The sequence below is a fragment of the Serinus canaria genome, chromosome 2 (assembly GCF_022539315.1).
Source record: "Serinus canaria isolate serCan28SL12 chromosome 2, serCan2020, whole genome shotgun sequence".
Classification (NCBI taxonomy): Eukaryota; Metazoa; Chordata; class Aves; order Passeriformes; family Fringillidae; genus Serinus; species Serinus canaria.
Window position 1 is genome coordinate 140,468,357 of NC_066315.1, and position 288,358 is coordinate 140,756,714.

At 40.7% G+C, this 288,358-nt stretch overlaps 4 protein-coding genes across 9 annotated transcripts; 3 read left to right on the forward strand and 1 right to left on the reverse strand.

Annotated features, from left to right (window-relative positions):
* Positions 1-31,142: 31,142 nt before the first annotated feature.
* On the forward strand, positions 31,143-47,462 carry SQLE (squalene epoxidase). Its single transcript, XM_009088111.4, has 11 exons — positions 31,143-31,818; positions 33,887-34,139; positions 34,429-34,609; positions 37,176-37,272; positions 40,416-40,529; positions 41,334-41,505; positions 42,298-42,393; positions 42,960-43,102; positions 44,230-44,326; positions 44,764-44,851; positions 45,622-47,462. Exons 1-11 carry the CDS (start codon positions 31,525-31,527, stop codon positions 45,812-45,814), a joined length of 1,728 nt encoding a protein of 575 aa, XP_009086359.1. The 5' UTR covers positions 31,143-31,524; the 3' UTR covers positions 45,815-47,462.
* A 14,497-nt stretch (positions 47,463-61,959) lies between these two features.
* On the reverse strand, positions 61,960-87,699 carry WASHC5 (WASH complex subunit 5). 2 transcript variants are annotated; one of them, XM_009088122.4, is made up of 29 exons: positions 87,588-87,699; positions 86,398-86,698; positions 84,162-84,307; positions 83,037-83,121; positions 82,669-82,769; positions 81,561-81,753; positions 80,843-80,995; positions 78,247-78,360; positions 76,979-77,150; positions 76,047-76,174; positions 75,607-75,736; positions 74,664-74,776; positions 73,858-74,024; positions 73,154-73,229; positions 72,350-72,460; positions 72,095-72,235; positions 70,611-70,691; positions 69,839-69,940; positions 69,066-69,245; positions 68,525-68,649; positions 67,984-68,146; positions 67,168-67,270; positions 66,983-67,062; positions 65,551-65,654; positions 64,964-65,093; positions 64,759-64,855; positions 64,205-64,358; positions 63,491-63,578; positions 61,960-62,435 (listed from the first exon to the last, which is right to left on the reverse strand). In XM_009088122.4, exons 2-29 carry the CDS (start codon positions 86,581-86,583, stop codon positions 62,379-62,381), a joined length of 3,480 nt encoding a protein of 1,159 aa, XP_009086370.1. In that variant the 5' UTR covers positions 86,584-86,698; positions 87,588-87,699; the 3' UTR covers positions 61,960-62,378. The 2 variants fall into 2 exon arrangements, with proteins under 2 accessions (XP_009086370.1, XP_018769404.1); XM_018913859.3 differs by having other exon boundaries at positions 87,519-87,644.
* NSMCE2 (NSE2 (MMS21) homolog, SMC5-SMC6 complex SUMO ligase) lies at positions 87,695-210,775 on the forward strand. Of its 5 annotated transcripts, XM_050970259.1 has the most exons (9): positions 87,734-87,845; positions 89,346-89,517; positions 90,888-90,917; positions 91,350-91,497; positions 111,026-111,132; positions 144,373-144,526; positions 206,688-206,773; positions 207,084-207,190; positions 210,357-210,775. In XM_050970259.1, the coding sequence occupies exons 4-9, from the start codon at positions 91,365-91,367 to the stop codon at positions 210,475-210,477; spliced, it is 708 nt and encodes a 235-aa protein (XP_050826216.1). In that variant the 5' UTR covers positions 87,734-87,845; positions 89,346-89,517; positions 90,888-90,917; positions 91,350-91,364; the 3' UTR covers positions 210,478-210,775. The 5 variants fall into 5 exon arrangements, with proteins under 5 accessions (XP_030092176.2, XP_050826213.1, XP_050826216.1 ...); XM_050970257.1 differs by lacking the exon at positions 90,888-90,917; XM_030236316.2 differs by lacking the exons at positions 89,346-89,517; positions 90,888-90,917 and having other exon boundaries at positions 87,695-87,845.
* Positions 210,776-219,998: 9,223 nt separating this feature from the next.
* On the forward strand, positions 219,999-225,464 carry TRIB1 (tribbles pseudokinase 1). The gene is made up of 3 exons (XM_009088142.4): positions 219,999-220,389; positions 220,784-221,076; positions 223,214-225,464. Exons 1-3 carry the CDS (start codon positions 220,084-220,086, stop codon positions 223,680-223,682), a joined length of 1,068 nt encoding a protein of 355 aa, XP_009086390.3. The 5' UTR covers positions 219,999-220,083; the 3' UTR covers positions 223,683-225,464.
* The last annotated feature ends 62,894 nt before the right edge of the window (positions 225,465-288,358 follow it).

Genomic DNA, 288,358 nt, shown 5'->3' on the forward strand with positions numbered 1-288,358 from the left:
TTCCTCAGCTCCTGATCTGGCAGGCCCAGTACCCAAGAAAAAAGCCTTGCTATGTCATGCTAGCAAGGAAAAATCTAAGGAGCTTGCAAGGTCTTCTGTGTTTAGAGGCCATGTCAAACAGCATTACTTTTTTTTGTCTCCAGCTGCTTACTAGAAAGACCGTCTGTAGCAAATTACCTTCTTTAATTCTGATATTTTGTATCTTTCTGTTCTTCATTGCCTCTAGGTCTCCTGGTCAAAAAATGTTATTTTTAGATTACTTCTTTTTTATGTAACTTTCATGGAAGAATTCAGCATGCTCCTTCCACATGAATATCTGCACTAAGAGCAGGCAGCTGGGGGATAATTTGAAGGGAACTTCTGTGGAGTCTTTGTGCTACAGCTTCCTGAAGGCTCTGACTTTCTGTCTTTTCCTTTGCTTCCACATCAGCATCTTGTCTCCTCACATGCAGCTTTAAAGTATATTTTTAGACAGTTGAACAATTCAAAGAGTTTGCCTGGAGCCAGCATTTAAACTTAGACCTGTATTTTCAGAAAAAAAATAGATTAAAAGTTAGAATGGCTATTTAGAAGTTTCGAAAAGGTCAATCTCCTGCTGACATTTTTACATACCTTATTTTTGTAGCTGCCTATATTTAAGATGAAAAAAACCTGTATGTTATAAAGAAACATATGTTTCAAGAGAAAGAAAAAGAGGTCACTGAATTCTGTCATAAAATGTAGGTTTTTATTTATTTACCTTTACTTCTCAGGTTAGATCAGTGGGCCTGCTCTAGTACAACCCAGACAACCATTTGATGAGATGCTAAAGTCTGTGTTCGAGGCCCTTGTACTGCATCTCACACATCATGCACACAAGGACTGGTTCAATTAATACCTTCTACATTTTCCAGTTCTTTTTTACCAAAACCAGTTTTGGTAGAAAAGAACTGGCAAATGTAGAAGCATGATGAAGCAAGGTAACCAGGATTGTATTGCTGTGTTGCATGTTGTCTGTTCTCTTGTAGCAGGCCAAAACCAGCACAAACCTCTTCTCAGGAGTGTCTGCAAGCTGAACAAAAGCACACTTATGGCCCACATCCTGATTTCATCCAACAGGACACAGGTTCGGCTTGCAAGTGGGGAACCACATCCTGAGGAGGTACATGGAGATGAAAACCAACTGATCTCAGCAGCTGTCAGGACTAGAATTGCTCATCTCACAGGTCCCAGACCACAGGATTCATTGGAACACATCAATCAAGCTGAACACACAGATCATCTGTCCTTTAAGAAAACTCTAGCACAGCCTCTCTTCCAGTTAAGGTATCTCATGGGAAATTGTCTCCAGCAAGAGTATGAAGATGCTGCAGAGAGTTGACTGATGGCAAACTCCAACAGATTTTGCCAGGAAAAGAAATCAATGATTTTAAGGATGTGATTCCTTCCTTGCCAGTAAAACCTGTCTTAGGTATCCAGCTGGCCTCCAGATGATCTGACGACACCAGCCTTGGCAGCTGAAGACTTGCTTGATCCCAGAGGTGAAGTCTGACTACAGGGAAGCTGTGCTGGCCCCAGGTGCTGTGGGACAGGAGTTAAACCCATGTGTGGCTCCCGGGTGTCAGCACAGCTCCTGATGGCTTAGCCATATCTGCTTACCTTTGGGATTGCTGCTATCACCTGTCTGCCTGCTTGAGCTCCTCCATTGCTGCTATTTCATTAGAATAAAACCAAATATTGCAGTTCTTTCTTTCTTCCAGCACCACTCCTAGTCTGACTCCTCCACCAGTCACCTCTTCACTCTATATTTGCTATTTCTGCTGGAACTGCATGTCCCTCTCATGCTTCCCATACAAATGACACTAGCAACTATGAAAACATCAGGATTTTCAAAGACTGACACAACTACAGGTTTGATAGATACTTCCCTTTCCCACACTTAGCAGCATAGCTTTTCCTGGCAATTACTTCTGACATATCCTAGGATGTTGAATTAGAAGAGACTGAGCAGAAGGAAGATCAGAACACCAGTGGTATGACTTGACTTTGGCAGTCAAGTAAAATAGTATTCAGGTTACTAGGACAGTGGATAGAAGGGTTCCAACAGAATGGGACTGCGTAAGGAAAAGCAGTTGTGATGGGGCTGTACTGGATGGACAATTTACTGCTTTTCAGTTCATCTGTGTTTTCTCTCTGTGGTAATTATATGTTGTTATCTAAAGCACATGTAAAGTATTTCAAATAAACTTAGTATTCTCATGACCCCAAAATGGAAATCCAAAACAACTGGATATCTTTGATATTTGCTTAACTGGGCTTCAGCTCTGCCTTAGTAAAACAAGGAATTATATTCATCTCCAGAAAGGTATGAAAATGAATTCAATATTGATGATAGTTCCAAGAACCACAGAGGAGGCTGTGAGGAAATTAACATTTGTGACATTTGTAGTATTGAACAGAAGATATTTCAATGTGGTCTGAAGCTGCACAGTGAAACTGTTGAAGCTGATCATTCAACAGAAGTCACCCCTCCTTAGCACTAAGCAAAGCAAGCATTGTGTGGAACACGTCACAGAGTGATGCAATGAAAACCTGTATCATAACACAGACAGGTAATAAACTAAGGAATGTGGCAAATGTTAATTTTAGCACTTATCATAAGAGTTACTGCATTTGTAACTCTTTTTTTTTTCCTAATACAGCTTCTTGGATGAAATATTGGTATTTGCTAGCAAAAAAGAAATTCAAACATGACAGCTGGATGTCATTTTTCCCCTCTAAGGAATGTCACGTTTGGAATGGCCCAGTGGGCAAAGGCGAATACATAATGGTTCTTCAGAAAGCAATTAGATTCTGACCGCAGGGAAATGTTTTCTGAATGGAGTGAGCTTTAATAGAATAGACCCAACAGTCTTTTTTGTTCCTCTATTTCTTATATAAGACTCTTTTTTCCCTTAGAGTTAAGATCTGGGTTAAGGATGAACACATAATTATACTCTTCACACAGTTTTTCACTGTGAACTCAAATATATCTTATCTTAATAGTTAAAACAGCTGCATTTTAAGATAGATGTAAATTTAAAAAAAATGTTTTGAGGTAAATTACTTAATACATTACTGTCACTACAAGCACAGTTATTCTAGCAAATTTCTTTTTCCTTTTCATTTACAAAGACAGCATATCATAGGATAGTCAGTATTTTGGACCGATACAACAACAGAAGTAATAACCCAAGCCAAACACAAGCCAAAATTAAATTAAATTTGGCCTTTGAGTGAATTCTAATGGTTTAGAAATCTCACCTCTTCTTGCACTGTTTCTTCCAGTTCGAAGAGAAGAGAAGCCAGACAGGCCTAACTCTTCTGTCAACAAACAGGCAAATCTTAAAACAAAAGCAAGAGTGTTCAGGTAGGTTATGTAAGCCAGCACTGCTACCAGACCTCACCAAAGGCTAATCAGCAATGGAAAGCAATAAGGCTGCTACAAATCAGTATTCAATAATATAAGAAAAGTTAAGTCTTTACAAGATTTAATCTTATACCTCTATAATGACAAACTGTAAATGCTTACGTTACCCAAATTACCAGCAGTAGACAAGATTATGCAGTAACACAGCACAGGCAGAACAAACACTGAAGGAGGGTGGAGGGAATGAAAAAATATTTTTTCTTTGTTTTTCTTAAAGGCACTGTTGTATGAAGAGCAGGCTGACAATTTGCCCCAACCTAAGACCAAGGCAGAAGAGAAATAGATTAGCTGAGTAGCTGCTGAGCAAAACATGCCCTTCTAAGCAGTGCAGCCTCATCAGAGTAGCAGCTATGGTTATTTTCTGCGTAAATTGTTATTACTCTTTTTTCACTCTTCCCAATAACACTCAGAGGCTCCTGTAAAACAGCACAATACTACAGCAGTTCAGAAAGAACACCTAAAGACTCATTTTTTCCATGGGGGGTTGACAGTTCTCAGTTGCAGCAGTTAGTACATCAGAGCAGCTTCTGCCAATTTGAATGCACCATACCAGCTGTTGCTGGCCCTCAGAAAGAATCAATTTCAAGTGTTTCTAATTAGCCAGTGAGATTAGGTGCTGCAGTGTTAGATCAGCTTCTTGCTGTATTAAAGCCAGTCTTCTATGTTTAATAGTGATCAACAGCTGAGGTGTGAGTGAAAATGCCTGAGGTTACATCATCTGCTTTTCTGACACCAGGTATAACACACAGGGGACAAATTGCTTCATGTCTCATTTAATTATTTTGATTTTTTTTTTAATGGTTGTGGTGAAGATTTTGTCATTCAATACATTTCTATGTCTGAGCAGATAGAATACTTGTAGTACAATTCACTGTTGATGTCTGTGATGATTTAAAAGAAAAATAAAACTTCTTTGATTTGGTAATGATATCTATAATATTCATTCTCCAGTGAACAGTATCCAGCTATTAAGTAGAAGAAGGGGCTTTTTTTATTATTACTGACATGCAAATAGAGCATGAATTTTAATCATGAAAGCTGTTCATAAAAAAGATAAAACACCTGCTTGGATAGACACCAAAGTTAAAACACATTCATGATATCACAAGTCATCAAGTGATAAGATCTTGCTCTAATGAAGTGTTTTTAGCTGGTAGGTTCAGGTTGTAAAGCATACTTAAAGGAAAATCAATACCACAGGAAAATATATTGGGAAGCTGGCAGACTGAATGAGGCACAAATTCTGCCAGCTAAGAGGACAGTGGGAAGAAAGTCTTTGTCTCTCTATTCCATGATCAGGCTCATTTCCTTGCAGACTGCTGTTGTGTTATTTTAAGATATGCATCATAAAGATGTGTGCAAAAAGACCAAGAGAAAAACAGTCTTTGTGAACCATTGTTGTAATTTAACCCCAGCTGGAAACTCAGCCCTCATTCACTCACTCCCCTGTGGTGGGATGGTGGGAACTGAAATGGTAAAAGTGAGAAAACTTGTGGGCTGAGATAGAGACAGTTTAATAGGCAAAGCAAAAGCTGTGTACACAAGCAAAGCGAAACAAGGAATTCATTCACCACTTCCTATGGGCAAGCAGGTGTTCAGCCACCCCCAGGAAAACAGGGCTCCATCACACATAACAGTGACTTTGGAAAACAAATGCCATCACTTGGAATGTCCTCCCTTCCTCCTTCTTCCCAACTTTATGAGTTGAGCATGACACCATATGGTGTGGGATGTCCCTTGGGTCAGCTGGGGTCAGCTGTCCTGGCTGTGTCCCCTCCCAGCTACTGGTGTACCCCCAACCTCCTTGCTGGTGGAATGAGGAGCAGAAAAAGCCTTCACTGTGTCAGCCCTGCTCAGGATAATGAAACATCCTGTATTACCCCACTGTTTCTAGCACAACTCTAAAACACAGCCCCATACAGCTACTATGAAGAAGATTAACTCTATCCCAGCCAAATCCACCCTAACTGTTCATTCAAATGATTACAATACTGTAATGGGAGTTTGTCCACTGAAACCCAACACCCTCTGTATCACCAGTTCAGACTCCCAGAACAAATGGGACAACAGTGTTTTATGACGTTCAAATAATATGTGGGAAAAAAAATACTTTAAATGTTTTTACAGTTACTTTTCAGCATATAATCCCTTAAAATAATGATCAGGATTATGTTCTGCTGTTTTTGAGAAGTATAAAATATCTCTTCCTCTCTACAAGTAATTTTTAAGAAATGTTGGAACAACTGTTGTTTTCATTTATTTTCTGTCTATGAAACTCTCTTCCTCCTTTGTCTCCAATGGATCCTTTAAACAGAAGCTGATAGTTTAGTGGATGAAAATGTAAAAAAGTCCACAGTCAGTCACCTGCCTTTTGTAAGCCACAATAAAATCAGTTGTGATGATGTGAGGGAACGGATCCGGAATTGGAAAGATTGAGTTTCTTGAATACTTCTACACACACAACATCTGTTTATTACAGATGTCGAAGTTTACTTGGTTTATGATCTTTCCTCTATATCTCTCTGAGCCCACTGTGAGGGATCTGCGAGGGGCCATGAATGATTGAGGTTAGGCTTTGGGGGTGTTTAGTTATTCACTTTAAAATATGCAAATCTCAAAAATCTCACTTAGCACTACATGATGTCTGTAGAGATATCAACTTTCCCTCATAAATTTTCCCAACAACCTACAATTCTGCTTTTAGGACTACTCAGAAGCACTAGTCAAGCTCCACAGTCAGGTCACCATCCACCCACATTGCCTGAAGGTCCTGATCCCATTGTTGTGCTCAGTGAACACCTATAACATCCTTTTCCTCCTATGACTACTGCTACTTTTGGAAACATGGCTAGGAGAAATCTCCCAGAGATCATACAGCTTGTCTTGCAGCTTAGGTGCTCCCATGGCAGGACAGCAAGGACTTGCTAACACACATGAAGAAGGGGTCAACCATTTCCTGTCTCCCCTGAAGTACGTTGTGTCCTTCCTTCCTTCCTTCCTTCCTTCCTTCCTTCCTTCCTTCCTTCCTTCCTTCCTTCCTTCCTTCCTTCCTTCCTTCCTTCCTTCCTTCCTTCCTTCCTTCCGCCACTTCCGCCACTTCCGCCACTTCCGCCACTTCCGCCACTTCCTTCCGCCACTTCCTTCCTTCCTTCCGCCACTTCCGCCACTTCCGCCACTTCCGCCACTTCCGCCACTTCCTTCCGCCACTTCCTTCCGCCACTTCCTTCCTTCCTTCACGCCACTTCCTTCCTTCCTTCCGCCACTTCCTTCCGCCACTTCCTTCCGCCACTTCCTTCCTTCCGCCACTTCCTTCCGCCACTTCCTTCCTTCCATTCCTTCCGCCACTTCCTTCCATTCCTTCCGCCACTTCCTTCCGCCAACTTCCTTCCGCCACTCCTTCCTTCCGCCACTCCTTCCGTCCTTCCTTCCGTCACTTCCTCCTGTCTCTTCCTTCTCTTCCTTCCTTCCTTGCCTTCCTTCCTTCCTTCCGTCCTTCCTTCCTTCCCTTCCTCCTTCCTTCCTTCCTCCTTCCTTCCTTCCTTCCTTCCTTCCGCCACTTCCTCCTTCCGCCACTTCCTTCCTTCCTTCCTTCCTTCCTTCCTTCCTTCCGCCACTTCCTTCCTTCCTTCCGCCACTTCCTTCCTTCCTTCCTTCCTTCCATTTTTTCATGTTTCCTGGGCACAATAACACAATAGGGATTATCAACAATGTTACAAAACCTGAGGTCATCCAAACTTCACAGAGCTGCTTATTAAATAGAGAAAATAGCAGAGAAGGCAATAGCATATCATCCAAAGGACATACCTACAGAGCAGATTTTTTTAAGTGTTTTATTTTTGATAAAACAATACTTTAAAAATCAGTCTGTAAGTACATGAAGCTCCCAAACCAGCATTCTCTCTTCGTCCCTTTTCCAACCTCTGTCTCAGTTCTTCTTGGATGTCCCAGGATATGAGTCAAGAATGACACTTGAAGGCAAGGGAAATCTGCAGCAACCAACAAGACTATTGTTCCATGGTATGTAAATGCATTACTTGAATACACAGTCATCCTTGGCATAAAACCTACCTGTTAATCCCAGCTCTTCTTTACTTAAATATTCTTTACTTTTACTTGTATTTTATTCTTAGATAAAATCTGAAAATTCCTGGATTCTTTTAGTATACTTATATGTCCAAATTCAAAGCCAGAGATTGTGAGTAGGTCCTTAGCAGATTATAAGGTGCCTTTCACCATTTTACACATGGTAAAATATTAAATTGATTTGTCGTAAGAATCTATTGAAACAAGAGTTTGTCTTGAAATCATGGATCATCAACTAGGGGACAAATCAGCCATCTAATGTACTCTGGGCTTTATCTTCTGTGACAACCCTGGAAAATATTTTATGGTGAATTTTAATGCCCTCCTTAGGTCAATTTTGAGCTGCAATTTGTCATGCATCATTAATTTAAAAGTCCAAACAAGACCTGATATTAATTATTGCTTCATAGTAGCCGAACATTTTATAAAGCTGCAGTAATATTCCTGTTCTTAATCTCTACCTACAAGCATCTGGCTGCTGAGCATTTGGTACTCAGTACTTATTTTGTTTCATGCACTGAATTTGTACCTACTAGGAAAAATACTACAATATAAAGCATGATATTATAGTATTCATTTTTAAACCTTCTGTGTGGTATTTGACATCCACAGAGATTTTCTCAGCTCTAGAAATCAAGTCACTGTTGTCTCAGACCAGCAACCACAGCTAATGTTTTCAAAGCTGTCAGAGGCTGCACTCTTTTTTATAGCCTCAGATGAAAGTGATCAGATTTTTAGAAACATAAAAACTCCAATAAAATCCCAGCTGAAATCAATGAAGTGTAATTATTAGTATTTCTAATCAGCAGTAGTCTTTATTGAATCTTATGTGTCTTTGTCTAGTCATATTCTTTTACCTCTTTAGCTCAGACACTCCCAATAAACTGCCTGTTATATTAGAAAAGTAATTCTTAAATTTGATATTAATGTTTCACAGCAGTGGCTGTGGCACAAAGGAGCACAGATACAGGTGATAATAATACATTAATTGCAACCAGTGTCTTAGAGAACAGATTTCTAATAGTTTTGAAATTACAGTGAGTGGATAAAAATTACAAAGTGTAACATGGGTCTAAAAACTCGTCTTTACATACCTAAAGAATTTGAGGATTTAATTCCAGAGCTAATAATTAGCTTTACAAAGGCTGATAAACAAAAGAAAGAAGGGGAGGACTATTGTCAAAGAATTTTCCCTTAGAGAATCGCCTTGAGGGCACGGTGGGAGAGGTGAAGATTCCTTCCCGTCAGGCAGCTATAAGGCAGAGGTTTCTTCCTTCAATCCAGTGACTCCCTCGCCTTTCCTGCCACCCTCCCCTCCCTTCCTGAAGGGGCACTGAAATGAAGGCTGCAAAAGCAGTGCTGGGCTCCCAGCCCTGAGACCGGGGTGGGTCAGGCCACTGCTGATGCTGCAAGGGAAGGGAAGGGGAGAAAAGGAGGAACAGGAAATCCTCCGATGTCAGGGAAGAGGTGACCTTCCTCGCCCTTCATCCGAAGGGCACTTCGAAGGAGCTACCTCCATCCTGCCCTGGAATGAGGGCTGTGATTTAGCCTGCCCCACCTTCTGGAGCCGCAGGGGTTTGTTTCCTTGGCAGCAGCAATGCAGCCGGGCCAGTCCGGCGGAGCCCAGCAGGCTCCCGCCGCTGGAGCAGCGCTGCGACTCGCCGAGATACGCTGGACTTTCATATCCAGAGCTGAAATAACAACCGCGGTTCATGCAGGGGGCAGAGCTTTGGACTCAGCTCTGCTTGAGAGACCTGGTTATTTATTAATTATATTTAAAGTTTTATAACAGCTTAAAAGGAATGCGAGCCAGAGGCAACACTTGCAGTGAAGCCTCCCTTGTGCACTGCTTGTGTAATTCTTTATTCTCTTGGTTTAGCGCTTGGTTTTGTGCAGCTACGATAGGCTCCAGACTGTTCCCTTCTCTGATGCCTCCACTGGCCCTGGTGATTTCTTCATCCTTTGACATGGGAATGTTCTGACAGGCAGACCCCCCTCCTAAAAACACTACTGTGTTTGGAAATCCCAAAACATGGAAGTCCAGCAGGAAGACCAATTCAAAATCTTTCCCAATCTCTTTCTAAGGAAAATCTGAAAGATTCTTGCTTTTTGACACCGTCTTGGTGAAATTAGAGAGAATATTTTGCAAGCCACTTTCCTTTTCCTTAGTCCCACTTGCCCTAATGAGATGAGTGTGTTTGATAGACTACAGGATCCCAATTTCTGATAAAGAGCCTGACAAAATTAGAGTATCAAGGAGTGGTGTCAGTGAATGTGTTCAGGTGAGTTTAGAATAGAGGTATACTGGCTTGTCGAGTTGGGAAACGCTTTGATAAACATTTATGATGTTTATGCCACTACCTTTTACATAGTGCAAAGCAACCATTTATTCAGTAGTAGGCACTTCTGAAGTACAAATTCTCTGATGTGAGTGGTTTGACTTCAAAACACTGGGAACAGGAGAAATTGATTTTGGCTGAGCCTATTTGGGGCATGAATAACTAAGGACCGGACTCTGCCCAAAAACTGCTTGTAAAGGTACCTGGTATTAATCACTGTGGTGAGCCTGCTCCACGTCTCCTCTGGCATCCCGGGACCTGCCCCATTCCAGGCAGCCGCTGCCATCTACAGCCACCTGCTGGCCCATCCCTGCATCCTGAATGCTCTGCACAAGCCCCTGCAAGGCATAAGGAGAAGATGGGGTGTCAGTATTTCATATCACCAATTTTATTTTTAAACAAATATCACCTAATATGATCATAGCTTCTCGTTCTGAAGAGACCAGTTGAGACCTTTTACTGCCTTTGTCTTCTCCTTTAATCATTTTACGTGAGCCAAGTTTCTTTCAGATGCTTAGCACATCTTAGCTAATGAAAACATTGCAGTTTTGCATGGCAGATGAGTATAATTATACCCATTTTGCAGTAGAGAGGACTGAGAATTAAGCCAGGTGAAGCTCCAAGGTCTCTCAGAAGCAACATTGGTAGGGGCTCTTGTCTGACCATTCCTGCCTGTGCAGTTTGATACTTGCTGGTGTTTCTTGTGATGCTGGCCCCAAGGAAGGACAGACTGGGAAATAAGATTTGCTGCACCTTGTTAAAAGATACATGAGGAGTCCTTGGAAATGTTTTCACCCTCTGTCCTTCCCTACTGCTGAGTTTAACTTTGCAGAGTGCAAGCAGGGAAGGCAGGCCTGAAAAACTCAATGCAAATTCAATGTATTGCAGATGAGCTGTGGGTTGTACTTTAATTTACCAAATTTGCATAGCCAGTATTAGCTATATCCTAATGTACTTAAAAATATGTTAATCAATTAAGAAGTGCTTAGAAAATGATATGCAAACTAAATAAAATAAGGCAGCAGAAGGTATGCTTAAGGAAGTGGTTCTGGAGAGGTTTCTTCAGCTCAGTGTCTGTGGAGATGCCGTCCCATTTCAGCAAGGCCTTATCAAGATAAGCTACTAAGTGACTGCTTTGATTTTAGCAATAAACAATATTATCTGTGTTTCTTGATTTCTTTTAAATTAACATGCAACTTTCTGTACTAGTTGCAGGTTTCATAAACAAACACAGCAAAGGTAGCAAATGTTAATTGACCCACTAACCACAATGTAATATGATAATCAACAGCTTTTGTTATTTCCACTCTTGTTTTGCTGACTGTGCTATTTCTTCCCTACTCCCCTGTTCAGTGCATTAATCTTTCAGTTACCCTGTTGATTTATTTTTTTTCCTAGGAAACATAATCTTCCTGGCCCATTATGCATCTGTTCTGACCTTTGGTGCATGACTAGAGACAGAACACTTGGTTCTACAGCTCTTGATGTTTACAACTGTTACAAAAAACAAAGCAGATGAACAAAGTGACTGAGGTGGCAATAAGGAAATAAATAGCTGTGATCTGAATCTTAGACCTGTTTCAGTCTGTTCCTGATGGCTCCTCTTTGTAGACATCCTCTGTGTACAATCACTGAAAGTCTACTTCCTAACCAAGGTTCAAGTCTTCACATCTCGGATGATCCTCACCCTCTCTGATGTATTTGTTGCCCTTGACACCACTATAAAATGTCTCTCCTCCCATACCTTGTAGCATTGGGCATAAGGACTTTTCTATGCTCCTTTTGTTTCAGTCTAGACCTTCCCTCAAGTGTCTTTCCCCAAAGCTTTTCCTCCTACCTCATGGTGTAGCCTTCTCAAGAGGTATTACTTCCCCCCCATCCTCAGTCCTCTGTCCTTGGGTGACCTCTCCTGCTGATGTGTATGTAATTATTACCTCTATCCAGCTACCTTTAAAATACTTATCTGCTGTTGATCTTCCACACATTGGTTTCGCATCTCACTGCCTCCCCAGTGCTACATCCTGACAGACAGCTTGCTACCAAGCTCCCTGAGATCCAGAAAAGGAACTCATTAAAAAACAAACCCAACAACACAGCTTTCCTTAGGTCTCTGGCCAGCAGCCAGTGTGTGTGTCAATTTAAATGTCTCTGATATTTAAATTTAGCTCCCTCTTGCTGCTGATACCATTTGGCAGAAGGTATGCTTACAAGATTATTCCCAGAGCTATGCACCAGACATCACTGTGCTACACTCAAAACTTCCCAAGAATTCACATTTTTGAATAACAAATATGTAGGAATGAGTAAATTATCAATATTATCCTAATTGGCTAACGGGATGATTTTCTTGTTTTCACTCTCTTCTTTTTGCTCTCTATGTTTGAATGCTGTACCAAATCTTCGAGCCAAGGAATGTCTTTAATTGTTCTTGATATACCTTAAGGTTTCTTGGAAAATTAATATGTGTTTTTACAAATTTGGTTTGTTTTGGGTTTTTTTAATAGAATTCCAAGGCCATAAAAAAGGAGTTTAGTAATGGTACAGTATGACTATGGAGCTGCAATGTTGATATGTGGTACCAGAGGCAAATGTATTATCTGACTGAGAATGTTGTACTTCAAGGTCCCAATTTTGACATAGTTGAGCAAGGTAGTGCAGATCAGACTAGAGCTTTTCACACATTGAATGTCTTGGTTTAACAAGAGAAAGGAAATAAGTTGCCTGGCAGAAAGACTCAGAAGGATCCTTCAACTATATTGCTTCATGGCTTTTCTCAGAAAAATTCAACACTTCAGAGTTGTGCAAAAATTACCTTTGCATATTTGTGAACTTATGAATTCTTCTTCACTGAGGTTCCTAGTTTCTCTTTTGAGAGGGACTGCTGAGTACTCTGTGTTTACTAGTATTCAAATTTGTAAATTTTTAAAGCATTACAGAATGAAGTTACAAAACTAGGATTCTAATGATTCTACGTAATTTTAGGTGGTTTTGAGCAAAATATAGGTGCTATTAGCTGTAATAAATCAGTAAGTACTTTTTTTTTTAAAGAGAAAATTCGTGAGTTACTTAGATGTTGCCATAACCTGACAATACTAACATCTATATCTCTACAGGATCCAGTTACTTTGAATTTAGACAGAAACCCCAGATTCAGGGGACAATTTTTTTCCCCCTCCTATTTAATCTGCAGATTTGATACAATGTGTATGCTGATATGTAAGTCTATACAGTCATGGCTGGAGGCATCTGCTTTTCATCCATAATAGCTCAGAATTGAAGCATTCACCTAGACCTAAAACACCTCCAGTTTTTATCTCAGAACATTGGAATTCACTAGGTGAGTGCTACAGTCACCCAGCTGTTCAGGGCAGAACTTTTAAACTGCATATTCCATAAAATGATTAAATACCAGGAAGAGCTGGGTAAAACACCCACTTCTTGAATGTTCTAACAACTATATTATACTACACTTATTTGCTTTCTTTGTCCTACTGGATATTCAGGGGTGTCATACAAAGCAGAACGTTCCAGAATATCCTGCAGCAGATGGATAAAGTGATAGCAAAGAGGAGGGAGCTCTGGACTAACACCTTCTCCAGAGTAATGGCACTTGAACTTTGGTTTCCCACATCCTGGGTGCCTTGCCTGGGCAGCCAGATAATTGCCTTGAGCATTTAGATAAATGGTCAAGTCCTGGCTATCCTTTGAAAGGGCTGTTGACCTTCATCCTACTTTTCTTCCTAAGAGGACAATTACAATTCAGTAACTGTAGAATCAGAATCCCAAATGCAAATAGTTAGAAAGCAGGAAGTACAGTAAAGCTCCCATGGATAAAATCTTGTAAACAGATAATCATCTTTCATGCATAACTGCAAAAACCTTCCCTTCTGTCTTTCTCCTTAGCCCTTTTGTGTTCATGCAACCCTTATCATTAAGCTGCAGAAAAGACCTGCTCCTTTTAGCTCCTTAGAACTATCCAGCTAGGACTTTAGGGGAGGATACTTAAACATGTAAGTTATACTGATTTTAGTGATAAATCTGTTGGATTTAAAAAATCATTGGTTCTCCCAGCATCAGCCTGGGTGTAGTATTTATCTGTGAAGGTGCCTATGGCCTGTTCTGTATTGCATCTTTTTCTTATACAGTTTTTGTTCACATTATAATAAAAAGCCTATTAAATTGAGTGGGAACTGTGTTGTTGCCTCTGTCACTCAGCTAGAGAGTTTTTCTCATGGTGCTTTAAAAGCTCTGCAAAAATACAAGCAGGAAAGTTTCAGTGTGAGAAAACTGTTTGACATTAATTATTAATACATATTAATATGCATAAGGAACCTAATTAGCTGCGAAAGTCATAGTGATCTTATTTGCTGATTAGCAGAGAAAACACTGACATATTTTTCCTAAGTTAACCTTGTTGACTAAAATTTGTGTCAATGAGCAAGTGCAAGGTTAAGAACAAGAGGATAATCATCCTGGTGAGATAGTAACTGCTGAAGGAAAACTGATGCTACAGTGATTTTTTTTTCAGCATTTAAGAAATCTAAAATGATAAATAATTCAATTTAGAAGGACCTCTGAAGGTAGGTTGGTCCAATTCCCCTAACATACCTGGGCCAAAATCAAAGTTATCCTCCCCAGTGCCTGGAGGGGACACTGCAGTGTTTACAAAACACCAAATGGGAAATGTTTGAGCAAAGGAGGTGGATGTAATTAGGTATAAAAGAGAAAGTTAAGGATGGTTCTTTGCAGTTTCATCCATGGAAAAATGTTTTTTGCAGTCATCAAGCTGTCCTGTTTGGCCAGGCAGTGTTAAAAGTAACCAAGACAAAATGCTGAAACCCTATTTAAAATGAGTGGTTTCATTCTGATCATAAGGGAAGATCTCCCAAGTGTTGCTAAAATAAACATCAGACTTTCATAAAACAAACAAACAAACAAACACAAAAAAAGAAAAACAAAACCCAAAACCAAACAAAAAACCAACCAAACAAAAAAAAAAAAAAAAAAGAAACAAAAAACCCCCCAGTGATTCAGGACAGCCATGAATGTACCAAATAGCAGCTAGGCCTTATCAGACAATTTGTTTATGATGCATCTTCTCTCCTCTGGCTTAGTGATGGACCACTGCAAAAGTGGCTCACAGGAGATACCTGCCTCAGGCTGCTGGGGGTATGCCACAAACACGTGGGAAGAGGAGCCAAGCTGTGGGGATGTGGTGCTGAGAGCTGCGTGGGCTGAGCAGCAGCACCACAGGCACAAACACCCCCGTGGAGGGAAGTGCAGCACTTCCTGCTTGCCTCCTAGCCCACACTTACACTCCTCTTCATCACATTTATTAAAGCAAGAATTACTTTATTCCCACTCCTAGGAAGGGTCATTACTGAGGGATTTTATCCAGGAAGCATTCAACCTTGTTACAGCTTTGCCCACTGCTGTTTATGTGATCCATGTTGAGGGTGAGAATCAAAGGCAAGTGAAGTTCTTGTGGGAGCTGACCTTGTTCAGCAGGGCTCTGCCATCTTGAGACAATTTTCATGTTGCCTCTTGACAGCAAGAAAAGGCTATCTCAGCTGCTATGATGGAAGAAAAGGTACTCAATACTTCCAGGAATTTTTAAAATTGGATTTTGACTTCTACAATTTCCACACTGAGAATGTTGCTATTTTTGCAGCTGAGACTGGGATAGCTTGACAGCTAGGGAAAAAAATAATGAAGTTTCTTGTGGAACAACTTGTGTTTTTACCTATAACCTGTACAGAAAGCCTCACAATTTAAAAAATCAGGAATCTTACTTAATCATGTGAAACTTTGTGGATGCCTGATTTCTTCTTACATTTTCTTCTTATTTTTCTCCCTAATGTTTGCTTTCTGTTTTGAGCCACAGCCTTACTGACTGTGCATGTTTCATTATTTGGGTCTGATGCAATGGTGGTGAAATTTTTAGGATCTGCTAGCTATTCTATCGTCTCATGAAATGCTGTACCACTTGCTTTAATTTTTTTTTCTGCTAGTCAGAAAAGCAAGTAAAAGTCCTATTAAAAGGTTGTCTTTTCAGTGGTAGCTTTTGGATTTTTGTAAGAGCCAGAGACTGAATTTTTTTGACCTTTCTGTAATGTTTACCAAAGTGTACAATGATTATTTTGGTAATGTGACCTCTCCAACTTAAGTTTTATCAAAAGACAGTAGGTACAAAGGAAAAATTCTGAATAATATTAATTTGTGACTATAAAATTCCTAAGCTAAGCTCAAATCGGGTTTTTGCTATGCTGTTTTGAATTTAAAGCATCAGAAATTCCCAACTATCTCCCTGAGAAGATCAGCACAATAGACCTCTCACTTCAGACCTGTTTTCAGATGCACAGGCATGTGCAAACCCAGAACTAAGGAAGATATACTCAGAAAGTTTAAGTGGTTGAAAAAAGACAGGCTGTGGTGTAGCCTGAAAGCTGTGACTATGACAGCAGAAAGGCAGAGGAAAGACTTATGGATGTGACCTTGAGGAGAAGCTGAAAGTTGGTCTTCCTGGGACCAGGCCCTGGAGCCAGGCATACCCTCTTTTACAGGCAATGAAACATCCCACCAGAGCTTGCTGCTTCTGCCTGCATAGAAATGGGATCTATGTACATTGTTTGCAAAAAAAAAAAAAAAAAAAAAAAAAAAAAAAGATTATACTAAGAGCATAACAAACTTGTGTCAACAATTTTTATTCCAGTAGAAAAAAAAAAATTCCTTGCAAGGCCTTGCAGTTTGATGATCTACTTGAGTGGGAAGGATAACACTAGTCAATAGTACTTCAAATACAAAACTCTTCAGTGAACCTTGAAAGGCTTTGAAGAGTTTACTTTTCATTAGCATTTTGCTCTGGGGTAGGTCACAAAGTAAACTAAACTATCACATTACATTTCTAGTTTTTCTCAAGTACAGAAGAACAATGTGTGTGATTCTGCTGCATAAAACAAGACTAAAAGGAGAATTGCTCAAACTGATCTTCAGTGCAGACAAATCTGGACACAGCAGACAAGTAAGGAAACTCAAAATGTTTGGAAAAGAAATAAATGCAAATCAGCAGAAAGTCTGAAACACACCAGAAGTCTCAAACATGTCTGGTACTGCTACAGCAAAGGCAGGATTTTACCTTATGGAAACTTCTACAGAGCTAGCTGGAAATGCAAAAGAAAATGTTAGGAAAAAAAAATGGAAGTCTTGACAAACAGGAATACTTGACATTTGTAAGATAATGAGAGATTTTTTTTGAGGAAAATATATATTTTTATGGCTTATTTTAGATTGAAAATTTCAAAAAAGTGAGAAGCTAACAAAATAAAACATCAATTTACTTCAGAAAAAAAGGAGTGATACCATGTTTTCATAGATGAAAATAAATCAGATTAAAACAGAATTTTCATGAAGCTGCAGATTCACCTTTAGGTCCTTGACACATATGCAGTGACAGATTAAATCTGGTTGGTTGAAATTGTTCTGACACTGGCTATCCACCAAACCCTTAAGGCACAGCTAATGCCAGAGCGCTTTAAGTCAAAAATCCAAAAATGGATGGATCCTAAATACAACTTGTCTTCTCAACAGTACTTATTCCATGGAAGAGTGAGGCACATATATGGGGTGGGCTGAATCTGCCCCAATTTTAATCTGCCATCACGTTGTGTTTAAGCATTAAGTACAGTTCTGCTGATGCCAGAGAAGAGGAAACTTTAGCCAAGAAATGTCATTGGACAAGACAAACTTGAGCAAAATGTTCAGTCTGATCTGTAAGAAAAAAAACATACTGAAAGCCAGAGAAACTGAAGTTCTGTGGGTGAGATCAGTTCTGTTAAAGGTATTTGTTGATCTTTAAACATTTTGCTCATTAACTGTATTTGGGAACAGGATATAGAGGAGACAAAAAATACCCTTATTCATGTAGCCAGTTCTTTTTCTTTATATCACAGTAGCATGCATATGCTCCAGACCACTTCAACCTTAGCTAATGATTTCTTTCACAGCAGAACTGCCCACTAACTCAAATGCTCCCTGCACGGTCTACTTGTCATAACAATCCTTGCATGGTTTTGAAAGTGAAATCAGGACTTCTCTGGGATCTTCTCTTTGGATCTGGCTCCAAATAACAAGAATGCCTTCTAGCATCCCACACAGAGAAAGTTAATGGACAGACCTCACTTGACAAAATTCTAATGAACATGTTTTGTCCTTGTTACTCTCAGTATTAAGTCTCAGCACTCGTTTCTCAGACCAGATCTTCCAGGAATATTTGAATTGCTACAGCCCATTAGATAATTACAGACCAAGATTCCTGAAATGCCAGAACATGGTCTGTCTTTCGGCTTATCTAGGTCTGGCAAGACCAAGGAACAACCAAGACTATAGGGAAAGTTCAGTCAGCAGTACAGTGGGTTGAAAAGTGAGGGCTTCTTGGGCAGCAGGGAGCATTCTGTGTCCAGTTCCCTGAGAAGCAGGGTATTTTTCCAGTCATCTCTCAGCCCCTCCTGATGCCTGTGTCTGGCTGACTGGTAAATGGTGAAGAATGTGGCTCATGTCACTGATAATCACTTTTAGCAGAAGCACTTCAGCTTTAGCTGAAGAAACTGTTATCCAACAACACATTGCTTGCTTTCAGTCTTGAACCATCCCACCCACCGGCCAATAGAAAAAGAGGTAGCGTGTATAACAAAACATTAAAAACAAAAAATAGAATGTATTCTCTGATCCAGCTGAGTCTGAAGATCTTCTTGACTTTGGCTCCTTGAGAAATAGGCCCATGAAGTTCAACAAAGCCAAGAGCAAAGTCCCTTACCTGGCTTGGGGCAATACCAAACATCAACATAGGCTGGCAGTGAAGGGATTGAGAGCAGCCCTATGGAGAAGCACTTGGGGATGCTGGTAGACAAAAAATTCTGAATGAATCGGCACCTTGCACTTGCAGCCCAGAAAGCCAACAGTATCCTGGTCTGTATCAAAGGAAGTGTGTCCTGCAGGTTGTGATAGAGAAGGGTTTTTTCTGCTGCCACTCTGGTGAGGTTCCACCTTCAGCTGCATCCAACTCTGGATGTACAAGAAAATACAAGAAGACGTGAAACTGTTGGAACAGGTCAGGAGGAGGGCGGCAAGGGTGGTCAGGGGGCTGGAGCAACTCTGCTGTGAAGAAAGGCTGAGAAAATTGACTCTGAGGAGATCTCATTGCAGCATTTCCATAATTAAAGGGGGCTCATATGAAAAACGGAGATAGGCTTTTTACTAGGAGTGTAGTGCCAGGACAAAAGGCAAGGGTTTTAAACTAAAAAAGGGTAAATTTAGATTAGACATAAGGAAAAAGTTATTTTACAGTGATGGTGAGATGCTGGAACAACAAGTTATCCAGAGAAGCTGTGGATGCTCCATCACTGGAAGTGTTTAAAGTCAGGTTGGATGGGCCTTTGATCAACCTGACTCAAGGTTGCAAGATGAGATGTTGGACTAGATGATCTTTCAAAGTTCTTTACAAACCATTTTATGATTTTATGATTCTCCACACCTGTCAGACTGTCGAAATAGAGAACAGATGCAAAGATTGCTGTAGATGATAAAACAGAAGAGGCTTCCTTTTCTAGGCTCCTCTTTGTCCCTCTGTGTTACAAATAACTGTTTTAAGGTCACTGAAAGGATCACTTTCAAAGGAGAAATATTGGTAAAACCATATTTAATATAAAAGCAAAAGCATGACAAAGTTTGCTGGCAAGTTTTCACTCTATTACCTACTGGGTGGTTAAAGCACACAGAGAAACAGCAAACAAAAATCCCAAATCAATCAATCAATCCAAACTGAAATAAACCCAAAACTAACTATGTACAGGCTGAGGGATGGGTGAGGGTTGTGAGAAAAGGATAGGGAAGGGTAAGGATAAAAAGGAATACGGAAGACCTTCCTGTCCCCTCAATAAACAGAGCCTGGACTTGACCAACAGCTAATGCCTAAGGGCCCAACAGTACTTCACCTTAAGAGCACCTAACCTTAACAGCATATAGCACTTAACCTTAACAACACTTAACAGCACTTAACAACACTTAATGGATAACTTAAGTTAAACAACTTGACAAAGGATTCATATAAAATTTATAAAAAATTCATTATAAAATTTACAATACCACAACAGTAACTTACTTACAGGCCTTGCTTGCTTACAAATCTGAAGTACTTAAGAATCTAGGAGAGCAACATTCCTAGTACATTTGCTCTAGCATATTCACACTTGCATGCACACAGACATAAAGGAGTCTGTACAATGTATATCTGTGAAAAATTCCCCTTGAATTCAGTGAATTACTCATGTCTGCATTTGCATCCTCTCAACAGGTGAAGGATTGAGCCTTAAGGTGTGGGGATATCAGCCACATCATTCACCTGTCCTCTGAGTTTAGCAAACTTCAGGTTTAGCAAACTTCAGAGTTTGCTGCTCTTGGAGGCCCCACTCAGAGGGATTTTGCTGTTTGCAGCTGCTGCAGTCCAGGAGAGCTCCAAGGGTCTCACTTTGGACTGCTCTATATAGGGTTTCAAGAGAGTTGGTTTTAGTCACAGTAATTTTCCATCCTAGCTGCAATTCACATAACTTTCTTTGAAAGTTTGATAACAAAAATATTGTTTCCCTTTGGTTGTTATTCAGGCAAGAAAAATAAATTTCCAATGCTGTTTGCTAAAAAAGCAGAAGCTCATTAGCACTAGTTCCTGGGAGCACTCAGTGTTTCTGACAAACTCAAGAGGAGCTGAGTCCAGGTGCTGCTCATCAAGATCAAGGCCTAAGGAACGTTTCTCAGATTACAGTGAGACTGTGGGTGAGGAAGTGGGATGCACAACCACACTGATGCATTTGCTTCAGAGTTGCCTTTAATTTTCTTTTTTTTTTTTTTTTTTTTTTTTTTGCATCTTGCATTCACTGTAATTTTGGGAATTCTCTTTACAAGCTCAGCTCAGGTATTTGCTCATGGAGGAAGCAGTCCCTCCCCTTTCTTAATCATTACACTAGTAGAGTCATATTCATCATAATTTCATTATGTTAGCTATCAAGAAGTAACAAATTAATTTTTCCCTTTGCAAGGCAAAGATGCATACTGCTTTAAGGTTTTCTGCTTTTAGCATTTTCAAATAGGCTGTTGTAATACTCACATGCTAGTCTGCTTTTACCACCAAATCTGACATCTACAGTTGACTCTGCTACAGTCAAGTACTTTGGTTTTCTATTTGGGATTTTTCCTAATACTTCATTTAATTAGCTTCCCTTGGCATTTCATAGATGCTCACATGTTATCTCAGGAGTGCAAGGGTAACTACTTCATTCATTAGCTCTACTTTCCTAGCACAATTTTCCAGCTGATAAACAGATGGTTTTGAAACCATGAGAGAATACAAATTCACAGAACTGAGTTCCAGGAGGGGACACAGTAATTTAAACTGTCACATGTAACACAAACCATCTTTTGTCAACCAGTTACCTCTGTATTTAACCCAATTACTTGTGTTGAACAAAAGTATAGCTTGTGGTTGACTAAAATATGGACATGACACCTGATTTACAGACAAAAAATCATGTCTCTGTCATCTCACCAGAGATCAGTTCCGGGCATTAATCACACTCAGTACTAAATATTTGGGCCTTACTCTTCATTTTAATGACTCTGGATCTGTTGGCAGCCACTGCTTTTGAGCAAGAAACCTATTGGTACACAGAATTTTTTTTCCAGAGGTGTTTCTTTGCTACAATCCAGCCACTTCTCCGTCATTTATTTGACAAATTCAACACAATCAATATTTTAAATATTGTAGTGAAATGCCTTTTCTCAAGTCTAAGAAATCAGGTATAGACCGCTTCTTTTTTTTTTTTTTTTTTTTTTTTCCAATTATTAAAGTTGATTTTTGTCCTTGGGAATACAAATTCCCACAGGCCATTCTGGCATCATCAGCAGCAATACCATATACCACAGTGAAGTAATTATACTCTTCCTACTTGCTGTGCTCATTTATACATCCAAAAATTATTGCTTTACTATCTCTTGCTACAGCACTTTCATGGATATTCACGTTTAGTGAATTTCGCAGGTGCTGCTTTCCATACCAGTCCCTCATTTTGTATTGACTAAAGTTCCAAGAGAGCTTTGAAGATCTGTGATGCTTAAAATATGTAAAGTGTAAGTTGAGCCTCAAGTACCTTTAAGTTTTTTTTAAAATGCTGCATCAACCAGTTAAAATAAAACTAAAAAAGCAGGAAAATCTGAAGGCACAGATTGAGAAGTCCAAATAAACCGAAATCAGTGATTAAGTTGAAAATTTCTACCGAAATTCTCCCATCTAGCTTTGGTCCATTTCTATTGCAAACTAGCGGGCAGGGCAGAAGCGCGGCTGAGACTGATTCACAGACAAAATAGAGTTGTGGTGTGTAATTTAGCAAAAGTCCACAAGAGGGGGGTACCAGCCACAAGCAAAGCCTGCTCTGAAAATGGTATCTGCCTGGGTAGGTCTGTACAGGGTTTTGCAGTAAGGTTTCACTTACATGGCAGCGCTTCTGGGGACCCTCTGGAGATGGGCACCCAGCTCCGGGGTGTTTTTTACTTAGACAGCCCCACCTCGGTTGTTTTTAGGATTCTCAAATAACTGAAATAGTTTCCATGCAAAATAGTTGATAATTACATGTATTGAAGTAAAGAGTTGAAAATATCCTATCAATTACTTCAACTTTTGAGATAATAGGAAAAAAAGTGTGGTTCTAGAAAGAAATACAGCAGCACCTAACAACAGAATTTGTTTCCATGCCTGTATAGGAAAGGTAAAAACCCCAGAGATCCCTTTTTTTCAGGGGGATCTGAGTCAAAACTGCAGATCTCACTTAGGCCAGCACTGCTCATGTATGACTGTACCATACAGAGCAGTACTTAAATCCCCATTTAACCCTTTTTCTTACATTTTGGCCCTAGATACTTTGTGTGGGTTTTTTTTTCAATCTTGAGAGCTTGAAACACAAAAGTCTAAAGCGCAAGTCTTAAAAAATTTTAGATGTTTTAGATGTTGATTTTCAATGCAGCTCCATTCTCTTTTTCTCAATGTTGAATGATACGTAGAGAAGTACTTCTGTAATCAGGACACTGTGATAGCTGTTTGCCTGAAGAATCAAAAGCTTAACCTGAGGATCCTGACATTTCTGAGCAATACAGCAGGAACTTCTCCAGCCTTGATGAAAGCTGAAGGCAACAAGCATTCTTGAAAATCAGTTTTAGCTAAGAAAACTTAGGTGAGTTTAGGTAAATGTGTGTAATTTCAGGTAAATCCAGTGTATATGTTTCTTGACATTTACATTTCCCCTGAAATGCATTTGTACTAATTATGCACTCCTTTCTCATTTTGAAAGGTAGATGATTGCTGGTTACTTCTGCTGTCATCCTGGAGATTTGAGCACCTGGCAGCTATTGTAATTTAGATCTATTACAAGAGGGTGCAATGGAAATGCAGTAATTGTCGCTGAAACTCCAGGTTTGGAGGAAAGGGACATGGGCTCTTTTCCCACTAGAGGTGGCTATTACACACAAGTACAGAGTCCAGTAGGAGGCCATTATTACTGTTAAAACAATTCCTACAAGGGTTTCATGTAGGAATATTCATGTACATTTTGACAGCGGGCTCTGGAGCATCTAAAGAGTGACCACACTCTACCATGGGTACAACTCTCTTGGAGACTATGCTTATCCCACCAGTCCTTGCTGTGTACCTGCCAACATCCATGTTTTTCCCTCACTCTTAGTGACTAAGTCAGGGAAGGGAGATTACCCAACCTAAGTGTGAGTCCTCTTGGCCTTCCACCAGGATGGGTGCTTGTGGCTGGTTGTAGTAGGCAGCAGCTCTACAAAACCCAACTTTAGTGGCTGTATGGTGGATGTCCATTGCCTGTCCTGCACATCATTTGTGAGGGACCCAGCTGCTCCCCAGGGAAAGAAGAAAGGAAACCAGGAATGACCATCAGTAAGCCTGATTCTGCTCATCAGCATTCTTGAAAACCATCCCAGTCTTATACACAAAAGGAAAAAACTGGGAGCCAGGGACCTGCCCTAAGCTGGATAAAGCACAATCCATGGGACATGAACTTGGCTCTGACAAAAACATGTAGAAGACTCTTGAGCTGGGGCAGAACTAGAGAAGGACATTCAGCAGTCACCATCTAGAGATGAGGGGTGGAAATGGGCAGCTGACTATAATTGCAGGAGTGAAGTGGGCTTGAGCCATGGTTCTGGCAAGCTGAGTAAAGAGACTGAGCTTCATCTGAGACACAGGTTATATCCCTCTGGTGGAGGAAGAGCATGTGAGAAGGCAGAGCAGCCTTTCATCCATGGGTTCCACTGCCTCTCATTCAAAGCCAAGTTTGATATAGGTGAGTGAATTTCAGTCACTTTTATTGAGAAAATTATTAAGGTGGGAAAAAATACATGAGAGCCTCACCATGTAAGACAAATAAGTAGCATAAGTGAAGCAGTTGAAATTCTAACACTTAGGAGCATAAATGTTAGAGGAGAATTCTGATATGAAAGACAAAAAAAATCAGGAGATCAGAAGAGAGCACCTCAGCAGTACTGAAGGCATCCCTGCTCGACAGAGCAATAGAAGTGAGCCTCTACCCATCTAACTCATGTTTTCTTCTGACAAGCAAAGAGCCTTAGGACATACCATGGCCAGTGAGCCCTGTAGTTCATTACTTCTAACTCTGTATTTTTTATGTATTTTCATAAAAAAAAAATCTTTGGGTTTGGCGGTTGGCTCTTCAATAGTGTTTATGCTGCCTTAAGAGCTTTTGCTTAGCAAATAAAAGTTACCTGAACAAAGTGGCTTCTTTGTTTCACCACCTCATCTGGGCAGGGTGAATCACTGTAGAGATCAGTATCTTCAAGGAGATGAAAGAAGGAATGTTAAGTTCCACTAAATTAGGTTTGGAGTTTAGAACTAAATCAGAAAGTCCATTTTGTTTAGGAGTACTTTTTCCAGTTTTTGAAGATTAAGAAGCAATTGCACCCCCTAATGAGAAATTAGAGTAGATGCAGAAGAGACTGAAAAGAAACAAGGAAGATGGAGGACAGAGAAAATATACAAAACTGAATGGAAGAACTTAACTGCGTCTTGAAATGATGTATTTTCAGAAGGCTTTATCACATGTTCCTACAGTCTAAAGAGACAATCTTCAGTTTACAAAGCAAGCAAGCAACAAACCAAACAAAAACCCTGCCAAATGGAATTTGCTAATTGTGTAGATCCTCTCTCCTTGTTTTGTAGATCAGATATCTTGCTGTGATGTGCTTCTCTAGAGTCTACAATTACAGGCTGTCCTTATTCTTACTGACATTTCCAACCTATAATATTCAGCCATAAATTCCACCTATCTTAGATACCAAATTATTTGGGCTTTTATTGGCAAGCAGTATTTTTTGTTATGAAGTCATGTGGAATTTAGTATGTGGCAATTAATCTTCTTGAGATTCATAGAATAAAATCATTGATATTGGAAAATATCTATAAGTTCATCAAATCCAACCATGAACACAGTACTGCCAAGTCCACCACTAAGCCATGTCTCTAGGCACCACATCTACTCTTCTTTTACACACTTCCACATTTGGTAACTCCACCACTTCCCTGGGCAGCCTGTTCCAGCCTGACAACCCTTTCCATGAAGAAATTTTTTCTAAGTAATCAATCCAAACCTCCCCTAGGACAACTTGAGACCATTTCCTTTCATTCATTAACTTGTTACTTGAGAGAAGAGACCAACCCCTACCTACTTAAAACCTCCTTTTATGGAGTTGCAGACAGCCATAAGGTCTCCCGGAGCCTCCTTTTTTTTCAGGCTAAACTCCCCCAGCTCCCTCATCAGACTTGTACTCCAGTAAGTTTGCTCAGCAGCAGGATAAAGTTACTCAAAGCAAAGTTGATGTCAATTAATGCCTGTAAAGTTTGTTTGGTGTTTTTTTTTTTTTTTGGTTTTTTTTTTTTGTGGTTTTTTTTTTTTTTTTTTTTTTTTTTTTTTTTTTTTTTTTTTTTTTTTTTTTTTTTTTTGTATTTTCTAAGCTCTCTCTCCTGTTCCCTTCTTTTCTGGCTTGTCTTTCCTATCTGCCCTCCAGAGCTCACCTGTTCTGAATTTCTAGAGAATGGATGGATTACTGTAAATGTGCAATTTGCAATTCCACCTCATAGGAATTCACAAATCCTACCAGCTCTTCTGCTCATAGAGCTTGTGCACCTCTTGCTTCAGCATTGCTGCATATTGAACTTGAAGATATGATTGTCTTCTGGGTGAAGTTGAGCTCCATCTATGTAGAAACAAACTACTTACCCAGCAAACAATGGAGTGAAGCAGCCTCTGGGGTCCATAAAGAGAATGTGTTTGGATTGCATGTAGCAATAAAGCAGTTCAGAGGCTGCATTTCTATTCAGTGCTGTGTAACTGCTCAAAAGGAAAACATTTTTTTTAAATGCCACTCAATGCTGAAATGATTCTCCACCCTAACTCTGCCTTCTGGTTCTTCAGCCCTTTTTTCTTTTCTTATGATCTGTAGCATATCTGCTATCTATTAACCCTAATCCTACATCACCATCTTCCCACGATAAGCCTGAAGATTATAGTGCCTTGTGAAAACATTTTGCTGTCTTCAGCAAGGAACAACTAGGAAATGTCTGTGAAACATATAATCAAAATCAGAGAAAACCACAAAACACTGTCACAAACTTGTGTGAGGATTGTAATTTTTAAAATAATGAGTTAGCCTCTCCTTTCCCTCCTTCCATCCTAGTCATCTAACTTGTGATTATGGATATCATTGGCTGAACACCCACTGACTCTTATAGAGTAAAGAAAAGAAGTATAAATATATTGACAGTATATTTAAAAGTCACCATGTGAAATCTGAGATAAAATCCTATAAAAATGGACAGCCTTACACAGAAAACAGAACCAATAAGGGGAAAAACACTTATAGGTGTAGCAGTTGGGGCTGCCACAGGATATGTAGCCACTGGCTACACCACAGCCTGTGTGTTGCCTGTGTCCCTCAAACCCAAACAACTTTGAGTTACTGCCTGGATTCCCCAGGAATTACAGCTTTGCCCCGAGATAGGTACCCTTTTAAATATTCTGTACTATCTAACTGCAAAGAACATAATAGCTAGTGACTTTAATTCCCTAATTATGCATTAATAACAGACAAATTATTTCACAATTTTCCTGCTGGAATAGGGAGAAAATATTGCTAAACATCTCTTGGTACACTTTAAAAATACAATATATCATCAGGATGAACTTTCCATGATGTGTTACATAATATTTTTAACTCCTTACTAGAATTCCAGTTCATGCTTTTCACATATATTCAATAATGGTTTTGCTGTTGTTCAGACACTAAGCTGTTTTTTTGACATTCATTAAAATAATTCTGAAAACATTTGCAGAGTTCATTGTGATCAGTATTGAAAATATCCAGCTGCACTGCCCTACTTCTTTTAAAAATTAATTTAACCACCCAGCTTCTCAATAAAATGCCCACATAAAGGACAGTGGGTTTTTTATTCCTTCACACACCCAGTGATATAAACATGATTACTCTTTATATAAGTGGCCTCTTGCTTCAGAGCTTGAAACATCTCTGATTCTGAGTAACTGCAGTTTTATATAATTATTCTTCTAGTTCTTCAGGATCCCTACCACGCCTTGTCCAAGCATTCACCAGGTTCTGCTGCTTCTCATGATGATGAGTGAAACACAAGAATAGATCTTCTTCTTCTTTTGTCTTTCAGTTTATACACCAGACTTGCTCAATCTATCTGTCTTGTCATGTAGAAGACCATTACTAATTAATTAATGACAAGGATGCATAGTGATACCAGGCTCTTTGTCACCTGTAGCACATCCATGGAGAGCAAGGGTCAGTCTCATGCTGCACATATTGTCACTGACACTGCGCTCCTGGGGCAGTTGTGACCAGGAACCAGGGACATGTGTTTTATGGCTCTGCAGCTTAGGATGGCTCAGAATGATGCCTGCTTCTGCACAAGAGGCAGGCTTCATCAAGTGATTTATTTTTTATACCCTGGAGTTCAGCCAACCATTTCAGGTTATTCCAACATCACACCACTGCCCTGCCAATTGTTGATTGTCCAAGTCTGAAAACAGCATTTTGCTGAGGGAAGGTTCATCTTGAGACGGGTTAAAAGAAAAGACTGCTCAACTCCAACCTCTTCTTGGGAGCCTTTATTTCCTGGTTGTAAAGTTGTCAAAATTTTAGAAATTCCTGCTTCAGCCTTTTGATATTTGCCACTGTGAGATTTAAATCATTAAAAGATATTTCACAGTAGTCATTTTAACAGGGTAATGCAAATGAAGCAAGAAGTTCCTCATTCTAGAAAAAAAATGTTCAGGAATGCACATAAACTGTAAAGTTGGAAAATAAGGTCATGGCATTTAACAACAAAAAAATCAGTAGATCTATCTAGCTATCCACCTTAGTTACAATAACATAAGCAAAAAAAGGTAGCTCTTACAGTGAACTTGCATTTCGAGAAATGCAAATATGCCAAGCTCTTCACCACAGCAAGGAGATTGAGAGTAAATGAAGAAGGAGCAGGGAGCCACCCATTTCCAAAATCTTGGCTGGAAATACGAAATATTCTGATAGCATCTGAGCCTCGAATAGATGCATCTGTCAGAATTCTGTAATTGCTTCAATTCCCAGCATTAACCACTCCAAACAGAAGAATCAAGAAAAATTACTCACAAATTACATAATCTTGAAAAAAACTTTGCATGAGTATTTCATATAGAGAAGGCAATTTCTTGGGGTGGAAGGAGAATGAGTTTTGTTGATCACCTAATAAGATTTAATTATAGCCTGCAGCCAGAGAAACACCCACACTTACTCATTCCCATACCTTCCATGGACTGCTGCCCTCTGCTCTGCCTCAGGCACAGTGGCTATAGGGTGATTGGACAAGACAAAAAGTTCATGTTCTGCAGTGGGTTACACATACCTGTTGTGGCCAAAATAACCTTACAGCTGCATCAAGCAGGATCCTCATAGGGTGAAGGGTTTCATGTAGTTGGCACTAAAGGGAAAGATGAAATTCTACTCTAGTCTTAAAATCATCATTCAAGTATCTTCATTCACAGAATTCTGCTTCCATCTGTTTCCTTGTCTACCATCCTTCTTTCTATTAGCCTCTTCAGCTTGTTCTGCTCCTTGGCACAGTTCTGACTATGCACTTGCATTAGTTTGGTATTAATTTTCAGTAATTGTTGGTTCATGCATATTAATTTACATTTCTTAGTCTTCAGAAGGTTTGTGCTGGTTCCAGTGACTTGAAGGCTATGGCTTTTCTTGTGTTTGGTCTCTAGCATGAAATATCCAGAAGGGTTAAACACAGGTTTAACTCGATCCATGGAGATTGGACCATAAGAAAAAGGCATTTTTAGCAGGCACAAGGAATATTTATAAACTGAACATAGGAAATCAAGTGCAGATGTATTTAAGTTCAGTCTCCAGTGGTTTAGAATTTGTTGACAGCTGTAATAACCCTCGTTCAAACTGGGGATAAGCAGTTCCTGCTGTGAACATGTTTTTACAGATAGATGTCTATGATTTTAGATGCTGCACCAGAATTCATTTCATTGTTGAGGGAATAACCATCATTGTTGGAAGAGACCCAGGTTTTTATCAAGTAGAAAAATCTGAATTTGATCTCTTTAGCTCACAAGATCTTTACTTTTAGCCTGAACTGACAGATCAGATGAATGAACCAAAGCCCCACCTCTTAATGGCTTCCAGTTTCACCAAGATTTATTCAAAAGCATCAAACTGGTTTAATCTCATTTTACTGAAAAGCTACCAGATGTTTCTTCCCTCTTCAAAATCTACTCCATTTTACCATTGGAAAGATCTCCTTTAGCTCCATATAGGTGTGTGATTGGTTTTGATTATTATTTCACCAGTCCCTGAAGTCCTGTGTTTCACAGATTCCTCACTTAAATATTGTTATGCTGTGATAGACAGACATGTTTGATATTGTTGCACTGCAACAAGGAGTTCAAGGCTAAAAGAGAAAACTCAAGTTAATCCTGGGCTGCATCAAAAGCAGAGTGGCCAGCAGGATGAAGAAGGGATTCTGCTCCTTTGCTCGGCTCTGCTCTGGTGAGAGCTCGCCTGAAGTGCTGTGGGGAGCCCCACACAACACACACACGGATCCATTCGAATGACCCCAGATGAGGGCCATAAGGTTGATCAGAGGAGATGCAGCACCTCTCTTATGAAGACAGGCCAGGAGTGATGGGGCTGTTCAGCTCGGAGAAGAATCTGTGGAGACCTGACAGCACCTCCCAGTCTGTAAGGGGCTACAACAGAGCCAAAGAGGGACCTTCCACAAGGGCGTGGAGTGACAGGACAAGGAGGTAGGGCTTCAAACTGAAGAGGAGTAGATTTAGATTAGATATTAGTAAGAAATTCTTTACTGTAACAGTAGTGAAGCAGCAGAACAAGCTGCCCAGAGAAGCTCTGGATGCCTAATTCCCGAAAGTGTCCAAGGTTGGGCTGGATGAGGCTATGAGCAACCTGGTCTAGTGGAAGTGTCGCTGTTCAACCTTCCAATTTCGCTTCCAACCCAAACCGTTCCATGACGCTCCGATTTCTCTGGTGGGTGTTGCTTTCTTTCGTGATCCCCGAGCACGGGACCCAGCAGTGCGCCCGCCCGCTAACCGCGGCCTACCAGCGCCCCTCAGCGGCCCCACCCCTCATCCGTCACCACGGCAACCCCGCCCCTCCCTTCGCGTCACATCGCCCGGCGGGAGCAAGCCCCGCCCTCACGGCACTCCGATTGGTCGCTGGCCATAGCGCCATCTCGGCATAGCGCCGCCGATTGGCCGGCGCCGCTGAGGCACGGGCGCGCGGTACCCGCGGGGCGGTGGCGGCCGTTCCTCATTAGCATGGCGGCGGGGCCGCCCCTCCAGCGGGCCGGCCTCGCCATTCGCGCCTGTTGCCCCTGGTTCCCTCCCACAACCTCATTCCTGCCGCGAGGCGCCGCCGGGCGCCGGGACCGGGTCCGGGTCAAGGAGGGAGGCAGCGGCACCGCATCTTCTCTCCGTGAGGCGGCTGCGGAGTGCCCTGGTGCGGGCAGGTAGAGCACAGCATCAGCCTCGCCCTCCTGGGCGTGCACCGTCCTCCCCCTGCCCCTCGCGGCGCCGCTGCCTCATCCCCGGGCGTGAGGGCTCGGCAGCTTCGCCGCCGCCAGCGGGGGAGAGTCCCGGCGTCGAGCGAGCCTGGGCACGGCGGAGGGGCGACCGGGGGGCGGTGAGACGAGCTCCAGCTCCTCCGGCGTCGCGTGTCCGGGAGGGGATTCTTGAGAAGACGTTTTATATATTGTTTTTTTTCCGGTTTCGAAACCTCTGTCCAGGTTCCTGTGGCAGTCTGGCGAGGTGGGGCTTGTTCCTCTTCTAGGGCTCCTTGTTTTTCCATTGAAATCTCCCCACCTTCCCGCGAAAAGGAAATCGCCGCTTTTCTATAGATACATTTTATCATCCCTTCCACGAAACCCTATTTTCGGCAGCATCCATCTCCGGCGAAGCTTTGGAGCAACAACCGAGATCGGTGACCCTCATGATGTGGACCTTTCTGGGTATCGCCTCCTTCATTTACGTGTATAAAAAGTGTGGAGACCTCATGACTTACGCTAATAAGGAGGTGCTGCTCTCCGTGCTGGTGTTTTTCTCGCTCGGCTTGGTGCTCTCGTACAGGTACCACTTCAGGGGGCCCAGGCAGCGGCAGCAGCAGAAGCAGAAGTCGCACCTGGGGGTGCTCTCTGATGTGCTTTCGGCTTTGCCGCTGGTTGGCTTCTTCTGGGCCAAACCCACGCCGGCGTCTCAACAAGTTGAACAGCCCAAATCCAGAAAGGTAAGTTGGATTCAGACGCGGCACGTGAGGTGGAAGGTCCTGCTGCTCTTCCTCTGGCTGCTGACCCTCTGCCCTGGTGAGGGAAAAGAGCTAAGAAGGGGGTGGACAGGGTTTGGCTTTAGGTGCTGGATGTTTGATTTGTCATACTTTGTGTCAGTTTTGGATGGCAAAAGAAAAAGTGAAACATTTAAGTGGTAGACATGGGGTTTTCTAGCATCAAAACAAATATGTTTTAAGAAAGATTTGGAGTAAAAGATTATCATAGTAGCAGAAAAATATCTTCAGTTGCCAGTCTGTTGTAGAAATGAAGGACTGGAGAATCTCTCCTGTGAGGAGAGGCTGAGTGACTGTCCAGCCGGGAGAGCAGAAGGCTGTGTGTAAATAACTGAAGGGAGGGTGAAAAGAAGGCTTTTTCCATCAATGCCTGGTGAGAGGATGAGAGGTGCTGAGCACAGTCTGAAGCAGAGCATATTTGCTCTGAGCATTAGGAGGCACTATTTACTGTCAGGGTGACTAAGCACTGCAACGTTCCCAGAGAGGTGGAAGAGTCTCCATCCTTGGAGGTATCTGAAACAGGGCCCAGGCCAGTCTGCTCTGACCCTGCTTGAACGGGGGCTTTGGACCCCATGATGTCCAGAAACCCTTTCCAACCTCTGCCATTCTGTAACTCTCTGATGAGCTTCCTAAAATTTACAGATGAAACTCATTTGTTTATACAACTGCAGATAGAGTTACTGGGAAATGATTGCTGACCTATTCTTGTACAATAGTTGTGGGACCTGCTCAGATAGTCAGTCTGTTCCCTTGTTCCTCAGCAAGGCTCATGCAGGGCTCAAGCGGAGAGCTGTGCCTGGAGCTTAGCTGGAGTCCTGCTATCCAAGACTATGAACTGGCCATAGATATCCAGTATATCTGTGGTCAGCACTATTTGGCTACTTTCCTGTCTACTTCTGGGCAATTTCACATGAGTGCTGACCCCTCACACAGAAATACATGAAACTGCTTTTGGCTGCAAGTCAAAGGTTTTTTATTTTTATTTTATTTTTTTCTTCAAGCCTGCCTTTACCAATTTCTTGTGTTACTTGAATTCAGATAGTGAGTTTAGCACTCTGCTGCTGTATTGTAGATATAAACATGACACCAGGCCACTAAAAATTCTGGCGTCAGTGTGTTTCACTGATGCAATTGTATTTTACCAATGTCAGCACTGCAGTGCTGAGGCATTTGTGAAAGACTGAATTAAACTCTCTTTTACCAGCTGGAGAAATGTTTTGCAGCTTTGCAGTGGAGTTGCCCTTAAAATTTTTTTTCACTTTGAAGTGTATGTGATTAGGTGCTGTTGGGGAGGTTCTGTAACAGAGCTGATTGAAGATACCAGTTTCTATATTAACTGGTGTCCAGTCCAATGTGTGTCAATTCTTAACATCTTTAAATGTAGACTAATGGTGATTTTGCTTATATTTTTAGATGTTACATGACTTTTAATTTCTTGAAAGCATTTCCCAGGCAGCTGCTTCAACATTTTTCATTCTGAATATTACCATAAGTTGCTCTTTGGTTAGTTAGGTAGGTTCAATTAAGAGTATCATTTAAAAGGAGTGTGTTTTCCAGAGAAATACATTTTCCAGTAAATCTAATATCTTTTTCATTAAAAAGTGCTAAGGCTGCCATGCTAGAGTGGCATGAAGGTATCAGTCTTACTTTATAGGACAAGAATATGGGGCAGCCTTTTCTTACTGCCTTTTATAGCAGCTTTCAGTCTCTGGCAGTTTTATTTGTGCTTTGTCTTGGATCAGCAGGGCAGATTTTAGCCAGGGTCTTGATTTGCAGCAGTGTTGGTTTTTCTTTTCCCTGCTTGTTGTGCTTTTGTATGACACATTCAATTTTGGACAAAACTAAACTGCAAGATGCCTTCCAACTACCGATGCACCCTCCGTACCCTGGCTAAAAGTAGAGCTGCTCCAAAGTCAGCCCTCTTGACGTGACAAGAGGGCTCATAACAAGAAGACCTCTTGTTATGGTAAATATCCATTGGCACGTGTAACTTTCTTGGCTTTGTTTTCTAAAGGGTAAAAGAGAAGTGAACTTCTCAGATGTGTATCTGACAGAGACCACTCCAAATACAACCTTGTCACCCCAATATGATCCAGAAATTATCATTGTGGGATCAGGTGTCCTTGGTTCTTCCTTGGCCACAGTGCTTTCAAGAGATGGAAGGAAGGTGACTGTGATAGAGAGGGATCTGAAAGAACCTGACAGGATAGTTGGAGAATTGCTGCAGCCTGGAGGATTCAATGCTCTTCGAGACTTGGGGCTTGAAGGTGGGTACATTTCAAAGTGTAAATAGATCTGTAACACAAGAGTTGCTACACTCAACAATGTATTTAGGAAAAGCATGCCTACAGGAAAAATTAAGAAAAACATTATCTGCACTTAACATTTGAATTAAAATCACTTGTTTATTTTCAGTTTGCTATTTTGAAAATACTCTTCTTTCAACATGTCTATTTTGTTTAAGAAAATTGGACCCTGTGTAAAGAAATGCCTTTAATAAATAATTAGGCTTGCTTTAAGACTTGTTTTAACTCATCTGTGGCTTTTATCTTGCAGATACAGTAGAAGGTATTGATTCACAAATAGTAAATGGTTACATCATTCATGATCTAGAGAGCAAATTGGAGGTTGAGATTCCTTATCCAACATCTGAAGACGGACGCGTGGCCAGTGGAAGATCTTTTCATCACGGCCAGTTTATCATGGGCCTCCGAAGGGCAGCTATGGCAGAGCCCAAGTGAGTCACTGTGAACAGTACAGTTGGGATTCAGAGATTCAGAGGCATCATTCCCATCATTTCCATGAGATTCCTTAACCATTTCCCAGCCCAGAGGGCTGTGATGAACAAGAGTGAGAGAACATAGCAGCTAGAGTTACTCATTCTGCTCTCTGTAGACAAGTTCATAAGTTACATATACATCATATATATATATCACGCTTTGGGACAACTTAGTCTTTAAAGGGAGTATGGGCTGTAAATATTAGGCATGATATTTGCCCATCTGTGTGAGAGAACAGTTCACGGTTGAAGGTTGATTCTCTTCTGCTGATTCTTGGGTTTGGCATTTTACCAGAAGTAGTGACCTCTTCTTGGTGAGCAGTGCACAGAAATTTTTTTGACAAGGCATGAGTGGCAAATCTGGCACTATTTGTCAGATCACAGAGTGGTTTGGGTTAGAAGGGATGACCTTTGAAGGTCAGGTAGTCCAACCCTCCTGCACTGGGCAGTAGCATGTAGCTTTTCCACTGATGTTATCAGTGATGATAGAAATCAAGCGTTTACATTTGTATGTTGTTTTGCTTTCTTTTTTGACAACAAGAAGTAAGCCAAAGTAACTATAAAGGAGCATTAAATGGAAGTAGCTCTTTCCAGTTAATAATTTGTATGTTTCCGAATCTTGAAGACAATTTCTTTTCATAATTAAAAGAAAAAATTGGTGTTTTCTCCTAACTGTTTCCTTTCTTCTATAAAGGAGATGAGAAGTAAACTTCTGTTGAAATAGAATAGATTCTAGGTGCTGCTTTCTGTGTGGTATTTTTTTTGTATTGTCTTTTTTCCCCCCTAAATAATTTTTCCCCCATGGAATATCATAATGCCATATGTCCCTTGTAAAGGACATATTTTTACCTAACATCTTTATTCTGAGCTGGAAAATTGCTTTCTCCTTTCGTATTTGTTATATCATATGAATTACTAAAAGTGGCACTAAAGATAGCAGCTCTGTAGTACAGTTAAAATTAATGGTGACAGTGTTCATTAGCTAGCTCTGAAAGCTAAAGCCTTCTTGAGGCTTTAAGTTCAATGAAATTTGGGCATCTGAGTGCTCAGCTTGTGGGAAAAACTCCAGTAGCTGTACACAGTCTTTGAAACAAAAACTTTCAAAAATCATGTTTGTGACTTGAATGAAATTCTTTCCCATTTTACACACGCTCCTGAATGTTTGTGTATGCTTGCTTGCCATTTAATTTGTGGCATAGAAAACTGCATGTTTATGTGCAGTGGAAGATCAAGAACTCTTAATAGTGCCAGGAGATTTTGGGTTTTATTACACTTTTGAATATATAGGGGATAATTATTACTGATTAGTATGTCCTCTTTATAAGCTCTAGGCAATATGAATGTATTTCAGAGAAGTAGTTATTTTTGCCGCAGAAAGAGCTAGGGCATCATTGGTTTATAATAATAAACTAATTATATAGAATTATAAACTCACTTATAGTGGATGAGAACAAAAAGTGAGCACTTAGTTTCTTTTATAGCTGTCATTTCAGTTACTTTAGAGCTGATAGGATCTGGAGGACTCTGAATCCCTCGCATGCTGCTGCAGTCTCTCGGTGATGAGGTTTCTGTGGAGTGCTTGGTCATAACTGTTCATATTTTGATACAGCCAATATGCCTGTTTCCTGTCAAATTAAGCCAATCATGAGCTGCTCTAAAATGTCTGTGCTGGATGCCAGGGAAAATAAAACATTAATTGAGATGCTTGTATTTCTTTCAAGAGCCTAAAAAAGCAAGCTGTTGTATTCTCACATGTACCTTTAGCTCAGTTCCTGAAGTTGTGGAATTCCATCTGGATATGGAATATTTACAAGAGATTCAAAGTGTCCAGTTTTGAGCCACTAAGTCTGAAGTGCTGTGATCAGGTCTAACAGCTCAGACCAACAAAGAATATAAGTTTAGAGAGATTTAATTCCTGAACTCAAAATAGGTTGGGAGATAGAAGCAGGGGATGCTCCACTCAAACATAAATGTTAGCAGAACTCTAAAAGCATAAATAGGTAAAAACCAGAACTCTCTCCCAAATTCCTGAGGTGACAAACTAGATATCTATGTCCTAAACAGGTTAGGTTAATTTGGACTGCTCTGAGAATTATGTGCCTTTTATCTACTGTTCATGTTAAGGGTTTAAGTGCTGCTGATCCTGCTCTTCAGTTCTCCTCAGATTTAGTTCTCACCTGCACTGTCAGCGATTCCTAGCTTTTAGCAGGGATGACTCAGGCAGCTCCCTGATTTCTGACCATTATTAGGTGTGAAACTCCTCTCAGCATCTCTCACAGGGCCATGGGGCACAGCTGGGGACTCTATTAAGTGGCAGGATGTTTGTGATAAACAGTACGGTCTTTAGAATATTCAGTTATCAAACCAAAGGTGAAATTTATGGCCAACACTTTTTGACATTTTGACATAAATCATGTTGGCAGAGACAACACTGTTGAAAATTTGGTTTTCTTTCTATGTCTAGTGCCTTGAAATGCTGGAATCATTAATCCTCTTCTGTTTTAACCCCTCTGTTTCATTTCAGTGCAAAGTTCATTGAAGGGACTGTGTTACAGTTACTTGAGGAAGATGACTGTGTTGTGGGTGTTCAGTACAAGGACAAAGAAACTGGAGACATTAAGGTAAGAGCTTTCTGTTACATTGTTAAACTGTTGAGAAAATTGAGGGTTGCTTTATATATATATATAATTTTTTAAAAGCTTGTATTTTAGAGCACTGGTACAGAAATAATGTAGTTATCAAGAAAGCCAAAGATTCAATAAAGGGAGATTATTTTCTTGTGCATACAGTCTGGGAATATGGGAATTCTTGTTATAATTTCTTATGAAGCTTCTGTTTCCGTTTCTCTGGAGAATTCAGTTCCTTATTTGTTTCATTTTTTTTTTATATGTCTAGAGTTTAAAATCTTTTGAGAGTTCCTGGTGAAAGAACAATATATTAAGATTTGTGCTTCAGCTGTGTGTAGTGGTCTACATTTCCACGTATACTTCCACCATCTAGTGAGGGACTGAGAATGAAAAAGTTACTTTTTGATAGTGAAAGCTCTGTCTTGTCATTTCTTGGATGACAGAAAGAGAATTTTGGCATATTTTTAATGCTAAACTGCTGGCTAAATGCTATGAAACTGTGTGGACTTAGGAGAGACCCATTTGGGTGGAACTCCTGTACTGGAGTTCTGGATATGCTGCGTATTCTCCAGAAAAAACAAATTTTTGATCTTCTTTATAGACTTTGAAGTTCCTTTGTTGCCTAAAATTACGTAGATGTACTCTGATGGGAAAGACGGGAATCTGCCTATGCTGTGCTCCCCTCCTTACTAAATGGAGAAAGTTCCTGAGTAGCTGGAAGATCCTGCTCTGATCTCTAAGATCAGAGGTCTCTGACATCTTTCCTTCTCTAAGTCATTTAGAAATGGGACTGGTGGCACAGAACCAAATAAATAGGAGAGAGCCTTTTAAAAGTACTTGCCAAAGCTTAGAGGAGCAAACTGGTTTTAGACTGTCCTTAGGCAAGTGCCATTTCAGGCACTTAACAGCTAAGTGCTGCAACAGAGCAGAGCAGTAACAACATCCTTGACCCCTCTTGAGGTAGCTGGAGGAAGAGTGAGTTCCAAGTCTGTTCCTTGGTCTGTCTTAGCTGCCATGTAGTATGAATGAAACTGTATTAGGAAATCACTCTAGGAGAGTAAGCCACTGAATCACGGGTATGGGAAAGACAGGGAGTTTGGAGACAAGGAGGATTTTTTTGCAGGGAGAAGGGTGTTTGTTGGGATTTATTTCCCAAATACAATTTGCTTTATCATCCAGGAACATAGAAGGGTGTTTTTGTTTTATTTTGTTTGAGGGGTAGAAAGAGAACGTGCATATTTTGGTTTGAGTTCTGTTTTTAAGCTTTACACACTTATGGATGTAATTGTTGTAATTTTAAGTGTGATTTATTTGAACACTGGGTGATCAGTGTTCTAGCCTGCATCTCCTGAAAGTCTGGATGTTGTTCTAAAGGCCTTAAGTTTCCTGTCTATATGCTGGGGATAAACAAATTCGTGTGTTGCACTGAATGCTGAAGTTCTGTGGCTGGAAAGAGCTGTTTCATTTGCTGGCTTAGATCTCCTTTGATTTTAGAAATTTAGTAAATAAGAAATTTCCATTAAACATTTCTGTGTTTCCCTACCTGTGAGTTTTTACAGCTAGGAAGCTCTTGGCTGAATAAAAACCCCAAACTCAAGCCTGTTTACATTCCTTAGCCTGCTTTTATGAAGAAAAGAGGCTGTGTTTTGTATGTGTTTTTCTGTTCTTTCCGTGCTACATTCTCCACCACATTACCTCTGAGATTTTTATTAAATGAGGCTCAAATTAGCCAGTATGCTAAAGGTCAACTTAGAAATTTTTTCAAAAGTAGGCAACTGAATAGACTCAAGGTTAATTGTGTTGACTGTGGAAGAATTGTAGCATGAGTGTTCTACTCATTAGACAGCAGGAAACTGATATGGACAGATGACTTTGGTCTAATTGCAGGAAAAATTAGAGCTTGCAGTCATCTGAGCTAGGAATCCGTAGGAAAGAAGTGAATCCATAGTAGAGGTAACTCTACTCAGGAAGTCACTTCTATAAGCACAGACACATAAAACATGTTTTACCTTACTCACATCTACTGGCATCTCATTTTGTCCAACTTCCCTTCACACAGCAAAAGATGTTAAGGTTTGTGTGACCAAGTGGAGTCAGACTTGAAGATCTTTGTGAGTCCCCCCAGCTCCAGAATATTCTCTGATTTTATTAATTCACTCCAATGCTGGTGGCAACTGCTCAGAGAGGAACTCACTCACAGAGTGACTTGCCCATACAATAGTAAAAGATTTCCTAGGAGTACTAATGAAACACAGTGTGCTTTTTTTGCCTTACTTATAAACTGAAAGCTTAAAAGGAGAAATACTTTTTACTGCTTATGCCAAGAAGGTGAAATCACTGAAAGTTAAGGACTAATGCTTATGGTAAATCTGTTGTCATTTGAAGTTCAGTCACTGAACACATTGACACTGAGAAAGCTGTAGATAGAGGGAAACACCTACCTTTAGATGCTTCCTAGTATAATAATGTTGTTATATGACAATAAAAGACATAAAACTACATTTTAGTAACTGGAATTATTTGCTTATGTTTGAGAAGAATGTATGTGTTAAACATTAAAAATTTGTACAGATCTTCAGCTGAACCTGATCAGTTTACTCAGATATGTATTTTGTCCCTATATATATATATATATATATATATATATATATATATATATATATATATATATATATATATATACACATATATACACTATTTTTCTCGTTCCTAAGTAAATTTGGAACTGCTCACAGCTCCCTGTGTGGTCTTTTAAAGAAGAGCCTATGTGCTTACAGCTTGTCAGTTTGTTACACTCTGGTTTTTGGTTTTTTATAGCTGCTTATATATAGTTCTTTAATTTGAAATTCTTTTTTGTTTTCTTTTTTCTTCTTCTTTCTTTTTTCTGAGCATTACAGCCTGAAGGGAGCAAATACTCCTCTTTGTTGTATTTTTCAATCCAAGTTTCTACACAGTTCCCCTAGCTGTGTTTTCTAAAAAAGCTATTTGTTAGATCAGCTTGTGTAGCAAATAGATAAGTATGAATACAAGGAAGGCAAACCCTGCAGTATTTCTTAATACCTTTGTTGGGAATTGCTTCTCATTGTTCTGTAGCAAAATTGGTGGTGTCTTATCTTTATTTTTAATTTCTGCTGCAGGAACTTCATGCCCCACTTACAGTTGTAGCTGATGGACTTTTCTCCAAATTCAGGAAAAACTTGATATCCAGCAAAGTTACTGTTTCCTCCCATTTTGTTGGTTGCATTTTGAAGGTAACTTTTAAGTATAATACTATATAAACCACTATGCTGTTGCTGAAGGTGAGGTACCTTGTAACCCCTATGAACATACTTGCCTTCAGGACTTACAAACTTCAAGAGAGAAGGTGGTGTCCTGGTTTTGGACTGGGAATCTGGGTTGGTAGCTGGGTGGTTGGTGAGTCCAGGTAGAAATCCTGTCTGGTTCTTTCACTCTGTGTCTCCTGCATTAACTGATGCATTAACTGCAAAAATAATTAAGGGAGAACGAACTGAAGCTAACAGAATTTTCACTAGATTGGGAACACTGACTGGTAGGAATTCCAGTACTTTTTGGGTCTCTAATCCCGTTAGCACTGCCCAAGTTTGTCTACTTTTGGAATCTCCTATAAGACCTCATTAGATAAGGCCCTGTGATTCTTTTTCAGTTGGTGTCTCCAAGTAGTTATATTTAGACAGTGAATTTCTTTCCCTCCCACCACTTTCTTATGAAAACAAAAGTATCTTACTGAAAACTACTACATTGATTATGTTACAAGTTTTTAATGGCATATATTAAATCTTGGTGAAGCATTCAATTGAAATGGATGTTAGTGATTGTAGTAAATATTAAAATGTATTGGCCAAAGAATTGTTGCTACACTGAAATTCAGAACTTTCTTTTGAAAACAGTTCTTCATTTAAGAGAATAATAACACAAGCTTAATATGATAGAGTATTGTATTTTAAAGTGTTTTAGAAAATTATTTTGTATGTCTGATGTTCAATACCCTTTCATTAATCAGTCTCAATCTTTCTCCCCCTTATTTTCTTTTTAAGGATGCATCACAGTTTAAAGCTAATTATGCTGAACTTGTTTTAGCTAAAACGAGTCCAGTGCTAATCTATAAGATTTCTTCAACTGAAACTCGGGTCCTTGTTGATATTCGAGGGGAAATGCCAAAAAATTTAAAAGAGTACATGATTGAGACTATTCATCCACAACTACCTGGTAAGTCTGGAAAGACTTCTCAAGAATTGTCACATTTAAATATGTCAAAAAAAAAAGAAAAAAGAGACACATTTCATTGAATTAATAGAACTGTGTGGCTTTTTCCATGTGCACAGTCACGGTTTCAGGAGCCATTTACCCTTCTTTGGTTCCACACAACACACAGAAGTTTGTTCAGCTCACATCTGTGAGGTCAGCAATTCAGGACTGTATAAAACTCCAGTGTCCCCAGCACAGGAAGGACACTGACTTGTTGCAATGAGTCCAGAAGAGGCCACCAAGTTGACCAGAGGGATGGAGGGCCCCTCCTATGAGGAGAGGTTCAGAGTGTGGTCTTTGTTCAGTCTGGAAAAGAGAAGGCTTTGGGGAAACCTAATTGTGGCCTTCCAGTGCATGAAGGGAATCTACAAGAAAGATGGGGCAGAGCTATTGACATGGGCACCAGGACAAGGGGGAATGAGTTCAGATAGAGAGTAGGTTTAGATTAGATATTAGGAACAAATTATTTATTGTGAGGGTGGTGAGGCACTAAAACAGGTTCCTTGGGGAGGTTTTGGTTGCCACATCCCTGGAGATGTTCAAGGACAGGTTTGATGGGGCTCTGAGCAGTCTGGTCTAGGGGAAGTGTCTCTGCCCGTGGCAGGGGAGTTGGTACTGCATGATCTTCAAGGTCCCATTCCAACCCACACCATTCTGTGACTCTATGATATCTCAAAGGGATTAAAATGAATTGTGTACAAATTATTTGTGTCTTTCTCTAACTACTGTAACTAAAATATTTGGTTGTTGCAGATCATTTAAAGGAACCATTCTTAATAGCAGTTCAGAATGATCGTTTAAGGACTATGCCAGCCAGCTTCTTGCCTCCCTCAGCTGTAAACAAGAAAGGTGGGTATTGTGAAATAAAAGGAAGAAAAAAGGCATTATAAGCATCCTCTGGGGCATAGGACTTTGTTGCCTTGGATGTATATTTGTTGTTCAATATAATTGTCTCATAAACCTTCTATAAAAAATAATATTTTGAAAATGTGTACCTTGGGCAAAATTTAACTGGAATGTTTATATTGACACCAGATGTTAAGTCAATGCCTGCTTTATCTGTAAGTTTAATTTACTCAGTTGCTCAAGCGTATACAAGTGTGGCCTTTCTAAGAAAAAATGGTAAAAAATTAAAGAAATTAATTTAAAAAATGTGTTCTTTGACATATGAACAGTCATACCTATAGGGAAAAAATACTGACCTTGATTATCTTAAAGCTGTTTTAAGCCTTTTAATTTAAAGACATACTTTGTGGGTTTTGGTTTTTATTTTCTAGTTGTTATACATGTTATTTTTTGGTGGGAATGAATTCTTAATAAGTTCGATGATTTTTATTTTTTTTTAATAGAGGATTTGAATTTTAAGATTCCCTAAGGGTTGTGCAGTATCCTATTGTTTTTTCTCTTCTACCTAGGTGTTCTTCTTTTGGGAGATGCATATAATATAAGACACCCTCTAACAGGTGGAGGAATGAGTGTTATTTTAAATGATGTTAAAATATGGAGAAGTTTGCTCCAGGATATCCCAGACCTTTATGAAGATGCTGATATTCTTAAGGTGATCCTTTATCTTGGACTTATTTTAGACAGCTTCTGCTGCGATTCAGTGACACACTTCTAAGTTTTATGCAACTCAGGGACAAGTAAGTTCTTGGTGAGGCCCAGCAGTTTTCAAAGCTTTGGCTAGGATAATCAGATATCAGGCATTCACCAGTGGAGCTGTGGTCTTTAACTGCTGTGCTGTGTGGCAAGAGGCAATTTCAAGACTTTGCACACTGACCTGCTGTGTTTTACTTAAGGAGGCTGGTGTGCCTCCTGGTGTGTCTAGTCAGGATGCTTTGTTGGGATAACCTGATATTCCTGTTTTAATAGGGCATTTTTAACCAGATTGTTTCTAAATGTGGTGGGTTTGAACCATTACACTTGTGTGAGTGGAACTTGGACAGTTATGAGCTTGTGTACCTGGTCTTTCAGGAGACATCTCAGCCTCCACTGGCCTCTTGCCTGCTGCATTAATCTGAGTAGTAAATTAGAAGAGATCCTTCTTTCCCAGGACCTGCTCCATCAGTGTTCATGCAAGGTTTATTTTTTCTGTGATACTTAGTCCCAAAATTCTGATGAGTAGATAATAAGATTTATTTATTTGTTTACTGTTTTTAACAGGGCTAGGCATTTTGTCCTGGCTACATTACAGGTAGTATAATTGTAGACTACAAGTAGATGATTGCAAAAGTGTATATGAAAATTGAGAAGCACTTAGAGGAGCCCTGAATGCCAGGACAGTTCAGGACTTACCTGAACTTGTCTTACCACATGCAGACACTTTTATAGCAGCTAATCACCTGAGACTTGGTCATTTCCTATTTATTACCAGTCAGTTGAGGGAACTAGCTGAGCATTATCCTTCAAGTTTCAGCTGTATCCCAGACACCCCCTGTAGGATGAGAAACATGTTCTGGAACTACCTTTTCCCCCACTATATTTAAGGTAAGGGGAGTCTGGATAGCTGGTTCAACAAGTTTTTGAAATTCTTTAATGACGTAGCTTGGAATCAATCTAGCATATCACTAAATCCCTTCTACGAATCCATGAGCATGACTCTTGCCGCTTCACCTCTTTGGGAATCTTTTGAATGTTCCTATGTATTTACTGACAGAAAGATTTCTTTTTCTTATTTTTTTTCAGGCTAAAAGAACATTTTACTGGTCAAGAAAAAAATCTCATTCTTTTGTAGTGAATGTTCTTGCCCAGGCACTTTATGAGCTCTTTGCTGCCACAGATGGTAAATATATCTTAAAGTTAACCTCTGATTAATTATACCTTGGTAAATAAATATGAAGGGGAAGGGGATGTCCGTGTCTGTGTGTATATGTATGTATCTACATTGTTGTATATTGAAAATATGTCGATCAAAGAATTTTAATGAGTTTTCTTGTGTTCTCTGCCTAGTTTCTTAGACAGAGTTTTATCAGTGTGAAGGCAAGTCTGGAGTTAGGACTCAATAACAAACCAAAGAAAAACTCCAAAGAAAACAGTAGTCAGTTAATACAAAAATATGTAGATATTCTGTAAGACTACACTTTGTATAAATAAAAGCAGCCTAATATCCAGAACAACAGCTAGCAAAGTCCTGGGTTTAATATCAGTACTGTGCATGCAGAAAAATGTTTCAGTATCTGTTGATTATATTTATTTTATTAATTTTAATTAATTTTGTAGATTCCTTGCATCAACTAAAGAAAGCCTGTTTCCATTACTTCAGACTTGGAGGAGAATGTGTCGCAGGTCCTGTTGGATTGCTCTCAGTGTAAGTTCACTGTGCTGGCAGTGGTTATTGTGAGCCCCTGAGAGATCTGCTTTGCTCCCCATCAGGCTGCTCAGCACAGGGAGGATAGCCCACCTGAGCCTAGGTTTTAAAATTATACTGAAGGTTGAAGCTTTATTGGAAATTGTGTCTTTAAGTGCTGGTTCTTTTTTATTTTTCTCCTTTTTTTCCTGCATTAAAAGCTGGTGGCCCCTAGTGTAGATGGCACAGGAATTTGAATAAGGTAGGGAGGTCCAGAGGAGCTGGTGGAGATGTTTCTTACTTGATAAACTGAGAGTAGTGTTGGGTGAGGCCTCCCATAAAAAGCTGTAAGGAACAGGGAAATCTCTAGCTAGGAAGGTGTTTGAGTGACCCCTCAGAAACTTTGAATGCACAGTAATTGCATTCTACTCTGAACATAGGAGAATGTGTGCTTTTATATTTCTCTCCTTTTGGACTGAGAGATAAAACTGAAAAACCTGTTTAACATATTCCTCTGGGGGAAGACAAAGAGTAAGAGGTAGACAAAGAGTACTAGAAATGATGAGAAAGCAGCGGTGTACATTGGCTGTGCTGTAGAAAGGAATGCAGAGTGTGGAGCAGCCCAAGAGAACCAAGTTTGTATTTTTCAGTTGAGTTGGCAGGACCAGATCTGCCTAAATCAGAAGGGGGTCTGTGATCTTGAGTGGAGATCTGTATTTGAAAAATGGAAATTTTTCAGTTCTTTCTGATGCTGTTTATTTACTGGTTGTATCTGTTTATTTTTAATGCAGGTTGTCTCCCAAACCAATGGTACTGATTGGCCACTTCTTTGCTGTGGCCTTGTATGCTGTTTATTTTTGCTTTAAGTCAGAGTCCTGGATCACCACACCTCGAGCAATTTTCAGTAGTGGAGCTATTCTTTACCGGAGCTGTTCTATAATATTTCCACTTATTTACTCTGAAATGAAGTATTTAGTCTATTAAAATCCAGGGTAAAATGACTGGAGGAAGAAAGCATGAAAATCACAATGCCTTCAAAATCTTTGGACATGTATTATTTAATATTGTATCATGTTCTCCTCAAAATGCAATTTCCTTGATAAGGTTTTAACTTAATTTTGGTTTTGTGGTTATATACATATACATTATATGTAAATATTCTTTTCTTTGCAATTTAAGTTCAAAAAGGATTTAGCTGCTACAAGGACCATAATTAAGTGTTGACGTGGTAGATAATTGCCAGTTTTGACAGAATTTCTTTCCTTGCTTTATGCATTGCTGAGTGCACCACTAATATTAATAAACTGAGAAGTGAAAATTGTAAACCATATGCTGCTATTATCCTTCATGCTTTTTTCTGTTCAGTAGTTCCATAGACTTTATTACTGTGAAATAGCGTAGCGTTCTCAATTTGGTTATTTCATTAGGATTTGCATCTGTTCTGTTTCAGTTGCAGCTAAGATACTGGTCTGTTGACGCTTAAAAGGACACTGTAAAGGATGTCAGATCTTGATGTGTCACTATACGTTTAATTTCAGTTACTGTTGCAAGTGCCATGTTGCTCTTGTGAATTCCTTCTTTACACCAGAATTCATTTTAACAAGTAATAACCAAATCTTTGATTTGTTGGCTACTGCAATGCACTCAGGTAGTGAAAGCACATGTTTTTGAAATTTTCTTTTTATTTCCTTTCAAAACCTTGAAAGTTTGGGGTTGTTCTCCTTGGTGTGTGTGCAACTGAACTTTAACACTGCCATGAATTGAAGCACAGCAACAAACTGTATCCACTGAAACAAATTAAGTCCAGGCTATTTCCAGTAGACAGTAATCTTTAATATTACTTATGAAAATTAATGAAAAGCACCATGAAAGTGTCCTTTTAATACTTGGAGTGTGGTGGGATTATTTTTCCTGTAGGAATTACTGCATGCTACTAAAGAGTTCATGTCTATTCCTATTGGTCACTATTCCTCTCAATGTTACCAGTGTGATTTCCTTTGCTCTTGTGCATCTGCATTTTCTCTACCTTTCTTATGATTTGTTTGGATATCACTGTATGGCTCTGCTCTTTTGGCTTGCCTAAACAATCACATGTGGGTGCAGCCAGCAGTCTGGAGAGTAGTAACAGGTTTTTATTCTTCTGTACTGGTGAAACTGTGACTCTACCTTGAAAATGACAGATTGCATAAGCTGTGTATAAACATCCATTTTATCTTGGACTGTGAAAAAAAATCTGTGGAGAGACTTTATTTAGTATTTCATTTGATGGATATTTCAAACGACCTTTTGTTTTCCAGAAGCAAAAGTATGTATATTTTTCTAACCATGATCACTTTTGATACCCTCTTGAAATGACACTCATCATGAATATGTCTATGTTGAAACTTTCGGGTAAAGTACTAATATTTTCAAATATATGGTAACTAAATTATGCCCCTTTAAGGGTACACAAAGTTTGCAAGATTTATACAAGTGTTTTCAAAATCTGTGACAATTTTGAAAATATTGATTAATTTTACATTTTTTATTTTTTTATATTATTTTCAGTCAGTCTCTTTAAAATCATGGATAAAAAGTCCTGAGCCAAATACACATCCTCAGCTTACGTAAATAAAAAGTTATTATATCTGTAGATTATTTTTGTTGTGTGTCTCTGGTTAAAGAGTTTTGTTAAATTCTAATTTATCTGCCTAAATTTACATATATATGTAAGGACTTTTTCCTTTCTTGTCCTGAATTCAGTGCCTGGTTAAGTGTCTTGATCAGGGTAGCAATCACTTATTGGAAGTTGCTGGGGGAGAGACGTGTGTGTGTGTGTGTGTGTGTGTGTAAGAAGGATCAACCTGAAAATACAACCATGAAATGGCTGTGTGCCTTGTCCTCAGGGCAAGAGGAAAGGCTTACTTTGAATTATCAGACAGGGTGGGATTGTTGGGACACAGAGCACACAGAGCAACACAGGATGGGGCTTCTGGCTGAGATTGCTGATGAGCTGGTCTTTAGTACATGGGCTGGGTGCCTACTCCAGCTGGTGGTGGCCCACCAGCTCTGCCCCAGAGAAGAGCTGCAGGGCAGAATTTGAAGCTGTGTTCTGTGGTCCCTGACTGCAGTTATTTTCTCACGGATGCAGAGGGATGTTGGGTGGTGGTGGTGGTGAAGTCATGAGAAAAGCAGTTCTTGAGTCAGATGAGACTAAGAAGAGTAAAGCTGGCAGTGAGTGAGTAATGTCCTTAGGTAAAACAGCCAAAAATGGAATCCAAGAGCACCTAGTGCTAAGCCACAGCATGCAGCAGATGCTCTAAGAGTCCTGATTTTCATTCTCTACACCTATATGGGACAAAGCAGCATGTAAGGAAGGTTTTGTCACAGGCACGATTCAGAATTTGAGAGGAGCAGAATGCAGGCATATTTGATGCAACTTGTGTGTTGTCTGTTTTCTAACTCTGAAGATGTTAGAAAAGAGACAAAGGATTTCTACACTGCAACATTTAAGGCAATGATGTACCGTTAGGTAGGTGTTGTGGGCACAAGGAGATAGGAGTTGTGGGGCATGGTTATCCCTCTCTTCCAGGACTGGTGCAACTGTAGCTGCTAGAAAGTGTAGAGGAAGGAAGAGAAGTAGCTACATACTGCTGGGTTTGTAGATGTTCACATGGTGCAGGACTATGAAAACTTGTAGTGCAAAGAGGAGACTGATAGTGTAATGGAATCATAGAGTCTTTAACTTTGGAATAGACTGCCAAAATCAAGTCCAAGCTTTGACTGAACACTACTATGTCAACTAAACCATAGCACTAAATTCCATGTCCAGTTGTTTTTTTGAACATGGGTGGTGAGTCCACTCTTGCCTGAGCAGCCCATTCTAGTGCATAACCACCCTTCCAGTGAAGAAACTCTTCCTGATGCACAACATGAACTGCACCTGGCACAGCCTGAAGCCATTTCCTCTTTTCTGTCACTGATTGCTTGGGAGAGGAGACAGGCCCTGACCTAGCTACAACCTCCTTTCAGGCAGTTGTAGAGAGTGATAAGGTCCCTCTTGAGCCTCCTTTTCTCCAGGCTAAACACCCCCTGCTCTCTCAGAACCTCCTCACAATATTTGTCCTGCAGCCCTTTCCCAGCTCTATTGCTGTCCCTGTGCCCACTCCAGCACCTCAGTGTCCTTCTTGTAGTGAGGGGCCTGAGACTGGACACAGGATTCGGGGATAGGTGGGGAAGGTGTGTGGAGCATGCTGCCTGCACTGGCTTTCCATGTGTAAACTGTGACCTTTGCTACTTCAAATGCTGCTCACATCTCCACCAACCATCTCTGTGTGTTGGTCTTTGCTGCAATACTGTTGGTGCTTATGGGTTGTTTTGTGTCAGTAGGGTATTAATTTACTGTTGGCTCATAGTCCTTGTACATACTGCTCTTTGAAACCAGCTTGTGTATTCTGGAAAAAGTGAAATCCATTCAATCCAGAATAAATATGGGCAGTTGATAAATTATTCATCCTGAAATTCTGGCTTTTTCAGCATGACACAGTACTACATGGAAAATAGTGTCAGCAGTTCCTAAACAGTTCCCTGTGAAGCTCCAAAGAGCTGCACCAGCTCCTGTGCTGTGCAGAGTGAACAGAGGCATGACTAAGCTTGCTGAGATGAAATTACTCAAGGTACTGACAATAAAAGCTTGCAGGGTATTTTTAATGGTAGCTGAAATCCACTGCTAATATAAGCAAAGTAATGTAAATAGTAAAAAGAATCCTGACCATAGAATAATTTGTTTTGAAAGGGATGTTTAAATCTCATCTACTCCAGTGCCACTGCAATGAGCAAGGACATTTTCAGCTAGATGAGGTTGCCCAGAGCTCTGTCAAGCCAGATTCTGAAAGTTTGCAGGGTTGGATGTCTACCCTCTATCTCTGTGGGCAACCTGTTTAAGTGTCTTAACATCCTCATTGTAAAAATGTCTTCCTATTGCTAGTATAAATCAGCCCTTTTTCAGTTTAAAACCATTGTCCCTTGTCCTATTACAACAGGTTCTGCTGAAGAGTTTGTTCCCATCCCTCTTCTAGAAGACAGTCAAGTACTGGAAGGCCTCAATAAGGTCTCCCTGGAGCCTTTTTTCCAGGCTGAATAACTTTCTTAGCCTGTTCTTATTGGAGACTGACTACACTCTCTAATCATGTTCCAGGCCAGGCCCTCCTCTGGCCCTGCTTTGACAGGTCTGTGTTGTCCTTCCAGAGCTGGATGCAGTTCTCCAGGGACAGTCTCTCAAGAGCAGAGCAGAGGGGGACAATCACCTCCATTGCCCTGCTGGCCCTGCTGCTTTTGATGCAACCCAGGATACAATTGGCTTTCTGGCTGTGAGTGCACACTGTTAGGTCATGGCCAGACTCCCATCTACCAGCACCCCCAAGTCCTTCTTGGCAGGGCTGCTCTCGAGCCATTTGTTGCCCAGCCTTTATAAGTACTGGGAGTTTCCTCAATACGTATGCAGGACCTTGCATTTGGCCTTGTTGAACCTCATGAAGTTTCCATGGGCCCAGTCCTCAAGTCTGTCAAGGTCCCTCTGGATGGGAACCTCTCCCTCAGGTGTGTCAACTGCACCACCCAGCTTGGTTTCATCTGCAAACTTGTAGAGGTTGCACTCAATTCCAGTGTCTGTGTCATTGATAAAGATATTGAACAGTATTGGTGCCAATACAGACCCCTGAGAGACTCCATTCATCACTATCTCTGCCTGGACATTGAGCCATTTACCACTACCCTCTGGATGTGACCATTTCACTAATTCCTTATTCACACAACTGTCCACCCACCAAATCCATATCTCTCCAATTTAAAAAGGATGTAGTGGGGGACCTTTTCAAAGGCCTTACAGAAGTCCAGAGAGCTGACATCTGTAGTCCTTCCTTTGTCCACTGATGAATGCACCCCACTACAGAAAGCCACGGCGTTGGTCAGTCAGGACTTGTCCTTGGTGAAGCTGTTCTGGCTGTCCTTAATCACCTTCCTGTTCTCCACGTGCTTTAGCACAGCTTCTAGGAGGATCTGCTCCATGGTATTCCCAGGCTGACAGGTCAGTAGTTCCCAGGGTCCTCTTTTTTACCCTTTTTAAAGACAGGTACATTTCCCCTTTTCCAGTTGTATGGATCTGACTGCCATGACTTTTTGAATATCATGGACAGTGGCAACTACATCAGCTAATTCCCTCTGGACTCTGGCAGGTATCTTGTTGGGTCCCATAGACTTCTGATTTTCAGGCTCCTCAAGTTCCTCACAAACCTGATCTTTTCTTATAGTGGGAATCACTTTGTTCCCTCAGTTTCCATCCTGCTGTCCATCCACTTGAGAGGCATGGAAGAGTGTTTTCCACTGAAGACTGAGGCAAAACTTATTTAGTACCTCATCCTTCTCCTCATCCCTTGTTACCAGCTTAATGGCCTTGCTTCTTTCTTTGACCCTCCTTTTCTGGTTAACAAACCTGTAAGTGTCCTTGTTATTCTTTGAGTCTTGCCGGGTTCAGTTCCAGCTGTGCCTTGGCCTTCCTCACCCTGTGCCTACACAACCAAACCTCATGCCAATACTATCCCCACGTTACCTGTCCTTGTTTCCACTGTCTGTTCATTTGCTTCTTGCCCTGTAGTTTGACCAGCGAGTCCCTACTCAGCCACACCAGTCTCTTGCCCTCCTTGTCTGATTTCTTGCTCCTGGGGATTAAGAGCTCTCACACTCTATGGAAAGATCCTTAAAAATCTGCCAGCTTTGTTCTGGTGCCTTGCTCCAGAGGGCAGTTTCCATGGGGTCCTATTGTCCTAAAATTCAGAGTCCAGATTTTACTCTTTGCCTGACCCATATTCCTCAGGAGTGTGAACTCCACCACTGCATGATCACTGCAGCCCAGGCTGCCTCCAATCTGGTGTCCCAGATTAGCTCAGTGCATTCATGGCCATCAGGTCCAGCATTGTATCCCCTCTGGCAGGTCTGGCTATTACCTGGCTGAAGAAGTTTCCCTTCTTCAGGAGAATTCCAGGATTCTCCTGCACTGCTTACAGCTTGCTGTCAGCTTTGTCACCTTCTTAGAGGGGCACCCCTTAATTCCTTTGAGGTATTTCACTGGTGTTTCCCTGGTTGCTTCTATTATCCCAGGTGTCCCTGGCTCATCTCTGTAAGATTTACAGTGTTCTCCAATGTGGACAACACTTCTAGAGCCACTTGTCTGAGGGCCCTCACTAGCACTCTGTCCCTTTAACCTTGGTGTGTCCTCCCACAGCTTGTCACAGGCAAGCCTGATATTATCCCTCTTCCCTGGCATGTCTAGTTTAAAGCTCTATCAATGAGCCCCCCTGGCTCCTGAGTGAAGAACCCCTTCTCCTTTTGAGAAAGGTGAATCTCACCTGATGGCAGCAAGCCTGGTGCCGTGTAGCCCATCCCATTGTCAAAGGAACCAAAATTCTGGCACCAGCCACAGAGCCATTAATTAGACTGGGTCCATCTGTTTCTTACTTCTTGTTTTTGCCAGCAACTGGAAGGATAAGGAAAAAAATTATGTGCTCCACATTCCCTCACCAGCCAAGCAAGGCGCTAAAGTGTCTTTGGATGACCTTGGATTGGGATGTTGTGGCTTCACTGCCACCCACATAGAAGACCAGTAATGGGTAATAGAGCTGTGTCAGGCTAGGAAGTTTCCTGGAGTTGTCCTGAACCTGGACCCCAGGGAGGCATCAGACTTTCCTAAGAGGAGCATTTATCCAGCATATTAGACCCTCTGTTCCCCTTAGAAAGGAATCACCTACAACTACAACCCAACTTTTCTTCCTCATAGAGGTGGCTGTGATGTTCTGTTTAGGCCTTTCTGACTCTGCCAATACCTCTGGTGTAGCTGGACCTTCACCCTCATCACAAGTTGACTGGCATTCCACCTCCAGAGCCTCGAACATACTGTACAGAGCCACCTGGGAGAGTGAGGTGGACAGGGAGGGATTTCATCTGCTGTCCAAGTAAGGACTTTTTATCCATTTACTCCTTTCTTTGGAGCTACTGTTTTCTGCCTGATGGGGGGAAGATACAGGAGACTCTTGATCATATTTTTTTTCTGGTGGTTGTCCTGTCTCAGGGAGGCAGGTTCTACTAGTCTGTCTCCTTCTCAGACTCCCTGATGCTCCTTGACCATCCTGCTTCCTCTCTTTAGCTGTGCCACCAGGCTGAGCAAATCATCCACCTGGTCACACAGGTGTTGTTTGTGCTGCTGTCCAATACCAGTGGTGATGGTGGAACCCAACTGAGAGTTTCCTGGAATCACCATGACTCCATGCTTCCACCCAGTTGGCAGCACCAGATAAGAAGATAAACAGGATGTTGGAAATTGTTAGGGAAGGGCTAAAGCAAGCACATGACAATTTTGCTTGAAATAGGCCTTCACACTGAGTGGTGTACGGCAGAGCAGGAGCTTCAGGCAGAGTCAAGAGAAGCTGCAGAGTGAAATGTTTGGTCTTTGCTGGTATTTTCAGAAGGTAGAGATAGTGAAGGGACGTGGAAGAAGGGACTTCTGGTATTGCATCCAGGTTTTAGAGCTTAAAACCTTCTTCAAGCACAGGTTACCAATCCAGCAATGACAAACTGCAGAACCATGGGTCAAATGCTGAAATACTTGTTAATGTTAAGGCAATAGGAACATGGGGAGTCAGCAGCTCTTGAGAGGCACCCAGTGGGGTGTGTTGAATACTCATCTAATTTTAGATGGTTCCACCTATGCTATTAGAGTAGCTAATTTGTTTTTTCATAGGAACATGCAAGTTTTCTTTGGCTCAACACCTTGTTTACCTCTGAGCCATTCTTACGCAACTACCACTTTTTCAGGTGATGAAGTTGGTGTCCTTCAGGTGCAGATTCACATGCTTCATTCAGGCATGGGCATCTTAATACTCTTCCCTGGTGTGGTTTCTGATAGCACTGATGTAGGGGCTGATACTTATATGGTCCTGAAAATTTGTCTTGCCTAGTAAAAGTATAGAGAATTGTACCTGCAAGCATTGACTTCTAACTGGTGTGGGTACACTAATGGCAGCACTGGTGGTGTGAGTTTGACCTCATGGGTGCTTCTGGGCTGTGAGGCTGGATTCTTTAAGGGCAGGACAGGCAGGGGAAGCTTGCAGAGGGGAGCTGCTGTGGCTTGTTAGCCTTAAGGCTTCACCTGCACTGGGAGACACCCAAAGAAAATGGTTGCCCCTGCCCCTCACTGATGGTGCTCAGCCTATGAGGGCCTTGGCACAGGCTCCTCCTGGGTATGACTTCAGGGAAAGGGGAATGGCCTGGAGGAGGGATCATTGCCAGCACTGGGTGAACCAGACTGCTGTATTTTGGGTGTGGACCATGCTGCACCACAGGATGGGTCCTGACATGTTTTATGCAGATGTGAATAAAGATCCTGGACCCAAAGGTAGATGTGGGGCTCCTGGGCACAGTGCTGAGCACTGGTTCATAAACTTTTTATGTATGGCATAAATGTACCTCTCACCTATATTTCAACATAAATTAAACCCTGCTATGAAGGTTTTAAGTTACAAAGCTTTACCACCTTCCTTGTGACTGGATCTACCTGCTGCCTCTGCATTTCCTATGCCAGAACAGTGCTTTGCTCTTGTGTCTGCTGGAGGAAACTCTTGCAGAGGAGGTCATTGGTAACAAGAAATTGGTTGCTATTTTGGGAATGTGGTGGGTGTGCACAGATTTCGGCTAATTTTTGCTTTGCTTTTTAAAATGTGGATTGAAATGTATTTTGGTGATGAGGATCCCATCTTGATGCATAACCTGTTGCAGAAACATAAATCCATCAAGATTTGAGATGACATAGGGTCACCTATAGGAAACCTTCTGTAGGTGAGAGCCCCTGCCTCCATCTGCTCTTGAGCCCTTAATAAGTGATTCTGTTAACCTCGAGCCTTACACTGCTTTTTCTAGGCAAGTTTTCTTTATTCAGCTTGGAATCAACAGGAAGCGAGAAAAACTTTTGCAACAGGCTTTCTTGGGATGCTGGCAGTCACTTGTGCTCTCTGGTGTCTTTTCTGATACTAGAAAACTTTCCTGACAAATGCTGCCTATATAGCTTTCTGCTCCAAGGTCTCCATCTCTACTGACATCACCAGGCAGGAATCAGATCCAGTACTCGAGTTTTTCTGTGCCAAAGGTGAGCTCTAAAGTGGCACCACTGTGGCTTGGGTTTGGCCATACAGTAACTGGGCAACCACAGGTATTTACGGGGGGTGGAAACTGGGTGTTCACTTACTACAGTTTCCTATTGTTGTGGTTTAACCCCAGCCAAGCCCCAGGCAGCTGCTCACTCGCTCCGCCACCAGTGACATCAGGGAGAGGATTGGAAGGGTAAAAGCCAGAAGAGTCATGGGCTGGGATAGAGACAGCTTAATAGGGAAAGCAAAAGCCACACACACAAGCAAAGCAAAGCAAAGAATTTATTTACTGTTTACCATGGGCAGGCAGGTGTTCAGCCATCTCCAAGAGAGCAGTGCCCCATCTCATGTAACAGTGACTTGGGAAAACAAACAATATCAGTCCAAACATCCCCTCCTTCTTCTTTCTTCCCCCCACCTTGTATCCTGAGCATGATGTCATATGTTCTGGAATATCCCTTTGGTCAGTTTGGGTCACCTGTCCTGGCTGTGTTTCCTCCCAGCTTCCCCTGTACACCCAGCTTCCTCACCAGCCTGGCTGTAGGAAAAGCAGAAAAGGCCTTGGCTCTGTGCAAAGCCCTGATCAGCAATAACAAAAACATCTCTATATTATCAACCTTGTGTTCAGCACAAATCCAAAACACTGGGAAAAAAATTACCCCTACTGCAGCCAAAACCGGCACAGCTTTGTACACAAAGGGCACTTGCTGGTTGCTGCAGGGCATACATGGAGCTGTTCTGTCTCTCTATAATGCATTTGGTGATTACCTTTTCTATCCCGTACAGGCCAGTTTCTCCTGCAAATGACATCTGCCAACAGACAGTGCACATAGATGTTATGTGCAAGCCCAGCTTGGGATAATTAAATCAGAGCTCTCTTTTTCATGTGTCACATCACATCAGCATCACCCAGCATCACTCTACACCACACAGTGCCTACACACAGCACCTGTCTGTAGCTTATGAAAATGAGACTCACCAGCTGAGAGCAAAATGAATCTGTTTATTGCAGAGTTAAGACAGTACTTGTACACTTTGTGTGGGAATTTTTGTTCAGTCCTTCGCACACAACCCGGCTGCAGGCCTGCAATAAATCCATCAGCCTGACAGCTGGTTAGTTTCCTCAGGCTTTGCAGGCTTTCCAAGAAACAGGATGCTTTTTCTGTTCTCACAGTGTGTAATCCAAGTTCTGTGCTTCCCAAGAATTTTCTGCAGTGTCAGACTTTGCTGTTTCCTTTCACCTGTCCGCTACTGTATTTGTCACATGCCATCTTTATAACCAGATAAATTAAAGCCTGGAACAGGGAGGTATTTCTCCTCAAGTTTCTGCATTAGCAGTCTATAGGAATGTGCTTTTTGTTGACAGACTGACAAAACTATTTTTTGTTTTTTAAAAAGGAAAGAAGCTTAAAAGTTTCTTTCTTTGATAAGCTAAAAAAATTACTTCATAGGCTTAAATGACTTTATTTCAAACTTAAGGATAGCTAATTGGATAGAAGCTAAAAAGTTTCACCTAGGCAATTAACTAGAAAAAGAAGAGAACAAAGAAACTAACTGCTTTTCTAAAGTGTTTTACCAGGAACAAGAATGTCTGGCACTTGGCTTGGTTTTTCTGTTTGTTATTTTGCCTTTTATTACAGTTTCCAACACTGTAACAGAAGCTATCCTGCTGATTCTTATGCCTCCAAAGGTAGCTGAGCTATCTTGGGTGTGCTTTAGGTCTCCAAAATCTTATTAGACCTGGCTCGAGGAGGCAACTATAACACCAGTCATCACTGCTCAATGCTGCTAAGAAGACTCTTTTGATTCCAATACTGTGGGGAGCTGCACAGCTTCAAAATATCCCTACAATCTGTTTTTTAAAAATGGCATACCTCTAGAAGGAAATAATCTTGATTATTTATCACCTCAGTATTTGGTGATTTGTTTATTTTTTAAATGCAAAATAGAAATGGACATGGCATTCAAAGGACAAGGTTTAAAAGACACAAGCATGCAGAAATTATCTGTTTTCATGGATTTCTACTTATTTTAGTTATGGACAGATGAGACATTAATAATGAGTATAATTAATTGATGTCTGCTAGAGTCACACCTATAAAATTATTCTAAATATTAATTTTTCTAGTTTCCTCTGAAGAGCCACAGGAGTTAAAATTAAACACCATAATTGAAATTGGCATTAATTGCATTTTAACTTCTGTGGCACACTGTGTATTGGTCTGTTTGGACCTTCTTGGAGTGAACGGGATTCCTGGCACTGGTGGTTTTTACCCAGATGAGGCAGGAGATGTGGTCATTTCTGGGATGGAAAGCCAGTTAACCCAGGCATTGTGGATACACCTCAAAGCAGATTAGCTCAGTCAGGGCTTCATAAATCATTACTAAGACTGTGGGTGTAATACAGAAGAAGAAATGCAGGGATATAATCCCTGCTGACGAATACTATGATGATCTGGAGCACAGGAAAGATTCCTGCTGCTGTTTATGGGCTACTTCAGATGCAGAAACTAATTACAATTATTTTTCCAGAGGTTTTTTTCCTGGTCTGTCTGTGAACCTTAGTTTTGCTTAATAATATCATTATTGATTTTTCTGCTTGCTGAGTTCCAGCAATGTAATGTACACTGCCAGTAAACGTGCACTGTCAGGAAATGCCCCTTGTAGCTGTTCTTGCCTAAAATTTGAAGCTTCATCATAAAGAATTGCATTAGTAATGTAAGTCTTAATGCATTAAGAGTTTTCTGTGTGTTTCAGTTTACCCATCTTTAGGAAACTGTACTTCTGTGGGGACAGGATATTTGCAGTCATTTGGAAAAAGTTTACAGCTTTCTAAAGGAAATGCTTTAAAAAGAATTGAAATAGAGAAAAAAGAGTGTGGCACCAATTCGTATTTTCCTACTGTTACTCTTTGCTTTCCTACCTGTTAAAGTAGAAATACATAGTTCTGTGTGGGTTAAACATTTAAGACTTCAGGTTGTTAATGCTGGGTGACACCTGACTTCCCACCTCACCCATTTCACCTTCTCCTTTTTCTTTTTTTTGGTGCTGTTTTACCATGGTGCTCCCTTTCTTCTGCTCTACAGCTTCATTTATTTATCTGGCTTCAAAGTTGAGTCATGAAGAGCAATCAGCATGGAATTAACTAAACTAAAAGGCTTTTATTAGTGATCAAATGATGAAAAAATGGTGATTAATTGATATCTGAATGAAAATCAAATGGTAATCAAAGAGTGATTGGGTATTTATGGGGTCTGGCTGAGAGGGAGTTCGTTTTGCCCACAGCAGCCCTCACAGGGCTGTGCTCTGCACTGGCAGCTGAAAGGTGTTGGTAGCACCCTGGAGTTTTGGCTCCAGCTGAGCAGGGCTGGCACAGCACCAGCACTGCCTCTCCAACATTCCCTGCCCACCAAGGGGCTGGAGCTGGGCCAGATCCTGGGAGGGACAAAGCTAGGACAGCTGACTCAGACTGACCAGAGGGCTACTCCATACTGCATGACATCAGCATCAGAACAGCTACAAAAATGAGGAGGAAGAGGGTGCATTTGTTTTTTACAATGTTTGCCTTCTGTAGCAACTGCTTTGTTGCTGAGGCCCTGCTTCCTGGGAAGCAGCTGATGGGAAGTAGAGAATAATTTTATTTTTTCTTTTATTTGCTTGCGCATGTGCAAACTTCTGCTTTTGCTTTGGTAAACTGACTTATCTCAAGTTGTAAGTCATTTTCCATCTTATTTTTTCTCCCTTTCCAGCTGAGGAAGGAAGTGATAGAGAAGCTGGATGGGCACCTGGCCTCCAGCCAAGGTCAACTCCACCATAGGGCAATAGCTGAATTTGTGACTTGAGGATGACTTAAATGATTCACACAGTGATGCACTGCTACGTGTTACCCTTGTAACAACAGCTGATAATGTCACTAGAATAGGGTACAACTCTGGGCCTAAGGAAAGCTGTCCCTTCCTGCAGGTGTTTAAGAAAAGACTGGATGCAGAATTCAGTGATATGGTCTATTTGACATGGATGTGTTCAAAGGTTGGACTCTGTAATCTTGGAGATCTTCTCCAACCCAAGAGATCCTGTGATTCTGTGCTTTAGGGGAAGATCACTGCTGTGCTGGGGAGCACTCCTTCAGGGGAGTGCAATGGGCTGTACAGATTTTTATGAAGGGATTGACTCACAGCCTGCCCCACCTCTGGTGTACGTGCAGGAGCCATTGCTGTGTCCACCCTCAGCTCAGCCAATACTCTGCACTCCTGGTAAGAGGTAGCCCAGGCTCCTCCATTCCTGGAAATGTGTAACCAGCACAACTCCAGATCTGTACAGCAGGGCTGATCTCAGGGCTCTTGTCAGAGTTGCCTGAACCACTGTGCTGTTCATCCACCTAGAGCACACCTGGAGGGAGATGTGGAGGCCAGGAGGGCACTGGCTGCCAGGGGAAGCTGCAGTGTCCTACAGCATCAAAGCTCTTGTGTGGATGGGCAGGGAGATGGTGCTGGGCAAGCCCCTGCCTGCTGGAGAGGGAAGGGCTGTACTCCTAGAACAGCTGCTGGTACAGAATGTAGGAGTTAAAATCTTTCCCCACCCTGAAAACCAGCTTATTGTGGCGTGGGTTCAGCTTTTGCAAAGGCTGATTTGGTAATAGATGAAACAACAACACTTGGTGGTGCTGAACCCCACAGATCAGAACTCAGCCCTTCAGCAGAGGAGGACCAGGTTGGGGAACATATTTAAACAATGTGGGTGTTTCAGGACTCCATGGGAGCTGCTGGGATGCATTCCTGGATGTGAGGAGAGCAGGCAGGTGTCAGAGAGAGGCTACTCTCAATGTCCTGTGAATGGTGGTGCTGATCCTGAGGCCTAAACATCACTCCTGTCTTCAGGGACAGCAAGGAGGAGGATGAGGAAAGCTGTAGGACAGCCAGCCTCACCACAAACCTCAGGAAAGCATGAGACAAACAGACCTGGAAACCATTCCCAAACATAGAAAGAACAAGAAGGTGCTTGGGAGTACTCAGCATGGATTTACAAAGGGAAACCCAAACTTAAAGCACTGGCCCAACAGTGGGGCCCAGGGGACTGTGCACCATGATGTCCAGCTAGAGGCCAGTTCCTAGTGGAGCACTCAGGGGGTGATACTGGGGCCAGTACTGTTCAATGTATTTGCTAATGACTGGGGCAATGAACCCCCAGCAGTTTGCAGGTGATACAAACCCACAAGGATCAGCTACAGGGCCGAGGGTTGTGCTGCCATTCAGGGGGACCTGGACAAGCTGGAGAAGTGGTACAACACAAGGTTCATGAAGTCCAGCAACTGCTGGAAAACAACTTGGCAGACAAGTTGTTCCTGGGGAAAAGTTGCTTCTCCCTGGATCTCCCTGGAATCCTAGGAAAAATCAGTTCACTCCTGCAGCAGTGACCACCAGCTGGGCTGCATTGGGTAGAGCTGCTGGCACATCTGCTAGCAGGTGAGGGAGATGACCCTTCTGTTGGCTCAGCCCTGGCAAGAGACATGTGGGTGCTGAGTTCAGAGCTGGACTCCCCAGTATGACAGACAAGGGCAGACTGAAGGACCATGGAGATGATTAGGAGCTTGGAGCCCTTGTCATATGAGGAGAGGCTGAGAGAGCTGGGACTGCTCAGCCTGCAGAAGAGGAGGTTAAAAGGGATCTTATTCATGTGGACAAATATTCAGTGGATGGAGGGAGAAAAGAAGAGTGACACTCAGTTACAGTCAGTGGTGCACAGTGACAGAAGCCAATGGGGAAGAACTGAGACATGTGAAATTCCATTTGAACATAAGAAAAAACTTCTTTCTCTGTTTAAGTGGTCAAACATTTGGGCAGTTTACTCAGAGACACTGTGGAGCCTCCATCCCAGGAACACTCAAAACTCAACTGGCTGTGGCCCTGAGCATCCTGTGCCAGCTGCCCTGCTCTAAGCAGGAGTGTGGGCTGCACAGCCCCCCAACACGGGACTTTCCCTTTAGCTGTGGCCTCTGCCTTCTCTTTTTCAGTCTGATAGTCACCAGGCTGTCCCTATGATAGGGTAACATCCCCTGCTGCCAATTCCACAGCAGCCCCATGCAAGATAATTAAGCCAGGTGTAAAATGTTCCCTACTGTGGAAGCTTGGAAGATAAGGGGGCTTGTGTATGTAGCAAACTCTAAAAGCTGAACCAATCAAGGATTATTGTAATAACAGCCAAGGATTGTGGCTGGAAAAGGGGCCATAGGAGGAAGGGAAGTGATGTCTGAGACAAATGTCCTTGTTCTGGCTCATGGAGATAAGCAAAAGACAGTCAAGAAAGTTATCTCTAGGGTGGGAAAAACTTAACTATAAAAAAGTACACCCACAAAGGCTGGGTGTGCACCCAAGGACACCCCATCAGCTGGATCGGTGCTGGAGCCAGGACTGGTGATCTCTTTTTTGTCTTTCTTCCTTTCTCTCTCTCTCTCCCCCCCTCCCTCTTTAATCCATCTCTCTTTCTCTACTTTCTCTATCCCTTTCATCCCACTCCTTTTCCAAGCCCCACTGCTGTGTGCTTAGGTAGGAGGTCAGGGACTAACATCTCAATTTCCAAGACAAATGTGAAATTTACTAATAAAACTTTGTGAGTTTTTGTGGACCCTCTTACTTCTGTCATTCCTTTTGACCACAAGCATCTGTGAATCTTGGGTGCTCCCTTCTCCCTTGAAGGCTGGGACATTGCATGTACCATGAGTGAAAATTATGTGACTAAGCATCTTGTTCCCAACATTAGAAATGTTACAGTTACATTAATATTTGTGCCTTTAATTAGCCAAACAGGACTTTTCAGCTGTAAATATTTAATTATTTTATGTTCTCAATAGAATTACACTAACTGTTTGTAGCACACAGGCAGACATCAAACCTCTTTACACTGTACATGCATTCTCACTCCTGGTTCTTTTAAAAAGAAAATTCTATTTGGAATCATCAGTCTTGGCAAACTATCCAACACCTTTATTTCCAATTTCACTATTCATTTTTGATACAAAAGTCAAACTTCCACAGATAGTTCTTCAGAAAAAAAAAACCTACATGATTTATACATAAACAATTACATGCAGCATTTATAATGTGAAGTACAAAATGTACACTGTTTAGAGGAGATACACGCTGTGTATCATGCCAAGATTTAAACAAGGGTTATATAGACTAGTGCTGATGGTTACATTTCACAGAGACAGCTGTAGGCACTGCCTTGAAGCAAAGAAAAGACACAGTTCTGAACATGAGGCAAGCTGTACTTGCCTCATCCTCAGGCCCCAACTCCTCATTTCAGGTTTGGAGAAAAGCCTTGGTTTAGAGAAAAGCCTCATTTCAGGTTTGGAAAAAAGCCTTGGTCCCTCTCCATATTCATAGAACAGTTCTGAATTCATCAAAAATGAAGCTTGGCACGTGGGCTTCAACAACCTGAGGGACACAGGAAGGCACAGTGGGGCGTTTGCATTATCCATCTGTTGTCCATTCATCCATTAACAAGCATATCTGACCCATGACTTGACCTGAGCCACCCTGGCACCAGGATGTGCTCCTGGATGTGCTCAAAGCAAGGAAGGAACAGCCCAGCCAGGGCTCTGAGGAGATGCCAGGAGCACAGGGACAGAGGAGGACTGGAGGAATGCTGCTGTCCTCTCTGCTGGGCTCCACACAGCATCACCTACAGCTGCTGGACTGACACAGGGACCTTCCACCACACAGAACTGTGGGCTGGGAAGAGCAGACTGGAAGAATCTCACTCTCTTCATCGTGAATATTAGCTGGGAAATGACTATTGAATGCTTATTCAAGAACCACAGAGGTACAGCCTATATACAGCAATCAGGACTATGACTTATTTTGAATACTACAGATAAATAATATATAATATTCAAATGTACTTAAGTTGCATTTAAACATGAAACAAAGTCAAAGTAAACATGAAACAAGAAGATTTTTAGCATTTCCCTTGCATGTGAGACAAGGAAGCTGCCTGGGAAATCAGGCTTTGGCAGGAAGTGAAGGAAAGACTGGATACAGTGTTTCACCAAAATTTGGACTTTCTAATTAGCTTTTTGCCCTGTGTTTAGAATACTGCTAAGTTTAGTATTACTTGGAAATATCTTGGAACTTCTATTTTATTTCTTTCCTTCCCAACACACCCCAGCATTATACAATGAAGATTAAATTTAGCAGACTTGTTCAAAATTAGCACAAAGGTAAAATCCTTTATTTATTAGTATTCATCTGTTTATTCCTGTAGTAATGGGACTGAACTCTACAAACCAGGGCTGCTTCTGCATCAGCTGAGCTGTTTTTTTCATGTTGGCTCATTTGTAGTGCAAATGAAAGGCGTGGGCAGTGCTCCCTGGCCAGATCCCTTCATTGGCTAAAATGGAGTGGGAGCACACATTCCCTGTGCCTTTTTTCAGGGAAAATGGTTGGGGTGTTTAGGGGCATATTCAGAGACATGGAATTCTCTTTCTTACCTTTCTTGGTAACTTGGTGTATCGAATGTAATCTTCCAGGAACATGAGGGCACCCACTACATCAGCAGGCATTTCTGGAATCTTCTGGCTAAAAATAAACCACCAGGGAGATCATACTCTCACTAATCAACCAGTTACTTGGATTAAATTACCTGAAAATGCCAGCCTTCAAATAACACCATGTCCACTAGGGGTCATGTGATTCCATTACAAATAGAAATAGTATTTTAATCTTCTATTTAGTAAAATATTGTTGTTCTTGTCCAATGCAATCATGGAATGGTTTGGGCTGGAAGGAACCTTAAGATCATGGAGTTGCAACAGCCCTGTCATGGGCAGGGACAATTTCCACTGGACCAGTTTTCTCAGGGCCCCATCCAACCTGGCTTTGAATACCTCCAGGCATGGAGCATCCACCATTTCTCTGTGACACCCATTCCAGCGCCTCCCTACCCTCAGGGGAAAGAATTTCCTCCTAACAATAATCTCCACATCCCCCCTCTTTAAGTTTAAATCATTCTTCCTTTTCCTGTCCCTGTCTGCCCATGTAAAAAGACCCTCCCCACCTTTTTTATAAGATTCTTTCAAGTACCAAAAGACTGCAAATGTCAACTCTCCTCTGCTAGAACAAAAATACTGAAAAAGCAGTGCTTTTTCACTGCTGAAGTCCTCTTCACAGAGGTGATACTTGGGTAAAAAGTAGAACATGGATACCTTGTGCACTGCTCCATCGTTGAACGAATAAACTGACCAATCAGAGCCAAAAATTGTTCTGTGTATCTTGAGTGAAACTGTTTCAACAGGGTAAGGAGCCCCAGAACCAAAGGAAGCCAGTCAATTTGATCAGCTGGCCGCTTGCACACCACTCCTGCACAGAAAAAACCCAAAACAATACATGTTTATAAACTAGAACATATTCTTATAGCTCAGGCTAATTAGGTAGTGTACTCTTCATGGCTTTTTTTGCTGTCTCCCCTTCTGCTTGCCCACACAAAAAAGTCCAAAACTAATGTAACAGCTGCATGTCTTCCATGGTGAATGGCTTAATGATATTAACTGAGGCACAGGATAGAATGAGAAAGCCAGGAGTCTGGATTCTGTTTCCTACCCTGCTGTATTTGGCTTAAGTAGCATAACAAAACTGTCTGAACTGAACTGATAAAGTCAGGAACTGTGTATTTTCTATGCAGGTAATTTTACTATCTTCTCCACAGATAATTTCACATAGGTTTTAATTAGATTTAGACAAACAGCAACTTACACATTACCTAAATTTCTGTTGTACTGAAGTTTGGGAAACTGGGAAATGAGGAATAGGAAGTTGACGGTGGGAAAATATGGCAGACGTTTTGTTGTTATGTAGATCTGAGGGGAAAAAAGAAAGAGTAGTACAGGTCTTCTATTTTTTTTCTCAGTTAAGAAAAAAATAGAAAAAAAAGCAAAGTGCACCAAACAACAGAATGTGTGCCTGACCTTATTTAATGGATTGTGAATGCCAGCAGCTTCCAGATAAGCTGTGATTTCATACAAAAGAGTGTTGTCTTCTTTAGGATAAGGTAATAATGGGTTCTGATAATGTGCTTCAATGTCAGCCAGTATTGCTCTAAAAGGAAAACAGATTATATTAAATAATTTTTAATATAATCGGAATAAACCTTACATGATGCCACATGTCATACTAATATAAAAATTTCAAAGATACAAAAACCTCTACATGGCCACAATCAAGAGTAAAACACCTTTTCTGGAGTGTCTTTTTACAAACATCCTATTTGATTCAAAATCAGCACCACACATATTCTGTTCCTTTTTCTCATCTAAATATGAGTTCAGAACCAGGCATAACCAAAAGCTATCAGAAACTGCATGTTCAAACTACTTACTTGCCAAGTATTTATTTTTAACTTTTTTGCTGGGTTAAAATTCAAATACTGATCAACAAAAACCTCACACAAATCAGATGCCACATTTTGCTGTAATTTAGATTTTAAGGATTGCTGAGCTGGTAACAATTACATCACAGTGATACAAGCAGCTCTTCAGCACATTTTGCTTCTTACTTATTGAGATTTTCCAAAGCAGCAGCCAAGTGCTTGGAGTCAAATCTGCAGGAATAATTTAATTCATTGGTAATCTGTCGTCTTAAAATCTGCATCTGACCAACCTGTTGACACAAGCACAAAAAGGGTGGTGTGTTACAGAATGCAATGAAGGAAGAGTGGAGCCAAAGCCTGACCCCAGCTGCACAGTGCACTCGGAGCAGAGATGTAGTCACAGTGCTTGAAGTTTACACACAGTTCCTGGTCACAGGTACAGGCCAAGGGAAAAGGGCACAAAAAAGGTACCAGGTATAAAACCCCAGTTACTTGCTTTTCATTGGTCAATGAAAATGCCTGTACTCTGCTTCCCACCTTTCTGTACATCTTAGGGTCAGCACAGCAGGAGAAGAAAACATCAGAGAGACACATTGCAGTCAACCTTCTCCTTCCCTGGCCTTTCCTCTTCACTCCAGTAACACCAACATCCACAGCACTCTGAGAAATGCTGGTCCCAATATATCATTACAGAGACAAGACAAAGAGCCAAGATAGTGGGACAGCTTGTTTAAATCTCCAGCACAGCACAATGACTTCTGTGGCAAGGCAGGTCTGGGAAATGCTACTGCTCCAAACTCTATCCTTGGGCATACCATGGTCACAAGGCACTGCAAGGAGGCTCCAGAACTCCTGACACTGAACACTAACTTAGTCTGCCCAGATCAGATCCTTAATGCCAGACTCTGCTTTTGGTGAATGATTTCTCATGAATCTCAGTGCTAAGCACTTTGGGGAGTGTGAGGTGCCCACACAAATGAAGCTCAGGAGCTCTTGCAAACCCAAGCCTGCTTCACTTGTGATGCTACATAATTCCAATTCAATATAATGTAACATATTAATATTATTTATATTAAAATATCACAGAATCACAGAACCATTAGGATTGGAAGAGACTCTTGAGATCATTGAGTCCAACTAATGACCAAACACCACCTTGTGAACTAATCCTGGCACTGAGTACCACATCCAGTCTGTCCTTAAATACCTGACAGTGACTCCACACTTCCCTGGGCAGCCTGTTTCAATGTTTAACAACCTTTTCTATGAAGAAATTCCTCTTGATATCCAACCTGAACCTCCCCTGGCACAGTTTGAGGCCATGTTCTCTGGTCCTGTCACTGTTACCTGGGAGAAGAGGCCAACCCTCACCTGGCTACAGTCTCCTTTCAGAGAGTTGTAGAGTGGTAAGGTCCCCTCTGAGCCTCCTTTTCTCCAGGCTAAATACTCCCAGCTCCCTCAGCTGCTCCTCACAGGACTTACCTCTAGACCCTTCACCAGCTCTGTTGTCCTTTTCTGGATGTGCTCCAGCCCCTCCATGTCCCTCCTGAATGGAGGAGCCAATATAACCAGAGCACCTTGAATGAATTCTGACTAACAGTAAGCCACATGAACCTACCTTCATTATGGAGTCTAAATAAGCTGTCCAGATCTTCTGTGTTTTTGCAATTGCTGCAGAATAAACCTTGTTTGAATTTGCTGAGAAAAGAAGAAGGGTGAGGCATTAAAAAAAGAACAAGAAAGAAGAGAAATAAATGCAAGTGTAGAAAGACAATTTCTTTTTTCCATCCAGTAAGCACTTACCAATGATTCCTTTGAGGGGGCTGACAGCACTCATAAGTGCTTTTAAGGTATCTTGTACTGACCTGTCACGCAATATATTTTTCTGAAACATGCTGAGGAAATTCTAAATAAAAGAAAGAAATAGGTAGGTAAAATTATCACACATGCACTCTATGATTAATCTTGATGGCACTGGAGCCATAATCAATTTTTAACAGCAGGGGAAGACTATTTCCATAAATGAAGAGTCAAGGAATTCTGTAGTTACAATTTTTGCTTTTTGGAGTTATGTTAAGCAATGTTAGGACATTAAGAAGATCCCCCTTGTCAGTATATATCCACTATGGACAAGTATAATTCAATTTTCAGGAAGAACTGTGTTTGTTGATACTTATTTCCCTTAAAATCTCTAACCAGGCTAGAACTAGATTCTTCTCAGGAAACAAAAAAACTTGGTTTCACATAACAAGTACAAGGGAAACAGTAATTTCACAGAATTGACACTTTATGTATCATGGTAGACCCAAACAATGTTTGTTGATATCTAGACAGAAAAATAGATGATGACCTGAAATCAACTTTTAAGTACAGACAGTGTACACCTTCAGAAAGCATCCTCACACAACCTGGAATTACACAGCACCATTTACTTAAGAGCACCAACTTCCATAATTTTATCTGTAACTGAAATTCTCACTTGTGCAGTTGAACAACCATTTTTCAAATGCTTTTGATTTAATTTTATCATTTCAGTAATTTACAGGTGTTTTTTTTTTTAAATTTCATTATTAAACAATAAAGCGTTGTGGCCTTGAGAAACTGAAGTTCAGAAATTACCTGCAGCTCCTTTACAATCATGAAACACAGCAGCCTGTCTAAGCCATTGAGACCAAAGGTACCCAGAGTATCTTGGATCTCTGAGAAGAGACGACTATTGGTGACTTCCTGATGAGTTTTGATATCATACCAGGTATTCATCTGGTCAATGTAACACGTGATTCTGAGGGAAAAAAATCAGAAAACAACTTCAGAAAAAGCTGCAGACAGTTCCTGTGATACTCTCAGTAATGAGTTACCTTTCTTAGACAGATGAGAAAGACTCTCCAAGTATCTCTGGTGATATTTAGCTATTCCTATCTCCACCAGTGTTCTGTCACCTGTTCCTGATTTCTCTCTCCTCCATTTGTTTAACACACTGTTTTCCTTCTTAGACTAAAATCACCAGTTTTCTAGACTAACCTTTAAAATGTACAGGACGGACTGAGTAAATCTGGTTTTAGATAAAGATATGACAGCTAAGGAAAAACTATTTCTTGTGTTTTGGTATGTGTATGGTGGAATTGGAGCTATCCAATGCATGGTGACACCAAGTACTTACTTTGGGTCTGTGATCCTCAGGATTTCTCTGCAAAGACGACCAATAAATGTTACAGATTCATCCACAGGTGAGAATTTTGGTATAGGAATATGAGTAGACTGGTATATACTTTGCCAGTCTTGAATCTGAAAAATAAATTTTACAGTAATTTGTAGGGCTCCCATTGCACCTTTTGAATTTGCTTAGAAATTTTCCTTTTATTCGATTTAAAAGGAGCACACTGTAACACAATACTGTAAATTACACACAGCAGAACATTATAAAAACAGAATAAAGCAAAGAGAAGAATGAATGTTATTAAAAAATTATACTGAAATATTCTATTTTGGGTACTTTCCTTTTATGTACAAATAATGCAGGAGAGATGCTGCAACATTTCAGAATAAGCTGGGGGCAGATGTTTCACACAGCAGTTGGCACATTCAGTTGAAGTCACAGTGGTATGAACAATGGGTACACATGCTCCATCAGTCACAGGCTCTAACAGCCAACTCTAAAGACATTTATTAACTCTTTTGTTGGTTCTGGGTTTGAGTAGCACCTTTGTTCTTAAGAAGTTATTGCACTCCTGTTCCACATTGTAGTTAATAATACGAGACACTTCCTCTTGCCAAATTTTTAAACCATATATGTTGACATAATCCTGGATATATTCAAATGATCGATGGAACCCATCCATTGTAGCTGCCATTTCCTTCAGTTTGGGCATGAGTTCACTTGGCTGGAGACAACAACAGAAAGATAAAACCAGAACGGTGAACAGGTAGAATTCAAAGAAAATATAAAAGGCTTCTAAATACCCTTAGAGAACAACCTCTAGAGCATTTCACTATGGTCCAGCCAGATCTGAAAAGCACTGAGAAATTTACTAAAGTTTGACAATTAATTCTTACTAAATATTTTTTCCTCCCACTTCGTATTTATTTTTGCCTTCAGTGGTGTTATTGACTGAGCTAGGAGATTCAACAATCTCGACAGGATCAAAACAAGGAGTCACTCCTTATTTTAGCATTGCCTGTCTATGTTTACTTGGCTTATGTGACCTGTCAATCATCACAGACAAAGGCAGCACTTTGAATTCAGAATTGACAGGACATGTTGGAATAGAATAAAAAGATGTTTTTTAATTCTATGTACACTTGGCAGTTTATAAACTCATTTGAACATCAAATAAAGAATTCCAAATAACCTTCAGTTGTCCAAAACTATTTTTACAAAAGGAAATCTGCACATAAAAGCATAAATTATTTTTTAGAAGGCAGTATAATAAAAGAGGCCCCTGCACACCCAAGCTACATAAAAAATTAAACCAACCTTGGCTCTAGGATTAAAGATGAGGCCCCTGTGAAGAGCCAGGGCCACGCGTTTCACCAGCTCCTTCCTTATTCCATCCTCTAGTAACTGTTTTGGGTCCACCTAAGTAGAATAAACACTTTTCCTTTAAAGTCAGAAAGGTATAAAAATTATAAAGGATTTATTTTGTACCAAGGAAGATATCAAATACTTTTGACAAACAGGAAAGCACTGTTAACAGATGCACTTAACCACCAGAGCTTGTTCACAGAAAAAAAATTTACATACTTCTACTAGAGAATAAATTATTTCTTTAAGTTGAAGGCAAAGGTTTGTAGTTCCCATATTCAAATTTTGTTCATGACCCACTGAGACTGTTGTACAATTCTAAGAAGCCAGTATGCATTAAGAAGTGTATGTTTCTTCAAGAATACTTGCTTCTAGTTCTCAAAGAGGTATCAATGTAGCCTTAATATAAAACTGCAGGACAGATTATACCAATGGAAGAAACAGATCTTCAGAAAAACTTTCCAGCAGGAAAAACCTCCAATGATCATCAAGTACACTGGATGAATCTATTAATAATGGGGACTGTGGGTTCCTAGGAACCTGAAAAAAATATAGTTCCTACAGGGCTGCCAATTTAGGCATCACTGTTTGAAAATTTGTATGCAAACTTATATTTTCTTGTCTTTTTATTTTTCCTTGAGGTCTCATATATTGTGCTGAAATCTGTGCTAAAGTACTAATTGCCACCAAACAACCTTTTCCTATTGAAATAATGGATCATTACCTTGATGATACCAACTAAAGTAGTTTTCATCATGAGGATACCTTCAGTGAAGATTGAAATTGCATGGGTTAGCTTGGCAACCTGTAAGAGAAAAAAATTCACTGAAGCGCTTCAATAGATGTAAATAATTACTCAAAAAAAAAATCCACGTTTCCCAGTGGTAGTTTCCTGTTTTAGATTTAAATAATTTGCACTGATATACTTTCAACTTTACCTCTTGTTCTAGACTTACTTATAAAATTATCTTTCTTTTAGTCAGATAAATAGAAGTGTACTAGGAGTAGGAAAGAACAGGTATCTCTCAGAGGCTTCAGAGGGATTACAGAAGGGAAGACTAGCCATATCTTGGGTGCACAAATATTATGGACAAAACTCTCAGCTGGTACCTTTGAGCAGGCTGGGAACACAGCTCACAGTAGTTATTCTATAATAAAGCCTGCTGCCACTGTGAGTCCACCTCAGTATTTCCACTGATACAATATGGTAGCACATTCACTTGAAGTTTTACAACTATTTACAGTTATTGTTATCCTTATGCTCAGAGTTCAGACAGTCTTCTGCCTTTCAGGTGTTTACAATAGAGAATAGAGAAGACACTTCACATCTACAGTTCAACAGAAATTGGAAGGGTTAACAGCTTTAGTATAATCTGTTTTCCTTTTACTGTCTCAAAATAAAACATTACTGAACATTGCCTTCTCCTTCACTCCCATCCACACACAAGCCAGACTCACTTTAAAAAGTCTCATGGGGGAGTTTAAACCTAATGTTTAGGACTGAACATCAGCTTAATCAGAGATCACAGCTTGTTTGCAGAAAACACCTAACAAGTGAGAACTTTGGCAAAATCTCCAGGGAAAAGATGGAATCTTAACTGATTATTAGATTCTCTGGGGGACTTACTGATCTGCTCAGGTTTTTGTGTTGCATCTTCCTCTACCGAAAAAAAACCCACGTAATTTTAATGTTTTCCCACTCTTCCAGACTGGTTACAATGCAGAAGAAAAACCAGAGACAAAATGAGCAACAGCAGCTTTATCTAGTCAAATCAACGTGCCTCCATCATCTCCTCATTTGAGAACAGCAAAAAGCTGAACCTTGCTGGCTTAATCAGTCTTTGACTTTCTCCTCTTGGAACAAGAATGCCAAATGTGGAGGGCTTAATTTCAGACTCAGGTTTTCAGGGTTCCATCCTCTCCAATAAATAAATATATATTTATGCTCATTTATAAATTTATTTAGATTTTTTTCCTCTCTTTCTCTTCAAGATTGAAAATTTAAACTACAAACAGAAGCTCAAAAGTTACTCATCTGTGCTTGTGAAAAGGTATGCTCACAGTAACACCCATCAGTTTTAACTTCAAGTCAACAAATCTAACTTCACTGTTAAACTGTAACTCTATGGAGCTGTACAGATTTCAACCTATGTTAAAGTTGGCCACCTAGAAGGTTTGCTTTTTCAGAATTCCCTGTTTGAACTGCACCTCATATCGTGGTCCCAGCTGAGCATAATCTCGTAGCTTGTCCTTATCAAGACGAGTAGGCACTTCAATAATATCGTGAGTCTGGAGCTTTATGATTTTGAGAAGAGATGTAAACATGCTTTCTGGAATTATCTGTAGAACCTTTGCAAAGGAGAGAAGAAACACCCACAGTCAGTATATTCTCATTAAGAAAATAATCCTCAATTAAGAAAAAATAATTAGAGAACAAAGCAATTATGCCTTATAAGCACCCACCTTTCTCACATAGGAAACCAGCTCTCCAGAGTAATACTGGGACACACTGAGGAGGTCGGGACTGTTCGCCTGATTGATACGGAGGAGTGGCAAATCAAGAGCAGAAGCAAGCTAGAAATAAAGTTAAAATGTTAACTTCACATTTGTTTTACTGAGGAAAATTATATGCTTGAATTTTCTTGCTCAGGCTCTTATCCTACAACCCAAAGTACTAGATTCTTCCTAAGGAGCAGTGTTATACCAGGCTTTCCAAGGAAAAAAAAATTGAAAAATTGTTAGAAGTCAAACAGTTCATAAGGCTACCCTCCCTAAGATGGTTAAAATCTTAACAGCTGCATGGGACATTTCAGTTGTAATTTTATATCCTCACTCACACTAATCCCCATTCTTATTTCTACAGATGATATTTTCATCTGAAGCCAGAGCTTCCTCAACAGACAGAGGAACAGAGAACATAACTTTTTAAATTCCTTCAGCCTGCTCTGATCCATATGCAGAAGATCCCATCTGTGCACCAATGCCTCCAGAAAATAGTAAATGCTTCCAGAAAATGAGTAGAGTCTGGACAAGAGACATATTTGCTTAACAGCAGGAATGCAATTGTTACATTATAAAAACATGCTTAACTCGGTTTTATTTTCCTTAAAACTGACCTTGAGTTAATTTAATAGTGTTTAAAAAAACTAGACATAGAAGATGCTGATAAAAGGAAGTCTTAACTGATTTCAGAGCTTAAGGCCTTTAAAACAAACTGCTTCAATTGACCTGCAGTGTTCAAGTATATTCAGTCTTGTTCATACTTACCTTTAGGAAAGTGGCTCTGAGTTTAGTTACCATAGATGGACTGACTCTTATGCTGTCTTGCATAATAGATGTAAAGCTGGGGTAGGAAACAAACAAAACAATCAGCTTCTTCCCCTGGAACTGTTATTTTCAACTGTTTAATTGTATGTCAACAGCACAGTGTAATGTGTAAATGGCACAGGAGATCACCAGCTAACTTCAATAAAGGAGGATTTGGGTCTGAAGAGATACTGGTTAGAAAATCCCTGTAGGAAAAAGGGGAAGTGGGACAAAAGATGAAGCAACAGGGAGTGTTATCAGCCACGGCAATGAAGCAGCAGCTCAGCAAAATCCCACCGTGGAAACAGAGTTCTTGAGTATTAGTCTTTCCTCATTTGTTTTTGGTTGAAAAATGAACTCCAGTATTTTGGAGAACACTTAATAAAACAAAAGGATGGAGACAGGAGGTTAACAAAGCTGTTATATTTAGAACAGGATGGACAGGAAAAAGTTACAGTATAATTTAACCTGCAGTTAACAACCTGAGAAGGATGGATGTTAATTTCTATTCAAGCTGATTATAACTCAATATACTCAACAACTAACAGAAAAATGCTTCAAGACTGTTTTTAAATTGGAATGTTGATAGTCTTAATAATATTTATGCATGTGATTTCCCACAAGTTTTACAAATGGTTACTGACTGGAAGAAAAAGGTAACATACCTGTCAATTAATTGCCAAGCATAAGAAAGATCACCAACTATCTGCATGGTGATCAAGACCTCTTCTTTAATGTTGATAGTTCGAATCATCTGATGGAGAAACTTGCGGGTGTCAGCCAGAAACTGGCAAACTTGCAGGTTACTTTCCAGCTGGTGAAACTCTTGGACCTGTATTTAAAAAACAAACAAATAAAACTCATAAAAGGACTCTTTTTTTGTTGTTTTCTATTCAACTTTAAGGACAGCAACACAAACAGAATCAGTAAGCTGACACTTCTGGATGCTAGCAGCAGTAAGACACTTAAATCCTGGCCTGTTATATAGAGTGTATGACCAATAAATTTCACAAAGTAATTAAATGAGGTGTACTGTGAAACATCATTCTGAGTACTCTTTTATATCCTGGAAATAGAAGAAGCACACACAGAAAAAATACAGATTTTCTTTTTAATTTTGCCTTTCAAATCACCCTTTCTAGTTTCAAATTAATTTATTTTCAGCACTTTTAAAAAATGAGTAATATTGCCAAAAAATGTTAAATACTGAATTAATGTCTTTGAAAAAACCTACAAACCCTCAGCTACAGGTAGCATGACCTTTCATACTACATTCCTTATTTTACAATACCAAGGTTTATACAAAACACCTACTTACTACAGATATGTAACAGCGAAGATCTAATAGATTTCAACAGTTGTTTAAATGCAGATCTCTTTTGCATCTCTGCTATCAGAAGTCACTACATGTGTAAAAATGCTGCTGTTACAGAAGGACAAGGTCATTTATCTCAAAATGTCTTTGCCATACCTCTTCCAAAGCCTGTATTAGCTGCACAGTTTTTCTGCCTGCTGCAGTGGAATCATCATAGTTCAGAGACATTATTTGCTTGGAGATTTCTCTGAACCAAGCCTGGAGATTTTCTATGAAAGGATTAAGAAAAAATTCAAGAAATCTCTGCATGTATGATAGACAACAAAATACAGGGAACCTGCTAGTCAAAAGAAACAAACAAGCTATACACACAGAAGATTATTTTTACAAGTTCTTATTTCACTGGTACATTTATAGTATTTCAACATGTACACTTATAAAGTGGCAAATGCTCAGGTAAATTGCATGTGCAACATTAAAAACACCTATCAACATAAATGGGCATTAAAAAAATCTTATTTTCACCAGTTCAAGAGAAAATGATAGGTGTTTCAAAAAACAGTGCAAGGATTGGAAAGAAGCACAGATTCGACTTTTAAAGTCCTTAGAGAACTTGGAGAATACCACTCAGTGAAGAGAACAAGTAAAAGAAGGTTTTCTTCTTTTGAAAAATACTGATACAATTGAAATGCAGGTTGCAGCCAGGGAAAGAATTAGGGAAGAGGTTAAACCATCCCTAAATTTAATGGGCAGAGTTTTCTCACTCCTTTGTATATAGAACATGGTAATGTGAGCTCCATTATATATACAGAAGTTAACTGAAATTTTATAGTTTAAACTGGTATATCTAAATAAAGGAATGAAAAATAGTTTTACAAATAGGGCCATCTAAATATTAGGTACCTAAATATTGCTTACATATGGAATATGTGCTGAAAACTTAAACAATACAAGAGATAGAGACCTCTTTGGCAGCTGAGGGACATGAAAATTGTTCCTATATTATCACTATTAGAATAATGTGTTTTATTTTGGTATCACTTTGGAAATATAAATTGAAATAACTTTTTTCCCCCACAGTTTAATTTTTAATAATTACCATTTTTCTCCACTCTAGTAAGAGGTTTAACTCCTGAGAAGACATCAGCAAGCTCAGTCATCCTTTCAGACCCCTCTTTTTTATAGTTCTCCCATTTCGCTTGTTTTTCTGACAGCATCTGCTTGAACATCTACTGAAACACAAAGCATTTGGTTTACAAAACTGGCAAGGAGGCATATCACAACAGATGAAATAAAATACTGAAAACAGATGGAACTGACTAAGTGATTACTACATATCTTCAGGATCTTGCCAGAATATTAAAAAAACAAAATTAAAAATATTAAGCAATGCAATCTGATGGACATACAGTGACAGAAGCTTAGTGAATTTTATAGAACAGTACAATGCAGACTTTTTGATTTTTAGTCACTTTTGAAAATACCCAGTAAATTTTTCAGGTTAGAGATCTTAGAAGACTCTGGTTAGCAGCACATTACCTCTTTTAAAATGAACTCAAATTGAGCTGTATCCAGAAGAAGCTGGAAAAGGATCCTGGAATTGTACCTTGAGTCTGTTAAAATTTGATCCTTTATCTGGCGGAGACGTTTGTTATTTGGATCACAAGCTGAAAATGGAAACATAACATTTCTCCACTGTTACACAGAATTTGGCCACACTTTTCAATCTTTGTAAATACATTCTTTTTTAACAGCTTGAAGGCAAAAAAAATTTGCTCTGGTTTGTAAATCCCCACTTATTTTCCATTTACATAGACTAACTCTTCCTTTGAATAGAATATAATTAAAGTTTCCCTGGTGCTTCAGCCTTCTTAAAACTTCTGCAGGCTTCTGAAACTAGATGTGAATATAGTCCCTCTGACCAAGAAGCCCTGAGATCAGTGTTTCTAAAACCATTACAAAAATTATATGGAGGTGTTAACAGAAACCCTCTTGCATATCAAGAAGCCTCAAAGACAGCACAAGCATTCAAATAATGGAATGTCTAAATAGGTCAGCTTACACACCCAAACTCTCATGAGAGACATTACTCAACAGTTTCAGCTGAATTTCAGTTCAACAGAATAAAACCCTTATTTCAAACTGTTAATTACTAACATTTTAAGAAGTTGGCCACTGCTTTCTTTTTGGAGCTAGGTAACACTTTCAGAATTATGTATTTCTGCAGAATATTATTCAACAAGATCATGACTTCTACTAATTTTTGTACCCGTGCTCAGCTCACAAGAACTGAGGAAACACATGTGCTGTTTCAGACAAGGCTTCAGGAGACTATTTGCAAAACAACAGCTCAACAATCTCCCACAAACAGCAGGGGAAACTGCTGACTTCCAGAGCAGCAGAACTGAACTTCCCCCAGGGCCCAAATGAAGCCCCAGTGGAGCAGGACTGAGAGCTCAGCAGTGTCTTACTGGTGTCTGCAGTGTGCAGCATCAGCCAGCGGATTGCCACGTTGCAGTCTCGCAGACAATTCAGCAGCCTGGGAATGTTGTCCAGCACCAGCTCTTCCCTCAGACAGCCCTCCTTGAGGAACTGCTGCACCTGTGTGTGCACTCGCTCCGTGACTGCAGCGTATCTGCTGGCCTTGAAACACACAAAGCCTGCATCAATAAAATCCTTGCCTCAAATGGAATACACCATGTTCCTGAGATCTTAAAGGGCACACAGTTAAAAAAAAAGTGCTATAAAAATTTTTATCATTACTAGTAGGCAATATTATACACAACAAGTGCATGACAAAGGATGCAAGATAAAAGCAAGGCAATACTTGTCTAAGATTTTTATAGCTCTCAAAGTAGAGTGAGAAAGATGAGAAGTAGATGTTGCACAGGTATTTCTCACAGGTGGTAAGGGTGAAAACCCTTAGGAATAAAACTCTGGAATGACCCAAAGAAACCCAGAAGCTACAAGGAGACACGTAGAGTCAAGAGAAGACTTTGATAAGCAGTTTTCCTATGTTAGAAAACAGCCTGCACACATAGCACACATGTTCCCACAGAAAGTAGTTCCAGATTCCAGGCTACACAGGAAGCATAATGTTTCAAAAATATAGACTTTTTATATATCCACTTACTCTCATCCCATATACTCTCTGGGAATTATTCCTAAAAAATGGTACTAATATTTTATTGCCTAATGGGAAAGAACAACAACAAAAATCTATCACAGAATGGAGATACTTATTTGTTGCTGTTGAGACGGTCATAACAAACTGAAGAACACACTGTATTTAAGAAAGCTTCTTTATAGGTATTTTACAGCATGCTGTCTTTTCATACTCTTTCACAAAGTTTATACTTATTCATTGGTCAGAATAAAGCAACACAATATTCACTGGAGCAAGGCAGCCTGCCCCATGTTTATCTCTCTCTCTCTCTCCTTCGTTTCCAGGCTGATTGCCTTGGTAAAGCTCTTTTCAGGAGCAAAGGCAACTCTTATCAGCTCCTCTCTTTCACTAAGCCCTTCTGACTCACAGACCAGCTGTGAGCCCCTTCCACACTTATTATTAATTGAGTTCTAGCTAAAGATGAAGGAAAAATTTCTACTCATATTCCCTAAGTTTGCCATATAATATAGTACATACACTGTAGGCAGGAAGAAAGGACCCATGCAGCACTGAGGTCATACACTTCAGATGCCCACACATCTTGCTAAAAATACTTAATGCTGGCTTATGTACCTGTTCTTTGACATTTGAAAGATCCAGCGTGTAGTTGAGGGCAGTTTTAGCAGCTTTGTAGGGTTCCCATGCTTCTGCCAGATTGACAGTGATTCCCATGTAAATGCTAATGACCTAAAATTGGAAGCAGAAAACAAGAAGTTGTATTTATGTTATTACTAAGAAAAAGACAAAGTTTGCATTTTGAAATATGACAGAAGGGTATATGCTGTGGGTATAAAAAAGAGATAATTGAACTTTTTTGGTAGCAGTACTTTTTGGTGTACCACCTTTGGAAAGCAAGAAGATGACTTTGAAACAAAAGGCACACAATTAATTAGAAGCTTAGTTCTGAAAACAAGATAACAGTTCTTTCAGTCACTATATATGATACTCAATTTTTTTCTCCATGAATTCATGACTTATTTTTCATTTCCATGATGCTCTAAAGAAGACTGATAAAAGCAACTGGGGAAAAAAACTATGATAGGGAGGGCAAAATGAGATGAACTAATCTTACTGTGAGGATGCCCAAAGGACCAAATTAAACTGTAATGCATCATTCACAGCAACACAACAGAAAGAAATTATGATTAAATAGTATGATTTTTGAGAAGCAAAGAGAAACTGATTTCAGACTCCTTGCACAAGTTTAAGCATGAATAAAAATGCAGAACTGTGAGTAAGTAACAAGTATTTGTAAGATAATTGATTGAAAATGGAAGACTTGGTTTACTGACAGATGAAGGATGTACAGAGCTGTGGGATTATGAGCTTTGTCAAACTGATGCTCCAATATTCCTCCATACAGGCATGATCACACTGGGGGGACACTGTCAGCCTTTGAACTCTTCTGGCAGTGTCAAGTCAAGGCAAATGGGACCCAGGTCTGCTGATATGAGGATCTCTCTCATATTGTTGAAGTGAAGCTCATTATTTCCTGTTCCTCAAAAGGCTACACTTAACTGCTAAGAATAATTTGGATTCAGCTTAGGAGTCAAGTATTTTGTATGATGCAGCTCACTTATCCATACCTGACCACAAGAAGATAGGTGTTGTCTAAAAATATAAATTTGTACTATGAACTCAACTTAATAAAAATGCTGGCATAATCAAAAATTTGCAGTGTCAAGTTGTCATTTCTAAAAATAAGCTTGTAGTTCTCCAGAAACAGAGGAATTCTAATGTTTACTGAAATAGCCAGCTATTGCTGGCTAGTTTCTTCCCTACCTGCTTCACTGCTCCACTTATGGTACAGAAGAACTTGAAACCAACAGAGAAACACAGTTAATGTACAGTTTCTTTGTTAAGTCTGATCCCCTTTGATATAGACAAGCTAGGGACTCCATTCTTATATGCCAGCCTATTTCAACAGCAGTTTTTGCAGAGTAGGGATTCTGGATGGAAATCCTAAATCTCAGGACTGAAACACAGTAATTCCATTTTAATTACTGCACCTGCAAAGGTCTATAGAACACATAGTGACTGCTTTAGCTTCTATGTTTTTTGGACAACAGCACAGAGCTAATACTTGAACAAGTTTTCAAAGAACATCAGTGTGGGATGATTTGCTGGGGACTAAGACCGTCCTCTACAGCATTCTTGACATGCTGGTAGAATTCAGCAGCAGAAACCACATGAAGGTCAGAAATGGCAAATCAAGTCCTGTACTTGGGACAAACCCAAACCCTTGCAACAACACAACTGGCTGCCTGTGTCACAATTCTGCAGAAAAGGACCTAAGTGTCCTGCTGGACAAACCAAACATGAATCAGACACACAGCCTTATGACAAGAAGGAATAATCAGACTCTGGGCTATGCCAGACTGCAGCCAGCAGGTTGGGGGAAGTGAATCTTTCCTTCTAGTCAGCTCTCATGGGGTCTCACTGAGAGAAATGGGTCCTAATTTGGGCTCCTCAGTATGAGACAGACATGCACAAACTGGAATGAAGTGAACAGGAGGCCTCCAACACACCTGTGGGGACCCAGTATGTAAGAACAGGGCTTGCTTAAGGTGGAGGAAAGATGTCAAAGGAATCTGACTGTGATCTTCCACTACCTAAAGGGAAGTTATGACTAAGACACAGCCAGACCCACCTCAGAGTTGCACAGTGAAAAGACAAGAAGCAACAAGCTATAACAAAGGAAATTCCAGTGGTAGAGAAGGAAAAAATTCTTCGCCATGAGAGTGATGAGACACAGCCACAGGTGTCCATAGAGGCTGCAGAGTCTTCACTGTAGACATTTCCAAAGCTAACTGGGCAAAGCCTGAGCAGCTTGATTTAGCTTTGAAGTCAACCCTGCCTTGAAGAGAAGGTTGGACTAGAAGATGCCTAAAATGCCTTCCATCACACATTTTCCTGGGACTTAATTTATCTTGATGGTATTAGAATGTAGTTGACCGAAGCATTTAAGACAATAAATTACACTTTCAACGGAAAGCCTTCCATGCTTATCCAGAGTGTTTGACTTGGACTGCTTCACTCTGAAAAAAGTAAAATTTCTACAGAGAATTTGTTCTAGCTTTAGGTTATTACTACATTTCTGTAACACATACTGTAATTGTTCTTATAAGATGAAATCCAGGAACAATTTCAAAACAGAATTAATCTTTACCCAATTATCTGGAAAGTATTTATCCACGATCTCTCTCATTTTTGCTTGTTGAGTGTGAAGAATAGAAGGATCAAAATACAGTATCACATAGAGCATAGCAGCCTGAGTAGCCAGGGCAGTGCTGCGGTGCTCTGGTAATGGATATGCTGAAACCTGGAAAAAATAACAAAACAAAGCTGAACATAATACAGTGCATCATAAACCACCTGCAAATATTATGGGACACATTAAAGAGTGCAGTGTATAGATACTACAGGGCAAGAAGTTTATTTAGGTAAGCTGGACGTGCTTAGTCATACAGCATATTTACCAGATGTATTTCAGAGTGTAAAAGTTGACTGCGTAGATGTGCGCTACTTTTAACAGGCTACAGTAAGATTTTACTATGCTGTTAATCTGTCAAGTAAGACATGTCCAATTATAAGGCATTACACAAAAATGGTGCTTTTTATTGCAAGGCTGGCCAAGTACTGCAGCAGATTGCCCAGAGAGGTTCTGTGGTTTGTACCTCTGGAGATACTCAAAATCCAACTGGATATAGCCCAGTGCAACCTGCTCCAACTGACCGTGCTTGAGCCAAGTCAGAATAGGTGACCTCAAGGGACCCTATAACCTCTGTCATTTTTTTTTTTTTTCTGTACTTCATGGCTGAGTAATTGACCTAAGAATCAATTTGATGCTCCCCTTTAAAGCCCTCTTCTGTCTCAGGGTGGCTTACCTGGTTGTAAATGTCATCTGACCGTAAGCGGCCGATAACCATGCTAATGAACGTTTCACTTATAGGAACCCTGCTGAAGTAACTCTCGGGGTAGTTTGGAGGTCTTTTAGCTCCAGGCTGGCTCGAGTATCCAGTGCTTCGAAGCAATTTACAAATATCATCTAAATTGGAGTCGGCAGAGGATCGGGCTGCACTGTTTTACAAAAAAAGAGGAACAAAAATATGAGCTATATGTTCTAGTAATTTCCTTTTCTCCCACCCCTTGTGACCACACCCTTCTCACAAGAAAATTAACAAATACTTAAGTCTAAAGGAGGTTTTTATTGTTTATTCCATTAATATCATGTTACAGGACACTGATGAATGTCCGTACTGAAATTCCAGAAAAGCAGAAAAGCACAAACAGAAAATTCAACTCAGGAACAGAAAGAAGGAGCTTTATATTCAGAGAAGAATTTGTTCCTTTTTTCCCCCCTTTAAAAAGAAAAATTCATTTTCTTTCTCTCCATTTTTGAATTCCCCTTGTCAATTCACTTCTGCATTCCAGAGTTAAAGAATCTCTCATTATATACTGGGAGGCATAAACATAGTCAAAGCATCGTTTTATGTGTGGAAGGATTTGCACTGATACCCTTTAAGACCCCAGCTGTTACACCTTGATGCTGAGAACCTACCCGGTAAAACTTGTTACTGATTTACCTAATAAAGTGCTACAGGAAGTCTGACCTGCAATACATTTGTAACTTAGATATAGTCAGGACTTTTCAGAAAGTTTCCTTGCACATTTGGGAACCTGTGACACTTTCACAGCTGGCACTTGCAGCCCAAAAGCTTTATCTGAAAGTTTATTTGTGGACTTCAAATGTCTGTTGTAAGAGAAGGAAAAATCTGTTGCTCATTTTGCAGCTGAACTTGCAATCACAGTTAAAAGCTAAAGCAAGGAGTTCTACTAATATTCAGAGAGCTCTGCTGAATTATCTGTATAAAGTCAGTTGATGAGAAAGGTGTCAATATTTCCATTTAGCTTAAATCAATGACCTAGGTTACAGAACATACTGCAGGTTACACATCTCAGCCTTGAGTGCTTCTGTACACCTATATACACAACCTGTATCGGTAGTAGGAAACCAACATTCTTTCTCTGACTTCTCCTTCAATCTTCTGGTCAATGACCAGCAGCATGACTCCATATAAATACAGGGCTTCACACTGTTTGGAAAGAGACAGAATGAAGAAAGAAAATCACAGAAACATGATTTTGCAGCAACACTTAAAGAAAACACGTATTGGCAAACTAAACCAATGTCAGCTACATAGTCAACACAACATGAAAAGTGGCAGGCTGAAGATTTTTGCTCTTTGTCCTCCTTGAAGTGAGTCACAGCACTTCCATGTAGTTGGTAAAATTAAATTTTTGTCTAGCTTGGCACTTACTGAGCGAGTTAATTTTCTATTACAAAACTAGTCAATACTCACGAGAAGCTGTTTTCCATCTTCGTTAAGGAGGACGGTTTCTAATGTTTGCTGAATGTAAATTCCTTCATTGAGGTCATCTAAGTATCTAAGAATCATGACAAAAACTTTGGTCATTGACTATTTTGCTCTCAAATTAGAACTCAATCAGTGACATTTTCTCTGAAAGCCAACAGATGCATCAGAACAATTCCCTAGAACAAGCAGCATGGTATTTTTCTGACAAAGAAGAGAGGCTCTCTGAAAAAGAGAGACTGGAACCCCTAGCTAATGCCAACCAGTTGGCAAAAGTTTCCTTCCATACCCTGATGGTGTATGTGAAAGACACTGGAGAGTACCTGGCAGCTTCCAGCTCATCCTCTGAATTTTGTCATGGGTGGATACAGCCTGGGAAGGCTGCTATGCATTAATGTAGTAAAACTGTCATATTTTCAAGTTACTAAGTATACCTCCTGGAAATACCACAAATTGATCTCAATTGCAATTTGGAAGGTAGAGATAGAAATAGCATGTGTTCACCTGAATGAACAGAAGATTTATTCCTATTAAAGGATTTTCCAGTAACACTACTTAATAAGTAATATCAAACATTTGATGCTTTCATATAACATCAATAATAAAACCAACTCTCATGTTTAAGATTCTCAGTAACTTTTTCTTAGAGCATTTTATGAAGTTTTAATTTTGTTTTTTACATGTCAGAGTAGCAAACTTGAGAATATGGCAACTTCACTGAAAAATTAAGTTCAAAAAAATAATGCCAATGAAAGTTAAAAAAAACCCAAACTATCTGATATTCTGTTTTGCAAGACCAAAAAAACTATTAGCTTCATAATATGGATTCTCCTTTTATTTAAAAAAATCTCCAGGACAACCTCTAAGATAAGTAAGAACTAACTCAAATTTACAACTGAGGAATTGAGGTAGAGAGGTTAAATGTTTTCAAGTTGTATATTAACCTGGTAGGCAACTGTTGGAGTAAAAGTCAGTGCTCACTCCAGCAACCCAGGTTTGCTGGAATATGCTTCAAAAAGGAGTATATTGGGTCTCCAAGGAAAAAGCTTCTGATCAATCAGACAAAACAGTAATCTGGTCTTTGAAAATCCATATGCATTTAAGATGCCATACCTGTTTAAATCTACAATGTATTTATGTACACTCTGAAAAGCTAAATAAAATCTTGTCAAAATTTCAATGTTGTTTTCACGAAATTCTTCATCTAAATCCAGTAACTCAGGCTTGGCTTCCAGTTTGCCTTCACATGTCTCAGGCCCCTGAAAAACAGAAACTCACCTTTAGAGACAATGCTTAACTTTGATCTCCACTTGACTTCTCTACAGTAGGACACAGACCATGTAGAACCACCCCTGTGTGCAAACCAGAGTTACCATTTCTTACCAAAACAAGGATCTGTAGTTTTCTAACCTACTTTATGGTTAAATATTGATTCCATAAAGATGAGTTTTACACATCATTACAATCTGCAATGACTTTAAATATGATTTATCCAGTGTAACCAATTGAAAAGAATAGCCAATGCTTTCAGTAAAGCCCCAATACACCTGAAAGCACTGGGTGCTTTCTGTAGTGCTATCTCCCTGATGGAATTTTTTCCTTTCCATATTTCTTCTGGTTGATTTCTCTGATAGAAACTATAACGTTGAGGGGTCACAAAGCTTAGTACCTTCTCATACATTCAAACTGCTTGAAAATATTAGACATGTTTTTTCCACAGACTCTACATCTAGCTCAGCCCTCATCTCCTGAATTAATGCAGAAACTTTGCCATTAACAATCATAGGGGGAAAAGGAGTTGGGATGAAGAACCTGACTTCCTTAAAGCAATAGTACAACTTTCCTAACCCTTTACCACTGTCATATTTCTCTTAAGCAGCATGATAAAAACTACAGCATCTCATTGTGAGATGCTCCACCCAGGGGGAGGAGCCAAGCATCCCTACCTGGATATAATCTGGTATTTTGGGACACCAGGGCAGCCTTTCCATTGGATTCCCAGAGGAGCAGCTGTCTCTTCTACTGGATCTTCAGAAGAAGACCACACCCTTGTGCAGGATCCCTGCTCCAACAGAACCACATCTGCCACTCCAGGAGGTCTGCAGCCACCATTCCAACTGGACTGCTACCAACACCCTGACCCACAGGGTGTCAGGTTGTATTCTGACTCTGTCAGTGTTGTTTTGTTTTACTGCATTATCTATTTTATTTTTATTTTCTTCCCTCATAAAGAACTGGTATTCCTGCTCCCATATCTTTGCCTGAGAGCTCCCCTTAATTTCAAACTTATAGCAAATCAGAGGGAGGGAGTTTACATTTTCCAATTTAGGATAGGTTCCTGCCTTCCTTAGCACACACCTGTCTTTTCAAACCAAGACATGTATACAGGAGGGTGCATTTACAGTAAAAATATCTATAAATTCTCTAATTTCTGCTTTATCAGTATGACTTCTATGGATTTATTTGGTTTTAACATTGAAGAACAGCACACTTATGCTTTCTTAACATTCAAAAATACTGAGACTTTAAGGATTACTGTATTTCTTACCAATTACAGCTATCTGCTTTTAAATGTTCAAGTAATTTATGTTAAAAAAAAAAAGACTTCTATCAAGCACTTAGATCTAAAGGTAACTATGAAATTATTTGTGCTCTGGATTTTCAGTATCTAAGCTTCACAGTGCCTGAATTTTACAACTTTTACTACAATGAAATTGAATTAAAATTTTGAAGTGCCTCCCTTGCTTTATTATTACTATTTCTTGTACTGTCCAGTCCAAATATAGTCAGATTAGATGGTCTCTGTTGTTCCTTCTTAATCATGCCGGAAAATGACAAAGGGAACTTAGTACTGTAAGCTTAATTCTGAAAGAAAAATAAGGGCTTTCCATGGACACTTCTCCTTGACTTAATTATTTATTTATTCAGCACATGTGACAAGCCCAGAGGAAGAACAATCACAGCACTGTCAGACAGGAAAGCAGAAAGCAGCTTTCATGGCTGCAAAGAATAAGCTACAGATTAACAGAAGAAAGATGGGCATACTGCCCATGGCACTGCTCTGAAGGAAAACAACCAACCATGCAGGCTCAGAACCTGCTGGAGGATAATTTAGTGCTCCTGCAGAAATTACTACTACTACAACTACTACTACCTCCCCAGAATCCTATACTCACAATTTATATAATTGGTATCTATCAAAATTCACATGCCAGATTGACTCATCAAACATTTTGGAAGATATAGTAGTAATAAACACAATAGTCAGGAATGGCTATTTCACAACCCAAAACACCCTCATGTGGGACAGCAATGCTTTAAGGAGAAGTTGAACAATAAAAGGATTTACCTTGAAATAACTGAAATCAAATATGATATCTCCATACTTCTGCTGATCAGCCTTGTCCTTTAGCCTGAAAACACCAGGAATAAATTCGGAAAGTCTCAGAAGTTCTGCAATGATGGCATTTCCACAGGAAACAATCCGAAGAATTGCCTGACCACAGAGATTGTTTTCAGCCAGAAAATCCACCATGGTGGAGCTGGATGTGACAGAGCAGTAGAAGTCCTGCAGTCTGATTCTGATCCTTACTCTTTAGGTTACTGGAAGCAGAAAGCCTGATGAAGAAACTAGCTGCGCCATTAATAACCTGTAAAAACAAACCCACACACATCCAGAGTGGTTTATATTAATGTTTTTGATCGTTTAATTTGTGGATATTTAAGCATACTCTCCAATCTTTCAAATTATGAAATCTAAATTATCCACAGCTTTGTAAAATGAAAGAAATGCACAGAATTAATTTTCAGCATGTACACTGAGTTCGAGAAAGTGACCTGTGTGAGCCCGCAGAGGAAATGTGATCTTTTGGAGACCAGTTGAAGAACATTACTGAAGAATGAAACAATCACAAATAGTGAAGCAATTAAGATCAGGCGAGGAGACTGGGACCAAGGAAAGCAAAACCACTTCACAAAATGTGTTTTTAAGAGCCCCTTTAAAAATACAACCAAAGTGATCATAATGGGTTTTAGCAATAAGGAAAACTTTCATAGCAAATGGAAATGACACAGCTCTGTTCCTTCATTTATTGCGGAAGGACGAGCTTCCATGCTGTGCTTGCTCTTCCTGCTCAGTTTCACTCGTTCCCACGTTTCCTGCGGGACAGGGCGTGCAGCACCAAAAATACGCGTCTATGCTTCAGAAACACTGACGTGAAGTTATGACCAGGCTTGACTTCAGCAAACACTTTCGTACCACTGCGATAAGTTTAAGATGACAGTGAGCTGTCACAAGACAGTTCTGACCCAGAACGAGCGCCCGGAGCCCTCCCATGTCCCCAGTGCCGCGGCAAGCTCTGCTCCACAGGGCGCACAGCGGGCCCCAGACCGGCAGCGGCCGGACGGGCTCCGAACCCGATCCCGTCCGGTCCGGTCCGGTCCCGTCCGCTCCGCCGCCGCCGAACTCACAGTTTGCTCCCGGGCGGCCCCGCTCCCTCAGCGGTTTCCACCGGCGCCCGCCCCGCCCGGTCCGCTCACCTCGCCCCGGCAGCGCCTGCAGGTAGGGACGGCGGCGGCTGTGGGCACAGGAGGATGCAGGGAGGGTGGGAAGGATGAGAGGGAGGCGGCGGCGCTCCCTACTACGTAGCCGAGCCCTCCCATCACATGACGGCGCCGTCTGATGAGGCGGTTCCGCCTGCCCCGGTGCCCGGCGCTGCCGCCCGCCTGCCTCTACCGCCGGGAGGGCGGCGTGGGGCCGCCCCCGGGACAGCTGCGCTCTCGAGCTGCGGGGACGAGGTGAGCAGCGGCCGCTGGCGAGGGTGGCTGTCCCCGCCAGTCCCGTCCCCTCCGCGGCGAGGGCAGCGCTCCCCGCCGGGGCGCGGGAGCGGCGGCGGGACGGGTGTGAGGCCATGACTCCGTGCGGGACTGCCCGGCCTGCCCTGGAGCGGGGAGGCGGCGGGAGGCCCTGGGAGCGCGAGGCGTCCTGCTCGGCGGGCGCTGCTCCCCACGCCCCTACAGGGAAGGGTCGTCTCCCTGTGGCTGCTCATCACCGAGTGTGCCTGGGGCTGGACCCTGGTCCTGGTCCTCAGAGAGCACTTGGCACCTGTAGAGCTGCTGTTACAGAAGCAAATAATACTTTTTTCTTACCTCTGCTTCATAGTTTGCGATATTGAAGCATAGAAAGTTTAGGTACTTTCCTCATATATTTAAAATAGCGAAGAGAATAGAAACTGTAGGTCTTTTTGGTTCTTATCCTGTCTGGACCATTTAATCACTTGCTGAAATTAAAAAAAAAAATGTCATCAGTAGTCTCCTGTTCAGCATGGAGTTTGCTGGTTTGTTTTCCAGAAGTGAGGGGGCTGGGGGTTGCACATGATAAGTGCTCTGAGGCACCATTGAAGACCTTCCTGGCAGAAAAGAGAGTGGTGGAAACACTGCAGTGAAACCAGTTCCCGACAGGAGTGTGCCCCTCCCTTGGAAGCTAGAATGGACAGCTCCAAGCTGAAGTTGAAGAATTCACTTAGAAAGTTCAAGAGTGAAATCTTTGCCTTGTGATGTATAGGAGACCTGAGGAACAGCTGACTGGCTCAGCTGGGAAGTGATGGGAGAACAGGACCTGTAAGCCCTGAAATGGCAGAGCATAGGAGATAAAAGGAAAGCAGCACATGTGCCACACTCCACTGCCAGGGGCTTAGAAGCTGCTGAGACAATGCTGGATCCTGGGGTGGTAGCCATCTACCTTTCTCTCCCCATTTTCTTTTTCTTTCTTTCTCTGGTTTTCTTAGATATTCTTCTTCTCCTGAAAATGTGTTGTAAGTCAGACTGAAAACTTCCAGTGTGTTCTTGTGTCTGGAGAAGTTAAAGTTTGCTGAGCTAAAGTTTGGGAAGTGCTTTGTTTTTGTCTGGATGTTTTAAAATTTGCCAAGTACCTTATTCTACTTGAATGTTCCAAAGTTTGCAAATAAAAGTTGTTATTAAGTCTCCTGGTAATTTGGTTGTTTTTCCCATGCACTGCCCAGGGTATATCCCACTGCCTTCCTCTGAACCCCTCAAGCAGGCTGGGGCATTACAGGATTGTAACCAGTTTCTAAGAAAAATAATATTTTATTAAAAAACAAAAAAAGGAAAATTTATCCAAAAGAAAATTTCCAAAAGACAAATCGAGGTGAACCTACCACTGCAATGATATGATTTAATGTCATAACCAGTAACTTCTGCTCCTGTGTAGTTTGCTTGTGAGAATGAAGGAGCCTTTTTAGCTTTTCACTGTTGTTTTTTGGTTTTTTTTTTTTCCAGATTCCTGCTTTCACAGTGTGCATCTGTGAAATTTCCAAAAGAACAGCAGGCTTTCTCAGTGAGATCTACCAATTTCAAGAGGAGAATTAGGCTCTCTTTGTTAACTTTGATACACAAAACGGGCTCAGAAGGATAAAGCTGCTAACGTGATTTTCTGTGACTATTCACTAGTGTACGTTTGGATCACAGAGGTTCTATACAAACAGTCTTGCTAAGATGGCAAACAAGTACCTTAAGAAAAAGTTAAATAATATACTATCTGAAGGAATTTGTTATTAAATATTCAAGAGCATCCTTTTTCTTTACTTTCAGGGAGTTCTATAAGGAGCTTTTCCCTTGTCTTCTGTTGTCAGTTTGACAGCCTCTGAAGATCTTTAATGATAGCAGTCACAGTCTTCTGTCAGGGAGAACATGAGCTGACATAACAAGAGCTGTAGTTGAAGCCTGCTGCAACTGTGGAAAGATGCACCTTTAGAAGGGGATAGAGGGGAAAGACAAATTAGCATGTAATTAAGAAGTTCAATTTGTGGTGAGGTTGAGCTGTTGTTAAAATGTTGCTGGAAGCACATGACTTAAAGATGGTGTACTAAAAGATGGTATTGACTGGCCCAGCACATTTTATAAATGGAAAAAAAAGGACAATAAAAGGAAATAAACATTAGGAGAGAGCAGGTATTCAGGTCTCATAGTCTGCATGGTACTTGTGAGGAATGTGGCAATGTTCATGTTAGGGGGAGCACAAGGTGTAGTTCTGGAGTCTCAGGGAAAGCAGTAGAGAGAGATACAGCCTTAAGTATACAAAGCTTGGGAAAAGCACTGTACTTTCTGTACATGTTTTCCAGATTGCTGTTGAATTATAGCCTGTTAAAGGCTGTTATTGATGGAACAAGTTTTCCCCTTCTGGTATACCCCAGATTTGTTTGTGGATTCTGCTCTCTATCTCCCCCAACGGCATCTCAATATAGTCCTTAAACATGCTAATTATTCTTTACATTGACTAATGCAGTATTTCTGTCTAAGAGTTCTGCTTTGCTGTGTCTGTTTTTCTTTTTTTTTTTTTTTTTTTTATGTATCTAAAGCTGAAGCAGAATTTTTCTGATCTGCAACTTGAAGTATAAAATTTAGCACTTCAGGTTCACGTTTCTCACAGTAGCTACATGTCTGAGGGGGTTATGGCCAAGCATGAAGAAGGAAGAGTAGAAATTGGGGATTTTTGAGAATAAACCAATGGATGGGAGCGGTGTGGATAGGCACAGCATAAGCGAAAACACTTGAAGTTTCTAATGACAGAGCAGCTAATCCCCACAAGGGTGTAGGCTGTGGGTGTGTATTGCAGAGCCAGAGGGTGGTAAAGAAGATAAACAATAGTACCTGGGTGATTTCATTTTGTGCTAATGGAAGATGGCTACCAAAAGTTTGTAACATCTTTGGCAGAAGTAGGCAGCATTTTAAAGGTGGGCTTTTATTTAAAAATGATGCTAGATGATTTACTCTCAAGTACATTCTTAGTAGAGTGACCCTTTGTTAGATTATTTTTTCCAGGGGCCAGCAGCTGGTGAAACTTAATTGAAGGTGAGAAACCATATTTCTTCCTAGGCTAACTGATTATATGCCTAGATAACCCAGACAAGTTTTTGGGCATGCAAAACTTCTTTGGATTTTCTTTTGGATCTGAAATAGAGCAGTAGTTTCCAAGCAGATGTAATTGTGGAGTTTGAGCTTCATTGTGGTTTAGTGGTAGAAATGAGCAGAGGAAAATGCCAGTTGCTTTTAGTGGTGTAGTTTTGCTTAATACTGAGTAGGAGGTGAATTGAAAACCTGTGATGAATTGCACTTTCACTGAAATTACTGACATCTTGGGAGCTGTTTTCATCCCTGCTCCCTAATGCTTCAGTGATTCTGTTGACACTGCTTTATGTTTAGCTATCTATTAGAATTTATGTTTTCTCTCCCAAATTCTATGTGTGCAAACTGCTTTTAATTTGTTCTCCCTGTTGTTTCTAGAGTAACAATTTCAAGATGTCAGGTGGTCCAAGAGTCTCGTTCAATGCAATTGATTCTGCTCTTTCTTCTTTGAAAAACTGCCAGTCTTACATCAACTCTGGAATGGATGTGGCTACTCAGGTTGCCCTTGACCTTGTGGAAAGTTTCAGTAAGTATATTCTCTCTTGTATTGCATCCTGAATCATCTGGGGCAGATGATGAGTATTTTGACTTAGTTACTATTAATATCAATCTTTATTATTGCTCTCTCTTCTGGCTTGGCCAGGGTGTTTTCATTACAATCATTTCACTTAAATTAAAAATTTCATTTAAATCATAAATTCAGTGAAAACATAAATACCTGGCAAACATTGTCCTTGCTTTTGTGATAGCCAAGACTAATTGTGTTACAGTGATTGTTACCCTACAGCTTTGTAGAAACTTTAACATTGCTGAATGAGATGGAGAAGACCCCTCAAGTGGCTGAATAAAATGAGTTTTCATTATCATACTGCTTTTTTGTGTGTGTTTTATTTGGCATTCAGGGCAAAATATATTGAAATAATGCTAAAGATCTTGAATACAAAGCTTGAGACACCTGTTAGGGGATGCGGGTTTTTAAATGCTGTCTGTCCTGAAAATCAGGCTGTTTTTAGAGTGCTTCGATTTGGACATTTCCAAAGTGGGGAAAAAAAAATCTTTAAATCTCTATTTACTGCCAACAGTCTTGTCATTGCTATTTCACAATAAAAGGAGCACTGCAAAGCTACTTTTCAAGGACAAACATTAGCTGACCCATTTCCCTGTCTTAGATCTGTGTTAATGTTTTCACCAGGGAAAAATAAAAACTTTAAAGCTCCAAACCTCTGATAGTTTTAATAAAGAATGGAGAACAAGAATCTCCTGAAAGAAAAGCTGTGCTGTTCATTATAAATCTTGCACTCAACTAAGCCAAGGATTACGTACAATCAAGATTAATGTTTTTCTCATTGTCTAGTGTGATGGTTCTCTCTCCTTTCACCTTTTTATCCATACTGCTGTCAGAGACAATTGACATGCCATTTCTAGCAGGAAGAGGAAATGAAAAGCTTGTCTGAACAGTCACCTGGGGATTCCCTTTGACCTAAAACTCGTGTAACCAGTTCCATTTCCCCTCTGCTTTAGCAGTCACCATCTCTCCTACTTTGTCATAAGCAATGCACAGAAATACATTGAATGTATTGAAGTCTTTCATCTCCAAGACCTCAGAAATTAATTATTTATACAAAAATTAAAAGTTTTTCGTTAATTTCACTTTTCAGTAGAAGCCCCTGTTGGATTCCTATTGGGAAGGATGTAAGGCAACTTAAGCTCAACTGTGCAGGTCTGCAGCTGCAAGTCTGTGCCTTGTACTCCTAGAAAATGTCTCTTCCTCATTTACCTGCTTCTGACACATTAATTTTTAATTAAAAGCTTGAAATTATTTTGTTCACTTACTCAATAACCAAAAGGTCATTTTTAGCATACTATCCTGAGGGGAGGAGATTACTCTTATTACTTAAATCACTGCTCACTTTGAATGGTTTTAACAAGGACATCTCTAATTGTTTCTGAGGGTTGTTGACATATGAAGAAGTGTGGAGCATACAGATGTGGCAGTTAGCCTTGTTTTATGAAATTATTGCCAGCCTTTTGATAGACAGTTGGATGAGTTGATATGGAATATCCACTGTTCTTTGCAGTGACTTTCTAAACCCATTGCAGCAGCCTGAACCAGTCAGACCTGAACATTCTAAGTTTGTTCATCCCTGAGAGAGGGGCCCTATCTATGCAAGTTTCTGTGCCATTGACCTAAAACTTCTACTTGGAGTGGTGTAAACTCCAGTATGAAAATGGACTCTGTAGCTGTGCTTGAATATCAGATGATTTGGTTAATTTGTTTTCTTTGTTCCTTTTTTTTCCTAGCTTATTTTTCCTTGGAAATTCAAATGCAGGGTTCCTGCAGTATTGTTCCATAACACGAATCTTGACATTGTTAAAATTCTTGGGCATGAAATAACTATGATGTAATTGTTTTGGGATCCAGAAATCAGCCTGCTGACACCTGTGCTTCTAAAATGTTTATGGTCTCTTAGTTTCCGTGGTGTTAGAGATCATTGTGCTTCATAAAAATAATCCAAATCTAGGGTACTTGTCCTGAGAGCAGGCTGTGGCAAATAGGCTGGAATGACACTTTGTGACTTGCTTGAGTAAGAGGTGTGAGTATGAAGGGTCCTCTGACTGAGGAAATAAGCAGGATAAACTTTGCCTTGCTGCCCTCTTCTTGTCCAGGCAAGATAAGCCATGTCAAGACATTTTCTTGCACGTCCTGCCTTCTGTCACATACAAATGGTGATTTGGTCAAGTCTCTTCCTCACAGTGGCCTCGTAATGGTCAAAGCTGTGGTCTGTGCTGCTGGGAGAGTTCATGAGAAATCAGACCTTGGTTTTCACTCTTAGGTCCATTTATCTGTGAAGGTGCTTGTGAGAAGAAAGTAGCAAACAGTTTTATATACACTGTAGGAATACGGGTTTTTTTCTTAGGGGAGAACCTAAATGTAGATTTTCTTTTTCTGTTTTCTTGTTGGAGAATGTAAGTGTAGAATATCAGTCCATCCTGGGGATAAATGGCTTTTCACTGACACTTGCTATGCAGAAATGTTTTCTTGTTATGAGGAGGTAGAAAATGAAGAGAGGCCAATGATGCATGAAGTTCATCCTTCTGTGTTAGACTCTGCTAGATGCTTCCTGTGAAGCTGCAAGAATTCCCTCGTGATACCGTGCTGTTCACAGAGGAAGTTTTATTCTAATTTCTCTGCCAGAAGCTGTTTGTTCACTGATCTGCTTTGCTCTACACCAGTATCTGTAGTGTTGATTGGTGATGTGCACAAACTCAGCGTAGGCACCAAAATTACATCTTTCTTGGGGAAGTTCTTTTCCTGTTGTCCAAAGAAAGCTTTTATTTTGTGGTATGGGAAATAAAATGTTCCATATTCCTTGCTCAAAAATACTAATTTTCCTTTTCTTCAAATCCCTTGCTTAAGATTAATCATTTTAGGGAAGATGTGCTTTTAATCTTTATGCTTCTATTGTGCTGTGCTTCTTGTATTGTTTTACAGATATTTAACCTTTCAACTAACAATGAGAAAGATGTGGTTTTTGAAGTAGGTAGATACATGGTGTAACACTTGGAGTATTTCTTCTTCAAGTAATTTTGTTCTTTGAAACAAGAAAGACTGGTTGAGTTCTTGTGAAATGCTTTTCTGAAAACAAAAAAGTTACATTTTTTGCACTATGCTCTGCAGTCAATATAAAAATTTTGAGAAGAGAGAGTTGGATTAATTTTTTTTCCTACCTCTCTTGCAGTGTTTATATCCAGCACTGATGAGCCCATTGCTGGAAGGCACTGGTTGGCTTTGGAAGCTGTTCTTCAAAGCAGTTTAAAAAAGGAGAACTTGGAAATGTGCCTTGTTTCAAAATCTGGAAAAATATGACTTTTAATGAAAGATTTTTGTTCTTTTATATTTATCCAAACCCACTCTCACTGTAGTCTGTAATCTTACAAAGTGGGAAGCAACAAATATGTAGTGTTGTTACTATTTCCTAGCTGTAGTTTTGACTGCAAGAAGAGCACAGTGCAGTGAGGGGAAAGCAGCTAAATTAAGCTGTAATAAGCTATATTAAGCAGCTATATTATTGTCTTAAGCAGCATGCTTTTGTTCTGATAGCTCTTCTTCAGTTTGGGTGCTCATTAAGCTGGGTGCATCCAAGTATTTTTGTTCCTCAGCTTCAGCAGTTCGAGAAACCCTTTAGGTGGCAGCAGAGGCTTTGCTTTTTGCTTCACCCGCTGTGGCACTCTGGAACTCACTCCTAGAATGGATCTAGTGGAGTTGCTGCATACTCTTGCATTTAGGGACAAAATAATATAAATAGAGGATTCAGATGAATAGAAAGAGAATTTGTATTATCAGATCAATACAGATCATTGCATTTTATACATTTATTCTTGCATGAAGCTGCTATGTTGTGGTTGATCTAGAGAGTATCAATCAGAGTGAAATCCAGGCTTGATTTAAAGTTTAGCTGAATAACTGGACAGAATAACTGACCTTAGAGTGTGTTCTCATGGAAATGTACAGAGAGTGTGCACCTGAGCAGAAGGGCAGAGCTGGACAGTCCTGGATTTTGTCAGAACTCTTATGAGTGCTCAGATAAAAACTGCACAGTTTTATTTCACAGCTTTTGAAAGGTAGGTGGTGTTTACATAGTGTCTGATGTCAAATACATGCATATGTATGTATGAATATGTATTCCATTTTCTTATGTATTTTTCTAAGGCAGTGGGTAGTTTTCTCCCCCAAAGGTCATTGTGAGTCAGAGAGATTTGCAGTCACCTGGTGGGTTACCTCATGTACCCATAGTTACTATAAATTTCTCTGTCCTAGACCTTGTAAAATCTCAGTAGTCTTCAAAATAGATCATAAGTGGGATTTAAATGCTGTACAGACCTATTTGGAGACCCTTTGTGCACTAGTGATGTTAACCTTGAGAGAATGAGTGAGCTTATGGCTGTGAGTTATAGGCTTGAAATTGCTGGGTGAGGTTCTTTGGCCTCTGCTGTGCATGAGATCAGAGCAGAATGATGCTGATGGTCTGCTGCAGCTTAGAAATACTATGAAGTACTGCAGAGGTCCTGTGTGGGCTCTTTAGCTCAAAGATAAATCAACCTTTTTGAACAAAAGCCAAAGAGGAATATTTTATCTGAGTAATTTACTGTATGAAAATATTCTCTGTAGTATATAAATCTGTCATTTTCTTATCATCATATTTCTGCTACAGAAATGTGGCAATAAGAAAATACTACTAACTCCTGCTTAAATGTAGAGGCATACAGTATATATAGAAAGTAGTGTGGGCTTTGAAGAACCCACTCTGAAGGCTTTCATTTTTATCAATTTAAGTAGATGGGAATTTAGCTTTCAGTGATCTAATTCTGTGCATAAAAAATTAGGGAAGGAGGAGGAACCCACAAAAGTAGAAAAAAACCTGGGGTTGGCAGCATTCAGAAAGATTAGGAATATAAAACAAGAAAAGAAATTGTATTTCTTTTCTTGATTTTTTCCACGAGGAAAAGGTTTATCTGGGTAAAAAGTGAGCATTGTGCTGACATGTTCTTGGTGTTCGGTCAAAACATGAAAGGAGCCCTTAGGTAGATGTGGTGATTCTGAAACTTCATCCAGAGCCCTATGAATAGACACAGGACACTTTTCAAAATTTTATTTTTCCTTTCTTTTCCTTTCTTTTCCTGCTTGTCTCTTCAAGAATTCAAGACCTTGTTACTAGTTAACTAGTTTTTACCTTGTTTTTTTTTTTGATACTCAGATAACTTTTTTTTGTAAGTGAACACAGACCTAATTACTAGAGGTTTTTAATACTTTCAGTTAAAAAAAACAAAAAACCTCTGACTCAAATCCAGGCTTTATGACATGCTTTATGAAATTTATACCAATGTTATATAGCACTGATGCTCCAGTGAAGAACGAATATTGTAATATGTACTGATTAAATTCCAGGAATTTAAAGGGGAATGTTTGCTTTTTCAGTTAGAATTGCAAGTAAGACTTTCGTGTTCCTTACTGACACTGAAACCTATGAAAAATGCCATCCTTTGGATGATAGGCAGGGGTTGGTGATCTGAATTGGAGATTTAAAATATTTTTAATTATAATTTTAATAGATTATTTTATTTCCCTTCTCATTTTATTTACCCATTTTCTCTGAAGAGGAACAAGGAACATATAATAGCATTATATGAATGAGATAAAATAACTGAGGTGCTCTTGAGTCTAATTTTTCTGAGTCCTCAAGGCTGGGACTAACTGTGCTTTCAAACTGGCATCACACTGTGGCCTTGAGCAAGTCACTGGAGTTCACATAATATGAATTTGCCTTCTATAAAAAATGGTGTCAGGAATGTTTTGTGAGGATGTAGGAATATCTCAAACTCCTGTGTAGATATGCACTTCTGGTTTTGGTTATGTCATCTGTGCCTGGGGAAATTATGTTACAAGAGTCTAAAAATAATGTGAATTGTCTGTAATGGTGGTAGGTGATTGGAAAAAGCAGGAGATAGGTAGCCAGGAAAAATATGTGTACAGGAGAAATAAAAGGCAGCAGAAGACAACAGACCAGCAAAGATATCATTTGTGCCTTTCAGTGAATTGACAAATAGGAAGTGTCACAACTGTAGGTGTGATCCCACAATTACAGGTGATATGAAATAGTTTAGACTACTAAAATACACACAGGGCACTAAGTGAAGATTTGCATTTAGATGAAGTTTATAAGTAAGATACAGCCGTGTCTACAGGAGGGTAGTCTGGTGTTTATTGGTGGGATAATACTGTGTGAAGAGAGAAAATTTTACACTGATTCAAAAAAATGTGCTACTAGAACTGCTCACAGAAAGAAAATTTACAGTGAAACCCACAGTCCAGGAAGAGGGTCGACTGAAGAATCCATCCTATCCCTGAATAAACTGTTCAACCTTGTGTTTTCTTTTGTGTTGCAGTTTTCAGGCACTGGATCTTGCATTTATATCTGATAATCAAAGAGCCCAATACGTTCAGAAATCTTCAAGATATTAGTGGTAGATCATGAAAAAGTCACCTTTAGCATCTTCAGCTTCACAAGTTGAGCTGCTCTTGTCAGTTTTGGTGTAAGACCCACTTTCCAGGCATGAGTAATTTGTGTTGTTCTTTCTTTGAAATACTGAGAGACCTTACTGAAGGACAGTGCAATTAACAGGATTTAGTTTTATGCTTGTTTGCTTAGAGTCTTTGCCTGAATTACACACTATGTGCTGTTAAAGATAGAGATGCATCTGCCAAATTGTCAGCATACAGTCAGCCTCTTCTTAAAAAAACCTAAAAACCAGAACAATTCCTGTACCCCTCTTAGGGATTGAACAAGGGTCTGACATTTCTGATGAGCATAATACAGCACATCCTTGTGTGTAGGGCACTTAGTAACCAAGTCACTGCTGTCACTCAGGCTGCCCAGCCACCCTCAGGCTGTGTTTATATTTGGTAAGTTCCCAAACTGCAGTTACCTTTAATGACTGGGGAACTTATGCTCTTTTTCTCATTGTTTCAGTTTGGGATTTTTTTCCTTGCTAATGGACCTTTATGCCAAATAAAAGAAAACCAACAGCTATGGGTCTGTTGGAGCTGCTATTACATAAAAGGATGGGAGAAAGTGAGAGGTGACCCCCAAACATGGTGATCACTGGGAAGATAACACTTGGACATAGAGAAAGAATCAAAAAACTGGCTAGCAAGTGCTCAGGAGAAAAAAAGGGGGAATGAGGGAGCTGGATGAGAAGGAATAGAAGGGAAGAGGAATAAGTGGTAAAGAAATGTGTAATGAAGGACAAAGAAAAGTAAGAAATAAGAAAGCCACATCAACAGGATAAAGCAGGACAGCAGCTGATCAGTCTCTAAATGACAAAACTTAATTGAATGCCTTCCTAATAGTGTTTCCATGTAAGCAACTTCTGTAGTTGCTAACACCACAAAGGTGTTAGCTTTTACAAAGGGGAAGAGTAGTCTGGCATATAAATGGAAGGAGGACTAGTCCATGTGGATGAAAATGAGAAGATAGATGTGGTCATTCTGATTAGTCCCATGCTAAAACTGTTCAGCATATGTATGTGTGAACCTATTGCCTTTTTGACATTATCAGCAGATCCTATAGAATGCTTCTGGAACATGCATCTGCAGTAGCACTCAACAGAAGGTGACAATCTCAAACTGCTCCCTAAAGTACATATAATGAACTTTCCTATTAAAAAAGACTTAACAAAAGAGGCAGCTGGCTTAGGGAGAAGGTGGCAGATTAAGAGAGCACAATTCAAAGAAGTGTTCACACATTAAGGAAGTAATTTTAACAGGCTTTCCCCAGACTGTAAGTGGGAATGGAATTATACATTGCATGTAAATGTCAAGTGACAATAATATCTTCTGAGTTAAATCAACCTTGCAACCTCTTTCCTATTTTTCATCAGATGAATAAAGTTTAACTTGTGATTTCCTTACTAATCATCTTAGTAAGCAGTGGGTGCGTAGACATTTACTGCATGGGTAGATTAATGTGACATTTTCACAAGACTTAATTTTTTGAAGTTTATTACTTGTGGGTGTGGATCTAATTCACAGCTGTTTTTGAGAGAATTAGGTGTGCCATAACTCATTCAAATTCTATATTTTCTTGGTATTTTTATATTTTATCCATGCTTTGTTAGAGGTGTGTAGTCTGGTCTGATGTCTCAAGGTAATCAAGGCTTCTCTGCTGAATATAGTTTTGTGTACAGACTTGGTCCAATCACTTTTATAGATAAACAGATTTTAAATGGAATAAAATTCAAAAACATATCAGTGTAAAGGAGAGAAAATTCTCTCAAATGGTGCATGTTAGCCACACAAATCTCAACCATAGTTCTGTGGTTCTGAATTTAATTTATTTTAATAACACAATGACTAATAGCTATGTCATAGTTTACCAGTTCTGGTTAAGTTGAAACAGAGGCAACCTTTTACTTCTTATCTGGTTACAGAACATTTCCACATTCAGTTTCAATTTATATTCCTGTTTTTTTTCAAAACTACCCTTTGAGAAGCCATGAGGCCTCTCAAAGCTCCTTCTTTCCTACTATGGACAAAGATAACAGCATTATATAAAAAACATGCTGAGAGACCATCATCTCTGGTGTACTGTAAGCCATCAAACAATTCCTGTTTCCTCTCAAAATCATAAATATTTGTGTGTGTATGAGAGACCTAGGCAATACAGACTTGCATTGCTTTTTTTATTTTTTTTGCACAGTGATATGCATTTTCCACATGATAAGAAAGTAGCAGCTCCTTGTAATATGTCAACTTTTTATATGAATTTTGTGGGAAGTGAAATTTCAGCAATGGAAAGATTTAGCTCTGTCACTTACCAGCATTCAAGCAGCAGAATGAATGCCACATACCAGCAATTCATGCCAAAAAGAGGAGGTCTGCCAATTCACAGAAGGGGTTTTATGCAAAGGAAGCCTGCTAGAGGCAGAAAGAAATGCTGGTTTTCATTACACTTAAAGTTTGTGTGCAGTCTTTGCCTTTGCCTTGTCTGTGTAAGAAGATTATGTGGGTTGGGTTTTTTTTTGTGTTGGGGTTTTGGGGTTTTTTCAGTCATTTTGAGGAATTATGGGCTCTGAAAGCAGTAGCTTTAGTACTGTGGCATGGTTAGCACTTCAAGTGCTGCATCAGTATCTGATTCATAGTGAATTGGATGTTTGCTTGGGGAACATCACCTGACCTTTGCTTACACAAGACACTGCTTTTCTAGATTCCTTTAGTTTAACCTTGATTGTTTTCTGTCACTTCTCTTCAGCAGAAACTGGAAAATAACCAAAGCACGTGGAAGTATCTGCATTTGCAAAAATTAACTTTGGAGATGATACTCATATCAAATTCAACTAACCTTCACATGCCTGAGAATCTTACAGATCAGTGTTTCTGATTTAAAAACACCAACCTTTCTTTTGTCAACTGTATATAATGAATCTGAATTGTCTTTTTTAAATTCATTTATGTGTATGGACCAGTGTCAGCTCTGTTTTAAGAGACTTCACTGCTTTGTTCACAGTGGTGCAAAATGTGGAGTTGCTGCCAGCCAGATTTGTCTCAAAAGCTGCCTATAAAATGGGATTGTTTTCCCACCCTGAGTTTGCTGCTCAGCTGCAGTACAGCCAATGCCCCAGCTGGTTAGCAAAAGAGCAGCCATGCTCTGTCTGGGGCTACCAATAACCTTCTCTAAATTCTGAAGTCAGGAATGCCAAGGGTTGTAGAAGCAGAAATATTAAAATTTAGATTGGCAGGCTGTGTGGGTTCAGAGAAAAAAAAATGTTTTTAAGCATCTAATCAAAATACTGGGCATTGAAAAACCAGACATATTTTGGCATTTTTCCTCCCCCATCTGTTTCATTTTGGGTTGGTAATGTTAACATTTAAGTGCTTGATGAGTGTTCGTTTGTGTCTGCATGAAGCTGTTGCAGTTGGTTGTGGAAGCTTAGCTTGGATTCTGTGGGGTTTTTTATGTGTGTGAATGTAGCTATGACCACTGAACTGTGCTGAAGTAAGACAGTGATGGATTGTCTTGGAGTGAGGAGATTATCTTGGTCTTACCTTCCTGTTTGATGTATATTCTATTGCTTTCCCTTCTACTAGTGCTCGTGCACACTGCAGCCTGCTCCTGGGGCTTTTTGTGCCCTGCAGAGAGCAGGTCCCTGAGCTTTGGTGGGCACTTCAGTGGTCACTTGGCTCAGCTGAGCACTTTGTGCACAGCAGCAGGACTGACCCATGTGCAGTGAGGGTCTGAGGTGAGACCTGTGCATGATACAGCCCTTTGCCACTTTGGGAGGTGACTGCCATGCTGTGTCCCAGGTCACAGCTGTGTCCAGCCAGCACACTGCTGATGGACTGTGTGCCTCCTGTTTCCTGAAGTGCCACAAGTCTTGTCCCTGCAATTGGATTTCAGCTCAGATGTAGCTGCACCAGACTCAGAAACTGTGGTTGCTTAAGCCCAGAACCAATACAGCTACATTTAATGAAACATTACAGTGATTAAATAAGCTCTGATGAGGGCTTGTTAGCTCTGAGCTAGGCTGCCTCCACTTTGGGACAGAGAAGTAATGTTTCTGAGAATTTTGAAGATCTTTGGTGAACAGGGCTTGTTTTCCTATCTTACTGATTTTTTTTTCTGAAAAGTCTTTCCAACCCATTTCCCCTAAATGGAGGAAATTCTAAGTAATTACTGCATTTACTTTAATGAAGGTACTTCTTGAATGAGCTTCTCCAAGATGAGAAATATAATTGGTTCATTAACAGAAGCAATGTTTTTCTTGAGAAAAACCTAATGGTATTATTTACTCCTGGCTCATAACAATCATGCCTTTTATTAGAGACAGACTTGCACTTCACACTAAAATATTTGTTTTTCACCTGTCAGTGCAATTTAAAATATGAGAAGAATTGGGTTTTGGCAAGAGAAAGCATTAATACAGTTGATTTGTAAATAAAAACTGTGTGGATTATCTCTGTAGAATTCATAACGTGCCAGTAGAGATCTTGAGTAATACAGAAGAAATTGTGCTTAAAAAACATCTCACAAGTTAGAAATTAGGACTTGAACTTGTTGGAATAGTAAAAAAAATATTTTGCTGATATTAATTTCCAGGGGAAATCATACATAAAGCAGCCTGTGAGTCTTTTTATAGAACGGTAAAGACCCATTAAAAGTCTTGAAATGAAATTCCTCATTTTATATACTGGTTTTACAAAATATTCTGAGAGATCAAATAATAGCAATTACGAGGCCTTAACAAATATTTTTCCATTCCTTTTAAGGGAAAATATTTCAAGAAAAATTTTCCCAAATTCCAGTGTTACCTTATCAAGTTCTGAGAGGACAAATTGGGTAGAAGAAGGACATCACTAAACCTCTTACTTTTAAATATTCCCAGCCCTCACATTTCTCATTCTGAAGAAGGCAAGGTCAGCAGCAGCTTGGGGCACTGAACCAGGCTCTATTGTGTGATGCAGACATGTCCATGCTTCCAGAGGCAAGAAACATTGTGTTAGTCATAGGAAAATTTTTTCCATTAAAATTAGTTGTAAATGTTGTTTTCAGCCTTAGTTTCATCATATGTTAAAATCCACTGGGAAGAGAGTGATATGTGAGTGTGTGTGTATTTATAAGTATGTATTTTATATATATTGTAAATATATATATATATATATATTTAGGAAAACATGGGGGAGGTTTTTTATTTACTTTATGAGAGATTGGTCAGATTTCTTTGAGAAGATAATGTATGCCTTTTCCTCACATTGAAAATACACAGGTGTTGTTGCTTTACCTTTTTCTTGGCAAAGAAATTGATTTATGAAGTTTTCCCTCCCATCTCCACCATACTACAATTTGCTACTCCCTTAATTGTACTGGTACAACTATTTGAATATCCTCACTTCAGATTCCATTACTGGAATGGCATGGTTTTGGGTTTGGAGGACAGATTGCTATTTTTAGCTTGAATTGTTTCTTTAATCCAATTTATAGTGTGATCCTATGAAAGACTGTATTATCCTGGCTGATGGGCAGCAGAGGAGGAATGTAAGAGCAACATCAGGGATGAGTGAGTGCCTGGGGAAATGACCTGTGAAACTCACTTTGTTGCCAAATAAAATGTATATGAACCTCAGCCTTGGTGTTTCCTTGCTGCTTGTCTGTCAACATAACTTGTGTTTCTGTTCTTCTTGGGCTTGTGTTGTGCTAGTGTTGAGGAATGCTGATTTAGTCATTTGCTGAAGAGAGAACTGTAATTCTGGATGGATATCACAGTAATGCCAGTTGAATTATGATAGTGCAGAGCTTGAGTTGCTTCTCAAAACTATTGCATCTTGTAAATGCTTTATCCTCCTTTCAGTGCTTCTGCTTACTAGTTAAATTGTCTTTGTTAACTTTAAATTGGTCTTTGCAAAATGAAGTAGGCATTTATTGGTAAAATAAAGATTATCCTCACCATGACCTTGGAATTTAGTAAGGAGAAAAGAGATGCTGGTCATGGGCTGGTGTCTTGTCAGAAGGATGGGAAATAGTCTGGGAATGGTACAGGCCTTAGTGTTTAGTCAAGCAAAATGCCATTTTTGTTTGGGAAAATTGTGTGCATACTACCTCTCTTCATGTCTTGGTGCTGCATGTGGCATCAAGTATGGAGCTTACAATAGCAAAAAATATGTAGACATCTATAAAACTATTTTTCTAGTTTGTAGCAAATGTTTACTTCTATGAGAGTTTAGTTTGTGTCTTTGTATTGCTTGTGTGTCTCAGCCTAAATTAAGCCATCTCCATTTGTGTTGAATAATATTTTACTTTGAATTTTATACAGCAAAACAAGTCAGCACATGTTGGATTGTTTCGCTACATCAAATTCTGTGTGAGAACCTGTTTATTTCATTAGCTCAGCATAGTGTCATTTGGTGTTCAGTGATAATGCCATTCTTTACACTGCAGTCTGTATTGGTACCATGGTTGATATACCTGGTTAGATAGATCATTGCTACTGCTCTCATGTCTAAACTGGGATCTTTATAGCTTTTTAGTCTTCCCCTGGTAGTCTGGAGAAAAAAAAGTGCTATAAGGAAGTTGCTTTCAAAAGCACTGTTGGCCTTTTCCGCTGGCGATAGAGCTTAAGGGACTTTCAGGTTGAGGAAAAAAATTGTGATTATAAAAGTTCATTTGAAAAGTGGTTAGTAATGTCAAGTACCTCAGTTTCTCTGTGCCCACTCTGAAATGATTGCTTTCAGAATGTGTGCAACACCCACTCACTGGAAATACTGCCCCCTGAGATGTTTCAAACTGGGCCCTCAGCAACTGAGATGTTTCAAGCTGGGCGTTGAGACCATGCATGGTCTGTTTCTATTGAAATTGTGGATCTCTACAATGTAATGTACTTGGGTTTCTTTTCCGTGGGATTGGTAGGAGTCTCCTGGGTCACTGACTCTGTTCCTATTTCAAACAGTCATAGCCTACAGGGAAATGGTTTGTAATACAAGACAAGGGTTTTTTCATCAGGCATAGTTTGTAATCTAACAGACATACTCTTGGCTCAACTGACTTTAAAAAAAAAGAAACCTAGGCAAATAGAAACAGATAATTGAAGATTTTTTCATTATTACTTGGTGGATAAAGGAAATGTTTAAATCCAGACTAAAAAGCATACCCCTTTGTTTTCTAAAATACAACCCAGAAGACTTTACTCAGGAACAGGAAGATGCTTGACCTAAATTCAAGTATTGCAGTTTAATTTGCAGTTTCTTAACAGAAGCCCAATAGAAAATAAGATGTAACTAAAAATCACTCACAAGTGATGCCTGTGCTCATTGGTGCTACCTGTGTTCTTGTTCTCTGTGCTTGTCTTTCCTTTACAAGTACTGCTAGTCCTGCTTCACACTCTCCACTCAATTTTGCTCCTCCTACTTAGATTTTTTTCTTTGGTAGAATACTGGAAACTCACATTCCAATTCCTTCTTTCCCTGAGAGGACTTGAACTTGATCTCACTTAAACCATCTTCCAGAAACATTGCTTAGAGATGAGGTTGTCAAATATTGAAGAATGTCATGGAAACCCAGAATGGCTGGGTCTGGAAGGGACCTCTGGAGGTCATCTTGCCCAATCCTCTGCTCAAGCCCGCCCATCCAACTAGTATAGGTTTCTCTTTCTGTCACTCCTGTAATTTCATTTTGTGAGTCTGGTATGTAGGTGGAAGTATTGGTTTCTAAAATCATGCATGCTCAGTCTCTAATTCTGTGTGTGTGAGAACTTTCTATGCAAAAAGAGTGGCTTTGTTAGGGGACACTGAGGGACATACAGCTTCAAATACTTTAGAGCTTAGTTAAGGCATTTCCTAAGAAGTTGGAGATCTCATTATGACTAGCTTCAGCAGTAAGTAGCTTCTGTCTGCTACATGGAGGGAAATTTTGCAATTACTGCCCCACATTCCCCTTTACTCCACCAATTGCCATTCCCTGTATTGTTGTTGCTCCTCTTATCAGCAGTAATTTTTCTTCTCTTATGAATTGCAATGTTTAGTGCCCTATCCAGACAGCTCCATGGAGATTTCTTGAGTATTCTACTTTCCACCATTTCTCTATGTTAAGAAACCTGCATTTGGGAGATGAATTTGATTTTCTCCATTTTTTTGCTGTTCCTTTGTATGGCTTCTCATTTCCTTTAGTTTAGAATTTTCTTTATTTCTGTTTAGAATTTTCTGTAGGTTGCTCTTTCTGCAGCCTAGTAAGTAAAGTATGTTGCAGGTCAGGGAAATGAGATTTTGAAAGAAATCTTTCATGAAAGTTTTCTGAGGAGCTGTCCATGTATCTGCAGGAGAAAAAGTGACCATGTGCCCTCAGTGCTGCAAAAGCAATCAGTCTCCTGCTTAAGTTCCTCTTACTCTGTATAGTCTGGAGTGCTGTGGCAAGGTTCAGTCCTGTGTAGATGGAGGGAGGAGATGAGACAGTGCTCTCCCACATAGGTTTGTGTCTTCTCACTGCTGAGCATCACTAGTGTCTTCTCCAAGTGTGTTGTCAATCTGTCCTTAAAGAGTGTGGGTTGGTTAAGAGTTTTTTCAAGATCTACTGTCCAACTTGTATTATCAACAGTTTTGAGTAGACCCAGTAGAACTGGGGGTGCAGAGGGTAGTCTTAACACTTTTGGATCTGTAAATGAAGACTTACTCAAAGTGAAAGCAAAAATACTTCGTTTTATCTTGAATTTGGACTGTATTTTTTCCTCCAAAAGACAGAACTAAATCAGGGAGTCAGAGAGCTAGTGTTCCTCTGCTGTCAGCAGTAACTTGAAACCTGCTGGCAAAGTGTGTATTTTATCTGCTGCTGGGGCATATGAAGACAACTGCCTACTACCACTGTTGCTAATGGCTCAAGTGATGGGTTTTAAAAGTCTGAAATCTGCTGTCAAAATTTCCAGGCAATGGTATACCATTCCTCTTCTGCTTTGAATCATGGGAAAATCACCATGTAGCCTTGAATTTCAAAACAAACTAATACGTTGTGCCAGAGGTAGAACTCACATGTCCTGCTTTCTTTAAATTGAAATTTTGACTTTTGTTAGCAAATAACATAAAGATATGAAAGTATGTATGTATTCATCTTAATCCACATTGTGCTTAAGCATTCATTTTAAGTACATTAGTATTTGTAAGTTTGGAGCCTTCCTGTAATTTCATGGTATTCCAGGCTATTTTGTGTTTAAGATAGTCTGCAGTGGAAGCAAATGCTTATTTAGATTGGTGTCTAATGGCTGCAGCACAGCTGTAATACCCTAAATAACAAATACTGATGTGGTAACTTTTGCACGGAAAGAGGTAGTTGTGAAAAATCTTCAGAAATTCTGCTAACTTGTGGATATATACAGGAAACTAAAGTAAATATGAACTCAGATGTTAGGAAATGCAAGTTTTGGATAAATTTTAGATGAGTGTTACTATAGGATGTATTAAGTCAGTGCTGACTGGACTCTGGTTGCAACTTCTGTTTTAACACTGTGAGTTCATGATACATAACTTAGTTCTGACTGATTATGGTTTAAATCAGCATTAAGGCACCTAAGCATGATTGGTCTCTTCAGTAGTGAGAAATTGAAAACTTGCTAGTCACTTTATGCAATTTTGTTCTTTAATATTTAGGGAGACTTTTCAGAATAATATCCCTGTTTCCATTATAATAAGAGATCATAAAGTTGTACGAGCTGGAATTCATAACTGCATATTCAGCCAGCTAATTTTAACATGATGCACATGGGCCTTTGAAAATGAAATTATGGCCTTGAACTCAGCTTTCTGTAAGTAAAAAATGTAATATTGCAAAATGTATAATCTCTGAGTGGTGGGGGAAATGACTTGTGAAGAAATGCTTACTAAACTCAACATATTTAGCCTAGATAACAAGGAGACTACAATATGCACTTCAATGGTATTTTGTTGCAGTAGCAAAAAGCATATGCAGACAGTTTGGAATGCATTCCTTAGATATGAATTAGAAATAAGATTAGGATAACTTTAGATTAGATAATAGAAAGGCACTCATCCAGCACTTGCAAAGTGTTTGATTTTGGTGTTAAGCTAGGTTGTTGGTCTGCAGAGTGCAAGGTTTGAGTACTTTGGAGAGTTGTCTGGCTTTGTAGCTGGAGTCTGGCTGGAGGGTATTCAGCAGTCAGTGTGCTCATAGTCTGCTGGAAGAGAGTCAGTGCCTTGAATCTCTTCACCATGGATCTCTGCTGTCACCCTCACATATGAAACAAAAGCAGCAGCAGGGCTTGCAGAATGAATAACAGACAATGCCTTTTGAATATTTCAAAAGCCTGATGTAATCATTACATTTTTATTATTTTTGATACTATAGTGCTGCTAAACCAGTGGTTGGTGGGGTTTGTGAGAATGAGTTGTGGGATGGTGTTGAGGAGCGAAAAGTCTTTTCTAATTTCTTGTTCCTTACTAAGATCAGATCTGATGGTGTGTTCTGATTAACCTATGGTGGAGTCTATTATAAAGAAACCTTGAAGGTGCTGGGATCCCTGCCTTGGTGAGCTGTAAAACTTTACACCCCCATACAGTCACTCACAGTTCCTTATCACGTGCACCCAAGCTCTGCCCTTCATCTCCTCCCTACTAGGGTGGGGCAGAAATGCTCTTGGTTCTTCAGGGGAAGGGGAAGCAGAGGAACCTTGCACAGCAGGTTATTCTGTGTGTAATGTAGAACAATGAGAGTTTTTAAAAGGCAAATAGAATAGCTTGTAATGTAAGTTTTCTTTTAAATCTTGTTTAAGACATAGGTAAGTGGCTGGATACAACATAGGAGATTTACTCTTAGCTCTCAGCACCCTATGGATTGAAGTTCAGACAGAAAATGGACTGTAGTATTTGTCAATGAGCAGCAATAGGGTATGGACAACAACTGACCTGTACACAGTCCTTCAGATCTATCTATATGTCCTACACAGTCCTTCAGATCTATCTGTATGTCCATAGTGCCACCAAGGGCAGGATATGATTGTGTGTTAGTGACGTTCAGCAGTTTCCTAGGATGTGTGTAATGTGTGAAGGAACAGCATCAGGGAAACATCAGGGAACAGTATTGAGACTTAAGCAGCCTGGTGGATGGGTGCAATGGTCAGTACAGAAAAGATGTGGAGCAGGATGTATTTGGAGATAATGTCCCTCTTGCCGAGATGTGTTCCGCCTCTTTGAGCTTTATTTTAATACATCTCTCAAGTTGCATGCAACATTATTACTCTTCACCTGAAGTTATTTTTATACTATTAGGAAAGACAGCATTTGAACAGCTCTCTTGGCATTTAACAATGCACTTCTTTTCCCCTAAAAAAAAAATTAAAATATTTAGGCCACTGTAGTTTCTTTGAATATGATTCATTTTGGCCATGGGAGGAGAATGACAGTTATTTGCTACACAAACCTTCCTGTGATTCATGGAGTGTCCTTTGTGTCAGCCTTGAAGGAGGCACTTCATATGCTTCCTAGCAGGAAGGAAAAATAGTGTGATCATAGTTACCAGATAGGACATGGAAACCAGGTGGGAGGGAAGGGAAAGGGGAGAGGAAAATGCTGATTATTCAGAAGAAAGATGCAGGAATGCCAAGATTCTGTCTGCAGTATCCATTCATCTGCTTAATGAAAAATGGATACATACCAAGCCTATATATAATTAAGGGAAATGTCACGACTGTAATTGTCATGTTCATAAAATAGCATAGCTTATTATGTAACTTCTTTTGTGTAAATATATCTTAGCATTTTTCCTTTGTCTCCTTGATCCATCACTGTTTCAATATGGTGTGATGTTTCTGTCTCTGAGCAATGTGTTTCAGATTTTGCTCCCAAACTGATGGCCATATACTATTGTGTCAGCTTTCTGCAGAGATCAGTTTTTATGTTCTACCATAATAATATAGTTAGCAACTTAAGCAATTTGCCAGCTTGCCAGATCAGAAGACAATTTTCCTTTCTTTACAAAAAAAAAGTAATTTGAAAAGCTATACTACGATTTCCTTCCTAAGAGCAGCACTTAGGTGCTTTTAAAGAATGCTCCATGAGCTGATGACCCCTAATGCTTCATGGCAGCCTTTGGGGCTCTTTCATAGAGTCTAGCTGCTTCCAGCTGTGTTCTCTATAACTGGAAACTGCAGGATAGGAATGGGAGTAGCAGAAGTGGAAACAGGTTTCCCAACTTCCTGATTTCCTGCATGGATTCAGGGCTTGTGGCTGGCTGTCCTCCTGCAGTTGGCAGCATTTGGTGTGGTACATGCAGCTGGGTCAGGAATATACAGCTGTGGCTGTTCAGCCTTGTAGCATCTACACAGGGCCCTTATCTAAGCAGATGCACAGCAGTGTGAGAATGGGAAAGCAGAGGTGTAGAGATGAAAGGAGTGGAATTAGGAGGCGTGCAGAAGAGAATAAAAAAGTAGATATGAATTACTAATCACATGACCTGTGTTAATTGATTTTCCCTGGCAATTAGAATTTTACTGCTTGAATCACAAATGCTATCCATTCTTCCTTTATTTCCTGTGTTATAAAATGCTAGCTTTGTTTTGATTTTCCTGTAGCTGTGTTTATTGGGGATAAGAGGTCTAATTATAGCTGTGAACTGTACTGTACTGCAAGGGCAGTTAAGTTTCTTCTGACTGTTTCTGAGGCAATGTGATGAGTCATGAAATACAACTTTTGCAGAAAATATCCTGATTGCCTAATGACTAGGTGTTGGTAGATGAAATTACACACACTCTCTCTTGTTCACATGAAACCAGGGAAGTGTCTTTCTGAGTAAGCTGTTTTTTCAAGTTACCCAAGAAATGTCAAAGATTACAGCTGCAAAATGAGAAAAAAAGGGTATGTTTGAGTAGCTTGAAAACACCTGCTGAGACTTACAAATGCATTAGATATTCATGGCGTGAATACTTGTAAATAGAACATTTGTGAAGAAAAAATGCTGCCTGAAAATAATACAATTGGTCACTTATGTTCCACGTATTTTATTTTGCAGATGATGAAGAAGATGTTAACAATATGGAAAAAGTCATGTTAGAATATGCTAAAATGGACAGAGAACTTAATCATTATATAAAAGCATTTGAAGAAACCATAAATCAGGTAAATTATCTCTTTTCATTTAGTTATTAAAACATACCCTTATTTAAATATTATCTTTCAAAAGACACGAATGTTACATTTAAACCATACACAATTGGAAAGACAGCTCTTTGGCAGGTATAAAATACTGAAGTTGCCAGTACAACTCTTAACTTTTCTTCCCAGCTTCCTACAGGGTGGCAGAGTTTTCAACTTCCCCCCACCAAACCACAGCGTTAGGAATACGTGTAGTACTTTGGGAGGGATTGAGGGCACTGTAGTTAAGACACCCCACTCTCAGGTGATGCCACCTCTGTGCATTGTGGAAGATGGGAGTGCGGCAGTTGATCTGAGGAACAAACTGAGCCACTGGCTGTGGCTGCAGAGAACCGAGGTTTTAAATCTGGCTGCCTTTAAACCGAGGTTTTAAATCTTCCCACTGCCTTCCTGCCACCTGACCTGGCTGCTGCGTGTAGAGGGTGAGCTGGCAGATTGCTCTCTGCACCACGGCCTCGCTCTGCCCCTGGACAGAGGACGGACAAAGGACAGACCAACTCCGGGCGCGGTGGCGGCGCTACCAGAGGCCGCCAGGGGGCGCCACGCCCGCGCGCTGCCCGTCCCGGGTTCGGCGCGTTCTCGTCCCGGGTTCGGCGCGTTCTCGGCCCGTGCTCGGCGCGTTCTCGTCCCGGGCTCTGCGCGTTCCCGTCCCGGGCTCGGCGCGTTCTCGTCCCGGGCTCTGCGCGTTCCCGTCCCGGGCTCGGCGCGTTCTCGGCCCGGGCTCGGCGCGTTCTCGTCCCGGGCTCGGCGCGTTCCCGGCTCGGCGGGGGCGCGCGGCGGCTCCGCCGCAGAGCCGGGCCGGGGCAGGTCCAGGTCCCGGGCGGCCGAACCTCAGTTTCAGGGCACGTCGGTGCCGCGAGAGCTCGGCTCCCTGCAGTGTGTGTCTGCACAGAGACTTCTCGGTGCCGGTTTTCTGTGAGTTTCTCTAGAGCAGGCAAAAGCACATGCCTGATTCCCTTCAAGGTGGTGGGAAGTCTATGTTTCAAAAAGTTAAGGTAGTGGAGCTTTTCAATTAAACCCGCCTTGCTATTATCTTGCTATTGCTTTTGGTTCTTTTAAAAGCAGTAAAAGCAATGCATTTCCCACTAGTTCTGTTGAGATGTCTACATGGTTTTTCTCTTTTAGAAAAGTTTAACTGATCAGAAGCTTAACTGAAAAATCTTCATTCAGATAATTAAACATACATGTTTAAAAGGAGTTCAAAACTATGTCTACATCAGCAAGTGTTAGACAGCAGTAGATACCAGCCACTGTTCCCCATGTAGTATTTAAATATACATTTCATTTCAGATGTCATCATAATTGCAGACCTCCTAATTTATATTGGAAGGTTCAGAACTTTTTCCTTGTATTTGGACAATTTATGATTTTTAAAGCTTTCCTAGTGAATTGTAATGCAGTCCTCATTGTTAAAGACTAATGATATATATCCAGACTTGAGCAAAACACAGTTGGTTTATATTTTGATTATAAGCCAATTGGTAATTTATGTGTTTTTGTTATAATAGGAATTTCAAGTAATTTTAAACAATGTCTTTTAAACTTCTTTCATTATTTCCATTTATCAACATTTTTTTCAAGCGTGGGACTATAAAGAGCAAATCTGTGCCTTCACCAACAAAACACTCAAGTCCTGTTTATTTCAGATGCATCACTCATGATATTTTAAGTGGAGCACAGGTGCAACTGCTTCACTGAAGTGAAGGTATTTTTATTGGTTTCAGCAGAGCAGAGATACATTTGTGAATTTTAGGATTGAATTCAGCAGTATCTGTTGTGTGCATATCTGTGCTGGTGTGCAAAAAAAATACACCTGGAAGCATTAGTTTTCCTTCCCCCCTCTTTTTTTGCTCTAGTGCAACTTCTTTGTGTCATTAAAACAAGCTCATTTCCTGTTATTTTAGTCCTAAGGTGCTAAGAATGCGGCTCCAAGATATTTACCATGTTTTAGAGTCTACATGGATTATAAATTTAGTAATAGCTAATCTGTTAGCCTCTAGCCACACTTCTCCTGTCTCTGCTTCCTACTTCACTCTAGGGAATTGTTTGTCCTTTCCCCTTCCAGAACAAACCTCTGTGAGTATGAGAAAGAAATGTATGTAACTTCTGCTGTAGAACAATCTGTTCTCTGAAAAATAACAGCTCAGGCTTAATTTTGGAGGCTAGCTGCATGCCATGCCTCTGGAGCTGCACTGCCCATCTCCAGTTACCTGTCAGAGACAGCTTAAAATCTGCTTCTGGGAAACAGATACTTTTGCTGTATTTAGGACTGCACCTGGAATTAGCTGTAGAATAGCTTGGGTTTAAAATAGCCTCCACTGACTTGCTCCCTGTGCCATCTGAATTCCTTACCTGAGGGCTTTCTCTGGGAAGTTGCAGCAGGTCATTAATTTTCACAAGCAGATTGTTCTTCATAGACAGGATTAGTCTCCAACTGTAAAATACATTTTATCTGATTATTTTATAAGCTTGTACATTGATGATTTTTCTGCTCTGTAGTTTCCTCATACAGCAGTGAATCTGAAAGCATATTATAGTCTGTCTTTCTTCTTCTAACCAGCTGCTTCTAGTGAAATATCCAACTGGAATGTAGCAAGATAAAAGACAGCAGCAGTTAAAATTCCTGATATTTTATTTTATTATGTGTATCTTTAAATGGCATTGACAAAAAGGTGATATTGTACAACCAAAGGATTGTAATGTAAATAACTTGAAACTAGCATGAGATATAGTCACATGTTTTCTCAAAGCCAGTTTTTTTGTTGATTTAGTCTGCAGTAGGTGGAATGCAGAAGGTGAGACATACCAGCATCCTCTTCTGGTTGAATCAGCAGCCTGTTGAGCAAGAAGTGAGCAGTTGAATCACAGTGTTTCCAACAGTAGGCTGTGGGAAATCCTTTGTCTGTGGAAACTCCCTGTGCCACTGGATTTTCTTGTACCTGTGTAATGACTGGACTTCTGTTGCTGCTTCTTCTTTCATTTTAAATGGGTATTTTTAGAAGAAATTAGACAATATTTACCATACAAAGTCCAGACAGCACTCTTATTTTTAGTGTAACAATGAAAGACTGATGGAGCTGAAGTATCTCTTGCAGAAATTTTTTATACTCCTGAAATGGACTCAAATGATTGGAACCCAGGCTCAAGTGTGCCCTACTCTGACAGAGTGCTCAAGTGGCCAGAATGTCAGCATATTGTTTTGTCCTAAATACAGATTCTTTCACCCAGTGTGCAGGAAGACAATCCACACACAGAGTCAAGGTAGTTGATTTTGTTTCATGTCTGTGCACAGAACAGGTTCTAGGTGGTGAATCCATAAAGCTAACACATCTTCAATATACCAGGTGCTCATTTTTATACACTGTGAACAATAAAAAAATGGCATTTCCCTTATGTAACAACCTAACTAGTCATTGGCTTTACATTCTCTTGTCTGCCTGTAAAGACCCAGTGCACATTTGTTTTACTGTGCATGCTCTCTGAGGAAGTGGCTTTTGTGAGCAGGGCATGGTGGTACCCTCCAGACAGGTGTTATATTCAATTTACTTAATGAGCATAATGTTCAAGCAAAGTTGTACTTGGCATTGTAATTTGATTTATTGTGTCCTCCTGTTCTTGCTTCTTGGGTCATGGCTCTTGGTTCCTGCAGGTTTAGTTTTCCTGTACTGTCTCATGGTACTTAATTTCAACAGTTGTGCCTGCTCCCTCACTTCTACTCTGCTCTCTGGCTTAGCAGGGATGGTGGTGGTGGTGGACTGACCACTCTCTCAGCTTTTCAAGCATTTGGTTTCTTTGGATAAAAGCTGGGGTAAATTTTCTGAAGTCCCCAGACTTCTCTAAGACTTCTTCTCTAAGTCCCCAGATTTCTCTCTGCTAAACTTGAGCACTGTGACAGAATCAAATCCAAACCTTAGCAAGGTGGAAGAAACACAGAGGAGACATATTTAAGAAAAAAAATCCAAGAGAAGGAAGCACTGAGAATCAGGAGAGGCAGATGAAAAGGTAAAGGACATGGGCTTGGCAAGTCTTGAGATCATGTACACACATGGGGAAGAGACTTGTTGAAAGAGTGCTAGGAAGAAAGTGGTGTTGAGCTGAAGAAAAGATGGAAATACTAGATGTTGCATTGATGCTTGGGTTTTATCCCTACTTCTACTAGAGCTTTCCCACATTCTTCTTGGTGAATCATATCTATCACTGTCAGTGGCTGCTGACATCTTTGTTTTCTGATTATTCTGCATGGAGACTGATTTGAGCAATTATAATTGTAATTTAATTCACAGCTAATTATAGTTTGAACCCAGGAAGTGAAATTAAAATGTTCTTTGTTGGGTTTTATCTTCAAAACTACTACATACAACTGATGTAAGTGTATATCTTGAGAGGATTTGAAGTATGGATGCATTGGTCATTTATGACTGGGTGACTTCACACCTTGTCAAGTGTTCATTCTTCCTTTTCAAAGGTGAGGGGTGCACCATGTTCCTTTTACAAGAGTGATTTTGTCTCCACAGGATACACAGGAACTACTCTTAAAATTGTTTTGTATTTTGGATAATGGTTTTTCCTTTAGACTAGCAGAGTCCTTGGAGTGTGAATAAGAGGGGATGTTTGTCCAATGGGTCAGTAATTTAGAGCAGATTGCTTAGTATTGGGGTCTGATATCTTAGTGGCAAACTGGGTAGGTTGTAATCCTGCAGAGGGATAATTCCCTTCAGTGATGTAGGTTGTATTCTAAGTGTGCAGCTTGTGAGTGATCTACAAGCCTCTGCAGAAAAGTAAAGAATCCTGTTTTAAAACTACAGTACAGTTAAATTTATGGCCTCTGATTTGCAACCTGTGTAACAGAATTCTGGTTTCCTCACTTAAAACTCATAGTATAACGCTGTAGTGACTTGGATGGTCTTCCTTGGTCTCATAAAAATGGAAGGGACTTAACACCTCTGTTAACCAGCCTCTGCCAGCATAACTTTGTAGGCCAGGAGTCCTATTGGAGAAGGTTTTGCCAGTATGTCCAGGTTGTCTCTTTTGAAAAAGTGAGCTAAAGCAACAAAACACTTCTACAGTGGTAGCTCCATTTGCAGTGGTCTTGGAAGGAACAGTAAGAACGAGCAGAGAATGTGGTTCCAGCCAGCTCCCATCTTCCTTGGCACAGCTACGGCAGCAGAACTAACGTGATGACTGAATTCAGTGTATGTAGCAAGTTCCAGCAGGGTCATCAGTGACTGCTGCTGCCTGTTGGAGACAGGGCTGTGTTTAAAAATCAGATTGCCACTTAGTTTTCTGTAGGGATAAGTACAAGGAAGACTGTGAATCCCAAGGGATTAATGTGTTTTAGCTGATTCGGGACTATCTGACAGTGACTGGCACTGTGATACTCATTACAGTGCTATCAGTGAAACCATTCTTGACACAGAACTTTCTAGTTTCATGGAACAAACAACCTTGTTTGGTGCTGACACTTTCTTAATAAGCACTTTGCTCTTCTTTTTCCCTCTTGCTACACTGTCATGACAACATATTTTAGGGCAAAATCCACTGATGATATCCGTATCTGCAACTGTGACCTTCACTGTACAGCTGAGCTCAGAGCATTTCCTCTGACATCAGTGTTTCTTGATTCTGAAATATTGTCTGTTAGCCATGACAATTTTGGGACCTTCTTTTTTATCAAAAAGGTCCTCTGCTGCACAGAAATTGCTTAGGAAGGTCTTTGTGAAGTACCAGAAAAATGGGTTGAGTGGAATGGATAGATCTTTTCTTGGCAAGGAGAATAAAAGAACTCTTGTAGTCTTTTGCTGCATTTATTCTGACTCTCTAATTGTAAAAGCAAGCGATTCTATCTTGAAATTTACTCAGAGAGTGCTGAAGTGCACCATCAGCAGCAACAAGTCAAAACCCTGGTAAAAGATGTTGTACCAATGCCAATGTCTGAAGATTTTTGGAGAACTTGCTTCATCTTTAGAGGTTTTTTTTAACAATGGATCTCCTCTTGGCCATTATTTTCGTACCTTGAATTCTAATTGGAATTCCTCTTTAGTTCTTGTTTACTTGCCGTCTAGTAATGAAGCCACTTGAGACTGATCATTCATCTTAGAGACTAAGCAAAATGTGGGCATTGGATTAAATCCTTATAATGACTTTGGCAGGATAGTAGAGGAAAATAATATGAGACTCTGTAATTAGCCTCTGTATCTATCTATCTATCTATCTATCTATCTATCTATCTATCTATCTATCTATCTATCTATCTATCTATCTATCTATCTATCTATAATGCCACAGGACTTACTGAAACTTTTACAGGCAAGCTTATTTCTAGTGTTAGCTAGCTATGGAGTTTTTAATATTTTAAAGTTTCTTCTGTACAATTTCTTTGATACAATTTCTAATCAATACTGTATTTCTTGTTCTGTCCTGCTGCCATCTCCAAACAGTAATTCAAATAATACAGCACTGTTGTAGGCATGTTCTCTGCTTCCTGCAGAAACTGGGACAAAGATGCATTTCAACACTTTTCTAATATTTACTTTATAATATTTGCTTTACTTTTTTCTGTGTCTCTGTATGTGTTGGGCTAAGCATTTGATTGAAGCCGCTTTTTACTTTCCGAGAATTAGTGATCTATGTGTGTAGTTCTCTACAGTAATATGTTAGAGTCAACATTTGGTGAGCTGCAATTAAAATATTTTTTTTAGTGAGTAGCATATAAAGAAGTAGGAATAGTGTTTAATTTTATGTGGGTTATATAGCACATCCTCAGTAGTGTGTCTTAGTGTGTCCCAGCAAGCATAAAAATGTGTCCTGCTTTTTGGAGAATGAACCCTGGAAACTCTTACATATGGACATAGGTTTGTTTGACTTCACTGTGGTTGCTTAAATTGGCCAAGCTAAACATTTTCCTCAATATTTGCAGTGTCAACATTGTAGTTGCTGAAATGGCCCTTGGCTTGTGTGGGTAGGAGTGGGGCAGCAGGGGCCACAGCTGGACAGCAGTGAAGATTTTGGCGAAAAGAAATGTTCTGGACTGAGGACCATCACATGGGACTGGGACCTCTGTAGATATGATGGCAGCAGGGGCAGTATGTGTAGGGGTAGAACAAATGTGCCAGAGAAAGAAGTCCTGAGAACCACATGGTAATTTGAAAAGTGTGTCTGCTATGTTGGGCAGCAATGCTGCCCAGTAGGTAACAAACTAGCCTGCGATTAAGGAGGACTGGATGCTATTTTCAGGTCTACTAGCAGCTTGTGTGGCTGACCTTGACAAATTGTTTCGCTGTGTACTTTGGGCTGTGGTCCTGTGTTTATTAACACTGCATTTGTGCAGTTCCAAATCACCTGGTAGCACATGCTCATCAATTAAGCCAGATCACATGGTACTGTTTATGCTGGCTGTATTCTGGCTGCAGGACAGACACTACCTGATGGAGCTTAACTGTGCAAAATTAGAATTGGCAGTGTGGGTTACACTCAGTTGGTGTGTCAAGCAGCTGTGGTGGTTTTGATCTCATACGAGGCATCCTGAAACTGAATTTGCCGTCTCGCTCAACCACGACCTCAGTCATGCGGACAGCATCTCATATCACTGTCTGTAAGAAGAGTCTGTAAGAGATTTATATCTTTTTCTACCTGAAGAATTCAAATCTATTTGAATTCAGTTTTTAATGATGTTATTTTAACATTGAAGATTGCAACTGGCAATCTGAATTTTTTTTCTGAAATTCCAGAAGGTCACACATAGAGCAGCTATAAGTCTCTGTGATTTGAATCCTCACTTTTCTAGGCAGTGTCTGCATTTCAGAGTCAGTGTGAGTTAACTCTGTCTGGTTTAGCCTAGCCTAGAGAAAGAAGATAAAATTTTGAAATGTAATGAAACTAGTAGGCGTTGAGTAAAATAACCAGATTAAAAAGCTATCTTAATCTCAAATAATGAATTTTTTTTTTTTGTAGATGAAATTTATTACTGGAAACACTGGTGTTGTAGTTTCAGTTGCTCAGTAGTGAAAATAGTATTTCAAATGAATCGTCTCATCTAGAAAGCTCCTGCTGACAGTCAAGGACTTAAATCCTTGGAGCCAGGGGGTGAAGGTTGAGTGTTAAATCCTGGATGATTCTCAGCAGCAGGAGTTTTGCTTTAAATTAGTTTCTCCTGTTAATTGAACACACCCAAATTGATCAATGTCAGTGGGGAGGCAGTTTCTGGAATGCCATCCATAAAATATCTCCCTCCAAAGGTTGAGTATTGTTTTAATTACTGTAATTGTTTCCAGAAGTTATATGTATATGTTGGATACTTTAAAATTCCTTCTCCAAAATTTTAAATGTTAAGTCACTAGTTTAAAAACATTTACTTTTTCTCCTAGTATTTTTTAAACTGATCTTATCAATAAAAATACTCAGTTACCCAGATTTTCCCTCAGCAAAATTCTTAGCAGATTTATAATGAATCACAGATATGTTGCTTACAGCATTAACTAGATCACACTTTTTTTTGGTGGCTGCTACTTCCATGAATTTGTTTTCGTTAAAGAATTTCAGCTAAGAAGGAGTTGGTGGTAGGAGCTGCAACTCTCATTTCTAGCTTCCTTATGAATTATATTATTTGTTGAGCTCTTCATTACTGGGTGTAAACAGGAGTGTGCATACAACTTATTGCATGTCATTTGGAATAGAGCAAAGTCATACAACTTTGTAGTATGGTTTCATAGTGAATGTTTTCACTTTTACAGAACTGTGTATTTAGGGCTTTTGTTAAAACGCAGAGCATTTCTTTGCTTTATTTTTTGATGCTGGGACTTAAGAGTAGCTTTTTGACATTTATTTCATTAAATTTAATAATGGGTTTCTCACAGTTTTTAACACATGTGCTCAACCTGTGCTGCAAATGTCAAATTGTTTCTTTCTCATATTCCACATTGCTCCTGTTGAGGGAAGCTAGTGCTGTGATTTCAAGGCAGCAGCATGACTTCTTTGTGCTTGTGATGTGCTGCAGTATGTAACTATGCCCATTCCAATGCCTACTGAAATTTTAAAAAATAAAAAAATCTGCCTAGTAGTATGTATGCATTTTATTATCTTTCAAAAAAATTTGTAGAAGAGGATTCAAAAAATACCTGAATCCTGCCAGAAATCAATACCAGATATCACAGTATCTCCCAAATGTGGCCCCATTGTTGATAACCTACTGTGAGTTACAAACAGTGTGCTTGATAATAAGTGCTGGCAAGTTGAGCTAATTTGTGGGCTCTCATCTTTTTTATCTGAGGTACGTGCATTGCTTGAGCAAGCTGATTTCACCAGCTGAAGTATTTCTTTTGTCCTTAGACTTGTGTATTAACACTGACAATAAATGAAAAATATTATAAAAGACTTAAGAAAATAAGTGTGTACATCAGATGAACTCCGTACTTCCTCATAAAGTGTAAAGTTCCCATGTTTACATGTATTCACGCATACCACACCTGATAAATTCTACAAAACCAGAGAAATTAAAAGCTCAGTGATGTTGCTACTCTTAACTCTTCTGGCACTCTTCAGATGTTAGTGCCTCACTGCATTGCCACTGCTTCTTTGTGAAGAATTCACAGTGTTTGTTCAACTGGATACTCATCCACTGTTCAAAGCTGTTTTTTTTCAGCTTTGAAAAGCTGATGCTTTTTTTTCTTCTGTTGTGTGGGGAGAAGATTGGATAGCGAGGGCTTGGATGCAGTGGTGAGTTTACAAGAGTTGCTGGGAAGATGGCAACTCTGGTAAGGGAAAACATGCAGGGTGTGGTTTTGTGGGGTGTGATAATTGTTGTAATACAAAGAGTGGGCTGTAAATGAAATGTTTCTCCATGGATATTTTTATGCTTAGTTGGAGGTGATCAAGGGATGCAGGTAAAGGCTGGGCCGCGCTAGAGGCAGTTTGGTCCAGTTCAGTAAAACTATCTCTTGAAAGACGGAGTTTCTGGAGAAGCAATTAGCAACCCCACTGTATGCCCTTAGACCTCCCAAAACAACCCCACCTTTCCCCACTGCTCTCTTCTAAATTCCACTAACAATGAGCCATAGCCCTCATCACCACCTCCTCTCAATGGAATGCTGGTGTTCAGATTGGTGGGCAGCTTCTCTGCCTTTTCTCTTGCTTCCCCTCTTTAATCCTGCTTAAGCTTTGGAATCTCTTTCTTTCTTTTGGTGTAACCCACAATTGGCTGTTGTTGGTTGGTCACCTGCCCTTGGAGAAGACTCAGCACTGTTGCCTTTTCTCCCACTGACAGCAGTGCTTTGTATCTCTTGGCAGATATAACCTGACTGAGCACATGGAAATATCACTGAACAGTATTTTAGGAGAATCTGGCCCATCACTTGTGTCTGCACAGAGCTGGCCCATCAATTTGTGTGTCTCTACCAACCCTCTATGGACTAATTCGACCTGAGCTTAGTGAGCCATCCTCCTCAATCAGTCAGTTAGGTTGGCAGACGCCTGGCCACCTTCGTCAGTCAGGCTTATAAACAAATATCAGACAAATCCTATCAACCAGGTTTATGTGCACAGCATAGGTCACTGTAGTTATAATGGTTGCCACAGTTCAGCATGAGTTTACACTTGGCCATTTCCAAGCCCCACAAAACTCAGACCCAAACTCCTTCTGTTAGTCCCTTCTTATACTAGTTCTTTTCAGCAGTTATTTACCTGGTAAATTTTTAATAGTGAGAGATTGTTTTATGGTAAGGGGAAAATCCAGCTAAAGCAAAAAGCACCTATACAGGATTACAGGTGTGGCTTATGCTCAAGGAGAAACTGTCAGTTAATTCAGGTAAGAGGTGACTATAATAGCATGTGTAATCAGGGATGGAACAGAAGTGTTTGTTCACCATGTGTCACATAAAGAGCCATTTAATGAAATTATCCAGCAGCAGGTTTTAAATCAACAAAAGGAAGTAACTTTTTACACAGTGAATAATTACATTGTGGAATTAGTTGCCACAGGATGTTATGGAGACCAAATCATTAATGAGTTCCAAAAGCTACTGGACAAATTAATAGAAGAAAAAATCCTTGACAGCTGTTAGATGCAAAGATTCAAATACAGCCACTGTCTTGGTAAATCCCTAAACTGCAAGTTATTAGTTGTAGGGAAAGTATATGGTGAGAAACAGGGAAAGATCTTTCTATTTGGTGGTCATTAGATTCCTACTCCAGCTTTTTTCTTCTGCCATTGTTAAAGGGAAGAGAATATGCTGGATGGGTCTTTGATGTGAAGTACCATAGCTAAAAGAAGCAGAAAATAAACTGCATAGAAAACCCAGTCTCCACAAGCACTAATGCACCCTTGAATTGATGTTAAATGGCTACGGATCTTTAGATAAATTACATTTATTCTGTATTTCAAACCTATTTTGAAATATTAGTCTGTCTAAAAATGACCTTCCACCTCCATAATTTTACTATTTGGAACGCTTTCAGGATATCTAATAATTTATCTCTCTGTTCTTACTGATATATTTGATGATTTAAAAAATAAGTAAATGAACAACTCCTGCTCTGGGCATTGTTACATAATTGAAAAATTCTTAATCTGAAAGCTCATTTCAAATATAATGTAAAACCACATAAACCATTTAATAATTAGGTACTAGCAGATAAAATCCAACTTGAAGTTTGTAGAGCTACACCCACTTGGACCAAAAAAGGGAGCAATCTTTGGCTAGATCCTTGATTGCAGCCAGTTTTCTCCCTTAATGCCCAAAAAAACCCCTTAATAACTTGTTCTAAATAACAAATCTTCTTGTAGTACTGATGGGAGGAGGTGAACTACAGCCCTGGGTGAGTACCTGCTAGGACCCCTTCTTGTAAACTTGATGAAATTTCAGCTGAAGTAGCAGCTCTGGTCTCAACCACACCAAATGGAATAAAATGTTTTCCTGGATGGTTAAATAAAATACAATCTAGGTTTTTAAACTATTTTGATAGATCATAATCTGAAAATTTTAAGATCAGTGCTTGAGATTCCTGGATTGGTGAATATAAAAATGCCTTTTATATCCCCATCAGCAGAGTCATAAAATAGATATGTGATCCAACTGGGATATATGAATTTGGTCAACTAAGTTGTTATTGTGGGCTGCTTAGTACTGGAGATACTGGATAAGAGACAACAAAGCGCATGTTGCTTCTTAAAAAAGAAAACATTAAGCTCATAGCATTGTCAGAAAAAACCCCACAATTTTTTGTGTGTTTTCATTACTTGAGGAAAGCTTGGCTCCACCATTTTTGTAACTCTTCTTCATATAGTTTTTGCCTCCCTTAGCCTCATGTTTATGGGTATAAAATACCCCAGTTTCTTCAGCTTCTGTCAGTCATGAGCCCATGGCCCCTTCCCAGATTTGGGTTTCTCCAAATGCCTCTTGAACTGGGAAGTCTGATATGGAATGCAGTATTTCAGCTGTTGCCTAAGCAGTGCTTCATAGAGGGGAAGAATAATTTCTGTTGTCCTGCTGGCCATGCTGCTCCAAATGTAGCCGAATCCAATTTGTTAATTAGCAGTGAAAACGTTTCCTGAAATTTCACTTGGCATCTACCCTAGCAGAGCTGCTACAGAGCCCGTCAGTCCTTAACATCTACTGATGCCTGAGGTTATCCTGCTTCTAGAAAAGCTGTAGAACCCTTCTTCTTGAGCTTGGCATTACCATTTCTGATTTTCCTCAAGGTCCTTCTTGATTAAAGCTCTACTGCTTGATATGTCAAATGCTGCCGGGTTATTTATGCCTAGAAGATTGCTGAGAGTGCATTTGGTTTCATCATCCAGGCTTTTGGTGAGGATATTGAACATATTCAGCTCTTCTGTTCAGCACTACAATGCACTTCTTGGTACAGGCTACCATTTGGATGGCAAACTGGTCTTTGCTGTGAGCATTACCTTCTGAGCTGGCTGGCCCGGTAATTTTCAGTATACCCAAAAGACCATTTGATTACATCCACCACTCTCCTCACATCTGCATTTTAGGTCAGTTCATCACAGGGAGCAATCATAAGTTTCATCAAGCATTACTGCCCTTTGTAAGTCCGTGCTGATTGTGGCTGATTACCTTTTTGTTCTCTGCATGTTTGGAGATAGATTCCAGAAGGATGTGGTATGTAATCCTTCCAGGGGCTGTGGGTAGGCTAAGTGGCCTGTAGTTGCCTTTCTTATGTCTTTGCTAAAGCTAGGCACAGTGCTAGCCTTTCTCCAGTTTTCAGAGGTCTGCCTCAATGATCATGTTTCTTTAGAGAGGAGAGGCAGGTCTAGTGACACATCAGCTGACTCTTTCAGCACTTTCAGATTAATTGTGTCTGTCCACATAGATACATCAGCTGTTCTAACTCATTCCTAACTTGTCCCTAAAATGTTTCTTCTCAAACCATCTTTGTACATCTGGAAATCTAGGAGTAATCTTTGCCTGTGAAGATGGAGGCAAAAATGTATTCAGTACCTCAGCCTTTTTCATCTGCATAACCACTGGGTTATCTCCTCCATTCAGCAACATCCTCACATTGCCTCTGAATTTACACAACTCTGTCTTGCTACTATTTAGATCCATCACTTGTTTTTGTTTTGAATGTGCTTTCATTTTCTCAGTGTTGTTCCCAAGTGCCAAAGTAGTGGTTTTGTACTCTTTTTTGTTTGCTGTATGCTGCCCTTTTGCATTACTGTTTATTAAGAAACTCCTTGCTTAGTCAGCAAGTCTTCTACTGAAATGCCAATCTTCTTGTAAAATAGGATTATTATTACTTCCTCAGTTGGCAGTAAGTTTTCTACAAAAATGTATCAGCTAAGATATGGCACTTTTTGCTTCAATGTCCCAGGAGCCATGTCCTGTATAATCCAAAGGCTATTTGCATAAAATCCTTAGTCCTATTTCTTCTCCTTATCTTCCCAGTCTTCTGGATCCTGAATCAGCTTGTGGTCACTGCTCCCAAGCTACTATCTGTGACCACGTTTGCCACTTTTCTTCCATGTTTGTGTACAGAGGTCACATAGGATATTACCTTTGTTTGTCCTCTCGAGCATTTGCATTAAAACGTTATCACCCATCCGGTCTAGAAATACCCTGGATTGTTTGCACAATGCCATGTGGCTCTAATGAGGACCAAGTCTGGTAATTGGGTTGCTTTTGGTCGTTGTTTGTATACACCATTATCCAGTTCATTGTTCCCTTGAACATGGCTCATGTTTCTTTTGTCTTTGCTTTTGACCAGGAGTTTCCTGTCAGATAAGTCTCTGGTTTCACACTGGACCTCAGCATAGACAAGGAGATGCTTTGTAAGAAAGTGCAACTGCCATTCTTCTCCATGTTTTCCATGAGTAGCCTCCATGACACTCTTCAGTCATGGATTCTATCCTGTTTAATCTTTATGATCCCGATGACATCAGAGCACTCTGACTGCGCACAGACTTCGAGTTCTTCTTCTTTGTAGGCACAGCTCTGTGTGTTAGTACCCAGACACCCGAGGTTAGCCTGTGCATGCCCTCCCTCAAAGCAGAAATGTGTGTAACTTTCCCAAGTGCCCTTTTCTTACACAGACTTTATCCTTCCTTTCTTTACCTCTGGGCTGCCCCATTGTTCAATGAATTTATTTTAAAGTCATCCTCACTAGAACTGTAGTCTTGTCACAGAACTCTTTTTGTCAGGTGGCTTTAATATCTTAACAGTCCATTTGCATTGAATGGGACACAGTAGTCAAAGAAATCAAAGCCTTGCTGCTGACAGCAGCTGTGCAGTCATCAGTCTACTGGTTATATCTGCTGGCCAAGCCTCTCCATGGACTACAAGGGTTGAGGAGAGCACCACTGGGATTTCTGCCATCTTGTATTTGCTCTGAGCTCTTTCTTCCATTTGAGCTGCTCAAGGTTTCCCTTGGCTGTGTTACTTCTCTCCCACAGGGGATGGCAGCAAGAGGTAGAATTTGGAGGCTGGGTGAGTGTTGGCAATTTGTCTGCAGCATCAGTGATCCAGGTTGTAGGCAAGCAGCAGACTCACATGGATAGTAGGGATGGATTCTTTGGCTTCACACGAGAAGCATCGTAAGCCACTAACACCGGTGCTTTCTTTAGTAGTGATACTAGTCCAGAGACTTGAGCTGCCCCCTCAGAATTTTATCCCCAAACACTCCATCTGTTTCTGAAACTGTTAGCTAGGCACAGCTGGAAAAGGAAGCAGAGCTGTATTCCTGTTACCTGAAGTCGTGGGATTCCAGCTTCCAAACAATGCAAGTTTTTATCTGCTTCTTGGTCCTTCAGTCATACCTTTCTGCCTGGAACCATAGACTAGACTCATAGAATCATTAAGGTTGGAAAATACTAAGAGCTTGCAGTCCAGTCATAAACCTCTCACTGCTTACTCCACCCCTAGCTCATATGTACCACATCTACACGTGTTCTAAATACCTCCAGAACAATGACTCAACCAAGGGGGCAGCCTGTTCCCTGCTGCTTGATAATGTTTTTGGTGAAGAATTTTTTCCTAATATCCAATCTAAGCCTTCCCTGGAGCAACTTCAGGCTGTCTTCTCCTATCACTTGTTACTTGGGAGAAGAGACCAACCTCCATCTGGCTACAACCTTGTTTCAGGGAGCTGTAGAGAGCAATAAGGTCCCCCCGAGCCTCCTTTTCTCCAGGCAAAACACCCCCAGCCCACCAGCAGCTTTGTTGCCCTTCTTTGGACATGCACCACCACTCCAGTGTCAACATTCATTTGCAAACTGACTGAGGGTACCCCTTGATCCCCTCACCCAGATCAAAGATAAAGATATTTATTGTGACTGGCCTCAACACCAAGCCCTGGAGAGCACCACTTGTGAACAGCTGCCAGCTGGATTTAACTCCATTCACCACAAACCCATGTTATCTGGGCCTGATCCCTTGGTTGTCCTATATGTGCCATGTGTTGGCACTCAAGGTGCTCTGCTCTGTAACCTTCCCTGGCACTGAAGTTAGGCTGACAAGCCTGTAGCTCCCCAGATCCTCCTTGCCATCTTTCTTGTAGATGGGTGTTATATTGATTACCTTCCAGTCAACTGAGACCTCCCCACTGAGCCAGGACTGCAGGTAAATGATGGAGATTGGCAAGCCAGTCAGCTCTTCCAGCAGCTCCCCCAGTACTCTTGGGTGGATCCCATCTGACCCTATGGACCTGTGTGTGTCCAAGTGCTGTAGCAGGTCACTGACCAATTGCCCATGGATTATGGGGCGTTCATTGTGCTCGTTGTCCCTCTCTTCCAGCTCAGGGGCCTGGGTCCCCTGAGAAAAAAACAGTCTGATTATTGAAGACTGCAGCAAAGATGTTATTAAATATCTCTGCCTTTTCTTTATTGTTTGTCACCATGTCATGTGATCCCCCTGCCCAGGATAGCCTCCAGCTGTGACACCACTCACAAGTCCCTCTTTCTTCACAACAGCAGGTCCAGCAGGCACCTTCCCTTGTTGGCTCCCTCACAGTTTTGTTGGGAAGTTCTCTTCCACACACTTGAGAACCTCCTGGACTGTTCCTTCTCTTCTTTGTAGTATTTCTAGCAGACATCTGTAATTCTTACTCCAGTGGAGCTTAAGTTAATACCTTGGAGAAATTTTTTTAAAGATCCTACTGCTCTCCTGAGCAGCACCCTTGAAGTGAAGCCCACTGCCTCCTCTTGGCTGCTCCTGACTGAGCAGAACAGTGATTTGACCTAAGCATGGCTCCATGGCTGCCTAGTTTGGGAGGAGCACTGGACAGCAGAGCAGTCCAAGCTCTGGATGGAAGAATGTACCCTCAGCACTTCCAAGGAGTTGTCAAAGTTCCAGGAAGACTGCCGCGGTGACTGCTGGTGACGTGTGCTGTGTTCACCACTGTTTGGGAGCAGCTTCTCTTGGTGGCATCCCTGGGATTTCTTTTACACTCCCTGCAATCCATCTGGCATATTAAGAGCATTGCTTCTGGTTTTGTGCCCTGATGGCAGGGTTCCTCGTTGGTAGTGTTCCCTAAGGAACACCATCTCCTCTAGATGAATAGGAAGCTGATGGAGGTTAGCTGCTGTCCCTGGTGAGACTCCCTCCTGGCAGGGAGCTCCCTGCTGCTGGTTAGTGAGTTCCTGCCCAGTTTGTTTGCCTTGGGATCACATCACACATTGCTTCTCTTACTCTGCTGTTCAAAACACGGGTTGGAAGGTGGATGTGAGTTAGCTGTGCTGGTTCAGGTCAAGAACTAGAACTAGTTTCAGGGTAGGCAAATTAGGGCAGTTTATCTAGGATTTAGTTTTATGTGCTTTTCACAACAACCATTCAGTAAAGTAAATATGTATTGTTATTTTGTTCTGTAAAGTATTTTTAGTAAATCCTCAGTGCCTCTTTTATTGAATGACTAATACATTTTGGTACATCTGAATTACATCTATACTGAGTCATTTAATTTTGTAATGGCATATTTAAATGCTTAAGTCTCTACAAAAATTAAATATTGTAAAAGACTAACATTTTGTTCTAGGAGTTTGTGCCTGTATCACCACAAATCTCTGCTAAGGGGAAGAATTCCTGTGTCCTGGGCCTGATAACTAGCAGGATGCTGTCTTGCAGAAACATTTTGGGAAAGCATGCAGCAGCCAGTATGTTTTTATGTTTTTGCACAGCCAAAATGTGGTGGGTTTTTTTTTTTAATCAGTTCTTCATCTGCTTGCAGTGTTATGTTGCATTTAACATTTCACAATAGGTGTTGCAGTCATAGTTTTTCCTAACTCAGTGTTCACCCAACATTTCTAAAATTTTCCCTCATCTCAGACTATATTTACTTCACATTTTGAAACTCAGGCTTTGTTTATGGGGGTGGTTTTGCCAGTAACAGAATTAAAATAGTTATATCAGTGTTCTCTGCAGTCTTGCTTTTCTCGTAAGTGTTTGTGTTCTTTGGTTTTGGTTTTTTTTTGGTAGGATTCTCCTTTGTTTTGTTGGTTTTTTTAAAATTCTCATAGAGGGAGAATTGCAGATTGCAGATATCCCAGTATAAAACTTGCAGATCCTTTTATTTCAGCATGTAAGCTGAAATAAAAGGATCTGCAAGTTTTCTACTGGGATAACTGTAAAATAAATGTACACATGCATTGCTTGTGTAGACCAGTTGAACAGCCTTCCTTGAATTACTTTGTCATGTGCACTACTTCTTGAAGTACTTTTTCCCTAGTCTGATGTCTTTCTCTAATCAGCTTACAATGCCCTTATATTCCTTGAACAAAATGCCTGTTTTACCAGGCTCTCCTTATTTTGAAACACCTTGCAAGCTTTCACTTGTGCATCGTTATGCTGGATTTGTAATCTGTGTTTCTCCCGATGTGTGGTTGATACCATGTCTTTGCTTTTGTGCCAGCTCCATCATTTACTCTGTGAGCTCTTTAGGGCATGAGAGCAGCAAGCACATGAGGTGATGAGAGCTGCTCATCACCTCATGTGCTTGCTGCAGCATGTACCATATTTTTAGACTCCAAGGAGTGATCATCAATCATTGTGAAATATCAATATCCTTTTATTCAGCTATCTATGAATACTGCTTGAGGCTTCTCATTGCCTTCTTCAAGCAAGGAATCAAAGTTAAGAACCACAGAAAAAGTTGGTTTTGTACTTGCACAGTGGGGTTGTATGGTGAGAAAGGGTTTGAGAAGGAACACCTGCCACCACCAAACAAAAAAAACACCTAGTTTTCACAACTGAGAAAGAGAGCTGGGACTGTACAGGAGAAGAATGGGAGATATTTGTAGTGGTGATTCTGAAATGAAAATAACTTTCTGCTCTGTAAATATTTATATGTAAAATACAGAGAGCAGGATTTTCAAAAGTGCTTACATGATGTAAGAAACAAAATGAGAAACTGAATCCACAGCTGAATGGTTAGGCAATAACCTGGGATGTGGGAGAGTCAGGTTCAAATGCTCGCTGCAATTATCTTTTAATTAGTTATACAAAGTGGAACAACTTCAAACAGGAGAGATCGAGATGTCTTACCCCTGAATACCCAATAGCCTATGGGCTAGGACAACTAATATGGGATGAGCAGAGATTTGAAAACGGGTCAGTCACCTTACTGATGACTGTTTTAACCACTGAGATATTAAATCTGATAATATGTGGATTTCTCTCATCATTGTTTATGAGGAAGGATTTGTCTGGCTTAAGCAAGTGACTAAAGGAAAGGGTTTGTGGAGGAGGCACCCATTGCCATTAGAGGAGTAGAACTCCCTGTCTCTTAGACAGTCTGCTTCGATAGCTGGCTTTTGTGATTCCAGTGTTTTGACACTGACTTTCTCCATCTATTTTATAAAAGGTCTGAATGTCTAATTTAGGGAGGGGATTTCTTTGGATAGCCAGATCTCTAAGGCTTCAGACTACAGTTTGCACCTTTGCTACAACATAGTCTTTCTGTGCATTAAGTTAGCTGTCTGCGACAAAGTAGGGAGTTACAATAGTGCAACAGACCAAACAGAAGGATGCAAAGGAGTTTAAGTGAGGCTGACATATTAAATAGCAGACAAAAAGACATTACATATTGTTAAAATGTATTTACTGCTAAAGGAGGAAACCATGCTAATATACTAATTACATCATCTTGGGACTGATAATTATCTCTGCAGGATTTCATGAGTCCGCATCCACTTGATTTGTCCTAATTCAGAGCCTTGTCATCTTCATCTTCAATCTCTCGCCCAGATGGAGCATGGAAATCGACACAAGCGTTCCGAATATGCAAATAGAGATCTGCAGTTCCACTTCAAAGTGGCAGCTTCTGAAGTGGGAGTTTTAATTATTCCATTTTGAGTTAGTGACTCTGCAAAAGAGTGTTTTTTTTCTTTCTGCCAGTGAGTTGGGTGTTCTTTTTTTTTCCCCCAGATTTGTTACCCAGGCTTGCAGTAGGCACGTCTTACTCTGTCGTGCAAACAATGACATGGTTGACCAATTAATGATGCATTTGTTTACTGATTGCAATCCATAACTTCCTTGGGGAGTTGTTTGTCCTGTTTTTCTTGGGTGCCTTTCCATGTAGTATTTTATATAACAAGATGAGATTCCTCATTGCTCATCACAGGAATTATGTCATGAACTTAATGAACAAGGTCATGTATAAAATGCCCTGTATTTTTCAGAGGTAAGCTGTATCTCCTGTCAAAACTAAAATCCCTTGAACTAGAGGATGGGCTGCTGAGGTTAGAGAAGAGAAATTAATGAAGCAATAAATGTTATAATCACTCTATATGGCATGGCAGAAGACAAAAACTACGGGAAACGGGATTGTCCCCCTGCACTGGTGAGGCCACACCTCAAGTCCTGTGTCCAATTCTAGGTCCTGCATTTCAGGAAGGACATTGAGGTGCTGGAGTGAGTCCAGAGAAGGACAGGGGAGCTGGTGAAGGGTCTAGAGAGTAAGTCATATGAGGAATGGCTGAAGGAGCTGGGAGTGTTTAGCCTGGAGAAAAGGAGGCTCAGAGGGGACCTTACCACTCTCTACAACTCTCTGAAAGGAGGCTGTAGCCAGGTGGTGGTTGGCCTCTTCTCATAGGCAACCAGACATGGTTGCCCATGTCCAAGAGGACATGGTCTGTGCCATGGGAGGTTCAGGTTGAATATTAGGAAGAATTTCTTCACTGGAAGGGTGATTAAGCCTTGAAACACGCTGCACAGGGAGGTTTCACCATCCCTGGAAGTGTTCAAGAAACAACTGGATGTGGCACTTAGTGCCATGATCTAGTTTGACATGGTGATTGTCAGGAGCTGGACTTGATCTTGGAGGTCTTTTTCAACCTTAATGATTCTATGATGGGAATTGATATAGTTATACTACAGGCACTGAACAAAATATAAAGTGATTGGCTGAGATATAGCTGAAATTTCATCTGATTGCAAATAACTACTGGAGAGAATCAGATTAAGTATTTTACTGTGACATGTACTCACTCATAAGGAAGATTCCTGTTGAAGTGTGAGATGCAATTACAAGGTTAACTACTTACACTGAGTTATACTGTTCCACTTTGGATGGTGTATTTTCACTTTATAATGAGGTGAGCTTAAAGACGTCACTGACAGTGAGGAAACTGTGCAGCAGAAGCACTCAGAGCAAAATAATCCTAGGTACCAGTGGGTGCACTTGGGAGGGAAAGCACTGCAAGACCCCGTGAGGAGGTCAGTGTAAACTGCTGCTCTTGCAAGACTGGTGACCCCTGTGTGCAGGGGAGGAAACCTGCATCTGTGCCTGCTCCCTAAATCCTTTGCCAGTGACTCAGCAGGTGTTCAGTGAGAATGTAATATATAAAAGGAAGAATGAAGGCATCCCGTAATTAGGGCTAGTAATAAGGCAGGAATCAGTTTAGCATGTGATAGACAGTGAGTCAGAGAAATGAAGGAAAAGCAAGTTTGATAGGGTTATAGGATGGAAAGTGCAGTACTAAAAACTGTGATGAATGATGATGAGATGAGTGTCAAAAGAATCTAAAAAGGGAAAGCAAAGTTATATGAGAAAGAGGAAGAATGAGTTCAAAACCTAAATATAAGAAGGCTGTAAATTCAGGAAGATGTAGGGAGAAGTTCAAATGGCAGGAGAGGTGTTACCAAGAGATTTGGCTAGCATAGGGCTTGTGCTAGCAGCCTGAAAGAACTTGAGGGACAAATGTGATAGCCTTGCAGAAACTGAGAAATAAGAAAAAAAAAAAATCTATCTATTGAATTTAAAAATAACAGAAAGAAAATACCTGCAGGCACAGAGAGATAAGTTTAGCAAAAAATTACTTTTTAATGCTTTTAAATCTTATGGTAAATGGCAGTTTCTAATCACGGACAGCATAAAATTTCTGTGAGTATCAGACGGAATAAGGAGAGTGTTTTTGATAGACAAAAAAGTACTGATTCTTTTCTTCAGTATTATGTCCACACTTGTGTGGCTTCCAGTGTCAGAAAGTTCTTGGAGAGACAAATAAGATTTCTACTCTTAACACCTTCTCATGTCAGCCAGATCAATCTTTAAGGCTAAGCTTTTTAATTTTTTTTGGTTTTACAAAGAGCACTTTAACAGTGTACTGAAGAGTACTCCACTGAGGAATTGTTCTGCTTCGTGCTCCTGTTTTTTCTATTGCCCTGCAGACTCTCAGACAGAATTGTTTCCTTCAGCCTTAGAACTGCAAATGAGTGCTCTCTTTTTTTCCTGCTTCTTCTCACCCTGCTGTCACATTTTGAAGACATGAGTAAATTGCTACTGCAATCACACAGTCTCATTTACAGAAATTCTTATTTTAAATATGAACTATTTAGAAATTAAAGTTGGATTTTAATTACTTCCAACAACAAAATCAAGGGCTTGTGTGCAATGGGGGAACCTGTACATGCTAGAGAGCTGGAATATGATTTAATTTCTAGTCATAACTTTAAACCTGGATTGATAATTTGCATTTAGCCTTTTAAAAAGGCATTGCGTATGACTTGCAAGAGAATTGCAAAAAAAATATCCCTGAATTTTTGAAAACTCTTCTTCTGTGCTTCCTATTCTAGAGTCAGCTATCAGATTTCATCCAGTCCACTTTACAGTTAAATATTGCTATTGCTACTGTTGTGCTCAATTGCAGTTCTTTACACTGCTCGCAGTTTTTCAAGTTCCCTTTATTGTGGAGAGTATGAAGCAAGGTGGCTTTGAACTGAGATGCAGATACCAATGTAATGACCTATAACAAAAAAAGTGTTCAGGTTTTGTCAAAGTTCTGAGGACCCAGTTTTGGAGGCTCAGTACAAAAGGGATGTGCTGGAATCAGGAAGTTGGGCTGAGTCATGCAGGACACACAGCTGGCACAGAAACAATCAGTTGTGAAAGCATTTTTTGGCGTCATAATAAAGGAAAATGATCTAAACCAAGGATTTTGAAGAGGATTTAAAGACAGATTCCTAAATGTATGTTAGGAGCTTTCCTACAGTAGGGGGACCAGGATAGAGAGAGTGTAAATGCATTTGTTTTGAAAATCAAACAGGTAGAGTGACAGAGACTGGCATCATCAGTTATCTGATGGCACGAATCAGCCTCTTGATACTGTGATAGATAACAGCAAAGGTGTGGATAGACTCTAAGGATTTTGGAAGGTCAGTGGGAAGGATGTGTAGGGTGGTTATGTAAACAAGATTAATCCAAGCTGTCACACAGCACACCTTCTCTTTGCAAAAACTGGTAAATACAGAGGAGCAGCAACATTATCTAGCATACTAGGAGCAAAGGCTAAGTTGAAATGCTCATTTTTCTGATCCAGTTCTTTTTCTGAAGCTAAATTACAAAGATGGACCTATAAGCAAAGAGGAGGAAAAGAATTGCAGTTGAAAACATCCTTCTCTGCCTGCCTGCAGGCAACCTGTAAAAAACTAGGGAATGGGGATATCTTGTTACACCTATGTAACAGAAAGGTTATGTTGCCATTTCAGAGTGTGCAGTGCAAGAAAACAATCACGTGAGCATGTACCAGGAGGGCACATAGTGTTTGGCAAGACAAGGGAAGAGGTGCAAGCTGTCACCCAGAACTGGTAAATCAAGAAGTATAAGACTAGAAGTAAGGCCTGGGATTTAGTGGCTAATAACTCCATTGAGGGCTGTCCCAATAGGAAGCTGGATAAGTAAACATCACTAATATGGATGGAAGAATGTGGTATGTAGAAAGGCTCAAAGGAGAGACTTGTCTCCCCAGCATTTGCAGTGAAGTGCAAAATAAAAGGCAATTCTGCCACCACCCACAGACTGGGACAAGTGAGGTATTTGTACTCACTGAGTATAAGTAAGGTTGGTATTCCCAGTTTATAAGGAAATTGGGAGGCTCAGTATAGTTGCACTCGTTGGGTTTTTTGCTTGTTTTGCTTAATGCAGCCCTGTGCTATCACTGAATTCACTGCTCTGTGTTCAAGGTGGAGCTCACTCTGATGGAATTATTGCCATCTTGATCTGTATATTAATAAAGATATATTAATTTGATGGGTCTAGGCTTCAAGTTTCGACCAGGATTGTGTTTTTCAACTAATGTCAATTTGAATGAAGCATGAGTCTCTACTTCAGATATCTTATTACTGTTTCTTGAAAGTATAAAGGTTACATTTACTCCTGATGAAAAGTGGCAACATGACTCTCTGTTTTGGAGAGTATGAAGAAGAAATACTGTCAGGGCTGAAGAACTTTCTGAGGACAAGAATTTCACCAGATGAATGGAAAAAAACTCCAGGAGGAGTAAACATTGAAAAAGCTTGCCTGACTTTCACTGGAGGTATACCCAGAGAATATGGAAAACATCCCTCTGGAAAAATAACAGATTTCAATAATGGTTGCTGTATGAAGGTCTTTGAAGGATAAGTCACACTTTGTATTTATACAGGAATAAGCTAGATATCTGGCATAAAACAGTGTTTTGTAGGAGCTTTTGTAGATAACACTGAGCTGTACTTGTTTTAGGATTTAGCCCTTTATTTCCATACTGTAGAAAGATTTTAGTGATCTTAGTCAAACAAGTAGAGCCATACAAGAGTAAACAGGTTGTTAATCCGAAATCTCCTTAGGGCCTTCTTCTGCTCCCACTGAAATCAATGTCTAAATTCCCATCAGTTTGAGTGGGATATTAAAGAAAGAAAAATAGCTCTAATATCCATGTTAATGTATTTGCTAAATATGAGAATTAATCAGCAGCTTGGTAAACTGGTTCAGCAGCCTGATGCATTTGCTGAATCAACCTTGCCAAAACAGATGCACCATCTGCCTCGCAGTTTCTAAAACACTGTTAAAACAAAGAAACATTTTTATAAGAATAAAATTTTAAGTTGATTTTGCTGTTGCATGCCTTCATCTGTGCTCAGGCAAAACTACTTAGCACAAAATGCTATGTATCTCTAGTGCACCAAAATTAATTTTCATATGAACTCCATTTATGACAGAAGTTCTAGGTATGAGGAGAAGATAGCCTTGCTCCTTCACCATGTCTTGAACCATAATCCTGTGTATGAATTGCAAAAGGATTGCAAAACAAGTATCCCTGAATTTTTAAAAACTCTTCTTATGTGCTTCCTGTTCTAGAGTCAGCTACCAGATTTCATCCAGTCCACTTTACAGTTAGGTATTGCTATTGCTACTGTTGTGCTTAATTGCAGTTTTTTACACTGCTCACAGTTTTTCAAGTTCCCTTTATTGTGGAGAGTATGAAGCAAGGTGGCTTTGAACTAAGATGCAGATACTAATGCCAACTGTGTGGCATTTCCAAAGCAAAGTTTTTGCTTTGTCATATTCATACTTCCTATGTAGAATAAAACATACAGAAAACAAGATGGAGACAGACTTCTGTTTTGTTAAAGTCATTAAGAATATTTAGTGCAACCCTTACAGCAAATGACAGGCTTTCAGAAACACTGAAAAGCTTAAGGTGCTAAATATACTTGAGCTTTCTTCGTTTTGGTACCTTGGGAAAACCACACCTTTAATACAGTTACTGCTGGTTTTGTGAGCCATTTTTATGTTATTGGTAACAAGTAGTTTTAATACTCGTATTTCAATAAAATCTCCTTTCTTTGCTTATTTTTACCCCTTTGCACTTTGAAAAGCATAGCACAAAGGGTCTTGGGGGGAAGCAAAAGGGTGTTCACCATCTTCTCTCTGCCATAGTCAGTAACTGGGGTAAATACAAACGGGTGGGTTTTTTTCTGTTAAAATCTATGTGGAGTAGGGCATTTTGCTTGAGGTGAAACTACTAACATACAGGAATCCCAAGAGATGCTGTTCAGACTGTAAACTTTGCACGCACACAGGCAGTTTTGTTTCTTCACCTGGTGCTTATTTGCATTAATCCCACCCTATATAGATGGTTCCTTTCTAAACAGGAGACAGCAACCAGGGTGGCCAAAGTCCATTAATAGCCTTACTGAAATGACTGTCAAGTGCCAGGAGTTAAGAGAGTGTGGTTGGATACACCCCAGTACACCTGGAAGCAGTGTGTGCCTCTCACTGCTTACTTTTTTTTAAGGGTTGTATGTGTGCAGCTGTGTTTAAAGTAGGGGAAGGAAACTGTGGAAGGTACAGACAATTTTATTTTGGGGACACCCTAGCTACAACCACTTCGTTGATGTGCTGTTTTGGAACCACGGCAACCCTGCCTCACCTTTGTACTGTTACTTTAGCAGTATTTGGGATACTTGAATCCTGCTGACAGTGATTTTCTGTTGTGCTGGCCTGGTTTATTAAGGCAGTATGTGTCATAAGTGTGGGTCAGCCCTTACAAATCTGCCTCTCTTGGTATTTCACAATAGTCTGCAAAGGTGTTGCTCAACTGGAGTCCCAGCCCTGCAGCCATGATGTACAGAGGTGTTGAATCTCCTGAATCAGATGTGGGCCCTTAGGCAATCCTGGCTGCAGCTGAGCTGTGTTCATACTGCAGCTCCTGCTGCTGAATGATGATATACTATTTGACTGTCCTTGCTGATGTTTCCAAGTGCAGTGTTTTATTTGTGCATCAACAAATGAGCTGATATTTGCTAAGGGTTTGTATCTAGCCATTCAAGAATAATAAATGACTGTTTAGGTTGAGCTGAAATTTTGCAGCCTGATTCAGTTACAGTGGTGACTCACTTAGAGTTGGTTCTCACATGATTCACAAAGTGTATGGGTGACTCAACCCACAAATTTACTTAGCTCCCCTGTTATTTTCCCTCTCAGTGAAAAAAAAATTGGTTATAATAAATAATCACAGCAAACTTTGACTTACCCTGAGGTAAAATAAATATGTGTGTTGAAAGGCTGCATATTTGTAATAATAAATTATTTAGTGGGGTAAGGATGAAATAATAGGATGTAGGAATTGTTAAACCAGAAAGAAAGGTGACATGCATTTCTGTTTGCTTTTGTTGCACAGCAGAGATAAATAAGGGAAGAATAGTTACTTTCTCAATGGTATGAGATGCTCAGAGAGGCTGTTTTGACATTCCTACTGTTGTTTTCACCCACTTCTTGGCATTTGTTCTCTGCAATAAGCAGATTTAGATATGTCCATGTCTGGTTCAGACATTTTGAAGTTATGTCAGTTCAGAAAATGTGAGGCTCCCATGTTCTGAACTGGCTCTTTGTAGGATGTGGTAGGCTGGCACACTGTTCCTGAAGGACTTGAAGTTGGCTGTCTGAAAAATCGATTGAGTTCCTTCACAAAATCAAATTCACAAAGATAAGAAATTAGGTCCCAGCAGGAACTACAAGAAGTTTTTCTTCAAAAGATGCAGCTGCTGTCAGTGTTTGATAACCAAATGCACAGGCACATGGCTGTAGTGTAAATATAGTATAAATTAATCTGAGTTTGGAGTTAGGTGGAAATATCACCATATCCTTTTTTGTGCTGTCCCAAAAGAATATAAATATCTAAATAACTACATACCTCTGAGCTTTATACCACTGAGTGACTCATCACCCTCCCTTTCATAAATGAAACAACAAAGAATCTGGAAAATAAAGAAATTCTGCCCTGTCAGCTGACTTTTAAAAGCTCATTAGCCAGCAGGAATGTTTCTATACCTCACAAAACTCAAATGTCAATGATATCCATAAATTAAACTTCAAAAGTCCATATTTTGCAGGAATTAAATTACAGGGAACAAATAATGCATGGTTTGAAAGACTCTGGTGAGAATTCTGAATTCTGTGAAAAGACAGTTCTTTTGTAGATTGTGTCACAGATTTCAGGAAACTGCAGCTTAGTTCAGGTATGGCAAGAAATTTCTGAGAAATAAAATGGATGGCACTGGCAAGCTTCCAAATACCAGGGACATAAAAGATAGCCCTGAGAAAGAGTACCTTGGAACAGTGACAGGATAAAAATATGCACCTAAAGGACTTCTGCGCTAGAGAGAGAAGAACAAAAAGGCTAAAAAATAACCATGGTGTGTCACATGCTGAACCACTGCAATGCAAAGACCAGTGGAGCATTTCTGTGACAGGCAGAATGCTGTTCTTTTATCACAAGGATTGCCAAGCAGCCACAAGCTGTTTCAGACCTCTTTATAGAGAGTGAACCAAATGCACATGTTAATTTGAACTTTCCCTCAGCTAAAGGAGAAGGTAGAAGGATGGCTTTGTGCTCAAAGCACAGAACTGGGATTTATTTATGCTGGGTTCTGCCGCAGTCTCCTTGTGCAACCTTAGGCCAAGTTATTAATCTCCTAATGCCACAGCCTCTCCATTTGTAAAATACATGGTTCATGTCACAATGGGTGTTTGAGGCTAAATTCTTTAATGTTTGTGAAGTGTTTTGGGACTGGGCAGGACAATTATTAAATGCTGCAGTGCAGCATGCAGGGTTATGCTAATTAGTGCCTTTTTAGACACTGATCCCTTGCTGTATGGAGACCAATACCACAAACTGGTCCAATTTTAGTCTATGCTACCTTTGACCTTACTCATTCTGAGATTGGTCTGGAACAGAATAATTTATTTTTGACTTGGTGGTTATGGTAATTGATGAAATAAAAATTCCCCAGACTGTCCCTTGGAATACCCTGCATTTACTCTTCCCTTAGGCTCTGCAAGCTGGCCTTTCAAAAAGCCTGATTTTTGGAGGCATAGTTTTAACAGTTCAGGCATAGAATAGACACAGTCCATGGAAGAATCCATGAGAGGACGGTGTATCCTTACAGACAGGTAGTGGCAGAAGACATGTCATGAAGTGGCTCATTCCATAAGCACTGCCAGTCAAACACAGAAACCCTTTTGCACATATGGCTCTGACCAAGTGGTGTGGTGTGAGCCCGTGAGTAAATGGATCTTTTGATAGTTTAACTACAGCTATGTTTTCCTAAACAATTATGTGTTAAGCGTTTGCAAATGTGTTTTCTTATCAGGACTGCTGGTAGATCATGTATGTATCTGTATGTTATATATACCATGTCTGTTTTCCTTTTGCTGACCCCCATGTAAAAACCCGTGTGGTTCTTTGCTAGTACAGCACAGCAGATGCTTTTGCTTTTTCTGTTGCTGTAAACAAGATGTTGTGACTGATACTTCTTTTCACCATATGTCCTGAACACTCCCAGTTCATCGTTACATGTAATTTCCAGGATGCTTTGTAGGGTGTGTATGCCTCCACCCCATTTCAAAACCAATGTAGCTCTCAATGGATTGACTAATGGCTGCAAGGTGTTACTTAGCATGCTGGTTTTGGCTGACAGTGCTGCTAAACCAACAGTCGTTTGCTTAACATGTCTTTCACGGTTCTCATGTGAAGTAACTTATTCTGAGGAATTGAACATGTCAGTAACTTCAGGTCTGCTGGTAAGCATTTATCTGACATGCTACTGAGACCAAGAAGGAGCATGACCCCAGCTTGGTGCCCTGAACACTGATAATTTTGCCTTGTCCCTTTAGCCATACCCTATGTTTGTATTGCCCTCAGACATTTTGTTATGCTGATCTCATCATTCCTATATCCATCAAGAATCTTTAGAGTAGGAGTGGGTGGGTGGCAAGAGCTAAAGAAAACTGTAATGAACCTGTAAAGGTGTTGTGCTGATGTAGTGGGTAAGATGTTGTAATTCTGTCCCACAGTGAGGATCCAACACTGATAGGACATTTTCTTTCTTTTGTTTTCATTTATGTTGTTGTGTATACCATTCTCAACCCTCTTCTAACCCTCTCTTAGGCATAGGATATGCAGCACCAAAAAGAAATTGCTTGTGCAGGGCAAAATGTATTTGCTTGTTATTATAGTGGGTGGACATGCCTTATTATTCACCTGCGATGTGTTGACCTTCCAGAAGGTCTACCTGGCATTTCAGTAATAGCATGTGTGTGGTACAGTACTGAGTGTGGTCAGGAATGGTGTCTCTACTAATCATTTTAATGAAAGCAATCATGTGGAAGTGAACAGAAACTGAATTTAAATTGTAAACATGAAAGAAGTTAAACCATAAGAAAGTGCATTCTTTGAGCATCTCTCACATCTGACTCTAGGTTTCCGTATGAAGTGGTTGTCTGAGCCTTTGTCATATGTGCTGCATTGCTGGGCTGTCCTCACAATCTAGTAATGTGTTGCTATTGGGAATTTAGCTGGTGTGAATGACTTTTTTTTCCACTCGATAGCTGGTGGAATTGTTCATGTTGCCCTTAGCAAATAGCAGGCTACTCTTACTTTAATAGACCTATGGCAGCAAGCTGTGTGATTAGTTAGGTGCTGAGGGAGAGTTTAATGTAAGCATTCTCTTGAGGTTAGTGAGATGTCTTCATGCAAATCTTTGTAGCTCCACAGTGGCACAGACAAAGTTTATTTGTGTGGATATCATAAGAGTATCCTGAGCTAGAAGAGAGACACAAAGGCCATTGAGTCCAGCTCCTGGCCCTGCCCAGCACACCCCCAAGAATCCCACCATGTGTCTGAGAGCATTGTTCAAATGCTTCTTGAACTCTGTCAGGCTTGGTGCTGTGACCACTTCCCTGGGAGGTTGTTCTGGTGCCTGGCCAGCCTCTGGGTGAAGAACCTTTTCCTAGTACCCAGCCTAAATCCCCCTGACCCAGCTTTATGCTGCTCCTTGGGGTCCTGTTGCTGCCCCCAAAAAGCAGAGGTCGGTAGTTGCCCCTCCCTTCCCCTCGTGAGGAGGCTGCAGACTGCAGTGAGGTTCTCCCCTTAGTCTCCTCTTCTCTGGGCTGACCTCAGCCATTTCTCATACAGCTCCTCCTCTAAGCTGTTTACCATCTTTGTGGCCCCACTTTGGGTGCTCACTGACAGATTTATATCTTGCTTGCATTGTGGTGCCCAAAACTGCACACAGCACTTGAGGTGAGGTAGCACCAGCACAGAGTGATGTAATGCACCTTCTCAAACATGTTCTTTTTGGTAACATAATGCTGTGAGTTACAGTTCCTACCTTTTTTTTTCTGCTCATATGTGTAAAGTCTTTTAATTCTGGAAGTTGGAGTTGAGAACCGCTGTTTGAACTAACACTGACTGTGCCCTTCTTTTCACCTCTCAGTCTGAGGGTATGATTGAAGATGTTATGTTGATGCATATCTGCACTCAAATCTTCCATGAGTCAAGAAAAAGATAAAGAGATCCTGATGTAACTCTATCAATGTGTAATGTGGTCCCTGTGGAGAGGAAAAGATTATTGACATTGTCTTTACTGCTGATGGATGCCTGTGATGAATGTCCACATAATTTATTTTACTCTTGGTGTCAGTCTCAGCAACTTAGAAGCATTTCAGGGTTATTTTTAGTATACACAGCTGGATCTTCCATATGGCTACAGTGCTCTCATTTGTCATGAGGACAGATCTTAGTGGTGGGTTGTTATTTGGACTATTCTTGTGTGTGTCTACATGTTACTTTTATGTTAAAGAGAGAATGTCAGTAAAATCAGTGTGATGTTGCAGAAAGGAATATGTTTGCACTACATGAGTCCTGATCAAAGCATTCTTTTATAATGTCTTGCATTTTAAATGAATTTTGATTTAGTAAGTGCCTTTTTGTTCTTGCATACACTTGATAGCCAAGTTTCTTCTCCAGCTGAGTACTGAGCAATGCTGGTTGGGGTTGTGATAGGTCTTCTTTTGCAGCAGTGTGCTGTGATGCTGGCACAGGCAAACCATTTGAGTGTGAATGATTGTCCTCACTGCACTGGGTATGGGATGCTCTGTTTTCCTTTGCTCCTTTGGTCAGGTTTCATGGGATAAGGACTCTACATTCCTGCCTGGCCCCTGCAACAGTCTAAGCATCTTTGATGCCATGCTATTGGTCTTTCATAGTCACTGTGCTCCTTTGGTACCAAAGTGTTACTGAGACTTTCCTATTTACAGCTGGGTGTTGTGGTAGGTGATCTTTTATCTCCAGGTGCCTTTGAAAACTTCATGCTATCACCTGGCAGTGCATGTTTTTTTCTTATTTTTCTTCTTGCCACAACTTGCATCTGCTGAAAGTAAATGTGCCAAACCGGCTTTGCTCTTGGAAAAAGTAATAGTTCTATGGATTGCTTTGCTTAAGTGATAGTAAAGTTGGGTTTTTTTTTTCATTTTATGTGTCTGCTAAGTCCATTTTTATGTGAACATTTATTTATTTGGCTCCTGTAACAAAATATATTCTGTGGGATGTCCAAGGTCTCTGTAAACTTTTAAACCTGTAAATGATTTGATGAAGTGGACTGTTTTTTTTTTTTTTCACAGTAGGCTCCTTTTTTTCCTTTCACAATGAATAGTGTCATGGTCTGGTGAAGGGCAGAATTTAGTATGTGTGGTAGGGAAAGAGTGGCTCAGCAGAAATGGTGCTTACCTCCTTTTTTTTTTTCAGATTGTCATATTTGACATGATTTTGGGATAGAAATAGCTTTTTTCTGGTTCAGAAAATGCTTAGCATTAAGGATTTGACAAATGTCCACCTTCTTTCTCTACTTGGTGCTGTTGCTGATCCTCATTGCACAGCACAGTCCCTGAGCTAGCTCTTATGAAGAACTGTCAAAGTTACACTTCACTAGAATTTAATGTTGCCTTAAGAAACAGAGAACTCCAATTATTGATTCTAGGGGGTTCCCAAAGGGCTTTTTGCATTCTTAGAATATCTTAATATTGTCTATGTGATGACTTCCCTTTTCATTCCAGATGTATTTGCTGTAAGTAAGTGCTTTTCAAGGAACTGTGTTTTTGCCTGCTTGTGTGGCTTAATGCTTCTTGTTCACACAGCACAAATAAATTGAGGTGTTTCCTTTTACATTAGCTCTACTGTTCTTGCTAGTGTTATCACACTAATCTTGCATGTAGATTATAGGCTTCTGTAAACCTGATTCTGAAGTGATGAGACTGGAGGTTTTTGCAAAACTCTTAAAAGTTATTTTGGATTTTCTGTTATCTTCTTGCTTTCTGGACAGTGTTGTAGACTTTGGTTTCACACTCATCAAGTGTTACGCTGATTCCTGTTAACATGTTTACCTCCACCACTCACAGAGGTAAATTTGACTGCAAGGTTCAGTTTTTCCTTTTGCTACTGTGAGAAATACCCTGAAAATGAGTTAAATGACATTGAGAAGCTTATATCTACATTTCATACTTACTTTTACTGAAATGAGTTACTTGGAGGTTATGGCTTCAGAGCAGGAAGCCTAACTGTAGTCAAAAGAAACTGAGATTATGCTAATGAAGTTTTGCTTGATGTCTTCTGCTTTGTATTAAAATGTATCATAATGAATACATTCTATTTCTTCTTCCCTACAGGTAAAACAAGAAAAACCGGAAATTTTACCAGATTTAGAAAACTTGGTGCAAGAAAAATTCCTTGAAATGGAGAGCATGAACAGTGACTCAGATTTACAAAGGAATGAAAAATATATGTATTTTAAGGATCAGCTTAAGGAGATGAAAAAACAATGTAAGTCTGATTTTTTAAAAATGATTCTTTGAATGCTATGCAGTAAAATCTGACTAACTGCCCTGAAATGCAGAACTGCCATTTATGGCTCAAACTGATGTGAGTATTCTTAAAAACTTAAAAACTTACTTAAATTGATATCTTTGTAGAAAAAAACCAGTATCAGTTACCTTGATAGTTTTATTTAGACTCCTACAACTCCTGCTGTGTTTGAACACAAATATCATGAAAACCACATTTTTTCGGTGAGGTGGGCTTTTTCATTTGAAGACCTTTTGCATTTATTTTCTTAACTGATAGGATCTCCTAAAAGGATTAGGTAAGCTGTTTTCATTTGTCACTTAAACAAATTGCTCCTGTTTCACAACATAGGATGTGTTGCAACACTGAGAAGACCTTTGCTTTAATGGTAGAACTGTATTGTTGGAAAATGCTTATTGTACGTGTTCTCAGGTTTACAGCTTCTGTGCACGCACTGTCCAACACTTCAGGTTACTAAAATCCATTTTTTCCAAATTCAAGTAATTTTTCAAGTGTTAAAATTTTAAATTATTTGTGCTTAAATTACCAGAAAAGTTGAAGAGTAAACAGTTTGGTTATTTATGCAACGCAACAAAATTGTCTACTTTTATTGCCCCGCACATATAGCAGTCATTAAAATATGACTCTGATTACTGGTTCTGGGAAAGTTCATGGGCTCTGACACTATTTGTGTTGCTCTTCCCTAATCATGATTATGTTCTGAAATCATATTATTCTCCTTGCTGTCCCTTGACCCCTTGACCGCTGTACCTATTCCCTCCCATCTTACATGTTGATTTCAACATAAACTGGTATCTCAGGAACTTCAGGAGTCATAGATTAATGATTTATACCACTGGAAAATGATATTCTGGGTGCTCTCCTGTAGCTCTCCTTGAATTCTGGGTTTTTTTGAAGCCCTATCCAAAACCCAAAGAAACCAGTGGAAAGAATTTTCCCTCTGGACTTTGGATTGCTTCCCTATAGAGATTTATAGGACATACTTGACAAGTTGAATTTCAGATCTGGTACCTCAAGACTTCCTAGGATTAGAGCTTGAAGGCTTAATATATTTGTTTCCCATCTTTATGCATTTTAGCACTGATCTCTGAATTTAATAAAGCTCTTGGCACTACTCTAAGAATGAACATACCAAGTTGCAGACCACAAAACAGTGTAATTTTCACTCTCTACATAACCATAAAATTACTACTGCCCCACCATTATGTTGTAATTTCTAATTTCCAGGTGTTTGTAACTGAGAAGATAAAAATCTTGATAACTGACTTTGAATTTACTTTCTACCTTGTAATTGCCTGAGGAAGGGGTGTATGCTCTAGTGATACATTCAGTTCAAACTGTGGGATTAAGTTCTAACTGGCCGACCTGTTGAAAAAGAACAAAAATAAACACAATAGAAAATATTCTTAAAAAAATATGAGGACATCATTCTGCTGCTGCTGCCTGGAATCCAGATTTGTCTTATTAAATGCTTCACTTGCAATACCAGCTGAACTGAAGATTAATAAAATCTGTAAAAGATATAACTAGTTTCCATAAGCTGGTGATTTACCTTAAAACATCCTATATATACATGTGGTTTTGGTGGGGTTGTTTTGTAAGAAGAAATAAGGGTCATCCTGTTAAATTTTCAGCATTCATGCTTAAGCCAAGTTATCTATGTATTCTTTACCTTCTCCTGTATGAGTTGTGATTTCAAAAGCATGAGTCCTGCAATTCTGGCCTCATCTTAACAGCACATTATAATGTGTCTGCAGATTTTGGGACACACTTGAGAACTGCTGGATGTGAGTTACTTGTATCAAAAACTTCATCAACAACTGCTGGTTAATATTTTGTTTGTCAGGTGCAACTTAGTTCACATTTCCTGGCTTTTTTCAGGAACACGTACACTGAGGTGTATGTGTTCTTGAAAAACCGAGGTACAGTTTTTAGCATTTTTCTGGAATTTGGTTTTATTGCTCTGTTAGATAAAACATAAAAACTCCTGCCAGGTTTTCTCAGAGGGGCTTTCCTATTTTGTTTTGGTTTTTATTTTTGTTTGTTTGGTTGGTTTTTTTGTTCCAATTTTTTCTATCTCAGAGGAGCAGACAGGGTAGATACTAAAATGATTTGCTTTCTAGGATGAGTTACCATTAACGATTATGTATCTTTTATGCAAAGTTTGACATCTGTATTCTAGAGCAGCTGAACAAGGAAATACTACATTCTCACACTGTCTTGCTACTTAGAAATGAACTGAGATTTGAAGGAGAAAAACTCTCTCAACACAGTTTTTAGGTATGGTGCAAAGTGTGAAGCAGTTAAATACAACCTTATATTAACAGAAAATTAAGCTAATATATTTTCTCTTTTGATATTTGCTGCCACCATGATGAGAGGAAGGTGCATGGTTGTTCCCTGTCGCCTGACAAGTGACAGGCAGTGCCATAGGTAGCTTTAATACTCAGTGAGGAGAATGGTGCTTTGTCACCTTCAGCTTGTCTTCCCTTGGCAGTTCTGTGGGAAGGAGACCTTCTTAGCTTTGAACTTCAGCAGCAGCCAAGGTGCAGAAATGAAATTGGGCAAGTACATCTCTGTGGCAGTAAGGATGAGATCATGCCTCAGAGCAGTTTCTGTTCTGCTCATCGTTCAGACAGTTTTCAGACATTTTCTCTCAATCTGTGAGCCTTTATTATGCAGCTACTTTAGCTGGAGTTTATGAAGTGGTGAAAAATCTTCACCTCTGATATGTGTCAAAACACTGTCAGACAGGTTTTCTGTGAACAGCAAGTGATTTTTCTGAAGTCTGTTTTCAGAACTATCTTAGTTTCCTAAATTCCCACTTATTTTTATTGGAAAACAGTTTCATTTTTCTACTCAAACCTTCTTAGACTGTAAGCAGTAGGAAAGAGTGTTGGTTGATTTTTCCTTTTTTTAACCATTTCTTGTACCCCCAAGTGACTACATTATGTTTTCCAAATAACTGAGTACTTGGAGGAGTAGTCACTAAATTTGGTAATGCAAGAAAGTTATGACTGCATGTGTGGTAGGGAAATTTTTTTGTGTTCTTAATACTGCATGACTGATGTTGTCCTTAGACATGAGGGGCCTAGATCTGCAAAGTGCTTAGTGATCTCCTTTTGGTTAAGTAAAATGCTTAAGCAAGTTGCATAAATTAAATTTTATGAGTAGATCCTTTGAAATGAGTGAGATTGCTGGCAAGTTTCACTTCCTTATTGGAGCATGACCACAGTACAGAGCCGTGCAGGAGTGAGCCCATAGGAACTAAACCATGCAGAAATTGTAACTTTGCATTTTGTGTCTTCTGTAAGTTTAAAATCCCATCTTCTGTTTGAAGTTGTATTACAGAGTCTTTTTATTTCATGCCAGAATATATACATACACATATATTTATACACATACATATACACATATCAAAGGCACCTATCTTCTGGCAGAAAATATGAGAAATTTTCTCTTCACAGAATGAAACTAAGAGCTGTCTTTATTCTCCATGTATCAGTTAAAATGTATGATACTCTGTATGGAGAGCTAATCAGAAAGTATGATCTCTACTCCTGTGACCCTAGGTGCCACTTGTGTATTTGCTGAAGGTTATTTAGTGTCACGTTTGGTGCACAAAGGATGACAGATTTCATAGCCCTTTTGTAGCAGCTGATAAGGTGCACTTTGGAATCCTTGATAACTGCAGGTTCTGCAAACACTCAACAGATTGCTGCTTCATAGTGATTTTGTGGAAATTGATAAGATTTGAGTGAATGACAATATTGCTGGTTATGCTAAACAGTTTAAAGACTGGATTTGGCAAATGTAGGAAAGTTTGGGGTTTTTTCCTTTCTTTTCTTTTTTTTTCTTTTCTTTCTTTTTTTTTTTTTTTTAATGGGGGACAAGTAATTTTGAGACTCAGTAGTAGTTTAGGCAAGTTTTTGTCACAGGAAACCAGTCACTGTAATGTAGTTTGGAAAGTAGCTACACTGCAGTTGTAAGGATCTTTCTTGCATTCTCCATTGAAGAAAAAAAAAAGTCTCTGAGTCTTTAAAAAGAAAATTATGTATCATTTTGCCAGTATGGATTTATAGTGATTATTAGTAAGCAAATATTTTGAAAGAAGAAGATTTTAAATTTAATGTTCAAGTAGATGCCATATGTCCTGTTGATATATGTATTTTAAGTTATGCATATGCTGAGAAATAATGGTGTGAAAAAATGGTTTTTTAGATACAGTTTGGGATAGAAAAAATGTCACTATGAAAGAAATTATCTTTAAATTTTTAAAACAGTCTATCACAGATTCCAGCAAAGACTAAGGTCTTTGATTTGCTTTTAGTAGGATAAGAAAACAAGCTGCAGCAAGATACTGTGTATTATATTGCTTGATGAATTTAGTCCAATTAATCCTCACAACATCACATTGAGGTAGGCAAGTTAATTTTACTCCTTACCACACTGCAGTGGTGAAATTTGAGGGAATAGTTGAAGTTACTTGTATGGACTCACATAATTGATTTGCAGATCTGGGTTTCTCTTCAGTTGTAGTTTACTTCTTAGTTGGCCTATTTTTGTCCCTATACTTAGCTCTGATGGCAGAGAATCAGCTGAAAAGTGATGTTAGTGTATTTTTCCTTATATTTTCAATGTGAAAAAATATTTTAAAATCCCCCTTACATACTAATTATGAAAAAACAACTTCAGCACAAGAGCTGAAAATTCCAGCTGAAAGTGGGATTGGTGTTATGACAGTTCAGTGATGTGTGTGGGATATGCACTTTTCATTTACGTAAAATCCCTTACAGACAGCCCCTTGACTAGTAAAGAAATGAAAGAGGATCCAGCACTTGAGAAGGTCATGTGAAGTTTAGGAGTCTTTGGTTTAGGTCTTTGCTTTGTTACTTTGTTGTCTTAGATGTAGTCATTTAGTTTCAGAAGAGATCGCTGGGAGTTAGGTCCCTAAAAACTGTGTGGGTCTGGACCTTACAGCCAAGTCTGGAATTCAGTACTGGCCGTATTGTGTTTGGGGACTGTGCAAGAAGAGACCTGGGCTGGCTCATTTCCTGCTGCTCTGGGCTGGCAGCCTGTGGAGCAAAGCAGCCATGTCCAATTGTGTGCAAAACATTAAACTGCCCCGCTTCTCTAGTGGCACTCAAGCAGCATTATTACGTTTTTGTGATTTTTTGAGGTCAAAGAACTATAGATAATAACCTAAGTGTGTTTTAGTCTGCCAGAGTAATGTTTTCATGGCATGATGCTGAGGGGGAAATCTGCAAATCTGCAGCCCCAGAGGAGTAAAATGAGTATGTCAAGAGGCATTTGTGTGAGTGAGAGCTGACTTGTGGGTAGGGCATGAGGACTATGCTGAGAAGAGAAACTTGGCATGGCTTTTCCTTTTGGGACTGTGCTGTCTGGGTATTTCCTGGAAAGAACTAGTTGATTTGCTCAGGAGTGAGTTAGCCCACTTGTAGTTTTGAAGGATTAAGAGATGAGGGCCTGATAATGGAACGAGTCAAAGCTATTCTGTTTCACAGTTTTTGGAAAGATTAGCTAGAGAAATAAACTAGATAAATGGGATGCTCACATAATATGGCAATGGGACCTGTAATGGTCCCCAAGAACAATATCCAGAGTGCAAAATTACCATTACAGCTACTATCCTTGCTAGTTTGTGAAGACCAGAATGAATGAAACCATCAGAAGTTTCCTTCTGCAATCTGGATGACTTTTCCAGGGTAAAATTCAGTGGGTTTTTTTTTTTTTTTCTGAAAATGCAGAAGCTTGCATTAACAAGAACTGTGTTAGTGGATTAATGAAGAACATCAATTGCCAATAGACCTGTTGAAGGTTTCTTTGATAAAATGATTAATGATTGCCTTTCTAATGCAATTGATTGAAATAAGAAGTTTCTTGCTTTGGCATTTAGAGCTCTGACATGTAATTCTGAGTTAAAATGGAAGAGGAATCAACTCACCCCCTCCAACAACTCAACAACTCTTCTCCATTATGAGTAACCTGGAGTATAGGAGACCTGAGTTTCAGTCTTGGTGATTTAAAATCAGAACTTGACTGACTCTGGGCCTACTAAGTGATTGACCTGTAACTCTGGAATCATTCTCCCTCTCTCTTTGTCCACAGTGTATTTAACTATATATCAAAATGGCAACAACTGCAGAAGGAAATACTGAGAGACAGAGGCTTTTTAATCCTACAGTACATCACTCAGTTTAGGGAGGTCATATCTAAATCAGAAAGAGCATCTGATGTAGGTCCCTCCTGTTATAAATATCTGCCCTTCTAATCAGCAGATGCTTGAGGATAAGAGCTTATCTCTTTCTATGTCTGTCATCTAATCTATACATATATCTTTTAAAGAACTACATTTTATTCCATTGCAAAAGTCTTTTCAGGATGTAATTCTTGGTTTTATATCAGCCTGACTTGCAGGTCAGCACAGAGTCTATAAAATTAGGAATGAAAAAGAGTGTTACATGGAAATAATTTTTTATTATTATTATACACTTAGGGATAATACTTAGGTTAATTTATTGTTACTGCTATGGGATAATGCTCTCTTAACTGAGCACATTGATGGCTACCAGCGTGGCATTTTTACTGTTTATATGAATATATAGGTCAGGAAGGGAGCTTCTAGATGCTGCTTCTATTCCCTTGATGTTGCATTTAATCACAATATCTAATAAAATGCCATCTTGAAATATATTATTTTTTTCTTTTTTGTTTCTCTTGGAAGGATGATGAAAACCCTTAGAACTTTGCTCAGATGGTGAGAAATTTTCAAGCAAAATAAGTCTGTGACCAAGTTTTTGCTCATTGTTCCTATTCCAGCCTGGTTTATAGAGATACTCTCCCTCAATGGAGTTTAGTTCAATTCAGGCAGTTCCTGTCTTTCTTGACTCTATGGTAATCCAGTTATGCAACATGGAAACTTATAAAATCTCATGTCTTGTGACCATACTTGAACTCATCAGAAATATTTTATAAATTTCAGATGAGTGAGAAGCATGGGGATAGGTACTAAACCTTGACTGTATCTAAAATTCAGAAATGTTAAATAGAAATATTATACTCTATGGGAAGTTTGCCTTCTGGTATAAAGCACCTGTGATTTCAGTTAGAGTTTTCATTCACTTCTTTCCTGGTGTATTAATGCATACTATTTGCAAATCTGAGCAGTGAAAATACAAGGACTGCTTCTGTCAGCTAAGTACAATTTTACCTGCCATTATATCTGTTGCTCACTCTTCAGAAAGGTTTAAAAGTCAGATGATACAGGTATTCTAGTCCTTTGCCATGAGCTTACAGTTTAAAGTGTGATCACAAGAAAACAGGTGAAGAAGAGTACAAGGAGAAAAAAATCAAGGAAAGAGGAAAGGGAAAATATCTCAGTGTTAAAATTTTTTAATGAGATGCTCTTATTTTGAAGTTAGTATATTGAGGAGGAAGGAGAAAAATAAAGCTTAGTGGAGCTTTAAAATTAGAGAACTTTGTTTTATTTACTAATTTTTTGTTCTGTTACTTGAATATTTGTCTGGAAGGACAGTAGGTTTTTTCACTCTGTGTGTTAATTTCAGTCATTTGTATGGTGGGATTTTGTGCTAGCAGTATGCACGAGGATCAGTGGAAATTCTAATTCAAATAGAACTCTACTACTCCAAGTAATGCATTTGTATGCATTTAAGTGCTGGGACAAAACACATTTGAGGAGAAACAGGCAAGTAGTTCTGAGATAATGCTGACTAAATAATAATCCATCAGTGCATATCACACTGCATGGTAACTTCAGAATACTCCAGTTCAGAGAAAGTAAAACTCTTGGAGTTTTTATGGGTACTGAAACTATTTGCCTTGTGGCTCTTTGGTGTGTGCTTCAGAAGTGTGGCAGGTTGAGGTAGACCTTGCTTTGGTAAGTGCAAGTGTAGGTCTGAAATCAGTGGAATTTTGCTTTTCCCTGATCTATAGCTGCAACATATAATAATATACAAAACAGTAATATACAGCAAAATTAATAAACATATCAGATGTTCATGTGCATTGGCTGCTTCCCGTAATTTTTGATATTCATATTATTTTCACACTCCCCCAAATCTGATGTTGAGCTGAAATGGAGGAATAAAGGTCGAGAAGCACTAAAGGACTGCAACTCCCACCTTTTCGGTCTGTGGACCTCAGACTGGATGCTGGAGCCTCGAGTTACGTGTCTTGGCTCCTAGGAGGAGAGCTAGGCACACCTGCTTGAGCAGCTTTGTTCAGTGACAAATCTGTTTGTCAGCACAGAGTGCTTTACATCTGTATGTCAATCACAGTATTGCATAAGTTGACTAAAAATGTGCCAACTTTAAAGGAACACAAAGGTAATGATCTCTTTTACTGTGACTCTGAGCACCTGTGCTTGTATTTTGTAGCTGGAGAGGGAATGGACCATGGCTCTAATCTGTAGATTTAGAATTTCAGGCTCTCAAACGATTACTGATGTTATGGGGAGCTGAAGTGCTAATTCTATGTACTGTTTTCAGGGGTAACCTAAGAGATGTTGCTTTCAATCTCCATTAGCACAAAGTCAAAGAAATCAAGCACCTTTGTTGGCATTAACACTTAAACAGGCTCGGAGCATTCAGATATTTTGTCACAACTGAGGAGTGGTTTAAGTAAGTTGTCACCTTTCAGCAGTTATTAGCTCTGATTTCAGACACAGCATCTGACTTTACAAGTGTGGATAGGTTTATCATGTCGTATCATCTCAAACGTGGATGTAGATTTGTGTTACCAGACTTGCAGTGAATGATTTTAGGATTAAAGACAAGTTGCTTAACAGGTATTCCAACAGGCACTAAAAATACCTGTTGAGGGAGAGAAGCAGTTAATGGAGTGAGGCTGAGAGTGCTTATGGTTTATACCATAGCCTTGTGACTACAGCAGTTTCCCAGGAAGTGATGCCAATAAATTCACAAATAAGCACCTAAAAAAGGCCCTTATGTTTGACTCCTCTCTGGATCCTCCCCTGACTGCATTACTGGAGACTGGACGATACCAGGAAAACATTGCTGTTGGCTTTCCCTGCCTCATGCCCTCTGTAGCAATTTCCATTACTCATCATCAGAGGCTGCTGGATGGGATGGAGGTTACATCTGACATCACTAATTGCTCATAGGCTTTTCAGCAACCCCTTGGCTGCAGGCAGGTGTGCAGAGGGCACTCTGCAGCTCTTCAGTTGTAGCAAAATGCCATGATGTGCAGTTGAAAGTGGAAGGGGGCTGGGGAGGACTGGAAGAGAGTGTATGACTGTGTACTCCCAATAGTTAACTTGCAGCAAGAAATGGAAAGAAATCTGGGTTCTGTACATCTCCATCATCACCTTATCTTCTTCCACCTGAATTGAGCTGTCCCTCCTTTCAAGAGCCAGGGGTTGCAGGACAAACAATGTGTTTGTAGATCTTTGGGCTGGGGCAGCTCTGGACAAGTACAGAACTCAGATCTTCAGATCCCTGGAGAACCTGGGAGAGACTTAATGGAGACAGAGACCTTTAGGGTTAAGAGGCCATGGAACAGATTTTTTCATCATTTTGGACTTCAGTAGTTTGCTTCATTTCTTTGGATCTGGCCCACCCTCTCTCGCTTCCTATTTGAAAGTTGAAGGGTCAGTCTGAGACTTAGTGAAATCAAAAGAGGCTTTTGCAGGAAGGCTGTTCATCAGGATCTAGCTGAGCTCCCAGTATAAACTAAGTGGCTAGTTTATAGTCAGATAAGAAAACATGCAGAAAACCAGTCCTTGCTTATTGCAGGATGGAAGACTTCATGCAGAAAAGCTAAAGAGTTTCCTTCGAGGGAAAAAAATGTAAAAGCTTTCTGATTGCTTTATCAGCTTCTACAATAAAAATAGTAATTACTGCTATTTAAGACTAATGAATAAATCACTGTATTAAAATGGGAACAAAAAAGTTTAACTAGCAATGATATGTAGTCATTGGCAGCTCTGTTATTAGTGTGGGCAAAGTAAGCTATTCACCTAACCTTTGCTGCAGCACCTAATCCATTGCTTTGGGTTTTTTGTGGGTCTTTTGTTTTCCTCTACAGTGCAGATTGAATTCTTCTTTTCTGATCCCCAGAAGAATTTTGTTTTGATGTCTATATCTGTTTTGTCATATGTCTACATTAATTGGGCTCATATTCCAGAATTCCACAAATACCTACTCACCTAAGAAGACTTGGCTGTGTAGATTGTTGCACTGAAATCATGCCTGCATATGGGTTTTGTCATATCACAGCTATGTCATGAAAAGATATTTTCCAGCTCTGTCATACTCTGTCATCACCACTTCTCTTATTTTACCCAACTGCTCCCCAGCCTCAATCAACATCCTTCCTCCTTTTTCTGTGGCTGCTTTCCCTTTTCAGGTGATGCCACAGCCTCCTTCCTCCCTTCAAGTCCTCCTCTTTGGCTTTGGCTTTGCCAGCTCCTTCTTAGAAGTGTCACAGAACATTTTACCCATGATGCATGTACTTAGATTCACTAGTGAAGCCTTCCTGCCAGTTTTGTTGTGTCCTGAAAAAAATACTTCATTATCATGCTTGCAGCTCAGCAGTGTATGCAGCACAAGCTGTAATTTAGAGGAAAGTAGTGGCTATTGACCACTAACATAACAGTGGTGTGCTAGCTATGGCTTTACATTTTTGTTGGAGTTGGAAAAACTAGTAGCTGTGTGAGTCATGAAAGCCAGTGTAGCAAAATTCAGTTGTAAATGAAGGAGGAACATTTCCATAATCTTAATTTGGCTTAATTCCTGTGTCTAATGGCTGTGTATATACCATAAACATTGTGAAGGAGCAACCATGGAAACACTTGTTTTCTTGCATTGCTAAATTTACTCAGGGTTGAATATTAACACAGTGCCTGGCATTACTTTAAAAGCAAAAATAGCTAAAGCGTGACTCACTATGAGTCATTTACTGCTAGTCCTGCTATACTGCCTAGAGCTTGACATTGAACAAGTTGGCAGCCTGCATTGCTGCATTTTTTTCTAGGAACTTTGAACACATTTCATTCTTGTGAATTCTCTTGTGCAACAATATTGAACACAGCAATGTGTTTATTTTTCTTCCAAAGTCGAATTAGTCAGAAAATGGTGAAAAAAAGAGTATTTTTCTTGGAGATTCTGGAAGAGATGGATTCTGAGAATTATTTTTTAGCTGCAATAATGAAATCATTGCAAGGATGTTAAAAGTGAATTACATTTTATTCAGATTATGTAAGATATCTTTTATATATATTAAAATAGCTTTATTGTTGTTATTGATTTGCATTGTCGGCAAAGGTATATGTAGAATCCAAACGCCAAGCCTGTAGGCTGAGAATCTTTTCTCTTGAATTGGCAAGGATTTTGTGGTGGGAGGGCAGACAGCTCTGAAGGGGCAGACAAAATGAGGCAACTGCGTTCCTATTGGCCTCTGTATGTAAAAGGCACACCCTAAATATGGTGCTGGGTATCTGACAGTGAGTAGCCTGTTGGCTGACTGTGGGAATGCCTAAAAAGATCAGCTGATTTCAGTCAGATGGGAAGGGGTAATGAGAGAAGGCTGAAACCAAAAGCAACTTGCTGAAGTAACCATGTGATGAGATCCTGAATTGGCAGACCCAAATATCACTTTCTTTCTGCTAAAATTTTGGTTCCACCTAAATGTTCTTTCTAACTAAAAGCCACTTCTTAGAACAATAGATATGGAAATTCTTTAATATTTTCCTCTTTTTTTCTACTTAATAATATTGCTATGATAATTGAAGAAAAATCTTTGCTACCAGCATGCAACCTTCTGCATGCGATCAGAGGAGGTACCAAAAATTAAACTAAAATATTAATAGTGTAAATTCAAAACACCTAAGACTGTAAAATCCCACACCCCTTGGTATGGAGAAGAAGCTTCCCATGTATCACTTCCTTTAACTACAGATTATGGAAATAGAGACTGTAAATTGCATTCATCTTTACATTTAATAATATGTGCTGTGCAGGATCTTTGTAAGCTAAAGCATTTTCTCTGTCTAATCTCTTGGAACATCAACTTCAAAAATTTCTCTTGAAGTGGTTTCCCTATTAAAAAATCTCATTATGATGACTCAAGAGAGAAATAAGAATGATTAATTAAGCTTAACAGTGACATCCTAAGCATTGTCCTGATATGCACTCTTCTGTCTCATTTCAACATGAATTTGTGATCACTGCACTGAAGACTTCTCTTTAAAATTTAAAATTGTTCAGTAAATTTAACTAAATAAGTTTAAAGTATTTTTTCTTTGTTGTCCTGACTAACAATCATACTGAAAATGATACCATGTTATTGTTCCTAAACCTAGAATAAAAAAATGATTGTGTTACATCAAACAGTATAAAGTGGGAAAGGACTTTGGTTTATTTCTGTGTTAACTCTTTGACAGTGACCCCCAAATCCCTGTTATTAAAATGGTTTCAGTAATTACTCATGGTATATGCTCTTTAGCAATCTCTTCCTAGCTGCTGAATAGGCTGTGCCTCAGCCCCACCTCCAGGCATGTTAGGCAGAATATAGACATGAGAATTTATGATAGGAGTAAGACTGTGCCTTTTAAAAGACAGGTCTGTGTAGGAGGCTTTTCTGCTCAGAGGATCATCAGAAAGATTGGAGCTGCCTAAGGCATGATATCTCTTGGGCATCTCTGTACACGTCGTGTAAGTAATGTCTCTATTAAGCTATAGCAAATTATTCCCCTCCCAATGCAGTGTTTCCATGTACATGTTCACACACTGACAGAGTAAGGCAGTGGAGCCTCTAGGACAGATCAAAAGACCATGTGCTGAGTTTTAGATTGACACATGGAAGTATAGTCTAGAACTTAATGAGAACTTTATTACAAAGTATGAACTTTTTTCCCCCACAAATACATACAAAATACTCTGTTGAAGTGAAACCAACATCCTGTTACGTGTGCATCTTAAAATGACAGGTGAAAACTCTCAGTTCTCCAATCACTTGCTGTTCCAGTTATGAATCCAAGATGATTTTCTTTATTATTTTCACATGATAGAGCAAACAGAACACATTATAGACAGCTGTAAATCGTGCAGAGTGCTGAGAGAATTCATACCCATTTAACCACTGCAGGCTGTGAGGATGAAGATCTTCCTGCATTCTTTCCCCAAGTCTTGAAATGTGCTTGATGTGCAGTATTGGCACCATGGTGTCTGTGAGTTGTCAACAGAAAAGTGACAGGAATTTTGGACTAACAAATTAGGTTCTGTGGATATATCCAGGTCCTGCATTGCTTTCAACAGCAGAGTAGAGGCTTTTTCCCCCCACCCTTCAAATTGATTTTATCAGGTACATCTAACCTGAGGAACTCTTTCATATGTAATGAATGGATAGGATGCTGAGGGTGTAAGTCCTTATTCCCATGGAGTTGTGAATAATATAGTTATTACTAAACAAATTTGCCATTAAATAACTTGCACAGCATGAGCTACAGATGGCCAGAAAAACTGTTCTTTGTCTGTTGCACAATTTTTATGTGACTGCCCTATTAGAACCAACCTTTCTGACTAAGGTTGTCCTGTGAGCCTTTAATCTTAAAAATAGCCCTTTTTTGCTGCAGTTTGTCTGAGGTTGATTCACAAGCACAGTCATACTAGGTCCAGTGGCATCACTGAACTGTTAATCACTGTCAACTTTTGTAAAGAGTCTGAATGTTAAAATGCTCATTTCTAAACAGCTGCCAAGTGCTTTCCTTTTTCAAAAGCCATTAGTCTAGCAGATTTCACTACCTCTGTTTTTTGTTCCTTGCACGCTTAAAACCTAGGGCAAGCAGTTTATACTTCTTGTAGCAGGTGTATGTATCTGTGATGTGTTAGTGGACAAATTTGCCCTGAGATTAACTTCAGATCAAGTGACAGATGTTTGCAAATGAAGAGATCTTCCAAGTCATGAGAGTCCTTAGTCTGGGGGCAGTCAAGTCACCAAAGGTGATGGGAGTGAAGACAAAGGTTTTTCACTAAACAAGTTAAAAACTCCTCCTTTAAGACATAACTAGCTTGTGTATTTCAGATGGATTGTGCTATTTGAGGAAATTAAGATGCTGAAGGTTAACTTGCTGCATCAACACTGCATATTGCAAAGCTAATTTCCTAAATCCACATTTAGGAATCCAAGTCTGGAGCCATATTTTTAGTTTATATATAAACTTGGAGTATCTCTTTAGCTCCCTCGTTGAGAAGGATTAACATCTTTATTATGTTGTCCTCTGTAGGATGGGGAAGGTCTGCATCTCAGGATGAGTGTCTACAGACATGTGCAGACATATTGAGTTCCTCTGCCTGCTTTGTCTCCACATCTAGCCAGGCCAGTGCCATGCAAATGTGGCCATGCAAATTCTGAATCAGCACTGGTCTCCATCAGTTCAACCAAGGGAATGGGCAGAGGAGCTCTGTTCACACCCACCTGTGTAGATGTGCCCTAAGATTCACCAGAATTCCAGAGAACTGAGATTGTAATTAGAACAATGTGCTCATACTTCTTCTTATATAGATGTCTCAACATGTGGGTTAATTTGCTTTTGCTGCTTGTTCCTCCTGAGCAGAGGTGAAGCCTCTGCTTGAGACATCAGCATGATTAATATCCCACTGAATATCCAGCTCAGCATCATTATTGTATTTTTTTAGGTGGGTAAAATTAGGTAGCAAGAACAGAGAAGCTTTTAATATGCTGTGAGCCTGTTGATATACCTCCTCTTTAAAGAGAAACACAGAAAAAGAGAAAACATTCTGTATGTAGGATGGATGCAACTTATTCTAAAATTTCTTGAATAGAGGTGTTTAGTGAAAAAGATAATGTTTGGAGTTTGGGTATTGTTTTGACCTTAGTAAAATACTACAGAATGTGAATCAGTTGATGGTTATCTGTGATGAGCAGGTAAACAAAAGATGTATTTCCCAATGGGGTTTTCATATGATGGTGACAAACTCCATTGCACAACAATGGTCACATTCCAGAGCTGCAACCAGGTTCTGGAGGGCTTAATTTCACAACTGCTTACTGAGTCCTATTGCATTACAGTGACCTTTCAATAAAAAGGGTGATTGCTAGCTTGTTTTTTTGTTGTTTTTTCTTTTTAAACCTAAAAATTCAATGACTATATAGTGCATACCCTATTTTTACATATCAAATTTTCCTTGACATTTTTAAACTATGTCCTGTAGAAAAACATTGGAAGCTTTTGTGTTTTCTACCTTTTTATTAATCTCCAATGTGCAGATCTGCTTAAGGTTTGCATTTATGTTGGCAATACAGGTAATTGTAAAAAATTAATTCTGATACTGAGTGACTGACATTAAAAGTATATTTTCCTGTAGCAACTTATATACTTTTTTTACTTATACTTTCCTGTAGCATCATCTGACATAGCAACACAACAAAATTATTTGTTGTTTATAAGTTGATAAGGGATTCTTTTTTTTTCCAAGGTGAACTCATGAAACCTCATTTCTAAAAATTGTACAGTTGCAAGGATAGCCACAAAACAAAAATAAAATCATGTTAACATGATATGATATGAGAAGGATATAAACATCTAAACAGTATTTAGTTCTTGGCTGTTAGAATTTTTTTTATGCTTATGACATTCCCTAAATAGTGATTCTGCTACAAGCACACTTGTACCTCATATTGTGAAACAGTCATGTAATCTTCAAAATAACTTCAGTAAAAATTACTCTGAAGCTGATAAATGAAGGCAGTATTCTACAGTCTGAAGAGAGCAGGCTGACAAGGCCATACCTGCAATGAAAAACATGTTACCATTGATCCTGGGAAGGCAAGGAAGAGAGAAGCCCAACAGGCACTGGCCATAACCAGTAAAGAGCAGCTGGTTGGATGGCTACTTCCAACAGCTGGGTCTTTGATAGTCTGTGTCTATTTACATCACATTTAGACTGAGCAAGCATCAATTTAATAGGCTACAGATTCTCAGGTTTGACTAAATGGCTGTTCAAGATAACAAAGGAGCTATGAAGCCCATTCTCAGCTACAGACTTACCCATTATCCACCTTGTCTGTATTGGGTGTGCCAGGTGCACTCTGGGAGGATGCTCTCAATGAGGAAAGCTTGATTCTGCTATCCTGACCCCAACCTGTCAATCATGTGGTCTGATCTGAATAATTGCAAGGAATACTTGAGCATCTAACAACCACAACTCACCAGCAGATCACATAACCTCAGCCATTTGTAATCATGATTTGGATGCTTTGAGCCTGAGCCACAGCTGTGCTGGCAGCTGGCAGTGTGATACCAGATGTGACACCTAAAATATTTTGTTTTGACTAGCTGTTCACTTTACAGTGTAGACAGAGCCTAGGATTACCCCTAAATTCAGTGAGAATAAAATGAATATACCTTCAAATTGGTCTGTATTGTTAATATCAGTCGATGTCTTCAGGAGAGTCCATGCCTCTGCTGAGATCCTAGCAGAGAGAAAAGGTCACTTCCATAGCGAGAATCTCGCCCCCCGCCCCCCTGTTTCCACACCAAAAGGAAGCTTTCCGTGGTGCCAGAGAGTCTGAAAGCAGCCTAAGCAATTAGCAAGAAGAGCTTGAAAATTCCATTGCAAGAAGCAGGACTGCTCAGGAGTGGAGACACTTGGGATTTTTCAGCCTGATTAGCTGCAGTGACAGTGAGGTGATGTGTGCTAATTACAGCTCCTTAACCTCCTTAGATGCAGTTGCATAAAAGCCCAGAACAGCTCCATGATGAAACGTAAGGCACTGCAGCATTCCCTGGCTCCTCTGCCTTGGTAGTCTCAGACCATCTGCACAAACCATTGACCTGCCTGGATGAGGCACAGACAGGTGTGTCTGTGAGCCAACCTGCCAGTGGTTGTGGTGCAGAAATGGGAAAGTTTCTCATTAGGATGTGTGGCTGAGTAATAGAACTTCTGATATTATCTCTGTGGGTCAGTCAGGCTTTGAGAGTGGATCATGAAAGCTGTGGTCAGTGTTCAGGCAGTGCCTTGTAGTGCAGGTCTGACCCAAGTATGAGGAATAGAAAAAAGATTTTTGTATAAAATGCCATTTCAGTTTTACCAGATATATCTTCTGTTCTGGTGTGGTTTTTGTGCTGCCTTCATTATAACAAGAAATAACAGCATTTTAACAGGCAACATAATGAATTCTGATCATTCAGTGCTCCTTGGAGAGGGGAGATCAGCATGATATTTAAATTAACTCTTTGTAAATATGAAAGTCTCATTATAGATAATGACTGTCACATTTTTCCAGGAATTATAATGAAAGGATGTTTTCAACTATTTTTCAGTAAGTTTTTTTCCAGGTGGTTCATGGAACAGATTGTTTAAGGTTTAAAATAGAAAAGCAGTCATTAGACAAAAAATTGTTTTAAGATACTGTCTTTAAAATAAACAACCAAAGTCTTGAACAAAAGAGCTAACTTGAAATAATGTTTTCTGTCCTGCTCTTTTTCTGGACATCTCTCTTTAAATTGATGATACTGTTGTAATCCGAAAGCATAACTTCCCTTATTAAATGAATTAATAAACAATAATTAAATAATAAGGGATGTCTCATATATGGAACACTAGAATTTAATCTGGAAACCCTTGTATATTGCATGGACTAAAGCTTAGAAGACAGTACAGGAAATATGTGCCACAACAAGCATTTCACAGCATCATAAGGTATGCCAAGATTTTATGCTGGTCAACACTGAAGTAAATGTCATCCTTACTCTACAGTGATCCTCCAAAAGTTCCACATGTGTTTGGCTTAATATTTGGTTTCACCATTATTTCAGGTAAAAATTAATATTTAAGTTAAATCTGGTGACTTAAACATAGCAAAGAAATGTTAACACTTTTTTTTTTTTGAGAAATTGCATCTTCCATCTGATTAGTCATTGTGTGTGCGCATTCTTTTGCAACCACTGACGATGTCATTTCCCCAGATCCTGTTGTAACTCTTGACATTGACAGTCTTTTTTACTTCTCAGTTACCTTTTCTTCAAAAGTAGAACTGGAAGCTATTTGATTGCTCTTCCTCCAGAATCTAGCAAAGTACAGTATTCTGCTGAGATTTCAGAGTAAATGTAGAAATGGCTTTCTTTTCTTGGATGAGATACATGAATTTTACATTCAGAAATAAGTATTTTAGGCACACATCAAAAGGAAACACCAAAGTATTTGAAAAGCTGTTAGAAGTGTTAGGAGTTACATGCATTAAGTTTGAGTGTACTATCAAGTAATTCAAAGTCTGTCCAGAAACACTGAAGAATGCAAAATACACGAGCTAAGCATGTACCCACATCTACTGTAGGACTTGGCCCAGCACCATTATTTTTTACACTTGCATTTTTGGTCTTTTATAGTTATCATTAATACCAGTCTAAGGAGGAATTTTCCCTCTTTTCTGAAGTTTTTCAAATACCATGTGTATGTTATGTGCTGTGTATACATCCACTTCTGTAGCTGTGTCTGCCACTTACTCCTGCTGAGTGTTGTGCCAATCCCCCAAACCTGGGGATTCGCTTCCTTCCAGTGTCCGTACCTCACTTCCCTGCTTTACAGCCCTGTGGTCTTTCCTCTTCTGGTCAATGGCTGATAAATGTGTTCTGAAGTTTTGCTCTCACAGTGGTAGTGCCTTCTACCTAGATCCTAGCTTGACATCTTTGTAGAAGATCCTTTCCTTGAGAAACAGTTTGGAACCCTCTCTACACATTCAGTCTTGTTTGACCTTGCTGAGGACCTGGATATCCAGTGCCCCTGTGTCCCCAGGTCCTGGGAGGGTCATGCCTCAGCCTGGAATTACACTGAGAAATCCCTGATGACAAGTCCTGTAACTGTACTCCTAACTCCTGCCTGCTGTTGAAGTAGGGACAACAGGAATTGTGCTCCAGGTGATTTCTGCTAATTTTGCTGGTAATGCAGCAAGAGCAAGGCTCTTCTGTATGAAGACTACAGTAAAAGCTGTTTGATGTGCAGTCTAGTTTGTGTAATAGTAAATGAATCTAACTGGTTTGATAGTGTATTGTGACTGTATGTGTTTAGGAAAAAATACCCCATAATTTTTAGGATCAAAATACGTGCTTAAAAAGTTAGGAAAGTAAAACACACAAAAAAAGCCTTTGCTGCTTTTTTATTCCTATTGTATTCTTTGTTTACTTTGCAAACTAATTTTCAAGGAAATAGATTTTGTATTAATTTTCTTGCTCACCACTACTTGTGATTTTTTTAACTTGTTTTGATTAATCTGTATTCTGATGAGTATTAGCATGACAAGGCTGCCCAGCACAAGGCACATAGTGTACTAGCACTAGTTCCTTTTGTTCCTCAAGGCCTTAGATATGCTTAGTTTCCCTTAATTTTAATTTCCTTAATTTTCATTATTTTCTACTGCTGTCTTGATTTTTCTGCTGTCAGTTTTACTCAGCTATTTTTCATCCTTCATCAGTATTTTTGTTTTGGAATGCTACAAATGCAGGCACACAACTGTGTCAGCTATGAATTTCCCCCAGATTTTGTCTTAAGTACAGCAAATCTGCAGCTGTCAGTACCTATTGTAAAGCTGTGGTTATCTGCAGGGTAATGGTTTCAGTCATATTTTGCAGCCACTCAGGGTATCCACCCATAATGTGAACAAGTAGTGTGACTTTCTTTTTAAGAGTTGGCTTATCCATACAGAATTTTGCAATACTGAGGCCGCAAGTTCAGTGAGCTGTTTTTCCTGTCCTAGCAGAAACTGAAAATTACTTACATTTCCAGAAAGAATGGAGCATGTAATTGTGGAAAACACTGCATTTACAGAAAATTTACAGAACATGGAAAGTACTATTTTTGCATTTTATATTCAGTAGGTGTGTTGCAATGCTTTAACTGTTTCTGCTAAACTTGAATTCCATGACTATTTACTGTGTAGTCCCTGCTCACATCATAGAGTGATTTATTTATCAGAATGAATTGAAAACAAAATCCCAAGTTCTTCACTTCAGAATTGAAAGTGAAGAACTAATCTAGATGCATTAAATAATTTTTGACTCTACATATTTAGAAGGTTTGAAGGTGAATTGTATATGGTGATTTTATTTCAGCAGTTTAAAATGGCAATTGCTACAGCAGGTGAAAGCAGCCCTTGATGAAAGCAGGTCATGTATTCTGATTTCCTGTCCCAAGAGAGACAGACATACTGTTTTAGAAGAAAGGATAGAAACTCAAGCAGGGATCGTTATTTCTAAGGAAGAAAAATACTATTGACTTCCTCATTTAGAGAGGTTCATGTATACCCTAAAAAAATAAGTTATTAGTTCTTCTAAATCACTCCCTTGGTGTTCATACTTATAATAAAGACATCTTCGTTTCTCTGCAGATGATCTCAGTGTGTTCTGAGAAGTAAAAAGCAACTGTTCAATGCCAAGAAATTGAGGTTTTACCTTTTTAAGTGGAACTGAAAATAGCAGTTCCCAGCTCACTGTAAATGAGAAGTAAAACCAGTCAGCTTAAACCACCATGAAGGTGACTTGTAACAAATGTTCTTACTGTATGAGCAAAACCTTAAAAAACCAAGCAGAATATACCTTTGTGGTGATTTAGCCCTTTCTGTCTGTGACCTGTTACCTCACTAGGTCCTTGACACTTGGGCATCTCCTGGACATCTTTATTTAATTTGTCTTATGACACCTTACTAGGCACAAGGGAAGTTTCAAGACAGAGGAGAAGGTCTCCTCTGTGTCTCTTCAAAACTGCTCTGCTGCACTGCATAGAAAGAACTCTAATCTAATTATGGGTGGGCAGATGGCACATTGGGATTGTTCTTCCTCACTGGCTGCAAATCCTGTGCATCCTATTATTTGTTACCCTGTCCTTGCCTCCATCCCCAGACCAACCCACTTGTTTATCTCCTCTGCCTGGTTTGTCCTGCCCTTTAGGTTGATTGCTTTGGAGCAAAGATTGTCATTTTACATAACACAGGGGTTTTTGACCAGGCTGGCATTCAGGTGATACTGCAATATAGATTTTATATTATGGTAGTACTTCTGCAGAGGTGGAACAAGTGTGATATACAAAAAGAGTCTAATTCTTTTCCAAGGTGCACCACATGCTAATATTTTGTATGTTTAACTATGAGCTTATATACATCTAAATAGAGCTACATTGGCAGACTTCCTGTGACAAGAGCCAGCATTCTATGAATGTAGTTTAATCAATGAACTGTATGTAAACCACTGAAATTTATTCAGTCTAAACAAATCCAGAGTCTTTCATGACAAACGTTTAATCCTTCAGGATTGCATAACTGGAGGATTTAGTGATTAGTTAGCTTTGAAAATAGGTCAGGGAAAACATCTACATTTGGTTGAAAGCTAATCAGGCAAGGAAATAAGTAAAATAGTGAAAAAGCTTTAGAAGAAGTCTTTTGAAAAGTAAATTTTCTGGAATGGTACAAGGAATGTTTTCTATTTATCGAAGAGATGCAGGGTCTTGTCCCCCTTTTCATTTACACTCATAAAATTCAAGGGAAGCTCCATTAAACAAGTAATGCAAGTGTTTGCAGAGTTAGGAGTTGTATATTTTGTTTCTCTGTGTTTAATGCTTTGGAATGACTCCACAAAATTTTATGGAAACTTCAAAATTACCATAAAGAGATATGATTTGTAAGTATGAACACTATTAAAAGTTGCAGTCAAAGTAGGGTTGGAATCCTAGAAGTGTGGTTATGAAGGAAAAGTTTAGGAATCACTCCAGAGAGGCTGTTGACCTAAATCGAATAATCTCCTCAGCCACTGAAGTCTGAATTCCTTCTTTCAGCTACTATTCAACTTTCCTTCCTGACTACACCTCTTTTGCCCATTGAATGGGCTTTCTGCATCCTAGGGCTGTCTGGCAGCATGGTATAGCTTGTATTGGCAGAGCTTATCCAGTCCTGTCACCTGGTTCATAAGGATTTTTTTCTGTCAGGTTACTGGAGAAACAAGCTTCAGTATCCCCTACAGGCTGGTGCTCAGTGTTTAATCAGGGTCTGTGTGATGCATGGAGAAAGAGATGCTGTCTCTGAGATGCACTGTGTAAGTCTCTGTAACTTTGTGCACTTAAGTGTTCTAAGAAGCAAAAAAAATCAAAATATTTGAAGAACTGCATCACAGCTCACAGCACAAAATGTGTTCCCATGCCCAGGGAGTGCAGACTGGATTTTTTGACCTTGTGAAGTTTCTGTGTAATACACTGAATACTTTGCAGTTTAATACCAGCAAAGCTAAAATCCATCGCAGCACGAGATCTGCACAGTCTTGTAGTCAAATGAACAAGTTGAACAATATTAAAAGAAAACCCAAAAAGTTTTATTGGCTACAGGAAGTGTCTCCATCTCCAGCATACCTTGGACTAAAACAACGAATGTTCTCAATCACTAGATAGAATTAATGTAAAATTAGTTGGTCCTGTAATTCCTATCAATACAATTCTTGCAATACAATTCTTCCTTTCTCTTAACAAAACACATTTGCCATGAGTAAGATCTGTGAAGATTTATTTAGGCTACTAGCAGCATGTATTGTAGGTTATTTGTTCAAGGCTTTTTAGCTTTCTAAAATTGCATTGTTACAAGATGATATGAATATAATTAACCCAGTTGTCTCTTTTAAAACAGTTATCCTTACAACAGGTAGTGTTTTATTTTCTGACAAATAGTTTTAGTAAATGACAGTGCAGGCAGTGAGGTCCAGATGGTGGTTTTGTTACAGAAACACTGAAAAGCATGCTGAAGGTTAGTTTAAGTTGAGCATTCAAACTTAGGTAAATTAATAATGAAGCTTCTTACCGGGCTGGAAAAATTAGAAAGGAGGAAAAAATCCAGGAATGCATGAGTCATTAACATGTGATCCAAAATTCAGCATTTAGAGTCCCTTTTAGACTACTACAAGTATTCTTTGCTGTAGTACTGTAGAATTGATTTCCTCTTTGTTCTTTGCTGTTTTCAAATCTTATTTTATAAGTGATTATTTTCTATGCTGGGTCTTCTCACTAACCTGATTCCTATGTTAACCATCTGATTACATGCTTTTTATGCATCTTGTTTCTTGTCTTAATACAATACATTAGATTCTGATGCAGCTGGGAAGGAGGAAGATAAACAGCACAGAGTTTTGAGTCCCAGTTCTAGGCTCAGATCTGAGCTGCACAGGTGCCTTGAGGCTTTTGGAGGGCAATAGATCAGCAAAAATCAGTGAAATGTGAAGATGGCCTGTGCCAGTCATCCCCTCTGTGAGCTGTGCTGCTTCCTCAGGGAGCAGTGGTGGTGTTTTGACCCGCAAAGTTTAAAGAACATTGTGGAATCTGCAGAGATCTAAACTTGATAGAAACCAGTGCAACTTTTTGTAGGGTTTATTATAGAAATGAAGTTTCTTTGGATTGTAAATTCCACCTCGCTTTTGTGCTTGTGCTTGACAGATATGGTGAAAACAGCCAAAAATACTATTTTTGTTTGCTGAACTGATTAAAATAGAAGATTTCTTATGTATTGAAAATTGTGAAAATACTTGCTGGGGAAAAATGGACAAACTGTTGCTCTGAAATGCAACACAATCTCTGAATATTGACTTGAAGTGTGATGTTCTTGTTTATGTAAACATTATGAAACTACCAGAAATTGCACTTTCAGCTTCAGGAATCCTAAAACTGCTCTAACACAACATCTCCTTGTGAGACCTGCTTCCTGCCTCTCTGGGCTGCCATACTCCCAGTCTTGGAACACCTACAGTTTGTTGTTGGGACAGTCAGAGAAAGTGTAAAGGCAGCAGAGCCTCTCCCATGTAACACGGCTTTGAATCTTGTGGACCTTGCAGCAGCCAGATTTCCTGCCTCTGGAGCTGACAATTTGGAGCACCTTGTACAATGAGATTGTTCTATGTTTGAGAAGTTCCTTTCCCCTCCAGGAACTCGTCACAAAACCAGAAACATGCTAGTGACATGAAACAAAGGTGTATGAATACGCAAGGTGTTTTTATTAAACATATGAAATCAGTCAACATTATGTTTTTCATTTTAGAATTTGTGGCTAGCTTTAGGTGATAATCAATTACTCATGAATTTAAGACAGAAACCTATTTAAAACCACATCTGGTTTGTGGAACTATCTGCAGCATCCTGTGTAAGATAGCAGGAGTTACATGAAATTTCAGGGTATCAGAGAAGCAGAGAAATGCCATTTAATACAAATGTCTATTCATTTTCTAATATTGGGGATTTCATTTCAATGTCTGTGCTCAAATGTTGAATTTGGAAAATTCCAAATAGAAAGCCATTCTGTGGTATCCCTACTTGTCTTTATTATCTGGGGTTTGCCAGTCAAAATTAGTATTTTCTCAAAACCTTTTAAACTGGGATTAATTTCAGGCATTAGATTTAGTCATGAATCCACTGGTGTAACTGTGGACATAAAAATATGGAAAACAGAATATTTATTAGTTCAGGACACTTTTTGCAGAAGCCAGTTGTGTAATCTATAGCATAATACAGACTGAGCTCCTTACAGGAGCATTCAGTCAGAGCAGAGGAGTTTGTTTCATAATGTAATATATGCTTTTGATGTTGGCTTTCATGTTCACTTGTTTGTGACCAAATTTTGGTTTTAGCTTTCAGTTACTGTAGAGTTCACTGCATCACCTAATGCAAACTAACATAAAAGTATAATACACTAATGGGGGGAAAACAGAGAACAACCCAGCCTTCTTGATACTTTACAGTCTAAAGACAAACAAATCAACACAAATGTGTTTGATACAAAAAAGAAAATGTCTATGCTAAAAATCAGCAACATGAACTGCAGTCCAGAAGCCAAGCTATAGCTGTAATTGTTTCCCTGTTAACTTGAGCAAATACCTGTCTTTTGTTATCCTCTGACAAACATGGGAACACAAGTACAATGACAGATCACTCATACCTAAATGCTGTTCAAAACATAATAGTCATTTTACAGTCAACTTTTTATATTTGTTGCGTCACAAAGATTTATTGAAGAGATAAAAGTGATTATGGAAAACACTGTCCAGTAACTATGGCAACAGTTATTTGTTCTCACAATAATTAGCTTAGCATTTGGTTGCACAATAGTTTCACAATACCTCCTTGGTTAGTTCATTAAATAAAATTAGCTTTTGTTTGAACTTTCATCATTTGTTATTTTAAGATTAGTCTAAGTTCAAAAGAATTGAAAAATACATTTTCAAGCTGCTATTGTACAGGAATAATTTATGCTACAAGTGAATTTGTTAACGTCATTATGTAGTAGCACTGAATATGTTAGTTCTGGATGTGTTTTATTGGTTAAATTGAAAATTACTTAATATATATATACAGGTGTGCACACAGTGTCAATGTGGAAGATTCATGAGTGCCTGAATGAACATCAGTATAAGCACACACATCATGTGGAGTTAAAAGGCAGTTATTGGAGTTAAAAGGCAATTAAGAAAGCTGCAATCTTAAAAAGTGTCTGAATTCAATTATTGTTTTATCCATTCCTACTTCTCCCTCACATAAGCAATCAGATAGCCTTTAAGTTACAATCACAGTTTACTTTTTCCTCTCAATTCTTTCATATTGTCTTCGTTCTTGGCTATATGGTCAGTCCCTTTTACTTACTGCTCTTACAGGTATTGCTTAGTCTGTGAGTTCTTAAATACCAAGATTTTATTTTGCTAAGATATAAACATAGAGAACAAAAGTCCCACTTGTTGTTTACTACAGACTAATTAAACTCTGTTCCTAATGCAGAGTTAGTATTTCTGTTGTGCTTTTGTATGATCCTCATTATTACAGTATCTGCAAGCATTAATGAATTTGTTTTTACATTATCCATATGAGAGGATTATTATTATTCTTACTTGACAGATGGGAAACTGAAATTCAGAGAGATTAACTTAAATGTTTTGGGTAGCTTTTGAGAAACCTAGGATATCCTATCAGAGTTGTTGCGTGGCACACAGTTCTCACTGACTTCAAGGTTTATGCAAAGCAGACTGCAGTCTTGCGTCAGGTTACATAGGTCATCTCAAATCACTCCTTTTCTAAATTTGGAATAAGGAAACTCCCTTCCTAACTTCCCTTTTCCTTTCCTTACCAGTCTTCTATTCATTCCATCCCCCTCAGGCTGCTTTTCCCAATCTTCCCCTTTCCTCCTCAAGGCTTCCATCTTATCCCGCTTTGATCAGAAAGTTTCTTTCTTCATGTAGTCCACTTAGCTTAGGTAGGGGAGTGATGATATTCCTTTTTTTTCTCTCTGGACTCATGCTGAGTCTAGATTACATCTCAATATTGCTAAGCCCAGAAGCAAGTGTGTTGGCTTTTCAGAAAGTTAATGTTGAGCAAAATGGACAGACCTTATAGGGAAGACAAAAATTTATTCCCTACACTTGGGCTCAACTTCAGGTCCCTGGTTCAGCACAAATGAGTAATGGCACTGTCCAAAGAACAAGTTGTCAGAATTATGAGGTAAAATTGCATCATTTTCCTTGGCTCTGTGATTTTGGTGTCTGGATGTACTTTTTTGACTGAAATTCAATCAGTCCAAGTTAATAACATTTAGGAAAACTGTAAGCCCTATTTTACTGTATTACTGAAAATGTTATTTCTGATGAAACTGCTGAATGTGAGCTGTTTGTGCGTATGTTTGAGAACAAAGTCCCATCAATTATATTTTTTGATACTAGCCTTGTCAGATGGCTTTATGTGGGAACATGAAAGCAATTGATATATTTTCTTTAGTAATTGATATTTTTTATTGAAGTGCTACTCTTTTGTTGCATTCTATACAGTAGAGTGTTTTAGGTTTTTTCTTACAGGCACAACAGAAAAGAGGCAATAAAACCTGAGTATCTGCAGGCAAAGTTTGGGGCTGGTACAGCATCCAGTTGTGATGATCAGTGATGATCCTCTTGTAGCACTTTGGAAAGATTAGAACTCAGAGTTTATCCATATTTTAACAGTAGAGAATGTTACAGTTAGTCCATTTCCAGAGAACAGTGATCTCCTTTCAGTTCTTGAAGCAGAAAAAGGCACAGGTAGTGACTTTTTTTTTTGACAAGCAGAAGTCTACGCCCACCCTATAAGACAGCCTGACAAACTAGTAAATCCAGTAGACAGTGTGGACTAAATAATGAAGAGAGTATTAAGGGAAATCCAGGATACTTGGCATCTTTTAAACAGCCTCTCTTTTTTTGGGAGGGGTGGTCCATAGATCTTCATCCTGCTGATAGAGGTGTGATTTATCTTTTGCTAATGTAGTAGATAACAATTTCAAATGCAGGCTTCGCACACTATAGCTGTTGGCCCTTCAAGAACAAGTCTAAGCCTCACAAGGATAAGTTTGCTTAAACCCTGCAGTGTCAGAGATCACAGACTGAAAACCACTGGCATACAGCCTGTTGATGAATGGAGTCTTATCTTGGAATTCCTTGAAGAAAGAAATGTTAGTTTAAAATATTTTTTTAAGTGGCATGGATGCACAAACCACCACAGTAGTGAATAGCACTTCTGGACTGGTGTTATGAATGGTACTAAACTACAAATGTAACTTTCAGAATTGAAAAATTCATAAGTGTTTTACACAGTCTGATCATATATATCTACATAAAAAGCCTTTATATTTAATTGTCCACATTAGTATTTTGAGATTTTTAAAGGAACACTACATTGTGTACTTCCTAATTGCCTACATTTTGACTGTGAAGTTCCCAGGTGTGCAGACACCTATTGTTCAAAATACTTGCCTTTGCAATAGGTCTCTATTTGCTGTAGCAAAATACACTCAAAGCTTGCTCTTGAAAAAATGCTTTTGTTCATGATAGTTTTGTATTCATAATGATATATATTCATAGGAATAAAGAGTATTCAGCTCCTTCGGGGAGTGTTTGGGTTTGAATCTTAAATGCTTCAGTTCTGGCAAACAAGTGGTTTCAGGGTAGAGATAATGCTGGAATGGGTTGAGAAGGAGTGGATTGGAAGGGTAAAGGGAATGTGGTCAAAGCTGCAGGTGTGGGAGCCCTTGCTTATCATAAATTAGAAGTCTGATTTGCTGCAACTACATCTGTATGGAAGCTCTAAATTTCTAGGAGAGGCTGATTTCAAAAGATAAGCAATCATGGATGTACCTCTGCATCAAAGAATTTTGCGTTTGGTCCATGCTATTTTATCCTCTTAACAATCTCAGAAGAAAATATCTGGGCAAAGGCATATTGTAGTTGGAACATTTCAATCTGTGTTCTGTTCTGAGTATGGAAGTAACTTGTGAAAACTATTAAACAACAGCAACTAATTTTGATTTATAAACTCACATAATGTCAGATTTTGAAAAATATGTATGCCCAGTCTGGTTCTTTTTTTGGGTTTTTTTTTCCCAACTGCATTTCAATTTTTTACCCTTTTGGATTGGCTTCTTTTGAGTTGTATTAATGAGTGTCAGTGTATATTAAAAGTGTGGTCAGCAGAATAGGAGGAACAATAAGGGCATAATGTATTCATGGTTTTGATTATTTGTTCTCAAAAAGCACTTTTAAAGTTATGAATTTGGGCACGTGGAGATTTTTATTTCCTCTTCTTGAGTTTTAAGGAAGTTTGTAATTTTGTTGTTTTCTCTTTCAAAGAAGAAATATATATAGTCCAAAGTTCACCAAAATGTGGCGTTCCAGTAATTATTGTTTCTGTAGACCCAACCAAGTATTTGATTTAACAAAAGCTTCTTCTCTAGGAGATGTTTTTATCCCTTAATGACTGTAGAAATTGTAAATGTTGGCTATAGCTCAGGATGTGTCCTGAACATGTGATCCTGAATGTTCTTCCAGGTACTAGGCAGGTGGTGTAGCTGGAAGAGACTGGAGATTTTGAGATATGAACACCTTTTTGAAAATTAAACCCAAACCCCCAAAAACTGCTTTCCTGTAATTTAAGCTAAATCACAATTTTTTTAAAAATCATGAAAACAAACCCAGAATAATCAGTTACATTATTTAAAATGAGATTTTGCTTTCTGTTCCTTAGCCTCTAATTCATAGCAGAGCTGTAAAATCAAATCTGTTCTTCTGAACTTTGAAAAGAAGAAAAAGTCTTAAATGTGGTCCCTAATGTATGTGGTTCTTATAGATTAAACAGTGTCAGGTCTCTGCTCCAAGCAGCTTACAGTACAAATGCTTTATGGAATGTGATGTGCAGGAGAAAATGCACATTGTTTGTTAATTATGGAATTTTCACTTTAGTGCATTTATGTAGGATTAGCTGTGGATTCCTTATCCACACAATACAGTGTGCATTTTCAGTCTCTTCTTACAGCACTGTGAATAAGCCTCTTATTTGAAGCAAAAGTGCTTAACTGAATTGTATATAAGCTGAATCTTTCTTCTATTGTGTTTCCTTTGATTAGGAATTCCTCTGGGAGAACATGAGCAAAACTTTCAGGTAAAACACCATACACAGCTGGGTGCTACCTGAATACAGATAAACCTGGAAAGTAACAAATAATAAACTCACTTATTCTCTTACAGCTACACAAAGTGATCCAGAAATATTTAATCTTATTAGACATGCTTGTGCGAAATGTTACCTCTCTGTAATCAAACTTGCTCTACAGTGTAGACTGTGGATGGCAAGATAAGAGAGTGTTCAACATCAAAATCTCTGTTCTCTACGCTTTGGCTTGTGAGTCTCATAATTGTTAACACAACGAAACTGGAGCATAAGCAAATTCCTGATGTAAACAGCAAAACTGAATGTCCACCTATTGTGTAATCAAGGAAATATTTTTATTGCCCTATAAAAGAGGAGTTTGATAGGTAAAACAAGGCACTTAATGTGCACAGCTTGATGTGCCACTGACCTAGGTTGTTGGTAGCCTTACGTCAGTCCCTGTCCTGTTCTGTTAAGTCTCCTCTTTCCTCTGTGTTTGGTGCCTTGTGAAAGGGAGTGTGGACTTATAGAGCTAAAGTGAACTGAGATATGTGCAGAGTTCTGGAAGGGCATTATGAACACCAAAACACAGTTCATCAGTGCTGTTGCTTACTCTTGATTTCATCATCATTTTTTTCCTAAGCCTGCTGTTTTTCTGTGGCTGTGTTACATATTTATTCCAGCTATTGCCAGCTGAAAATGGCTTCACATTATGCCAAGTGCATCTGTGAAATAATCTCCTGACAGCTGCCTTGTCTGTTCCTAGAATCATGTTTCTTGAGCAGAAGGTGGTAGAACGCTCAAAACAATCCAAAGCAGCTTCTCACTTACTAGCAGCTGCAGAAACATGAAGGAAACACAAAGAGCTCAGACTGAAAAAAGGCCATCAAGATAGGGGAAGTAGAAAGTTTATTATTCGGTTATTAAAAATGTAAATAAATGTAGCAACATAGAAGCTGCTGCAATGTTTAACTACCAAGAGGAAAAACTAAACAGAAATGCTGGGATCCTGCTACAGAGTTGATGAATGTTCCAAGTATTACCCAAGAGGAAAAATGTTTTAAAGCCTGGCAGTTAATTTCCTGCAGATGAATTACAGGCACTGTTAAATGGCGAGTATTGCTTTTGACTTCAGCAATACTAAGATTTCTTCCATTTGGAAAAAAAGAGTAAAGAATAGTTTGAATTTGCCTGTCAAGGACATTTGGAAAGGCTGTAGGCCAAGTTTGGCTTTGCTGTGTATTTTATACTAGGTGCTTTGTCGGCTTTAATTTCTTCGCTCTCAGATCTAGGTTGCCTCATCATCGCATTTCTGCTTAATGGCAAAAAGAACGTTTGATTGTGGTTTATTGCTTTGGTGACTGAGGGACATTGCTGATAGGTTGGAGGCTATTCTTCTTGCTCTTCATGCACTTCTGAGAAAGGCTTAGCAGGTGCTGGCAGACAACTCTATGTCATCATCAACTGTTTTGAAACGTAGCAGTCCTTAAGGCCATATTCTGTCTCACAGGTAGTTTATTATGATGCTTTGTAGAGCCATCACTTCAGAATTTAGAAAGCAGGCTCATCAGTATGCTGGTGAAATACAGACGTGTCTCTCTTTACACAGAAGAACCTGTAAGTTCAGCATCTCCCATGGAGTAATACTTGGGTGATATTGCCAACTGGCTGTGTTAAAGCCGCCTTATTTTCAACCCTGGAAAAACTAAAGTGCTGCTGCTGAGTGAAGGTCATTGATAGAGGGAAGCTTACTCTTTGTCTCCCTGTTTATTTAATAACTATGTGTTCACAGGTAACAAAGCCAAACTAAAAATCCCAGAAGTTCTTAGGACCTTGCCCTGTTGACAGAAAATCTTCTGTTGGATTGCCAGGTTGTATATTTTCTCACTACCCAATTTGTACTCTGTGGTTTATTTTGCTGCTAATAGAATAGCAGCATATACCTCGTGCATCAGAGCTCTGATGGACAGATGGATGTTCCTGTTGCCTGTAATCTGTTGATTGACCAACACAGCTGCTCTCCAGTTTCTGTGCATCTTCATGGATGTGACTTGGGTTTGGATTCCTTATACTAACTCTGACCAGAGGAACAGTTTAACTGTAGGGTTGCACCATCTCTTAATAATGAAGTGGATTCTGGCAGCCAGTTTCCTTGGAGTTCTTCATCCTGGTATCCATTTCCCTCACAGCAGGGTATCTAATAGATGAAACCTTCATTAGCTCCATCTGTAGGCACATGTTCTTGTGGTACCTGACCTCCAGCAGTCTGTTGCCATGTCTCCTTAAATCATTGTCTCTCATTACAATTTTAGTGTACTGAGACAGTTAGCTTGAAAAGATGCAGTTGACAATTTCATAATGAAACAAGAGGCTTAAGTCTTGAAAAGCCTTAAAATAAGGGGGTTTGGTGCTGTCAACAAGCTTGCTGTATTAATGTTTCTTGAAAATGTTTGGGTGCTCTTTAATTTGCAGTCTTGCAGCCTTAAATCTCCATCTGTTCAGCAGATTGTTGAACACCATACATGGTGATTTGTTCCATTTTCTGTTACTGAACTTTTTAACAAGCACATTATTTTTTTGAGCAAAACATGAAAGTTCCAAACTCTGGGAACTTCAGGGAGCTTCTCAAAAACTTTTGCTGTCATCAAACCAAAGACCTGTTTTACACTGTTTATTAGAATAGATTGTAAATAAATTGAGCAAATGACAACTGCTCTCACCAATGTGAGAGTTCATAAAGAGAAAACTTTTTTCATACCTAATGAGGTAACTTGATGCTGAAAAAATGTCTCTTAGCTTCGCATCTCTTTGACATGCTAGGATTCAACTGCACTGTAGATTCTTAGTGAGGCAATGTGAAATAGCTGCTAAAAAGAAATAAAATGTGACTCAATTCTGCCTTGAGCTTCAGATCGTGTAGTGAAGTGTTGATCCAACTGAATTTGATTAGTATTTTCCAAATAATTGCATGTGTATGACTTTATTTTTCTCTTAAAGTTTTTATCAGTAATTATTTCCTATAAATAGCCATGACAAGCAAGCTGTTGGAACACAGTATGTTTTTGATTACATGCCTGCTGGAAAGGAGAGTTTAAATAGGAGCAGCAGGAAGCAGCAGTAAATCAAATGCATAAAACTTAATGACAGCAATATTTTGGCAGAAAATCTTTGACTCTGTTTCAAATGTAGAAATGTTTCTTCTTTCTATTAATTTTTTTAAAGGAAGGGTAGGTTCCTATACCCTTGCTGGTAGTCTTTTTTCCATCCTAATAGAGTCACTAAGGTTTTTGTTCTTCTGGAACCTTCCTAGTGCAGCAGTGTGTGTCAGAGAAACTGTGACTGCTGAGATACTGGGACTGTTTATTTTAAAGACAAGTACAGCTTTGGGATTGAAGTGTATTTCTCTAGGTCTCTTTTCCTCCTCTCTGTTTGAGTTACCACACACAGGCAGTAAGGTCTAGGATTTCTATACTGTGGATATTAACTGGAACATGTGACCTGTTTCAGAAGGAATGCTGTTTTATAGTAATGCCTGTTTTGTGGATGGATACTGGAGACCCAGAAAAAGAAGACTTACTTTCAAAAAAAAAAAAGCAACCAAAACTGGTTGGGGGCCTTAACTGTCAGGAGTTTCATGGGGAGTTGGGCATATCACTCTCTTTGTGGATATAAATTGTAGTGATTTGTACGGTAGCTTCCAGAAGGTGTGTCTGAACAGAGTCAGAATCCACTTCTCCTCTGTCACAGGCTAATACCTTTTCTTTCAAATCATCATTTTTTTAACCATAGTGTTTCTTTATTTCCTGTTACACAGTCTTTTTACACACCTTAAAGCAGAACATAAACCTGTGGAGTACTTGCTGCACAGTAACTTTGGCCTGAAGGAGCCCCAGTAAAATGCCTGCTGACCAGGAGTAAAGTTGTGCAAGTGAAACTTTGCCCTAATGAACAGAGACAATTTTCAGAATTAGGGTGCCAGAGCCCATAAAGCTTTCTGAAAGCCTTAGAAGTATTTCTGTTCAGGTGGTAAACAGGTTAACATTGTTGAACTTTTTAAGCATGAGAAAAATTTCAATAGAGTACTATTGAAATATGGAATTAGTCTGGTCTCCTGACCCACGGCACAAAATCTGAAATTGTTGTGGTTAATGAAGTCTTTATCAGATTTGGAAAAATTAAGCTCCTTTCTATGCCACACTAGAAGCATTTTATTTCAAAAAGCAATTAAACGTGTACCAGGAGAGGATAAATTAAGCAGAAATAAGTAACACATTTTGTCATGAAAGAGAGCCAATTTAAGGTGACTTGGAGGTCCATTCTGAAAAAAAAAGATGTAACACAATAACTTACTGAGTAAATGAAAAAAAAATAAAGATATACTTGGTCTAGAGTAGAAAAACTGTGAGCTGTAGTAAGCATACCATAGATCAGTTCAAGCTGGCACAGATAAGTTTAGGGGTAATGCCTACAGAAAAGAGAACTTCAAGTCTGCAGAGGTGTGATTAAACTCAAAGCCTCCTGTCTGCCTACAAGACATCTGGGAGGTGTCAGCTGGGTCCCGCAGCCTGGCACAAGCACAAGGAGTGTAATAAGGGGCTTCTTCTTGGCAGCCAGCAGTCTCTTCTTCCAAAGGATGTGGTACAGAAAATCAAGGCATTGCAGAAGGAGAAATTAAGTTCTTTTCTGCCAGAAATTTTCCTACTTAAGTCAGTATAAAATACACTTCAAAACAGAGTCATCTCATGAGGTCAAGTAGATGCTACAGTCAGATGATTTTGTTGTTCTGCACTTGTGTTCTTCAGAATAACTCTGTGGAGGAGAGCTCTGACCCTCCCAAGAACTGATCCCAGCAATACACTAAGGTCCTTGGATAAAGCTATCTCCATTGCAGGCTCATTCCACCAAGCTCTTTAGAAGCAGAAATAATTTCAGCCTAAACCTCTCTGGCAAGATGTTTTGTTATTAACAAAGGGACAAGAAAGGCCCAAAATAATGAGTGCTTTCTTTTCTGGATCTCCCAAATCAGGCTCATCGCGGTACAGCAAGAGGAAAAGGATCTTATTAAAAATGAATAGAGAAAGCTGAGAGATCATATACAAATTATGAATCCTCATCATGAATGCTGTATTCCTCTGGAGAGATTTTATCTTCAAAGAGAAGGCAGTTAGAGTTCAGAGACAGGCAGGAAAACCATTAAAAATACAAAAATACATTCCCATATGAAGAAATCTAGACAGAAGAAAGGCTTGTAGAGTGATAAATCATTCCAAGAAAACAAATTAGAGAGCACAGTCTTCTTGTTTTGGATAGAGATATGCTCTACAGTATTCAAGTAGACTGAGTTTAAACCTGTAGAGTGACACACTCTCTTTTTCCTAAATGCAGAAACTTAGGGTAATACAATATTGAATCCAAAAACTGAAGTTTGTCTTTTGAATGTCTCCTCAAATAAACCCAAAAAAACTTTATAAGTAGCTTCCGGAAATGGTTACATTAGGAAACAAAAGATATTCTGAAAACCCGGAAACTAAACCTTTTTAAAAATTCAAAGACCAACTAGGAGGAAGTCATGTGAGAAAGATTGATTTAAGAGTGAAATGGTTTTAGTCCTAGGTCTGTGATGCTAAATAGCCTGGCATTCAGACTGAAGGGGTTCATCATAAGCACCTGAAAAGGAGAATCTTACAAATATTTCTAATAAGTACTCAAAAAGTAACATCTGAATCATTCCAGGCTGCTTTTGAAAAGATATCTACGTTTTTAAAAGTTGATCTCATTCAGAAAGAATTATTGCAGGACAGCAATGCAAGGGAATCCCTCAGGAATGTAGTGAACATCAGAACTATTTTGATAAAAGAGAGCATTCTGCTGTAGTGATCCGAGAAAAAGTAGCTGCATTTCCAGTGCCTAAAGAAGGCCAGTGGCTCCAGCAGAGAGTGTGCGTGCGCTCTCACATGCAGGGCTCAGTTTAGTCACAGGGTAATGATCAGCCCAGGCTCAACGATGACTTTTGCATTGCTCACAGAAAAAGGAGGTGGAAAGTGTGCAGCTGGAGCACGGTTGCAAAAGTGTTCAATGTCCTCTCAGTACACAGAGTAACAGGTTCAGATGACATGCTGAGTCACGAGTTTTACAGGAAATCAGCAAGGAAATAAATGAACCTTTAACTGACATTTGTAGATGTTTGCAGCAATAAGAGAACAGGAGGGTTATGGAGAGAAAAACAATGCTGTACTTTTTAAAAGTTGGATGCAACATACATTAAATTAAGGGAAAATAATTCAATATCTTGACTTCTTCTCAGAAATTGATGAGTGCTGCATGTATTTGTGCCACAGCAGTGCTGTGACCAATGTCAGTAGCACTGAGTTCTGCACTGTTCATGTGCCTATTTGTATTTCCAATTGTAGAAACTAAGGCCCCCTACCTGTATTTTTCCATCAGCATAGTTAGACAAATTAGTACTGTTTGGAGGGATTTCTTGAGTGATTGCTTTGTTGTTCTTACTGCATACATTTTCGAGTTCCTCCCCACCCACCAATCTGTTCCCATTGCTGTGCTATTCATATTTATGTATGCATTCACAGTTTTCACAGGAAAAAATTCTATCCATCTTAATTAAGATGCTTATCCCATCAGACTGGGTGCTGCACAAATGTTTTGTAAGAAATAATCCCCACTCAGAATAAACTAACTCTAGATACAGAACAGTGAGAAATTCAGTTGTCTTCCTAATATCTGTAAAGCACAAACCCAAATGTTACACTTGATAATGCCCAGATCTTCTAAGTCCCAACTTATTCCTTTGCAAGTAGATTGATGCTTGTTTCAAGACACTTCTTGGGAGTAATATTGACAGCCTCTACTAATTTATGTTTGGGTTGGTTTTATTTTCTTTTGTTTTTTTCATTAATATTACTTCACAGCGGTTCAAGGAGGAGAGTGTGGTATAAAGGGGCTTTTTTTTGGTTTTGTAAGTAATTTTTATTACACACTTGGAGTCTTATTTTGAAGTCATATTCTTAAAAGAAGGTGGAAAATAGTGGATGGGAGGTCCAAATCTAAATTAAATAAGCAAAGGTATACTGTAAGAAATTGTAAGGCAGAACACTAAGAATCACAGAAATAATTTCTCAATTGAAGTCAGCTTTTTAGATTGGAGAGTTTGTATTAAAATAGAGAAGCAAAGCATAATCATGTGCTATTTACTCATTTTTAGCAGAAGTTTCTTTAAACATGCTTTATTTCATAAGTACTTGAAGTGAGGTTTCACATCCTTTCTGAGTCTTTTGTAATACCAGCTCTCTTTGATATGCTTAAATATCCAGCAGTCCCTTTTTCTAGCAGCAATTTTGTCATTTTATGATTCAGAAAGTATTAGCACTACAGAATATATCTTCATGCAAAAAGATCATCTTCTGTGAGGGTGTAGTGGGTGGCAACAGTGCAGACTCCTGCTCCTCTATTCCCTCTTGCACCTTAGTCCATCACTGTTGCCTCTGAGTCCACACACAGCTGGGCTTTTTTGGATGAAAGCCAGCAATAAGCCCCAGTGCTTGGTTATTTTCTTTCACTGCTGCTGTTTGTATTTTTGTCTTTAGATTGTACATACAACTACATTAAATATGTTGAGAATATTTTTGAGTTTCTTTAGAAGCTGGAAGCAGGAAAAAAATGGTAGTAAAATTAGTTCCTTATCAGCAGGTTCACTGAGAACACAAAGTGAAGGATGAATGAGCATTCAGGAGTCCATTGCTTTTAGTGTTCCTCTTTACCTCATGTTGAATTTCCTCACTCTAATCTGGTATTTGTCAGCATGTGTACAGAAGATAACTTCTTTGGTAGTCATGTAATACCAAAGCCAGTAGTCACTGTCATGGGTCCTTGTGCCCAGACTGGTGACTGTGCTGGTGGCTCTATGGGCACCAAACGTACAAGATAACTGGCTTTTACTTAATTACTACTGCATATATAACTTGTTTTTAATCACTAGGTCTTCATGTGTTTTACCAACAAAGGCATTTCAAATGATGAAATTCAGACACTGGAAGGGAAAATTATTCTCTGAAGGTCACCCCACCAGTCAGTGCAGCATCTGGAAGAGCCTGGAGGAAATGGGTCTTTGTGTAATTCTGGTTTTGGTGTCTCTAGTGAATGAGACACTGAACCACACACTGAGTGAGTCACAATGATAGAAAGAAATGTTAGACCAATCTATTTATTGCTCTGCAGCCTTCTTGTGCTGACAATAACAGGCTATGTTGTATTTTTTTTAGAGTATGAAACTGTATAATTAAAGGACTGTTTCATAATGCATGTGACAGGTTATCTTCAGGAGAGGGTGATGTTATTCATGTACTCCACTGTAGTCATTCAGAATATGCAAGTAAATGAATTCAAGATTTGTAAAACCAATATAAAAATGTAATTTAGTTTCAAGTACAAAAGTCAAATGCACTTGGTTTTTAAAAGCAAAACCATAAACTATATATATTAGAAACTCACTAGCTTTCCTTCTTTTCATAACTTCCTGGAGAATTTATGGATAAGCACTAATCTCCCAAATTTAGATTCTGCAAAAAAAAGTGCAGAAATAAGTGAGTTTCTTTTTATAGTGTTAATGTAGTCTAATGTAATTGTGGTTTATTTTTTTTAAATGTCCATGTAGGAAATAGACAAAAAATACAACATAATTACACAAGAACAACACAAATATATTTTTCTGAAAAGATAAATATGTAAAATAAGAGGAATAAGCTAAAAGAAGTCAGAAAATAAGCCTAGAAGTTAAATTATTTCCTTAATAAAAAAAGAAAAACTAAGCTTCCATAGAAGCTTTTAATATGAAAAAAGCCAAAGCAAAACAAAATCTGAGAGGGTAGTTGGGAAAAAGCTGATGCATGAAGCTATGTCTAAGGCATCAAGAATGCTAAAACTATTAAATAGCTCTTAAGCCATCCTCCTTGGACATGATAGCCTTGTCAAAGTTAGATAGCTCTTCCCATTCATCTGCTCAAAATGATTGTGAAATATTTGGATGGTAATGGGATTGCAGGACTGGAGGACTCTTATGTAGTGAATACAGTGTAGCTGTTATTAAAATTTATTTGATATTTTACGTCACTGAATTTTAGATGAGTAGTCATTTAAATCTTAGGAAGAAGTAGTTAATTGAGTTTGTATACAGTTCTCTTTGTAGCAACTGGATAGATTTCTCTTGCTGCCCGAAAGTTTTATGATGTGTGTAAAAACATAAGAAAGAAATTATGTACTTTATAAAGTTATCCTGTTAAAAATATTTTTGATATGACATGTTCTACTCTCTTCTTTAGGCTTCAAGACTTACAAAAATTTAACACAAAAAAACCCCAGTATAATGAATCATAATTCAGGAAAATACAGAAAATAGTTTATGTTGGTTAGTTGGTAGATAATGTCTTTCTAAGTGAACACACTGGGGCACTTAAGACTGGCAACAAATTTTGATGAATACCTTTTTAATTGCATGTTTTTAATACAAAGGAAATCATACAAGTGGTGTCAAGGAGTATTCTAGCAAGATGTTTCAGAAGAGTATTGCATAATTCAAGCACTTCAAGGTGGAAGTATTTAATCCCACTTGCTGTTATGAAATATTTTGTTATTCAAGGCAAAACTGTAGATATGAATAAGTATGAATGGAATTATATTTAGATACAGATAATCAACATAGAAGATTTTTAGTTTATTAATACCTTGAAGAAGGATATTTATTTACTTAGACATGAGGTCAAAAGGGTACATTCTAGGTTCTTGAGAAACCAAATATATTTACATAGTCCAACATTTTTAATGTTCATGGCTCTTTTATTTTGCTTTCAGTAAAATGATTAGCCATTTATGTTATAGGAAAGCGTTATTTTCTACTTGGGTATATTTTTTTGTTAAAAAGTATGTAAGCTGCTCATAGAACTATATTTGTCACAGTTTTAATCTAATTTCTGGGTTTCTCATGAGAGAAAAAAGTGATCGATTCTGTAATGCTTTGCTTAGTGTTTTGTATTTTATACTTACAAGTGCTACTTCTCTTTTTCAATGCCCATTTCTTCTCATACAAATGGTAGGAATAATAAACTTACCTGTCTGTATAAAGTGGCTGAAAAGAGTTTATTACCTGCTGACACCAGCTACATGCTCAGGATGCAACCTGATGAAGTCTTGCCTTTGCAGTTCATATGGTCATCAAAAATCAAAATAAAAACACATCCTTATGTCATAACGTTATACCTTGTAATTGGTACATCTTGTGCAATTCCTTTAGAGGGGATTTCCTTTCATTCCTGTAAACTGAAGGTTTTGTAAGCAGTGTTTAGACACATTCTTTTGTAAAACCGATCTTATCAGGATTATGCAGAGCTTCCCATTTTTCTACAGGGGTTAAGGAGTGCTCACCACAAATGGTATGAGTATTTCAACTGAAAAATGAGATATTTTCAAAATGAGGGGAATTTTTTGGTCTTAATGTTTTAATTTTTTTAAAATTGAACAAAAGCTATTGTACTTTCATGAAGACTGTATACTAAATGGCATATGTGGACTTAGACAACTCTCTCTTAGGGATGTAAGGAATCCCATGTTGGTTTATTATCCATTATTGCAATGGCTAATAAACAGGCTTGAGTATTTTGTAAGTTTTACTGGTGTTAGAAAATGATTCATTGAAATGTCACAGAAATAGCCTTATAAAACTTAAGAAATATGTCTCATTGTTATGCCTTACTCCTCCCTTCTTTTCCACCTACCAACCTTCTGCCAGCCCACTACCCCACTTCATCTGTATTGTCGAGCCAGAACAAGACAAAACTTGTGTACAAGACTTGAAAGAGGAAAATTTTAGAACTTAAACTTAAGAAACAGAAGAACTGGTATTGCTTTTAATTTGGTGGTTGTTGTGTTGTTTTGTTGAGTTTTGTGGGGTTTTTATTGATTTTGATCTCAGATATATTAAGATTAGAATTGGTTAAGAAAAAAATAATCCATCTTTTCGCTCTGACTCAGAATGAAAACTAGCAAACTTGTCTTATTTTCATGCAGGAGGGGGGCGTGAGGGTGGTATGTGTGTGTGTGAAAAGAAATGCCAGAAATGTTTGAATAGTTGTATTCCATTCCAAGCAATAAAGCAGAATGGTGCAGGTGGGTCTTCACCTCTTGAGAAGATACCCGCAAACCCACTGGAGGAATGGGGTCAAGAACTGTCAAAGAAATTTCTTTTCAATATATTACTACAAGCAATTTAATCCAGAAAAGATTGAAAGGATGAATTTGTATAGAGCCTTCATGTTATCAGCTGATGTGAAACATTTGGGTGTAAGATGTTCCCTGCAATTAAGACTAAGAAATAACAGGAAAACAAGAGTTTATGGTTGTTTTCTGACTAGCCATTAATGAGAGATTTTCCCAGTGCTGAGGTTTTGGAGTTTCAAGTTTCATTTCAGACTTAGGGAAAACATAATGTATTTGTAGAAACTTCTCTTGCAGCCTTGGGTATTTCATCCTGCTACCCTTTCCAGATTTTCCTGGCGTTCTCCTATGCTTGTGCCTGTCACTCCCACCTATTCTGCAACCCAACTGCTACAGTATTTTTTATCTTACCATCCTAATTCTTGCCCAATTCATCTGCCATGTGCCACTTGACTTGTTACCCAAATCTGCTTCTTTTCCCCTTTCTTCTCCTATGCCTGGTTCTCTATTTTCATTCACTCACTCTGTTTTCATTCACTCAATTCTAAGCTACAGGTTTCAGCATTTTTAATCTCTCCACATAAAGCACTTTCCCCCTCTCCTTCACTGTTTTAGTGGCCTTTTTCTGTACCTTTTGCAACTCCACTTCGTCTTTGAGTTGCAAGAACCAGAAATGCACATAGCACCCTAACTAGGGGACACCAGTGATTGATGTCCAGGCAGGAAGGTCCCAGTGCCATGTCCCTAATGCCACTGCCTGAGATGCACATCAGCTTCTTGGCTTCCTAGTCCTGTGCATTGAGCTGCCTCAGGACTGGCAGCTCCAGGATCTCTTTTCTAATTTGTAACTATGAGGTCTGAGTTCAGCACTGTGCAGATGGTTTAGATTATTTTTCACTAGATTAATCACTGTACATTTGTCTGTATTGAAGCTCTTCTGCCACCTCTTTGACCACTTAGTTTTGTGAAGTTTTAATGTAGTTCCTCATTATCAGGACAGAACTTGGCTCCCTGAGTTTAATGGAATCTTTACACTTGGATATGTCACCACCTTCTCATTTCTCTGTTTCATTACTGAAAATATTGACTAAAATTGGTTCCAACAAAGATACCCAGAAGGGATCGTGGACCCTGTGGCTGATTATCTTCCAGTTTTCAGTACATTAGAGCATCTTTCCCTAATCCTGTAGAAATTATTTTTTTAAAATAATCTTTAAAGTGGAACCTCCTACACCTCAGTTCCTGCTTGTGAGGAAATTCTTGGAAATATTAACTTCCTAAGTAATAATAATTTAGTAAGATATGAGTAAATTTTTTTTCTTATTCTTGCTAAGCATTTATCATGTCCAGTTTTGAGTGGAAATGCTGAGTGTCAAACTCATGATATGATGGTGTCCCTTTCATTGGCAAATATCTGATATTAGATAGTTTTAAAATCATTATTTAACACAGTTTTGTTAACTTTGTAATTCTTACTGTGTGTCCTTGAATAATTCAATCTCAGAATAGCATTGTATCATGTTTGCTGGATTTGGCACCAAAACATACATACCAGTCAGGCAGCTGGCTCAGAAAATTCCTGTCTGGATCCTTACAATTTCACAGTATTGTATTTTCTGAAAATTACTCTAATAGTGTCCATGATTTCTTCCGGTAAGTTCACACTACGAATCTGCTGGGAGCAAAGGATTAACAGTATAACATTTTGGAATCATAATTTGGGAAGAAAGGGAGCTAATTCAGATTGTTAGTGTGAAGTTTAATTAATTCAGATGAAGCATCATTCTTGAAAATTATTCTTGTCTAAGGGAGGTCCAGGAATCCTTACAAAGTCATATGTTACTTCTATAGTCTTAGAAGGACAGAGAGTTTAGAGGGGCAGAGAGTATTAGAGGGTCTTTGTATCTGCTGGAACTGCAGAAAAGTGGCCTTTCACCACTGAGCAGGACAGATGAATTCACTTTTCTTGTCCTGCATTTAAAATTCTTCATGTATCTACTAGGTAAAATAAATAGTGATTTTTCCCCCCTCCTATTTTCTCACTCTGCCCACCCCAGAACACAATTCTGTGATATGATTTATGGTGGTAACTAACCAAAGGATCTAATCACAGCTGTACAGAAACTTAGACTTACTTAAATCAGGTCTTAACTTCTGTTTGGCCTCTTCTGGCAGGCCTCCACAAATGGCAGAGAGGTTGTTCCATGGCCTTACTGAGCTTTGCCAGAAACCATTGGCAGGATGCAGAGAGCAAATCCTCTGAGAGAAAATCATTAAGAGCAAACAATGCTAATTTGTGTTGTGAACAAAAATATTTAAAAGCTAGGAAGAAGTTCAAACATTTTAACTGTGCTTTTAGAAAAATGGCAGGAATACTTAACTTTCTTTGTAATTTTCCCTTGGACTTCAGGAATGATCTTGAGCCATCTGAGATCAGTAATTTGTGTTAATAGGATCTTGCATGCCAAAAATACTTAGGTAACTGTAACTGTTTACTTCTGAAGATTTTGTTGTCATTAACACAAGTCTGCAGAAGGAGGCTGTGCAAATAATTGCATTAATATGTAGAATTTGTTGAAACATTTTGTGTGAAGACAGGAAAAAAACGTATGGCTAGATACTTTTGAGCTTGTGGATAACTAATGTTCTAATCTGAGTGCCGGCTTTACCAGAAGGTTTCATTCAATGCATGAGGTAACCAGCAATACCATTTCTTAGAAGAGATGCTGATTGACTCATATCGCATTTACTTTACAAACTGACCCCGTGTTTAGACACAGGAGGAGGTGTCCTGATTTTTTAACACAGAGGCACAAGTGAAAGAAATTCTGCATAAGAGCACCCTGTGAATGAGAACATTTTTGTTCAGGTGCCTAAAAGTCAGATTGCAAGTGATGTGTTACACAAGTTTCAAGCTGTTGCTCTTTTTTTTCCATAGGTTTTCTATTTATACACTTTATCTTCTGACTCTCATGATTACATTCAAGAGTTGCTTGTTGAATAGCAATGTAAAACAGGTATTTCCTCACTAAAGTCACAGTTCAACAAAGCAAAACAAATTATTCTGTGACTTCTTTAGAAGGGTCGTAATTGTAAAGGCATCCTCGATTTATTAGCATCACCAAGTTTCAGAATAGCCCTTCAGGATCAGGCAGACAATGTGATTTCTCAAATTCATGTTTGGTGTTGAATTCTAGAGAGCTTGAATATTTTTCTTTCTTATTCCTCATTTTGTAGGCTACTGTGCAAATCTGAGTTGTACATTCTGGCCTAAAAATTGTATTTCAGCCCTTTCTATGTCCTTCTCACTGTTGAGATATGTGAAAGAGAGAGAATCATACAGTCATAGAATGCTTTGGATTGGAAGGGACCTTAAAGACCATCTAGTTTCAACTCCACTGCCATGGGCAGGGACACCTTCCACTAGACCAGGTGCTCAAAGCCACGTCCAACTTGAAAAGGAGCATCCACAACTTCTCTGGGCAATCTGTTTCAGTGACTCATCACCCTAATGTTAAGCATTTCTTCATAACATCTGATCTAAACCTACCTTCCTGCATTTTAAAGCCTTTATGCCTTGTTCTGTCACTCCATACCCTTGTAAAAATGCCCTTTCCAGCCCTTTTGTAGCCCCTTTAGTAGTGGAAGGTGCTGTAAAGTCACCCTAGACCCTTCTCTTCTCCAGGCCGAACAACCTTAAGTCTCTTAGCTTGTCTTCATGAGAGAGTTGTTCCAGCCTTCTGAGCATCTTTGTGACCTCCTCTGGACTTGCTGCAGCACTTCCATGTCCTTCCTGTCTTAGGGCCCCCAGAGCTGGCACAGCACTCCCAGTGAGTCTCACAAGGGCAGAGCAGAGGGGCAGAATCATCTCCCTCCACCTGATGCCCATGAGGTTTTTGTTACAGCCCAGAACATGTTTGGCTTTCTGGGCTGCAAGTGCACATTGCAGGGTCATGTTGAGCTTCACATCAACCAACACCCCCAAGTATTTTCCATCAGGGCTGCTCTTAACTCACTCTTCACCCAGCCTGTATATATTGAGATGCATGACCAGGTGAAAAGAGGGAGGTTAGAAAAGCAAAGACACATCTATAAACTGCAAATACTAGTTGAAGCTGAGACTGGTTGAAGTCACTCATTGACAAAAGTCTAGTGACAGAATAAAATATATGTATTGTCTCTATGACAAAAAAAATGTTAAATCAGCAGAATTCTGTAAATATAGTCTGTGTATAGTTTTATGTTGGTTTTTTTTTTCAGGCTGCCTCTAAAGAAACTATCATTGCTTGCATACAAATGAAATAGCCTAAAATGAGATGTTGATTCAAGTTTTACTTAAATGACATATATTTTGAATATATAAAACACCAACAAGCTGAAAACCAAAAATATCTTTTTTAATAAGTATGTTCCAGCATTTATAGCTGCAGAAAGGAAAAAAGGTTGCCTGAATGAACTGGTCAACATGGTATAGTTCAGCTGTATTTTTTCCACAGTTAATTTCTAAGCAAGTGTAGTTTTTGTAGCTCTTCTCTTATTTTTTCCCCTTATAATTTTTTTTTTCATTGTAATGAACACACAAGTCTACACTTCAAGTGGATTGGCATAGAATACACAAAGCTGTGCGAAAAGATTAGTGGTTGTGGTCTGCAGCCAGATATTGGCACTGGTACTGCTTTCAAGGTACTGAGGAACTGCATCTTACATTAGACAGCATGTGACTAGAAAAAACCCAGGAAGCAAAGGAAAAAGCTTAAAACTTTATCCCTCCCAGCTGAATGCCCTGCTCTTGAAGCTGCAAAGTCATTCTCAAGGTTTTTGGCTCTTGTTTTCAATCCATTGCTTCAGCTGCACAGTGGTCCTGCTTCAGCAGATGTCAGCGTGTCTCTTTCCTTAGTAGGGCTGTGAACTATTCAAGAGTAGCTGAACTTTTTTCCTACTTCTTAGTTACTAAGAAAGGGAAAGACTGCTGCTATTGCTTTCTCTTCCTGGCATATGTTGAAAGAAACAATATTGTCTCTTGGTATTTTGAAAGAAAGAGTTTTGGACTCTAAAAAAGCCTTAGAACTCTAAAGCTCTGATGGTAGGAAGTTTTCCAGAAAAAAGCACCAAACTCCCAAATATGAGAGATCAAAAGTGCTGTTACCAACATGTGCTCTTTGAATCTTTAGCAGTTACAAGGTCCCTACAAACAGTTGTAGATCCCTTTGCTTAGCTGACTTTCCTGAGGCACTGTGTAAGACTTTCCAGCACCTGACTTGGTGCTCTCTCTGCTGACACAGTGGCTGGGCACCCTTGCTGGAATCACCCACAGAAGACTCTCTCTCAGTTTTACATAGCAGGTATTCAAGCAAGGCAATAATAAAAATATGTATAAAATACCAAAACAGATAAAACCATGCCATAATATGGGTTAGTTTATGTATCCTTGTAGTACCAGTTCTGAGGCAGAGCTAACTTTGGCCACAGGATTTGGTTATCTCACTCCATACTGATGATTGCTGTACATTTTCAATTAGCAAGTTGAACTGCTATAATAATATAATAGGTTCTAATATAAGAACCTGACCATCCTATACTAAAATTTCTTTATCAGCTCTCCCTGCTCTCATTTGCATTCTGGGAAAGGGAATCACATTGTAATTTGTGTCCTAAAAGAGAAAACCTCTGAAAACCCTCAGAAAACTACCTAATCCTTGTAAACTGGACTGCGTGGCTGACTGGTGTGCCACTGCAACAAACAGCAATTAGAGGCATGCTCGAAGCAAGGCTTTCATAAAACTGAATGACAAGTGTGATTCATTTCCCACCTGACCCACCCGTTCAGCCATTGACATGTCTGTTGTCCTCTTTTGCTTCTTCTTTTTCTCAAGTTTCAAAGGGAAATAACATGTCTGAAATAGAAGACCTGCCTGAACATATTCCTCTTCTGTATTTAAATCAATTTGTAAAATAATGTTTTGATTATAAGGTTACCTGATTTCTCAAGTGTTAATAACTCTATGCATTTTCACCCATCTACTTGTGTACTAATGACAGGTAGTGCTCAGTGGATTAAATCTTCTGTTGGCCTCTGATAAGAAAGTTTCCATCATTTCCAATCATACTGAATATATGTTTCTAATATTGTTAACTACTCTGTTTCAAAATATTTACATATAACATTAAAAAGCTGTGTATTATCTCACACATAATGTATTTTCTTAAAGAAGTTTGTAATGTTGTACTGCTAACTTAAGATTTCAGTTAGAGACTTGCTTTTACAGTAGTATAATCCTTAACCCACTTTAAACATTCAAACATCCAATAACTAAATCTTTATGATGTTGCATATTAGAAAAGACGCCTGTGGCTACCTATGCCAGACATGTTTGCAGGATTAAAGTGAGAGTGTAGTAGGGTGGTGCTGATGCTACTGCTTTATACCAGTTTTTTATCCTTTTTTCAGGGTTTTAGATCAGTGTGAGCAGGGTTCTAATTAAATTCTTTCAAATAAAATTTCCCTTGCATCTTCAAAAGCATTGTATTCTTTGTCTAAGTGTTACTTGAATTCTAAATTTTATATGATCAACAGACTAGAAATTTTTTTCTCAAGATTTTGGCCATGACAGCAGTATATGTAAAGAGGGATTTCCATCCTTCAGTGAGTTTAGGGACCACGAGGTGTCTGTGAAACACAATTAGCAAAACTGCTGGTACTGCCCTCCTGGAGCTCACTTCATAGTCAGGATTGTAATATAGAGTAAAATTCCCTAGTTCAAAACTAAACCAAAATGAAAAGAACCCTCTCCATTTGTAATTTTCTTGGAGGAGGAGAAAGTATTTCAAAAGACCCTTGGAAATTCATGCATGTCAAAAATAAAAAGAGATAAAAGATGTGGATCTGTTGGATCTCTTGGATCTGTTGCTGGGTCAGTATGCAGACAGCAGAATGCATAACTTATATGGCAGCATATAACAGTGTATGTGGTCAACCCCAATATCTGAAATGCAGCCTCAGTTTACCAAATCCAGCCAATCAAAACAAACAAATAGTCAAAGATGTTTTCCTGTTTCCAGAGTGAACTTTACTCTTGTGGAGACCTGATTAGTGTGCTTTGGAGACCTGTAATGAGGGAGAGCTTAATTATTCAGATTTATCAGCTTGCAAAGGTTTTGAATGATCCCACATAAGCCTGTTCAATCAGCATTCCAGAATGTGCAGCCTGCATGTTCAGCAGTGGTCGTGGTTTGTTTAAGCATGCAATTTAACACTAAATGCCAAGATTTTCAGTAATATTTTCCATTAACTGAAGAGATCCCCTCTTCTAGACAATTGAGCTTATTTGAAAAGTTTCACTTTATATACTGGATGAGTTATTATTAATTCTGTATATAGTGGCAAAACAGCACTGCCTGTTTACTATATAAAGATGTGTTCCCTCCCCCAGAATCTTGCAATCCAAGATAAGTGAGAGGAGACAATGAGAAAGCCATACTAGAAGAGGAGGGTGTGGAGTAAAACAAGACAGATAAGATGGCAAAAAAGAACCTGACAGATAGGCAGGAGCAGGCTCTGGGAGCAGTTTGCCTGCGAGGACCTCCCGGCTGCAGCCACACCTGGCTGTGCTGGTGCTCCGTGGCATCACCCACTTCCCCACTTCCCCTCTGCTGGGGCACTGCGGCCAGCCTTGGTTCTCAGCCTCACTTGTTTACTCCAAAATGTCCCTTTCTCTTATGCCACCCCGTCATGAGACACTCTCCAGCAGAAATGGAGCTCTATAAAATTAATTTGCCTTCCCTCAAACTCCCCCTTCAATGACTTGTGTTGTAGAAACATAGTCCCTAAACCAGCACTAAGCTAACCCTAATAATATCTTTTTGCTGATTAAAAGAAACTAAAAATGCTCCGTAAGTAAAAGCTGTATGCCTAGCTAATCTGTAGAAACAAACATACTGCTTGTACACAATCACTCTCACTCCACCATCTGTTTGCTTCCCATAACTATTGCTTTGTCTTTAGTGAAGTGTTTCTTGGCTTCTCTAGATAAAGTTGGTTTTAAACTTGCACAGTTTTGCAGCTGGACACATAAAGTGAAAATTACAAAGAAGAAAAGAAAGAAGGTGAAAAGCACCTTCTACTTTTCTTCTTTTATTATAAAGAAGAAAAGTAGAAGGTGCTTTTGACAGAGAAGTAAGGTTCTGTTCTAAACTTGAGTGAAACATATCCCAAAGGATACAGCAGAAGAGGCAGCACTGAAGAGGTAGAAGAAGAATAAAGGTCGGAAAGAAGACATTTTTCTTCTTTTGAAAGAAATCTGGGAATAATGTACCCAGCAGTTCTTCCTTTATGAAATCTCCAGCCATCAGCATGTGCCATAGTTTCCATTTCTATGCACCAAGTAGCTTTCTGCCTCAAGAAAACTGAGCAAAATTTATTGGCTTTTATCAGTGAGATTCCCAGTAAATGCAGAGTCACCTGTGATCACAGAGAGCATTTTAAGGTTAGAGAGTTAAAGAAATGTCCTGCTCCTCTTTTTGAAGACCTCTTCTGGCAGATCAACCTCTATAGTCTTTTGCAGAAAAGTAGGGTGACGCTTTCAATGGAAAAAATAAGAATAGAGATACTAAGCTGTCATTCTGTCTTTGACAAAATAATTCCACATCGAGGATTTAGCTTAAATGTGTTGAACTAAAAGGAGCTGTTACAAACTTGGCTTGTTTTCTACCTTTGCAATAATTTTATATATTTCATTGTTCTTGAGATGGCTAGTAGTTCTCCAGCAAAGTCTTCTCAGGGAAGGTGTTTAGACAGCTATGGATGATGCCAAAGCCAGGGAAAATATGGACCATCTAGATGTTCCAGAAAGCACTTGTGGACTGCTGCTGTGCATCTTAGGTGTTCCACAGGAACAGCAGGAGAGGTACTGAAGCAACCACATATACATGCAAAGTAAATAGTTTGCTCTGCCACTGCATTAGCAAGGAAACCACTTCAAACAACTCTCTCTACCTAGGGAAAAATGTAGTAATAATAAGCAATAGCAGAAGTCTCCACTCCTTGCCCCAGAGGTTGTCTACTAATCCTTAGGAGCCTTTGCACTCTGCAGGCTTCCTTTTTCTATCCTCATTTGTCACTGCAAAAATATTTGTATGGGTCACAGGCATACTGCAATTAAAAAAAAATATAAGAGAAAAAATGTTCACCAATGAATCCCTTTATATATGTAAACTAAGCAACAAACGATGCATGTTCTCTGAGGAAAACAGAAACTTGTTAAAGAAGCTAGAAATCCTTCCTGCTTGTGAGTTGCTGGAAGCCCATTGTGCTGATGCTTCTCAAAGGGAACTGAATACACTTGTGAGGGTTTTCTTTTCTTTCATTTCAAAAGCATTCTCTGGTTTGAGATCTCCCCATAGCTAATTAAAGCAAGAACACAGGGCGACATTAGTTATGCACCAGAGTGGGAGTCAGAAGATGTGAGTTCAGTTCCCAGCCCTGCCACTGACTTCCTGGGTGACCTTGGGTGAGCCTCTTGATGTTGATTTTCAAAAGACCTCTGGGGCCAAATTTTCATATTGAAGTTTGGTTTTCAAAGGAGCTCAGTATCTAGTGATTTCCATGATGTTGATTATGGCCAGAATTTCAAGCAAGCTCAGCAAGAAATAGGCTGAGCTCATTTGAAAATCAGGCTCTTAATCTTTTTCTGCCTCAGTTTCCCATCTCTGACAGTGCTGGTGAAATATTTCCCTTGCTTGTCCTGATTGTTTAGACTGTAGTTCTGCAATGCCAGAATTGTCTTTTCATGAATGTGTATAGTGTCTTGTATAATCTTGTTTAATCTCTGTTATGGTTTTTAGGCATTGCTGTAATGATTGTTACACCAGTGTTCTGTTTTAGCAAAGAAAGAAACCGTAATCAGAAGAAAGCCTAATTATTGTGTTGCTTCTTGGATTTGGGTGAAGATCTATACTGATTTCTTTAGTTTCCTTGGGAGGCTGTCATGTGGAAAACCCCAAAAGCTGTATTTAAGATCAGGGTATGTAGGTGAGCTGACTTCTCTCATCCAGCAGGGAGAGTTCATCTATCAGAGCAGCCGGTCAGGTCGGTTTGGCATGATTTGATTTGTCAATAAACTTATTGACTGTCTCCTACTACCTTGTTGTCCTTTAGCTGTTTACAGTCCAATTGTTCAATAATTTGCTGAAGAAAATTTTCAGGCACTGAGTGTTGTGAATTTCCATACACCTTCCTGCCTCTCTGGTTAATAATGTGATTCTGTTTGAAGTTTCTACTGCACCAGCTCTGTTTGCACTTTTCCCACACTGCTTTCATGCTCTTGCAACATCTCAGAGCAACATAACATTCTCTGTTGGCAAAGGCATAGAGTGCTTCTTCACTTCATAAGTGCTGTTTGCTTCCTGGGACCCACTACAACCCATTCCTGAAATTCCAGATCAGCATTGTCAGTGATAATCGAGCTCCTGGTTTCAAGCTCTGTGCTGTACAAGCCAGAGGCCAAATGTAGTAACCCAGGAATGTGTGATTGCAAAGACTGTCACTTCCCAAGGAACTCTGCTTACTGCTAAATGACTGCCCTTTCCACATACCTGTGGGTGTCACTAATACGGTGACTCTTCCCTGCTAGATTTGTCATATATGGGTGGCCAGCACCTCAAGCAGCTGAAAGTTTGGAAGTGATCATTTCCTATGTTTACAAAACCAGCATGCACTTGCTGCTGTTTTCCAGATTGCCCTGTACTCCCAGGCTAGAAATAGTTATCATTCAAGTATGTGCCCTCTGAAGAGTCCTTTTGATACTTTATATTTTCCTTTACATGAAATGGGATGCTGTACCTTGATTATCTCTGCAATGAAAAATCTAGCAGGACACCTCTAGGAAGTGTATGACCTTGGCTGTTTTTCTGTTAAAGCTAAGTGTGTTTTGTCATGGGGAGAGTTTAACTGTGCCATTTGTCTGGGACTAGAATTTTCTATTGTTCCATTTTTTAAAGGCGAGACTCCCTTTTTGGTCTTTACTAAAAGTGCCTTTCATTTTATTGATCTAACAAATAATGTTGTAAATTGTGTTACATGTTGTAGTGTTGGCATGCATGCCATGCCAAGGTGGTATTTGATTTCAAAGAACTGTTATCTGCCAGAACTGGTATCTGTAAATAAAACCTTGGAATCAGGGAAATGCTATACATGGTTTGGGTTTAAGAGACCTTTAGAGATTGTCTAGTTCCAACCCCTCTCCCATGGACAATTTCTGCAAAATCAGGCTGCTCAAAGACCTGTCCAACACTTTCAGGCATGGGGCGTTCACAGCTTCTTCTGTTCCAGTGTGTCACCACACTCACAGTAAGAATGTTTTCCTCACACCCAATCTAATCTGTCCTCTTACAGTTTAAAAGCTCTGCTCCTTGTCCTGTTGCTGCAGGCCCTGGTAAAAGTCTCTCTCCAACTTTCTTCTGATCCCCCTTAATATATTGATTTAGTCCTTAACAGTTTTCCATTCCTTCCAGTTACTGAACCCAGCTCCCCCATATTTTTACTAGCTCTATCCAAATGTATAGAAAAGGAGGAATCTTAAACTACCTTTACAAACCTGAAAGTCCCAGAAACACTGAGCTAACCTAAATTCTGGGTTGTAAGGCTATAATCTTCTTGATTTCTGATGTGAAAGAAGCACTGACAGAAAGGTAATTCCTTGGAGTAGCTCTTTTGTATTCAGTTTTGGTTTCCTTCTGTAATTAATGCAGTTTGCTTGTTTCACTTATATTAAACTGTTTATTTTGAGATATTAACCCTCAGTCTTCCTCAGCATCATGTAAGGATTGTATGTGTTTTTACAAAGGCTGAAGTGCCAACCAAATAGTGCAAGAAAAGTTACTAGCTCTTAAGAGGTAAACTGTAATGTTATTCCATTCTGGTAATAAGATAAAATAATGAGTGTAACGTTAACTCCTTTGCTATAAAGATGAAGACTGTGCAGGATGCCCTGTGATTTAGCTGTGTGCTTGTTATCCCTATTACGAAGCACCAGTGACACTGCAATTGCTGTCCCATCAGTTCAACATTAGATTCCCTTGTTCTGCTTGTCCTGCTCTTCCATTCTTCTTTCTTCTGCTGTGTGCATCTGTGCTGAGGCTGTTCAAATCCTTTCTCTGTCCCAGTTCGCTCCCCTGTTGAAGCTGATCTGGAGAAGAATGTGTAGACATAGAGGGACCTTGAGGGTTTAAAAGACTCTGCCTACTGTTGGACCTTAGTTAAGCCCCTCACAGCCATCCCAGCATGTTTGCCATAAAGCACAGTCATTTCCAGATTGTCTGTTATCAGCACCACGCAGAATGTCAAGGTGAAGTCAGAAGTGCACGTTTTGTGATATAAATGACAGCCATAGAATGATAAGAGTTTTCTGATGCATGTAGCATTAAAGAAGATGCACTCTGCCAGTTGCACTCTTGGCACATGAGAATCTGCAGAAAGGGATTTAAAATAAATATCAATCAGACTTAAAATTAACTCCTAATTACCATCAGAAGCTACAAGGCTTCTGCAGTTATAATCCATGAATATTTATAGCTCAGGGCTCTAGCATATTTTCTACTGACTGCCACTCAAGAAGCCTAATCTTACATCACAGGACAGGTTGAGAAAACTCATCTCAAACCAATGTCAACATTACGTTTGGCTATACAAGACCACCATGACATTGTTTTGGAGGATGCTCTATATACTGGGATTAGGAACATTTTTTTGTTTCTTTTAGAGAACATTTTACTGAGGGTTATTACAGTGAAGATCTGCTAATGCAGAATGTCTTCGTACACACACAGGCAATATGTCACCCTGCTTTAATCTAAATGGAAACCATGCACTTTTATGATTGAGCAATGGCTGACTGCTGTAAGTCCCTCTTAAACCCCCCCTAAACAACGACTCAGTTTTATTTCTTATTTTGTTTTGATATGAATTATTATTTCTTCTTTTTTTTTCATGTATCTTAGCAAAGATGTATTATTTTATAAATATGACTTACTAGAAAATTACCATGTGTTCTCCAGTACAAGTGTTGGTGTTCTTAGAATAAACAACCAGATATTGTGCAATTGCTAGAACATACTGGGTTTTTTCTGTGTTGTATTTTTTGCTTTTAGTGTGGAACTGATGCATTCACTGAGAATGTATTTGGAAATCGTTTGTAGCCTTAGTTACTCAGGGGTAAGACAGTGTGGTCTAATGGGAAAGACAATGGGTGCTGGAGGTTCTGGATGTATTTCTGCTCTGTGCCTCAGTTTTTCACCAGTGAAATGGTCACAATTGTATAATTGACCTCTTTCTGGAGTGCTTTGTGTTGAAGAGAAGCAGCAGGGTGTTAGTACTTCTACAAAAGATTTGTTGTTTAAGAAAAATTCCTCTTCTAAGGAGATTGTCATGACTGTGGGCTGGTAACCAAGGCAGGAGCAGAGCAGGAGATGCAGCCCCAAGCAAGTACCCAGCCAGTGTCTGAAGCAGTGACAGGCAATTCCAGAGGTGCTCCAGGCAGTGCAAGGCTGCAGAATTCAGAACAACTGGAATGGTGAAGTTTATATGGAAAATACAGAAAAAAATATTTCTTTTGAAAAACTTGGGAAATTAACACAACTTCCCTTTTTATACATCCTAATAATGTGGATATATATAGTGCTTCACTGCACATTGAATTATATTCATTTGATGTTAAATTTTGAAATTAAGTAAACTCATTCTTAATGTAGGTAAGAATTTTACAAAGCATTGTAAAGTATTGAAATGCATCACTAAGAAGAAAATTCCAAATGCTGTCTTCATTAAGACTAATTTTAAAATAAAATACAGCACCTAAAAATTTCTTTCAAGTGCTTCAACATTTATGGGGTGGAAAAAAGGGTATTTTGTTCCCACCATTTTATTTTCACATTTTCTTATTTGTACTCATGTCTTTATTCAAGAACAATATTTTACATCAGTCTTCTGATAAAGGGAAACACATCTGTTCTCCCCTCCTTTCTTTGGGTGAAAGGGGTAGTGGAGCTGGTTTTCTCTATTATAAATCTGCCCATTCTCAAAGGTGACAGATTGCTCATTCCTGTGCTTTCTCTGCAGTTTCAGAGCTGCCTATCACAAAATCAACAGGTTAGTTTTCAGGGATTACAGCTTCATCCCTTTCATGGTATAGCTTATAAATATTCCTACCTGTGCCCCCAACACGTGACAAACTCCATGTGTCTGTATTCACAACTCTCCTGGCACCAGGGCACGTTACTCTAAGGTGTTTTCAGAGAGCTGTTTAGAATAGGAAAACAGAGAAGTCTTTGTCAAAAAGTCTTGTGAGGAGAATGTGAAGAAACAGATTGAAATTGAATTTCTAGGGGCCTGATAATTGGGGGTAGCTGGGGGGCTTTCTGCTCCCTGGTTCCATAGCAGCCTGTTGGATGGACTGCTAGGGACCACTGCTACCTGGTCTGCTTGGCCCATCGCTGCTCTTTGCCTTTTCTATCTGTTATCCTGGAACAGTTCTGTTCAGGAGCATATTCTAGCAGAAGCTTTTTCCACCTGAAAAGCCCTCAGCAGTTCACCTTTTTCGAAGTGAATGTCTATAAGAACGCACACATGTCATACTGAAATAGGCAAAGTGACTCCCAGCCATAGGGCTTACAAGATACATGATGTTACCTTTTGTTGACAAATGTCATAGACATGATTTCTGCTTGTAGAGAATACTTGTAATAGACTGTTCTGAAAAAATATGAGTTAAATTTACAGAGTAGACCATCCAGGGACTGCTAGGGACTTTTGCAAAAATGGATGGGCCTCCCCTCTGCTGTTGATACCAACAGTGTCCTCTCACTACTCCAGCCCAGGATTAACAGTGCCTTCCTCAAGTCCAGTGTGGAAGTGGATTAGGCTAAACAGCCAAAAGGCACTCCTAGTGCAGAATAGGAGTGTCCACACACTGAGTTAGTGCCAAGTAGTTAATGCATTCTGTATTCACACCCTCGCTTATTTTGCAACAACTTCCCTGTGTAGGCAAGCCCTACATGTTCATGTCATTTGATGGTTAGCATTGCATCAGTGACATTCCAGATTCTGACCACAATGTTAGTAATGGAAAGTGGTTCATATTCTAATGAAATGCTAGGCTTTTTTTTTTTTCCTGGTTGCATCTTTTGCAACTTTTTCTTTCATGTGCCTGGAGTGAATTTCTTCATTTTTTAAATGTGTGTGATATTCTTCTCATCTCTGATACATGAAATTATGCTCTCTAAGCATGGCAATTGCCTTTATAAATTATACTTCATGAAGCAGTGATTGCTCAGCCTTTTTTCTTCTGAAGAGCAGGAGAATGCCCAAGTAATAAAAATGTTCTTTACATAAATTTACAATTTAGTTGTTTGTGTCTGATATATTTTTTCCTCATAAGATATTCCAGTTTTCATGATTTGCTCATACTGTGGCATCCTTCATACTTGTGCTCCATTTTCACATGCCTGGCCTGCATTCATGTAGACCTAGAGTTTCCTGGTTCTTTAAGCAGTGTTTATCAATTTGGTTTATTTTCAGCAAGTCTCTGGTACTTTAACTGCTTCTTAAGTTTACATGTCATCGTGGGGTGATGGTAGTTAAGATGGAAAAATATGACCACATTAGGTTTTCCAGAAACAGTAGCTCCTCTGAGCTAACTGATGAGCCTTCATGACATCTTTTTAGGTAATCTTCATCTCCCCCAGCAGCTTCTTCAGGTTGAGTCCAAGCAGCAGCAATGAGGAAACTGCAGTTTAAAATGTCATCCGAGGACTGTGAAGTGTGGATTTCTCATGTTTTTTTGCAATAACTAAAGGAGCAAGAAAGCTGTCTCTCTGTTTGCCTACTAAATTGAGTTGTGTGGTTTATAATCAAAGATATCCTTTCTCTTCTACACACACAGTTCCCACTGAATTTCAGTGGGAACAGTCTGAATTTCCCAAAATCTAGAGGCAAAGTTGGTCTCTTCTCACTTTGATTAGTGTGTGAGTTGGAGATTTCACAGGGTTTTCTGGAGCTCTTGTTGTTTTTCCTTTCCCTAGGATTTGTAGTCACATTTTAGTAATATATTAAACAGAAAATTGTATCTAGCTGCAAGTGTCTTTCAATCTCCTTCACTTACATTATTTCTGTAGGAGTTGTCCAATAACATTTCCATCAAATCACAGCTTATCTTCATTTAAAGGCCATTCTGAAAAACTGGCATCAAGGAGCTCTACCCAGTAGTGAATGGGTAAAATGGGAACAGTATTTCCATTTAGAATAGAGTATTTTAAAAGACTTGTAGCTTAGTGGGACAAAATACTGTAAAGAAAAAAAAAGTGCTCTGAATTTGATGGCATTAAAGGAGGTTTTAGAGGATTGATGTCTAGTGCAAGACATGATCCTTTCCTTCTTCACTATTATGGAAAGGAACTAAAAATTTGCTAATACGTTAGTCTAATTTGTATTTCATACTCCAAGAAAATAAGAATGGCTTATATTTACAGGATTGTCATTTTATTTTGGATTGACCAAATGCACCTTTGTGTGCTTTTTACACAAGTGTCTGTCAAACAGGGCACATACAAAGCACTTGGCAGTAAATTACCAGCAAGTTGCTTGGCCTGGGCAGGAGCAAGTAAATTTGCAATTGCAATCTGGAGCAACATGTTAGAGGCCACCTTCCTTAGATCGACTTTGTATTGCAACACCAGCAAGTAATCAAATTGTAATGTACTTCAATGCAAAGCCTAGTTTGGCTTGGTTGGCAAATTAAACTATCACATGCCTCTGGCAAAAAGCACAAAGCCTTTGAACTGTTTGACTGCAGCTGTAGCTTGCACACCTTATTTTCCCTCTTAAAAATCAAATTAAACTGTAACCTGCAGCCTCTGCAGTAATTTTCAAGGAAAATTAAACTGTTGCTAACCTTTCTAGCAAAGATAACTGTCTCTAATCAAGCTGAAAGGTCCAGCATGAAATTCCCCTCTCCAAGTTTAGACAAATTCATTGAAGGAAAACTCCAGGGCTTATTAAGTATCAAGATACTACCTCTGACTCAGGAAGTCCTTGGCCACAAATTGCTAGAGACTGGAGAGTTTGCCAGGAAGGTATTGCTCTCTGCTTCCCTTCTTCTTTCACTCCTACAGCATTTAATGCAGATCCATCCCTAGGGAAGGACACTGGACAGTTCTGGTCTGCTTCTCTGGACTGAAGGCTAACCCAAATTCAGAGCAGTAATGGCCATGCTGACCCACTTTCAAGCATTACCTGCTGTTCTCAGCAGTGTCAGGTTCTTCCTTTAGACTTGGCCCTGGCCTTTCCTCACCCCAGATGTCTTCTGACTCTTAGAGCACAACTCTTGGATGTGACAATGTCCTTCACCTCCCCCACCTTTCATTATTTTTTGTGCCCTGCTGGCAGGAACACTTGGCATCTGATTTGTCCTCATAACATTCATGTTTTTCTTGGAGCTCTCAGAGATAGGATTTTTCCCAGCCTGGATGAGTTGCTGTTATTTCTATGGAGTCAGCAGTACAATGCACCCTTTTGGGAGCCAAGACCTTGTCTGTCTGGTGGCTCAGGCTTACAAAGACTCAATCCCACATTCTTAACGTTATCCTTTGATTCCCAGGATTAGTGTCTGACTGTGGCAGGTGAGAAGGCAGAACAGCCCAGCATAAAAGGAAAGAAATCAATTGAGTTTACATTGCAACATGCACTCAGTGAGAACCAGGTTAGAGAAACAGAAACTGGGGAGAGGGCATTGCTGACACTGGGAGCAGTGAGCAGACAGCAGTCTCTTGGTCACAGCAATAACAATGACAGTGGAGCGGATTTTTCCTCCCATGTTTTTTTAACGTGCATGTTATCTATGCTTAGTATAATTCACAATCTAGCAGTTAATATCTCTGCACTATGGTTTTCCTGTTTTTTAGAAGTTGGCTTAAAAGTTCTGAGTCTCTCTCAGCAGAGTAAGTAAAAACTGAGCAAAGGCATGTTAGTCACAATATTATCAAGAGATGAAAGTGATAGAGATATAAATTAATACCAGCTTTTAATTAAAATTGAATTAGTAAAAAAATTTTTTGGCAGTTGCAAAATTCATTATGACATGTTACCAAAAATAGATACCTTTATAAGAATGCAGTTTTATTACAACAGCTGTAAACATCATTGCTGAGATAGTGAGATAGAAAATGTGTTACTAATACTCATAACATGTTTCAGTTGGCTGGAATGGAAAACTAGAAACTGTTAAGGCACTTAATATGTGATCTCTCAGACTACCAAAATAGCTGTATGCACTTCTGTTACTTAAGGCAACATCTGAATTTTGGGAACACTAACTTAGTGTTTTCTGTGTCTGGTTTTAATTTGCAAGGAAAACTCAATTTTATAAAAATATAACCTGGCTTAGCTAAAGTATGTATGATCCAGTGTTTTTATTTCTTTCTGTAGAGTAGTCAGACTTGTAATTTAGATCCTCCGAATTTTCATACATTTCATTTGGTAAAAAAAATCCCTTTGACCTTAATGAAAACATCTTCCAATATAAGGCTACAGATATAGACCTACAGTTTAGAGCATCTTTCTGACCAGCTTAGGATGTGTGTGTGTGTCTTGTGTAATGTCTGCAAAATTTACTGTCACTGAAAAAAGTGATTTTCATTTCTTCTCCTGTAATGTAGAGCATCAAGCAATAACAATAAATCTGTGGGTGGTTTATCTGATTTATGGTAATTTACTATTGACATGCTTGAAGTATTACTTGTATCATCCCAGTCTTGCATATTTGTTTTTAAAAATATTAGCTGTTTATGAAAAGGAAATATTTTAAATAATTATTCATTTGGGCTGTGATCACCTCTTGAAGCCAGGGCCCCACTCTGATAGGCTGTATACAAAATCTTTGCAAACGAAGTGCAACCTGAAGTGTTTAAGATTGCAGCAAGAGGACAGTTTGAATCCAAGAAGATTAATATACCCCACCTACAAGGATTAGGTCTCAACTCATAAAATTTTAACTATTAAACATGAGGCATCTGAATCACCTCCAAAGCCAGTATGGGAAAAAGTTACCCCAGCCTGGGATAATTTGCTCTTTCCAAAGCTGCCACCTGCCAATAACTCCAATATTGCTTAGCCTTGCTGTCTTAGTGAGATTTCACCCATTGCTTGGTATTTCAAAAGCTTTATTTAAAAATCCCCTTTTTCCCAAAGTTGTGCAAAAGTTGTGCTTTCTTCAAATACTATGTGCTTATGATAGAATAAGCCATATAGATGAGCAATTTAAGAATAATGTGTCACAGAGTTTTTTTCTGAAAACTGGTGACTAACACAAGTGCATTTGTGGTGTCCATACCATTGCAGCTTTGGTATTTATAGTTAAATTGTGCCCACTTTTTCCTTCTGATTTGAAAGTGTTTGCCTTTGTTAGGTGGTCAGTATCTGATGAAGGTGTGTTAATATTCTTGGAGCTTAAAGCCTTGAAATTATGATTGACATTGGATATTTGAGCTCCTTTTCCCCCAGAATCCAACCCTGTTGATTGAATGAGACCTTAGTAGCAGACACAGAAATATCCTTGATGAATGCCTGAGTATTCCTGTGGTATTCACAGGAGTAGAATCATAAGATGGTTTGGGTTGGAAGGGACCTTAAAGGTTATCTAGTTCCGACTCCAATACCTGGGGTATGAGCACCTGGGTCAGAAAAATTCCTAAATACTTGGAATATTGAAATGGAAAGAAAGGAAAGCTCTGTTAAGGAGGAAGGTCTGGACATAGGCCTGGCATACCAAGAGGTGCTGGAGCAATGGCTGCAACATCAATGCCAGGAGTCCCCCAGCCAGAGCTGTGCTGGCTCCCAGGGCAGCGAGCTCAGCCTAGGCTGGGTGTGAGAGGTTTTGGGTGTTCCATGGGTGATGTCTGCTGCTATCATCCGGAAGGTGATGGTATCATACAGGCATGCAGGACTGACCATAAGTTAAGAAACCCTGGTCCCTATTAGATGTGGAGCACTGAATACCAGGGAGGCAAAGATTGGCTGATAGTGTGCAAGAGCAGCACAGGGAGCCCAGGCTGAGGCACTGCAGAAGGCAAATCATGAAGTAATTCTGTACTCTCTCTCTTCACTGGTGTTTCTGACTCCTCCCTTGGGGTGCAGCTTGTGCAGCTAGAAAGAACTACCTTCTCTTTGCTTGGGACACCTTGAGGACTGCACCCCAGGGCCTTTCTCTGCCTCTGCAAAGGCATTGCAGAACTACCCCAAAGGAATGGAAAGCTATGGCAGGTGTTAAGTTTGGTGTTATTACCAGATAAGATTCAAAGATAAGCAAATGCATTCAACTAAAAGCCTAGATTTACAATAACAGAGGAGAGCTAGAAGATAAAACAACATGCATGTAATTCATTAAGGCTATACTTAGCTCTCTCTCTAAATATATATAAATATAAATATATATATAAAAATAAATAAATAAATACACACACACACACACACACACACACACACACATTTGTCTCTTCCTTAGCTGTTCCTGTGTCTCAGCTTTTGACTTTGGCTAACTAACTTCTGCATGGAACACTAGTTGGTGTGCCCCTGGGTGCACAGATTTGCTTATATCTTGCTTTCTTCTTCTGGTAAAGGTGGAGACCTGCAGCTCCTCCAGCTCTAGATGGATTTATTCTCATTTGTCTGCCCTTTATTCCCTGGCATTGAGCCACTGGGTGTTTTCTGGGAATTGTCAGAAATTTTGTTCTGCCCCTCCTCTTTAAGATTACTTCAAGAACATTTCTGTTGACTGTGACACTTTTTGGCTTTTGTTTTTCACTAATTATAGTCTTATCAAAATACAACATCATCACTTTATAAATGATGCATTATGATACACAGTACAGATTCCTTTTAAAGTGTGTACAGTATGGACAGGCTATACAGCAAGCCCATTTATGACACTCAAAAGCCCATTTATGACACTCAAACTGATATTGAGGGTAGGACTGTCAGATCTACTCCACCTCATCTTTTGTTAGGTTCTGGGGACTCATCTGTGTGTAACTGGGTTTTGGTGAACTTGAATAGTGAATACCAAAGGTTTTGCATATCTTCGGGCCAGCCTGCTCTCCTTCCCAGCCTTTCTCTCTGGCATTGCCTGTAAATAGTCACACACACACACACACACAAAGTGGTTACAATATAAAAATCCACATTTTCTAAAAGACATTCGAGTACAGTATTTTTTGCAGTGTCTTGTTCATGGAGTGGTGCAGAAACATGCTGTGGTATTTTAGATATCACTGTGAGATAGTGCTTGGCAAATATTGGGTTTTATTAGCTTATTTTAAGTATTGGCAATCTACATTAAATAAGAAACATTTTTTTTTCTTTTTTCCCATTCTACTTTCTCATAAATCAGATCATGGAAATGACACCATTGAACAAATCGATGAAGATATAGCTGTGACTCGGAGTCAGATGAACTTTATTTGTCCCATTACACAGGTATGTATCACTGCTACAGTAATTGACAGGGAAAGAGTTATTTCATATTCTTCACTGGTTTGTTTATTACAACATTATATATAACTACAATATTATAAATTTCAAGCATTTTCAGAGAAGAGCAGTACTGCTGGGGAAGAAAACCCATGTAAGTGGGAATGGAGTTACCAAGCTGGACCTCATCCTGTAATTTGACTGGAAAGCCATGTATGAGTGGCAAAAACACTTCCTGCTGTTTCACATAAAATCTCAGAAGAAGCATTTTCATGAGCATTATCAGTTCCTTTAAATCAATCCTTACTGGTTACAGGTGACAATGAAGAGGCCAGTGAGGAACAAAGTCTGTGGACATATTTATGAAGAAGATGCCATTCTAGAAATGATCCAGACTCAAAAGCAGAAAAAGAAAAATGTCCGGTAAGCTAAAAAGAATGTGTGGAAATGCTGTTTGCTTTGCTGTGTAAGTGGAATTTTACACCACTTGTTCTAGGAAATGTATTTGGATTGGAAAGGCTGCAGGAAGTAAAACTTCAACATCTGCCCAAGTCACAGCCTCCTCATTAGTACCAGACATGTGAAGGTGCTTTTCTTTTTAATGAAAACAGTGTGTAAGAAATATTGAGGAATTATGTGGGGAAGTTACAGCTACTTGTACCTGCACAACAGAAGTAAAGAGATTTCATACAGCCATGACCAACAAAGAGAGACCTGAGTTTCCTAAAATTTAGTTGCTGATTTGTTCTCACAGCTTATGTAGCAAGCCTTGAAGTAAATGAAAAAAAAAATCCTCCATGCACCTTCTTTTTCATCAGAAATACAGCTCAGAAATATTAAAACAACTGAGTGTTAAAGTGAGAAATATTAAACCACAACAATTTAGGTAGAACAGAATTTAAGAATGAGATCAGATAGTGCAGTGCAGTTCCTACCATGATGCAGTTAAATAATTCTTTTCTTATATCACCAAAATAGTCTGTCACTTTTCCACATGGGACATATGTTTTTGATTGAAAAGATGTAACAGATGAATTTTTAAACCTCAAATTCTTCACAGTAAATTTGAAAATTATAATGATTTAAAAAAAAAGACCAGAAAAAAGTAGAAAAAGAAGAGGCTTGAACACTAATGCTTTTTGAGCAAGTTGAGAGGACATATCATCTCATCATTGATTTCACCTTTGTTTTTACACCATTTATGCTAGACCCTCCTGCTTTGGGGCTGATGACTTCATGGAAACTTACCAGTTGTGGACTTCTTAATAAATGTGCAGTTTGCTTAGGAAGGTCTGTTAGGGACCAGCAACCTGATTTCCTTGAAGATAATGCCACAGGCAGCTTATTTCCTCCACCTGTTGCTCTGGTATTTCTGTTAGGCTCTACACAGTCCTCCCTGAGGGTTACAAAGGTGGAGCTGGAGTTTTTATTCCATGCTTCTTCCCTGCTACAGGAAAGCACTGCTATAAGACCAAGCATCAGTTGGGGAGCCCAGCCACTATCTCAGTGTCAAGACAGCTTGAAGAACTAGATGGAAGTACCTTGCTTTTGTTACAAAATGTAGGGAAAAATCTGGAATGGATGCAATATACTGGGAATAACAACAAAATCAGCAACATGGATGGACAGAGACTTGGCTGGAAAAATGAACAGGAATTGGGTAATAGCTCTCAAGTTGGAGGAAAGTGAGTGTTGTGGAGGATAGGGAGAGGCTAAAAAGCATGTGCTCAGCAGGCCAAGGACAAGAATACTTTCTCCGATACTGAATTTAGGATGTTCTTATCTAAATATTTCTCTGTGTTGTTAAATCCATCAGAACAATGTCAATTTAGGAGAAATTATTGTAGTGGATCAAAGGTTTCAGCTCTGCTGAAAAACAAATAGGGTCACATGACTGAATTTTATTTTACCTTTTAAAAAATGGAAGACTAGAGAAAATCCGGAGTTAAAAAAATCATATCAGCTGTACAACACCCAACTTCAAAAGCTCCTTAGCCCCAAACCAAAATTATTTGTGCAGTCTGAACACTGGCAGTTCTTAATATTGAGCTTTTAGCTGGCAGCCTTACCATTTTTACAGCAGTTATTCCAGTGCTAGAAAAGCACACACAGAGCAATGCCACAGCTTCTCTGTAACTAAATTAAGAAGGACTCCTTGGTTTTCTCTGCCCAGTCTGACCGACCTACTGTAATTTTAAACTTTCTCATGAGAATGCAGTTACTTTGAAAACCCATCATCTTCTGTGGTGGGAAGACAGGCCAGCAATTGCAGCAAGTTCCCTGTTCAGTATCCCAGTCTGATGGCATGGCTGCTGGGCTGTGCTCCTGCCAGGGATATTCCTGTGGGAGCAGGTGTCCTGGCAGAGCAGGCAGGATCCTCGCTAGCCTGACTCTGGAATCGGGGCTGTTGCTCACTCTGCAGACACAGAGTGGCTGTTTCCTCACAAGTACTTCCCAGTTGGAATCCCCAGGATGCCTTCAGTGCCCTTGGCAGTGCAGTGCCTGCCTGCCAGCCCTTCAGCTGACGTACACACAGCCCGTGCTGACAGACTTGTCACACACTCCTTGAGGCAACTCTTACGTCTCTTGGTTTGCTCACTATTTTCCACTGCCTGGAAGGACATACTAATACTTTATGCTTACAGGAAATGTGGGAACCTTTCTGAGCCCTTGTTATTCATTAATCTGGCAAGCTATTGCTGTATTAAGGTGATAAATGGGAAAACTGAGGCACAGAGCAATTAAATGACTGATCTGTGACAAACACAGTAACCTGTGGACTAATCTGGAGTAAAAGTTATGAGTACTGAATGTAAATAAGTTCAGCAGCTCAGACAAACGTTACTCTAAGAGAAGAAAAATTTCAGGAAAAGTGCTACTTCTTACTATAGATACCATCTGTGTATGTTTGGGCTGCCACCAAAGGAAAATGACCTTTGGTCCCTGAATATCTTTTAGCCTGCTGTCTTTATCTGGCTGTTTCAAGTAGCTGTAAGACATTTTGTATTTGATTTTCATCTAGAGGCTGTTAATTTGGCCCCATTTCTCCTTTTTGAGTTTTCACAGCTCATAAAAAGTCAGGTTGATTTTTACACCAACTAGATAGCCTGCTGATTCACCAGTCAGTCATGGCAAGACTCACTCCCTTTTGTTTCCCTAGAAAATAATTTCCCTACTTATCTGCCAGTGAAGATTATACTTCTCCACTGCAGTTTAGTAAGGTAAGCAGTATCTACCTGCAGTTTTTAGAGGACTGCAGAGAGAGAAAGTAACACAGAAGGGTGTCCATGCAGGGCTGAAATCATTGCTGCTGAAGGCACCTTGTGTGCTTGCAGCAAGAGAGTAATCTACAGGTGAAAGACTCCATCTCTCACTGGGCACCTTCTTTCCTTCCTTCAGCTGATGATTCCCACCAGTTGAGATAGATTTATTTTTTCTCACATAGAGCTGGTGAAGAGGACAAGAGGTAACAAGGAACTGAGAGAAAGAGTGAAAAAAAAAAAAAAAGCTAGCAGATGTTATGCAAAAGCCAATATCTGACAAATACAAGTCTTCCAATTTAATGGAGTCTCTCTTTTCTTTTTAACAGATGCCCTAAAATGGGCTGTAGCCATGTTGATGTAAAAGGATCAGATCTTGTACGAGATGAAATACTTAAAAGACTGATTGACAGTCAGAAAAAACAAAGCTGGTCAACACTGGACACGTGAGCTGGATATGCTACTGCCACAAGGAAAATTTGTTATTAGAGGTCTTGTGAGATAAGTTGCTAAGTCTAAATGGGCTGTATAACTGATTGTTATTTGTTAAGTGTTTCATTTATAGGTAAATCATTGTTAAATGTTTAATATATAGCCAAAGTTGAGGTTTCTGCTGTAACTGAAAGCATTTTTTGAACTCAGGAATATAAGGAATTCCAGTTAAACTTGTTTGAGTTTTTTCTACCTTCCTGAATTTTTAAAAGCTTGCTTTTGGTAAATAAAGTATGTTTTGCAGCATTTAAACTTCCTTTTCAGTGTGCTAGTTTCTTCAGCATATTAGAGATGCAGATCCTGCCAGCATGTAATAATGAGTGCTTTGCTCTGTATTGCAGATAGTTCTGTTACTGTCTCTGTAAGTTCTGGGCATGGCTGGAGTAGGGCACTGTGACCAAGGATTTTCAGTGCTTGGGGCCATACCAATGTTTTAACACAAACCTTGGAGATGAATTTGCAGAAAGTGTTACACACTTATACCTTATTTGTGGCCACAGAGAACAACCACTCAGCTTTGAGGATTTTGCCTTGTGTTTTTTATAATTTTGAACTCTCTGCCCTGACTTAGGCTTTTCTTTTGAAATTCAGAAGCATTTAATACAGGTTCTTTTCATTTGGGAATCCCAGAAGGCTTTACCTTTATATTGTAGGCTAGAAGACTCCAATTATTTACAGAGGTATTCCAATAACTGAATTTCAGATAGTACAAATATATTGTAACCATATGTCTTGGTTGAAAAACAGTTCATCTTTTTATATAAACTTCAGATATCTATGCTTTTGGGCACAGATCCAGAAAAGAACTTAAACTTTGTGGCACTATTTATTGCCTAAATTGATCTGAACACATCAGGCAGATAAGGCATATATATATATACATGAGTTAGAAATAGCCTTGGCAGTCAGATGACAATTATCTCTTGGCATATGTAAGCAGAAAACACAGGTTTCTTTGAGCTTTGGGATCCTTAGTGGGCTAATGGTGTTTTCCTATGTAATTTTTCTGAATTTACAATCTGACATTTAATGTAAAATGTAGCTGAGGTACCCATGTGCTAAGGTTTTCACTCTGGGTTACTGTTTGCTAGCAGCTCTCCTTTCATAGGCCATTATTAACCCCAATTGCACTTAAGAGCATGTCATCGTTTGAGCCTGGCGCCCAACCACTTCAAGCTGAAAATTGTTGTTTTGTAATTGAAAAATATTAATCTGCAAGCTGATTTCATTGCTGAAAAAGAGAACTGAACCATTACTACTTGCACTGGGCTTTTGTGTTCAAAACACTTCATGGGAATTGGCTGGCTAATTTTCATCATGTGGTCTAACCCCCGAGGTCCATCCTTTCCCTGCTCTGCAGTGAGCGTGGGTGCTTCTGCCATGGAAGCCCAGCTGAAGGAGCTGAAAGGGACTGGGGGGTGGTTGAGCAGTATGTACTTGTTTGTATTTTTATTTGTGTAAAATCAGGTCCCTTTTAAATCAGGGCTCCCCTTTTACCTCAGGGCTCAAACCTGTAGTTTTTAAGGTGGGTCACCATTTTTCAGTTAAATACCACAAGGGAGGATGTTAACAATAGCATTTTTCAAGAAAAAAAAAAACAGGGGGGGGAGGGAATGTCCTTTTTGTTTCATCTCTAAGTTTGTGGTTAAATTTATTCTTGAACCATTTCTAAGCAGAATAGTCAGAAACAGGAACTTGCATTGGTTAAACAAGCTCTGCAGTTTCTGGCAGAGGTGCATTAAGATTGCCCTCTTGGATCTAATTCAATCCCTAGTGATAACCAGCCTCCCAAGTTTTCAGATGCAAAGATGTACATACATTTTCCATGGCCACAAGTGCTGCCCCTCATTATGTTGGTGTCTGAGTCTGCCTTCCAATAACACATAACATTATAAATGGTAAATCATACCCAGATTCCTACCAACAAACTGGTGGCAGCAGGTTCGGTTTGCTACCTGTGGCATTTGTACCAGTGTAGCCTTGGATTGCTGCAGTTCCTGATATGGTTCATTGCCCTCATGTTGCAGTGAGTAATGCTGTGAGGAGATTGCTGTCTTGGTTACACCTTGTTGTCCTACGTGAAAAAGAGGCTTGACCCATCACAGTGCTGCACTCAGCCTCTGTTGGCTAATCCACAGGTAATAAGGTGGACTGCCTGCTTAAGATGATGCAGCTGGGAGAAAAAAAAACAAATCTGAAGCAGCACTTTAAATGAAAAGAACAAATAGTCAAACAGTCACTTATGGCCACTCCAAGAGGAATGGTGTTTTTGGATGTTCATATTCCTGCTTCAAACTACATCATCTTCCTTCTCTCCTTTGCTAGCCTGAGCCAGGCAGTGTCGGTGAATCAGAGAACCTGAACATGAAGTGAAGTTCTGAAATCCTTCTTGGTTTCACCTGAAAGAAATGGACTGATTTGTGGCAGCACTGGCCTGCCTAGCTTTAATAACAATCATATCTGAGGTGAATAGGCATGTGTACTTTAATAAAGGTAGGTTTCTTTTACCAGCGGAGATGCCTCTTTTAAAATATGGCCTTGTTATCCAGAAAAAGACAGATACTTGTGCCAGTGTTGCTGTTGAGAGTACTTGAGTCCCATTAGAATCAGTGATGCACCACAGAGATTCAAGTGCTAGAATAAAGTGCCTGTGTTTACTGAAATCAATGAAGTTTTCACCAAAACGTTTGGCATTTCTGAATTTAAACTATAACATAGCATCCAAGTATGATGAATGGTATTTTTTTTTTCTTTGAACCTGGAACTTGAGCCATCCTGTTGATTTTGTCATGGCCAGTTTCTCTCCTGTTGGTTCTTACAAGTAATTTTCCTCCTTACATTGAAAGATTCTAGGGCTGGCCATCAGCATCCATTGCAGCTGGCTCTTAACTAGGTGGAAAGACAAACTGTGGCAACTGGGGAAGGCTTCTGTGCCTGTCAGCTCACCTGGTGCAAGATACAAACTACACTGGGGTGGCTGCAGCTAATGGCAGCTCTTTGCTCTTTCATTTGCAAAGTTCAGGGTTTGCTGTGCAGTTGTGATCTCTCTGTTCCCACTCATTCCACGTTCCCCCTAAACTCCACTCTGGGAAGAAGTAGCTTGAAAGAGTTAAAGAATAAAAATAAGTGCCTGTGATGAATAAGCTGTATGATCTGTATGATTCACATAGTGGAAACTCAACAGCAGTTAAACCTTCAAATCTTAATCTGCTTTGGCTATAAGATATCATATGTAAACAGGCATATGTTAACAGTTCACAGGGTAATTTGTGTCTCATTGTCTGACGTCAGAAATTTTGCAATGATATTTTTAAAAAGAAATTCAGAGGTCAGGTGGTTGGGTTTTTATTTTCTTTTTCCCGTAAGGTGTGCTTTACAAATGCAGCAAACCTCAGGGTAGCTGAGAAGGGTCTGTCTCTCTCTGCTAGAGAAGTTCCACATAGTATTTTGAAGGTTTAAAGAAATGTCTAAACAAATAGTGAATTAAAGGCAAGAGAGATCCACATACAACAGCTTTCAGTGCTACCCTGAGGCACAAGCCATTACCACTTGCTCACTTAAGCTTGCCCTCTCACTTGAACAGATTCTTCCTGTGAATTCTCCATTTTACAACTAGAGAGTCTGAAGTTTTCAAATCAGTGAAGCCATGATGAATAAAGATAAAAACTAATCAGGCAGGCATCTCATGGAAGATTTAGCACACTTGTGCTAAAAGGAGTGCACATTCCTCTGAATCAAGGACATATTCATCATTACTGCTCTGGAGCTGTGATCTTATTCATTTTAGAAGAATCAAAAAGACTAAGTCAGTGCTCCCTTGAGAAATACCGGGAGCAAAAGCAGGGGCTGCAGGAAGTGATACTGATGACTCAACAGCCAAGGCCAACACACTGCCTTATTTTAGACAATGTCCTCTTGGATACTCATGTTTCCTCATGAGTGGCTGATGACAAAGGTCTCACCTACCTGTGGTCACACGTACCTCATGACATTTTTCTCAAGAATAGCTCTAGTATTGTGGCCAGAACTAGCTTAGAATTCACTGTGCAACTGTATTAAGTTTCACTGCCATTTCAAATGAATCTTAATCTTAATCTACATGTATGGATCCTGCTGTGTCCATTAACTAAACATTTGCTTAATGGATAGTGCTTTATTATGCAGTGAAGAAAATGAACTTAGAAAAGGGCTTCCTGGAATGGAAAATGTAATATCCCAAGGACAGGTCTTTCTTTCTGTTAGTACAGCCAAAGCCTTAAGCTGATGGCTCCTCACTACAGGTACAGACTAGTACTGATGGCAAGTTCCACGTCTTCCATAAATAATAATTTATTTGCTGGTCATAAAGTACTTATTTTTAGTACATAATATTTCAAACACCTGGTCACAGACATGGTCACAAAATGCTCAGAGGAGAATCCTGTGTGTAGGTGCCAGCAGATTCTAGGCTCCCAGCCAGTAGCTATAAAGAGCAAAAACATTAGATTGATTGTTAAGCAAGTAAAATTCTGGAATGGGTGTACATCATCCAGTAGATACCCATGTATGTGCTTAGCCTCTTGATGCATGAATAATTGCAGTGACTTGACAGGACTGCAGCAGTGTGCAGAAAACACAGTGTATTTCATCATTTCAAAGCACTGCAGAAAAGGCTGTGGTGGGCTGAGAAAAGAGCCTGCCTCTCTTGCTTGTTCTGATGTTAGTCCAGACCCAAAGACAGAGCCTGAAAGCACGCACATGAATTGAATTGCACGGGAAGCTTACCAAAGGAAGTGTTTGCTTGTAAACTCAGTATGAATAGGATCTTCTCTGACCGCAAGGGAAACGGAGACACTCATTCACTGTCCGCTTGTGCAATCGACTTCTGAAGTAAAAACAGGATTTGAGGTCTAAAACCTGAACCTTCACACGTCTTTCAGGCAACAGAAGAAGCCTTCATGCTCTCCAGTTAGCAAAGGAACAAAGTCAGGAGGTGCTGCTCATAAGACTCCTTGGATTTGATAACAACAGGCTTATCAAAAGGGAATCATTGAGAGTTCTGAGCTACAGCAGCCCTGAGAGCAGCTTTTGTGTGGGCTTGAGGGGAGACATCTGAACACCATTACACTGCACTCCTTTTGATGTTACTACGTGCTCGTCATGTGTTTTATATCTCAGTGGTGAATCTGCCGCCAAGTTCCACAGTGTCTGAGGATGGCTGTGGGTTATCACAGATGCTGTTCTGCTATAAAAAACATTACTTTTAGTTCTTTATCACCTGGCCATACGACTACTCTTTGAGCCCCATCTGTGCAGGGTAATTCTGTACACCATTAGATTATAGATGACATGCTGGTTTTAAATTGTTGGCTTTCAATCTGGCAGTAGTTTAATTTTCATTACATGCCTTGAGATATATACCTTTTAAATAAAGATACTGATTTTTCATTGTTTACCAATAGTTTAATATTAGCCAAAATATTTGTGTTCCTTGCCTCTCTCATCTGGTAACTAAAATAAAGACCTTTTCATTTTTTTCTGTAGCAAGCAGCCAGTTTATTTATAAGTGCCCTAATCTAATAGAGATTTATTCTGTGTGTCCCATGAGGCATACTATCAAAGTTACCAGACCTGTCCCAAGCACTTGGGAAGTGGGGAGATGGTTACACAATTCTCATTGCCTCTGGCTGCTCTAGTTCTAGAGATAAAGGGTCAGAGAACTGGAGCAACAGTGATAATTTTGTGAGCATCTAAGGAAAAGCAGCTGCTCAGGTGAGTGTAAGCACTGGCTGAGGGCAAGGCAGGTAGATGCTTGAAAACCATGTAACAAAAATTCCCTTGAATAAAATAAGAGGAATGAGGATCAATGCCTGAGCACCAGGAATTCTGGATTTTTCAGTCTTCATCTCACAGATGCACTAAGCTGCTTGTCTGTTTCAAAAAAGAGAAAAAATATATGAAGAGCAATATTCCCGTTGCCACAGTTCTGGTAAATCTGTGCTGGGTAAGACCCTTTCCTCTGCTAGCATGTGCCCATTCTGTGGTACACATCCCACAGGCTCTTTTTTCTGCTGCAGTCCCAGATCCCAGCCTAGCAGCTGGGACTCCAGGAAGTGAAGAGACAGCCAGCAGTCCTGCTTGCTTTGACTGGCCTTTTCCAAGGCAGGATCTACTTTTTGTAACAATTTTGCAATGTCCTTTGAGAGCTCCTCAGACTTTGGTAGTATTGGGAAGGTGCCTGTTGCACACTGTTATCCTTTGCCAGGCATGAAGCCTACTGAACTCTTCTTCCAAAGGTCATCCCTGCCCATCTCACAGGTACCAAGTCCCTTTGGAATATCTGAGTGTTGGTTCCTTGTATTCTGCTGGCTCACAGCAGTTTATTTTTCCTGGCACTTGGATAGCAGGACTCATCCACAGAGTCAATGTTTTATCCCAGCATTAGATCTGTAATTGTGCACTGATCTGTGCTCCACAATGATTTTCAGTGCTGTCCACTGGAGATGTGTAACATTGCCCTGGTTCATTTTGAAGGGCTGTAAAGCCATTCAGGCTCAAATTCACCACAGGCACAACTGGGAATTACCATGACAGCATTCATCACACATGCTAAGCAGGTAGAGCCTGAAAAGTCTTTTTTTGGGAAGGAGGAGATGGAATGATGAAGGCTTATGCAGGGAATAGAAGGAAGACCCCAAAAGATAGCTTTTGATTTCAGGAGGAGACTACTGAAGGAGATGCTTAAAAGCCGGTGGTGTGATGGCAACAATCACAAGGCTGCTGTGTCAAGTGTGGTAGCTCATTTTCTGCAAAAATCTTACAATACTGAAATGTTGCAACAGTTTTTCACAAATCTCTTCCTGGAATTCCTCCTGTTCTCAGCACTGGTTCCTAACCACACCAGGGCTGCCTGCAAGCACTGGCAGAGATGGGCAAGGAGGACAAGTTTCAGCCCTTTGAGAAAGAGCAAAAAGCGTGCCATGCAGGTCATCAGACAACATCCTTTGGCATCCCTTCTTTTTTTTTTTCTTTTTTTTTTTTTTTTTTCATTCTGGGGATTGGCCAAAATCAGAAAAACCAGAAAAGCCAAAGTGGGAATCACTTCTCTGCTCTGCATCTTGAAATGAATTTTCATTTGAGGTGGGGATGGAGGGGAGTCTGGATGTGGACTTTTCCTATGTTCTGTACCCAAAACATAATACTAACTTGAGTAATAATTGCTACTATATGTTTAGCCATGGCATTAAGGCTTTGAGTACCTGAAAGCATACCAGGCATTTTAAAGAAGCAACAAAGGTTTCCTTCTGTCAAGAACATCACCCATTTTTCAAAGACCTGGCAGATTTAAGCTTTGGCTTGTCTCAGTCACACAGAGAGAGTCAACTGTAGTTCAGTATATACAGTCCAACTAGAAGAGGGCACCCACCAGTGCTTCTGTGATTAATGCCCCAGGGATGATCTTTTCCTGGCCTTTAGGGACTGCACACCCAGTTTTAGGGCTCCAGTTAGCAGGGACAGAACATGAAATTGCTGGAAACCCTGTGAGGAAAGGCTGCCCAGGCACCAGGAGAATGTGGCAGGACTGTGAGGTACAATGCTGCGTATACCTCTGCTCTCCTCACATGCCAGCTGGTTTTGGGATGACAAGAGGTGCTTTTTTCCCTTCCTCAGGACCAGTGGGTGCCATCCCCCGTTTGTCTGCCAGTAGCTGGAACCAAGCACTGTGCTCAGGTGCCCATGGTGTCCCCATGGTGTGGACCTAGAGGTTTTAAATGGATGGGAAGCTGGGCAGATGAAGGACACAGCTTCCAACAATGTATGCAACAGATCCTCAGTACGGCCCTTCTCCTCAGCAGGGACAGTGATCTGACACAGGAGCTGAGAGAGATCCCATCTTTGGGAGGGTGGGAACACTTGACACCTTGATTCCTGCTCACACTGCATCTCAGTTCTGAGAGAGCTACACGAGACACTGGTACACATTATGAATGCCCCTGAGAACCTTTATGCAGGTCCATTGCTATTTTGTCTGCACCCTTCCCTGGTCCCCAAAGGTACTGATACTCTTTCCCCCACCCTGCACCTTGTGCTGTCTCAGATGTAGGAAGCAGCCCACACATGTGGCATCCTACCAGCTAAATTCACCCAGCAGCAGCATTCCAATCATTAAACTTCCAGGAAGGGAAAAGTAAAACAAAAGGTCTGACAGATACTTGCATGTGTTTTACCTACAAGAGGAACCAAATAAAATAGCATGCTTTGAGAGTTGTGGTGAATCACTCAGAAACAATCTGCAGGCATTAACGGAATTTTATTTCTGGGGGAAAAAAAGAAAGAAAGAAAGAAATGCAGGCCCTGGGATATCCCTTTATGGCATATGCGTTTTATGTTTAAATGCATTAATGGGACTGCTATGCTATGAGTCATCCTGCACAAGAGTTTCATGTGTTTCTTAAAATACACTAGAAGTAGCTGAAGGCATGCATGGGTTTGCTGTGCAGTTATCTATCAGGAATCTGAGCAAATACCTGCACACGTGGCATCACAGAGCTGGGGGGCCCATCCTTGGCCCTCTCTGCCTCTTGTACAGACCCGGATTGGGAAAACCAAAGCAGAATATGGAATAACAAAACACAGGGTCCCTGTGTTAACATTAGGGAAGCTTCAGCGCAAAATTACAGAAAATTTGCATATATATAAACAGAAAACTGGAGAGTTTTCTTCTGAAGCATTCTTGTCAAAACTACAGCTGTCAGCTTTTTTTTTTTTCCCAGGGATGATTTGTTGTCTGGTTTTGTCGCTCTCTTTTTTTTCTATTCTTTTTTTTTTTTTTTCTTTTCCATTTACTACCAGTCCCGGCTGTAAGTCTATTTACTACTCCTTTAAGCCATGCTGTTGAGCTGTGTGGAGCTCCTTTCAGTCTGCTCCTCGCAGGTCACTGCAGCTGCTAGCTGCTGTCTGGCTCTCCGAGCTATTCCTTTTTCGGACAGCAGATATAGTTTTAACATGGGACACACCCAGTGCCAAGTATTTCTGATGGTGCACGTTACGTCTACGCTTATGAGTAAACGCTAATGCTCATACAACAGCGCTGTGATGCAAACCTTGGGGTGAGGGATGGTTATTTAGTGATTAGTGAAAAGTAAGAACTGGGGCTGGGAACCTGCAATTGGATAGACGAGAAGATCCTGGAAAGGAAGGTGGCCTCGCTTTCTCGACATAATTATTTAAGGTCGAAGGGGGTCCCCGCCGCCCCGCCCGGCCCCTTCAAGTCCCGCGGCGACTCCCCCGCCGCCCCGCCCGGCTGTGCGACGGGGCTGAGGCGCGGAGAGCAGCGGGCGGAGCGGAGCAGGCGTGTCCATTCTCCCTCCTCCCATTTCCCCGTGCGTCAGGGCCGGGAGGAGGAGGAGAATCATCTTTTTTTTTTTTTTTTTTAATTTTTTTTTTTTTTTAAAGCCTCCAACTACTTTAGCGCGGACTCGGCAGCAGATGGTGGACACGGCTCGAGGTTTCGGCGGGGAGAGCGAAGGGATGCGCCCAGCGCGCAGCGCCCGCCTGTAGCTCCGCGCCCGCTCCGCTCCCCCCATGAGCCGCCCCGCGTCCCTGCTGCCGGCCGCCCGCTGCCGCAGCGCCCCGGCCAAGCGCCTCCAGCCCCTGCACGACGGCCCCGCCGAGGAAGCGCCGGCCGCCAAGTGCCCTCGGCTCGCCGAATGCGGCCCCCCGGACTGCCTGAGCGCTCCCGGGTCGCCGTGTGCCCCCGCTTCTCCCTCCGGCGGCGGCGGCGCGGCGGGTCCCAGCCTGATCGCCTCGTACCTGCTGCTGCCGCTGGCCGAGCGGGAGCAGGTGTCCAGGGCGCTGAGCGTCAGCTCGGGCCGGGAGCTGCGCTGCAAGGTGAGCGGGAGCTGCGCGGGTGGGGAGCGGGTCCTGCCGGCGCGCCCAGCGCCCGGCCCGGGGACAGCCCTGCCGAACATCCTCCCGCTGCTGCACGGCTGGGAGCGCCCGGCCAGCCCCCGGCGGCGTTGGCACGCCTGCGAGTGAGCCGGGACTCCGGCTTACCTCGGAGCGTCTTCCCCCCAGAGGCTGTGGGAATCGTGGTTTGGTTTAGTTTCCCCCCCAGCCTTTCAATATACAACGAACAGGAAGGGTCTCGGTAGCCGCTTCTGCCGGTCTTGCCGAGCACTGGCTCTCCTCCAGGTCTCTCGTCATTGTTTGGGGAGAGTTGCTACGCGAGCTGCAGCTTTCAACGCCCTTGAGAATGAATTTGGGTTTAATTTCCTCTATGCAGGTGTTCCCCCTCAAACACTACCAGGACAAGATCCGACCTTACATTCAGCTGCCGTCACACAGAAACATCACCGGGGTTGTCGAAGTCATTCTCGGGGACACCAAGGCCTATGTGTTCTTTGAAAAGGACTTTGGGGACATGCACTCCTACGTGAGGAGCTGCAAGAGGTTGAGGGAAGAGGAGGCTGCCCGGCTGTTCAAGCAGATTGTCTCCGCTGTAGCTCACTGCCACCAGTCAGCCATCGTACTTGGTGACCTCAAGCTCAGGAAATTTGTCTTCTCTAATGAAGAAAGGTAAGTGGCTGTCAGCAGCCAGCCCTGGGGTGAGTGGGGAGGGAGGAATGCCACATCCAGAGACACAAAAAGCGTCCCAGGGAGTGGAAACAGCCCCGTCAGCCGGGCATCACCTGCGAGCAATCCGAGTAGGTCCTCATCACGTGTGTGTAGTAGGTCACGGATCTAACCGGGGCGCACTCCCTCTTAGATGTTGACTGATGAAAGGGAGGAAACTCGCCGGGAGCTTCCTCTCATTCAGCAGAAGTTCAGTGAAACCCGCTGGCAGACAAAAGGATGATAGTTCAGATGCTCGTTAGCGCCAGAAGATGTCATGTGTGCCACTCATTCAGTGTCAAATGAATAAAAGGCAGAGAGGGAGAGGGGGGAGGTTGAGGTGTTGTGCCGGCGGGAGGAAGCAGCCCAGCTGGGGGAGCAGGAGATGTAAGGAGCTGGAGCTCTGGTCACTCCTCGGGAGACTTGCCTTGTGACCCATAGTGGAGCCCCAGCACCTGGGTACAGTCTCCTTGCTGAACCACTCTGCTGATGAGAGTGATGCTGCTGAACCCTTCGAGGGTTTTATGCCTCCTCCACTGCCGTGCTTCCCGTGCCCCCCATGCCTGTGGATCGTGGGCACACACAGGAGGGAAGGTGGGACATGGTTAAATAATGCTTTGGGAATCATGCATCAAAGAAAATCACTTTAGTAAAACTTAGCCTAAAGCCTAGTTCATAGAGGAGATCATAGAATCTAGTTGTTAAATTTAGATTAGGGAAATAATTCAGTATTCCCCTGGAGTGTTAGCTGCTCTTGTATTGCTTCACCACACGTGGCAGAGTCAGAAATACAGCAAAACTGACTCTTGACTAGCTGCTTATCCCAAGGAATATTAAAAAAAACTAAGTAAAAGCTTTAATGGAGTTGTGCTTAATATCATAAAAATGTAAGGTGATACTACTGATGCAAAAGAAAAGGGATTTTGTTTGTTTTGTTGAACTGGGCTAATGATTCTTCAGGATACCTTTTATGAATGTGATAAGAAAATTAACAAGCACTGCCCCTCTGAAACAGACACATGTTGACACGTAAAGAAAGCTATTCCTTTGAAGGAAACTATTGCAGCTTTTCCCTCCCATAAGAAGATGAAACATTTGTTGAAATGTTACGTTGCACACAGTCTCGCTCATTTGGAAATAACGTGTTGCACAGGCGATGTCATGTGCATCACATTTGGCAAGAAGAGGGTTAAGCAATGGCAGGCGACGCGGGCTCTCGCACAGGTGCAGTTTCAGGGCTCCCGCAGCCAATCCCGGGCCCACGGTTCTCGTTGAGTCATATTTTCCGTTTGCAGAACCAATGGGTATTTGCCGAGGTCAGGCTGAGGACAGGCTGAAGCCAACATATCTACACCCCAGCAGGCTGCCAGGCAGTGCAGAGCCCTTCCAGGGCTGGCTGGTGGCTTCCCTGCTGACGGGAGCTCCCCTTACCCTCCAAAATAGGAGGCTGGGGTGAACCCATCTCCACCTGAAGATGGTGTGGTGATAAGCTCCAAAAGAATAAATTACGAACTAAAAAGAAAAAAAAAAAAAAAAAAAAAAAAAAAAAAAGCTTAGGGAAGGCAATGATCCTCACCAGTGCACAGGGGAGCTGGGCTTTGTGGTTTGTGGAATCTCCCAGCTGGATGCTGTTTGCTCAAAGCCTGAACGGCACACAGTGGCTGTAAAGTGCCATGTCACCAATTAACCCCCTGCAGTGGCACTGCAACCTGCGTGGGTAGCGGAGACTTGGTGCTCCTCGAGAGTCCTCTGTGTTGTTAAAATCTGCAGTTAATAAAAAAACATGAGCGTCACTGAATGCTGGCCCGATGCACACAGCAGCACTTCCATTACACATTCCCGGGTGTCTGGGCAACTTCTCTGCTGCAAGTTGAGGTGTTTCCTTTTCCTTTCTCAGTGCCAATGCAAGAGAGAATGGGGCCATGGCAGGGGAATGGGGCCATGGCAGGAATGCAACTCAGTGTGTCTGGTTTAATCTGAAAAAATGGCGTTTGGCCTCAGAGACTATCAGCTTCTCTATGGTCTATATATGGATTGCTGTGCTTGCTCACGACTACTGTTGCTATTTCTCACCTGTGGCTTCCTCTCCTGCCCTCCCTAGGACTCAGCTGCGTCTAGAGAGCCTGGAAGACACGCACATCATCAAAGGTGAAGACGATGCACTCTCAGACAAGCACGGCTGCCCGGCGTACGTCAGTCCTGAGATCCTAAACACAACGGGGACTTACTCTGGAAAATCGGCTGACGTGTGGAGTTTGGGAGTGATGCTTTATACCCTGCTGGTGGGACGCTATCCCTTCCATGACTCGGACCCTAGCACTCTATTTTCCAAAATCCGGCGTGGACAGTTCTGTATTCCTGACCACGTCTCCCCCAAAGCCCGCTGCCTCATCCGCAGCCTCCTGCGGCGGGAGCCTTCCGAAAGACTCACTGCTCCAGAGATCTTGCTTCACCCTTGGTTTGAGGCAGTCTTGGAGCCTGGATATACAGACCAGGAGACAGGAACTTCAGATCAGATTGTCCCAGAATATCATGGAGACAGTGATGATATTAGCTCCTTCTTCTGCTAACCCCGAAATCTCAAAAACCTCGTCGGTTCTTACCTCCGGCATCTTTGTAGGGTTTCATTTTTCCACTTCTGCAAACTCAACAGCATCTTAAAGTGCCAGTATGGTCAGAAAAGTGACCTTGTCTAAATTAACGCCATCCTGGAGGTCTCCACTCCCGAAGTGTACTCAGAGTTCCATCCTCTTGCTCTGCTGGTCGGTCCCACCAGCCCCAGAGGACTTGTGCAGCCTTGTGAGAACTGTCTGGCTCTTCTGCCTCCCGCATTCTCCTCCACTGTAACTGGTCGCATCTTGGCTGCAGAGTCTTACGTCTAGCAAGGTGTGGGATGGAAAGGCAGCTCCTTCTGCTTTCCTGCAGCGGCTGCAGCGGTGCGGAGCCCTGGCCACGATGTGTAGGGGCAGAGGGGCACATGGCGCACCTCTGCCTGATCAAATCTGACAGAAATGGTTAAAAGGGGAATCGACTCAGCGTGCCCCAGCAGCCAGCTCACAAAGCAGCTCTCTGACTGTAAGCACACATTAATGAGGAAAGGAGGTCTTCACCCACCACAGCTCTCTGCTCGCTGCTTCTCCTCTAGCTGATCCCGCTTTCAGAGGCGTGAAGCTCCTAGATCCACCCGTAAGACAAATCACTGCTGTGGTTCTTTCGGGAGCAGAAACCAGTGGATCTCCCAGCTGGATCCCTTCTGAATCCATTTGCTGTCCAGGAAAGCATTTTAAATAGACTTAAGCCTCGTGTTACCACAGTGTAGCCTATATAACTTTATGCCCTCAGCGAGCTTGTCAAGTAGCAGGTCTCGTTAGCTCCGAGTGCCAAAATGTATCCGTTTACCAAACCGTAACACTATCGGCTGGGGCACCTTCCCCAGGGAAAGGATAAGGGGTGTCTTGTACAGTACCTGTAAACATGGCCATGTTTTTCAACCGGCTTAACTCTTAAAAATACCACATCACCTCCTCTTTACCTCTCCACCCCCACAAAAAGTTAGTCTTAAGAGTAAAATCTTCGTACACCCTTAGTTGATTATTCAGGTATGCTGTTTGCCTCCAGCCTCCCTCGCCTTTTTTTTTTTCCCTTTTTTTTTTTTTTTAATTTGTTTTGTTTTTATTTTGCATGATTATTCATAATCTTTCCAATATGTGTGAATAAGGAATATATCGGAATCATTAGCTTCCTGGGTTGGGGGTAAGTAAAGCCCTGCCTAAAATTTCTGCTTAGTTTCACATGTGTCCAGTGGTTTATGCAGAGATGTCCATTCACCTTAGGCAAGAGTGTGGCTTCTAAAATGGCCATGAGGTGGGTGATGCATGTTCCCAACACCACCCAGTTCGAGTGTAGTCATTTTAAGGGTTAACCCTGGCAAGCTGCAGTCCCACCATGCATTGCAAGAATACCATGTATACCTCATGGACTGTGTACTTTGTACATACCTTACTGTTTGGGGTTTTGTTTTCTTGTTTTGTTGTACTTTGTCTTAATAAGAGGTGTCAAAGAGCAGTTTAATGTGAATTATTGTTGGCAATACTAACTTGACAGAATCATGAGCATTAAGAGCAGAGCGCTCCAGCTCTGCGTTGCACTAAACCTCTCATGATTGCTTGACATTTGTATCTGTGATACAGTTTAACCCTTCTATGAAAAACAGTACATTTGTATATATTGGTAGAAAATTCTGCCAGAAAAGCTAAAAACACTATGTCCAATTTGTACATATGTATATGTCTGTGGAAACCTGGATGATAAAGTCTGACTTGTAGAAAGTTTTAATAAACTTGGTTTCATAATGTTTGTCCCCAGTTCTTGTAGTGTCTCAAGAGGAATGCAACTCAGTGTGTCTGGTTTAATCTGAAAAATGGGGTTTGGCCTCAGAGACTATCAGCTCCTCTATGGTCTATATATGCATTCCATCCCACCTCAGCCTGAACTCCCTAAATTCTGCCTGGGATTGAATCCCTAGGGAGAGTGGGGACAGGGGATGGATCCTGCCTCTTGTGAGTTGGGATGTCTCCAGGGTTATGTGAGATGGGATATCCTACTCTGATAAACAAGGGAGAGAGGAGTTTTAGAGCTCTGCCTCTGAATTTTAGAAACCCTCTTGTCTTTCAGCCCATGCATTTGTTTCCCTCTGTGCCCTGTGAGCAGAAGATGCTGTGGCACAGCAGGGCTGTCATCCTGCACCTGTGTGCCTGGCAATGTGATGCTTCAGCCAGTGGAAAATCCTATCTCAGATGTCTAAAAGTGAGCAGCCAGAAGGAGAGGCAGTGAGCAAGAGCACTGGTGTTACAGGGAGCTAGAGCTTGTGGGCAGAGGCTTGACCCTGCTGCTGGGAGGCAGCACGGTGCTCTCATTAAAATGAAGGGAAAGATTATTAGAGCTGCTTTTCTTTGTGGTGAGAAGAGAGAAGTATAAATAGCTGCAGTATCAAGGTTAGAGAATGTGCTTTCCTGAAAGAGATCAAGCCACCCTTGCAATGCAGCCGGAGCGGTGAGATCATCGCTCACAAGTGGAAAGGAGGAGGAAGAGTCTTGATTTTTATTTATACTTTGCCTCATGTTTAACTTTGTCCTTTTGCTTGAAATCTGTTTAGTGGAGCAACTGCTTCTAGGCGGCTCCTTGAGCAGGAGCAACTTTAAAAACAGTTTTACTTTTAGAAGGGGAGTGGAAAGTGAAAAGGAGGAAACAGAATCCTGGTCAGTGATAAAGCGAAGTGCGCTGACTTTCATGAGTTACCTTGACTCCCGCTCAAAGAGTGATCTTGAAGCCAGTGCGAAGCCAGTGATCTGTGCAGTAAGCATATTTTCTTAGCACTTGCTGAGTGAATGTCAGACACCAAAATATCTCAAGTTACTTTACTGATGTCATTCTTGCAAGACTTGTAAAAATATGTGCACTGCATAGCCTGGCTGATTAAATTACCCCCTGCCCTACCATGCTTTCAGGCTTGGACAGAAGCCCTGATGCATCCTTTCAAAACAGCTGCAGGAGGTTCGTATTTAAGTGAAACCTCAAAAACTTTCAAAACACTTTTTTCTCCCTCTTGCAGTTAAGTCACCCTCAGTAGGTGAACGTGTAGGTCATCCCATGACTTTGTTTCACATGAGCTGGGCTGCAGAGCAATTAAAATAAACGCCAAATTGTAGTAACATCTGCAAACAGCCTCTGTATTGCTTTAGGGATTATAATGCAACATCCGTTTGTACAGCAGAATAAATTGCTATTGCTTCGTTACCCCATCGTTTGTATTATTGTATACAAAGTTTCAGAACGTGTTGAAAGAACCAGCATATTAAGTGATTAAACTTTGATGGTGGGTGTGAGAACTTTGATTTATGCAATGCACACATTTCTTTTTGAGAGAGTCATAGTTTGTCTATTTTTAAATGGTCCTTTTGGCTGAGGACCACATAAATCTCTTAGGTATTTTGCAGATCTGGTCACCATTTTCACCTTGAAATTGCCCTCTCTGAAAAGTGCTGTGAGACTTCAGTCCTCTGTTGTTGCTAAAAACACAGGAAAAGTTGAGGTTTTTCACAACATCCTGGTCTCCATCCTAAGCCAGCATTGAACCATCTCCCAGTCAGGATAGATCTTACATCCTAAGTATGTATTTTTATCAACTCTCAGTACTTCAGCTGCATTTTAGGCACCACTTCCATAATTTTCTTTTGAAGTAGCACAGTAGAATTTGTAAACCAGCTTCCTCTGATAGTGCCAGGTAAAACAGCCAGCTCAGCAAGCTCAGGTTTAAGGTCAACATCTCTGCCAAGGAGGTGATACTGCTGAGGTTATTTGCAGTCAAAAAGGACTGGTAGAGGTTCAGCTCTACCTATGCTAAACGGTGCCCTCATTTTAGTAGAACACCTTCAAGTTAGGCAAAGGCACTTCTGCATCAATGTAGAATTTATGAAAGCAAAAGGGTGAAAGAACAGGTTATTTTATAGATGTACAAGAGGAAAATTCATTGCCCTTGGCTGGATCACAGCGCCAGTGCAACACTCTCCTCTAGCTCTCCTTTAATGCACTGAGGGCAGGCCTGACAGATAACTTGAGAAACACTTCTTATTCCAGCAGTGCTGAGTGCACTCTGTCAAGCAATTCTCAACAGATTATCTCTTGATAGAAAACCAAATTTTTTCCCTACTTTTTTCATGCTGTCAGGAAAAAAAGCCTAACATTCAGCCTTATGGAAGTGCACAGATTTAGCAGCACAAATACTTCTTACAAAGATGTTTTTCTAGTGAGCATTGAGAAGAATAACTTGACATATAACCACAGTCTTAATTAATCCCTTGCAAAAAATGGCTTTGTTAAATGCAATGTCGCAGAAGTATTGTTGATAAAAATACCGTGAAATTTGCAACAGTTCTTGCCATGATTCCTCCATAACTTGCAAAATCCTTTTCTCCAAGTGAAATCCAGTGTTCAGATTTCAGACAGGATCAACTTCTGTTGCAGCAAAATGAGAAATCCTTCAGGATATGAGTTCACAGCAGCATCTTTTTCTTCTTTTTGTGAAGCCAGCTATTTAGAAAATGCCTTAAAGAAAACTCATTAGTTTTCATTGCCCTGCATGTATTTATTTACAGTATTTAACCAGCTAAACAAGCTAATGTGCAGCACTTCATTTCCTAATTTGGCTTTGAAACTGGAGCAGCCGAAGTATCAATTACATTCTGTCAAATGCAAACATTAACATAACTGCATGAAGCAATCATGTTTCTAACAACAGCAAGCACTGCCCAGAGGACCAAAATAAATAAAATTCATAGAGCAAGAGGTAAGGCTTTTCTTTAAGGCAGGATTAGGGCTGGCGAGCGCCCGGGCGCTTTCCTCTGCGGGGCGTTTGTCTCGCAGGGCTGTGCAGGAGCTCCAGCTGAGGTGCAGGTGATTAATAAGGCACTTGCTCACCAAGGGCACGGTCTCATCACGGCGGGTGTGGATTTCTGCCTGCAACTCCCACTGTTATTAATGGTTAATTAATGTGTAATTTGCACAAAGAGATGAAACTGGGGCCTCGGCGGTGTGTTGTGAGCACAGACACACAGGCTTATCATTCGAAGAAATATCAGGGTGACACGAAGGGTGGATGACAGAAAATAAGTGTGGCGTGAATCAGCTGCCCTGTGTTTATGATAGGGCGCTGTTGTGGGAAAACATTCACCTCCATCAGCTGCCGTCTCCTGCCAACAACAAAAGTTGAGTTTGATAAATTATTAGTGGAGATGTTCTCAGTGGCTTTGCTTAGATTTTACTCCTCTTGCGCAAATTGCAGATTAGGAAAGGATTAAGTAACAACAGTGTGGCTAAAGTATTACACATCGTGCTGGCAATTAGCCAAAGAATGTAGCATGCAAAAGCTGACATTGCCTAAGAAATCAAATATAGCTCTGGTCACCACAGAAAATGACTCTTCCCCACCACCCAAGATAGTTGCTCAGTTTCTTTCCTGTCTCAGAGCCTTGCACCAGCAAATTGTTCATTGCAGAAATTTGTTTTCCTTTCCATGATTTTTAAAAAGAATTTTCCTTAACTTCCTGGTAGTGAAAAAGCCATAAACATTTAGATGAATTGAAGAAACCATAAATGTAATTGAGTGTAAAGCCATTGTTGGGCCCTGTGATAACATCCCTGTCAAGTCTCAACTTGTCAGATTCATAGCCTCACTGAGGCTCACATACCACCAGTTTCCTTTGCTGCACTAACAACTGGAGACAAAATACCCACATAATTTGGGGCAAGACTTGCACACACAGTGAAAATGACTTTGCAGATGGGCAGTGGGATGCATGGTCTGAGCATTTCCCCCAGTGACTAATGGCAGCAGAGTTAGGCTCACAAAGTTCAGCCAGCAGCCTCTGTTGCTAAGGAGGGGGGCAACAGCCCTCGAACATCAGGTGAAAGTGCAAAACCCACTTGGTGCATTTATGAAGTCGCTGGCTGACAAGTATAGGGGGGAGCCCTGCTCCTCCTCACCCTCCTGCCTGTGCCCAAGCTGCCTGGATCTGGGGAAAGGCAGGATGCTGTCAGATCCATCTGGCTGCAGGAGAAGCACATGCCCTTGCCTGATGCCTTCAGATGTGCATGGGAGCATGGCTGGTGCCCAGCAGGCACCTCCTGTGGTGTTCCTGCAGCACAGGGACACAGAACCTGAAGGGGACCTACAGGAAAGATGGAGAGGGACTCGTTATCAAGGACTGTAGTGATAGGACAAGCGGTAACAGTTTTAAACTGAAAGAGGCTTGGTTTAGGTTGGGAATTTTTCACTGTGAGTGTAGTGAGACACTGGAACAGGCTGTCCAGAGAAGCTGAGGATGCCCCAACCCTGGCAATGTTCAAGGCCAGGCTGGATTAGGCTTTGAGCCGCATGGTCTAGTGGAAGGTGTGCCTGCCCACAGTGAGGGGGTTGGAACTAGATGGTCTTTAAGGTCCCTTCCAACCCAAAGCATTTCATGATTCTATGACACTGTGGCCCACTGATACCCACCTTGGTATTTAAGCATCCTCCAAGGACCTTCCTATCAATGGAAGCCTTGCTTGGCCTTTGCTTTGACTCCATCAGTACCTGGAGGTCTCAAAATCCTGCAGCAATGAATTCCACAGCAGATCTTGGCACTGCTTCAATAAATTACCTTGCTTGGAAGGGGAATATGTTTCAAACAACAGCAATATAACAGGACTGACTAAAGAGGAGCAGCTGGCCCAGTTTTGGAGGATCTTTTTTCTTCCCTCACTCCCCATAGGGACTGGAGGTGACACTGGGCTCTGTGCAGGTCAGGAGCCTTCTGAGGCAGCCACAGCCCCCAGAGTGGTGAGGACTTGAGCCCAGGACTGCCCTTTGAGGCAGAAAGGCTTAATCAGCAAACTCATGGGATTTTTTATCATGGGTCTTGTGATCCATGATATGTAAGGGCTCTGTCTGCTGAAGGCAGTGATCTCCAGGAGACTTTGGATTTTCAGGTGAGCAAAAACAAGCAAATGTCGAGTTTCTCTGTTCAAAGAGAGATTTGAAAGGATGTGTCCCATGAACACTTTGGACTATTCCCTGCTCATTACTAGTGTCCCAACCAGATGCTTCATGCTGCAAAGACATGCTTGACTGGCTGCCTCATTACAGCAGGCAGTTTTGTCCTTTCATCTGAGCAGCTGGCAAAACAATAAATTAAAAAATAAGGCAAAGTCAGCAAATAGTTTTCTTTCCCCATGTGCAAGGTTAGAGGAACTGCTGCCCCTCCTCCAGAATGATTTCCTGACTTAGTAACGTTTTTCTCAATCTCCTCTTCTTCTTTCTTTCTGGGCACATGGGGAAAAGCAGGATTTGTGTTTTGAGTGGAGAGGGAGCACCTTTAGGTGCTGTGCTGTGGCCAAGGCTCTTTATGTGTGTTTGCCAACTGCAGCCAAAGCCCTGAGCAATCTCCAGCAAGGAGAAGGGGTGGCTTTGCAGGGAGAGTACTTTGGTTGTGCCAGGATGGAGCCTGGACCCCAGATAGGAGGTACCCTCCTGCCTGCAGGCTCCTCGGGCAAGCCTTGCCACCTGCAGACAGACAGCTTGGCCAATATTAGCCACTGGCAGGAGATGGTCCATCCTGGGATGTCCAGGTGTGCTGGAGAGAAGATGCTGCAGTGGCATGCAGCTGGTCCCCAGCCCTGGGCATGGCTCTGGATCCTGGCAGGGCTGCTCCGCAGGGCGCCGTGGGCTGAGCTGCTGACCTGGGGCTGGCCCGTGATGCACATCCTGCTCACGCATGTGGGCATGAGTCAGAGCCTGAGAGGAAAAGGCCTCACCCAGTGACAGGCAGAGTGGTGCAGGGAGCTCAGGCTGTGTGCTGATAGAAGAGATTGCTTATTACAGCTGACATCCTCCCTTGGCAAAATCTCTGCACCTGTGACACGCGGGAAGGGGTTTGATGCTAACCAGGGCTCCCACCTCATGGCCAGAGGTTCAATGGAACCTCCACAGGCTGGGTTTGTCGAGGTGGCTCAGTGCCTGCCTTCAGCATCTGCAGTCTCAGAGCTGAAGGAGCTGCTGGGGGCTCCCAGCACACACATCCCAAGCTGCTGACAGTCTCTCCACAGCAAGAAGGCAGAGCAAGATTGATCAGAGCCACATGCATTCCCCTCTGCCCTTGTGAGACCCCACCTGAAATACCATATTCAGCTTTGGGGCCCCCAACATAAGAAGGCCATGGACCTGCTGAGAAATTCCAGAGATGGTCCTGAAAATGACCAGAGGGCTGGAGCACTTCTCCGGGCTGAGAGAGCTGGGGCTGTTCAGCCTGCAGAAGGGAGGGTTGTGGAGAAACTTTGCAGCATCTTCCTCTACCTAAAGGGGGCCTTACAGGAAATATTGAGAAGGGACTCTGTCTGTCGTGGAGTGTTAGTGATAGGAGAGGGGGGAATGGTTCTAAACTGAAGAAGGGTAGATTTAGATTAGATATTAGGGAGAAAACCTTTACTGTGAAGCTCGAGAAGCACAGGAAGAGGTTGCTCAGAGAAACTGTGGATGCCCAGTCTCTGGCAGTGTTCAAGGCCAGGCTGGATGGGGCTTTCAGCAGCCTGGTCTAATGGAAGGTTTCCCTGCCCATGTCAGGGAGGTTGGAACAAGATGACACTTAAGGTCCCTACCAACACAAATCATTGCATTATTCTGTGCTGGGTAGAGGCCTCTAGAGAAGCAATTCAATCTTTATGTCTCTTTTCCCCATCACTTTGACCTCAGTCTTGCTGTCTTCATCACCTACCACCTGCCTTTAACCCAGGTGCCAATCTTCCTTGGGCCCTGGGACAGCTGAGAGATGGTCCAGCTGCTCCCTCCCTCCTCTCTGCTTTTCCAGGAAACGGGTGCCCAGATCTTTTAACCCTTGCAAAGGATTGCATTTAATTATTTCTAGAAAATTTCCACTATGGTTTTAAAGCATTTTTTCCAGAAATCTGGTTCATCTTTGCTAGGAAGCCATTGTATGTCTCAAGCAAAGGTCAGGATGAATCATTTTGGAAAGCATGCCAGCTGCAATGGACTGCCAGCACCAGAGGACTGGAAGCGTGTCCATGGTTTGCCACTTGAACACAAAGCCCTGAACACCCCCAGCTCCACCTGGAGTCAATAGGATGACTTGCATAGAGTGACAGATGCTGGGTATGACTGTAGGCAGTTCAAAAGCCAGAGGTGGATGGATCACACAGTAGATGGTCTCAGAGCTGTGGCTTTAAAAGGGTTATTGATTCATTTGGAAACAACTAGCATGAGTGACTTTGTAACAGACAGGATTATTTAGTCTCACCACATGCCAAACATAGAAAATGTACAGTTCAGCACAGAGAATTCTTCCAGTGATCATCACATAAAACACCCAACAGGATAAGCTACCAATGGACTGGATAATGCATTTTTCTTACATATGTTTGCAGCTCCCAAGGGATGTGGTTGTCCTCAAAAACAACGGGAGAAATTCTTCAGTTAAAGATCTAATAGGAAGGAGTTAAATTGAGAAGCAATCAACCAAATTAAAAAAAAAGTATGTGGATATTGATACAGCCTTGATCCAGACTGCTGCAGCTGTTCAAAAGAAGGAGAAATAAGTCCCTCTGAGTGTGTATAGAAAATGCATGCTCTGAAATGACACAAAAATACCTTTTTATCTCATATCTGCTTCTATGCTGAGGGAGCTGGGTCTTTGCTTTATAGGCCAGCTGAAGATGCTCCTGGTGACATGGACACATAGCATGGTACCAATGGAACCATCTCCAATCCAAATTTCTCCTCCTTTTCTAGCAAAATGCTATAAAATGCCAAGGAATTATGGAAGCAAAGACAGCCAGGGATAGAAGTGACCAGCAGGGCACTGAACTCTTTGCTGTGAGCCTGTGTGGATCCCCGTTGGTGGGAGTTCAAGAGGCTTCACTCAAACCAGATGCCTCTGAGCAAGCAGAGAGCTGCAACTAAACCCTGGCAGCTCCACCAAGCCTTCTGCAGGGATGATCCAGTTTCCATGCTTGGGGTATCTAGTTCCACAGATCCCACATGCAGAAAATCCCCACCCAGCTCGTAAGGGTGTATCTAAAAATTTTGCTCGGACATAAGGCAGCTACACTCAGTGTATACTCAGGAGTTTTGCCCTGGCATAAATTATAACACAACCACTGTAATCTGAAGCAAATCAGGCTTGGCCTGCACTCTGTGATGCCATTCTATGGGGTCAAACCTAGAGATTCAAAGTCAGCCTTCACCCAGCAGAGCCCTCGGAGCAAACCAGGGAGAAATTCTCCAGTGCATGCAACATTCCTGTATAAATCAGTGGGAACTGTAGAGTCTGGCCTGAAGTCAAGATTTCAGGATTTGACCCAATTTAACCTTGGCATAGTTGCCTAACTCCAATTTTTTACTTTTTTTGTGAGGCTCAACAATTAACTTTCAAAACAATTAAAAAAAAAAAAAAAAAAAAAAAAGAAAAGGCAGCAGGGGTTCAGAAGGGCTGTGCTAGCAGCAGGGTTTTGTTAAAGCTACTTCCACTACTATGGTATTTGTTGGCATCAGCATTTTGTGCAAAGTAAAGCACTGCTCTGGGCTCTCTGTCCAGGGCAGAGCCAAATGAGCTGAGGGCAGAAGTTGTGACTCTTCCCATACTTGACACACAGATGGGAAGTTCCTTTTACCAAATTCAACTGCTGGGTTTTTTTTCTACTCACTGGAGTGAAATTCAACCACGTGCAAAATGCAAGAATTGGTCATCTCAGATCCAATGAATCCTGGTGTGGAAGGGTTATTGAGGAGGCTTTGGGGAAACCAGGGCATGAGATAAGAAGAAGGAGCAGGACAGGATTACAGCCTTGCAGAGGACTGAACTTTCTGTCCTTTCTGTCCCTTGTTTCTATGATGGGAAAGGGTAACAGCACCTAGCCTGTTCTCAGGAATCTCTTTTGAAGAGCTGATACAGATATAAAAACAATAAAAGGCATAATGTCAATCTTAAAGATTTTATTGTTTTAATTACTCCACTGCATCTTGGAATTTACTGTGCTACTACTTGTTAATATATTCAGTAGAGCACAGGAGATGCCAACACTGCTGGAGTTTGATGATGTTTTGTTTCAAGTTTCAGTCCCTGACTTGTAAACCTGCACCATGCAGTCCCATGGCTCCCTGTCCAACTTGGGCAGTGGGGATGGGTGTCTGGCTGTGGCTGCTGTGATGGGAAGGACAACCTCAGCACTGAGAAGTCACTGCAGCCCTGTTGTGCCCATGGAAGTACTGGAAGAGATCACACACCAAATACCATCCTAGGCAAAACAGACTCAAATTGGAGGTATTAACTGAATTTACTACTAACAAAATCAGAGCAAGATAATGAGAAGTGAAATAAATCTTAGAAACACCTTATCCCCACCCCTACCTCCATCCCAAGTTCTACATCCTCCCCCTCAGTGGCATAGGGAGATGGGGATGGGTGTTATGGTCATTTCATCACAGGTTGTTTCTGTCACTACTCAGGGAGAGTCATTCCCCTGCTTCAGCATGGGGCATCCCACAGGAGTCAGTCCTCCACAAACTTCTCCAGTGTGAATCTTCCCATGGGCTGCAGCTCTTTACAAACTGCTGTAATGTGGGTCACTCTTCTACTGGGTGCAGTCCTTCAGGGAAAAGCTGCTTCAACATGGGTCCCCCACCTGGTCACAAGCTGTACCAGGAAACCTGCTCCAGGATGACTCTTCTCCCCATGGCTCCACAGGTCATGGGTTTCCCACAGGGTCACAGCTCTTTTTCAGGCATCCCCCTGTTTCAGCCTAGGTTTCCTGCTGCAGGTGGATCTCTGCATCCCCATGGTCCTCCATGACTGCAGAGGCACAGCTGTCTCACCATGGGCTGTACCACGGGCTGCAGTAGAATCTCAGCTCTGGTGCCTCTGGTCTCCTGCCCCTCCTTCTGCACTGACCTGGCTGTCTGCAGAGCTGTTTCTCTCACGTGTTCTCACCTTGCTCATCTCTGGCTGCAATTACATCTGCACAGTAATTTTTTTCCCTTCTTAAATATGTTATCACAGAGGTGTTACTTTCATTTCTGAGTGGCTCAGCTTTGGCCAGCAGCGAGTCCATCCTGGAGCCATCTGGCATTGTCTCTGCTGGACACTGGAAAAATTTCGGGTAGCTTCTTACAGCAGCCATCCTTGAAGCCTCCCACTACCAAAATCTGGTCACAGCCCATCAGGAAAATCCAGGCATATTTTCAGGGAGAACTGGTTTTATTTCCCCTAGGGCACAAACATGAATAATTTCTTTTGGGTTTAAAATAAAATCATCAGGATGGCCAGTGGCAGGGTGTTAAGTAGGAGTGGGTTTTAATCCTTTTAAGAGCTTTGATTAGTTTTGGTTCAAACTCCCTTCACTGCAGATCAATCTGGATGGCTCCTTAGTACTTCAAAACAGCTTCTGAGATTTAGACTCAGGGCTTGAATCTCTTTTTGCTTCCAAAAACATCTTCAAAGCTTACTTCCAGCAATGAGACATCCTCTGGGCTCTTCAGCTGCAGCTTCACTTGCAAATGACTGAAAATAAGAGAAGCATGGCCATTTCTGAAGGTAAAGCCAGCCCGTGGAGGTTTAAGAGGCATGGGAACACCCATATTCAGCACCATGAGATGCTCTGGCACTGGAAATGTTGCACCGTGTTCGGGTGTGTGTTGGCACAAGACGTGCTTGAGAACCCACCCGTGCTTTGGCAGGGGGAGGAAGAGTGGAAGTGTGGAGTGGAGACCTGGGCCTGGAGCAACAGAGGGTGGGAATTTTCCAGGTGACCCAGGAGTGCCTGGAATGCTGGTTGTATTTTACAGTTGTGTGGGTGATGCCAGGCCATTGGCCGCTTTGCTCCTGCTTCCCCTTGTTTCAATAAGTGCCTGCAGCTCAGCCTCCTGGGTTATTCAGTTTGGGGAAGGGAGGAAAAGGGGTAGCAAGGCATGTGCTTGCATGACTCTGAGGGTGCACCCAGTCTAATGAAAGCAAAGAAGGACTCTAGGAGTCATTAATTGGGCTTTCAAGAATGAGCAGACAATGGGAGGGCTTCAGTATTAGTGAAAATCATGGATTTGTGTAGGAACCTTTTACTTTTAGCCTTTTACTCCCCTTCCTACCCCCCTGGCCTGTGACACAACAGTGCTGCACGTGACAGGGTAACCTCAGGCACACAATCATCCTCCAGGTATTATGACTGTCAGGCAAACAGATTGCTCACACCATCCTGTGCTGGGCTGAAAGGATTACAATAGAGATTGGGATCAGGATTGCCTTCTGAATGTTCTCAGCCTCAAAACAGGTGTACGGGAAAAAGACATGAGGGAAATTGTTTGCCAGTGGAGAATCTCTCCAGGACGAATTGTTGGATAAATACTGACTGAAGATTGGGATCAGGCAGCTGCTGTGTTGTGCTTTTCCCACTCAGATGTAACCTGAGAGCAGCATTACAGGCTGCAGGCACAAGCAAAGCAAAAATGCTGTTGGATGCATGCATGAAGGACCTGTGCACCTGACACGCTGAGTCCTGAGAGGGTCTGGTAAAAGGTAATAAAATAATAGAATCATAATGATTCATCATTTATGAATCATAATTCATAAAATAATAGAATCACAGAATGGTTTGGGTTGTAAGGAACCTTAAAATATCATCTGGTTCCAACATGGGCAGGGACACCTCCCACTAGGCCAGGCAGCTCAAAGCTCCATCCAGTCTGGTCTTGAACACTGCCAGGGATGGGACATTCATAACATTTCTGGGCAATGTGTTCCAGTGTCTCACCACCCTTACAGTAAAGGATTTCTTCCTTCTGTCCAGTCTAAACATACCCTCTTTCAGTTTAACACCATTCTCCCTTATCCTATCACTACATGTCATTGCAAGAAGTTCCTCTCCAGCTCTCTTGTAGCTCCTGTAGGTACTGGTAGGTGCTGCAAGGTCTTCAGAGAGTATTCTTTTCTCCAGGCTGAACAGCCCCAACTCTCTCAACCAGTCAGCCCGGAAGGAGAACTCAGCACTCTCCTTTGCCAGTGCAGGGGACAATGTGTGATAACTCACTGTTGGAGGTGGGTTAAAAAGGGAGTGAAAAACGTGGCTGCAGAGCAAGATCCTAAGGATTCACCTGTAAGGATTGCACCCATATATCATATATACCCTTCTTCAGGTAGTCCTGCATGTTGAGATGGTCTGAGAACTGCAGATGCAAAGAACGAGGCACAGGCCCAAAGTCAACCAGAAGTATTGCCAGAAGCCTGGTATCCTTGTTGCAGAGTATGAACTGCAGCCTGCATGTGTGGTATATCAATTTAGATTATTTCCTGTAAATACATCTGTGCTGGAAAGCTCAGGTCAGACTCTGATGTATTTCTTGCCTGCTTTTTTCAGCTGGATAGAACTTGAGCAAACAGATCATGTGACTTGCCAAAACCACCCAGTGAGTCACTGGCTCAGCCCAGATTAGATCTCAGGAGTTTCTAGCTTTGATCTAGCCACAAGACCACATGGCCTCCTTCTATAGTCTTTGATGAAAGGCTACATAAACACACATAAGGGAGCTCACTAAATTTTTTTTGGAAGTTCTGAAAAATGTTTTGCCCCTGCGGCAAGCAAAATTGAAAGGAGCTATAAAAGGGTGCCATGCACGTATCTGCTGGAATAAAAAATATTAACAGTGACAAAGTATATGTCCAAACACCTGAAAAAAACCCCTGTGCAAATGACAACAGGGTGCTCTGCATAACAGTGCTGTGGATGCTGTACCTGCCATATGGTTCCTTCCACAAGAGCTAGTTACCTTATAAAGAGACATTCTTGCGTCATCCTTCAGAAAGTATAAACACATTAAGCAATGTTATTCTCTAAAACATCAACACATGAGCTACTTACAATGGACTAAAAAGTCATTGTTGCTTTGAGGATGTATTTGTCCCAAGTGATTCATAACAATCCATGGCACTGCGGCTATGAAGACTTCTAAAGGATGCCTCCACTTCCAGGCAAGTATCCACGGAAACAAGCCCACAAGTTTGCTTTGTTTGCCTCCTTTTACCTAGGATAACCTTTTAAGCTGCTTTGTAGACAGCCAGGCTTCCCAGCTGAAGCAGATGTCTATCCCTTCTCGATGCTGGGCTTTCCTTTCTGTACCTGCTGTGCTGCTGCCTACTGTGGTCTCTCCTGGAGGAAGGGCAGTGGTTCCCTTTGACGGAGCCAGACGAAGATGAGGACATCCCAGTGGCAGTAACTCCTATAGTACAGTACTGTGGTTCCAGAGGCAGCTGCCAAGAATTGCTTCCCATGCCTGCCTGCGCCAGGAGATGTGTGGAATGATGAAACCGAAGCTAGCGGAGTGCAGGGCCCATGTCACCATGAGCGGGGATTTGGAGCAGGACCCGAGGGAGCTCAGATACCCTCATGCTCTCAGGATGGGCAGCTCAGCAAGACAAAGACCATTCTCTGGCAAGAGAAAGCCACATCAGGACCATCAATGCCAGAAGATTGTTTAGGCCTGTAAATCACCATTTTTACTTTCTTTCTTCCCACCCCTGCTTTAGCCTCTCTGCTCCTTTGAAATCAGCTCTGCATTGTAGGGAGACATCCTACAGTGTTTTGGATCCTGTATAGCCCCCATGGCCACCTGGAATTTAGCTCTCAGTTTTGTGAGAGACTCACGTCATTAGGGAAAGCCAGCGTGTGTGTGTCTGTGTCAGCACATAACAAAACACATTGTAAGCACCCTGAGCTCAGGAACTAATACGTGCTCTGGCAGGAACACAGCCGTGCCAGCAGGAGCACAGGGTCATAAGCAAAGGCAATATTGTCTCCTGTGGGACTAATAAAGACAAAAGACAAAGCAACTGTTTACTGTTCTATTGAGGAGACTGTTTGGGACACTGAGGGGGAATGCAGCAGATACTGATACATAGTTGTTAAGTACAGGTAAATATTCAACCTGAAAAGCACACAGAAACTCAACCCCTGACTGCACATATGTGTTCTGGACACTGAGGCAAGTGCCCAGCAGAAGCATGTTGGAGAAGCTGGTCTGCTGTTCTCCTCTCATGCTGCTGTTAGCTCGTCCTGCCTTCCTGATTTGAATCAATGGAATAGCATCCGATGGACTCATGTAGTCTACTGAGGTCAGTCGTAAAGGGGCAGTCAAAAGCATTTTGATGCTCTCAGAAACCCAAGACCTCTGTCCTCCTGCACCAGGATGAGCTCTGTACAGCTGCCAAGCTCTAAAAGCCTGCACAGCATTTGTGCCCAGTACCAGCAGGAAATGTCTTCCTTCTGGTACTGCAAGAAATAAGATGTGATTTATGGAGTGAAGTTCCACTTAATAAAACTGGAAATGACATACTGATGGGTGGCTGAAAAGACCACCACACTGCACAAGAGAACAGGGCATTCAGTCCTCAGTCACCTCTTCACAGCTCAGAGAAGGAAACCACACTAGGATTTTAATTCACTGTTAGTTGGATCATTTCATACAGCAAACATCCGTTCCCCAGAGTTTAAAAAAGTAGGGGTTCATTGCCATTGCCTAAACTTCAAAGAGCACTAGCTAGCTCAAAAGAGAGCCTCCTTCTGACAGAAATGGAAGGACTAATCACTCAATCTAAAAATTAGAAGTTGTTTTTGCACCACAGACCATAATCAAATTACATTTATCTCATTCAAGTAGATTAGAGCACTAATTATCAGCCTATGTATGCAGTGTGTGCAGACAAATCTGTGAACATAAACACCCATATGTTTCTATATTCAGAAATACAAACAAAGTTGAACCCAAAACCCAATGGGATGTTATTGCTGCCCTGTGTGGGGAGGAGGATCTCCACATCTATAATGCTTGACAATCTTCACTTCATCAATAGCTTTTAATGCTCCAGACATCTGGGCTTGTCCATGAAGATGGTATCTCGGAGGTGGAGGATTTGGCAAAGCTTGTGGTGGAACAACAGTTAAGCCACAGACAAGAGTATGGCCTGGTAAGACTGGAAGAGATTGCATCGAAGATTGGGTTTCTGCCAATGAAACATTAGTAGCCATGGGGCAAGTTAAGCCCTTGTAACCTTGTGGTCAAATCTCTAGCTGTAACTTCTTCAGGAGAAAATCTAAGTGATTCTGGTGCCCTTGGTGTAGTCAGCAGACCTGAAGGATGTGTGTCATGGTCAGAAGCCCAAGCCCATGCTGACAGACTGTAATTTCCAAGAGACATAGGCTGGTCTGTCACATTACTTCACCGAGACCTCTGTGGAGCAGCAGAGACCACCATCCAGGACACAGATTACAAAATTTTTTTAGTAATGACACGACTGAAAGCCTGTTCACCATATTGAGGGTGGGTGAAATGCAGTCTCTCACTTCGATGTCATTACAGCACATTGCTAAGTCTGTCCTTTGGTGTTCCCACTTCACACAAATTATTGCTAACATGACCTTTTTTTTTTTGGTCTTCTTATGTCTGAGTGGTCAAGGTTGTGCTGTGTTTATGTGTTCATGCATGTGTGTGTTTGCATGTATTTAAAACTGTTGCTAGCATAATTGACTGGGAACATAAACATAAAATGTGAAGTGTTAATGAAAACTGGAAAATATCCAAGACTGTTCTGCTGGTTGTTCAACAAACCATGATATCATGGAGATGGAAAATAGATATGTGGGGTAAGAAATAGCCTGTTGTAAAAGAGATGCAGAAAGAGCAATATAACATGTAGAAAGGATGTATAAATCAGGCAAAACCCACAGGAAATACAACAACGATGATGATAAATTACAAGTTAAAACAATGTAAGTGATTGATAAAAGGAAACCAAAGGATTAATAGACTATCAACAGCCAAGAGAGGGAAAGAAATTCAGAAAACATTGACATAATCATGTCAGGAACAATGCTGCCTCTTCTCCCAAACTCATCCCCATGGCTGTATAGACCAATTGCCAAATGCAGATGGTAAAATCACAAGCTGTGTTAAAAAAAAAAAAAGTCTATTTCTATTCTGCATTTGGGAAGAAGATGGATGTTCATGCCTTATGATATTGCAGATGGAATGAGTACATCATTTACCATCTGGAACAATGGAGATGTGAGGCAGCATCTGCTAAAATTAAACATTTTTTACATCATCTGTCCTGGCTATCTCTGTGTCTTAAAGGAGAAGATTAAAACGTTTGGTAAAGTTTTATATTTACAAATTTGTGGAAATTCTAAAGACATGGGAGACTGACAGAGTAGCTCTGGAACTAAATACATGTAAAAGGGGTACTCCAGGGAGAAATAGGCTGGTGAGTAGGACAGTATCCCTCAATACAATCACCAAAAGCTCATTCAGGCCTCCAAGAGCAAGCCATTAGAGGCTAAAAATAGGAACAATGCTAATCAGCAGGGTTTTGGGGAAGGTTAGTCTGTCAAAGAAACCTGTTGCCTTTTCCTTTGGACAAGATTAGAGATCTGGTTCCCACAGTATTCTTGGCTTTCTCCACCACACGACAAGTTGATAAATGAGCTCACATTACACAGGATGAATAGGGTACAAGCTAAGAGTTGGCCAAGTGACAGATGTAAAAAAGTAGTTATTAATGGGGATTAATGGGGAAGCAACAGCCCAGGGATGCTTGAGGGGGTGAAGTCAGCCACATGGAGGGAGTTCAGTGTTTCTGTGGCTTCAGTCTGTGCGACTCAAACATCTCCATCCTACAGCAAAGGGTTAGAGATCCTGATGTTACACATTTGTCTCGGCAAGATCTTTCTGTTTGCACACCACTAGGATACATTGGAGAAATTGTCTCCATTATCCAGGTAGGATAGCAAGGACATGAGAGAGATAAGCTGCTATTTTAGGAAGCCGTGAGAAGAAGTGGATGCCAAGAAACCAGCTGCTTTCTGAAGGGGCAGTTTGAGGGTGCAATAACAAATTTCTGGCCTGACAAACCCGTGAAGGCCATCAAGCAAATCAGTAGCAGAGCTTGAAAAAGAGCTCAGCAGTTGCTGGCTGTGGGCCTGACCTGGGATGACTCACTTATCTAACACATGTTGCATCTTTTCCATGCAGGGAGCAGGCATTGACATCAGCAGGGCTGAAAAGATCTACTCCTGCTGGCCAGCACTGAGTGTTTGCTCTCCTCCCAGCACATGCATCAACTTCCACCAGCAAATAACTGGAAGAGCACTTCATTTAACACCCCCCCCCACACACACCCTGTTACTAAATGTTTGATAGATTAAAGAAACAAGTTCTTGTATGCTAATGTGCTCATCAAGTATTTGCTCCTAATTTATCACTTCACTTGCTCTGTTATCTTTCCTGACAACTTGACTATTCACAGGAAACGTCACCTTGCAGGATATCATGATGTGACTGTTATACACAGTCAGAGGGAAAAGCTTGATAAAGTAAAATTCATTATATGCATTCATGTTTTGATTCTGCAGTTGGCAGAGGAAACCTTGTGTCTCAAAGTTTCCCAGTACCCTATCAGCAGCAGCTGATACCTGGTTTAATGCTGTGAGCTGTCTGTGAGGCTGCAAGTAGGACCCTGTGTTGTCCTGGAAAGGCTGGAGAGGAAATGAAAAATCTCAGGGATGCGATGCTTATGGCAAAGCTGCTCTGCACTCTCCTTCCAAGTGCTGCTCTCTGCCAGGCTGGTGCACAGCAGGGAGAGAAGCAATAGCTGTTCTGGAGGTGATGGTGAAGTAGTCTTTATAAAAAAAAGAACTGGGAAAAGAGGTAAAATAATTGGCTTGCAAAAATTTAATTATCTGTTGGAAAGCAGCAAGATTCATTTTATTTCCTCTGCAGTGCCTGTGCTTGACATAGGAGAGCTGCCAGCTATGACATCTCCCCTAGGATCAACAACCCAGAGAACAGGAATAGCTGACAGCTGGACCTGCTTGGGCCTTTCATTAAAAAAACCAAAACCATGAAAACTTGTGATTAATAACCAAAACAGAGGGCAGAAAGTGTCATGCTGGGGATGCTCTGGGAAGACAGGGTTTAGAGCTGGGCTCCTGTGCCTACCCCACTGATGAACAGGTCATTTCCCATCCCTGAGGAAGGCGAGTCCCTCTGAGGCAGGGGCTGTCACTGGTGCAATTAGGGATGAGGCAGTGCAATTAGGAGCAGAGGCAGTGAAGATGTGGATAGAAATTCCAGGATTCTCAAGAGCTGAGAGCTGAAACTCAGCTCTTGCCCCCATGGAGGCTGAGGTGCTGATCTCGGGTGGCAGTCGGGAAGCCCTTCCTGCCTGCAGCCCTGAGACAACACGTGCTGGCAGTTCAGGAACTCTCTGTGCTGTGATTTCAGCCAATCACCCGGGAAAACCAGCAGAAACTGGAACCCCTCCACCCACAGGACTGCAGCAAAGCCCAGGTACGCAGCTGGCACCGTGACATCCCAGTGCATGGCCCAGCCCGGACAATGGCAATGGTCAGTGCTCCTGGAGGCCCTGGCACCTGAGCATGGTTACAGCCAAAGGAGATGTGGCAGGGCTGGGAGAGCCCTGGGGACCCTGGGCTGGAGTGCTGCTGCAGCACTGAGAGTCTCATCCCCTGGTCATCGGAGACAGCCCTGTGGAGGCAGGGTGACTGGGCAAGGAGGCTTTGCTGGCATTGTGCAGGGGACCAGGGCACTTGCTGAGGTGTCTCAAAACCCTCTTTGTCCCCTCACCACACCCTTGGGTGAGGAAAGCCTTATTGTTTCCTATTATCTCAAAATCACCCCAACTGGAGCCCCAGATAGTGTGACAGGAGATGCAGAAAAAAACCACAGATGTACAGTGGGAAAAAATAGCCAGGACTCATTTCTAAAAGGGTGGAGATGGAGACCACCCTTGCTTACATTAGGATGAAGCTGCAGAATTTGTCCTGGACATCACAACCAGGTACTGCTTCTTCTGATGTGGAGGAGGAGGGGCTGCCATTCTTCTTAGTCTCTGAGACCTCTGAGATATCCATCCCAGTAGATCCAGATAGTTTCAAAGCCTGCCTGCCCCTGGATACCCTCTAAGAGAGTGTAGCAGTATTTACCCATTTTCACAGAAATTACCTGATTCCTTCTTTTTCAGGGCATGGTCTTGATGATGGTGATGGTTCTTGGTTGAATAAAGCCCTCCTGTACCTGCCTGGGGCTCATTTCTATCCCTGTCTCATGAACACTCACATACTGTCCTTCACATGTGGATGCAAATTTTCTTCCCTCCTCTCAAGTACCTGTTTGAGTGGGAATCACCCTTTCTGAAAGCAGTACACCACAGCCCCGGTACTGAACCTGAAACTGAATTTAAACAAAATAATGCAGTACCTGCTCCTGATGGGGTTCATTCACTGTGAGAGTGGGTGGGGGTTCTGACTAATAATTTTCCTCTAGGCAGAGTTTAACACAAATTTTAAGAGCACAGATTGATGGGACAGTCTTGGAGCAGCAGCTTTTTTCTGTCTCCATCTTGTGCACTCCAGCATGCTAAAACATTTCCTGCTATATCTGTAAACAATACTAATTACTCCAAGCTCCTTCAGAAGCTCTAGAATTAGAGGGAATAAGGAACCAACTCTATAGCTGCCCTTCTGAGATACTGCAAGCCTGGGTTCATCACACAGTGGTACTGAGCACAGAAACTCAGCAGCTGCAGCAGTGCTACAAAACCCTGAACACAAAATGCAGCCATGCCACCAGGGCAGAGCTGGCAGCTTTCACCTGAGCTCAGACTTCCCTAAAGCTCGTCTGCAGTAGAGGAGGACACCAAAATGCCCAGTTCTGAACTCAGCTGAGGAGTTAAGATTAAAAGGCTTTTTCTAGTGAAGAAGCAGTGGGAAGCAGAGGCTCTTGGGGAGGCTGCAGAATGAGCAGCTCCCCACATTGCAGCCATAGGAAGGGGCTCACATGGATGTACAGTGGCTCCACAGCTGAGCTACAAGATCAGGAGTTTCTCAGGAGCAATAGCTCAGTGAAGGCCATGAATTGATATGGAGAATGTAATCAGTGCCTTGGGAGGCTCTGAACAGGCCAGCAGCAGCCAAGGCTGTGATGCAGGAAGCTCTATTACTGCTACTACTGAATTGTGTCATTTTTACAGATTGCTTGCTGCTGGTTTTTTTAATCATAGAGAGAGAAAAAAAAAGTAATTTTGAAAGGGCATGACAAAGAGCAAATACCTTCCCTTTTTTCTTTTATAAAATATATAATTTTCAATAATAAAACTAATGACTATGGGAAAATATCATTCTCATTCATGCATGGGTCAGGCACAAATCAATCTCATTTATGCCCAAGTACTAAAACTAATTTAGGTTTGTGCAGCCACAAACTTGTCACTCTGCCTCAGCCACATGCACTAGCCACGGGCTCTCCCCACCACTGACATGTCCTCGTGCCCTATGGTGCTGCCCACAGAACAGAAACAGCTGGGGGAAATCCACAGGTGAGTCTGGCAGCCTGCCCCCAGCTCTGGCTGAAGGCAGGTGGTTGCACACTGACCCAGTTGCTCTGATGTGGACACGTCCAGCCTGCAGTGGCCAGGAGCTGCAGCAGGAGATCGATGTGGGGCAGGAGCACATCTGTGCCGTGTCACAGGGGGCTGCCAGGGGTAGCTGAGACCCAGCTGGCACAGCCACAGGGCACAGCCAGGGTCTGTCTAGCTGCAGGCTGGAGAAGCCAGGCTGTATTTACACAGCGCTGCCTACGAGCTCCCAAGCCCTGGCTCTTGGCAGCTACAGCCTGATTTGTCTAGACTACATCTGGACTTGAGCTGGCTCCTGGCCAGCTCAAATGAGTCTTTCAACACCGTGCTTCCCACGTGTCCAGCCCTGGGATTAGCAGGGGCAGTGAGAGCTGCCATCTATCTGCATCAGCATCTGCATCAGCCAAGGCATTCCATCCCATGCATGTTGATAATATATCTTGAATTTGTAACCTTTGAAGTAGACACTTCTTGTTTTTCATTTGCAGCTCATGTAAGGGTCCTTGCCCCTGACTGATATTCCTTGGAAAAATCTGCAACATAATTGATAACAATATGCTCTACAAATATATATGTTTTATAGCAACCAAGCTAAAATTGAATGAAGTACATAGAGAGGCATAGGCAGTCTTCATTGGTTTTACAGAAGAACATTTATTTTTGTTCTGAAAAAAAAAAATGTCATCTAACATAAGACTTTCAGGTCCTAGTTGATTCTCAGGCTGTGTCCATATTAGTATATTAAGCAGCACACATTCCTGGCCTCTGATACACAATCATCCACGGTATTGAATAGTTAAAATGTTCCATTGTGCAATGCTGGATGGTGTTAACCAGCAGGCTTCCAAACAATTCCAAAGCACTGGGAGTCCATACAGGCTATTCAGCTCTCAATGAAAAGGTTGGATAGGGCTGCTCTGTCTTGATGGATAAGGGAATTTAATTGTACAGACATGCCAGTTGGCCTTAGGGCCAGAAATAGTCCCAGGAACATTTATTTTACCAGTATAGACATGGCCTTTAGTGGTGACCACTTATTTAAGTGTATGTAAACAGGTAATTAGCATTGCACAATAGTTGCTTGGTCTAATTGCATATGCCAAGTCTTTACAAGAGGGTGGGTGCTCAGCACCCAATATGGACCTGTTTTTTTTTTTTTTTTTAAAGCAGCAGTGAATGGGCATGATAAACGCTTGAAAACCTGGCTTGAGGGGTCTGTTTAAAGCAGCATTATTCAACAGGAGTAGTTGAATTTGCTATTTCCATGGTGGTTTTGATTGGGTTTTTGTTTGTTTGTTTGTTTTATATTTATTGCAGTTTCTGAAATTTGTGGCTTATTGTGGCTGGCCAGATGGATTTGAGAGTAAAAAAAAAGGCTATTCAACCTCTTTTCAAAGAAAATTGCCAAGCTAGAAAGTTACATCCTTGAGAGTCCAACAGGGAAAAAGAACAGGAATGATTAAAAATGGAGGATTGGGGCTGGGGCTATTGACCTCGGGTCCACAGCACTAATTCACTAGGTGAATTAAACTGATTATCTGAATAGTGTTAAATAGCACTATTACAAAAACCTTATTTTTTCCCACTGAGGAACATAATAGTTTTTTTTTTTTCTTCTAGAAATATATGTCTTTTTCATATTTTTCAGCCTATTACATCCCCTACTGCCCTTTAATTCATGTCATATTAAGAACAAGGAAGATTTCAAATGTAACTTGATTCATTATAGCATGTTCCCTCTTGATCACTGCGATTACTTGGGGACAACTTTCTTCAAACTCTTGCCTGCTGTGCTGGTTATTCAGCACAATCCCAGGACCAGGATATACCCTGAATTGCAGTGAATTTCTGTCAGATTCACTTGTAATTGCAGACACTTAAGTTGGGGTTTTGAGTCCTTTAATTGGGCATCATGATATTAGTGTCAAATTTTTGAAAGTGTTCTTCAGTTCCAGTTGGCTCTAGCTTAGGTATGCAGGTAAGTTTGAAGGTTTTCTGATTCAGTTTATCTGTTTGCAAAATGAATATAATGCTTATTAATTAATCATGATGAAAATCTTATTCTGTGTAAAGATCCTTTTTTTTTACCTCCTTGTAGGATTTCAGAACCTCTTGAAAATGTTGCAAATAGTTCACAGAGGTCACTTTATCTCCTGCTGAAGTACTGCCAGCTTTGGAGTGATCTGTGGCAAATATTTAACATTCCAGAGCAACAATTTAGGCTAGGAAGTAGAAAGGAAAGCCTTGTTCAATTGAAACTAGAGGGAGATTTCAGATAGGCGGGATGTTAGTACCTCAACTGTGCTTTGATTAATTACAACTTCCTCCCCGGGGTTGTCATAAACTTGGTCACCTTTTATAAACAGTCATAAGAGGAAAGAAACTCTAGAAAGGGAATTTCAGAATCATCCTTTGCAAACATGAATGAGTTAAACACTATCTGATAAGAAGGCAGTATTTTGGGTTTTATTTTCAAAACATCCCATGTGTAAATGAGTAATGCAACTGTTCAACCTCTTGAGCAAGTGGCCATGTACATAACGAGCTGTTTACTCAAGATACTTCCATCAAACACAATCAGGTTGCCTAACTAAGTTTGCAAGACCCCCTGTTGCAACAGGTACTGACTGCAAAGGCCTGAAACAAAAATCTAAGGAAGGATGTGACTTGGATAGATAGTGAACATTGACGTACAGAAATGTTATCTCTGGGAAAACAGGGACAGTGACAGTTGGGCTGCTGGAAAACAAAACCTGACTGGGAGCCATCAAGTGTAAAACTGGAGAGAAAACCTGCCAGTCAGGGGAAAGGTGAGGGAGGGGAAAAGTTTAGTGGGAGATTTTGCCCTTTTCTATAACTGATTAGATCCAGTGCAAAGCCTGGAGCAGCTTGATTTGGTTTGACTGCTTAAGGCAGCCTGGCCTGGAAGTGCACATGTTTAGCAAAGGCATGCATAATTTACTTTTAAGACTATATGTGATAAAGTACCAGTTCATCTCAAGAAAGCCATGAAGCAGAGCAATAATAAGGAAAAGATTACTAATAAAATGCCAGGACATGGATATAATATTTTTAAACCAATTACTCGCTAGTACTAAGTGTAAGATGCCTGCATATTAAAATTCTTCATCTTTCCAGGTTTTGGCACAGGAGCTATCAGTTTCTGCTAGTTAGACATCATTCTTTAAGCACTGACATTTAGAGGTGGTAATTTTGAAAGTCCTATTCAAGTTTACTCATGCATAAGTAGGTCAATGTCCTCTGTCTTATGCCAGACGAGAAAGCCAACTCATGGATCAGAGACCTGGAGCTGGAATAAAAGTCTCACAGACCTGGCCAGTCCTGAGGTTCCAGCTTGAAGCTCTGACACAAATTCCTGAATACTCTCCTCTGGGCTCTTCCATAAAGTAGGTATTCTTGAGCAATATTGACTGGTTATTTCTTTAAAATGGGGAACAGAGGAGAAGAGAAGGAAGAGGCGGACTGATGTCCATTTTCCAGACCCTGGAAAACTCTGGAAAAAGTATTAAACAAATTGTATGTAAGCCCAAGATGAGCAGCAGTCAACATGGATTTATCAAAAGCAAGTAATGTAAAGCAGATCTTTCCTATTACAGCAGGGCAAATGGTTTAGGGGATGGGAGAAGGGAAGGATCTTCCATCTTGATTTTTGTTGTGATGTAGTCTGACATGACAGACAAATGCTCTCTAGAATAAGTCACTATGTAGTAGTGACTGTTAGCTTGTGCTTGTGCACTACACTATTAGTTTAACTATAAATTAATCACCATCTACCTAGAAAACTGTAGCTGGTGGAATTCTAAAGGGCCCGTGCTGGTTCACCCTCTTCTATAACCAGCTGGTGTTGACAAAGCTGAGTGTATGTTAGAAGCCATGGTCAGAATTCAAAATGTTTGTGAGAAGTTGCAGAAATAGGTTGAAAAAGGAAGGGCTGAGTGGTGCAGGTGCAAGATGCTATGTTCGAGCAGAAATAGAGCAACTAGACCAATTTGGGACAGGGAACAATTGTTTAGCTGGCAGTTCTCTTTAGAGAAGACTCTAGGGTTATAGTAGATCACATGCTGAACATGAATCAGCTGTGTCATGGGGTTGCAAAAAAGGCAGACATTGTATCGGGTTCTGGTAAGAGGAATGCAGCTTGCGAGACAGATGAAGTCATCCTTCTGCTCCACTTATCATTGAGGAGGCCTTGGCTTCAGGATTATGTTGAGTCTGGGGCACTCCAGTAAAGATTTGGGTCAGATGGGGAGAGGCCAGAAGGGGGAAATAGGAATGATCAGAGATCTAGAAAGAATTGTATTGTCATGCTGAGACTGAAAAAATTGTACTCAACTTAGAGAAGACTGAAAGGGAGAACAAGAGCATTCCCTAAATACAGAAAGCGACTTAATCTTTCTTAAATGAATAGTGAGTGCACTATAAGAGGGGCTTAAATTTTATTAGAAATGATTCAGGTTACTCACTGGAGAAAAAACCCAAGCAACTTAATGAATAAAGATAATGAAACACTAGAATCGATAGCAGAGCTTGAAGGACAAGCTAGGAAAGCAGGACAGGAACGACACAAGTACCATTTATTGTTTTTAGAGGGTCTTGTTGTCAAACAAGAAGAATCAGTTTTAGAGATCCTTCTGCTTTGCTTTACTTGGGGTGTATGTGACAGCATATTTAAGGTATCACAGCATCACATCATGGCTGAGGCTGGAATGAGCCTCTAGAGATAGCTTAGCCCAACCCTCTGCTCAAAGTGGGGACAACCAGAAACAGGGGCTCAGAGCAATATTCAGTCAGGTTTTGAGTATCTCCAGATATTTATAAATATGATACCTCTTTTTTATTTACAATGCCTCTGCACAACTTTCTCCAATATTTGTCCACACTTTTTTATTTTCAGTTATTGGAATTTATTGCATTGCCCGTTGTTCTGTCCTTGGATGCCACTGAGAAGAGTTTGGTTCCATCTTCCTAACAACTGTCCATCAGGAATTCATTCACACTGATAAGATGCTTCTGAGTCTTCTCCAGGCTGAACAGCCCCAGTTTTCTCAGCCTCTTCTCATACAGCACACACTCCAATCCCTTAATCAACCTCATTACCTTTCTCTGGATTGACTTCAGTGTGTACCCAGGACCGGACACAACACTCCAAGTGTGTCCCACCAGAGTTGAGCAGAGGGATGGGAACAACTCCTGATGATGCTTCATCATCCACGTCAATGAATATCTTGGAGTTTTGGCTGCAGTATCAATCCCTGGGGCATACCACTAGTGATTGGTCTCCAGCTGGGTTTGTGACAGTAATCAGAACTTATTAAATCTGGCAATTTAGCAAACTGTCAGTCTATATCACTATCCAGTTGTTTGATCTGTACTTCATCAGTTCATCTATGAGGACTTCATAGGAAACTGTATCAAGAGTCTTGCCAAAGTGAAGATAAACAACATCCATTACTGTCTCTTCATCCACCAAGGCAGGTATCTCATCACAGAAGTCTATTTGGTTTAAGCTCTATTTGCCCTTCATAAATCCATGCTGAATAAGTCTAGTCATCTTCTTGTTCTTCATGTTTGGCAATGATTTCCAGGAATATTTGTTTTATCACAACCCCAGTGACAGAAATGAGACTTGTAGTTCCCCAGCTCTTTCTCTTTTCTCTCGTTGGAGATAGTAGTGACATTTACTTTTTTCCAGCCCACATAAACAAGCCAGTTTGCCCTGACCTTTCAAAGATAACTGTAAATGGCCTCACAATGACAGCACCCTTAGTACTTGGCCATCAGGTTTTATGGACTTGAGCATATGTGCTTTAAATTCCCTAACTTGGTCCTTACCCACCAATGGTAAGAATTTCATGGTCCAGACTTTCCCTCTAGTCTCAGGGCCCTACAATTTCTAATGGCAGGTATCATCAGTAAAAAGTGAGGTGAAATGGGTACCAATTACCTTGGCATTTTCCATGCCCTTTTCATCAGATCTCCTGCTCCATTCAGCACCAGGTGTACCTTTCCCCTGGTTTTCCTTTTGCTGCTCATTTAACTGCAGAAACCCTGAAGTCCACATTGTAATCCTGTACTCCACCATTTTATGTTCACTGTAGTCAAGACTACCCCTGATCTTCATATCTCAGATCAGTCTTTCCTTGTTTGCAAGCATGAAGCCCAAAGCTACATAAAGATGTGTCAGTGTGTGGGGAAGGGGGGCATTGCAATGTGGAAAAATTCAGCAGTCAGAATAACTTCCTGGCAGTGGTCTGAAAAAAATAGAGAATTAGGGTATGGATCTCCTTATTTTTAGCCCATCTGTCCATTCCACACATCTGCCACTGCATTTGCACAGTAGTTAGCTCTGAATTAATTTTTCTACCTGGCAGGAAAGCAAGCAGCATTGGACAGGTGTTGCACTGAAGTTTTGAGTTCAGCCAAGTTGACTCACCTTTCCCAAAATCCTCCATCTCAACTTGGCAAGGGGAATCATCAGAAACTCCTGCTGGGGTTGTGAGGGGAGGTAACATGTCTGGTTAAATGGTGAGGATGGGGATTGAAAAGGACATAAACAAGGGAAAACAGGCAAAAAGAAGGTAAAAAGAATAAAAAAGAAAAAAGCATGACAAGAAAACTTTTTTGTGTGTAGAACAAGGGTATCCAGAAGGCTGATTCAAGTCATACCTCCACTACTGACTTACTCCTTTAATTAAGTTCTGTTGTTTCTTTGGGCTGTTTGACTACCTCTCTTCAGCTGCAGAAGTGTTGAGGGCAGGAGAGGGAAGAGGAAGGGTTTTGCTGAGGAAGATCTATCTCTGCTTCCACTCTGCCAAGCCTGCACACAGCAAGCATGTGCCTTCCACCATGAGGTCAGCAGTTGTGTGGCTGTGTAGCTTTCCTCCCTCCCTGCCTCAACCTGATGCAAAAGCTTGTCAGCTGCAGGAGCTTTTCCTCATTCTTTCAATAAGGCTGTGACCACCAGCTACAACAATCTTCTGGCTGAGCCCTGGATTGAGGATGCTGGTTTTTGATCCATCTTCTCCATGCCTGGGAATGGCCTGAGTTCAGTGCTCTTTCTGGCCTTTCTTTTCCCAGCTTAGCAGAGAGGGAGGATGTTTGGGAGGCTGGAAATGAGTAAGGTGAGTTGGAGGATATAGAAGTGACTTTGTCAGGGAAATACAATAGGTAGGTCTATTCTGTTTCTGGGGAAATATTTCCTTTTCTGCCAGGGCAGATAGGAGAGGTTATTCCTCTGCATTGATAACTGTACTTTATATAAACTTGTCCAGTGCCTGACATGGTTACTCTGAGATGTAGCCGCAGGATTAAAAATAAAAAAGAAATCAGAATTCCCTTGCTCTGCAAATAAGACATGAAAAATAAAACCTGAAGAAGATACAAGGGAGAGGAGGATGGGCAAAGTTATCACCCTCCATAGTCAAATGGCACAGCCCCAAGAAAGGATATGGCTTACACTTGCACAAACAGGCGTTACCTTTTGCCCTTGCTAGAAGTGACTCAGCTGCAAATATCCTCCACAATTGATTGTTACCTTGGAAAAACAAATGATTGGAACTTTGTAGAATGGCTTGTGCAAGGCCCCACAGACCAACAACAGGAAACAAGAGACATCAGCACTCTTCTTGCAAAAAAGCTCTTTCTAAAGACCACAACAGCCTTTGAAGCCCACTGTAAGGCACAGAGAATCACTACAGGCAGGCAAATAAAACCTGGCTCTCCCCAAAGTTAATGAAAGTATTGCCACTGGCTAACTTCAGGGAGAACAAGCTGGGAATTGTACTGAAGCCTCTAGCCTGGGATTTTATGCTCTGCAGCGGTACTAACTGGCCTTGGCATGTGAATAAACAGCAGGAATGAGCTTCTATGCAATAAGTAATGTAGAAATATTTACCTCCCTGAAAAGTCAATATTTTAGCACAAACATGATTGGGAGAGTTTATGAAGGCATTTTGTTTGTAAGCAAACTTCAAAGCTTTTTATGGGTTAGTTTTTTAGCTGCTATTATTTACATTTTTTAACAGTAAAACAGTTCCCAGAAGACTGAATGGGATGAGTTTATGGCTTCAGCAAACTGAGGGAGTGACACACAGTACTTCAGTGGAGGCTGTGCAGTGGGAGTGAGCATGTCAGGATGCTGGGTGAAGCTGCTTCCCAAGGAGATATTCAAAGTGATGTCCTCAGCCTGAGTTTCTGGCTCCTGCTAAGTGACATGATGTGTGAATAGCCTGCAAATTAAAGTGAGCTTTCCAGAGCTTTCTGAATACTGTGTGTATTGATTGAAAGTTTAACTTACTCTTTTTTTTTTTTTTTTAATCCTGTCCAATTCAGTCTTCCAGTCTATTCCTCTAAGAAAATACCTTTTGGTATCTTGAGAACTATTTTATGGTTCCTAATTCTTCTGTCAAACAAAGGGAGGTACTTGAGAGGGGTGACCTTGGACAAAGGAGTGAAGCCAGGCTATCCAGCTTTAGTAGTGAGCATTCCTATAGTTGATAGACATATTACCCTGAGTTCTTCATAGGTCTGCCTCTGAGTTTAGGTTGTAACTTGGCAATGTTACCTCTTTCCATTCACAGTACAGAGATCTGAGATAACCATTTCCCCAGCAAGCAAAATACCAAAAGCTGGGTGATGACATGGCTAACCTGACATTACTTGGCAAGCCTAAAACTTCAGCCTTATTCCTTGGCTTAATTCATTCCTCACTGTGCAGAATCCCTGCTTAGCTGTGTAAGACTGCTTAGAGAAAAACACTGTGTCTCTTTCTATAACTTCCTTACCAAAACATCTCACTTTAATCTCGAAATTCTTTAAGAAAAGGGATACAAGTGTATGCTTCATATAAAACCCTATGGCTCTAAATAAATAGTTTAAATAAAAGATGAGGTGCAAAACTGAAAGGTCACAGAAGGATCATTAACCACATGCAACTGCAGAATTTGCAGTTTTTCTTCTATCTCACAGATTATTCGTTTCCTGCTTTGACTGCCTTAAGTGTAAATGTGATATTAGTGTGGCCTTACTGAGAATCTCTGTCCCATAGATTTCAGAGAAGAAATATGCTGTGATTTGCATCACTTTGCTGCACATGAAAAGAAGATCTGTTTCTCACATATAGTACTTCAGAACTGCACCACTAAATTGTCCTGATAACTCTGGGCATATTCTAGCTGTACAGCTGTAGCTGTAGCTGTTGCTATATCCCGTGCTGTAGATAGCTAATATGACAAAGAAGCCAGGGTTTCCTGGAGTAGCTCAGTGGTTAGGATGCTGGCAGATGACTCAGACACAGAGGGGTTTAATTTTGTTTCTATTCAGTGACCTTGCATAAATCATTTCCCACCCTCTGAAAGCACTTTGAAAATGATGGCTGACAAGTGGTATATAAGAGCTTGGTGTTTTAGCAGGGCCTGGCAGTCATTTCAACACAGCCATTTTGTAATCAGAGAGACAATGGTTTATACTGGTGCCAATGTGTTTCATTAGGGCTCTCCAGTACTGTGTGGTTCCCAGTGGTACTGCTCACTGCTGTGCCATGAACACCTCAGCTCTTTTTCCTTCTGCCCTGGGCCCCCTGTGCTTGTGCTGCTTGGTGGGAGTGATAACTGCAGCTTTAAAGGAAAGCTAATGTGATTAGTGGGCAAACACAGTTTTTTGGTTCCTCTGACCGAGGGAAAATATGCAGCATGGGAGGATTACAGACAGTTAGAGAAAGGGTATATGAAGATGGATTTCAGGAGAAAGCTTTCTGACAATGAGATTTGAAGCAAGAAGCTCATGCAATGAGGACCAAAACCACATGGAAATTCCATGTTTGCTTCTGAGTGTTGAATCAGTGGGAGCTCCCTTCTTGGGAGCAGACTGGAAAGGAAGTACTTGGCATTCAGAAGAGTCCCTACATGTGGGGTAGTGGATGCTTCCGTGAATGTCTGCTCCTAAACTAAGCTTACCTGTGTGCAGAGAAAATCCAATATCCCATACTTTCTTCTGCTACTTCAGGTTTTGATTGTTTCTGAATACTTTTTGCCTTTTGATTGGTGTCCATGATTGTGTTCTGGACAAGAGAGAGCTCAGTCAGGCTCACTGTTACACAGGGAATCAGTGGAGCACAAATGAGATTTACCCTTTTTTTACTTTGTCTCACATGTGGGAATATTTTCACAGTAAACTGTCCAGATGTTTCTTAATCTGTATCGTTCCCTGTCATCCTTCCTGTTCTTCTTCATGGTCTTCTCTTTTTCTTCTGCAATCCTGAGCCTTTTTTTAATGAGGGGCCTTGCTTGTAGAAGTCCAGTTGTGGGACAGAAAAACACGACCTCTGAATGGTTGTGCCACACCTGAATGGTGTGTGCAGCACTACTGTGTTGAGTGCTGGCTGGCTCCATAGCACCAATCATTAATTGCCAATGGAAGGCTGCTCTCTGCTCTACAAAAATGAGCAATTTTCCAGTAGAAAGCTGTCTATATGCAAATCACCACTGCTGTTTGCATTAGAGACCTGATGAAATGGGTACGGAGGACGTCTCTCTGAAGGACATTTCTTTGTCTTTATACCAGGAGAGAGATGAGTAACAAGAACATTGACCTGCTACATCTCGTCTTTTTGGAGAGCATTTTGGAAATAAGAATTTTGGAGCTAGATTAAACAATGTCCTTAAATAGCATCACACTGCTAGAAAGGATAGGAAACACTAGAAAAGAGCTCTTTTTCTCCATGTCCTATCTAACTCTTTCACATCTCTGCTGTTGCTCATTGTTAGAGCAGGTTTCAGGGGCTCTGCTTTTTACACTGCTGTCTGATCAAGCATTCTGAGAGACTGTGATCTAATCTTGTAAATTTTTTGAAACACTGCTCATATAAAAGGTACCCAGCCTGATGTGATGGCCCTTAGAACCTTTCAGGGTTTACACTTCAAGTCAGGGCTCTGTCCTGACTGTGTCTCTCTGTTTAAATGCTCCTTTTCATACCACCTGCAGGTCTAACAGCTTGGAGACTAAGGGTAGAGCTAAAGGGTCTTTCAGTGTCATGTGTATATATGCTAGATTGCTATGTTCTTATTTTCCTAAAAACTCCACATGTTTCTTTGCGTCCTCTACCACGTAGTCCTGAAGAGTAAACTTTTGGCTCAGTGTGGTAAAAGTTTTATTTAATCTATTAGGAAGCTGACACTGCTTTTGCTTGTATTGGGCACCTTGAGTTCTGAAATCCCATTTCCATGCCAAGGTGAAGAATTATGAGGAATCCCAGAGTGTGAAGGTGAAGAAATTATCTGTAAGCCTCAGTAGTACTAGAGTGACGCTCGAGCATACATTAGATTACTGTGACAAGGGATCCAAATTTGGCTTGTGCACCCCATTTTATTGTATGAGTTGGCCCAGGTACCTCTGCTTCTTTTTCAATTCCATTTTGCACGCCTGCCTTGCTGTGACTGTGGAGTTGAGGAGTGCCCCCTGAGATTTGATTTCCATAAAGCAGTTTGTCATTTGGGTTTCCTTCACTGTCCATGACAAACTTTCTGGCAAGAACTTTCTGAAGGCCTTGATGTAGGCCTCCTGCACACACAAATGATATTCTACCCCAGAGTCAGCCAATGGGCATTTTGAGAGAGTGTAGTCCAAAAGCCTTGTTTTCCAGTGGGCCAAATGCACAGAGCTCTATAATTTCCAGCTGGATTTCAGATGTATTGTAAAAGAAACCAGGAACAAATCCAGTCCAGTCTGCGGGGCTGAGGCTGAACTTTCACACCAGTGCAATTCTGTGCATATGTAACAGCACAGGCTCAGTTTATATGGGCGTGAACAGGAATTCACAGAGTTCTTGTGCCAAAGGTGCCCTTGTCGGGATGGCCTGGGCCTGTGGGCTACCCTGTGTGCTCTTCACAGCAGGGAGCTGCTCCTGCACCAAATACCCACGTGTTTCAAGGATCTATCAGAACTTGTAGTTATTTTGCTAGCTTAGGAAAGGTGATCATCATCAGGCCCTAGTGGTTCTACTTTGAAAGATTATTAAGAGTAGCTGTGAACACTGTAAGGAGCCCTTCTCTCTGTCTGTTTGTGTTTTTATGGTGGACACATAAGGTCTGGGCTGGGAAAATCTCCAAGGTGAGGGGGACAAGGGCCTCAGGTGTGAATCCCAGCTCAGTGGATGAGGCCTGGCAGGTTCCTTATGTGCGACTGGGCTAAACCTAATGTGCTAATGTGTGATCTGAGCCATCCTTCAAGTGATCCACACCAGGGTATGGAGCTGAGGTGGCACACCCTAAGTTGTGAATACAGCAAAAATTGCAGAGCTGGGCCCAGGTGGAAGGGGAGAAGGGATTGGACAGCACTAATAGGTGCTGAGTGGAAAAAAATGGATGGAAAAACACAGGTTCCTTTATATCTCTTAGCCTTGCCTTAGCTGCTCAGCTAAAAAGTAAAGAAAAACATCAGCTTGGCCAAAAAAAAAAAAAAAAAAGAAAGAAAAACACTCTCAACATATTTGTCTCCCTTTTTTTCGTTGAGTTTGCACATTTCACTTCTACAGGGGAATAACAGCTGCAATCTTTCCTCATCACAATTGCAAAGAAATGATCATCCCCTTTTGCTGCATTTCCTAACTCCCCCAGTTCCTCTTTCAGGTTTATTCCTTTTCTGCATGAAGTTCTCTTGGCGGCATGGAAATTAATTGAAATGAGTGTGACTAAGAGGGGAAGACCCAATAATGTCAGAATTTCAGTAGTAGCTCCTGAGTTGCGTAAGTACTATTTTTACAGCGATTGCAGACAATCTCATGAATCATTGCAAATGTACACAGCTAAACACAGGCTGTTTCTTCCCAAAGGCTGGGCCTGAGTGGTTAAAGCTTGTACATCCACGGTGCAGGGATGCTAATAATAACCACTGCCTTTAGACAGTGCCGTGAGCTGGTGTCACTCACAAACATGATGGGGCCTGATTCTACAGAGGTGTAATGAAACCACAGCATTCACTGGAGCAAAGCTCCTGCAAGCAATTACCAATTCCTGTAGCCTCCTTGGACTTCCTGCAAAAACCTCACCCCCACAGACCATTAAAAATATCCCTGCCAGGAATCTAGAGGCAAAAACCTGTTCAAATCCCTACATGCTGTATTGCTCCCTTCCTTCCTCATCTGCACATTATTTAAGTGCCTTCCACTTGCCTTCAAGGTTAGCTAAAACCCTTGGAGGTCCCTATTTGAGGCAACTTCTGTACACCACGTACTGTTTGTCCAATTTTCCTGTGGAGGCTTTTGAACTTTCTTCCATGTGCAAGCCTTGCCAACTGTAATGGGAACTTCTTCCTGAACTGAGAGTGGCTGACTGTTCAGTGCCCATCTGCAGAATTATCAGCCAAGGTTGTTTCTTTGGAAAGAATTAAAAGAGGAAAAGGGAGAGAAAAAGCTACCATCTTTACTATATGACAGGCAGTAATCCCTATTAAGTTCCTCTATAATCTTCATTTTTATTACCACTTGCTTTCCTCTGCTCTGCACTCCTTTTTTCCTTCTTTCAATATGAGCAAGCTGGGAGTTTCAGCCTCATGCGCTTCATTCATGTGCTGACCTTGAGATGGCATATTTCATTTTGGGAGAGGCAGCATTAATCAGTGTGCCTTCATGAGTATCTCTAATGCCTCATGGACAAGGCTTCCTGTGCTTCCAGTCCCGGCTCCTCTTGTGCCTCTTGGCCCCGTGGCCGCATTACATTGCCCTTACTTAGTGTGCTGCAGTCTCCGCGCTGTCTGCGCTGACAGGATGCATCACGGCAATTTGATGACTGCAGTGCATTACGGAGACAGACTCCAGCCAGGGAGTCTCGCTCATGCAGCAAGAAGCAGTCATGAGGCTAGTAAATGATGGGGAATGGGAAGCAGAAATGACATTAGCTGGGATACACAGGTACAGGGATGGATGAGAGTCTCACTGTCATGCAAAGGCTATGCTTGGTCCCTTCTCTATTACCATAAGGGTTGTGCAGGCATTAATGGGGTCAGGGAACCATAAAACACAGGGTCAGAAGAGACTGTGTCTCCATTCCCCAGCTAAGATGTGGGAATCAGTGACTCAGTGGCAAGAGACAAAGGAATGTCATTCTTGAGCCATTTATATGACTGCCAGACCATAGTTTGGAAGATGAGATTGCTTGCAGTCGGTTCTATAGCTTTGCTGTCCTCCTCCAGGCATTTGTGAAGCATAAGGGTGTATGCTCAGAACACTGCAGATTGAGAACCTGTTTCCAATGAGATGCATATTTACAGTTTGCTGCTTCTCTTAGACTGAATTTGCTTCCTGTTTTCATCTGGCACTTCTGGTTTTGAACAGCCAAGTGTGCTGCTCCCCTCTCACTATCCATTTGCCCTTGTGCTGAAGAGCAGCAGAAGGATACACTTTGAAGATCCTTAAATCTAAAAGTTAAAGTAGGTTGCAAATTGCTTCTCCTAACCGTATCATTAGGATTAACAGAGAAGGTTACCCATGATCATGACAAATTGTTTTTATATTTTCACAGAGGATGCATAGCTGTAGTTAGAGTTTAGGAGGTTGTGAAGTCACTGCAAGCATGCTTTTTCAGCCAGAAGCAAAAGATGCTTGAATGTAAATTGGAATAGGGTATTCTATTACTAATAATGCTTCTATTTGTAAAAACACCATATAGCAATGTATTAAAATATTCTGCTTTAAAGAAGACCAAGCATACCCACAGGGAACACAAAATATTTGAAATCTATATATGAGATAGAAATATGATAACAACAATGTGAAAGAAGTGCACATGCCTGTTTACTATAATATGTAACTGTACTAGTCTCAAAGCAGTGGACATACAGTGAAGAAAACATGGGCTTGTGGGTTAGAAGGCTGGAAATCTGGGGCTCTCTGAGCATTGATGTGTATTGATGTAGTGTCTGATATGACCTGATTCAATAAAATTTCTCCAGCTGTGAGACTTCTGCTCCCCTCCAATCATCTGCATATTTTCTTGAACCATTTTAATTTCTGTAATTTTGAAGAAACCCCAGGATTTTTAGTTTTATGGAAAACAAAGGTTGAAAACCTTCTCTTCAATCCTTTCCTCTATGCCTTGCTGCCTCTGAAAGCTGGGCAATTGGTATATAAAGGCTGCTGAGAAATAGGATGGAAAAACATGAATGTTGTTTCAGTGCTTTTACGGATGAGCATCTCAAATGCCCAGTGAACAAGTTTGATGCAATTGTTGCTCTAATGAATCCTCAAAATACTAAAGATGGTGAAGATGTGAGAAATTATAGACCTTAACTGTCACATGCCTCAGTATTCAGGGTGCATTCCTTCTTGGATCCCTAACAAATTAGCTAGGTATCTATCCTTTATCTTATCTTACCTAATACTAATTATAGCAGCATAGACCCTGTGGGAACTGGGGATTTGCAATAGGAGTTGCACATGGACAAAAATGTGGAAAACAAAATTTAGCAGTATAATTAAAAGCAATATGCTCCTATTTCATTCACCAAAACTGTGCAATTGAAACCACAGTCTGGGGAGTAATGTAGGGCTGTGAGGGGCTGCATGAAGCCTGGCCCTTCTGGAGCAGGTGGGAGTCTGTGGCACTGAGAAGTTTCTGTAACAGCTGAGAGGGTTTTTGCTGGATCTAGGAGGGTTTACTGGCACTAAAACCTTAAAAATGTCGTCATGGGGTCCCTGTGGAGCGGAGCCCAGTGGTGCCCACGGCTGGGGTGAGTGGGTGCTGCTGCAGCACGGGGCAGGCACTGCTGGTGAGGGAGAGGAATCTGGCACCGCCTGAGTCACCTGCACTCAGCCTTTGTTGTCCCACCTGGGCGCTGGCCAAGGCACTCAGCCATTTTCTCTGAGGTGATCCCACGAGACTGCAGCGCAAGGAGGGCAGGCCTCCTGCCAGCAGCTGAGATTTTGTTTTCTGCAGATGCTGGTCCCAGTTCTGCTCCTGAGGGCAGATGGCTGCTTGGCTGCAGTGGCTGTGTCAGGATCCCACACGTGCCACCGGCACAGGGCCCTGTCAAGTCCGTGAGCCAGGTGTCAGCCCCCATCCCAGCCTTGCCTCACGTCTGTGGCCATGGTGGTAGCAGCATCTGCCCCATATTGCAGCCTCAAAGCTAAGAAGGGTGTTGCCTGTAGAGTCCCTCTACCACTGTCAGGCCTTTGGCCCAGCAGCAATGTCAGTCTTGCTCCCTCCAAGCCTCAGCTCACAGCACCCCTCCCCTTCATAACCTGCCCATGGCTGCAGCATCCTGGGGCACTTGAAGGTGCCTGGTTATAGAGCGGGGGCTGTGGTCTTGCCCATTTGTCCCTGGAAACATTAACACTTCTTTCTCCCTGCACATATGTGAACAGTAATCGGTGCTGCAATCCAGTCTGCTTCTCTCACTGAGAGAGCTGCACATCCCAGCTATTACTAATCCCAGAGCCCACAACTGCTCACTTCAGTGACTGCTGCACACCCGGGGGTGAGCTGCTCTTGTCCCCATGCCACTCGCACTGAGGTCACACTGGGCTGCTCCTGCACCCAGTGAAATTTCTGCCTTGATGCACTGAAGGACTCTCAGCACCTTATGAAAGGATCCAGGGATTTGTTGGCTTTGCATGGCCCCTGTGTGCTTCTTCAGGCAGAGACCCAGGCAGGTTGCCAGGAGCTCTGTCATGGTCACACTGCACGGTCTGCTGCGGAAATTCAGCAAGGGAGCAGAGGAATGAGGACCTGCCAGTCGGAGCTCAGGGCATCGCAGTGCAGGTAGGGTGGGAGAATGCGACCTGTGTTTTGTTCTCTCTAGTTTTGCACCCTAAACTATAAACATCGAAATATGTGAATATTCTGTTCTTCTGCAATGAGTGGGTCACAGATGCTCTCACCTGTGCACTACGATGCTTTTACCAGAGGGGCCTGTACATAACATTGCACAGAGTGATCTTTTCTTCCCAATACCTCATGTTGACAAAAAAACTGTTGTGGAGGGTGCTGAGAAGAGAAATAATCTGACTCTTTACCTGCATGGTTCACAGTTAAATTCTGTTCACTGAGAAGGAAAATTTTCTTGCTGGGTGAAATCCATCCTTATGCTAAGGTGCAATGGAATGTTTCACCATTTGGCTGAGCTGGCATCTAGAGGTGAAAGACCTGCTTGGTGAATATAAAAAGAGCCTTATTGAGCTGTGGGACAGAATTTATTTCTCCAAATGTAAAGGTGAGTCTGTGGTGTTGAAGATGTCAGGAACAATGATACATATTTACTAGTTTACAAATGAGAAAGAGCATGAGAGACAGTAATTTAGTTTAATGTGTTTAATTTGAGGTATGACAATGTATTTTGTCATCCACATAGGTTGGAAATCCCCCGGGGACAAGATAAATCAGGAGAGTGCTTGTTTAAATGTCATCTGTGGGGACATCCACAAAATGAGGCAACTGGCAATTTCTGTGGAATGTAGCAAAAAGGAAAGGGTAAAGTTCACAGGTTCCGAGTAGTTACTTGGTTTCACTTCCCCACTGATTCCACTGCTGTGAAGAAGGCAAGGTGTGAAGAGGATTAGTGGAGCAAACTTCAGTGGAAGACAGTATTTAAAGGCCTTGAGTCAGCGCTAAAAAGGTCATTTGTCCTCCCTGATGAGCACTGCCAGGACTGCTGTGGTGTGCTCCATTATACCACCTCCTACTTGAATATGAAATAGGAGGTTTCAACAGGCAGCCTCTTTCTTCATGGGACGTTACTCCATTTCAACGGCATTATATTGCTATGTACTGTGGAATTTCAGAAATGTTCTGGGGGACAAGTGATGACTGCTTGGAGCTGATTGTGGATGGGCAGGAGGACAGCAGCTCTTTATGTTTGACTTCCTTTCTGGTACACTTCAGAATGCAGGGAAGTAGCAGGATTGCCTTTTTCCTGAAGCACCCTTACAAGCAGCAAGCAGCAGGCTGCCTTCCCATGACACATGCTAAGGCAGGTTACAACAGGGTTTGTTGGTTATGTCACACAGTGTGATCTGGTGTGGTAACAACGTGACAGCAGGACGAAATGCAAGACCCTGTGTCAAAGAGTCTGCTTTCAAAACTTAGCCTGCTCCTTACCATCCCACAGTGCAAGAAACTTTTCACCCAGATGTCACATGCTCTCTAGTTGGTCTGCCCTTCTGTTGAGATTGTATCTCTAGGAGCAGAGGAAAAATCAAAAAGGGATTATGACCATGTAGTTTTACTACTCCTCCCTCCTCTCCTCTACCCATTATGAAGAACAGAAGTGTATTAAGAGCTCTGAATATGTTGTTGAGCATTTCAGAACTCTCTGCTTATCCCAGTGTTGCTCCAAATTCTCTGCATTTTGACAGGAAGCACAGATCAAAATTGAATGCTTTTGAAAAAATGCCTTTAAAGCCCCCAAAGGAGTATAGCACAAAGTATTCTCCCTGTATTTACCTGTGTGCAAGATTGTGATGTTAATTATAAGGCCCCAGGAAACAGGGTAATTGTGTAATATGCTAGGGAATAGTACCCCTCAATCCAGTAACCACTTTCTGTTTTGTCTAGTTACCTTTTCCAGGCAGGATCAAGAGTTATATTTGTGTCTAAAGTGTAGGATATAATGATGCCTTGAACCTAATTGTCCTGCCCAACTACATGCATTTATATACACACATTTAATGGATATAATATCTTATTTACCAGTTTTTAATGAGCTCATTTCTACTCAGCTTCAGTCCTTGAAAGGGTGATATATGGAGACAACAGAATCAGTATTTCTTCTACTAAAGAAACACAGGTAGTGTGGAAAGGTGCTGAGCTACTGTAGTTAGAAGTACATCGAAGATTCTCATGATCTAGAAGCATGGAGATAAGCTTGAAAGGCACATTCAAATGACCAATTGTCAAGTTAAGCTCTCAAAACATCTCTCTCATTTTTTGTATCTGAGGAGTACCATTTCTTCCAGGAATGTCTCTGTTGCTTCATTACTTCTACGTTTGCATTTCTGGATTACTCTGTGGAGAAACCAGGCCACGGTGTGCTTCTTCATTGATGAGATTCACAAGGTAGGTGTCCTTCTACCTGTTTGTCTGTAGTGGTCCAGTCCGATTCAGAAACAGCATACGAAAAAAATCCACTGATGTCTGAGAGGATGAGAATGCTGGGAAGCACTTTTGGCATGTGGGAAGGGCTCAGATCTGCTTTTGGGTGGTGGTGGAGTACTGGGATATGTATGCAACTCCATGTCAGCTGGGACTTTGGGAATCATTATGAATGCCTCTGGATGGTGGGCTTCTGTTTCACATTAAAAAACCCCAACACAACTATTTGGAGCAGGGACTGGAACGTGACTCTCCCAGATGCTGGTATGGTGCTCTTAGTACCATTTAATCATAGTCAAGATGAATTCATGGTACAGCTTCAGCATTGAAATCTCAGCCCTTGAGAAGAGCAAGCCCAGACATTAAACAAACTAGTCTACTACAAATTAGGAGGTATATAAAGCTAGCAGACACCAGGTTTTTACCAACAAAGTTCTGGGAATCTCTGACAACTCTGCTTCTAGGCATGTCTGCTTTGTTTCTGTTTCTGCTTCTGCTTTGCTTTGACTAGAGGAGCGCCTACACCCCTCCATGATTCTCCCTGCTCCTATTTATCACTTAGGACCTGAGTCAGAAGACATCACAGAACACATATATGAAATCAGAACTTCCCTCTAAAAGTTTCACCCAGATGTTCCTGTGGTGTGGGACATACAACTTCCATCTCTTTACCAGAGGAAGTCTGAGCCACATCTCCCATATGACTGTCACAGTCAGTGGCTTGCGAGCTGTCTCAGGGTGGGACATTCTTCACCCGGCATGTGGTCTCTGAAGGATGGGGAGGGTGCTGGTCATGCCAGGGAGGAGCCTCCGCAAGCAGCGGCCAGGGCTCTGACTGGAAGGAGGCTGAGGTTTGAGAACCGTCCCGGTTTGGGGTGGGCACTGCCGGCAGGGTGTGAGCGCGGAGCGGGGTCCGACACGGGGTGGCAGCGCGGAGCTGGCGCCGCCGCAGCGGGGCCCCGGCCGGACAGGGGATGGTCCGGTCCCCGCTGCTGTCTCAGGGCTGGAGGAGCTCATCTAGGCAGGAAGGACTCTCAGCGAAGGCAGCGTAAGAGTGCAAGTGCCCTGACGACAGCCAAGCTTCCTCAAGCCAACCCTTTAGTGGAAAAGACTGGAATAAGAGGGTGGACAAAATTCCTGATGCACAGATTAAATTTACTTTCTTTGTAAACATGAAGAGGACTATTAGATGTCTTGTTATTCTTTTCCCATCAAATAGAAAAGTACATGCAACTCCACATTCCTAAAAGCCTCCTGAGAGATGGCAAAGGTACCTAGGGAGGTTAGCTTTTCTCTCCTAGAGCCATGAATGGGTAGGAGCTACGCTGTAGTTTTGTTTTATTATCCACAAGGGCCTCCCAATTGGCTGAGCAAAGGCATCAGAAATCCTAAAGAGGGAATTTCTTTGGGGAATGCGCTGTGAAAATGCTTCTCTGATGTGGGCAATAAATAACCCTTTGGAGATCAAGTGACATTGTGCTTTCTAGTATGGGGTTTTGCCCTTTTCCTGCTCATGGGACTTGGGAGCCTCAGTTGCCAGAGGGAAGCATGAACATTTCCCTGCTGCTATACTTTCTGGGAAGATGTAGTTAGGACTGTCTAAGTGGGCAGTCATGCTCTCTTTTGTCTGACAAAAAGAAGTAACATGATACATTTGCTGAAGAAGCAATTTCAGAATGTCTTGATATAGTGTTGGGTAGAGTGGTAGGGTGGCCTAATTCTCAGGTCAGATTTTGGTTAGGGATGTTAGGAGGGAGCCACTTGCAAATGCTTGCATAGAAGAAGGCTTCTTTAGGAATAGTTGTCTTGGTGGCATGGAGGAATAGGAACTGCAGTTTTGTCTTTACACCAGAGAGGACTGAAATATATATTCAAATTATTGTTCTTTGCTGATTGAGTGGAAAGAACTCATATTTCAGTAAAATCAACAGGTTCTTTAAGAACAAGTAAACCCGAGAATACAACTGATTAGCAAAATAACAGAAGGTGTGTTGCTTTTTAAAAATTTCTGGCTGTCATGTAGGAAAATCCAAACAAAAATAGAAAGCATCTGTGCCAGTGTTCCTGAGATTAGATGTTATGGTATAAATTCTGTAAAATGGGAAAATATGAATATGTTAAATACAGATTTAAACCAGAATGCATTAATCTCAGTAGTGTCTATTATAGGGGAATTCATCATACTCTGACTTTTAAAATCCTGTGCAGCAATGATCTTCTAAAAAAGATATTCCCAGATGATCCCACCAACTTGTTTCACAGTGGCCTCTGACCACTTACTAGGTATCTCTTTGTGGAAGCAGGGGTTTATGCTGGATTAAATCTGGCAGACTAAAGCTCCATTCCTCCAAATCCTCCTCATTTACAATATGAACAGGAAAAAGAGAGATCTATGAAAACCAAGAGAAAGTCATCAACCATATATTTTAGAAACTTTGGCAGGGTGTTCAAACAACTGCTGCACTATCTGGTTATTAGTTTTATAGTGGCTTGAATTAGTTTTTTAGTGGCTTGAATTTGACCTCCATGCAGAAAATTACCTTCAAGCAGGCACCACTTGACTGAGCAAATCTTAGTCAGTATAATTTTATTATTCCTCTGACTATCACAGTCAAGGACATTAATATACAGGGCACACTTTGAAGAGGTTATTACTGAGCACTCATCGTTTGCTTAAATCCTCAGATCTTTTTCATGTAGTTATAGAGAGAGAGCACTTTCATGAGCTTCAGAACTTTTTCTTCTGGCTGCATTTACATTTCCAAGGAAACAAATAAGAAGGACTTTGAAGAGATGATTAGCTTATGAGCTAATTTATGGATTTTTCATAGTCTAGTTCCTTTAAGCTTCTTGCATGGAACTGATTTTCATTTGGAGTAAGACTGTAGGTTTTAGTCAATACAGACAGGATGTTTTAAAATAGCTTAGCACTGGTTGCAGTGTTCTCCTCAAGTTTAATGGGAGCATTTGCTTCTAATTTTAATGAAAAACAACAGTGAGGGCTCCTGAAAATCCGATTTTTCCTGCTGGTTGTACCCTGAGTATTCACATAGGAGATTTATTTAAAGCTCTTTTTTTGAAAGAACAGACCCTATTTCATCAAAAGTGAGTTGGCACTAAGATATTTGATGGCAAAATCTAGGCCAGGATATTCAGGGAAAGTGCTTTGCACTGAGTGTGGGGAGAGGGAAGAGTTGTGCCGAGGCCATCATGAGAATTCCTAATACCTCAGTTTCCACAGGTGAACATAGGCAGAAGTGTCCAAGGGCTGACATATGGGGTATGTCACAGCCTCTGCTCATGTTGGCACTTCACAGGATTCTCAGATTTGCATTTCTGGGGTATATTTGGCAACACAGCATCTGAAGAAGAGAGCGAGGACTGTGCCTCCTATAACAAACATTTGGAGAAATCTTGCTGGTGCTGTCTAGGAGGTGGCTAGTGAATATTGCACATACATTGGTGCAGAATTTTTTCTTTGTCACAAAGGAGCTCTAAATTCATGGCCATTCCATCCCCCTGACACCAAAATTTCAGAAATCTGAACCCAAGAACTATATTTGAATGATTAAGTTTTTTCTTTAAATTATTGTTTTAATAAGGAAAGGTTGGTTTGCGAGCTTCACTGCAGGAACAACTCAAGACTGACAATCCTGGCAGCACAGAGGTGTATTCTTCTGATGTAGACTGAGACAGAAGTATCTCACTTCAGACATCTCTCATTCAGTTAATTTCTGTTGATCATAGAGCTTCATCCATTAAAACCTTGCCTGGGTCCCTGGCAGACTGCCCTGCCTTTGAGAACTTATTGCCACTCTGTTCAGTGTACATGGGGCTGTCCAACAAAACTCTTTTCCCACACAAATATTTGCAAGAATCTGAAATGGGAGATTTTAAATTGCTCCTTTGCCCTCTTGTTCCTTTCTTATGAATGCTAGCGAAGAAGGCAGTCAAGAACCCATTAGAGCAGCAAATCTGAACTCTTCTTTGTTCTTGATGTCTCAAGCCTTATCATTTAACTTTGAATGCTGAATGTAGAATTTGGTATTCTAGAAAACTGTGTGCAGATCAGAGGCTGTGGGAAAACTAGTCCTGGCCCAACAACTGACTCCCTGGATGGCCTTAAGTAATTTGGTCCCCATGTTCTCAAGTGCAAAACAGGAAAACTACAGGGACCCTCTCCATTGTCCTCTACTCAGATAAAGCTCTCTGGTCTGCCTGGCAGCTTGCTGCCTCCTTGCAGCCCTGGGGTATTTTTACCCTCTTTTTTTCCTCTTGCAAGTGGACAACTCTGAGTCTCTGACACAGCAACAGTTGCTGCCCCTTATTCTGGTAGCAGAGCTTTGTCCTGCTGGCAGTGATATTAGCTTTTTCCTTTGTTTTGTCTTACCAGGCCCAGGAGGGGGAATTTGTGCTTGTTTGCTGGGCTAAAGGTAACACAATGGATGTGAACCCTGTAAGTGCTGAGGACTTCAGAAAATAAGAGAAAAAGGAGAAAAATAAAACTCATAATTTTTAAGATTACCAAAATGTGTTGCAAAGAAAACATCCTTCACGGTTTTTGGTTTCCTTAAGTATCCCAGTACATTGGAACCACAAACTATAATATGGTAAGTGAAGCAAAGTCAGCCAAACAGATAAACTGAAGTTCTGAATCTGGGACAGGATATGTCTGATTATCCTTTGCAACTTAACTGATGGAGTTTGCTCTATTTATGGCTAAGCCATTCTGTGATCTTACAGGAAATTGCTTTCTGTACACACCATTCTTAATAGATTTTTAAATTCATGCCAGATCTAGGAAAGTGGATTATACTACAAGAGATTATGCATTTTTCCCCAGGTTTTAAGGAGCAACCGTAATGATGGTTATTGTTGATGAGGGCATTACAGAGCATTTGTGTGGCAAACACCTTGAATAGATTAGTGTTGAAAGCTTTAATTTTCCATTTAATAATAGTGCAACTTGTTAATACTAATTTATACAATCACTTCCTAAGCTTCTTAGAAAGCATGCAGTCATGGATTTAGTCTGTGCCATGGGGGAATGCCATACATCATGAGGCTCAAAAACCCCCAGAGTTATTAAAGTTATGTGCAATATTTTACATCCCATCTTGGATCCAGTTTGTAAGTCCTTTGATTCATGGGCAATGATGACTTACCTGGGGATGGCTGCCGTGATTCCTGCCGCCGGCTGTCTGCCCCACCTCTCTCTCGGAAGTGTTCATTCATGCTGTGAAGGTGGCTCAGCTCTTTGGGAAGCAGCTGTTGAACCAGCACAGTTTTCAGACCAGTAATATTAACAGAAAAACTGGCACTGGCTTTGGTTCTACTTAATACACCAGGCTGTAATTTACAGTGGTTCAATTACTGCCACACCAGCAGCTGAGCTGTCTCGAAGCAGGGGCAGGGCTCAAAAGTGAAGATGGGAACCCCTGCAGCCATCTGCTGCCTGCCCTATTCATCAGCCAGATACCCAGACCTAGACTGGGGTTTGTAAACATGCATGGCAGTTACTTGGTGTTTTCAACCAGCTCTTTTCTCAGATTCAGCTTGAGACTCCTCTGGGGGTTTTTGGGCTCACTGCATCCATGGGGATTTCTATGGGATTAATGCAGTTCTGACTTTGAGACAAGGACCCCTGTGGAGTTCTGGGGCCTTGAGAAGGATGAAATACACTTTCTCGCACAGGGCTGCTGCAGGACTAAAGCCCTGTGTGTTTCACTGAAACCTGCTTTTGAGGTTTCTGTGGTAATTTCTTCAAAAGCCAAGTGTCAGAGGGTAATATTGGGCTGGGATTTCACAATTCACTCTTACCTAAGATGCCCAGCCACGGGGCAGAGTCAATACTGTGTTATTTAACCAGTTTAGAAGGACATACCAGCCTGCTACTGGTTCATGGGAAAGCCTCCCCTCCTGTGGCCAATAATCCACACCCGCGACTGCTGAAAATCAGTCACATTTCTTCACTGTAAGTCACTCATGGGTTGATGATCTTTTGTGAGCAGCTTTCCGCCTGCATTTGTTCTGAACAGCATGACAGAACATCGCATTTGCCATCCAGTCAGACAATAACTCAGCTGATTTTAGAAAAAAGGGGGTGAAAGGGGGTAATGAAGCTGGTTTTGAGGGTTTCAACTGCTCTTGCCTTTCATTGGATATGTTCTTTTCATCCATTTTCAGGTGCCATTGAGGGAGAATTTTTGAGAAGTGTGGCCCATGTTCTAGTTGTGTCCTTCAGAGCAAAGACTGAAAATTGTTTATGTGGGAAGAGCAGGTCAGGGACATGGTCAGTTGTGGTAACTGGCCCTGTCAGCCCAATTACTGCCCTCCCAGGGCAAAGTCTGTCAGAGGGCATCCTCCGCCTCCTATGGACATGCTGCCTGTTTGAGCTGTCTGCTGTCTTTGAGCAAGGGCAGATCTGAGGAGGGATGAGAGGTGGGGTTGGGGTGGGATGTCTAGGCCACTGGGATGGGCTGAGAGGGGATTTGCAAGAAGAAAGGTGAGTCTGGCAGAATAAGAGAGAATAAGGGCTTTTCTAGGGCTGGTTGCTGAGAGCAGTAGGAGCTGCTTTGGTGTCCAGACTGGCAGGGAGGGGCTGTAGGGAAGGAGAAGGGACTGTGAGGTAACAACCACAACAGTGAAACAGGACAAGCAGGGGGCTTAGAGAGTAAGGCACCCTGTTTGAGACTGTATTTAAATTTTCTGTGGAGCACTCCTGCTTCTTCCTACAGCCTCAGCTCTTCTTGGCTTTGAAGCAGGACACACACAAAAGCCTACCAACAAGTTCCCATCCTTTTTGTTTTTGCTGTAGGAAGCAGAGCAGTCCTAGTTGCATATTCAGTAGTAATTTACATGGTTTTGGTTAGTTACGCAAGATATGTGGAGTTTCTCTTCCCCTAACTTGAATGTCTTGCACAACTAGTCAGCATAGTGTGAATTGTTAGTGTGAATTGTCAGCCCTACAATCAGGACTACCAACTGCAGTTTGCCCTGACAAAGGAGACAGCAGAAACACAGGGGGGTTGAGAACAGGCAACAAAAATAATTAAGCATGGACAGACTTCCCTCAGGAAGAAACTGAAAAGAATAGGACTACTTTGTTAGGGAGTAGATGACTAAGAGTTATACAAATAAATGAATGGGAGAAAGTCGAAGGGGGGGGTGGTGGTGTTCCTAGTTAACCTTTCAAGCTATAAAACAACAAGGCAACATTCAATTAAAGGGAAAGAAAAAATACCAGGTGACAAAACCTACTTTGCTTAGGATGGGATTGAGTTCCTTTTGAGAAGTCTTGTCTCACTGCAGAGCATAGATGGAGCCTCAAGGACTGCCCAGCCTGTAGTCTAGTCACTTAAGCTAATGAATCTGACAGTGTTGGTTTTTTAAGATAATACTTGTCTACATGGAAAATGAGGGTCAAAATAGGAGATGGTATGTGTTTGAAAGTGTTGAAATTTCTTTTTCTAAGTGTTGGTTTCATGAATGCAAAGTAAAAATTTCCATTCTGGACAAATGTATGATTTTTGATCATCTTTCTCTGCTGCAACAGAGTGCATATACTTGGTTCCAGCAGTCCTCTTCTGGACTATCTAACAGTTATATGGTCATTTAAGATGACATTTTCCTTTGTGCTAATTTTCTGCTATTAGCCTCTTTGCATGAGACATCTGATTATTGGCTGCTTTGGTTAGTTAATTTGTTATATTGTGCTTAGAATCATAGGTTGAAACTGGAGCTATGCAAGATATTTCAGATATATGGGAATGCTCTATCCCAGTGGTATAAAATGGTACCTAAAACTCATCTGCAGTGTTGGGTCACAGCAACCAATTAATCTTAAATGCAGCAGATGATATATGTCAGTGCTCTCTACTGCCCCAATCAACTAGGACTGGAGTTGTAACTGGAGTTATAACTTTGAGTTATTCTACTGTCTTGCACGAACATGATCTGATGCCTAAAGGCTCCAATTAGGAAAGGGAATACCAAATGAGCTGCTCACCTTATTGGGATGATGTTCAGCTACCAGAGTAAATATGGGTGAGGTGGAAACAAACTGATTACTAACTGCTTGGGAAGATAAAGGACTTGGCAGAACTGGACTAGTGCCCAAGCCAGCCTCAGTAATGAGAGAGGGGAGGTTTGCTTTGCTTGTGTAGTGGTCACACACTGACATATAATCACCACAGAAACTCAGTGTTTGCTCACAGGGCTTTAGGACAGTTCTTCTGAGACTAGAGGTCATGCCCCAAGTGGGTTACAAGTGGCGTCCTGACTCAACAGATACTAAACTGTTTGGATGAATATTTAGAGTCATGAGAATGTCAGAAAGTGAATTATAAGAGGGAAGCATTTGAAAACTGCTGTGTGAAGAACTTTGCCCTGCATGATGTTGCATACCTGGCATACCTGTCCTAGAAAAGTCAATGAAGATATACCTGTGCACTGAGTTGAGCAGGTGCTTAAGTGCTTTGCAGGTCATTACACAGCTGAGAGCTGGGTCTTGATCAGTTTCTGGTGCTTCCTCCCCTGCCGTGGTTTAACTTCAGCAGGCAGCTGAACACCACACAGCTACTCACTGCCCCTGCAGAGGGATAGGGGATAGAATTGAAAGGGTGAAAGTGAGAAAACTTGTGGATTGGCAATATAGGTGGTTTAATAGGCAAAGCAAAAGCTGCACATGCAAGCAAAATACAACAAATCAAAACAAGAAATAAATTCACTGCTTCCCATGTGCAGGCAGGTGTTCAGCCATCCCCAGGACAGCAGAGCTCCATCATGTGTGATGGTGACTTAGAAAGACAAACACCTTCACTTCAAAAGTCCTTCCCCCTTCCTTGTTTTTATCTCAGCTTTATGTGCTGAGCATGATGCCGTATTGTATCCCCTGGGATATACCTCTGGTCAGATGAGGTTAATTGCCCTGGCTGTGTCCCCTCCCAACTCCTTGTGCACCCCAAGCCTCTGCGCTGGTGGAGAGCAAACTGAGCAAGGGTTGTAAGAAACAACTGCAATGGGACTAGAAGTTCAGTTGGAGTAGGAGAGTACAAAGAGCATTTATTCAGTCAATATTTGATGAGAATAAGGGGGAAGGACAGAGGCTTGGTGAATTATATATTTATTGTCTCATGTTTGTAGGTAAATCATGCTGCTTACCTAATCCTTCAAAATATGAGTCCTTTTCTGTTTGTTAGCATGCCCATGTTCAACTGAGCAGCAATCCTCTTTCTAGATCTGACTGCTATTGCTTCTAAGTGTTGCTCCTGCATGTCTTATTGATTCAAAATTATTTTCCTTTTCTAGAACTTCATGTCCCAAAAAATTTTTAATGGATCTTCTACTTGGATCAGAAGCCTTGTCATCAAACTGTAAGTAGAGTACTGTATTGACCAAAGGAGAAAAAAATCCTACAGGATTATGAGATTTATTGCTCCTGGCTGCAAAATTAGTGTCTCTTTGATGATTTTTGTTATCTCATGTACTGGGCACATGGCTCAGAAATCCAACACAGGAAAGACTTTAAGATGTACTTGGATTTAGATGCCAGCCCAAATTTTGTCAGTACAAACAGTGATGTCAAGCAGATGTATATCCTAGGATTTTCTGGGATATATTTTTTGAGTGTTTGAAATTCACAGCATGTTTCAATCTTCTGCCTAATGCTTAAAATTCAAGACTTACTAGTAAAAAAGGATGATGATATTTTATTTGCAAAATGTGTTGCAGGTTCCATCATTCCATCAAAAAGTCTTCTGTCATTACTGAAAAGCATGTTCAAAGTTGACTCTTCAGATGCACCTTGTCTTCTTACCTAACCACTCTGCAACCTTGTTACCTTGTTCACCCTCTGCCTTGGTACTGCCCTCCTTAAAGGTAATTGAAAATCAAGGATCTGACAAAAAATTTATTATTTTTCTCCAGCTGTGGTCATTGAATGGCAGTACAGCTGCTCAAGAAGGAATCAATTGAAGGTAACTGGATTTTTTCTTTCATTGGTTGGGATTTTTGTTTGTTTGCTTGGTTTGGTTTGTTTTTTGGTGTGTAGGGGCTTTAGGTTTATTGGTGTCATTTAAAGCTTTATCCATTAGTATTATGAATCTCCCCTCCAAAGTTAACTCTTGAAAACATCAATCACACTTTATGAAGGCAGGTGTGATGATCTGCATCTCAGTTTATATACCTGCATCTCAGACTGATAAACCATCTGTGAAAGCATTTGAATTGGGCAGTGTGAACACAAGAATGGGGAAAGAATCATCATGGCCTTGATTCTAGCTTCAAGATTTAGTGCTGGTTTAGCCATCTCTGAGTCTAGAATACAGGGTACATAAATGTGTACCTGACACTTTTCTTCCCTTTGACTTAGTGCAAAAGATAAAAGACAACATTTATCTTTTGCACTAAGTCAAAGGGAAGAAAAAATTGGGGTGAAATTGCTTATGAATTCTTTCACTGTTTGTGAAATAGTGAGCCCATGGTGATTAGAGCAGATCTTGGAGTTTGACTTTTGGAGAGTGAAGAAATCCCACCCACGGGGACCAGTTGCCTGCCATGCAAACCTGACTCACAGATGTAGCATGGTCAGCATTGTAACATTTCCTGAAAGCAATCACACTGTATTACATTCTGAAGATTTTGCTTATCTGGAATATTTCTCGGTGCTGTAGCAACTTATTGCAGGCCCACAGTAACAAACTGCTGTTTTCTGAGGAAATTTGAGCTTGTGCAATTCACTTCTAACAGACAGTGCATTCAAGGTTGAGACAGTGCAGACTTCACATGCACCCAGGAAGCCTCTCCTGCAGCCCACTGAGTGTTAAAAGATGCTTATTAACTTCTTTTCTTTTCTTTTCTTTTCTTTTCTGGGCATCTCTTGTAAATAGAATGATAAGGGTTGCACAAAATCATTTCTCTTGGCAGTATACAGGCCTCCTCCTTGAAATCCAGCTACTGCTGGCTGCATTTGTATCAGAACTGGAAAATCAAGACATACAAATGAAATATTGGGAATTATTTCCAGGCTCTTGATATTGCTCCAAAGCTCAAAGAAGTTCCAGCCTGAGGATCATCTTTGAATGTATCATTAGTAGTTGGCTTCTTCAAATTCCCCTAGGTGGGCAGTTACATCATTTAAGCATTAAAAGTCTTGGGTTTATGTCAGGCTTCTACTAAGTAAAAGAGTTCATGTTAATGAGACGCAGTCTTTCTCTAGGAGAATTTAGTCTAACAAGAGCAAGGGGTGGCAGAGCTGACAGAGGGAAATGGATTCCCATGGAGATGAAGGTCAGGCAGTCCAGGACCAGAATGAAGTTCCTGTGTACTGGGTCAGGCTGCACTTTGCTTCTGCTGTCAGCTGGAGGGTTGGAAAGAGGAGTTTGAAAGAGGCTGTTAAACGGAGAAAAGGGCACTCATATGCTTCACTGATTTTACTGATAGAGGTTCTTGGGAGAGGGCTTTCTCTAAGTAGCAATGTGGTTTTATTAAAAATAGTGGAAAGAGAAAAATGAATCATTTACAGCACATTCAGCCTGGTGTTTAAGATGTTACAGTTTCAAAGCACATGAAAGCACAAAGCACATGTTGCCAACACTTGTGTTCACCAGCAAGTTTTTTGCAAAATCAGCTGACTTTGCAGGTTCTGGTGTCAAGTGTTGCAATGGTCAGAGTCTGTTTCATTTCTCTATGAAATACTACTGAGGCCCTTTGGGCCAGCTCCTTATGATAGGCTCATGGACATTGCATCCTGCTGTCTCACGGTGCCCTGACTCTGGGCTGTTCACCACTCAGACTTCCTTACCATGCAGGGATGGGGGAAAAGAGCTCAACAGCTTGTCCCTTGAATGGGGTGCCTTCCTTCAGGACAGTCCTGGTATAGACTGTGTGGGATTTTGCTGTTAGAATTCTTGCCCACCAAAGAAAAGGAAATGTCTTCTCACTGGTACCAAGGTATTCAGAGCTAGGTCTACCATTTAGGAGACAAGACACTTGTTTTTCTGTTCTTCCACCTCCTTAGTTGTTGGAAAAGGGAATAAATGTAGATATCCCCCATTCTAAAAGTTATCACCTAGGATTGGCTTAAAATGGTATTGTGATAAATATAAAATCACCTTCTCACCAGTGGTATTCTGTACAAGGCCTGGCCATGAACTGGATCCATGTACAGAATATACCTAGAATATATTTATTGGTTTGGAACCTTGGAGACAAGTGGGAGAATATGTAGGTTCAATCCTGCCCAGACAGGATTCAAGCATTAGTTAAGATACTATCAAAAAAGCTTGATAGTGTCAGAAGGAAGAGGCTGCTTCTGGCATGAACTTGGTTGCCTGTGGCTCTAGATGTCAGCTGAACAGCATTTTTGAAGATCTTAGTGATAGTAAGATGTCTTCTGAAGCTCTTTGGAAAGCAGGCCTTTATAAGTCACACTGTCCTTGTCCAGTCTTGCCACAAATTTAGTGTATCTCGCAAATAATAAATGTGAGTTTTGTTTGCTATTAGCAAACTCCAAAGTACAAAATGTTAGTCTTTATCTGAACAGAAATAATTTCTTCACTACAGTTTAAAAGGCTGTAGATTTTTTTTTCTATGAAATTATCTAAAAGCTAAAATTGTATTTCAAATCCTGACCAGCTAATTATAGAATACTGCTCTTTTGATGGAGAAAAGCAGTTCTGCAGAAGGCAGAACAACCATCTCCTCTACACTGAGATCTATTTCTTTTCACAAAATGGGAAAATGCTAGATGAGAGTGAATAATCCTTTACTTTCTGTTAATTCAGAAGTTTAATGTAAGTTTATGAGCAAAACCTTCTGACTGCAAAAATTTTAAGGGATCAGGAAGATGCATGAGCCCTGTTTTCTTTGGTTTTGGGCAAGAAAGTTGATTTGCATGTTCAGAATTCAGTGTGTTCTGCTGTCCTTTAAGGGAACAGGCAACTGTCTGTCCATTGCCCCAAGGACTTTGCACAGTCCTTTACAGCAGCACACAAAGGGGGAACCAACACTTACTTGTGACAGCACCATACCCTACCTCCATGGTGCACAGCTGTAAATGGCAGCACCTTGTCCAGGCCAATGGCAGGCTGGACAGTCCAGGAGTGAGCTGGAGCTGAAGAAATGAACATTTACTCCATAAAGTGGTGCTAATAAAAAGTAGGGCTCACTTGGAAGGGAGCTGGTAGAGGAATGCAGTCTTTGAAGAATTTAATGACCCACCTACCCTACAGGTGAACAGATCTGAAAAGTGTAGTGATGTGCCAGCCAAGGTGTTGCCTCATATCTCTGCTATTGTAGAATAACATCTGTCTATGATCCTCTAGAAGCTGAAAGCTGAGTGTGAATTCCAGTGTTGGAAACTGGACAGGGCCTCTAATGTTTCAATAAACAGAAGAAATCTCAAATTGCTGAGATACATATGAGGCTGGTAACTCTAGTGTAGCCTGTCCTTGTGGGCGAGGTACCCATCCTAGTTGGTGTCATGTTAGTCAAAGTGGAGAAAGAAAAGCACAATTTCTGTGACAAAATATTCAGGAACATGGCTAATTTAGGTTATCATTTAGGACTATTCACTAAGATTTTTAGTATCCCGTAGTGGTACTCCTGAGTGCTGCAACATCTGTTCCAGCCAGACCCACTGAGGCTTGGATGATAAAGGTGTGGGAAATATTTTCCCTACAAAGAGTTAGTCCATCCCATTTTTCAACAGAAAGAGTAAGACCTATCTAACTTCTGTTTCATTATGCAATCCTTTCAACCATTGGAAGCACTAGGATATTCTAGGGAGGTTGTTGGTCACCATTTCATACATAGTTTCTTGCCCAATTAATACACCTTGTCATTAACCACACAAACAAAACTCTGTACTTGTGGGAATAAACACGCAAAGGAAACCTATCCACAAGAAGTCTCCATTTCCTCCTTTTTTTTTTTTAAAAAAAGGGAAGACAGAAAATTTCTTCTTACAATTCCAGCTCTGTAATATTCAGCTGATTTGAAGCAGATACCCTGATTTTAATCCGTATAAATGAGTAAAGAATCAGGCCCTGGCTGAGAAGTACATGTTTCTATAGCACCACATTACAAGAGCTCTTAATTCTCTGACCCTAACCCTGGAATGCGAGGAAGAGTCAAAGTTTGGCAAAGGTTGTAGCCAGATGCAGCGTGCTTCTGTGTTCACACCCTCCCTAATGACTGCTCTTTAAAAAATAATAATAAAATGCAAATAACTTACACCTGGTATGGCTGGAAAGTCAAAGAAAAGAAGTAAAGAACATGGAGGTTGTGGGAGTGCTGTTATTATTGTTATTATTATTACTATTATTATTAATCAGACGAATGCACACCTGTCTGAAAGTTCCTCAAACGTTGTCTGCTGTTGCTTTGGTAGGCCCTGTGAATACACTGAGGTAATGTCCTTTGGTTGGCTTACTTAATTGAACAGATGATGGGGGATGGAGGAAGCTAGGCAGGGAAACATGCTAGAGATAGAAGAATTCCCACCCATGCAGTAGGCATGCACTGTAATAATGGAATAATTATGTGCAGTTTGTTTATAGCTGTCTTCCCCTAGCATCGACGCCTTGGGCTAGAAGTGAAGCAGGACGGGTCCTGCAATCAGTTTTCACAATCATGTTTTCGCTGTGATTTGTCTTTTATTCCCCATTAGAAAGCAGAGCATGTCTAGAGCAAATGCAGTGGCTTCAGCCCTTCAGGATACTGCAAATTTGCTCAGATTTGGGGAGGGATGGGTGTTCATGAGTTACGAGTTTGGATTTATACCAAGATCTGTGGATCCCAACATCTGTAATGATGGTTCTCACTCCACAATCCCAATCTGTCCAGAGTTGCTCAGAGTCAGATAACTTTTGGCCTGAGACATTTTCCAGCCTTTCAAATAATGAATGTTGGGTTGTGGACAAAAACCAAACCCAGATGGCTTTGTGTGGTGAGACAACTAAGTAACTGTTACTGCAACGGGCTGCACAGTGGAGATTTGCTCCTGGTGGTTTTGAAGCAGGTTAGAAATTTTCTTGTGGATTCTTCCTGCTGCTTGTTAATAAAGTTGATCATGTCCTGGTTTTACATTTCAGCATGAACTCACAGTGTGCTGATGGTAAATGCTGATGAGTTGCTTTCTACTGCCCCTCTAAATGTATTAGAGGATATTGTAATCTTCATGCAGCTGCCATTTTGTGTTCAGTTCAACTGCAGTCTGCCATGAATGTGTACACAGCATTTTAATTCCAGTGGCACTAAGGAAAACGTTTCCAGGCAAGTGGAATATCCACATGATGAACTTTATCTTTCTCTTGCAGCAGGCTGCTTGCCATGTCTGTGTTGTTAAGAAGAGAAATGGGAAGTATTCACAGATTAACTGCAGGGAGGTCAATAAACAGACATTGGACCAGGAAACAGCTGGAGAACGTGATAGTCACACCTGCTGCATTGGATCTGTTGCACAGGTTGTGAACTTTGACAGCAAATGGCTTATTTCATATGTATTTGTGCAGCACATCTCATCATGAGGGGCTTGATCTGGGGTTTAGTGGATATAACTGTGTCTTGGAAACTCAGAGCAGCCTGCAGATATCAACTAATGAAATGCCTCCACAACATTTATATGCAGAGTTGATAACAATGTGTTCACCACACACTGGCTTTGGAAATGCCTTGGAAATTGAATAGAGCTTTATTTAAAGGGTAAGAGAAGTAATAATCATGAGCTGACAATGAACAACATACAAGGCAGGTGTTACCACCACCTTACACGTGTAGCAGACATCCCTTTCCTCAGGATGTTACAAGCTGGAGTGCTATTTTAATCAGCTAAAACTGTTGTGTGGAATGTAGAAAAGCATGATTTTGTTATCAAAACTGTTCTGAACAAGCTGGAGTGAAAAATCAGCTTAAAAAAATTATCATAAATCTTATTTAAAAAACAGTTTTGGATTACATGATTTTTAATTGTTTCAACAGTTCTGGTCAATGCCTTAGCTTTGAAGGGAGACATGAGGCAATGGAAAGCACTCTGAGTTGCAGGCAGATGCCAGCCACTGCAGTGGACATTCCTGTTCTCTGAAGTGGTGCTCAAGTCGAGTAGGAAGAATGAACCAAGCAATGGCTCTGTCAGCCAATTTGACTCCAACTGGGAATTTCAATGGAATGAGTGCACTTCTATGCAATATTGATCTCACTTAAGCAGCCCTTTCTGATGGGCATCCTTTCTACTGAAATGTGCTTGCACCGTCCCATAGTTCTCTCCCTTGGACCCTGCCATGGCTAAGGCTGTATGGTCATTGCAGTGGCCATCTTCTCTTATTCCAACAGCATATGTAGGAAGTTACCTGAAGCAAATAGATGAATAAAGAAAAATTATCAAGGTGTGGTGGGCTAACAGAGATTTAGGAACTAACATTTCTCTGTTTAACTTACTATCAATGATTTAACATGGGGCTTGGGTAAGTCACTTCATATTTCTATGACTCAGTTTCTGCTTTTGAAACAACTGTCTGCTGATCTCACTGGGGCAGTTTTAAAGCTTAATTTACTTATATTTTATAGCACTTTGAAGATTTGAACTGCACCATATTATGGGAATCGTTGAGAGTCATAAAAGAAAGAGTCGGTGTTGCAAGAGGAGGTATGATAATGAAGCCTAAAGTCAGAGACTTAATGCCTCAGTTCTTTGCTGAATCAAAGCCTAAGACTGTGAGTTCTTTGAAACAGACTCTCCTCAATTAGAGGCCTGCTCAGAACATAATAGGGCTATGACATACCTGGGGCCTCTGAGTCCCTCTGTAACAAATGGTTACGTACATAAGCTTGAAGATGGCACCAGCTGCAGGAATGCTACAGGTCCCTAGGATCTATCTCCTTCTCTCACAGCTCTTAGGTTTTTTATTATCTTCAAATCTCTGTACCTTACTGCTTGTTCCACTCCCCAGGTCCTTAAAGCATTCTTCAAGCTATAAATAAAGAAGATAAAATTACAGGGTACTTATATGCACCCTAGCTAGGAAGCTGAATGGGCATGAAAGGGCTGCCTGGTTTCCTTCCAATTCAAAATGTTATTGAGTTACTATGTAATCAGATAAATGAGTTGTTAATCAAAGTGATGTCAGCTTGGGACATACTATAGAAAGATGATTCCGTTGTAATCACAACTGTATAATTAAGGAATGAGGCATGACAGGGCTTGAATTATAGCACGATAATTTTCACCTCAGTGCTGCTGATGGCTGTCTGCCATCCTAGTACCCGATTATGTCTTGCTGTACAACAACCCCAGTGCTGAACATCTGAGACAAACAAGAGTAAAAAAATATTCTTTCATCTCACCACCCTCCGCCCTGCTCCAGGGTGAAGCATTTCTGTGATCAGCTGGGTCAGGCTGAGCCCTGTGTATCTGGAAGCAAGTTTGACTATGTCTCTGCTGTTAGAATATTTATAACATGAATGCATTGTATTTGACATGAGTCTAATGTGACAGCAAAGTATGGGATCCTCTAGAGGGCCAATGATTCCATCCACACAAACTATTAGTTAAATTTCAGCCAAATGCTTATTATTACAGAAGAAGCACAAAAATGGTCCCTACCTAGCAACACTTAGCATTTCCTAGATTTAAACCCCATTCTCCTCTGAGAAGTTTAAATGGAAAATTAGCTTTCACATTCACAGCTCTCTAATTTTTTTCCCACCGCCCTTGGGATAGAGGAAAATTTGCATTGACTTAAAGAAGAGTTTTGAGGAGACATTGGAATAACATGGACTATGGCAACCTCTTACATGAACAGTGGCATAGATGTGAGTTAGAATGACTTCATATGGAATAGTGACCAAATCCTGCAGTCATAGCTTGGGTGAAACTCCCACGGAAAGCACTGGGCTTTTGTCTGAGTCAGCAGCCAAAAATTTGTCCCACAGGCTCAGTTTGGAGGTGAAAATTCCAGGGCTGAAAAGTTTCCTTTTCTCATGGGGGGGAAAAAATGTCACCTAAGAAACATAAAATTGTGCCACCTCATTTTTCCTCATGAAGTGCTGAGTTTGCTGAAGAGGTGGGAAATGTTATGCAATTTACCCTTTCCCACTACAAGCTGTCTCCTGTCATGTCACCATCAGCCTTGCTGTGCATGGGCATTGCTCATACTTCTGCTTTGGGAGTGATAATTTCTGGTGAGCTGATGCACTGCACCAGCGATTGCCTGGGAAGCATTTTGTTTGCTTGTAGCTTGGGGTCCCTGGGACTGAGAAAAACCCCAGTAGATACAAATAAAGCACTTTTCACCTTCTCTAGAATCTCTTCCAAGGTGTTGCCTGTGCTGGCAGTGCATGCAGTCCTGCAGGCACCTTTGTCTCCTTGGAGGTGGAGCTGGGCAGCTTGCCCCAGTGCTGGCAGGCACGAGCAGCCCAGTGCAGCTGCCTCTGCCTCAGGACAGAGAAGGGCAGTGCTGGAATCATGTGGCCACTCAGAACACCTGAGCTGGACACTTTGGCTCAGGCCCTTTGTGATGGCTCCAAAGGCATTTATGGACTCCAGTCAAGACCAGTGAAGCACATAATTTTCCCAGTGTTGCCTTTGCTGCAAAAATGATGTGCTCTTGGCAATACTGTCAGGAAACTCCATTCCTGAGGCTAAATACATTCAAAGTAAAGCTTCCCTTCTGACAAACAAAATAAAAATATCCCGATCTTGGCTGCAATAGCAAAAATGCTCCTGGCCTAATAAAATTATGTCACTGAAAGAAGTGTCTGTGTCTGCTGGTGTACCTGTAAATCAGTTCAAGAGAATTGTCCTTTGAAACTCATTTCAGCTGATATATATGCTCTTGAGGATGAATGAACTTTTGAGCTGCCAATGCTGCCATCCCTCATAAGTCAAATCTCTTCTCCAGATACTTGAATCCCATGATGACAGTAAAAACTAGGGGTTTACAAGATACATCAGCATCAATTTTTTGAGAGCTTTCACCTTGGAAGGCAAGAAGTGTCCTTGGGTTGAGTGCCTGTCAAATGAGTACAGATGCAACAGAAATAAAAGAGGAATATTTTTTGCTCTCATCTTTCAGTGCTGGCATAAGAAGCTGAGAGATCCTCTATTAACAGAAGAAGAGGTACAAAGAAGGCAGTCATGACACAAGCTTGCCTCTGCTTATGATTATACTCATGTTTCCTTGAATATGGCCAGCAGAGAAGCTATAATTTTGGTATGCTCAGATTACTGCCTTCCTTTCCCATCATAAGGAAAGCAGCCAGTGTGTGGGGAAACTGGAAGCTTCTCTGGACTGATAGCCTGGACAGGAACAAGGCTTTCTGTGTAGGATGTTCCAAAGGCATGTGTCGCTGCTAATTACTGTTCCTTGCATCTGATGACAAAAGGGATCAAGGAGACTGATGGTGACAGATCCATAACTGGTGTAAGAGAGGAATGTTTTTGTAACATACTTTCTTGAACACTTGGAAATTCCTGCCACATGATGCTCCTCAAACATCCTCCTCAAACTTTTGCAGGACTCTGAAAGCTTGTGATTTTGCCTACACTATTCAGAGAGAAAAGTATTGACCTTCAGAGAACATATTCAGAAGTTATGTATCAGATGTGAAGTGTTAGCAGGACAAACTACATATATTGCTGATATTTTCATACATGCTTGGATTTGTCTGGAACTGCCCTTCTAGTGTCAGCCCATTGTTAAGTAGCCAGCTGACAACTTGGCTTTTGCATAGGGAGATGTTTTGATGAGTGGTTCTTGTATCATCATCAACTGTATGCTGTGTGCAGATGCACTGAAGTTCTGTGGCCTAGAGATTTGAGATGGGATACCCAGGGGTGATGAGGCGTGAACAGTCCTTGGGATGGATTATCCTCTACCCTCCGGATGGCTCTATTTTCCCACTGCCACTTTGATTTTTCCATCCTTGACTGACTGTTTTAGTTTGCTGCAAATATCTGTATTTGTCAGTAGAGTTGGAGAAGAAGAAACAATTCTTCTGACAGATAAGAAGCAACATGGCACTTGTGGTAATTTTACAGCACTGTTTGTGAGACACTGGAATTGCTAGCAGGAACCAACAGTAGGCAGCATGGCTAATTTAACCCAGGCTGTGAACTGACAGAGAAGCAGAAGTTTTTATACTGGAGGCAAGAAACGTCTCTGACACACCTGACTATTACTGTGTAACCTAGAAGGTAGGGAGATCCTGTAATTGTCGTCTTGAGAGGAAATTAGATCCAGAATTGTCCGTCTGCTCTGAGTTTCTAACAGGAAAGTATTTGGCCGATGACACGAGTACAAGTCTTGACCTTTCATTTCTCTTTCCCCTGGACTTTCACTGGATGAAAGATCAGACACAGGCTCCTTTGTGCCTCTGTGAGGTATGCTGCTGGGACAGGGAAATGGCGCCCGTGGTTTGGGTTTTCCACTCAGATAAGATTTCTAAACGATTGAGAACTTTAAGTTCACAAAATTCACTTTTGTTAAAAAATTTAGCAGTGCCACCTGCAGGAAAGCGCCGGGAAACCCAATGCCCGTGCGGGGAGCTCAGGACCGACTGTCCTCTGCCTCCCCTGCAAGAGAAGATGTGGCTGTCAGTATAGAGCTCCCCTGATGAGCTGGTTTCTCATCGACATCAAAGAAAGATCTGCATCTGCAGATAATGCAGAATACCTGAGAACAAAACTTTGTCCAGAAACCACTGTCTTTGATAGCTATTACCTTTTGATTTTAAAAGCCTCTTTTTCCCCCCCCAAAGAGCTTTCCCAAACACGATGCATTGCATATATAAACTCTGATCCAACTCCCAGTGGAAATGATGGCAGCTTTCCATTGAGTGCGATCCAGACTTTAATGCCTTTCATGTATGCCAATGAAAACTCTTTACATTGCATACTAGTGCTCTTTAAAGGCATTCAAGTAGATAGACAGATTAGATTATTTAGCACTATACAATGCAGCATAAGTGGTGCTGGTGAGTCATGAAATGGCATTCTTCCCTCTGACTCAGTGCAGAGTCAATGCCTGAGCATGTTGCTATGTGGCTCTGTGTTGTTGGAGGTGTCTTTTTCAGACAAGAAGTAAAAAAAAAGTTCTGACCCACTATTCTTGCTACAGACCCCATTTGCCTGTGAGTGCCTTAGTTGAACTTCGCAGAAATTCTCACCCTAGCACAAGTTATCCTCAGCTTCCAATAGAAAACTATTGTTCTCCTTGCCAGGAGGGAGCAGGGTTTCGAGCTATCTGGAACAAAATGTTTTAAAAACAAGGCTGGGTTATTGCAAATACACTGTGGGGTTTAAATCCTTAATATTGAAGGAAAACCTACACCATCACTTACTGCACATTCATATTTAGCATTCTGGTTTTGTCTACCACTTCAATGACTGTTTTCAATTACTGTTCTCCACATGAAACCACTTTACTCAGGCCTGCTGTATATGCAGAACTGACTTAGAAGATGACTACTCTGTTTTGCAGTGATTTTCAAGGTGTCAGACTGCTTTTTTGTTCCTTATCTATGAGGCACTTGGTGCCTGGATTGTGAGAGTCTCATGTTTAAGACCCATCCCTCTTCCTGGTCAGAAGATTTCACTGCAGCTCTTCCTCCACTGTGCAGGGAAAGGAGTTTCACCCAGCTCTTTCATCTGCCCCATCTCCTAACCAACAGGATGTAAATGATATTACTTTTGCAAAAAAACTTTCTCAAAACCTGATGTCTTGACAAGACTACTTCAATTTTCAAATTTTACTTTGTAGAAAATGTACTGATCAGCTCTGGTATGCAGAGAGGTTTGCCTAACAAATTACATAAGTAGCCCTGAGATGTCGTCAGAGACTCCTTCCAAGGACAAGAGCTACCCAGGCAAAATTCAAGTGCACCTCAGGGCACCTGTATTCTCTTGGTAATAAGCAGTAATTGAGATTACAAGGAATTGTTATATTTTGGATGTTGCATGTGATCGGATCCATTCCTCTTTGGAAAGGACTCCTGAGTTGGAGAGGGCTTCTTAGAGGCACAGTGGCACAGGTGAGAGGGGAAGCAGGGGGTGAGGCCAGGGGCAGCAGCAGGAGCAGCTCTTTGCTTGAACATGCTAGTTTCACAGTATGGGATTGACTGCCTTTGCCCCTTGTAACATTTGTGCCAGTGTGATAAACCACTTGTTTTGTCTTATTTTATCAGTATTCAGTTCTACATGTTGCAAATTTTTATTTTTTATATCCCTTCAAATGTGAAAATAATGCTTTACCTGGAACAGCTATCTTAATCATATTCCTGTGCCATGGCTGTTTTTTACAACTTCAGTTTGTGTCTATTAATGATTTGATAATAATCGAGAGCATTCAAAAACCCAAATTTTTTATTAAGAATCATTTAAGCAAAGCAGATTAAAGAAATGCTCAATCCCAGAGATTAACTTGGAGAAACTGTTTTCAGGGGGAGAAGCTGTATTTGGGCCTGTGCTCACTGATAATTTTATGTAAAATTCACAGCAGCTGGAGGAGAGATTTCCTCATTTCTTTGGACTGGAAGCTCAGCTGTGTAGATGCTTTCTCAGAACCTTATTGTTTTCATATGAACTCAGGGGGGGACACAGAGCTATTGAAATTATTGCAATTGCCCAGGGAAGCATTCAGAAGTTCCAATGGAGAGTTTTGTTACAAGGCCACATAGCCAATAATACTTACCTCCTAAAAGTCTTCTTGCTTAAAAAGCCTGTAGAGAAGGATGATTAATGCCAAATAGAGCAAGGAAATGGGTAGTGTTCAGTGCCAGAGTTGTGCTATGCAGGGATTAAGTTTCATTTATTGTATAACAGAGCACTTAACACAGGACATTTCTCCACCTAGTCAGAGATTTTAAACTTCTACTAAGGGCCTGTCCTTGTAATGAAGAATTGATAAATGAGAGGATCTGTGGGACAAATGATAAACTATGCTTGCAGGAGGCAGAACTGATTTGGGATTGAGGAAATTAGAGAACAGAGCCTGTGACAGAGCCGGGTGCCCAAAGGAGTTTCCCAGCCTCAAGGTTAACTGCAGAGCTGCTGGGACACCAAGCAGCACGTCAGCCTTTTCAGCACTGACATGTGCATTGCAGCTGCTAAATCAGAAACACAGCTGAAGG

Excerpts from the sequence above, each read along its gene's own strand:
- WASHC5 (XM_009088122.4), bottom strand. The coding sequence starts at position 86,583 with ATGGTGGATTTTCTGGCTGAAAACAATCTCTGTGGTCAGGCAATTCTT. Across the intron at positions 84,308-86,397 it reads TTGATTTCAGTTATTTCAAG|GGGCCTGAGACATGTGAAGG; the intron begins GTAAATCCTTTT and ends TCTGTTTTTCAG. Across the intron at positions 78,361-80,842 it reads AATACTTTCCAGATAATTGG|GTCATTAGCATTTACATGGG; the intron begins GTAAAGATTAAT and ends TTCCAATTTTAG.
- NSMCE2 (XM_030236316.2), top strand. The coding sequence starts at position 87,714 with ATGACGGCGCCGTCTGATGAGGCGGTTCCGCCTGCCCCGGTGCCCGGC. Across the intron at positions 91,498-111,025 it reads TGACCTTGTGGAAAGTTTCA|ATGATGAAGAAGATGTTAAC; the intron begins GTAAGTATATTC and ends TTTATTTTGCAG. Across the intron at positions 144,527-206,687 it reads TAAGGAGATGAAAAAACAAT|ATCATGGAAATGACACCATT; the intron begins GTAAGTCTGATT and ends CTCATAAATCAG.
- TRIB1 (XM_009088142.4), top strand. The coding sequence starts at position 220,084 with ATGAGCCGCCCCGCGTCCCTGCTGCCGGCCGCCCGCTGCCGCAGCGCC. Across the intron at positions 220,390-220,783 it reads GCCGGGAGCTGCGCTGCAAG|GTGTTCCCCCTCAAACACTA; the intron begins GTGAGCGGGAGC and ends TCCTCTATGCAG. Across the intron at positions 221,077-223,213 it reads GTCTTCTCTAATGAAGAAAG|GACTCAGCTGCGTCTAGAGA; the intron begins GTAAGTGGCTGT and ends TGCCCTCCCTAG.
- SQLE (XM_009088111.4), top strand. The coding sequence starts at position 31,525 with ATGATGTGGACCTTTCTGGGTATCGCCTCCTTCATTTACGTGTATAAA. Across the intron at positions 42,394-42,959 it reads CTCAGCTGTAAACAAGAAAG|GTGTTCTTCTTTTGGGAGAT; the intron begins GTGGGTATTGTG and ends TCTTCTACCTAG. Across the intron at positions 43,103-44,229 it reads AAGATGCTGATATTCTTAAG|GCTAAAAGAACATTTTACTG; the intron begins GTGATCCTTTAT and ends ATTTTTTTTCAG.